This window comes from Homarus americanus, unplaced genomic scaffold (genome assembly GCF_018991925.1).
Source record: "Homarus americanus isolate GMGI-L3 unplaced genomic scaffold, GMGI_Hamer_2.0 scaffold55640, whole genome shotgun sequence".
NCBI classification, from domain to species: Eukaryota; Metazoa; Arthropoda; class Malacostraca; order Decapoda; family Nephropidae; genus Homarus; species Homarus americanus.
The window spans coordinates 6331318-6604014 of NW_024713650.1; the positions used below are offsets into that span (position 1 = coordinate 6331318).

The window sequence follows — 272697 nt, forward strand, 5'->3', positions numbered from 1 at the left end:
AATTCTCATAAGGTATTAAATAATTTACATAAAATGAGTTTAGTCAACAAACCTGATTTAACTAAACACACAAGAATTATTTAGTAAAAAAGTCCTTTCCAAACTATAACGCATCTAGATTTATTAGGGAAAAATCCGAAGTCTCGTTATATCTCCCGATTTGCTTAAGTTCCTTTATTCAGTTGAGCGTCTGATAAAAGAACCGGTCCCGGGTAAGGTGAAACAAGTCCCAGCAGTCTGAGGTGAGATGGGCAGAATACACCCGCCTCCAACACGCCCGTCCTTACAAGGGTCGTTTTATCTGTTAATTGGTTTTATTTAGTCGCAGACAAGGTGGTATATGGACAATAATCTTTGAACTTTTGAGTCTGAACCTCATATACAAGTTGTTTATTTACCTGTAGATGGCGCTTCTCGAGTCGTTCTTGGTGTGTGTGTGTGAGATAGTTATTAGTACTATGTAGTGCGACTCTCGGCGTGAAGTCAGAGCGGAAGCGGCGGCGAACTAAGGGCAGGGATGACGGGGGAGCTCTGTTGAATACCAGGCCGTCGACGATGGCTCGGCTGTCCGTATTAAAGTACCAGGGCCGGGCACAAACTACATGCTGGTGATGGAGTCATCTGAGGCAGCTTCACGCATCTCCTCGACCACTGATGCTAAGAGATAAGAGATCATATACCTTTTGCCTTGATGCGCCGGGTCACAAGGTCGGAGAGTGCTGGGTGAGTCAGGGATGACGCGCTCATACCATAGTTGTCTCTTCTCCTTCAGACGCTGGCGGCAGCGTCCAGTCACTGAGACTAGGCACTGAGGCCTCTAGTTACAAGTAGTCATTACCTCAACTCCTACAGTTTGAACAAAGTATGTTGTTACACACACACACACACACACACACACACCGCTCTCACGCATACACGCACACGCTCCACACACACACACACACACACACACACACACACACACACACACACACACACACACACCAAGAACTACTCCAGAGAAGCGCCATCTGTTGGTAAGCAGAACAACTACACATAAGCTTCAGACTCAATAGTTCCAGTATGTAATGTACCAAATACCACCAGGTCGGTGTCTGCCAACTTTGTCCGCCACTGTTCAGTTCAATTTCAGAACGCCATGGTAATGAATACGTGCAGGGCAGGATGCTTAAGGGCCTGAGGCACAATCAACAGGGCCCCTACCCTCAAGGTATATATAAACAACAAAACAAAAATATACCCAAAAAATTGAGACGTTGCTAAGACATCGTTGACCGAAGTTCATGTTTATGATACTTCGAGAATGTTTGGTTTGGGGGCCCTTTAGAGTCAGGCCTGAGGCCAGTGCCTCAAGTGCCTCATAGTTAATCCGGCACTGTGTGTGTGTGTGTGTAAATAAGGTAACAAAATATTATAACAAAGCTGCAGACAGACAGATAGACAAACACACACACTCCCTACACACACCTCCCCCACACACACACACTCCCCCCCACACTCCCCTCACACACACTCCCCTCCCCACACACATACCTACGTATACACGCCAACGACAGACAAACACACACACACACACACCACACACGACACGAACGCAAAATTTTGGTTAACAGTCAATCCTTAACAAATGGCAGTTAAATGGCCTTCCACCTCCCCTTCCGTTTCTTTTCCCCTCTTTTTCCTCCTCTTATCTCTCCCACTTTTTTGCTTCTCCTTCACCTCCTCTCCTCCTCCTCCTCATCTTGCTTCTCTTTATCCTCCTCCTCTCCTCCCCCTACGGATCAATACAGGTAGGATTAATCAGCATTTACCCTTTACCTGGCGTCTCGGAGATTATACCATTCTCTACAAGTTTCATCTACCTGGAATCACCTGACCTCATTGAGATATCCATTCTTGCTATCCTAGAATAATCTCGAGAGTTAGGTTTTCTACAACTGCCTCTATGATCACCCACCTTGACTGCATTCTGCCTGTGTTTATATATAAGTCACGTGAGTTGTCAGTGTAACACGGAATGCCACAATTGGTGCATCTGATCACCTCTCTTCGTGCCTTAACTCTCTGGTGTCTGTGTGTGTAAAGAGATTAGTAGTAGCTCAGAAAACCTGACTGAGTCGATTTTACCATTTTGCATCTCTCTCTCTCTCTCTCTCTCTCTCTCTCTCTCTCTCTCTATCTCTCTCTCTTTCATGTAACTCTCTCCGTTTGGTCCTTCTCTCATCTCTTACTTGTCTCCCCTCTGCCTCTCACCCCGTCTGTCTCTCTCATCCCGCCTGTCTCTCCCTCACTCTCTCTCCCCATCGCCTGTCTCTCTCTCACCCTCTCTCTCTCACCCCCGCCTGTCTCTCTCTCACCCCGCCTGTCTCTCTCTCATCACACCCGTCTCTCTCTCTCACCCTGTCTCTCTCTCTCATCCCCCCCTGTCTCTCTCTCTCCACTCCTGCACCTGTCCTCTCTCTCTCTCTCATCCCCGCCTCTCTCTCTCTCTCTCCCCCCACCTACTGTCACTCTCTCTCTCCCCCCTGTCTCTCTCTCACCCCGCCTGTCTCTCTCTCTCATCCCCACCCTCTCTCTCTCTCTCATCCCCCCCCTCTCTCTCTCATCCCCACCTGCCTCTCTCTCTCCCACCCTGTCACTCTCCTCTCTCTCTCTCCTAAACCCTTCCTATATATATATATATATAATAATCCACCGCCTCTCTCTATCTCTCCTCTCCCCCCCCCGCATGTCCATCCTCATCCCCGCCCTCTCCTCTCTCATGAAAAAATGTCTCTCATATACCCCCCCCCCCCCCCCCCCACCCACCTCTCCTCAACTCACGACACCCCTCATTCCCCCATCACCCCCACAACAGCCCTAGACTGTTAAAAGAGCCAGAGGCAGTTTGCGGTCCCACAGAGAACGGAAAAAAAAAAACAAAAACACTCATCAAATGGTCTAAGAAGATAAATACAGTAATGTCATTAATATATCATAACAGTGTAGAGCCTCCCACCCCCTCTGGTACACAGAAACGCTAAATAAAAACAAACACGAAACAATACTGAAATACATATAATGATATAAGAAAAATACATAAATATAACAACTGTATGCAAGCGTGAGAATTCCCACCCTCACAAAGGCAAGCAATATGTCGTTATATGCAATATAATGACACATAAAAAACAAGTAGACACAGTGAAACAAAAAGATTTTAGGTAAATGTGTTGCCTATATCAGTTTAAAATAAGTGTATTGTTTTATGTATCAAGGTTTAGGTAAGTGTATTGTGTATTATCAGGTTTTAGGTAAGTGTATATGCTATATCAGGTTTAGGTGAAGTGTGTTAAGCTGTATCAGGTTTAAAATTAAGCTGTTGTGTACTGCATCAAGTTTTAGGTGAAGTGTACAACACTGTATAGGTTTTGGTGAAATGTGTTGTGCACTTTATCAGGTTTAGGTGAAGTGTATGTGTGCTATCAAGTTTGGTGAAGTGACGTGTAATATATCCAGTTTAAGCAAGAGTGTATTGTACTGTATCAGTTTTAGAAGTAAGTCTTTTTATACTAACATTTAAACCCCATACATCAGTTTAAAGTGAAGTGTATTGTACTGTATCAGGTTTAAGTGTTTTTCTACTATATCAGTTTAAGTGAAAGTGTGTGTACTATCTAAAGTTAGTGTACCATATCAGTTGAGTAAATATACATTTACTGTATCGTTTAGGAAGTGTATTGTCCTGTATCGGTTTATGAAGTGGTAATAACATATCAGGTTAAAGTGAAGTGTTTATTACTATATCAGGTTAAGTGAAGTGTTTGTGTACTGTGTATCAGGTTTTAGGTGAAGTGTGTGTGTACTGTATCTCAGGTTTGGGTGAAGTGTATTGTGTGCTGTATGGGGTTTTAAGTGAAGTGTGTGTGTACTGTATGGGTTTGGGTGAAGTGTGTTGTGTGCTGTATCAGGTTTTAGGTGAGTGTATTATTGTATGTATCAGTTTAGTGTGTTATGTACTGTATCAGGTTTTGATGTGATATATATCAAGTTTAGTAGAATGTATTGTGTACTGTGTATATCAGGATTAAGGTGGTATGTTGTGTATATATATCAGGTTAAGTAGGAAGTGTAATGTGCTACTGCTCAGTTTGAGTGAAGTGTATTATTGTGTACTGTATCAGGTTTAGGTGAAGTGTATTGTGCTGTATCAGGTTTAGGTGAAGTGTATTGTGTACTGTATATCAGGTTTAGGTATATTGTGTAATGTATCAGGTTTGGTGAAGTGTGTGTGTATATATAGGTTTAGGTGAAGTGTGTGTGTGTACTGTATCAGGTTTAGGTGAAGTGTGGTATGCCTGTATGTCATTTGGTGATGTGTGTGTGCTATCAGGTTTGGTGATGTGTGTAACATATCAGGTAGAAAGTGTATTGTGTACTGTATCAGGTTTAGGTGAAGTGTATTGTGTACTGTATCAGGTTTAGGTGATGTATATGTACCATCAGGTTTTAGGTGAAGTGTGTGTACTGTATAGGTTTGGTGAAGTGTGTTGTGTACTGTGTCAAGTTTGTGGAAGTGTGTTGTATATATATCAAGTTTAAGTGAAGTGTATTGTGTACTGTATCAGGTTTAGGTGAGTGTGTGTACTGTATCAGGTTAAAAAGAGGTAAGTGTGTGTATCAGTTTTAGAGTGAGAGACGATTATCACCACACGAACAACATTGCTAACAGAGGATCCCCCCAGCAGTGGTGTACATTTGTGGACGAAATCCTCTTTAGTGTACCCATGCTTATCCTGTGAGCAGTGAGTGCAAAAGGATTACAGAGTAGAAGTTCAGAAAGGGCCTGTTCTTCTTTGTCGTCAGGATGTTATGGCATTTGAATGTTACATAGAGATAACTTGGCCTTCACTGCGTGGTGCAGGAGTGAGGAGGCAGTATGTCTGGCCACACACACACATTTAGTCTTATTCTCATCTGCTTGAAGACATGCAGGGGTAGCATATCCCTAACTTGTGTGGTAATCCCATGTTGTATCTAGTGATCATTGCTGCTCCAATATACATATTTCCTTGATACCATCTCATGGTATCTGACGTGTTGAGGATTGGATTATTTTATATATCTTGTATATTATTAATGGAATGTATAACTGTTTTGAATTTTGTGGTTCCACAATGATGAAAGAACAGCGTTAACCAATCATATGACCCGGAAGTAAATGCCCGAATAATGCCAAGTGTTCCAAGAGTTTTATCGCTTCTCACTCAAAGTCACCAGTAATTGTCACATTTCTTATGTCGTGTTTCAGACAGTCATGTTTGGCGTTTAGATAATAGAGTCATTTTACACTTCCTCGTCGTGGCTCAGTTTTCTCAACAGAGATAACTCCTATAACTTATATTGCTCAAATGACCTTATTTTGAAGGTTGTTCACTTCGCTCTCACAGTCCATAAGAATATATGCCAAACTCTGGCAGAAACTATAAAAAGCCATGGGACAGGGCAGGACGGGGCAGGGGAGGCAGGCTGGGGCAGGGTGCAGGGCAAGGCAGGGCAAGGCAGGGCGGTGGGAGACTGATGATTTGAGAAGGACAGATGTGTTCTGACAATAAGACACACACACACACACACACACACACACACACACACACACACACACACCTCCACTTAACAACCCCGCCCAAGCTACCTATAGTCTGGGAGACAGCACTCACACCCTCCCTCACCCCTCCCCCCCCACACCCCTCACCCCTCCACCTCCCTCACACCCCCCACCCCTCCACCCCTCCCATCTCCCTCACACCCTCACCCCTCCCCCACCCCTCACCCCTCCCACCCTCCTCTACCTCCCTCACCCCCCTCCCACCCCCTCCACTCCCTCCACCCCCTCCACCCCTCCTCACCCCCCTCCCCCCCCCCACCCCTCCCACCCCTCCACACCCCCTCCACCCCCTCCTCACTCCCTCCCACACCCCCTCCACCCCCCCCTCCACCTCCTCCACCCCTCCAACCTCCCCACCCCTCCCACCCCCCCTCCATCCCTCCCCCCCCTCCCACCCCCTCCACCCCTCCCTCCCCTCACACCCCTCACACCCCTCCACACCTCCCCTCACCCCCACCTCCTCCCTCCCCACCCTCCCACACCCCCCTCCCACCCCCTCCCTCCCTCCCCACCCCTCCCTCCCCTCCCTCACCTCCCTCACACCCCCTCCACCCTCCCCTCCCCCCCCCACCCCCCCTCCCACCCCTCCTCACCTCCCCTCCCACCCCCCTCACCCCTCCCCTCCCCTCACACCCCCTCCCACCCCCTCCCTATCTCCCCTCCCCCCCTCCCACCCCTCCCTCCTCCCTCACCCCTCACCCCTCCTCCCACCCCCACCTCCCTCCCCCCCTACCCTCCCTCCTCCCTCACCTCCCCCCTCCCTCACCTCCCCTCCCACCCCCCTCACCCTCCCTCACCCCCTCACCTCCCTCCCCCCCCTCCCACCTCCCTCCCCCTCACCTCCCTCCCCCCTCCCCACCCCTCCCTCTCCCACTCCCTCACCTCCCTCCCACCCCTCACCCCTCCCTCCCCCTCACCTCTCCACCCCCTCACCCCTCCCTCCCACCCCCTCACCCTCCCCTCCCACCCCCTCCCCACCTCCCTCCCACCCCTCACCCCTCCCTCCCACCCCCTCACCCCTCCCTCCCCCCCTCTCCCTCCCTCCCACCCCCTCACCTCCCTCCTCCCCTCACCCCTCCCTCCTCCCCTCACCCTCCCTCCACCCCCTCCCTCCCTCCACCCCTCCACCCTCCCTCCACCCCTCCCACCTCCCCCCTCCACCCCTCACCCCCTCCCCACCCTCCCCCCTCCTCCCCCCCCCACCCCTCCCTCCACCCCCTCACCCCTCCCCTCCCACCCCTCACCCCTCCCTCCCCCCCCTCCCCCTCCCCTCCACCCTCCCCCACCCTCCCCCCTCCCCCCTCCCTCCCTCCCCTCCCTCCCTCCCACTCCCTCACCCTCCCCTCCCCCCCCTCCCCCTCCCTCCCACCCCTCACTCCCTCCCACCCCTCACCCTCCCCTCACCTCACCCCTCCCCCTCCCACCCCCCACCCTCCCTCCCCCCTACCTCCCTCCCATTCCCTCCCACCCCTCCCTCCCCCCCCTCCCCTCCCTCCCCCCTCCCACCCCTCCCCTCCCCCTCACCCCCTCCCTCCCCTCCCACCTCCCTCCCCTCCCCTCACCCCTCCCTCCCACCCCCTCACCTCCTCCACCCCTCACCCTCCCTCCCACCCCCCTCACCCCTCCCCTCCCCCCCTCTCCCCCTCACCCCTCCCTCCCACCCCTCCCACCCCTCCCTCCCACCCCTCACCTCCCTCCACCTCACCCTCCCCTCCACCCCTCACCTCCTCACCCCTCACCTCCTCCACCCCACCTCCCTCCACCCCCCTCACCCTCCTCCACCCCTCACCTCCACCCCCTCCCTCCCTCCCTCCCTCACCCCTCCCTCCCACCCCCTCACCCTCCCTCCACTCCCTCACCCTCCTCCTCCCCTCACCCTCCCTCCACCCCTCACCCTCCCTCCCACCCCTCCACCCTCCTCCCACCCCCTCACCCTCCCTCCCTCACCTCCCTCCACCCCCTCCCCACCTCCCTCCCACCCCTCACCCCTCCCCTCCCCCCTCACCCCTCCCTCCCACCCCTCACCCCTCCCTCCCCCCCTCACCCCTCCCCTCCCCCCTCCCTCCCTCACCCCTCACCCTCCCTCCCCCCCACCTCCCTCCCACCCCCTCCCCTCCTCACCCCCTCCCCCTCCCTCCCCCCTCCCTCCCTCCCACCCCCTCACCCCCTCCCTCCCCTCCCCCCTCCCTCCACCCCTCACCTCCCTCCCTCCCTCACCCCTCCCTCCCCTCCCCTCCTCCCCACCCCTCACCCCTCCCCCTCCCACCCCCTCACCCCCTCCCTCCCCACCCCTCACCCTCCCTCCCACCCCTCCCCACCTCCCCTCCCTCCCCTCACCCTCCCTCCCACCCCTACCTCCTCCACCCCTCACCTCCTCCACCCCCCTCACCCCTCCTCCACCCCCTCACCCTCCCTCCACTCCCCTCCCCTCCACCCCTCACCTCCCCTCCCACCCCCTCACCTCCCTCCCACCCCCTCACCTCCTCCCTCCCCTCCACCCCTCCCTCCCTTCCTCACCCCTCCCCTCACCCCTCACCCTCCCTCCACCCCCTCCCCTCCTCCACCCCCTCACCTCCCCTCCACCCCCTCACCCCTCCTCCACCCCTCCCACCCCCTCCTCCTCACCCTCCCCTCCCCCCCTCCACCCCCTCCCCTCCCTCCCCTCCCACCTCCCCTCCCTCCCTCCCCACCCTCCCTCCACCCCCCTCACCCCTCCCTCCCCACCCCCCTCACCCCCTCCCTCCACCCCCTCCCCACCCCTCCCTCCCACCCCCCTCCTCCTCCCTCCCCCTCCCACCCCTCCTCCACCCCCTCACCTCCCCTCCCACCCCTCCCCACCTCCCTCCCACCCCCTACCCCTCCCTCCACCCCCCTCCCACCCCTCCTCCCACCCCCTCCCACCCCCTCCCTCCCCTCACCTCCCCTCCCACCCCCTCACCCTCTCCCACCCCCTCCACCCCTCCCCTCCCACCCCCTCACCCTCCCCTCCCACTCCCCTCCCCCTCCCCTCCCCTCCCCTCACCCTCCCTCCTCCCTCACCCTCCTCCTCTCCTCACCCTCCCTCCCACCCCCCTCACCTCCTCCACCCCTCACCTCCCTCCCCCTCACCCCTCCCTCCCCACCCCCTCACCCTCCCTCCCACCCCCTCACCCTCCCCTCCACCCCCCTCCCCTCCCCTCCCACCCCTCACCCCTCCCTCCACCCCCTCCACCCCTCCCCTCCACCCCCTCACCCTCCCTCCCACCCCCTCCCCCTCCCTCCCTCCCCTCACCTCCTCCACCCCCCCTCACCCCTCCCTCCCACCCCTCACCCCTCCCTCCCCACCCCCTCACCCCTCCCTCCACCCCCTCACCCTCCTCCCCACCCCCTCACCTCCCTCCCACCCCCTCACCCCTCCCTCCCACCCCCTCTTCCCCTCCCTCCCTCACCCCTCCCTCCCTCCCCTCACCCCTCCCCTCCCACCCCTCACCTCCCTCCACCCCTCCCCCCCTCCCCCACCCCCCACCCTCCCTCCCACCCCCTCACCCTCCTCCCACCCCCTCCCCCCCTCCCCTCCCACCCCTCCCTCCCACCCCCTCACCCCTCCCCTCCCTCCCCTCTCCCTCCCACCCCCTCCCCTTTCCCTCTCCTCCCTCACCCCTCCCTCCTCCTCACCCTCCCTCCACCCTCACCTCCCTCCACCCCCCCTCACCCTCCCCTCCCACTCCCTCACCTCCCTCCCACCCCTCACCTCCCTCCACCCCCCTCCCCCTCCCTCCCTCCCCTCCACCTCCTCCACCCTCACCTCCCTCCACCTCACCCTCCCACCCCCACCCCTCCCTCCCACCCCTCACCCCTCCTCCCACCCCTACCCTCCCTCCCACTCCCCTCACCCCTCCCTCCCTCCCTCACCCCTCCTCCACCCCTCACCCCTCCCTCCCCTCCCCTCCACCTCCCTCCCACCCCCTCACCCTCCTCCCACCCCCCTCACCCTCCCTCCCTCCCCTCACCCCTCCCTCCCCTCCCCTCACCCTCCCCTCCCACCCCTCACCCCTCCCCTCCACCCCCACCCTCCCCTCCCACCCCCCCTCCCCCTCCCTCCCTCCCCTCCACCCCTCCCTCCCCACCCCCCCACCTCCCCTCCACCCCCTCCCTCCCTCCCCACCCCTCACCCCTCCCCTCCCACCCCCTCCCCCCCTCCCCTCCCTCCCCTCCCTCCCTCCCTCCCCTCACCCCTCCCTCCACCCCCTCACCTCCCTCCCCCCCTCACCCCTCCCTCCCCACCCCCCTCCCTCCCTCCACTCCCTCACCCTCCCTCCCTCCCCTCCCACCTCCCTCCCACCCCTCTTCCTCCTCCACCTCACCCTCCTCCACCCCCTCACCCCCTCACCCCCTCTACCCCTCCCTCCACTCCCTCACCTCCCTCCACCCCTCACCCTCCCTCCCTCCCTCCCCACCCTCCCTCCCTCCCTACCCCTCCCTCCACCCACCTCCCTCCCTCCCTCACCCCTCCCTCCCCCCTCACCCCTCCCTCCCCCCTCCCTCCACCCCTCACCTCCCTCCCACCCCTCCTCCCCCACCTCCCTCCCACCCCCCCTCACCTCCCTCCCACCCCCTCACCTCCCTCCACCCCTCACCCCTCCCTCCACTCCCCTCCCCCTCCTCCTCCCCTCACCCTCCCTCCCCCTCACCCTCCCTCCACCCCTCACCTCTCCACCCCTCACCCTCCCCTCCCACCCCCTCACCCTCCCCCTCCCACCCCTCACACCCTCCCTCCCTCCCCTCCCCACCCTCCCTCCACCCCCTCACCCTCCCTCCACCCCTCACCCCTCTCCCCACCCCCTCACCCCTCCCCTCCACCCAGCTTACTGCTCCTAGGGCGTAGTAACTCAAAACATCCCATAATAAGGGACTGGCACCTTCACAATATGTCCATCGTACAAACGCGACTCTTGCTGACTAAAACACCAAAGTCAATCATGCAAAGCTCACTGTACTTACCTCAACACGATGGTCCACACCTGTAAGCTGTAAGTCTTTTAAATTTAGTCTCGGCAACCTGCAAATTGTCGCTAATCGTTATTCATTTTTAAGGTAAATTCTGAATTTTCCCCCCAAAGAAATATATCGTCATAATGCAAGCAAAACAAAAAGAAGATTCCTAATCATTAAAGGATGCAAATGGCCCTCCCTAATTCACTGTAAAAACTCGTGAGTAATTTTACAATGTTGCAAGAAAAACAAAACCAACAAATCTCTGCATATATTTTCCTAACTACCATACTCATTAATTAGATAAGAACAGAACGTTACGAGGTTACAGAGAAGACACTTAGGCTGGTAATAACTCTCTCCCAAGTCCTACTCAGAATTATTGTTTGACTATTTTCCTATTAGGGTCTATATCCTTACTACACCTGCCTACATAATTAAACTTAAGCACAAAAATCATCAAAATAACACCGATATTCTACCTTAATTAGACACTTCTAATAATTATCAGCGAAGAGGCATACAAAAAGGAACGGTTTATACAAAAAAAATATATATAAATTATAATACATTTTGACTACGTAATAAGTGGTAATTCGTGTTAAGTGAACGTATCTAGTTAAGGTAGAATCTGAATGTAATTCTTCTTACCGTTCAGCCAAAGTGAGGTATATTCTTACACCTTATGTTACGAGGGTTTATCACGAGTTCTGCAGCTGACCCCGACGAAGCCAAGGAGGACTGCAGCAGCACTTTGTCACACGCACGTCCCGTATTTTCTAAACAAAATTCGTCTAAAGTATTTTGTTTTTACCCAATGACCATGACGTATTATTAGAAAAATCTCACGAACCTCCAAACCATTTTAATAATAATTCAAAACAAAACAAACAAATAAAAAATCTTGTGTAATTTTTTGTAGGTTATGGTGCTGTGTTGTGTTGTATTACAGAAAATAAATAAATGAAGTAATAAAAAAGCGAGTTAGAAATCCTATTTGTGGTACTTTTACATCATGGAATATTTACCTCTGTGTAAGTGGTAAAGGTATGCGTATCGTTCATGTTTACTCTGGTGTGTGTGGCAACCAACCATCACCTCCCCTCACTCCCGTCCCCCTCTGACTGACTGACGACCCGCTATGGTGCCGGAGTCTCTCCTCTCCTCAGTCAATATCCTAACACTGTGGGCTGAGGGTGTTGCCTTTTCCCGCTTTCCTCATGTGAGAACCTTGTTAAGTGAAAAAGCTGTCAAGATAAACTGTCCGGCATGTTTCGCAGACCAGTCAGTTTGAGTTGACACCACCTACAGTAACTGTATTTGTGTGGTGAAATATCCCCATTGCCGTAAAGGTAAGCTGTGGCAAAAATAAGTATCATAATCTCCGACAACATAATAACTTAGTCACTAATATCATAGTGATGTCTGTTATGAATTGGGTAATATGCTGTAGAAAAGTGTTCAAGTAATACTTTGTACTACACTGTTTTATTATCGGACTGAATGTGTTAGTTGTACCGCGTATAATATGACAAAAAAATGTTTATCAACTTCTTGGTAAGAATATTTAATCAAATTGTGCTGGTGCTGTGGGGCGGGCGGTGGTGGGGTGTTGGTGACAGTGTTGTGTTAGTCGTCGTTGTGTCCATCGGTGTGTATTATGTAATAATAATAATAATTAACGGTGTATTAAGATAACATGGCAGCCCGAAGGCTGAAAATATACAATGAACAGAGGTGATAAGTTACATATAGTGAAACAGAGGAGTGGGTCACTTGGTTGACAAAAGCTTTCAATACAGAAAGATATAAGAAACATAGAGTCAACATATAGATTAACTGTAGATCTGGTACTGTGGGAGCTGGTCTGTAGACATTCTTGTGACCTGATGCTGGTGCCTGGTACTGTGGGAGCTGGTCTGTAGACATTCTTGTGACCTGATGCTGGCGCCTGGTACTGTGGGAGCTGGTCTGTAGACATTCTTGTGACCTGATGCTGGCGCCTGGTACTGTGGGAGCTGGTCTGTAGACATTCTTGTGACCTGATGCTGGCGCCTGGTACTGTGGGAGCTGGTCTGTAGACATTCTTGTGACCTGATGCTGGCGCCTGGTACTGTGGGAGCTGGTCTGTAGACATTCTTGTGATCTGATGCTGGCGCCAAGCCTGGCTGTTAAGCCGCTACCTCACTACAGCTGCAGGTGTACCACGTGGTCCGGGTAGGTCCTCCAGCTCACACAGGGTGTTGGAGAAGGCCATGGCCTCCAGTTTGAGAAACACTGGGCTATATCTTCTTCTGGAAGGTTAAGCCTACTGCAAAGAGAAACCGCATTTATGGAGTTGGCTTTGCCATTCGCTAATTCATCCTACATAGGCTAACTGAAATGCCTGTTGGGATCAAGGAATGCCTCATGAAGCTCCAAGTCCCACTGAATCACTCACGTCATGCCTTCTCCATCAGTGCATACGCCCCAACACTGGATGCAGAGGATGACATGAATTTGGCCTTTTATGCCGATCTCCACAGAGTGGTAACCTCTATCCCCAGAGAAGATAAGGTTGGGCTCCTTGGTGAATCCAATGCTAGTGTTAGCAGAGATGCTGACATACAGTATTTCAGGGAACCATAGGGTGAAACGGAGTAGGCACGTGTAATCCCAACGGCCTACTCCTCCTCAACAAGTGTGCTGATCACAACCTCACTATCACCAATACCTTGTTTAGGCAGGCCGAAAAGTTCAAGGGTTCGTGGCAACACTCCTGATCTAAACATTGGCATCTCATTGATTTATCAACCGAGCCATGCATGGCTCAGACCACTGCGACACATATCACCGGTTCATCAGAGCCAAACTCTCCTTTCACGTCGCCCCAAAACGGCGAAAGGCAACAAGCCTCCTAACACCAAGTGACTGGAGGATTCAGTGGTAGCACATGCTTTCAGAGAGCAGCTCAATGAGGGGCTAAAAAGCAACCCAACCAAAATCCCAGTGCCGAATGGGGTCCTGTCAAAGCTGTCATCAGAAAAACCTGCAAGGAGACACTTGGCCAGATCAAAAGAAAACACCAAGATTAGCTTGATGAGAACGACCCGGAATTCAAAGTACTTATCAATAGAAAACGTGCTGCTCTCTCTGACTGGCAGATCAACCTTAAGTCTTGGACCAAAGCTGATACTTTCCAATGTGGCGGGTCAGCGTGAACTTCGCAAACTAATGAACGACTGGTGGAAAAATATTGCGTGTGAAATGCAAAAATTTGTGTATCAACACAAGAAATGTGAATTTTTCAATTCACTAAAACAATATTAGGTCCAACTATTCATAGCGTGGCCCCCTCCCCTCATCCGACAATGCTGGAAAGAGCACCACCCTTCGCTACTCAACTGAAACACCAATGTGGATGTCCTGAATACACCAGCAAGTTCCTCAACACCCAAAGTTGGCCCACCTCAGCTATCCCCCTTCCCTGGATAATGTAGCTACTGTTATTAAGCAGATTGATTAACAAAGCCTCAGGGCCTGATGGAATCCCAGCCGAGGAGTATAAAGCAGGTTGTCCTCTGCTTACCAGCCGTCTCCACTCTCTCCTGGAGAATATATGGGAAAAGGAGGAAATCCCCAAGCTCTTAAAAATGCCTCTATCGTCAATATTTATAAGAACAAGGGAGACCGGTCAGATTGTGACAACTACTGAGGGATCTCACTGCTGGCAAGATTGTCGCCCGAGTCCTCCTAAACAGACAGTTTCATGAGGCAGAAAACTTTCCCCCAGAATCTCAATGTGGCTTTAGACCATCACGTGGCACCACTGTCATGATCTTTGCTGCCCGCCAGATACAGGAAAAGTGCAGAGAACAGCGTCGTGACGCGTACATGGCCTTCATTGACCTTACTAAGGCCTTTGACTCGGTCAACAGGGAAGCCTTCTGGCAGACCCCAAGTCATTTTGTTGTCTACCAAAATTAATTTCCAATGTGAGGCAACTCTAGGATGGCACGAATGGCAGTGTCCTACACAATGGCATCCAGTCTGAATTCTTCGTCATCCAAACAGGGGTAAAACAAGGATGTGTACTGGCACTAACTCTCTTTTCCATTTTCTTGGCTGTCTTCTTTACTCATCCAGTACAGGATGAAGGGACTTTTCAATATAACACGACTCCAGCCAGGAGCAAAGGTGTCAGCTGCTTCCATTACTGAACTTCAGTATGCAGACGACCTCACCCTCATCGCTCAACTGAACGCGGCCTACAGGAGATCCTGAACACCTACACAGATGTGTATGTACACTTCGGCCTTAAGGTGAATGCATGTAAGACTCAGGTTCTCTTTCAGCCTGCCCCTGTTCAGCCACACCTTCACCATCCATCCATCTTAATGGTACTACTACTGCCTTTGGCAGACTCCGTAACAGTGTCTTCAGCTGTAGATAGCTGAAATTATCTACAAAGTTGCAAGTGTAACGAGCAGTGGTCCTCCCCTCCCTATGGTATGGCAGTGAGACGTGGGTCACATACAGGAGGAACCTCGAGACACTTGAAAGCTTTCACCAACGTAGTCTATATTCCATCCTCCGAGTTCACTGGGAAGACAAGAGAACAAATGTCAGTATTCTCATTGAAACCAACTGTAGGAGCATCGAGGCTACCATCTCCATGAACAACTAAATTGGACTGGCTATGTTACCCGCATGGACGACAATGGACTGCCTGACGAAAGGAAAATGTAATGTTGGCGGACAACGGAAAAGTTATAATAGTTTTAAGACAAACCTGAAAAAGTGCCAAATCTACCCTTCACCTGAGAGATGGTCACTCAACACCATAATGTCTAGAGGAGCACCACACGAGAAGGTGTCAGTACCTTCGATTTAGCTTGACTGCATACAGAGTCAGACAAGCGCCAGCGCCGGAAAGACTCTGCATGCCGCCACCCCTCTTGTACTAGATGCAGCCCTCCACACGTGCAACATATGTGGACCACCCTGCCGATCACATATCTGCCTCTAGTCACCCCAGAGGTCACCAATGAAGGTGACATCCTTAGTTACTCATATCATTGTCTTATAGCTGGGTGATCGTCATACTCGACAGCAAAGTAGTAGTACTAGTGTATCCCTCGGTCTCGTGCCTTTAGGAAAAGTTGTGGGCGGCCCTTCTGATCTCTTTCTTCCTTTGTTTCCATAGACTTTGTGGTGAAAAGTATCACGATATGTGTACACTCGGTCAAAAAATGTTTCAAATTTTGTACGAAACAGAATAACACCACGAATGAAGGTTTTGATAAAGGCACACGAGGCACACCGTACATTGGTAGCCCTGCGTGTGGAGTGTTCAGCTCGAAATTCATCGGAGCTCTCCTGAAAGATGTATTTTTTTTTAATATGAAGTTGATCATAATTTCATGTTCCTAGCTATTCGGAGGAGCTAATAAAGTAAGAGTTTAAATGTGCCTCTTGAAATGGCTAGGATGATAGAACACGTATTTAGTGGGAGGTGAAATTTATATCTTCTAAACTACGATTTGCTTAATTACCGAATCTAATAAAAATATACTTCGTAATGAAATAATAAGTTTACCAAATGTAAACAAATATAATATATAGTTTAGGAGATAAATCAAATTTAGGCCTGGCATTTCCCTTCGAATTCACGGCGTGGGTTCTCGAGGGGATAGCGTCACCGGAGCACTGAGCTAGACCTGCACGGCTGCATCACCGTTGATAAAGGGTGGAAAAAATTCAACTCCCAGAGAGGAGAAATCACGATAAACCAACGGGAGAAAGACAGACGGCCGACTTCCTAACTATTGGATGTTCTAGTAACTTCTATTAACAATTATGATCATTTAAGTTATATTATTTGTGTATATTTTTACAAGTAGTTGCGTGGTTACCTACTGCAGTGTGTGTTGATACGCGTTTCCGATTGGGTCGTTAGGTTTAGCGTTAGTTTTTTTAAATGTTTCTGAATGTAAAGTATATTGATATATAAGATGATAATGTATTTGATGTTATTGTTACTGATATCGTTGTTTTATGATGTTTTTTTTATTATGTAATGTAGTAACTAGTAAGACAAAAAAGGTGTTAAAAATAGTTAAGCCTAATGTATAGGACGATCTAATTTAAGTTCCACACTAAATAGTGGTAGGCTTGGGAAGTTGGGATCCCTCAGTCGGACTGCCGCCTGCTGGTGAGCCAGGCAGGCTGACGCTGTACCGAGGACCACAGACACAGCCTTACAGTATATCAGGGTTTGTATATCAGTACTGCTCTGGTGATTTTGTTAGGTTATCATTGGTTGTGTAATTGTGTTATATTTGTGTGCTGAGAGTTTAAGGATTAGATTATTGTGACTGTAGCCTCGTTATGAAGAGTTGAACCAGAACCCTTGAATATTTAATATCTAGCTTATGCTCTACTGTACAAAAAGATTTTTTATATTTAATTAAGGATATGTCAAGCAAAATGTCACACTGATATTGTTATTCAAAGCAAATTCCCTTTACGTATAATATATGAGTGTAAAGTAAACTATTGAAGCGTAACCCTCACACTAAAGCGGTCAACGGACTAGCCCCATTTAGTGCTGTTACCTCTACTCCCAGTATATTACATGTCCTAATATATTGTTAAGTTACCAATCTTTTATATTGTACACACATATTTTAGCTATTGGACTATTAAAATGTTGTAAACTTTCACAAGGCCTTAAGCCACTGTTATCGTACCACACAAATTTGAAGTTATGAAAAAGATAAGAAGATTATTAAGTAAACTGAGTCATTTAATAAAATTATTTTATTAGTATAGTTAAATAGGTACAATATACAACACAAGTAAAACACAAATAGGCAATTATCAAAATGCATCAGAATATAACCTGATTATTCCTACAATAATTACACAACACAACACAGAAACCTGATAAAAATGCCAGCTCGGGTAACATGTCTAGGTTGCGATGGCCAACCACAAGGAACCAGGAAGTAACGTGGTAGTCCATTACCATCACAATACCACCAGCAGCAGTCCTCAAAACAAAATTCTTCGTACACACCCTGGGAGAAGAGGAACACTGGGCCACAGAGAAGAGCAAGAGACTCAGTTTGCCAGGCAAACACACTTGCCTCGATACCTCGGTCTCATAGTCGGATAGGAAACTGGTTCTGATCGGTGCTCACTGGGGTGAAGTAGCTTCGTGAAGCAGCAGCTTCTCCTGGTGTGGTTGTTATGATGGCAAAGGGAAGAGGGGAGAGGGTCGTCACAATATGTATATATATATATATATATATATATATATATATATATATATATATATATATATATATATATATATATATATATATATTGTGTTGTCAATGTGTATAAGTCATGTGACTTTTTCCTGTGACTTTATTTCCGTTCACCGGTGAGCCTGCCCGTCCTTACTGGACGACGGGTCCGCTGTCCAACCATCGCTTCGCTACACACACACACACACAAACAAGCACCCACGCAGTTCAACAATCGAGCTCTGATACTTCCATTTCTCAGTAAGGACTAGGGAAGGATGTCATTGTTTTCTTTAATAAATTCACGAAACAATTTACTCGATCAAGTTATACATTATTCGACATAATCAGATAATCATGACATAGTGCAGAGTGTGTTTTGGTGGCTGGGGTTCACAACAATATCATAATCCTCCAAGCTGTATTGTCCCTCAGAATGGTGGCCAGAAAACTAAGCATTAATGTGAGGAATAATATGGTTAATAAGAGACTGTTATCACCCTCCGTGATAATGGTCTCATCATGGGGTCTACTGCAGGTAACCTTGGCCTGATCCCTACAATGGATGACATGATGGGACTATGGCTGACTTATGAGCGACACATTTAATATATAAGTGTGTCACAACAAGAAGTAGGTCACAACACCATTGATTAGTGTTTGATGATAAAATAAGATAAAAGTAGCCTGACCATAATTTCTTATACTGTAAGTTATACTCGTGTTGGTAACCATAAATGTTGCCTTATTAATATTATATACAGTACACTCAGTATCTTTGTAGATGAATTTACAGTTTAAAAAATTAATCAGTGATTCAATCCATCTATTCTTTATATTACATAACTTATGTATAACACATGTTGTCAGTGTTTGCCAGTCTGTTCCTCTTCTATGTCTCACGTGTTGACCCTGTATGCCCACACGTGCTCTCAGGGGCGGATCCAAGAATATCAAAAGTGGGTCCAAGAAGTTGTGGGTGGGGGAATATGGAGAACACAGCAAGCCCACCCAGTTGAGGGTTTTTCTTGGGGCTGTAAGGCCCCCAGAAAATGTTTGAAATCTGACCAATATCATGGGCATTTTGAGGTCCTTTTGATGTCATGAGCACTTGGCAATAACAGATATCCTGAGGTTAATAGAAATTACTTTTTACTATACAGAAACGCCTAAGTACAATACTGCTTTAAAGAAAAAGTATTGGAATTTTCTGATGAAAACGGGGGTTCCAGACCACCAGGCCCCGCCTGCATCTGCCTCTGGCTCTATAACGTTCATAATCAGCTCCCTTGCTGGGCTAGGAGCTCTACTGTACAGTAGGTGTCCAGCCTCGCAAACCACTGTTGAACGACGTGGGCAGTGTGTATAGGTCAACGGTTTTGGATTGATTTTGATTTTGCCGCTTGCAGCGGCTACTTTATTGTGCACCCCACACTCATCCTGTGAGCGGTAGCGCAAAAGGATTACAGAGTAGGGTTTACAAAGGGTTTTGGACAAAGGTGTGTTGGTGGTACAGCGGTAACGCATATAACTCTCACCAATATGTCAAGGGTTCGAGCCTTGGCCCGGACACACGTGAGAAGGGTGTTATACAGGGTGACTCTCACTACCAAACCACAGGTTTCCTCCTGTACTAACACTGGATAGAGCGCCCAAACGGCTAGTAAGCTGATAAGTGGCCAATATGAATAAACGAAGTAAAAGTAGGCCCAGGTGGGAAAGAGTAATCCCTCTCATAGAGGGATGGCAGGAAACACTGCTGTAAACCTTCCCTCAATCTGGAACACATTACCCACACCGTGATGTGAATCCCAGCCCCAGACATTGCAGGTCACGTGTCCATAACGGACCTCGTCATACCTGCAAGCGTAACTGAGTAACAATTAGTTAATGTTTATTAATATATAATGTACTGTATAAAGTAGATCGTGCATAATGTGGATATATAAAACTTTTGTGAATCTCTTTATTTTATTTGCTGGTCTTTATGGTAAACTACTATCATTTACGGCAATGTTAATGATCTGCTTGACCTAACGTATTGCAAACATCATACCTTGTATTATTGAGACTTCAGTAATGAATTTCCCATGAGAAGTGCTTGTAATATTTGCACCTTGGCCTGCTTTTGTCATGAACCAAGTAACAGTTAAATCTGAAGGACAGCGTTGCGTGGTGACTGCTGCCAACTGGGGTTAGGTGCTCCAGCTTGGCCACTATACCCTCCTCATTAGTTATGATGAGGTCGAGCGGTTTGGGTGTTTGCTCCCCTCTGTAGTGCGTCGGATCTATAAAATGTTGGAATAGGAAATTGTATCCCAGAAGGTCATTTAGCATGGATTCATTTCTCCAGTCAATGTCACAATAGTTAAAGTCCTCCATGACAAGGAGGTGGCTAGGGTTGAGCACCGTTGCATTGTCTATTATGGCTCTTAAGTTCCTTTTGCTTAATAAGCTATAGTTGGGGATTTGTAGATAGACCCGACGATAAGTAAGTCCCTTCCCTTTAATTAAATTTTACACCACTTGGACTCTTCAAAAAAAAATCTCCCTGTACCCTCGTCTGGCTGGCTCCAAGGTCTTGCCTAGCATAGATAACCACACCTCTCTTGCTAGTTTTTGGAGAAAGGTTCGAAAATGAGTTGTTACGAACCACACCACCAATTGTCATGATCTACCTACCCAGCACTACGAACCACGCCATCTATTGTCCTGATCTACCTACCCAGCACCACGAGCAATGCCATCTAGGGACGAAACCTGAGTATGACTATTCTTAGTTACCACTCCTGGGTTTCCCTTCTCCATATCCTGGTTGTTGCGTCACCTCCTCAAAGTCTTCTTCGTCAGCTCCAGTTCGAGGAGAGTTCAGTTCACTCTGGGAAGTGACCACAGGATCACCTATCCTGGAAACCTACGGCACAGTGACTACCTACCGTCTTCTACAATACTCAGCCTTACTCGTCAGCCATCTCAGCTCCGCACTTAAGTATTTGTAATCTTATATTGTCTTCCCCACGTCCACTTCCTTCAAATTATTGTATGTTGTATAAATATGTATATACTGTTAATGTTTAGGTTAAGTATGGTTAAGGGTAAATTATAGAAAGCTGAATATTTTGTTAAGGAATTTATGGTACTTTATTATACACAACATAAACTCGCATCCTTTGTCTACCCTTTTATAGTCCGATTGTCTTTGTTTTTTTATTGTTGTTGCCTGTTGGGATCTGGGTAGACTTTTAACTATATTCTAAATCCCCAACTCGTAACAGAGTCATATCCGTCTATATTGAACACCCATTCCTCCAGGTCGATTCTCCTGTTCTTGTACAACATTTCTACAACTCCTACTGTATCGGGTTAATGTGCTTTCAGTAGTGTTTCAAACCCCTTTCTCTTATCCAGGAGCGTGTTAATATTAGTGTGCATGACTTTAACGTCGGAATTTGTCCTCGGTAACGCTACGGTCTCGGTATTGACTCCGCCCCCACCCCCGCCATTCCTAGCAACTGCCTTGTTTATTAAATCCCTTGTATTTTCTGGGGTGAGGTCAGGAAGTACATTGTTTACATGGCATTCACCTCCTCCTGGGTGGGAGGTAGAGCAGGTGGGGGGGTGTACTCCTCAACTCCTGGTTCTGTACTGGTGCATTGCCTACAATACTTTCCCCTTTTATACTTGTATAACCCACACACGTCCGTCCCTGTTCCTTATCGAATCCTCCCTCTTCTGCTTCAAGGACGTCAGGTGTTTCTTGTGCTGTTCCCTCTGCATTACCGTGCGACCTGGGTTTATGAAGATGCCCCGAAATGCCCCGCTCCTTGCTAAATATTTTGCATACTGAATAACTTCCTATTTCTTACCCCCTTTCACTAGTGTGATCCTGCCTTTGTCCTAGCCTCCTCACTTCATGGGGGGGGGGGGAAGCTGATAATTTCAGTGTCTCCTATAACAAATATCCTGAAAATTTATATCAACGTTTGTTTTCCTATTCTCCGCTTTCTCGCATATTTATTTATTTATTCATTTATTAATATTTTTACATTTATAAGTATACACGCATTTTATAGTGGAGTTGATAATTATACGTATAGTAATCTGGGTTATGTTAAGGTGAACCAAGGGGACAGACATAGTCAGGACCATTTTTTTCCCCCTTTACGGGCATTAGCCCACCCGGGCACTAGCCCACCCGGGCACAGGGCATTTTTAATGACCCACATCAAGGCCTGGGGGGGGGGGGGTCGAAAATATATTAAAAACATAATAATGATGATAATAATAATGATGATGATAATGTGTTGGTTCTTTTTTATGGACATATATCACACACAAGTATATATATTAGTTCTGGAACTAATAAGTGGCAGGGCTGAAGAAAACACTTTGTTGGTTTTTCTTTATTGTAGAAAGATATATTTTCACAGGTCCTTAGTTCAGTTGAGAGTATATTATACCTTCTCTGCTAAGGGAAGTGTCTTAGTGCATTTTTATAGGAGGACACTTAAGTGAGGTGTTCACTGGGTAACAAGTGATACGAGTCTGCCCGCTCTCTCCTGCTCAGGCTCAAGGAGGAGCGGGCGAGGTATTTGCATAAGTCCGCTTGACCTGTGGCTCAACCTCTGATGAAGTTACACACCTCAGCATGTATGACATGAACAACACTGAGTCATTGTTGAATAATTGGGTATTATACATTTGGGTGAATATTTATATAATACAAATGGTGCTGTTACAATAATAATAATAATAATAAAATTCATAGAGATAAATAACAATTATAATATAGTAAGTTTGTCAGACCAAACTAAGCCAGTCGCCAGTATCTATGAGATAATTGTTTGTCAAATGTGAGGATGCATTATCGCCTCAGGGACTATATTAGATACTGCACATGATATCAACATAAGAACATAAGAATGGAGGAAACTGCAGCCGGCCTATTGGCCAATACTGGGCAGTCCCATTTACACCCAACCCCTAATGCTCATATAAACATCCAACCTATGTTTGAAGCTATCCGGTGTATGCGAGTTAATGATGATATTTGGTAACTTGTTCCATTCATCCACTACTCTGTTTCCAAACCAGTGTTTACCTATTACGCGCCGAAATCTAAATTTGTCTGATTTAAAACCATTGTTACGAGTTCACTCCTGGTTGGATAGTTTGAGTCCCTTTGTAATGTCCCCTTTCTTTAGCCCTGACTTCCATTTATACACCTCTATCAGGTCGCCCCTCGCTCTACATCTCTCAAGGGAGTGCAAATTAAGATGCTTTAACCTGTCTCTGTACTCAAGGTTCCTAATGCCCGGTATTAGTCTTGTCATTCTCCTCTGGATTCTTTCCAAGGATTCTATATCCATTCTGTAATACGGTGACCAGAACTGAACTGCGTAATCCAGGTGAGTTCTCACAAGCACGAGATATAGTTTTAGGATGACCTCGCTAGTCTTGTAATTAACACTCCTTTGTATGAACTCAAGTACTTTATTAGCCTTGTTACGAGCAAAAACACATTGTTTACTTGGCTTAAGATTCCTACTTATCATTACTCCTAAATCTCTCTCGCAGTCGGATTTCACAATGGCATCGTTGTTCATCTGGTAACTGGTTTCCCTGTTTACATCTCCTATACTGAGTACTTTACATTTGTCCACATTGAATTTCATCTGCCATTTTTCAGACCATTCGAAAAATTTGTTCAGATCTTCCTGTAGTTTTGCGGAGTCCACGTCAGATTTAATTACACGTCCTATTTTAGTGTCATCAGCAAATTTACTTATGTTGCTGTCTATACCGATATCTATGTCGTTTATGTATGTACTAAATAATAATGGTCCAAGTACTGAGCCTTGGGGAAATCCACTAGTGACGTTGCTCCAATGGGATTCAGTGCCGTTAATGCTCACTCGCTGTTTCCTGTCCTGTGACCACGCCCTAATCCATTTTAGAATATTACCTTTAATGCCGTGTGCTTCTACCTTTCTTATTTGTCTTTCGTGGGGAACTCTGTTGAAGGCTTTGCTAAAGTCGAGATATACCACATCATAATTGTGCCCATCGTCCACCGATTCGAAAACTGATGAAAAGAATGTTAATAGATTAGTTAGACATGAACGCCCGCTTGTGAAGCCATACTGAGAATCATTGATCAATTTGTGCTTCTCAGGTGGTTTCGAATAGAGTTTGAAATGATTCCTTCCAGTAATTTGCCTACAATTGATGTTAGACTGATTGGAAGTAGTTAGAAGATAATGATCTATCCCCCTTCTTGAAAATCGGTATTGCATTCGCTATCCTCCAGGATTCTGGTACTACACCTGATTTTAAGGACATTTTAAACAACTTTGCTAAGGGCATACTTAGCTCTTCCTTACATTCCTTTAATACTCTGGCAAATATCTCATTGGGACCAGGTGACTTATTAGGCTTTAGTTTGTCTATTTGCTTACTAACATTGTTACTAGTCACTACTATCTCGCTTAATTTGTTTTATTCACTATCTCTGAATAGAGCTGGTGCCTCCAGTATCATGTTTAAATTTTCGGTGGTGAAAACTGTTGAAAAATATTTATTTTGATTATTGCTCATTTCTCCGTCGTTAACAGTTAGCTCGCCGGTATCTGACTGTATTGGCCCAATCTTTTCTCGTGTTTTAGTTTGATACATTTGATGGAATCCCTTGGGGGTTTGTCTTCGCCTCCCTTGCTATCCTCAGCTCATTATTCCTCTTTGCTTTACTTATCTCGGTCTTAACCCTACTGGCCAATACCTTATAATAATCCCGGAGGTAAATTTCGCCACGATTTATCCTCCTACCTATAGCCTTCGTTTGACCAATAATGTTCTTTAAATAATTATTTATCCATTTAGGGTCATTGTCGTTTGATCTGAGTTTTTTGTATGGTATGTTCTGCCTTTGTGCATTAACTCATTTAAATTGTTGTGGAACTCGGCAACCTCAGATCTTGTTATGAGGTTGGTTTCAACCGTCGGGTCCATGTAGTTCACCCCCAAGCGTGATGCCCCTTCTCTCAACTGCCTCTTCAAACTATCAAAGTTTGCCCTTCTGAAATCTGGGACTTTTGTGGAATTTTCCTTACGGCTGCCCTGAAAATCTAACTGGAATCTAATTTCTTTGTGATCGCTGTTTGCAAGTTCGTTCCCTACCTCGACATTACTAATGAGGTTTTCTCTGTTCGACAGAACTAAATCGAGTATATTAATACCCCGGGTGGGTTCGGTTATATGTTGACTTAGGAAACAGTCCTGGATCGTTTCAAGAAAATCCTCTGATTCTGAGTTACCCTACTGTGCAGACTTTGTTGTGTATGGAAGCCCTGCGCATTTCATCCCAGATAAGTCGCTCATTGACTTTATCAAGATTGGGAGGTCTATATATTACTCCTGTGATTAATTTATCCCTACCGTCGATTAATTCTATCCAAATTGTTTCTGTAATCCGCTCAGTTTTTATTTCCTTATTTATTTCACACTTCAGATTATCCCTGACATAGCTTGCTACTCCTCCTCCTTTCCTAAACTGCCTATCGGTATGGAATAATTTGTAACCTGCAATTTGGTATTCGACAGGTAACTCACGTGAGTCTAGGTTGATCCATGTTTCAGTGAATGCTATTATATCGATTTTTTCGGTACATACCAAGGCCCTAATATCATCCATTTTGTTTCTCATGCTTCTACTGTTCGCGTAGTAGACATTTAAGTTAGTCGTGTTCTGAGTCCTCCCTTTGCCTCGTTTAGGTTTTAACTCCTTGCCTAATTTAGTTTTGTCATCATTCCTAACACTATTTCCCTGTAACCTTTCACTTTGTTTACCCGCTCCCACTGCAGTCTCCTCCACTCCCATGCTCACATGTTCTCCTAGCAGTTTAAAGACTTCGACATCTTTTGGACTGCCCTTTCGAGAGTCCCAGCCAGGGTTGCTACTCCATCCCTAGACAGATGCACCCCATCCCTATCATAAAGGTCCCTTCTGCCGTAGAAGTTGTCCCAGTTGTCAATGAATGGGACTGATGTTGACTTGCAATATCTGTCAAGATGGCCGTTGACACCAACTGCCCTTGACAACCATTCATTTCCAACTCTCCTTCTAGGCAGGTTACCACATATGATAGGGACCCCTCCCTTAGACCTAACACGTTCTATAGCTGTCTTGAACTTATCAAGAAGCTCCTCACTCCTACACCGGCCAATATCATTGCCTCCTGCACTATATCCCCCACCCCTGCTCATGGCAAACACACCCTCATCCTATTTTTATCTTTACCGCAAAAAGCTCTGTCCATGTACCATACCTGTGAGTCGCCAACAATCAAGATTTTCTTACCTTCCTTGTCAGCCCTGTCCCTGACTATACTAACGTCCAATTCATCTATCAAAGGACTGAAAGAGTTGGTACACTTAGCTGCTGTTGTCGTTGTTGTCGTATCCTTGGTGTGTTTTTTCACTACTAGTTTGGTCGTCCCTCTCCTCACAACCTTCCATTCGCCTGAATTTTCGTCATTCACCGGCTCTCCTTGCCTCGTTTCTTCCTTCATCCTCGCTATCTCTTCTTTTAATTTCAAGATATCTTCCTTGGCCCTCTCCAACTCGGCCCTCAGAAGGACACAGCCCTGTTCACAAGTAGCACTTGCCATTACTGACAATTTATCCCCGGGAGGTAAGATGCTGTGACGTTTCCTCTAGCGAGGTCAGAGGACAACTGTCTATATGTGTCATCAGTTCTCTGTCATGGAAGCTTTTATCTTGGCGGGAGTGTAATGATTGTTTATCAGACCACAGCTTACAGCCCAGAGAAAGACAACACACATAACAGTAAGTAGATAAGCAGGGGTACACCCTAAGTTGACACACCCTACAGTGACAGTAAGACCTGACCCAGGAGAGGTCACGGCCACAAGGTACCTGAGTTAACCCGTTATGGCCGTGTTAAAGAAACTACACTTGGCCAAGATCCACCTGGGTGGTAATAATTAGGAAGTATTACCGACCGGTGTTCCATGACAAGTGATATGACCGCACACCTGATCAAACACAGCTGTCCAGACCTGCCCTTGTCCTACAACTAATAAATTCTTCCTCTATCTTCCATAAGAGTTTTCACTCGTTACAATATTAAAGAAAATATTGATAATACTAATTAAAAAAAATAATGATAAAAATAAAAAGCAATAAATAAATACAAGAATTAAAAAAAAACAATATATGTATGCTATGTTGTCAAAGTAAGAGAAACAATTGAGACCCTGCAATTGTGTGCAAATGAGGCAGCAAGTCAGATCATCAACCTGGGACTTGGTCACATATGGCAGCAGGGTCAACCATTAGACAACACATTATGCTTCCAATATCTTCCCAGGCAGAAGTACCTCCCTGTTTGACAGCTGTTTGATATAATGGTTTTGGTGGTACAATAAAAGGAAAAGTACAAAGTAAGTGTTAAAAAAAGTATTAATACGTGAGCAATAAATATTTTTTAAGAGATAATTTAAAGAAGGGAGCGTTGTCTCTGCTGGGATGGGTGGGGGTAATTTGTTCCACACCTTCACACGGTGATATTTTTGGAGGTCTGGGACATGTATGTATTGAGGTAGAACACGCGTTTATAGACTTAAGTTATCAAAATGTTGTTTTTAAAGCATCAGTAGGAACCAGCATAGTCGGTTCCATCACACATGAAGATAAAATACCCGCTGCAATTCCATTGTTACCTGATCATTCCACTGTTACGACCCTCTTCCTTTCACCACTTACCCAGCTTCCTCCACCAGTTATCAGCGGTCAGGGTCATATGTACAGAAGTAGTAGATATCTCACAAGAGTTGTCGAATTACCGCTGGCTGTCCCACCAGTCTCCGGTAACTTCCCGATGATCGGTATCAGTGTACAGACAGACAAGAGGCAGGAAAGTTTCCACCAGGTCAGACACACTTGTGCACTGTAGTCTACTTTAATAATCACTAATTCTTCACAGCACTGTTAACAGGGTAATGTCTTCACAGCTGGACTTATCACTTCCAATATATAGTCAGCACATTACCAGTGTACAACTCCTTAGTGTTTTAACTTTATATTGTTCACTACAATCCCACAATACTTGCCCAACAATAATCTTCAGTTGTTCTGCTGGGCTTATTCTTTACACTTTGAACAGAAGCAATCGAATAACTTCTAGCCTGCTCGCTGGTGTTTATATATGCCTCGTCAGATGCTTCTCGAACATTCTAGAATCACCCAGAGACGCCGGGGAGATTCTAGAACGTTCTTCTCTGATCGAAGCTTACAATAATAATTAAATAAAAAAAAATGATGCAGTACATTCTAGAATATTCTTACATAATTAACACTCCAATATATACACGAAAATTTCACTGCATTTACCCAAAATAACTGCTGCATGGGACAGAAAACAATCAAAATACTGAGTTTACAAAATTATAAAAGGAAACTATGCCTCGGCATAACACTACCCCCTTCCTAATCCTTGTGTCGTCCTGACACACTCATTCACTAAGTACTTGATAATCCTGAAACTTGGTAGGTCTCCTCTTCTTCCGCTGCTGCCGCCGACGTACTGGGATGTCTTCAGAGTCCTCCCCTGACGCAGCAACCTCAGTCACATCCTCAGATTGGTCCCTCTCCTGTCACGTCCAATTCCGCTAAGAGGGAACAGTGCTCCTTTTCCTGGTCCATGGTCGGGTTTCCTGGTTCTGTACGGTCCTGAGTTCTTCCAGGATCTCCGGTCTGGTCCTCGTCGGTGGTAGGCGGCTGCTCCACAGAGTCTTCCCAGGTGTACTGCCCTGGCCCATGATACTGCCACAGACGATTGACGTGGACTACCACTGACTGAGCCTTCCTTCTTCCCTTGATCCGGTAGGTCACATCTGAAAGGCGTTCCACTACAGTGTATGGTCCTTCCCATGGACTCTGTAACTTCGGTGACTGACCCTTCTTCAGCACAGGGTTATACAGCCAGACCTTATACACCGTCCTTGTAACAGACCTGGCTTGCTTTGATGATAATAATCATTGTTGCGCTTCATCACTTCACCCGAGAACCCCACAGTTCCTCGAACTTGATGGTGGACCTCCTTCAACCTTTCTTGGGAGTCTTTTGGCGTAACTGGTGGTTTCTTTAGGAAGTTCTTCGCCAGGTGGTCTTCCTGTCAGCAGGTCCACTGGCAGCCGCCGTTCGTGACCCAGCATCAGTTTTGCCGGTGTGTATCCAGATGACTCGTGGGCAGCTGACCGATATGCCATCAACAGAGCAGGCAGCTTCTGGTACCATTCTGTCTGCCCCTCAACACAGTACTTGGCCAGTTCTTGTCCCAAGGTCCAATTAAACTTTTGTAACATTCTGTCTGACTATGGCCGAAGTGGAGTGGTCCTAGTCTTTCTTATGCCCAACAGTTTACAACACTCGCTGAACACAGCTGACTCAAAATTTCTGCCCTGGTCCGAGTGCAACTCGTGAGGCACACCAAACCAGCAGAAGAACTGGCCCACCAGCACTCTGGCAACAGTTGTGGCTTCCCGATTTGGGATGGCATCAGCTTCTGGCCACTTAGTGAAGTAATCCATGGCCACACAGATGTATCTACTCCCGTCTGCAGTGAGTGGCAAAGGTCCACTGCTACCCTCTCCATTGGTGCACCTGCATGGTACAACAGCAGTGGGGCACGTGTGTGTAGCTTTGGTCCCTTCTTGGCGCAGTAGACATCGCACGACCGGCACCATTCTTCCACATCCTTCCTCATGTCGACCCAGAAAACCTTTGCCACAGGTGACTCAAGGTCTTTTTCACTCCCAGATGTCCACTGGTTGGATTGTTGAGCATCTCCTTCAGGATCTCTGACCTCATCTTCCGGGGAAGTACTGTTGAGGCCATCGGTAGTCACCCATTGGCGCTGCAACAGACCACCCTTCAGCCGAAGAGCATCCCACTGAGCCCGGTAGTTTTAGTCGTAGGACTTGCTCCAGAGATCGTCTCCCAGGCTGGCCGCACTCAGCTCTGGCTCGACCACTGGTCACAGGCCTTGGTCTTCCAGCTGCAGCTTCTCAAGGTCTTCCCAGCAACGGCTGGATCCTCCTCCACTTTAGTGCAACTACACTTCTTGGAAAGTGCCTCTCTCCTGCAACACTGCTGATAATTGGAATCACACGGTCGCCGGCTCAGACTGTCAGCATTCCCATGTATCTGCCCAGGCCTGTACTGGGTGGTATAATTGTGCTGACTCAGCTTCCCAGTCCACTGTGCCAGATGTCCTTCAGGATTCTTCAGGGTCTTAAGCCACCTCAGTGCTGCGTGGTCAGTCAGGATGGTGAAGCTTGATTCATACAGGTAAGGATGGAAAAAGTCTGAACTCCTTATCACAGTCAAGATTCCCTTCCTAGTAACACAATAATTTATCTCTGTTGGGCTTAACTTCTTGCTGTAGTATGCCACTACGTACTTGATGTCATCCTTTTTCTGGGACAGCACCCCACCGATGCCATCATCACTAGCATCACAGTCCAAGATGAATGGTTGAGTTGGGTCCGGATAAGGGAGCACCGGAGAGCTGACCAAGGCATCCTTTAGCTGGTCGAAGGAGCCTTGACTCTCAGTCGTCCACACAAACTTCTACCCCTTCTTAGTTAGCTTGAGCAACGGTGCTGCGATCGTGGCGAAGTTCATCACAAATCGACGGTAGTAGGTACAAAGGCCAAGGAAACTACGCAGCTCCCTTATACAAGTTGGCACTGGGCAGTTTCTCACCGCCGCCACCTTCTATGGGTCTGTTTGTACTCCGTCTTCACTTACTATATGTCCCAGATATTGAGCTTCATTCTGGAACAAGTAACATTTCTTTGGGCCCGGCTTATGGTGTGCAGCCCGGAACCGGTCAAACACTTCCGATAGCCTCCCAGGTTCTTGCTCGAAAGTTTTGCCAAAGACAATCACGTCGTCCAGATTTATGTGGGCAGTCTTCCAGTGCAAGCCTTCTAAAATCCTTTCCATGAGGCCTTCGAAGGTAGCTGGTGCATTGCACAGACCGAATGGCGTAACTTGAACTGCCACAGCCCTTGTCCATATGAAAATACTGTCTTTTCCTTGTCTTCCTCGGTGATCTTCACCTGATGATACCCAGACTTCAAGTCGAGTGTTGAGAACCTCTTGGCGCCTGTCAGAGCACCCAGTGTGTCATCGATTCTTGGCAAAGGATAGAAGTTCTTCGCCGTCACGTCATTAAGGGCGCGGTAGTCCACACAGCACCGAAGTGAGCCATCCTTCTTCCTCACTAGGACGAATCCTGACGCCCACGGACTGCTGGACTTTTCGACCAGACCTTGGTGAATAAGATCCCCATCAGTCTTCTCCATAACCTGGTGACGAGCTGGTGCTATCCTCCGAGGCGGTTGTTTGATCGGGCGATGATCCCCAGCGTCGATGTGTTGCTGTACCAGGTCTGTCCAGCCCAGGTCTAGATTCCCTGCAGAGCAGTCGTCCGTATACTTCAACAACAACAACTTTCCCAGTTGTATCACTTGAGCCTCATCCAGGCACTGGGAGGTCCTGGCAAACAAGTCCTAAAAATGGTCGGGCAGACCATTCTTCTGCTGGAGCACGGTCCTCTTGCAGGTCCTGGGCTGCTTCTCCTGGTCGACCTTTGGCACAGTCCAACTGCCACTCATTGCTGTATTCTCCTTGGCCGGAGAGAGAAGTTGGCCACAATTACAGGTACCTCCTCTGCAGATGGGTCGACTAAAGTTCTCCCCACCATCACTCCATCTTTGACTCCACACTGCTCGTCAGGCTCCACCACTCCCAGACGGGTATGTAAGGCACCGTTCACCTTGCACGGCAACAGCACCTCTGATGTTGGGGGAATAACTACTGACCGCCTAGCTGTAACCTTAACACTGGCATGCTTCACAGTCCTCAGCGGTACCCACTTTCCTTTAATATTCAACTGTATTGAGCCAAGGTCCAGTTGACACTGTGAGGTAGGAGGTAGTCCAGGCCCAGGATGCAAGGGTCTTCTTTATCCACTCCATAAACCTGTAGGGTTTCTTCTTCCCCTCCTAGCTTGATGCTGATATCCACTGTTCCCTTTAGCACTGTGCAGTGTCCAGTTATCCCACACAGCTGCTGCGACGTCTCAGGTAGTGTTTAATGACTACCCACGTCTGGCCTCACAAAAGTCTGCTCCGAGGCTGTGTTGATCACCACCGGACACCTTACGCCATCTATCATACCTTCAACCTGGACACTGCTTACAGTGGCTCGGTTGCATTTCATAAATATTGGGGCTCTGGTGAGACAGGCTGGTCGTTGCCCCTCAGCACCAGCCATCTTTAGTTTCCCGTCTTGGAATTATGTGGTCACTTACTCTTGAAGTGTCCATCTTCTCCACACGTCCAACATCCTCTCTTCTCCATGTTCTTCCCGGTATTGCCCTTCTCTCGCTCTCGTTTCCGCTTGTAACAGTCCTCATGTTTATGCTTAATCTTATTTTGCGATACCAGCAGGTTCCTTTAAATCTCTCCGTCTCTTGAACTTGGCCCTTTCGTGCTTTAAACCCCGAGCTAGACTCCGCCCTGAAGCTTGGTAAACTTGATCTCACAGAAGATTCAAACTCCAGGGCTCTAGCTAAACATTCCTGTAGAGTTACATGTTGGGACCGCCGCTTCACCTGAATCTTGAGCTGCGTGCTGTCTAATGCGTCCACAAACTGGTCCATCAACAACACGACTAACAGATCAGGTGATGCTCCAGGGTACGCCCTATGAGCCCTAATTTCCTGGTCTTGAGCAAGCTGTTGCAGTGTTTCACCTCGGTTTCGGGTTACATAATCTGGCCCTGTAAACCTCATTTTAGTGCTTGGTTCCATAACTTTGTTCCAGTACCTTTACCAGTGACATTCAACTTGTCTTGTCAACTGGCAGAAAACCTCCATAGCTGCGCCCTTAAGACTCGTGGTTAATTGCACTGCACACTGCTTGTCGTCCCACCCATTTTGTTCAGCCAGTAACTCAAACTGTGCCTGGTATGCTTCCCAGGAGACCTTGCCGTCGAATTTCTGTGGTTTGGTCTTCACTGGCTTTCTTGGATAGTTCCCCACTTCACTTGACGTAGCTCGGGGTCTGAACTGAGGAGCTCTGTAATTTAGCTCAACACTTCCTTTTTCTACTGCTCATCATATTTTCCAGAATTTTCAACACTATTCATTCCCCTCGGAGCGTGCATAAACGATGTTTCACGCACACCGTCACAATTATAGGAGTCACTGGATCTTGGCTGATATCCTGCTGTTAGACAATTCTAAAGAACTTCCATCTTGCTATTGAGTTTCTGTTGCTCACTGTTCACCACTGTTAGCGCCTCTCGTACCTCTGTGATCTCACCACTCACTTATTGTTTTTACCGTTTCTATTTCCCCACTTCAACTTGCACCTCATGAAATACATCACTGGCAGAGCTTCATCCCGTTTATGAATTTCGATCTCTTCCTGTAGTTGCTGCTTTTGTTCTTCTCTCTTCCTGCAGTTGTTCTTAAATTTTCACTTGCAGAAGCATATTTCATTATTTCTGCTCTTCTCATTGTTCTTGGAGTAGTTGTTTCTGTTCTCATTATTTCTGCAGTGATTTTGTTCTGTTCTCGTTGCGATTGTAAGAATTGCATCAGGTCAACCATGGAAATCCCCCCTTGCTAGGCCTGGTTTCTGGTCTGGTCTGGACCTTCAATCTTGACTGATATCTCACTGCTAGGCTATTCCTACTCCTGACACCAGTATTACGACCCTCCTCCTTTCACCACTTACCCAGCTTCCACCACCAGTTATCAGCGGTCAGGGTCATATGTACAGAAGCAGTAGATATCTTACAAGAGTTGTCGAATTACCACTGGTAATTTTCCGACGATCAGTATCAGTGTGCACTGTAGTCCTCTTTAATGGTTACTTATTCTTCACAACACTGTTCACAGGGTAATGTCTTCACTGCTGGACATTGAACATATAGTCAGCAAACTATCAGTGTACAACTCCTTAGTCTTTTCACTTTATTTAGATCACAACAATTCCACAATACTTGCACAACAATTATCTTCAGTTGTCCTACTAGGCTCGTTCTTTACACAATGAGCAAAAACAGTTGACTAACTGAGTCAGCTTGAACTGGCCACTTTGCCTTTAGGCTATTTCGGCCGAAGCAGTTTGTTTTTTGAGTCATTTTCTTTGGACTTCGCACGCTTCCACTTATACTGTACACAGTACAGTATATATCCCAGAGCACTCTAGCACAACCCAGAGACGCCTGGGTGGTTCAAGAACGTTCTGCTCTGATCGAGGCTTACAATAAGAAGTAAATCATAAAAAAGATGCCATGCATTCTAGAATATTCTTACATAAGTAATACATCAATACATACACGAGTCTCCCTAGACTTATCAAAATAACTGCTGCTTGGGACAGAAAATAATCAAAACACCAAGTTCACAAACATTATCATACCAAATTATGCCTCGACATAATAATAGTAACAATATTATTATCATTAATACAAAACTATTATTTAGGAGCAAATGTCAGTTTGCATCCTTGACTAGAATATCTTAAGCTAGTTAAATCATCAACTGCACTTTGGAAACTCCCCCTTGCAAAAAAAAACTTCAGACGTATGGGGTGGGAGTCCTGGGAATACATGAAACAACCTTGCCGCTCTACCAATATCTCGCCAAGTATATCCCTACTTGGTTTTTTTTTTTTTACGGGGAATAGCCCACCAGGTACAGGTCACTGACCCAACAGGGCCTGGGGGAAATGAGAGTAAATTTTAAATTAAAAGTAGAAAAGGTAAAGGTTATATTAATCTACACCGCGAAGATGCCAGACAACCAACTTTTTAAAGTGAGACATTACATGAGCATGGAAACACAGAAGAAAGGCAGTGACGTGTCCAGGACATTTTGGATGAGGTGACCAAGGTGGGGGGGGAGGGGGGGCAGGATATATAAGTGAACGCCAGGTGATAGAAATGCTTAGATACAGCGGTTCAATTAATTACTGCTTCAACTTAGGTTTTTACATCTTTCTATTGAAATAATTCATTCATCAATTTCAAAACTTACTGTATGACATTATCATTTCCATGTTTGAACTCAAGATGACTCTGCTGTAGGAGCACACAACACTAAGTGTCTGTTATAACTGTACAGTAAAACAGTACCAACTTAAACCTGTTGAAGAATAAAGATAACTCAAGATGACTCTGCTGTAGGAGCACACAACACTAAGTGTCTGCTGTAACTGTACAGTAAAACAGTACCAACTTAAACCTGTTGAAGAATAAAGATAACTCAAGATGACTCTGCTGTAGGAGCACACAACACTAAGTGTCTGCTATAACTGTACAGTAAAACAGTACCAACTTAAACCTGTTGAAGAATAAAGATAACTCAAGATGACTCTGCTGTAGGAGCACACAACACTAAGTGTCTGCTGTAACTGTACAGTAAAACAGTACCAACTTAAACCTGTTGAAGAATAAAGATAACTCAAGATGACTCTGCTGTAGGGCACACAACACTAAGTGTCTGCTGTAACTGTACAGTAAAACAGTACCAACTTAAACCTGTTGAAGAATAAAGATAACTCAAGATGACTCTGCTGAGGAGCACACAACACTAAGTGTCTGCTGTAACTGTACAGTAAACAGTACCAACTTAAACCTGTTGAAGAATAAAGATAACTCAAGATGACTCTGCTGTAGGAGCACACAACACTAAGTGTCTTACTACAACTGTACAGTAAACCAGTACCAACTAAACCTGTTGAAGAATAAAGATAACTCAAGATGACTCTGCTGTAGGAGCACACAACACTAAAGTGTCTGTAGTAACTGTACAGTAAAACAGTACCAACTTAAACCTGTTGAAGAATAAAGATAACTCAAGATGACTCTGTTGTAGGGCACACAACACTAAGTGTCTGCTATAACTGTACAGTAAAACAGTACCAACAAACCTGTTGAAGAATAAAGATAACTCAAGATGACTCTGCTGTAGGAGCACACAACACTAAGTGTCTGCTGTAACTGTACAGTAAACAGTACCAACTTAAACCTGTTGAAGAATAAAGATAACTCAAGATGACTCTATAGGGCACACAACACTAAGTGTCTGCTATAACTGTACAGTAAAACAGTACCAACTTAAACCTGTTGAAGAATAAAGATAACTCAAGATGACTCTGCTGTAGGAGCACACAACACTAAGTGTCTGCTGTAACTGTACAGTAAAACAGTACCAACTTAAACCTGTTGAAGAATAAAGATAACTCAAGATGACTCTGCTGTTCAGTTTTCCACCCATAATATTTTCAGGGAATAAAGAATGTATTTCAGTTATTCAAACAAGGCTGTTCTCAACCAGTAATGTCCAAATGAGGTCACGCCACAGTAACTTTAGAGTAGTGACGATACACGGTAAGGTGATAATCCACTTCACTCTCTTTATTGAATATATTATAAACGAAATATAAATTAAATTTCAGTAATATTATGAACATTGTTCAAAATCACACTGTAATACATGAGCTCAAAAAAGAACATAAAATCCACATAAAGTTCACAGCCACATCCCTTATATTGCAGAGCTACATAATGTACACCTTTAGAACAGCTGAATACACCTGTTCTCGTGCTGGATAGCGATTATTTTAATAAACTCGTCCATGTCTAATGACTTAGCTCTTCTAGCCTCAATGGTGAGAACACCCGGGTTACTGTCCGCCATAGTTGTGAGCAAACGGCTCTTTATGAGCTTAACAGCTGAGAAGCTGCGCTCACAGGCAGCGCTGCTTACTGGGAGGGCCAAGGCACAGGCGGAACAGTTCATTAAAGACCTCTTGGTAGGGCTCTAGGAACACCGTTACCTATAATACACTGGACAGCTTCTGCATTCCACTTTGAGTTTTCCTTTCCCAAATCCTCTTTGTTTGGTGCAGCTTATGGCTGAGATCTTCAACATCACACTCATAGATCTCTGCTAAGAGAAATACAGCTTCCTCCTCCACTTGCTCTTTGGGTTCAGGGCATGTATTCCTTTCATGATGTCACAATTTGGTTCAGAGAAGCGTCTCTACAACTCACAAACAATGGTGTCCTTGATGGGGTAGAATATCCTCCTGCTGAAGCTCTCCTTGTCAGCAACGTTACACTTATTGTGGATGTTACAATAGACCCACCCAGTCTGCAGTTGATTTTTGTGACCTCTTCTCAGCATTTTCAACAGCAACATTGCACTGATTAGCAGTGTCTACAATGCCTTTCCATAGCTCCTCAACAAATAACTCGTTCCTGTACTTCTGAATTGTATCCTGAAGTGCTTCAACCAAATCCACCTCCCTAGCTAGGTCAAGCGAAGGTGATTGTAGCATGTCCGATAGCAACTTAGTAGCCCCAAGGAGTTTTCTACAAGTTGCAAGAAGACCAATAAATGAGAGGACTATTTGTGTAAGGAAACCCTCGACCTTCTACAGATCTGTCTCCACTGTTTTCAAGGTCTGTCTCATGCAGAACACGTAATATAGCAGGCAATCTATCCACTAGATTCCTGCAAGCCAAACTACCTACAGGCCCACCTGGTGTACAGGCCAAGTACCTACAGGCCCACCTGGTGTACAGGCCAAGTACCTACAGGCCCACCTGGTGTACAACAGGCTAGCACCACAGGCCCACCTGGTGTACAGGCTGGCACCTACAGGCCCATCTGGTGTACAGGCCATGCCTACAGGCCCACCTGGTGTACAGGCCAAGTGCCTACAGGCCCACCTGGTGTACAGGCCACACCTACAGGCCCACCTGGTGTACAGGCCAGCACCCACAGGCCCACCTGGTGTACAGGCCAAGCACCCACAGGCCCACCTGGTACAGGCAAGTGCCTACAGGCCCACCTGGTGTACAGGCCAAGTACCCACAGGCCCACCTGGTGTGTACAGGCCATACCTACAGGCCCACCTGGTGTACAGGCCAGCACCCACAGGCCCACCTGGTGTACAGGCCAAGTGCCTACAGGCCCACCTGGTGTACACAGGCTGGCACCACAGGCCCACCTGGTGTACAGGCCAGCACCCACAGGCCCACCTGTACAGGCCAAGTACCTACAGGCCCACCTGGTGTACAGGCCAGTACCTACAGGCCCACCTGGTGTACAGGCTGGGCACCTACAGGCCCATCTGGTGTACAGGCCAAGTACAGGCCCACCTGGTGTACAGGCCAGCACCTACAGGCCCACCTGGTGTACAGGCCAAGTACCTACAGGCCCACCTGGTGTACAGGCCAAGCAATACACAGGCCCACCTGGTGTACAGGCCAAGTACCTACAGGCCCACCTGGTGTACAGGCCAAGGCACCCACAGGCCCACCTGGTGTGCACAGGCCAAGTGCCTACAGGCCCACCTGGTGTACAGGCCACACCTACAGGCCCACCTGGTGTACAGGCCAGTACCTACAGGCCCATCTGGTGTACAGGCCACACCCACAGGCCCATCTGGTGTACAGGCCAAGTACCTACAGGCCCACCTGGTGTACAGGCCACACCCACAGGCCCATCTGGTGTACAGGCCAGCACCCAGGCCCATCCTGGTGTACAGGCCAAGTACCCACAGGCCCACCTGGTGGCTCAGGCCAAGTACCCACAGGCCCATCTGGTGTACAGGCCACACCTACAGGCCCACCTGGTGTACAGGGCTACACCCACAGGCCCACCTGGTGTACAGGCCCAAGTACCTACAGGCCCACCTGGTGTACAGCCAAGTGCCTACAGGCCCATCTGGTGTACAGGCCAGTACCCACAGGCCCATCTGGTGTACAGGCCAAGTACCTACAGGCCCACCTGGTGTACAGGCCAAGTACCTACAGGCCCACCTGGTGTACAGGCCAAGTGCCTACAGGCCCACCTGGTGTACAGGCCAAGTGCCTACAGGCCCACCTGGTGTACAGGCCAGTACCTACAGGCCCACCTGGTACAGGCCAAGTACCTACAGGCCCACCTGGTGTACAGGCCAGCACCACAGGCCCACCTGGTGTACAGGCCACACCCACAGGCCCACACCGTGTACAGGCCAAGTACCACAGGCCCACCTGGTGTACAGGCCAAGGCACCTACAGGCCCACCTGGTGTACAGGCCAAGTACCCACAGGCCCACCTGGTGCCAGGCCAAGTACCCACAGGCCCACCTGGTGTACAGGCCAAGCACCAGGCCCATCTGGTACAGGCCAAGTACCTACAGGCCCATCTGGTGTACAGGCCAAGTACCTACAGGCCCATCTGGTGTACAGGCCAAGTGCCTACAGGCCCACCTGGTGTACAGGCCAAGTACCTACAGCCCACCTGGTGTACAGGCCAAGTACCCACAGGCCCACCTGGTGTACAGGCCGAGCACCCACAGGCCCATCTGGTGTACACACAGCACCCACAGGCCCACCTGGTGTACAGGCCAATGCCTACAGGCCCACCTGGTGTACAGGCCAAGTGCCCTACAGGCCCACCTGGTGTACAGGCCAAGTGCCTACAGGCCCACCTGGTGTACAGGCCAAGTACCCTACAGGCCCACCTGGTGTACAGGCCAAGTTACAGGCCCACCTGGTGTACAGGCCAGGGCACCTACAGGCCCATCTGGTGTACAGGCCAAAGTACCTACAGGCCCACCTGGTGTACAGGCCAATGCCTACAGGCCCACCTGGTGTACAGGCCAAGTGCCTACAGGCCCACCTGGTATACAGGCCAAGTGCCTACAGGCCCCTGGTGTAGGCCAGTACCCTACAGGCCCACCTGGTGTACAGGCCAGTGCCTACAGGCCCACCTGGTGTCACAGGCCACCCTACAGGCCCACCTGGTGTACAGGCCAAGTACCTACAGGCCCACCTGGTGTACAGGCCAAGTACTACAGGCCCACCTGGTGTACAGGCCAAGTACCTACAGGCCCATCTGGTGTACAGGCCAAGTACCTACTGGCCCACCTGGTGTACAGGCCAAGTACCTACAGGCCCACCTGGTGTACAGGCCAAGTACCTACAGGCCCACCTGGTGTACAGGCCAAGTATCTACAGGCCCATCTGGTGTACAGGCCAAGTACCTGACCCACCTGGTGTACAGGCCAAGTACCTACAGGCCCATCTGGTGTACAGGCCAAGTACCTACTGGCCCACCTGGTGTACAGGCCAAGTACCTACAGGCCCACCTGGTGTACAGGCCAAGTACCTACAGGCCCACCTGGTGTACAGGCCAAGTACCTACAGGCCCAGCTCGTGTCGCAAAGTTTTTGGGCTCACCTCCGTACATTTTCCTCTGAACATCCATCCACTTCTGGTGCACATAGTACCCTGACATGTACACGTAGAGCTTCTGAAGCAGTGAAAACAAAAACATTCAGCCTCAGGAACTAACTTCACAGTGTCAACTAGCACCAGGTTAAGGCAGTGTGTATTACAGTGTACATAGAAAGCATGTTTAGCTTCTGCCTTTATTCTGACTGTCACTCCAAAGTGTTTCCCACTCATTACTGCTGCCCCATCATAACCTTTTATTCCGGTTGTCACTCCAAAGTGTTTCCCACTCATTACTGCTGCCCCATCATAACCTTGACCAGGCAGAGGATGATCTTTTCTGTGAGCGCTTCAGCATCTTAGAGGATGGCTTGTTTGAATTCTAGGAAGCTTTCATGCACCGCTCCATTATAATAGTACCTAACTACAGCTGTTATTTTTTCTTTAGGTCTTTTGTTTCGTCAACAATAACAGAGAACACTTTACTTTCCTTTACTTCCTAACTTATACTGTAGTGTCACGCACCATATTTGCCAAACATTATAGAATTTCACTCTGTAATATATTGCTGGTATATTTAGCATTGCCACTGGCCTTCATTTTTTCCCTCCCACCGAGTCGTGCTTTGCAATCATTTCCAAAATTGTTAAAAAGTTTCCTTGTTTAAGTTGTCATCTGTCTCATAGTGGCCCCTTTGTGCAATATTTTGTATTGCCGTCAAGAGAAGTACTTCAGTCACCGTTTTAAGTATGTGAAATTTCTTGTACTTCTTATTTACTGAACAGTGTGGACCTCATAATCATTGCGCTGCGCTCGAAGTTGAGTTAATTAATTTGTTCACCGACCTATCACCGTACACATTTCACCAATTCTGAGTGGGAGGCCACTAGGGTGGCCAATCAGATTTCAGGGGGGCCGTGGCCACCCCAGGCCACCCCTTGGACATGCACTGCACCGTGGGCAAGACGTGTGTTACGAGCCCACGGCCTTGCCGGCAGTACACAGGATGCCAAATCCACCAAACATTACCCGTTAAAGTACCTGTAAAAGAGAGAGAGTGAAGTAATATTGTGGTGAAGAGAAAGGGAAGAAAGATTATCAACTAAAGGAGGAGAGTTAATAAGACGAAATGCCTTTGATTCCACCCTATCTAACAGTTGGACAGAAGAAGAGCCACCCCAGATATGAGAGCAGTACTCCAAGTTAGGACGAATGAATCCCTTATAAACTTGAAGCAACTGCTCAGGAGTGAAGTAGCTACGGCATCTGTACGGCATTCCCGGCTTTCGGGAGGCAGCTTTAGCTATATTAAGGATGTGTGGCTTCCTTGACATATTGGGAAATCTGTAGCACCACAGCAGTCGGCGGTCATCAATTTGTAGAGGGTCCAAAGGCTCCCTAAACGCCCTTACCAACAGAGTGCGCAGTCATGACCTAAAGCAATCAGTGGTAATACTGGAGGCTAATACCACGAGACATTGTTCAGTTTTTTCAACAGATGTTCTTATCATTATAGTAAGTACAAGTGATCGTGGGCACTTCGTGCCCGGTGGCGAGTCCGGTGGTACAGTTTACCGAGGTTGTTATAATCATGGTCGTTGTTGTTATAATCATGGTCGTGGTTGTTATAATCATGGTCGTGGTTGTTATAATCATAGTCGTGGTTATTAGGTACTGTAAGTATCTAGTATACTATAGGAAGGAATAGAATAAAGGTTAGAATAATTAGTTAAAGAAATATTCTCCATAAGGAGAGGTTAAAATCATAAAACAAAAACAAATTATTATGAATCACCGATGATCATTCCGAGATAAATTATATTATGAAGAGAAGTGACCTTGATTCTGGTTAGATTAGTCACCATCTGCTTAAGTCATCACCTGTGTTAAGTCATCATAGTCATCATCTACATTAGTCAGTTTTAGGCCCATCTCACATGACTGACCAACCATGGATGTTCTTTCCGTGCGAGGGTGTTAGTTTTCAATGCGTCTTATTATTTACGCTGGTGGATGTAAGACCTCCTACCCTCACTGACGCAGCTGTGGTCAATTTGGTGTTATTCTTGTTTATAAATGCCTTCTAATCTGTCTCAAGTCTATCCGTCCTGTCTATTGCCATCCCAACTGTCTGTTCGTCTGCGTGGTGTTTGAATGTAAGCCCGTCTGTACTAATGTGAACCAGTCAGTCAGCTGTCTGTCTGTCATGTTAGTTGCCATATTGTCTATTTGTGCATGTATGAATCTGTCTATTTTTGTCAACCTCCTGTCTGTTTCGCTGTCTATATTCACCCTGTGTCTATTGTAGTCATCTTCTCCATGCATTCCTGTTATTATCTTTTTATCTCTTCTCCTTTTCCATGAGCCACAGGAATAAGTATACACTGTCGCTGTAAGGTCGTCTGGTAACTGCACATCCAGATGCATGATGAAACTCAGCTCCCCCCCCCCACCTGTTATCTCGAACTATTTTCTGTTTCCCTTCTTTATTCTTTTATTTACTCATCTTCCTTCCTTTACTAATCCAAACAACATTAAAAAAAAAGTAGGCTAAGAAAAAAGTGGGGGAGGAGGAGGGAGCGATACGATAACTGCAATCGTGGGCCGACAGCTACAGCGAATGAGGGTGCGCCAAGTCCGTATACTTGCATCATTTTTTATCGTAAATTTAATTGTTAACTAATGCCTTCCTAAAGAAACCTTCGACATGGGACCAGGTTTGTTCCACTCTACGAATTTTTTGCGATTTTTCCACCAAGTTTGATGAAAAACGATTGTGCCGTTTCGGCTGCCTAGAACAGACAAACAGACACACACACATACATTGGGATAGCGCTATAGTATATTAGATTTTAAAAGAGGCGACATGTAGAAGAACCTAATAGAACCTAACCTAACCAATAAAAGAAAACTGCCTAACCTTACCTAACTTCCTAACTGGGGGACGGACCCGCCATATTAAACAGAAACTACTTATTTTCATATCTGGTACCAATGAAAGCAACTTTGGTGAAGTGTCACGGTGTAATTTTATATTTTTTGTGGACGTGAGAGTGCACTCGGACCAAGTGAGTAAGTTTTAAGCAAACTGCGCAGACAAGAACATTCACCGACTCGGCAGATTTTTTGGAGGAGTACATGAAGTGAATAATTAATTTCTTCACGTATAAAGCATGTACACGGGCGGATCAAAGGGGGGTCCTGGTGGTAAGGACCCCCATTTTCGTCAGAAAATTCCAATCCTTTTGCTTTAATGCAGTATTGTACTCCTGCGATTTCATAAGAACATAAGAATGGAGGAAACTGCAGCGGACCTATTGGCCCATACTGGGCAGTCCCCTTTACACCCAACCCCTATTGCTCATATATCCATCCAACCTACAGTATGTTTGAAGCTATCCAGCGTGTTCGAGTTAATAATGATATTTGGTAACTTGTTCCACTCGTTCACTACTCTATTTCCAAACCATTGTTTACCTCTCTCGCGCCTAAATGTAAATATGTCTAATTTAAAACCATTGTTACGAGTTCGCTCCTGGTTGGATAGTTGAGTGCATTTGTAATGCCACCTTTGTTTAGCCCTGATTTACATATACACACCTCTATCATATCGCCCCTCATTCTACGTCTCTCGAGGGAGTGCAAATTAAGATGCTTTAACCTGTCTCTGTACTCAAGGTTCCTAATGCCCGGGATTAGTCTTGTCATTCTCCTCTGAATTCTTTAGAGAGATTCTATATCCATTTTGTAGCACGGTGACCAGAACTAAACTGCATAATCCAAGTCTGGTCTTGAAACAGCTCACACTCGGTGCCGTCACAACACTCTCTGGCAGGTTGTTCCAATAGTTCACAATTCTCACTCCGAAAATGTTTACAACTCATTATATATATATAGTGTGTATGGGGCGTCTGATGGCTGTAATAATTCCATCACTGACATACTTATGAGTTCTTGCACGTGGCTTTTCATTCTCCAATTGTCTTCCTTATGTTTTTTATTGTATCTGCGATCCAGTCCTGGGTGTTGTTTCATAATGCTTAGTGATATGCATACTGTACGTATTTCTTAGCTGTGAGCATAACATGTTGATGCTTCATGACCATCGATGCGTTGTTAATAGTGTAGGGTGGTTATCATCTCTTGTAAAGGTGTTGGGGTGACCTTGACCTTGACCATTGGCTTTGTTGAGTCTCATTTGAAGAAAAAAATTTCCCGTCGATCAAAAAAGATACCAGTCAGATCAGAAACAGGAGGATTTCAGTACAATGACTTAACCACTGTACGATGATTTAATCCCTTGAGTATGATAACTGAACTCCCTGAGTACGATGACTTAACCCCTTGAGTACGATGACTTAACCCCCGAGAACAATATCATTATACCAGAGGAGTTAAGTCATCGTACTCAAGGGATTCAGTCATCATACTCAGGGGGTTCAGTCATCATACTCAAGGGGTTAAGTCATCGTACGACCCTTAATGTAACAGCTACCAAAGAGGCCTGAAATACCCATTTGGAATTTTAAACATAGGAATATTACCGAGAGTTTCAAGACCTAGAAAAGATCGAAGAAGCAAGTGGTCAAGTCAAGATATAAATTTCGACAATAAAACCTTGATTATATGTCGTAAAGCTCATAGTCCGCCATTTAGAGAAGAATTGGATATATGAATGTCAAGACTGCCCACAATGCTATATGTACACGAGACCTTGTCCACCCACAGCGGTAGTCTCTCATTGTAAATTTGACGTCAATTTGGGTATTCTCTTCGGTTACATGGGCCAGATTGGCTTGCGCTTACATGACCTTTTAAGTTATAATATGCGAGCCTATGGGAAACTATTTTTGAGCAGCAAGTTAAGTGTGGAAGTTGTGACAGTCTAATGATGGCATTATTTAGGTTTTATGAAACTACGAATTTACCCGTGTGTGTGTGTGTGTGTTGAATTAAGTAGTTCAATACGTTCTCACTAGTTCGAGGAATTCTACACTCTCCGACTTCTGGGAATCGAGAGCCAAGAAAAATTCCCCTTTAAATAGAGTAATCCAAGTAACATAGGTGGTACAGGTCTTGTTATAAGTTTGAGATATATTTAGCTTTAACTAATTTCAAGATCAACGTAATATTTCTTCATATAATGCTATGGTATTAAGGAAAGGAATCACACTTTTTTTTATCCATTTATTATTCACGTGTGTATTATCAGTCGACTCCTGTATGTGTGGGATTGAATCAAGGGAGATAGAAACCCTAAGAAGGAGTAGAGAGAGGATAACGTGTGGATGATAACGGGAAAAAGCCGAACTAAGTAGCATTAGCACTACACACACACACTGTCCTCATCATGAATTGTTTATACTCATTGATTCCAACGCTTTATATCAATTCCCGATGCACATAATTTTTTTGCTTAACGACTGTATATATATGATAAGTGTGTCCATCTGTCATGATCACTCACTCGCACCTTCCGAACGCGGTGGTGAGGTCATGTTAAAATTATCTCGTCTCCGAACTCCTGACTAGATCAATTACAGTGTTTTTTTTATCTAATCAGTTTACTCATCGTAATTTTATTTTATTTAATTTAAGACAGTTTGCCAAGTACACTGATCTGTTGAATGATATACAGTAGGGTTTTAAATCCGAAAAGTTTGCACAGTAAAGGCGCATACCATTAATCACAGAGCAACATAAGAGGTCCAACAATTTGTTTATAGGTTTAGTAGTGTTGCCATTTTATGATGATCGCCTTTCATTAGTCTTACCCATGTCTCGTCAGGAGCTAATTATCTCTTTTGGTTTGGTGTGATTTGGCTCTTTTGCTTATACATGGATATTGCTATATTATACAACACAGCACAAATCATTTATTGAAAGTATGGACAAGAAATACCGCAGGGAACACGGAAAACCGTCTGGGTATGAGAGGTAGTGGGAGGTGACGCGTCATCCAAGTATTGAGCGGTTATGTTGCTTGGAGTCGACTGAGCTGTGAAGCCTGATAGTCATTCGCTCGTCAAATTTAGCTGAAATAAGCTGAGGGGAGCTAATCTTCAGGTGATACTTAAAATGCATTAATTTGATTTAAGAACTAGGATCTTTGAGCTAATTATATACAATATCCGTCATCTCTCTCCGCTTTAACTTCCTTTAGTCACTCCTTACATAATCTCGTTTATGGAATTCCTTACTCCTCACATTTTTCCATCAGCCTTCACCCAAGGGCGTCATATATCAGACATGTACCTCACTCTTTATAATTTAATAATAAACACACTGCTGTATATCAAGACAAACTGGTAAAAAAGAAATAAAATTAACGTCATATAAATGTTTCCACGATAAACATCATATTAGACCAATCCTTCGTTATTCACAAACATTCAATATATCCCCATAATAAACATTCTTTATATTGGAAAAATCCATCTGAATTACTTGTCTGAATTACAAATTGTGTTTACCGGGTCGATCACCAGGGAGAAAATGTTCACGGTTCGCGGGCGTCTAATGCTGACGTCACTACAGAAGGTTTTATTAAATTATTTTATACGTGTATTACTGTACAGCGGGTGTATATCCGCGATACTGTATTCACTTACTTGTTTTATTATTTCATACACTTACAAGTGAGACAGATAGACAGATAGATAGACTGACATAAATAGATAGATATATATAGACAAGTATATATGACAAGTACCGATATAGATTAACAAACAAAAGTCACTTTTATCAACCATCAGGAATATGCAATAAACAAATTATATAATAATAATTCCAGTAATTTTAATAATATTCAAGTGCACAGACAAGAACTTTATTTCATACGAACTAAACTTAAGCAAGGAGTGACAATCGAACAGTCAGGCAGTATAATAATGTTATGTCGAGGTTTTATTTGGTATTATAATGTTTGTAAACTTGGTGTTCTGATTATTTTCTATTCGAAGCAACAGTTATTTTGGCAAGGTTAGGGAGATTTTCTTGTATATATTGATGTATTATCCATATAAGAATTTTCTGGACTGTATTAAATCATTTTCTGCTATGATTTACTTCTTATTGTAAGTCTACAATCGCTAGAATGCGGCAGCGTGCGGCTGACTCACCTCGGCGAGGCAAGATCTTCTCTGCTCCCGAGGTACTACGTGAACCTGACCACGAGGCTGACCTGTGACCAGGCGAAGGTTGTAAGACTGTATCCAGTCATATGTCCTTCGCGCAAGCAACTAAACCTCTTTGTCCTAAGGAAGTTTTTTGACTCCTTAGGAATCAGGGGGTGACAAGTAGAAGTATGAGAAACAAAATGGATGATATTAGGGCCTTGGTATGTCTCGAAAAAATCGATATAATAGCATTCACTGAAACATGGATCAACCTAGACTCATGTGAGTTACCTGTCGAATACCAAATTGCGGATTACAAATTATTCCATACCGATAGGCAGTTTAGGAAAGGAGGCGGAGTAGCAATCTATGTCAGGGATAATCTGAAGTATGAAATAAATAAGGAAATAAAAACTGAGCGGAATACAGAAACAATTTGGTTAGAATTAATCGACAGTAGGGATAAATTAATCACAGGAGTAATATATAGACCTCCCAATCTTGATAAAGTCAATGAGCGACTTATCTGGGATGAAATGCGCAGGGCTTCCATACACAACAAAGTCTGTATAGTAGGCGACTTTAACCTTGGCCAAATAGATTGGACTGACCTTACGGGTAACTCAGAATCAGAGGATTTTCTTGAAACGATCCAGGACTGTTTCCGAAGTCAACATATAACCGAACCCACCCGGGGTAATAATATACTCGATTTAGTTCTGTCGAACAGAGAAAACCTCATTAGTAATGTCGAGGTATGGAATGAACTTGCAAACAGCAATCACAAAGAAATTAGATTCCAGTTAGATTTTCAGGGCAGCCGTAAGGAAAATTCCACAAAAGTGTAAATATAGTAAGTGTTTCAAGAAATATTAATACTTCGACAATAGATATTTTTTAAGAGATGATTTAAAGGAAGGGAGCGTAGTCTTTGCTCGGATGTGTGGGGGCAAGTTGTTCCACACCTTCACACCATGATATTTTATGGAGGTCTGGGACTGAGAGGAGCACATGGTGGGGGGGGTGGTCTTAGTAGCTCTGGGTGCCTTAAGTTGTATCTCTGATTATTCCGGAACTGGAAATAATTATTGTCAAGCAAGTGATTGATTGATTTGTAAACAAAAAGGTCACAGCAGTAGGTGTTAATATCTTCGAATTTTAAAAATTTCAAAAAAGCAAATTTTTTCGTTTGTGTGATCTGTTTTTTCAAGTAGGTCATTGTCCGTACAACTCTCTTTTGTGCAGTAACCAGAGATTGTGTTTTTGAAGAGCCAGAGGCCCCCCCATAGTGTGTGATAGTGTATCAGGTGTTGGTAAATAAGATCATGATATATTTCTTTCATTGCTGTGAGAGTGAGTGACTGTCGAGTGTGATACATGATACCGTGCTGTTTATTGATTTTACTGTGAATGGTTTGTATGTGGTTTCTCCAGTTAAGTTTCTCATCAACAATAACTCCAAGGAATTTAGTATTTTGTTCGCGTTTGAGGGCGATATTACCAAGGTACAGGGGTTCCAAGTCTGGGGGTTAGTTTTTCTTTCTGTGAAAGATCGTGTAGTGGGTTTTCTCAAGGTTTAAGGTCAGTTTATTACGTATTATCCAGGTCCCGACTTAAGTTAATTCAGTGTTCATAGTTCTCATCAAAGAATGGAGGTCTGAGTTGCTGGCATAGAGATTACTATCGTCTGCAAATAAGTTGTATTTTATGAGTGGGCTGGCGTGGACTATGTGGTTTATGTACAACAAAAACAGTACTGGACCGAGAATGGAACCTTGGGGGACTCCATACAAGATTGGCGAGGAGTCAGGTTGATGGTTATTATAGCAGACATACTGCTTCCTGTTGGACACATATGAGGTAAACCAATTGTGGGAGAGGCCCCTAACGCCGTAATATTCAAGCTTTGAAAGGAGGATGGTATGGTCGACAGTATCAAAAGCTTTAGAGAGGTCCAAGAATATACCGACTGTAAACTGACTATCATCAAAGGAATTTAAGATGTCATTAGTAAAGGATAGTAGAGCACTGCGACGGTGCCGCTTGTTCAAAATGACGGAAGCTCTCAGGAAAACAAAAAATCGCTGGTGGGACAGCCAGTGGTGATTCAACGACACTTGTGAGATATCTACTGCTTCTATTCATACGATCTTGGCATGAAAATGTGCTTCTGCAAGTGAAAATTTAAGAACAACTGCAGGAAGAGAGAAGAACAAAAGCAGCAACTACAGGAAGAGATCGACAAGAAAATTCATAAACGGGATGAAGCTCTGCAAGTGATGTATTTCATGAGGTGCAGGTTGAAGTGGGGAAATAGAAACGGTAAAAACAATAAGTGAGTGGTGAAATCACAGAGGTACGAGAGGAGCTAACAGTGGTGAACAGTGAGCTACAGAAACTCAATAGCAAGATGGAAGTTCTGGAGAATTGTCTAACAGCAGGATATCAGCCAAGATCCAGTGACTCCTATAATTGTGACGGTGTGCGTGAAACATCGTTTATGCACGCTCCGAGGGGAGTGAATAGTGTTGAAAATTCTGGAAAATATGATGAGCAGTAGAAAAAGGAAGTGTTGAGCTAAATTACAGAGCTCCTCAGTTCAGACCCCGAGCTACGTCAAGTGAAGTGGGGAACTATCCAGGAGTGCCAGTGAAGAACAAACCACAGAAATTCGACGGCAAGGTCTCCTGGGAAGCATACCAGGCACAGTTTGAGTTACTGGCTAAACAAAATGGGTGGGACGACAAGCAGTGTGCAGTACAATTAACCACGAGTCTTAAGGGCGCAGCTATGGAGGTTTTCAGCCAGTTGACAAGACAAGTTGAATGTCACTGGTAAGGGTACTGGAACAAAGTTATGGAACCAAGCACTAAAATGAGGTTTACAGGGCCAGATTCTGTAACCCGAAACCGAGGTGAAACACTGCAACAGCTTGCTCAAGACCGGGAAATTATGGCTCATAGGGCGTACCCTGGAGCATCACCTGATCTGTTAGTCGTGTTGTTGGTGGACCAGTTTGTGGACGCATTAGACAGCATGCAGCTCAAGATTCAGGTGAAGCGGCGGTCCTAACACGTTGCTCTACACTCTACAGGAATGTTTGGCTAGAGCCCTGGAGTTTGGATCTTACTTGTGGTTAAGTTTACCAAGCTTCATTACGGAGTCTATCTCCCGGTTTAAAGCACGAAAGGGCCAAATACAATTAACGGAGAGATTTAAAGGAACCTGCTGGTATTGTGAAAAGATTAGGCATAGACAGGAGGATTGTTACAAGCGGAAACGATAGCAAGAGAAGGACAATACAGAGAAGAACATGGAGAAGAGAGGATGTTGGACGTGTGGAGAAGATGGACACTTCAAGAGTAAGTGCCAATAGAATTCCAAGAGAAGGAAGGAAGAGCAGTCCACTAAGGCAGGAAACTAGAGAATGCTGGTGCTGAGGGACAACGGCCAGGCTTTCTCACCAGAGTCCCACTATTGAAAAAATGCAACCGAGCCACTGTAACCAGTGTCGAGGTTGAAGGTGAGATCAATGGCATAAGGTGTCTGGTGGTGATCAACACAGCCTCGGAGCAGACTTTTGTGAGGCCAGACGTGGTTAGTCATGAAACACTACCTGAGACGTTGCAACAGCTGTGTGGGATAACTGGACACTGCGCAGTACTAAAGGGACCAGTGGATATCAGCATCAAGCTAGAAGGGGAAGAAGAAACCCTACAGGTTTATGTAGTGGATAAAGAAGACCCTTGCATGCTGGGCCTGGACTACCTCCTACCTCGCAAGTTTCAACTGGACCTTGGCTCAATACAGTTGAATATTAAAGGAAAGTGGGTACCGCTGAGGACTGTGAAGCATGCCAGTGCTAAGGTTACAGCTAGGCGGTCAGCAGTTATTCCCCCAACATCAGAGGTGCTGTTGCTGTGCAAGGTGAACGGTGCCTTACATACCCGTCTGGGAGTGGTGGAGCCTGACGAGCAGTGTGGAGTCAAAGATGGAGTGATGGTGGGGAGAACTTTAGTCGACCCATCTGCAGAGGAGGTACCTGTAATTGTGGCCAACTTCTCTCTCCATATGACCCTTCGCTGCCCGCCAGATACAGGGAAAGTGCAGACGAACAGCGTCATGACCCATACATGGTTTTCACGACCTAACCAGAGCCTTCGACTCGATCAACAGGAAAGTCCTCTGGTGAACCCTCAGCCGTTTTGGTTGCCCACCTAAATTCATCCCCATTGTGGGTCAACTCCGCAATGGCTTGAACGGCAGTGTCCTGCACAATGGCACCCAGTCTGAGTTCTTGCCATCCAAACTGGGGTTAAACAAGGGTGTGTACTGGCACCAACTCTCTTTTCCATTTTCTTGGCTGCATTCCTTCCTCATGCCAGCGCCAATTTTGCCGGACATCGAGTATCGGATGAAGGGTCTTTTCAACATAAGATGACTCCAGGCAGGAGCAAAGGTGTCAGTAGCAACCATTTAATAATAATAATAATAATAATAAACGGTTTATTGAAAAAGTTTGCAGCCCGAAGGCTGAAAATATACATTGGACATAAATGACTTATTACATACATTGGTGGTTTAACGAAAGCCTTCATTAGAGAAAGGTGAAGGAACATATACAGTGAACATACAGATTAATGTTTACACACGTAGACCATGTGAGCTAAGGTGTTGAACAGCAGACACGTAGTGTAGTAACTCCCTCACAGATGGCATTATGAGGGGCATCGCGTGGAGTACTAGATCCCTCACAGATGGTGTTACGAAGGGCCTGATGATGTAGTAATTCCCTCACAGATGGTGTTATGAGGGGCCTGCTGATGTAGTAATTCCCTCACAGATGGTGTTATGAGGGGCCTGATGTGGTGTAGTACTTCCCTCACAGATGGTGTATGAGGGGCCTGATGATGTAGTAATTCCCTCACAGATGGTGTTATGAGGGGCCTGATGTGGTGTAGTACTTCCCTCACAGATGGTGTTATGAGGGGCCTGATGTGGTGCAGTAATTCCCTCACAGATGGTGTTATGAGGGGCTTGATGTGGTGTAGTAATTCCCTCACAGATGGTGTTATGAGGGGCATCACGTGGTGTAGTCATTCCCTCACAGATGGTGTTATGAGGAACTTCACATGATGCTGTAGCAACTCATTCACTATGCGGTGTCGTGCATAATGGGGACACCACGTGGTCCGTTGTCACAGGAATTCACTCACTCAAGTGGGTGAGGTGTGGTCCCAGGCCTCTCTATCGTGGAGTCTCAGGGGAATTATCATTGGGTACCTGGGACCTCACTGTGTGAAGGTTAGCTTGGCTCAGACTCAACTGCCGAGTTGTCTTTCACTGACTTAAGCACTGTTCACCACTATTCAACACTGGTTCCATTCCTTTCCCAAATGAAATAGTAACTTCTGGCGAGAACTTGTTGATATTCCGGTGGGGAGGAGGGTTCAGGGGAGGGAGTTGGTATGGGCCAACATAACAGTTGACGTGGCTGCTGCTGAGCAGCGCCAGGTACGTCTGACCCGTCTTGACCCGTCGGTGGTCAAGGATGAAGTGAACTTCAGTGTGCAGACGACCTCACCCTTGTCGGTCACACTGAATGCCACCTACAGAAGATCCTGAACACCTATGCAGATGCGTATGCACACTTCGGCTTTGAGGCGAATGTACGTAAGACTCAGATTCTCTTTCAGCCTGCCCCTGGTTCAGCCACACCTCCACCATCCATCCAGCTTAACGGTACTACCCTCTCTAATGTTACCCACTTTCAGTATCTCGGCTTCTACCTGTCCACCACCGTGGACATCGTTGAATATTTTCTGCATCGGCTCAGGTGTGCATCTCCTGACTTTGGCAGACTCTGTACCCTCGTGTTCAGGTGTAGCGAGCTGAAATCTATCTACAAAGTTACACGCATATTGAGCAGTGGTCCTTCCCACCCTGCAATATGGCAGTGAGACATGGGCCACATACAGGGGGCTCCTCAAGGCACTTGAAAACTTTCACCAACGTAGTCTACGTTCCATCCTCCGAGTTCACTGGGAAGACAAGAGAACAAATGCCAGTATTCTTGCTGACACCAACTGTAGGAGCATTGAGGCTACCATAATTCATGAACAACTAAGCTGGACTGGCCAAGTTACCCACATGGACGACAGTAGACTACCAAAGTTTCAAAAGGAGGCTAGATAGATTCATGGATGATAGAGAGTGATAGTAACTCTCGACAGGAGCTGCCATGCACAGGCCAACCGGCCTATTGCAGACTCCTTATTTTCTTATGTTCTTATGTTCTTAAAGCAGCTAGTTTACAGTCACCTATCGAATAGTAAACGTAACACAGGTGGGCAATTGAAAAGTTATAAGGATTGTCTTAAGACAAACCTGAAAAAGTGTCAAATCGACCCCCTCACCTGGGAGACGATTACTCCACACTGTAATGCTTGGAGAAGCACCACAGGATAATGTGTCAATAATTTCGAATTACCCCGACTGCAAACCGAGGCAGACAAGAACCAGCGCCGGAAAGACGCTTCCACCGCCCCTCCCGCACTAGATGTAACCCCCCACATGTGCAGCATCTGTGAACAACTCTGCTGGTCCCGCATTGGCCTCTTTAGTCTCCTCAAAACTCATCAACCTGGGTGACATCCTTAATAACTCAAATCATTGTATCATAGCTGGATGATCGGCATACACGATTCCTGGTGACTGCAATGTTGTAGTAGTAGTATTGAAGGTTTGGAGCAGGTTGAATAGTGGTGGCCTTTTGTTGAGCACGCGATAAACATTTAGCATTTGTTGCTTGATATTTTTCATGGTATTCTAATAGAATTTCTTTTTTATAAATTTCCACAAGGTATTTGTCCTGCCCGGAATAGCCTGTGTGAAGATCGTTGTTGTACCGAGTCTCTCGTAGTGTGTCAGGTATAGTTCCCTCACTCGTGTGTTTACAGGGACTAGTCAGGTTTTGTGCAGTGTGGCAGCGCTGTGTTGGATTATAAGAAACTCGCAATAGTAATTATACTGTAGAATCAAAGTAAAAAAAATATTAAGCTAAATATATAACTGTAAAGATTTGTGCAATATTTATAGGTTTAATAATAAATGTATTAAATAGGCTTATATTTAATGTATCTTTTGCCTAGTGGTGAAGTGACGTAAGAGGGCGCGGGGGGAGCAAGGTGGCCCTCAAGCTACAGTAACGGTGTTCGTCAATGATGAACTACTAACACTCAATTGAGGCATAAGTTTCTATCTATTATTTTCCTCGTCTGTTATATTATGCAGATAACATTCATACTGTTCATGTTCAACTTTGGTCACAGTGTGAACAAGAGGAGCTTTGAAGTTAATTGCAGTGATTATTGACAGGTGCTTGTTGCTCGCTAGAATAGTATACTATACTGTACTTTACTAATAGAGCAAATAAAGTTTGTGTTAATAATAAGAGTGCTTGCTCAGTATCCGAGGTGCATATAAGAACATAAGAAAATAAGGAGTCTGCAATAGGCCGGTTGGCCTGTGCATGGCAGCTCCTGTCGAGAGTTACTACCACTCTCTATCATCCATGAATCTATCTAGCCTCCTTTTGAAACTTTCCAGAGTTCCAGCACTTACTACAAAGTTGCTAAGCTTGTTCCACTCGTCCACCACCCTATTTGTGAACCAGTTCCTTCCTATCTCCCTCCTAAACCTAAACTTATCCAACTTGAATCCGTTGCTCCGAGTCCTATCCTGCTCGGATATTATAAGAACTTTATCTATATCCCCTTTATTGATTCCTTTCACCCACTTAAATACTTCTATCATATCATATCATATCATATCTCTCACGTCTGGTTGTGTAAGGATGGTCAACTGTAAATGATAATTACTTTTTTTCTAAGCACAATTAATTCCCTTTCTATAAGTTATATCTACCTCTATCTGTAAAGGAACCAAGGCCAAGTGAGGGGTGTGAACTGACTGATCTGACTGCGGTGGAGGAGACTTCAGGCTTCTGTCCACCACTTTTATTAAAATGGAAACATGTTGGCAACACTTGAGGCGCCAATACAACATTTCATATTGATTCGTCACGGGCAACAATGGGAGGTTTTGTTCTGATCTAGCATTTTGATGTATGCATTGTATCGTGGTGACGGATGGTGTATATAACAAATTTTCAATGTAATGCACAATGAATTATATAAGGTAATGTTCAATGACTACCGTACGACAGTTTATGTTCCATAGCGACCATATTTGTTGGATAGTTTGTGTTAGTGTTTGTTGGTGAGAATGTTGATATTTGTTGGATAGCCTTTGTTGGTGTTGGTTGGATAGGCTGCTGATGCTTGCTGGATACGGTATGTTGGTGTTGGTTAGATTGGCTGTGTTGATGTTTGTTGGATAGGCTGTTGTGGTGTATGTTGTATAGATTGTGTGTGTGTTTGTTGGATAGACCGTGTTGGTGAAGCTGTTGGTGTTTGGTGGAGCGTTACCAGCATTTGATTTCAAACATTTGTCGTTGTTGGCTTTGTTTTACAGCTGCGTTAGTGACGATTTTTTTATGAGAATGACTTTTTGTCAAGTATCCAGCTGGAGTAAACATGGGCGGAGGAACAGCAGAAGTACAAAACAGTTGCCAGGGCATCCAACACATCAGGTGACACAGCCAGGGGGCTACACCAACCTCACCACGTCCACCTTCTCCTTCTTCAGGTTGGTGGTTATGTCATCCAACTGGACAATGACACATCCTCGCCCAAGGTCGTTTATTGGGTCAGCTGAACCCAGTCCACCCAGGCGACACAGCAAAGCTGTCAAGACTTCGAATCGAGACATGGATGTGAGTACGGTATTGGTAGGTATTATTCATTTTATTAAGACTTACTGTAGTTGATATATGCTGTTCAAAATTCAGTGAGTTATGGACACTACAGCTGTCAGCTAAGGGACGAAACACCAAGGATGAGTCTAAACTGGGTACTGTACTATACTAAACTAACTCGCTACCTACAGTACAGTATGTACTGTGATTATTTCGCTGGAAGGAATAAGTATTTTCTGTAGACTGGTTACCAAATACTATATTATTAAAGGTCTTAGCTGCTGTTATCAGCCACCATGAGATATGTTTGTTATGTACTTACCTCCAGGAATACACAAGCATCACTGTGTGTATGAGGTTCAATTACTTGAATCTTATTACAATATTATTTGTAAAATATTCTACAGTAAATATGTTCCACAGTTTTTGATAAACTAGAAAGAGTTATCAGTGTAAGCAATATATGTTGTGTAATCAGACCTCTACTTGGTTATCTCGGGGGTTCCTAAGGGCTGGGTAGATGCAGCTAGTGTTACCATACCTGTCACACTCTAGATAGATGCCATGTATTTTCACAGTTACTCTATTATTCTCGTAGTACAGTGTTATAGTTTTAAGACGCTCTAGCCCCATAATTTTCTGCATGTTTTAAGTACATAACATAATGGACAACAATTTCTGCAGCTGGATTCCATCCGTGCACGTCGTGCTCGACTCAAAGCTCTCACTGCCTCTGTCAGACTTCCTCCTCTCACCCCGTCTGAAGCCTTGGGAACTCGCCGTTCTTCAATATTCAGTCCGTTACCTCACAGAAACTTACCATCAGGAGACAGACACCTGCAGCACAGACAAAAACCTGAGCTGACACAAACAGGAAGGACCTCTGCCACTTCGGTCCGTATACACTCTGGGACCATCCTGTTGCCCGAACTTACTCTGCCACCTATGACGTTAGTACTTTTCGTCTTTTGCAACTTACAGACTACAGTATTGCCCGGGCTGGTTGTGCATTGTTTTAACACCTGCAATTAATATGTGCTATAACATGTGGTACGTTTGTCACATTTCTGTTTACTTTCCCTACTCGCTACCTCAAGACATATGAACAATAGATATAGATAAATAACTGGACTGATTTTATTTACCTAGATCTTGTACTTTTGTTAAATCACTTGAAGATAAACTTATTTCACCTGATAACTAAACTTCCGAATGGCTACTAGGGGGTGGGGGGGTGGTTAGGTTAGTGTTTCATTTTACATAGTTACGCAGTTTATACTCTTAACCTTGTGTCTTTGGCAGGCCACACCATGACCCATTACCACAGATAGGCCAAACCAAGATGAAGTGGGAGGTGGAGGAGAAGAAGGGAGACGGCGATGACAGCCACTTAGATGATGCAAAGATAGACTCTCCACCTCCACCAACCTATGAAGATACACTCAAAGTAAGTCAGTGGGTGGAGAACATACCCCCGGAGGCCATGGTGGAGTTTTACCCATCTCTGAAGTCTCCAGACACTCGGGAGGTAAGAGACAAGGTGATGTTTACCTCAGAGAGTAGCGACTCTGCCTGGCCAGCCAAGAGGACGCTTGGAAGTACACTAGCCACAAAAAATTCTCGAACAGCTAAGCACGGAATATTTCAGAATGAGCACTATGATCCTTGTCATCTCAGAATTGTTGGCATGACTGGTTGTGAAGTGACTCAATATTTCATAATAATATATGTTGATCGTCTTTATAGTATTTACAGGCGAAAAGAAGTAATTTAATTTGCAATATAACTTCCTCAGAGAGCAATGTTGAGCGCTCGAGAACTTGTTGTGGTGAGTGTAGATGCTGTACATTACTCAGCTCTCACTCTGTAATAGTGGATTGATAGTGTGTGTGTGTGTTTATTGTTTGACGATACTTTACCCTAGGCAAGCGAAGATCGTTGAATCACATAAGTGTTTGATTTAAAAATAACATCATTGGAGAATATATAAACTGTTGAAATATGTTTTGTCATTTTTAAGCTTTTCAGAACCACTAAACGTAATAAAAATAAATATGTTTTGGGTCAATGTTTATTAATTTTGTTAACAAGAGTACATGTGAACATCCTTACATAAGAACATAAGAACATAAGAACATAAGAATGGAGGAAACTGCAGCGGGCCCATTGGCCCATACTGGGCAGTCCCGTTTACCCCCAACCCCTATTGCTCATATGAGCATCCAACCTATGTTTGAAGCAGTTCAGCGTATTTGAGTTAATGATGATATTTGGTAACTTGTTCCATTCATCCACTACTCTGTTTCCAAACCAGTGTTTACCTATTTCACGCCTAAATCTAAATTTGTCTGATTTAAAACCATTGTTACGAGTTCACTCCTGGTTGGATAGTTTGAGTACCTTTGTAATGTCCCCTTTGTTTAGCCCTGCCTTCCACTTATACACCTCTATCAGGTCGCCCCTCGCTCTACGTCTCTCAAGGGAGTGCAAATTAAGATGCTTTAACCTGTCTCTATACTCAAGGTTCCTAATGCCCGGGATTAGTCTTGTCATTCCCCTCTGAATTCTTTCCAAGGATTTTATATCCATTCTGTAATACGGTGACCAGAACTGAACTGCGTAATCCAGGTGTGGTCTCACAAGAGCAAGATACAGTTTTAGGATGACCTCACTGGTCTTGTAACTAACACTCCTTTGTATGAACCCAAGTACTTTATTAGCCTTGTTACGAGCAAAAACAAGTTGTTTACTTGGCTTAAGGTTCTTACTTATCATTACTCCTAAATCTCTCTCGCAGTCTGATTTCTCTATGGCATCGTTGTTCATCTGGTATCTGGTTTCCCTGTTTACATCTCCTATACTGAGTACTTTACATTTGTCCATGTTGAATTTCATCTGCCATTTTTCAGACCATTCGAAAAATTTTAGATCTTCCTGTAGTTTTGCTGAGTCCTCGTCAGATTTAATAACACGTCCTATTTTAGTGTCATCAGCAAATTTACTTATGTTGCTGTCTATGCCGATATCTATGTCGTTTATGTATATAATAAATAATAATGGCCCAAGTATTGAGCCTTGGGGAACTCCACTTGTGACGTTGCTCCAATGGGACTTAGTGCCGTTAATGCTCACTCGCTGTTTCCTGTCCTGTAACCACGCCCTAATCCATTTAAGGATGTTACCTTTGATGCTATGAGCTTCTACCTTTCTAGTTAGTCTTTCGTGGGGGACTCTGTCGAAGGCTTTGCTAAAGTCGGGATATACCACATCATAATTGTGCCCCTCGTCCACCGATTCGAAAACTGATGAAAAGAATGTTAATAGATTAGTTAGGCAAGAACGTCCGCTTGTGAAGCCATGCTGGGAATCATTGATCAATCTGTGCTTCTCCAGGTGATTTCGAATAGAGTTTGAAATGATTGCTTCGAGAGGTTAGCACTGTGATGGATGGCATTGCAAAAGCCAGTGAGTAAATTATGTTATCCCATGTTTTTGTTGTGATAATTGACTGATTATTTTCATCTGCTTGCTATCAGTCCCTGGTGCTACTATGACTAGGCTTACTAACACATATAATGTATTGAGTGGTGATTTTTTTTTTTCGATTTGCCCCCGAGGGGGCTAGTTTATTGGGCACCCCATTACATCCTGTGCAAGGTGAAGCGCAGATGCGTTTACAGCGCCCATCTGGGAAGTATGCAAAGTTCATACTTGCCTTTATGACTCGTGCATTAAGGGCGCAAAAGCCTGAAGGGTCATAGGTTTTGTCAAGTTACGTAGAGTGACAGAATGATGAGTGTGTGGGGGGAAAGTTCTCGGTACATTTCATCTGTTTATAGCAAAGTGTGGCAGGTTCCTAATAATGTCAAGTGTCAGGCCTGTCACTAGGAGGAGGGATATCTGGTCAGGGAGGGAAGAGGTGTTGGTAACGGCTGGGGACCTGTAGGAGGGGGTCATAGGGCAAGTGAGGATGTAGTGAAGGAGGGTGTGGGAGTCGGGTTGACCACAAAGTTTACAAACAGTGCGGTGAGGCTCAGGGTTGTCAATGTACTCCCATAGGTACCTGTACCCTAGGCGCAGTCTCATGTACATAATCTGTTGAGATCGAGTCAGGGATTGATATTCTTTGTAGTGGCGGTTGTCGTCACCGGTTACAGCGTCATAGTGGCATAGTGTGACGCTGCCCCGTTGTTTCAGGTGTGTCCAATTTTCGTCGAATGTCTCTCGTTGTGTGGCGTGTATGCGAGATTTGAGATGATTCAGGGAGGGGGCGAGGGTGGCTTCAATATCTTCTTCTTGTGTCGCTTCTTTGGCAAGTCGATCAACAGTGTCACAGGCAGTTATTCCTATATGTGACGGGATCCAAATACACTTGACACGGATGTCATCAGTTTGTTCTAATCCGGCGACGGCGGCTAGGGTGTGTTGGGCGGCAGGGGAGGAAGGGGAGGGTAATTTGAGCCTCGCTAGTGCAGAAGTGCTGTCACTGATTATAAGGAGGTTCCGGCGTTCAGTGCGAGCATAGGTCGCCCCCCTCATGAATGCCCTCGAGGATGGCTATGCTTACAGTACAGTGTCAGTGGAGGAGGCCCAGTCGTGGACCCTGATTTTCCTGCAGGCCTGGCGCTCAGGAATCCACACAGCTGCCCCAGCGCTGCCCAGCGTGGTAACAGACCCATAACAGTAGACGAGGATAGGAGGGTGGGAGGTCGTAAGAGAGGAGGCGACATCATCAATCTGCTCAAGGCAGTTACGTTTGAGCATATACCGCAGTTGGGTGGATTTACGACCAGGTAAGGTGTGGACGACAACATCAACACTCGGGGAAGTCCACGGCGGTAGGGGCGGATGAGTGTACTCGGGAGGGAGAGAGGTCGAGGGGGTGTAGAGGTGATAACGCAGGATGTCAGCAGCAGTGTGGACGGGCCAGTGTTGAGAGGGGGAGGGAGAGGGCAGGCCGGCGCAGGAGGGAGTCAAGATGTGAGTTCAGTGAGCGCGACAGGGGAGTCGGTTGCTCACTGCGAAGAAGTTTAACACCAAGGATGGCATTGAGAGCAGTAATTCGATCGCAGACGGGGAGCAAGATCAGTTCACGCTGCATGACTTCTATTCTGGTGGTCATAGGGCAGCCGAGGATGAGTCTCATCGCTCTGTTTAGGATTTTCTCTATGCTTTGTTTTTCACGCTGGGAGGCAACTACAGGGACAGGAGAGGCATAATCTATGACAGCTCTGACGATAGCAATGTACGTGAGACGTAGGACCATGACAGAGGCTCCTTTGAGGCCGTGGGAGAGGGACTGGAGGGGCCTCGTTCGTTGGAGGCACTGGGAGATGACGTGGGCGGCGACAGCGGAGGTCGTGGCTCTGGTAGTGGCTCGCACAGGTAGACCAAAGTACCTGTTAGTGTGTACTTCATCGATGTCTTGTCCTTGCAGTCAGCGGTGTCTGACGCCGAAGTGTGAGATGAACTTGGTTTTAGTGTGTGAGATAACTAGCCCGAGTGTTTGACAGGTCCGGGCGAACGTGGAGAGTATAGGTTGTTCATGTTGCACTGTAGTAATTTGGAGGAGAATATCATCAGCGTAGCTTATGATGTGACCGTCTAGGGCGCTCAGCAAAGATGTCGTTGAGGCGGCAGATGGAGTTCATGAGAACAATAAAGAGTGTAGGGCTGAGTACACCTCCCTGAGGCGTGCCAAGATCAAGGTCCCTGATCTTAGAGTAGTGGCCCTGAAAACGGACACTGGCGTGTCGATGGGAGAGGTAGTCAGCAATCCACGTGAGGAGTTTGCCCTTCACATCCATGTGAATGAGGCCCTCAAGGATCACTTCACTGTTGGCTTTATCAAAAGCACCCTTGAAGTCGACGAAGAGGGAGGTTTTGGCGGAGGTGTTTGCCATGTAGTGAGTGATGCAGTGAGCAGTGCTCTTTCCGGGGCGGAAACCATAGAGGTCAGGGTGCAGGTGGGCTTCAATTTTCCAGTGGAGGCGGTGGCGTATCATGCGCTCCATCATCTTTGAGAAGCAGGAGATGAGGGAGATTGGACGATATTCATCTTGTCTGCCTGGTTTAGGGACTGGGATGGTGGTGGCAGTCTTCCATAAGTGAGGCAGCTGACCAGTATCATAAGAGAGGTTAAATAGACAGAGGAGGGGGTTACCAGGGGTGGCAATAAGGGCATTTAGCACATCATATGTCACGCCATCATCGCCAGGGGCGGTGGACTGGCCGCACTTAACAGCATTTAGTAGTTCACACTGTGTGAGGTCTCGTACAGCGGGTGGTAGCGCATCAATGGAGGCGGCCTCCTGCCACGTCTGGGAGAGCGCCTCAGCTCGGGCAGCTGGTCTGGGGTGGAGTGCGGGTCTAGCGTTGGTGCCCCGGGCACGGTTAATGGTGCGCCATATATCACCTATAGATGTAGACTGGTCAATAGTAGAAGCAAAATCAAACTGCTGCTTCTCTCGTGCGAGAGTGATGGCAGATTGGAGCTCTTTATTTGTGCGCATCAGGAAGCGTAGAGCGTCAGGGGAGCTGGGAGATTTCTTCCACTGGTCGACTGCTAGTCGGTGCCATACTCGGATAGACTTAACATGAGGGTCGCGGTTAACATTCCAATGACTCCTGGGCTGGCGGTTAGGGCGGCGGTGTTTGGGTCAGGGCGGAGGAGGGTAGTGCATTGTTTAGACAGATCAAGGTAGAGTTGGTCTGCGGTGGTGACAGTGTAATCCTGAAACCATTCAGCAATGGTAGTGATGAAGGCAGGTATGTTGGCAGGGGGTAGCCTGAGCCTAGGGCCCTTGGGTGGAGCGGGTATTCTCACATACTGGAGGGTAGTGTGGATAGGGAAATGGTCACTGTGGGGGGAGTGGAGGATGCGGGTGGAGTGTGGGCGGTGAGGGTCAGAGTAGAGAGCTATGTAGTCAAGTTTCCCTCCCCCGATGTGGGTGGGTGATGGAGGGCAGAGAAGACGTACAGGGTCATCAGTGGTTTGTAGGTAGGAGAGCCAGGAGTTACCCCGGGAGTTTGAGTGGGGCCCCTGGGAGCCGAGACTAGGGTGACGGGCATTGAGGTCCCCCACAAGGAGGGTGGGGGTGGAGGTGATATGGTGTGGTAGGACAGGTACAGTAGGGGTGGAGGGAGGCACATAGACATTGACAATATTGAGGGACATACCTTTTAGTGTGATTGTGATGGCATGTGCGTCGGTGGTGTCGTCATCAAGGGGGACGTCGAGAGGTTGGTAGGGGACATCCTTCTTGACGTAGATCCGTAGTCCACGTGCATGGCTTCGTGGTAGTCCGTCGATGCGGAGAACAGGAGTGGATGGGCTCTCAACACATGTGTAGCCACTGAGCACATAGGTACCAGCAGCACACCGCGTTTCTTGGAGGCACAGCATGTCGACGTCTTCAGTGTAGACGTAGGTTTTGAGGGCATCAAACTTGCTTTGCAAGCCGTTTATGTTCCAGGTGAGTACCTGCAGTCCTGTAGCGTTGCTATCCATTGTGGTGTATTAGACTGATTACCCCTGACGTGGACGGATGGGCCTTAGGTGCCGGCATGTCGGTGGAGTATGGGTAGCCGGGGGTGGAGTCCTCAGGTCCAATAGGTAGCCCTGGTGGAGACAGCACAGACACAGGAGCAGGCGCGGCTTGAGGTGGGTAGACAGGTTGAGGCACCACGTGACGTAAAGATGAGGCAGGGCTTGGCTCGGGGGCCCCAGTACACACAACCTGTGAGCAGGGGGGGCTCACAGGGGGACTACCAGCTTGTGTCAAACCAAAAGAGGGGAGTGACTGGGTGGCAGCAAAGGGCAGGAGTTGGCGGTGTAGGTCGGAGATGGCGGTACAGAGTGTAACCAAGAGTTTCTCAACATGACTGGTAAATTCTTGGAAGAGGGACATGATCTGTGTCATGTCACTGGAGACGGGTTGTGGGGGGGCACTGGTGGCGGCACAAGGCTTGACAGCGTCAGGGTAGAGACGGGGTTATGGGGGGGCACTGGTGGCGGCACAAGGCTTGACTGCGTCAGAGTAGAGACGGGGAGGAGGCTCAGTAGTGGTTGAGTTAGGGAATGGTAGGTGCTGTTGTGGTGCAGCCTGGTGAAGCCAGGCAGGGACAGGTGACCCAGTAGACTGAGGGGGGCGTTGTGGTAGACGCAGCCCTTGGGGAGGCCTCTCCCCTGGGACAGAAGGGCGACTGGGGCACTGCCGTGAGTCAGCATTGTGCCGGCCGCCACAGTTACAGCACCTGGGCTCAACTACATAGCCCACACCACCCCTATTAAGGTGGTCTTTGATTTTCTGGGCACAGGCGGCGGAGTTGTGGTTACGTGAGCAGAAGCGACATCTAGGACGATCACGTCGGCAGCAGGCAGTGAAGGTGTGACCCCAATGAGAGCAGATAACACAAAATGCAGGCCCAGGATGATAGGGCTCTGCATAAAGTGGTGGAAGGATTGGATGGGCTTCCACAGTGGTTGGACATACCCTTCCCTTCCACTTGACAATAACAGCAGCTTGTGGAGTGTGTCCCCGGTAATGTCGACGTATACTGAGTATATTAGAATTAAAGTCACGTGCATCTTCGATGTCAGCGTATAGGGGGAATCGTTTCACTAGGATGTGGCAACATTCATCAGCGTCTGCTGGAGGGGCCACTTGGACAACCCCGTCAAAGCCAACAGTACTAAGGGTTTTATAGACTTCAGGAGTCTGACACTTGATAAAGTTCCGGTTCTTACCTTGTCGGAATTGAATGTTGGGACCATGCTGTCTGCAGTACTTCATCATCCAATTAAACCGATCCTCGACAGATTTTAATGAGTCCTTGGGAAAGTGGAGATTCAGCTTACTTGTTTGTTTGGCAGAGGGCAGGGTGATAGGGTCCATGGCATTGCTGTTTCCACTGTGGCTAGTGTTTCCCATAGAAACATTACCGTCACTGTCATAATCACTGGGGTCTGACTCTTGAAGGGTGTTGGATTCAGTCAAGACCTGCTGTGTTTTATTCCCAGTTGAATTCTTTCTGCTTCCTTCTGTGTGTGTCGTCCTTTTCTTCCTATCATTCATGATCTCATCACTGTCGCTTCCTTCACTTTTCTTCGCCTCCTCTCGCCTCCTCTTCTTTTCTTTCTTACTAATCACTTCTTGAAAATTGTCTATCACTTCTATTGTTGTTGGCCGCTGATTGTCTGCTTCTGATTCACTACTTGAAAGCCTCAGGTCGTCTTCTAAGTTGTTCAGTAGGGCAATCTTTTCTTCTTTAGCCAAAGCCTTCATAGGTTTCTGCCCACCACTCTCCCCAGGCATTGTGCAATGCTTGTGTTCGGTCACAGGCGACATGAAGAGGCAATGACGTCACTACCACGTCATACAACGTCACGCTCTTCGCACTGAGCATTCGTAGATGGGAAAATAACCGACCAGAGGGTCCAGGCAGAAAGTCCAGATATTTTATCCAAAATATTGTCCAGCAACTATAAATTTCCACAAGCGACACTGTGCTTACAACTGGGCTTCACTGTAGTTCTCTAAACAGACTGAAGGTAGTCGTCTCACTAAATTCATCAGAATTGGGAATTGTAGGGAGCGCTCACTCACAGCCTTTGTTGACGTTTCACGGTGCGCTTGTCAAATGTGTGAGTGGTGATTCTTGTGACAGCTTTATACTCTCCTACAGCCCAGTCCAGACACAGCAGAAGTAGAAACCAGCGCAGCATTAACACAAGATAATGTGAGTACTGATGGCTCTATAAAGCCTCCATGCTAAGATGGTGTCGTTCACTCTGACATAATACTAAGGATTTTTTTTTTATAAGCACTTTTTTTTATATGCAGACTTGCAGGCTCTCTCTGGGCGTGCACAGTCTCCCACTAAACTCTTGTCGCCTCTCTTCCTGAACTATGAACCGCGAGATTCTGAATCGTGAATCCGAAGCATTTATGGACAGAAAAATGAGTTAGTGTTTACAACTTTGGTTTTACTTGAGAGGCGACAGGACTTTGTGGTTGACTGTACAAGCTGTTGAATGTACCTAAACATGTGTCAGTTGGTCAAATCTGGTCTTAAATGAGCGCAACATATTTAATGGGAGGACGACTTACTGTATATTACAGAGGAAGTGACTTATTTTAGGGAGGAGTGTGACTTATTTTTCGGGCATGACTTTTTGTTTTTGTTTCAGGGCACAACATATTTTACAGAAGTAGTGACATATTTTACGAGTGACATATTTGACAGAACACTACTTATTTTATATGAACACGAACATTTTAGAAGGTAAGCGACTTATTTTAGGGTGCTGGGTGACATAGGGGATAATCATACACTATTCCCATCCACTCAATTGATCCTGGATAAATTGCCTAGTTTAATATACTGGTATAATATTTATGTGATAATAAGATGTTACTGATGTGTTGGTATGATTAGGATGATGTTCACAGGTATTAAGTTTCTAAATTATCTTTCCAGTCTTCCGAGTCGCCACCCAAATCACCGGAAAATAGCTCTGGGGTACGTTCCTTTATGATATGTAATGCCAAAGTCATCTCTTCCATGTTTACCTGACCACTGCACCAGCTAGATAATTGTTTGTGTTAGTCAATCAACACCCATTAGATATTGATTATTTTTTGTGTTCTATAATGCCAATCAATATACCTTTTCTGGGTCTTGAACAGTTTATTGTGACCATCTGGGTATCAACTATCAGTACAGTATTCCTCCTGGATACTAATCAGGTAAATACTCTCTCTCGTTCTGAGTGTTGACCAAATCTTTCTCCTCGGTAAGGATCCTGTAACTACCTCCTTCCACATGTCAGTTCATTGGATATTTATTTTGTCTTGTTCTCACTTTTACTTACTGCTGGAAACTCCTGTATATGTATGGCTTCTTAAATGTACCTGAACGTGTAGCAGTGTTGACCATTCCAGGACCCCTTGAGGATAATGGCAACCCCGGAGCAAGATGATCTGTCCCAACGAAGAAGAACTTTTATCCCTTTGAGTAGGGTGACTTAACCCCTTGAGTATAATGAATTAACCCCTTGAGTATGATGACTTACCCCTTGAGTATAGTGACTTAGCCCCTTGAATATGGTGACCCAATCTCTTGAGTATGCTAATTTAACCCTTTGAGTATGGTGACTTAACCCCCAGAGTATGGTGACTTAATTCTTTCAGTATGGTGACTTAACCCCCAGAGTATGTCGTGTGGTATTCTATATCACACACAATTGTTTAAGTTAGTTCTGGAACTCTTAAGTGACAGGGCTGATGTAAACACTTATTCTGGATTTTTGTGAATTCTCTCTAGGGGAAGTGTATTGAGTACAGTTATATAGGAACTATTAAGCGAGGTGTTCACACCCCAGTAAGTGGCAAGATTCTGGCTTCTCCTCTCGCTCAGAGTGTGAGAGTCAAGGAGTAGTGGGCGAGGTATTTGCTAAATTAGCTTTCCTTGTGGCTCAACCTCTGAGGGTTTTACAGACTCAGCGTGTATAACATAATCAACTACCGAGTCATTCTTGAATAACTTAGTGAATAACTTGTTGTTATACATTTGGGTGAATATTTATATAATACAAATGGTGCTGTTACACCGCCTTGGCCACCTCCAACAGAGTCCCTCAGTTTAAATCCTAGGTGTACCTAACCTTACTACAAGAAAGTGTGCTTTGGCTAAACTTTTTCTTCGTATACATGCCTTTGTAATTCCTTCCAAAAAGTCCTCTTAGAAACTATTGTGTGCCTAGAAGAAATCTTCCTGTAACAAATTATCATAACAATCAAGGAACTGATAAATAAGATGGTAGGTATAATGAAAATAGGTAGGATTAAACCGGAAGATAAATATAAAGGAAGAGAATCCTGTAAGTCAGGAAACTGTGTCTCATTAGTATAAGATAGTTTAAGCTTCTGGGTACCAGTTCAGAAGTAATGTTTGTGACAAATGCAAGATGATGGCGAGTAGGCAAGGTTGTGATTGCACTACTGCTAGTCTCACAATAGTCTGGTGCTATATGATAACCTTCTACTACTAAATGTTTGCCTACATCCTGGCATATAAGTATCACACTGGTTTGATTTAGGAGATAAAAATATTGCACATTAATGACATGTGCGTGAAACACTAACCTATGTGGTGTTGGAGTGATACACATTGTAGAACTGTAGAGGCATTAGTTTGTACTATAGCTAATTCACATGTAGCTTCTGCAGCCCGTGTGAAAGCGAAAGCATACGCAGGACAAACATGCAAATGTAAATATGTTGACTTACAATGATATAGGACTTCATGCTTAGTCACAGCAACTAATAAAAAATCTTCTGACACTACTATTAGTTCAGTTGGTTTGTTCAGAATTAAAGGATCGTCATTCACTTTCAATGGAAATGGTTCCAAATGTCATGCATAAAAAACAGAAGTGATTTTAGTGGAATGTGTATTAGTATTTCCTTATGTGTTAAGGTTGCCTCTAATAAGGGGTAATAATATTCCACTTCATGCTCCTGAAAGATAAGAGTTAGACGATATTTAGTTTCAGCTATAAGTAAAGCGGCAATAAGTTGACCAACTGTGCGTCAACACGACCTAACTCCGAATTCACTAGATCAGCTATGAGCCTCCTGCCGGTGTCTATGAAAGCTTCTACAGAGGCTTCAGCTGCATGCATATTTTCTGTAAAGCAGAGTAGCCATTCCAGTGTAGATTATGACCGTGTGAATCCCTGGACAACACGTGTTAGTTGATCAGTTTCGTCAACAATAGCATTCATGTGAGAGGTCAGAGTTTGTACTGCCTTGTAGGGCTGTTCAATGGCCCTATTTTGTTTCTTAACCACTTCTGAAACTGCATTCATTCTGTTCCCTAGTTAGCTACATATTCAGCGGTTGCCGTACCAAACAAGGTGTTACTTAATAAACCAACAAAATTAAATACACCACGTTTTTGACGCCGCTGAGAATGTACCTTTTTCCCCTATGTCTTCAGGAGATATAGGGATCGTTCCCCAGTGATTTACTCGTTTGTCACTATTCATACGGTCGTTCCGTTGTGAGATTGAGTATTATGTTGTAGAGATTGTAGATTGTTGTTCGACATCTTGCAGAGTTTGCATAGCTGTTTCAGTGTGGACAGCTATTGACCTCAGGTGCACTGGCATGCGCATTAGATCATGGAGCTCGTTCTTGACAGTTACAGCGTCTTGTACTACCAGTACTTTGACGACGTCTGCTGGGGATGCGGCTGTTGTCACCGAGCTGAAGACCAACAGGAGTAATTAACGATTTCTGTTTGCTGATCTTGGTTTTTGACGATATGTATTGATATATTTCTTTGAGCATCTGTTGTTGTAGAAATGGGATGTATTTGATTTACATTAGAAGTCCCTACATGTGGTTGAATATTTATATAATACAAAGTGTGCTGTTACAACTTAACTCTTGCTGTCAGGTGACTGAAATCTTTGATTGTCACAATTAATTTCCTTGAACAGCTTGGCATTGTACTCAAAGAATTCATTACGTTTTGTTAGTGTACTTAAAGGTTAACTAATCATTCTCAAAGGGTTAGTGTCAATGTACTTAAGGGATTAAAACACCATACTCAAGAGATTAGGTTCCTGGAGTCGAGGGGTTATTTCATGGTAATCGAGGGGTTAAGTTACCATACTCAAGGGGTTAAGTTACCATACTCAAGGGGTTAAGTTACCATACCTGAAAGGGTTAAGTTACCATACTCAAAGGGGCAAGTTACCATTCTCAAAGGGGCAAGTTACCATTCTAAAGGGCAAGTTACCATACTCAAGGGGTTAAGTTACCATACTCAAGGGTTAAGTTACCATACCAAGGGTGTTACCATACTCAAAGGAGTTACCATTCTCAAGAAGTTGGTTACCATACTCAAGGGGTTGTTACCATACTCAAAGGTAAGTTACCATACTCAAAGGGTGTTACCATAATCAAAGGGTTAGTTACCATACTCAAAGGCAAGTTACCATACTCAAAGGGCAAGTTACCATACCAAAGTGGCAAGTTACCATATCAAAGGCACTATTCTCAAATTCTGAAATAGATATAGGCCTCCACCATTTCTATTGATGGAAGCCACACATTCTCAACATTGCTAAAGCTGCCTCCTGAAAGCCGGGAATGCCGTACAGATGCCGTAGACTATTACCCTGACAGTTGCTCCAAGTATATAAGGATCCATTAGTCCTAACTTGGAGTACTGCTCTATCTGGGGTGGCTCTTCTTCTGTCCAACTATTAGATAGGTGGAATCCAAGGCATTTCGTCTTATTAACTCTCCTCCTTTAGTCGACAATCTTTCTCTCCTTTCTTCACCACAATGTTGCTTCATCTCTCTTTTGCAGGTTTTAAGCAATGTTTGGTGGATTTGGCATCCTGTGTACTGCCGGCAAGGCCGGGGCTCGTAACACTGTCTTGCCCGCGCGTGCCCACTGTTTTCTGTGGATGTCTGTCACACGAGAATAACCAGTTATAGTACCTCCTTCTTTCCTCACACAGCCAAACTGTGGAATGCTCTGCCTTCTTCTGTGTTTCCATACTCATACAATCTGTCTCACTTCTAAAAGATGGTTATCCGGCATCTTCGCGGTGTAGATTAATATAACCTTTTCTTTATATTTTTAATTTCTTTTTACTCCTATTTCACCCCCCCGGCCCCGTTGTGGGTCGCTGACCTGTGCCCGGGTGGGCGATTCCCGTAAAAAAAAGCACTGAGGGAGCTAAGTGCTTAATTAAGTCACCAAGCTCGAACTCCAGGGCATAAAGCCACTATAATCAGGGTTAAAGGACTTTCTCGCTCTAATGCTGACAAGTCTTTTTCTCTCTCCCTTCTCCACTTACTGCGAGGATAGAAACAGTAGATTCTGAGGATGAGGTAAAGACAATGGGCGACAGGTAAAATTAGACAGGGTAATGGTGCTTTAGAGACAGAAGAAGTTACAACCACAAGACGCATTTAAATTCTAAACTTCAACAAAACATTTTAGTATTACCTTTCATTTATTCTCAGTTAACTTATTTTCTCTCTTCCTCCATTGGTGAGCTTCTGTTCTTTGTTACTCTCTGTTGGTAAGTACTGGACATGTACTGGCCTTCACACTGTGGTGTACTGACATGCTTCTCTTTACACTGTTGGTAAGTACTGGACATGTACTGGCTCTCCTTACACTGTTGGTAAGTACTTGACATACTGGCTCTCTCTTACACTGTTGGTAAGTACTGGACATGTACTGGCTCTCTCTTACACTGTTGGTAAGTACTGGACATGTACTGGCTCTCTCTTACACTGTTGGTAAGTACTGGACATGTACTGGCTCTCTCTTACACTGTTGGTAAGTACTGGACATGTACTGGCTCTCTCTTACACTGTTGGTACAGTGTGGACATGTACTGGCTCTCTCTTACACTGTTGGTAAGTATACTGGACATGTACTGGCTCTCTCTTACACTGTTGGTAAGTACTGGACATGTACTGGCTCTCTCTTACACTGTTGGTGGACATGTACTGGCTCTCTCTTACACTGTTGGGACATGTACTGGCTCTCTCTGACACTGTTGGTAAGTACTGGACATGTACTGGCTCTCTCTTACACTGTTGGTAAGTATTGGACATGTACTGGCTCTCTCTGACACTGTTGGTAAGTACTGGACATGTACTGGCTCTCTCTGACACTGTTGGTAAGTACTGGACATGTACTGGCTCTCTCTTACACTGTTGGTAAGTATTGGACATGTACTGGCTCTCTCTTACACTGTTGGTAAGTACTGGACATGTACTGGCTCTCTCTGACACTGTTGGTAAGTACTGGACATGTACTGGCTCTCTCGTACACTGTTGGTAAGTACTGGACATGTACTGGCTCTTGACTGTACAGTTGCCCTCAGATATAGTTCCACCCGTCGTCTGTGGCCTCTCTGAACATGTGGTAATGTCGGAATCATAAACGAACTTTCTTTACAGATATTACACATGTTAGGAAAGGTCACTGAGGGCTGGCACACTACAAGCTCAGGGCAACTCTGGTGGTGAATGAACTCACGCTTAGTACTGTTACAACATCCTCTGGCGGGTTATTCCAACAGTACACATTTCTTACTCCAATGCTAATTATATCTATACAGTACTTGTGCCGTCATTAACTTAAAGCTGTGAACTTTTTTGTGGCACATTTCGATGACCTACATATATGACACTTGACTTAGGAGCTTTGTGGTGGTTACAAACTTTTATTATTCCACCTATAGTGTCTACTGGACAAGAGAAAACATAACTAACCTCTCGGGATCACAGCATCATTTGTATGTGGTGAGGCTGACAGCTTCCATTTCACAACCATAAACTATATTTGGTCTTTAATCTCCCGTTCTTAGGGTCTTATCTGACATCCGTCCTATAACCCCCCTCCCCCCCAGTTCAAGCCAGATAGATAGATAGATAGATAGATATTCAGTAAAATAATCCTATAAGTGTACAGGTGGTTCAACATTATGTATATAGACAATGCAGGTTTACAGTTAACACTTACACTACTGCTGGTTGTTATAGACAACTTCTTGGTAGACTTCAACAAACTTCCTCTTACCACACTGAAGGTGATGGCTCCTCCCAGCACGCTCTGTGTAAGGGCGGTATTCAGCATTCCTCTCTTCTACGTTTCCACCTGTTTTCCGTTTAGGGCAAATCTTTGATCAGTATAAAGTCTTATTTTACGTAATGTATCTAAAAACTTGTTACTTTTAATTATATTTTAGTTAATTCAAATTTTGAAATATCACAAAAAATATCTATATATCGCTAAATTATGTTCAGTATGATATGTTAGAAAAAATAACTATATCGCTAAATTATGTTCAGTATGATATGTTAGAAAAAATAACTATATATCGCTAAATTATGTTCAGTATGATATGTTAGAAAAAATAACTAAGTATTCTCTCATTATATCATTTTTCTTATCGTTTACAGTTAAGGATTATTACTATACAGTATTCATTCTTCTATGATCCAGACAGACGTAGACGAAAACGTAGATTATGCCAAGATCGTCGCAGATATGGGAAGCGAGAACGACGAAACCAAATTGGAGGCCACAGTCAAAGTCCGAAAGCTTATCTCCACTAACAGTAACCCTCCGATTGACGAGTTTCTGGAGGCAGGCTTACTCATTCCCACCTTGGCCAATCTGCAGGAGAAAAAGTGAATATCTTTTTTCTCCTTGACTCAAGCTTTTAGGACTCAAGTTATTGTGGTGAAAATGTATTAGGTTTGGTAGGTAACTATTTCCTGAACTCCTTCATTACAGGGATGCCATTTTTAGTATTTAATTTGGCTAGTACTGGACGATTTTCTTCAGCTTAGAGGGGAACCCGTACACAAAGGGTTAATGTCGGGTTATATAGCAGCAAAGGAAGCACAGTGTTAGCTATAACTTTACCATAGCTGCAGCATTTCGTCACAAATTATTTATGAGCTGAATTATGTGAGTTTAGAGTATATTATACATCAATATATATCAAATATGTTATCCTATGGACACTAGGGGTAAGATTCTACATGTTTACAGGTAGGTGAATCTAACTCCCCATTTACCACACGTTAACTTTACCAGTACAGTATACAAGTTCTCTAAAATACTGTACAATTATAACCAGATTTTGCATCAAACCATTGTGAGTGATTCGTGTACTGCCACCATTCTCATCCTTCTTGTACTGTACTTTTACATCTATTACTGTACTACCAAGGACTGTTCTCACCCTTCTATTCTTACAGTACTGTACCCTGACCAGGTCTCTCCCTCCCCCACAGCTCCACTCTGGTGTATGAGACAGCTTGGATCATCACCAACATTTCTTCAGGAAATTCCTCACAGACCAGTGCTGTTGTAGGTGGGTGTAGGGTAAACTTAATCCCTCTAGGACAAAACCATGATAAAACCCAACTAGGACAAAATCTCACTGGACAAAACCCTGCTATGACAAAATCCCTCTAGGACAAAACCATGATAAAACCCAACTAGGACAAAATCTCACTGGACAAAACCCTGCTATGACAAAATCCCTCTAGGACAAAACCATGATAAAACCCAACTAGGACAAAATCTCACTGGACAAAACCCTGCTATGACAAAATCCCACTTAGACAAAATCCCCTGGGCATTATCCTGCTAGACCAAAACCCTCCCGGATAAAACTCCCTGGACAAAATCTCTTAGACAAAATTACCCAGATAAAAACCCCATACAAAAACCTCCATGTACCCCCGGACAACCCCTGTAACCCCCGGACAACCCCCTGTAACCCCCCGGACAACCCCTTGGAACCCACCTCGACAACCCTTGAACCCCCCTGAACAACCCTTGGAACCCCCTGACAACCCCTTGAACCCCCCTGACAACCCTGAACCCCCGACAACCCCCTGAACCCCGGACAACCCCTGAACCCCCCGACAACCCCTGAACCACCCCGGACAACCCCTGTGGAACCCCCGACAACCCTGTGGAACCCCCGGACAACCTTCTGGAACCCCCGGACAACCCCTTGGAACCCCCGGACAACCTCTGAAACCCTCCGGACAGCCCCTGGAACCCCCGGACAACCCCCCAAAACAACCCCCGAACAACACCCCCGGACAACACCCCACCAGACAACACCCCCGAACAACAACCCCGGACAACCCCCTGAAGACACTTCCTGACAACACCCTGAACAAACACCCCCGAACACACACCCCCAAACAACACCCCCTGACAACCCCCAAAACAACACCCCCGAACAACACCCCCTGGACACCCCCCAGACAACCTCCCCGGACAACCCCCGGATAACCCACTGGATAACCCTCCCCGGACAACCCCCCGGACAACAACCCCCCGGACAACAACCCCCGGACAACAATCCCCTGGACACCCCCCCAGAGAAACTTCCAAGACAAACCTCGTGGACATATTCTTGTCAAGGTGTCTTACTAAATATGATATAAAAAATAGCCCATAGAGCAGAGGTTCTTAACCCGGGGTCCGTGGATGGGCTTCAGGGGGTCCGTGGATGGGCTTCAGGGGGTCCGTGAAGGTCAGATAAACATTGAACATTTATCTTCAGGCCAAACAACAACAACAACCTTCACATTGAAATGAACTTTTGAGCAGAATTAAAGTTTTGTTTTGTTTAATTTGCACAAGATAATTGTATTTCATTTTTGTATGGAGTGGCCATTAATTTTGCATAAAAAAGTGTGAAACATAATTCCTTGTTAAGATTGTTTACTTTATTTATACTGTGTGTATCTGATACACTGTATGAGGCAATGAATTTTCAATAACATAAAGTATATTCATTGCATGCAAAGTTGTGTTTATGTGCATTTTTCTAGGGAGGGATCCATAGCTTTCACCAGATTCTCAAAGGGGTCCGTGACTCAAGAAAGGTTAAGAACCACTGCTATAGAGTATAATAGTCCTCACCAGCGTCTACGGTCCGCTGATGTTGAGAAATATTTATTCGGTACAGAAAAAAATAGTGATTTGTTTGACCTAACTGTTGCGGCGGGGAGTATATCCCAGCAAGGTTTTGTCCAGGATGTGTCTTGATACTGATCATGAGGAACGGAGCTTATTTATTTATTTATTTAATTTATTTATTTCAAAACATCTCAGCTAACTAGACATTCGTGTGGTTGGTCTGGTTTTTGTTTTATGACCTACTGTATATATTACCCAGTGCCGAAGAGGCTCAAGTAAGCTAAGCCAAGTTGGTGTTAGTACATCAAGAAGATGTAGTTTCTGTAGAGAATTACCCTGTAGGTGATTTATATTATTATTATTTGATAAGTGGCTCAAAGAGAATATTTTCATATTTCCTTGAAGACCCAAAGAAGAAACTGTGGATCATCAGAAAATTTGACACCCCAGCTGATTTCACTTAAAGATTTGACATCCCAGCTTATTTCATCTAAAGAATTGACATCCCAGCTTATTTCACTTAAAGATTTGACATCCCAGCTTATTTCATCTAAAGAATTAACACCCCAGCTTATTTCACTTAAAGATTTGACATCCCAGCTTATTTCATCTAAAGAATTGACACCCCAGCTTATTTCACTTAAAGATTTGACATCCCAGCTTATTTCATCTAAAGAATTGACACCCCAGCTGATTTCACCTAAAGAATTGACATCCCAGCTTATTTCACCTAAAGATTTGACACCCAGCTTATTTCACCTAAAGATTTGACACCCCAGCTTATTTTCTCTTAAGATTAACCACCCTACTGTAGGAGGACATTATTTAAGGTGAAATACGCCAGAGACTAAATGTAACCAGACCATCAGGCTGTCAAATCTTAAGGTGAAATAAGCTGGGGTGTCAAATCTTTAGGTCAAGTAAGTTGGGCGTCAAATCTATAAGTGAAATAAGCTGAGGTGTCAAATCTTTAGGTGATCTATGCTATATAACGTTGAAGTGTATGAGACTTAAAATGCCTGAAGAGAAATTCAGTATTTACTAACTTATTTTTAGCATGAAAGTTTTAATATTCTTTGGAACGCCTTCACTACGCCATTAAGACAGAGACACCGCTACACCTTCATGACAGGAACACCACTACACCTTCATGACAGGAACACCACTACACCTTCATGACAGGAACACCACTACACCTTCATGACAGGAACACCACTAAAACCTTCATGACAGGAACACCACTAAAACCTTCATAACAGGAACACCACTACACCTTCATGACAGGAACACCACTACACCTTCATGACAGGAACACCACTACACCTTCATGACAGGAACACCACTACACCTTCATGACAGGAACACCACTACACCTTCATGACAGGAACACCACTAAAACCTTCATGACAGGAACACCACTAAAACCTTCTAAACACCACTACACCTTCATGACAGGAACACCACTACACCTTCATGACAGGAACACCACTACACCTTCATGACAGGAACACCACTACACCTTCATGACAGGAACACCACTACACCTTCATGACAGGAACACCACTACACCTTCATGACAGGAACACCACTACACCTTCATGACAGGAACACCACTACACCTTCATGACAGGAACACCACTACACCTTCATGACAGGAACACCACTACACCTTCATGACAGGAACACCACTACACCTTCATGACAGGGACACCACTACACCTTCATGACAGGAACACCACTACACCTTCATGACAGGAACACCACTACACCTTCATGACAGGAACACCACTACACCTTCATGACAGGAACACCACTACACCTTCATGACAGGGACACCACTACACCTTCATGACAGGAACACCACTTTTAATAATTATTTTAACTAACGCCAGATAATTTCATTCGGTTCAGAGGAGATCCCGAGCTCAAGGGGTTAAGAATATGAAGTCAGAGTGCGTGAAGTTTGTCTCAGGTCAACATTACATAATATCTGTCATTATGATTCGCAGAGCAGTATTTGGTGAATGCTGGCTTGTTGGGTTAGGTTATGTTAGAATTAGCACCCAGTTTATTATACTTTAACATTAACTACCTAATACTAACCTATCCCCCAAGGTAGTATTGCAGTGTTTAATCATCAGGTAAGTATCTATTTAACCTTTACATGATCCAAATAATGAAAGGAAATTTGATTAACGAGATGAAGGTTACAGTAACATAATCAAGTCTCCATTTCTTACCCACTTTCCATAACCCTTTCTCACCACCCACAGAACAAGGGTTTATCAAGCCCCTGGTACAGCTACTTCGGGAGGAGAGTAGTCGTGAGGTCCAGGAACAGGCGGTGTGGGCCATCGGAAACATAGTGGGCGATTCTGCAGATTGCAGGAATGAAGTGGTAGCTGCTGGCGTCATCAATCCGCTGCTGTCTCTCATTTCACCAGATATTCCGGTAACGGGTCCATCAGTGGCGAATAAAAGTCAAATACAGTATGAGGCACTCCGGGTGAGAAGGAAACAGGCAATGAAAGTAGAAAAAAGTCAACAAATGCAGTAAAGTCTAGCAATCTTGAAAATAGTATAAGTGTCACAATTAGTGGATCAGTCGTAAGTTGTTCATTTGGACCGTGTCTCAGATCAAACGGGTTAAGTGATTTTGTCCATCAATCTTGAAAGTAGTTGAATTTATTTATACATCTCTCAACAATATTTTCGTTCATTTGTATGTTGAGTCATTTCATAATTTCATATTCATTAGTTCCATTTTATGTCATCTTTTAATCTTGCTGGGATTTTCAGACTGGGAAAGAAGGGGGTTTAACTCCTGATATTTTAAACCTGCTAATTGAAAAGAAAAATATAGGTGTAATAAGTTAATTGGGAGAGAAGAAAACAGAAAAATATATAAATTAATCCAAGGAAGAGAAATTAAAGAAGCAGGAAAACAAAGGGAAAATGAATTAGTTGTAGCACGAGATTGGTCAAGTCATACCAGTAGTGCTTCTGATAATGAGTCATACAAATGTTTTAGATTACCTACATGTACTGATGGTCAGGACAATACAGATTCCTATCTTTTGAGGTTTGAACATCTTGTCGAGCTTCATGGATGGCGGAGGGCAGACTATCATATTTAACTAAGTACATCATGGAAGGTTAAAGCTTTTAAAATGTATGTCAGCTTACCCAAAGAGGTAATTGAGGATTATGATCAGCTTAAAAGAATCATTGCTACGAGCATATTCTATTGATGCAGAGTCTTACAGGAGGAAAGTTGGGGAGGCTAAAATATCCAACGATGAAACGTATGTACAGACCTTAGCCCGGTTAGGACAGTGTTTAGACCGGTGGGTCACACTTAGTGATCGAGAGAAGTACCCACTAAGGTTGACGCCCAAAGTAGTAGCAATTATACCTTATTCTGCAAATCAAATGCCATCTATCATTTTTGTCATAACTCAGGACATATAAGGCCCAATTGTCCCGAATTGAAAGGCATCAAACCTAAGATTAAAGTAAAGGAAACTAAGAGTAACTTTGCCATTAATTCTTAAGTGTCTTTATGACCTTTTTGACAGACCCTGAAGCAAGTGTATGCAATAGACTTGGTACAGTCATGCTTGATACTAGATGCTCCACAGTACTGATTAAAAGATGAACTTATCCCAGCAAAGCATAAAAGAAGTAGGATGGTTAACTATTGTCCCCAAGTCAGATGCTTTATAAAGTGTAAATTCTTCCGTCTGTTCATTTACTAGACATGCAGGGTGAAAGTAACAAAGTGTTCATTGTTCAGACTAGGGCATCATCTAAGCAAAAGGAAACCAAAGAAATAAAAGATATGATAACTCCCACTTTTGATGTTTTGGGTGTTAGTAAGCAAGACCTTATTGTAGCTCAAAAGGAATGTCCTCAAAGGCAAGAACGATTTTGATATTGGTAAGAAGCAACTTGTTATACCAAAGAAACTTAGATCTTTAGTTTTGTTTACTGCACATAATTCAACTGCTGCAGGTCATATCTCACATAGAAAGACTACTGATGAAATATTTAGGAAATTCGTTTGGCCTGTAGCAGGAGAAGATATTAATATATATTGTAGGTCCCGTCATGTGTGTCAGAAAGCTTCTCCCAAAGGTACTGTGAGAGAAGTCCCATGGTTCTCAGGTCCATAGCATCTGAACCTTTTTCCAGGGCTGCTATTGACATTGTTGGCCCCATATCACCTTGTTCAGACAACAAGAATAAATATACTCTAACTTTAACTGATAATGCAGCCAGATTCCCTGATAAAGTTCCCCTTAAAAACATTAATCCAGCGACCATTGCCGTGAGTTTAGTTACCACATTTGCACGAGTTGGTATCCCACGTGAAATTCTTGAGGATTCAGGTTCTCAATTCATCTCAGATATGACAGTTAAAGTTAATCGCTTTCTGTTCATCAAGTTTTAACTACAATTCCTCATCATGCTTGGTGTAACGGGACAGTTGAAAGGTTTCACAGTGTCCTTAAGGCAACGTTAAAGAAGCTCTGTGTAGAAAAGTCTAGGTATGGGACAGGTATATTCCATCAGTTCTGTTTGCCTTTAGAGAGATTACGCATGACGTCTTACAATTTTCTCCCTTTTAATTATTTTATGGGCGTCAATGTCGAGCCCCACCTCCCCCGCCCCCCTCATTATCTTGCATGACTTGTGGACAAAAGAAGACTCGGGAGAAGAGCTGACGTCAACCTATCAATGTGTCCTTGACCTGAGAACACGACTAAGGGAGTCAGTAGTAAAGAGTATAAGAAATATTTTGAAAGAAGTGCTAGAGGAAGAAGATTGAAGGTGGGAGACGAAGTATTTATTTTACTTCCTTCTTCTCAAAATAAGTTAACCTTGCAATGGAAAAGTCCTTATCCTGCCATTAAATGTCATGACAACGGGGCTGACTATTGCATGAAAGTAGGTTCCAGAGTAAAGTTTTTCATATCAATATATTAAAGAAATTTTGTAGGCGGATAAATGATTCCCCTACGGCAGCAGACACGTGTTACCTGTGTGTTGTTGACGAGGATAGAAGAGATGATATTTCTCCTTGTGATATTAAGGTAATTGGTAAGTGTTCTGTTTGCCATGTGAATATAAATCCAGACTTAGGGCAGGACAAAGTAAGAGATCTGACCAGGCTTATAGAAGATTATCATGATGTATTTTCAGATACTCTGGGACAAAATCCGAACACTCCTTCACGAAATTAAACTAACCACTGACGTGCCAGTTCACGAGAGACTCAATCCCATCCCTTATCACCTTCTGAAAACTCTTGATGAGGAAGTTAACATTATGCTAGAATTAGGTGTGATAGAACCATCTGACTCGCCCTATTGCTCCCCATAGTTCTTGTCAAAAAGCCGAACAATAGCATAAATCTTTGTATAGATTTTCGATGCTTCAATTTTTTTTTTTTTTTTTACGGGAATTAGCCAACCCGGGCACAGGTCAAACGACCCACAACGGAGCCTGGGGGCGAAAAAAAAGAACGGAAAGAAATTGAAAATATAGAAAAAAAGGTTATACTGTATTAATCTACACCACGAAGATGCCGGAAAACCAGCTTTTTAAAGTGAGACAGATTGTAAGAGCATGGAACACAGAAGAAAGCAAAGCATTCCACAGTTTGGCTGTGTGAGGAAAGAAGGAGGTACTATAACGGGTTATTCTCGTGTGACCGATATCCACAGAGAAATGGTGGGCACCGCGGGCAAGACGTGTGTTACGAACCCACGGCCTTACCGGCGGTACACAGGATGCCAAATCCCCTGAACATTGCCCGTTAAAGTACCTGTAAAAGAGAGAGAGTGAAGCAACATTGCGGCGAAGAGAAAGGGGAGAGAGATTGTCGACTAAAGGAGGAGAGTTAATAAGACGAAATGCCTTTGATTCCACCCTATCTAACAGTTGGACCGAAGAAGAGCCACCCCAGATATGAGAGCAGTACTCCAAGTTAGGACGAATGAATCCCTTATATACTTGGAGCAACTGCTCAGGAGTGAAGTAGCTGCGGCATCTGTACAGCATTCCCAGCTTTCGGGAGGCAGCTTTAGTTATACTAAGGATGTGTGATTTCCTTTACATATTGGAGGAAATGGTGAGGCCTAACATATTTATTTCAGAATTTGGGGGGATGATAGCGTCCTGAAATGTAATTGGTGGGAGATCGTCTACTTTACAAAGTGTAATTGGTAAATATTGAGTTTTGTTACTATTGAATTTAACCAAGTTTGTATCTCCCCATTCAGAGATGCTGCACAGATCCGCGTTGATAGAAGTAATGATATCAGTTCTAGAAACAGATCTAGTTTGAGAGTTAGGAGGAAGGGGAAAATGTGAGGAAAAGTGAAGAGTAGAATCATCGCCGTAAGAATGGATAGAATTAGTTGTAGTGTGAAGTAAATCATTGATAAAAAGAAGAAAGAGAGTTGGTGAAAGAACAGAACCCTGTGGGACGCCACTATTGGTAGAGAAAGAGCGAGAGAGCGATCCCTCGACAACAACTGCCATGGATCGGTTCTCAAGGAAGCTAGAGATGAGAGAACAAAGTGGGGGAGAGAAACCAAAAGAGGGAAGTTTAGATAGCAAAGACTTGTGCCATACCCTGTCAAAGGCTTTGGAGATGTTGAGGGCCACGACGAAAGTTTCCCCATAATCCGTAAGAGAGGATGACCAAAGATGGGTGCAATAGGAGAGCAGATCACCAGTAGATCTCGCCTGGCGAAAGCCATACTGGTGGTCCGACAAAAGAGAAAGGCGTTCAAGGTGACGGAGAAAATGGGAGTTTAAGATAGTTTCGAAAATCTTAGAGAGGGATGAAGTTAGGGCAATGGGGCGATAGTTAGAGGGATTTGAATGGTCACCCTTCTTCGGGATGGGCTGAACCAAGGCATGCTTCCAAGAAGAAGGAAAAGTTTGGGTTTTGAGGCAAAGGCGAAAGAGGCGAGCAAGCACAGGGGCCAGGGCTTCAGCACACTCCCTCAGAACACGAGGGGGTATTCCGTCCGGTCCATGTGTCTTACTCACATCCAACCTGGATAACACACCGGCAACCCTGCGAGTGGAGATTATAGGAAAGTGCATAGGTTCAGTAGGAGGTGCAGGGGTAGAAGGGGTAGAGTGGGAATCGTCTAAGGTGGAATTAGAGGAGAATAAGGTGCCAGAGATTGACTCTATCAGGGGGGAGAGTTGGCTATAGATTTATTGGGACGGAAGAGAGGAGGAAAAGAGGGAGGGCAGAAGTTATTTTAGATGTTTTTGGTTAAGGACCAGAATGATAAATCCTTCTGGTCTTTCTTTTTATAAAATTCTGCTTGGCCTCACGAAAAAATAATCTCACCACCGAGTATAACCCCAGCAATGCTGTCAGCACATACCGAGGCGTCCAGAGTGGAAAAGCAACATTCAACCCAGGGAAAGTTGGAGAAGAATTCTCGCAAGGATTGCCAGCTTGTCCTCCGATAGTGCCATAGTTGACGATTAGAGGAGGGTGGGGGAGGTGGTCGTGCCCAGTTTGAGTATGAATAGTGTGAGGGGTTAGAGGTAAAACAAAGATCAAGAATGTTAGTAAGTTGATCGTGTCGATGAGGAACACGTGTAGGGTGTTTAATTATTTGTTCCAGATCATTAAGTAATGAAAGAGAGAGTGCCTCAGCTCCACCTGGGTCGGACCGCGAATGTTGGAAAAATGAAGTGTGAAAAAAGCCGATCCTCCAGCAACCGCTGTGACGTCAGTTGAGGCCCCAGTAGCTTGATGATGATCAGGTCGTCCCTGGGGTCCACAACCTTCCCGACCAGTGGGACCCATCCCAGAGGGCCCCACTTTAATATTATTGTCAACTGACATCATAGGAGAAGAAAAGAATAGAAAGAATAAAACAGATCAAGAGTTAGAAAAGTTATGTTTGTTGTGTTGTCAAAAGTAAGAGAAACAATTGAGACCAAGCAGATGTATGTAAATGAGGCAGAAAGTCAGATAAGTAACCTAGGACTTGGTCCCAACACATGAGACAACATTAGACAACACATTATGTTTCCAACATCTTCCCAGGCGGTAGTACCTCCCTGTTTGGTAGCTGCTTACTACCTACTACCTTCATGTTCTGATTGTATCTAGCTATTGCGCATGTTCTGATTGTATCTACTGTAGTTGTTGCGCATGTTCTGATTGTATCTAGTTGTTGCGCATGCACTGACTATAGGCTGGTCACTTGGTTCCTCGACTCTGACCGATGTGGTTAACCCACTTCCTCATGATGAGAGGCGATGTTAACTGATATACTCGTAACTACTCAGCCGATCTTGCCCCACTCTGTCTGCGGCGCCCTCTGTCATGTGAGAGGTGGCACACTACTAGTGGAAGTATCTCCCTTGATGAATATACGTATAGATTCTGTAACTTATATAACACCTGTAACTCTACGTACTCCATCATCTGTTGTGGCCGTGTTGCCTGGAAGGGTGTCCAAGCTCTCATCACCCATCCATCCTTGTTTCAGCTCTTCACAGGCTTACAGCGACATCATATCTATTATTTCAAATTTTTTATTGTTTTATATTTACTTAGTGTTAATTGACCATCATTATTGTTTTGATTGTTGTTTATACTGGAGACATTTTAGTTATATTTAATAAAGTTTATATTTATATCCTTGTGAATGTGAGGATGTTCTATCAGACGAATAATAATAATAATAATACGAACACAAAGGTTAGAACAACAAGCCCTTCAGGTGTTTCATTGAACATGTGGTACAACCTAAGTTCATCCAGTTGTTATTGTCAGTCAGTTCACCAGAACTTTGTGAAAGTTGCTGCTTCTTTCACTAATTTATGAAAAGATGTTCAATTCTATTGGATAGTCAGAAGACCTACACTGACTATATACTCACTGAATCAATATAAACTTGTATGTTTATTTTACTGAATATCCATCATTATTTCTTTTTATCTACTCGGCAGGTCTCCTTAACCCGTAACATAGCCTGGGCTGTATCCAACCTGTTCCGTAGTAAAGCCCCCAAGATGGGAAGGGAGGAACAGTTACTCGTCCTCAAAAGCCTGAAGGATCACCTTATACTCCACCCTGACATGGTTGTTCGTGGTGAGTGGACGACGTGTGAGCTATGGGATAATCACTGTAGTGGGGTTAATTTCTCTAATGGATAATGGTGGATATGGATGTAGCGGTATTGACTTTAGAAATTGTAGTTCTTTTGGGAATTAACATACAGTACTGACCTTGTGATTGCAGGCCATGGGAGTTTGAGTCACTGGGATTGCTCGGTGGATGTAGACTGTGAAGAACCTTTGTAGTATATGTAGATGTGGGTTATGTTGTTCTAAAGGAGTAATAATTCTAGAGATATGTGGACTTGAATATAACTAATGCGTCGGGTTGTGAGTTATGAGGATTGTAATTCTGGGTTTCGTGAAGTGATGTTGGGGCGGTGCAGAGGGTTAACTTGAAGCCTTCATATGTAAAGGGAACATCTAGATCATTGCATCCGTGATAAAAATTGGAGCATTAATGTTTGTTGCTGCCAATTATAGTGACTGTGTCTCATGTGGGAAAAGGCGTTAAAGGGGAAAAATAACCAGGATGCCTTACGAATAATAGGGATATTATTGTTAATCTCATAAAATTTTTCATTGATAATTTCGAAGACTTATTCCTGAAGTTACAAATCATTTGGACAGTTGGTCTATTCTTTGTTTCGTAGTGTCCCATTGGTTACACTCTTCTCACGTCCAACCCATCGATTGAACCCAAGGAACAGTGGCGAGAGGCAAGGGTCCTACTGTTACACCACCAGGCAGACTAACACTGAGTCTGGACAATATACTGTAGATCCTCACAAAGGAACAAAGAACAGACCAACCGCCCAAAAGACTAGTAATCCGCTGAGTGGTGAAATGATAAATGAAAATAAATAAATAAAAGGTGAATGACTTACATCAGCCATCATTTCATTCATTACATTCTTCCGTCTCGTACGTCTTCCTCTACTTATCTTGAACATATTTCGTCTCACTAGTTGATGCTCTTTGGGCCACCAGCTACTACACTGACTTGGGCAACGAGTATATCCAGGATGTGTTAGATGTTGGCCTTGTTCCTATGCTGCTCCAATACCTTCAGTCTGGTGAGAGGCGGGAAATGATACCAGCACTGAGGACCCTTGGCTCCATCACCAGTGGTACTGATGCTCAGGTAGTGTCATATGGTAACACTTATTTTAGATAATATAGAAGGTAGTCTGTGAATCACCTAAAGATTAGACATCCTATCTTATTTCACCTGAAGTTAAGATATCCCACCTTATTTCAGTTGAATATTAGACACTCCAGCAAATTTCACCTGAAGATTAACCACCCTGTAGCAACCCTCTGTTTGTCCGTCTCCATTATAGCTTTTAGAGTTAATGTATTTCCAGACACAAGTTGTCCTGGAGGCTGGAATCCTGCCCATCTCCCGTACACTCCTGACCACCAACAGCCCCACAAACATCCAGAAGGACACAGCCTGGGCTGTGTCCAATATCCTCGCCGGCCCTTTTGATCAGATACAGATGGTGATCGATGCAGACCTCTTGCCTGTAATGGTGGAGGCAAGTCAGAAGGTAAGTTTAACTCTTGGTCTGCACTAGGACAAGTGTTTTAGGGTTTAAATGATAATCTCCCTATGTAATAAAAGGGACACCCACACGGCCACACCCATGCCCACGCATGCCTATGCCCATGATAGCCAGCCATTATGAGGGAACTTGAAAATTGACCTGTTGGGCCCTGTGTGGCTACCGTGTGTGTGTAATAATAAAAATAAATAATAATAATTGACGGTTTATTGAAAAAGTTCTGCAGCCCGAAGGCTGAAAATATACATTGGACATAAATGACTTATTACATACATTGGTGGTTTAACAAAAGCCTTCATTAGAGAAAGGTAAAGGAACATACAGATTAATGTAGGTGTTGAACAGCAAACTCGTAGAGTAGTAACTCCCTCCCAGATGGTGTTAGGAGGGGCATCACGTGGTGTAGTAATTCCCTCACAGATGGTGTTATGAGGGACCTCACGTGGTGCAGTAATTACCTCACAGATGGTGTTATGAGGGACCTCACGTGGTGTAGTAATTCCCTCACAGATGGTGTTATGAGGGGCCTGACATGGTGTAGCAATTCCCTCACAGATGGTGTTATGAGGGACCTCACGTGGTGTAGTAATTCCCTCACAGATGGTGTTATGAGGGGCCTGACGTGGTGTAGTAATTCCCTCACATATGGTGTTATGAGGGACATGCGGTGTAGTAATTCCCTCACAGATGGTGTTATATGAGTGAGGTTTGGTCTTAGGCCTTCCTATCGTAGACGGATTAACACATCGCTGGTTCTTGTTGGGTCTCACGGGCCGTTATCACTGGGTACCTGGGACCTCACTGTGTGAAGGTTAACTTGGGTACGACTGTTACTGTTGAGTTGTTCCCACTGACTTAAGCACTGTTCACCACTGTTCACCTCTGTTTAACACTGGTTCCGTTCCTTTCCTAAATGAAATTGTAACTTCTGGCGAGAACTTGTTGATATTCCGGTGGGGAGGAGGGTTCAGGGGAGGGGGTTGGTATGGGCCAACTTAACAGTTGACCTGGCTGCTCCGAGAGGAGCTCCAGGTATTGCCTTACCCTCGGTAGTCAAGGATGTAGTGTGTGTGGATGTGTGTGTGGTGTGTGTGTGGTGTGTGTGGTGTGGTGTGTGTGTGTGGTGTGTGTGTGTGTGTGGTGTGGTGTGGTGTGTGTGTGTGTGTGTGTGGTGTGTGTGTGTGTGTGTGGTGTGGTGTGTGTGGTGTGTGTGTGTGTGTGTGGTGTGTGTGGTGTGGTGTGTGTGTGTGTGTGTGTGTGTGTGTGTGTGTGTGTGTGTGTGTGTGTGTGTGTGTGTGTGTGTGGTGTGTGTGTGTGGTGTGTGTGGTGTGTGTGTGTGTGTGTGTGTGTGTGGTGTGTGTGTGGTGTGTGTGTGGTGTGTGTGTGTGTGTGTGTGGTGTGGTGTGGTGTGTGGTGTGGTGGTGGTGTGTGTGGTGTGGTGGTGTGTGGTGGTGTGGTGTGTGTGTGTGTGTGTGTGTGTGTGTGGTGTGTGTGTGTGTGTGTGTGTGGTGTGTGGTGTGTGTGGTGTGTGGTGTGGTGGTGGTGGTGGTGTGTGTGTGTGGTGTGTGTGTGGTGTGTGTGTGTGTGGTGTGGTGGTGTGTGTGGTGTGGGTGTGGTGTGTGGTGTGGTGTGTGGGTGTGTGTGTGTGTGTGTGTGTGGTGTGTGTGGTGTGGTGTGTGTGGTGGTTGGTGTGGTGTGGTGTGTGTGTGTGTGGTGGTGTGTGGTGTGGGTGTGGTGTGTGTGTGGTGTGTGGTGTGGCTGGTGTGTGGTGTGGTGTGTGGTGGTGTGTGTGGTGTGGTGTGTGTGGTGGTGGTGGTGTGTGTGTGGTGTGTGGTGTGGTGTGTGTGTGTGTGTGGTGGTGTGGTGTGGTGTGTGTGGTGTGGTGTGTGTGTGGTGTGTGGTGGTGTGGTGGTGTGTGGTGTGGTGTGTGTGTGGTGTGTGTGTGTGGTGTGTGGTGTGTGTGGTGTGGTGTGTGTGTGGTGGTGTGGTGTGTGTGTGGTGTGTGTGGTGTGTGTGTGTGGTGTGGTGTGGTGTGTGTGTGTGTGGTTGGTGTGGTGTGGTGTGTGGTGTGGTGTGTGTGTGTGTGTGTGTGTGTGTGTGTGGTGTGGTGTGTGTGTGTGTGTGTGTGTGTGGTGTGTGTGGTGGTGTGTGTGTGGTGTGTGGTGTGTGTGGTGTGTGTGTGTGGCATCTCTCATGGGCCGCCAACAACAGCACTGGGTGTGATAAGGTTGATGGGTGTTTGTAATCAGGGTCGGCCAAAGGGGGCCCCGCGCCTAAGGGGGCCCCGCGCCTAAGGGGGCCCCGCGCCTAAGGGGGCCCCGCGCTAGAGTAATCTACTCTGGGCCTGTCAAGTACACAACAACACACTGCAGTATATAGCATCTGGAGAAAGGAGTTTTTCCAAGCTGAAACTGATCAAAACTTACTTGAGATCATCAATTCACCAAGAACGTTTGAACAGTTTGGCAAATATGTTCATTGAATCTGAAATTAGCAGGAGTTTAAACTTAGACAAAATTCTAAAAGACTTTGCAGAGAAAAGAGCAAGAAAGATAACTTTCTCATAACAAAAGGCAATAATATTATGACTCGTTTATAATTTATGAATGTTAATAGAAACCCCAAAAATATCATTTGTTTCCAACAATTCACTTAAATTCTGATTTTTTTTCTGACCAAAAATAAATAAATATTTTAAATAAATCATTTCACAGTCACTAAAACAAGTGTAGTGTAACTATGTACTTTTCAGAGGTGATCTACATTTTGTTTGTTACTTGTGGCATAGATCTGTTTGGTCCATTAACTCGCATGCACTTTTTAAGCGCACATTTTGATTACTTTCCATTCTACCATAGAGATATAAAGTCTATAATAGACTTATTTATATTTCTATGATTCTACAGACCTTGGCTGGGAACCTGGGGCCCACCAAAATTGTTCCCAACTGGGCCCCGCACCTCCTAAGGCCGGCTCTGTTTGTAATCGTACGGTATATATAGTTATAAATAAGGGTAAGACACATCACTTCATAACAAGTCTTTTACTTTAATAAATTTAATTAAGCAGATATCTCCTTACAGTATAATGGGTCCCCAGTAACTGATGATGAACTACAAGTGAATAAAGAAACAAGAGGACAACCGTTAATTAAAGTTCCTGCACACGAACAACTAAGTGAAGCTAAAACACAGCTATGATGTATGATAATCTCCCTATGATGTGTGATAATCTCCCTATGATGTATGATAATCTCCCTATGGTGTATGATAATCTCCCTATGATGTGTGATAATCTCCCTATGATGTGTGATAATCTCCCTATGATGTGTGATAATCTCCCTATGGTGTATGATAATCTCCCTATGGTGTATGATAATCTCCCTATGGTGTATGATAATCTCCCTATGGTGTATGATAATCTCCCTATGGTGTATGATAATCTCCCTATGGTGTATGATAATCTCCCTATGGTGTATGATAATCTCCCTATGGTGTATGATAATCTCCCTATGGTGTATGATAATCTCCCTATGGTGTATGATAATCTCCCTATGATGTATGATAATCTCCCTATGGTGTATGATAATCTCCCTATGGTGTATGATAATCTCCCTATGATGTATGATAATCTCCCTATGATGTGTGATAATCTCCCTATGATGTATGATAATCTCCCTATGATGTATGATAATCTCCCTATGATGTGTGATAATCTCCCTATGGTGTATGATAATCTCCCTATGATGTGTGATAATCTCCCTATGATGTATGATAATCTCCCTATGATGTGTGATAATCTCCCTATGGTGTATGATAATCTCCCTATGGTGTATGATAATCTCCCTATGGTGTATGATAATCTCCCTATGATGTGTGATAATCTCCCTATGATGTATGATAATCTCCCTATGATGTGTGATAATCTCCCTATGGTGTATGATAATCTCCCTATGGTGTGTGATAATCTCCCTATGGTGTATGATAATCTCCCTATGGTGTATGATAATCTCCCTATGGTGTATGATAATCTCCCTATGGTGTATGATAATCTCCCTATGGTGTATGATAATATCCCTATGGTGTATGATAATCTCCCTATGGTGTATGATAATCTCCCTATGGTGTATGATAATCTCCCTATGGTGTATGATAATCTCCCTATGGTGTATGATAATATCCCTATGGTGGGCGATAATTCTATGGAAGCGATAATCTCCCTATGGTATGATAATCTCCTATGGTGTATGATAACTTCCCCATGGTGTGTATGATATCTCCTCTATGATGTGTACATGATAATCTCCCCTATGGTGTATGATAATCTCCTATGGTGTATGATAATCTCCCTATGGTGTATGATAATTCCCCATGGTGTATGATAACTTCCCTATGGTGTATGATAATTCCTATGGTGTATGATAATCTCCTATGGTGTATGATAATCTCCCTATGGTATGATAATCTCCCCATGGTGTGTATGGATAATTCCCATGGTGTGTACATGATAATATCCCTATGGTGTATGATAATCTCCCCTATGGTATGATAATCTCCCCATGGTAAAAGGATAATCTCCTCATGGTGTATGATAACTTCCTATGGTGTATGATAATATCCCTATGGTGTATGATAATTCCTATGGTGTATGATAATCTCCCTATGGTGTATGATAATCTCCCTATGGTGTATGATAATTTATGGTGTATGATAATCTCCCATGATGTATGATAATCTCCCTATGATGTGTGATAATCTCCCTATGATGTATGATAATCTCCCTATGATGTATGATAATCTCCCTATGATGTGTGATAATCTCCCTATGGTGTATGATAATCTCCCTATGATGTGTGATAATCTCCCTATGATGTATGATAATCTCCCTATGATGTGTGATAATCTCCCTATGGTGTATGATAATCTCCCTATGGTGTATGATAATCTCCCTATGGTGTATGATAATCTCCCTATGATGTATGATAATCTCCCTATGGTGTATGATAATCTCCCTATGGTGTATGATAATCTCCCTATGGTGTATGATAATCTCCCTATGATGTGTGATAATCTCCCTATGGTGTATGATAATCTCCCTATGGTGTATGATAATCTCCCTATGGTGTATGATAATCTCCCTATGGTGTATGATAATCTCCCTGCTTGTTGATGTCATTCGAGAGGGAGTCCTCCTTTCGCTAGACAAACTTTGTTGTGTCGGATATGGTGTTTTGACTCTTCGTCGACTGATGGGTGTTGTCCTTGACGCTTGGTCCTCCCCCGTAACCATCAAGTACGACTGTTGCATGGCCATAGTGATTTAGCGTAAACAACGTGTAGTCCTCCGCAATTGCAGTATTTATGTCCCTCTGTCCAGTTCAACAGATGCAGAGTTCCGTATTGCTTCTGCCAATGGTCGCTTATTTGCTTTGCACATAAAATACTTTGCTTCAAATAATGATAGAGGGTAGGGGCAAAGTTCGTAGTCTATAACCGGATCTAGGCGAAAATCACCAGACTGATATACCACAAGGAATCTCTGAGACAACATGGTACGATCCTCACTAACTTTTACAACCTTGGCTGATGCAAATGTCCTGACCTTGGTATTTCTCTTGAGCGGGTATGAAGACACAAGCAGTCCTTCCATTCGTTTCACCGTTTCTTCCTCTACTGCAAATAAATCACGTACACATTAGTAACAATTTATTAATATTGGTATAAATTGGCATAATCCTAAAAATATACCAAATACATCATGAAATATGACAACTACATCATGACGTCACCTATGATGTCACGGTGATGTAACTTCTGATATTCAATCCAAGATATAGGAATTATTTTGGGTACCATCCTATTTAAAATATGGAGAGAAAATTTCATATTTACCATTTGTTAAAACCTCTGAAATTATGTCATATACAGTATTTACACTTTCCGATGCTCCAATTTTGCACTATACCTGATAGTACAAAAAACACCATAAAACAATTTCTTTAATTTTTTTTTGAGGGGTTATCCATTTTTTCATATTTTGACCCGTCTATCACAGGAGTTACTTAGTCAATGGCTGAGGTCAACAAGGTTTCAAGTCTATCGTCTGTCATGTACTGCTCGCATGTCTTACTTATACAGCCCTGCATTGTGTGAGATCACCAACTTCCTGTTGTAATTGATTTATCAGTTCGCCACTTATCAGCTCACAAGCCGTTCGGGCGGTTGGTCAGTTCTTTGTCATTTTGTTATTAACTATATTGTCCAGGGTTAGTACAGGAGACTTTAGTACCTGGAGAAAATCTGGCATGTTTGGTAGTGAAGGCCATCCTACTTGGTCCAGTTTTAGTACAGGAGGAAACTGTAGTACCTGGAGGAAATCTATAATTGATAGGGTCACGCTCGATAACACCATCTACCATCAGTCCAAGGCTAGAATTCGAACCCAGAACACAGTTGTAAGATACACGCACATGTCCAAGAACTCCACCCTCCATTAAACATATCTCAATATACACATTTTTTCTGGTTAGATTTTTTTTTCTCTTTCGTGATGATTCGTTAATAGACTACCTCCCGTAAGCCCTTCACTACTCTATTAAACTAACTCCCGGCCATTTTATTCAGCAGAGAGGCACCCCATACACAAATGATTAATGATGAACTATACATTTTATTCTACAGTTTGATTTCATTGTGAAGAAGGAGATTAGTTGGGGATTCTCAAACATGACACAAGCAGGAACAAAGGAACACATTGAGGCGTTGGTGTCTGTTGGTGGGGTGACGGTGCTGGTGGATACGTTATCCTCACTAGACCAGCAAGTTGTGCTGGCAGCTGCTGAAGGGATCAAAAACATTCTGGAGGTAAAGGTTAATTATTACTTATTATTTTTTAAGAAATATTTGTGCAGTGTTGTAGTTGTTATTATGACTTATTTTAGTTATGCTTTAGATGTGTTGCCTTAGGTAAAGGTATAGTTGATTATTTTCTCCTCATAATTGCTTCATGAGAACAAATATTGTACAGTCTAGTCTCATTGCAGTCATACAGCCATAACTTTGATCTGTCACTCATATATACAGAATATTGAATGTAAACTAAGCACTATTATCCTTTGTTTTATTCTATCATCTTTGGGTAGCAACTGGATGGGGATAGTTGGGTAAATTAAGGGTGTAACATGTGTGCCTCACTCTATTAAGGGTGTAACATGTGTGCCTCACTCTATTAAGGGTGTAACATGTGTGCCTCACTCTATTAAGGGTGTAACATGTGTGCCTCACTCTATTAAGGGTGTAACATGTGTGCCTCACTCTATTAAGGGTGTAACATGTGTGCCTCACTCTATTAAGGGTGTAACATGTGTGCCTCACTCTATTAAGGGTGTAACATGTGTGCCTCACTCTATTAAGGGTGTAACATGTGTGCCTCTTTACTCTATTAAGGGTGTAATGTGTGCCTCACTTATTAAGGGTGTAACATGTGTGCCTCAATTTCATTAAGGGTGTAACATGTGTGCCCTCACTCTATTAAGGTGTAACATGTGTGCCTCACTCTACATATGTGTGCTCCCCACTTGGCTAAGGGTGTAACATGTGTGCCTCACTCTATTAAGGGTGTAACATGTGTGCCTCACTCTATTAAGGGTGTAACATGTGTGCCTCACTCTATTAAGGGTGTAACATGTGTGCCTCACTCTATTAAGGGTGTAACATGTGTGCCTCACTCTATTAAGGGTGTAACATGTGTGCCTCACTCTATTAAGGGTGTAACATGTGTGCCTCACTCTATTAAGGGTGTAACATGTGTGCCTCACTCTATTAAGGGTGTAACATGTGTGCCTCACTCTATTAAGGGTGTAACATGTGTGCCTCACTCTATTAAGGGTGTAACATGTGTGCCTCACTCTATTAAGGGTGTAACATGTGTGCCTCACTCAATTAAGGGTGTAACATGTGTGTCTCACTCTATTCTCTTCACATTAATCTCTCATCATTATCACTGTTCCTCTTCGTTGAGAATTTTGAGGGAACCAAACAATGATGCATTAATCTAAGTGGCCTATAGCAAGTGTATGGTATACTTACTTATTTATATTAGCTTCTCATTTTTTATTTCCTCTATTCATTTGGAAGATGATATGTATTGATAGTGATCCTGAAACAATTTATTTAGCCAGAAGAATACAGATACAGAGTCGACAATAATAACAATATTGTCACGGTTGAGCCTGAGCTCTCTTAAAGGCACCTGATATATACTGTTTTACATTTCAGAAATCTGACGACGTGAATAGCATAGCAGAGATGATAGAAGAGTGTAATGGTGTGGAATATATGGAGACGAACTTACAACACGAAAACCCACAAGTGTACAACCTGATTAACGAAATTCTTGATACTTATTTTAAAGTACCAAAATCCCCCTCAGTTATCCAGGATGATGAAAATACTATTGCTGAAGCGGAGCAGAACTTGCCTGAAAAAGCCTCTAAATATGTGGCTGATATAGTTCCTCAGTCATTTACCAGTGGATGAGGAGACCCCAGTATTACATTGCATCCTGTGGCAGAGGGAGGGATAAGACCTTAGAGTATATTGGGAAGGAAATGCAGAATTACTGTACACGTTGGGGTAGAAAATTCCCCAAATGAGAAAGAATTGAGGAATAATGGATCACATGAAGATTCAGTTTCATGCTTATTTCACCTGAAGAATAACCACCCTAATATTAACCTTACCTTACCTTACCGTACCGTACCGTACCGTACCGTACCGTACCTTACCTTACCTTACCTTACCTTACCGTACCGTACCGTACCGTACCGTACCGTACCGTACCTTACCTTACCTTACCTTACCTTACCTTACTCCACATCTTTTTGCCCATCGCATCAAGACCGTACCCGTACTGGCGACCGTACCTGCATCGCACTGCACTCAGACAGACCACTGCACTGCATCTTTTACCTTACCTTACCTTACCTATCCCCAAGGTAGCAGTACGATGGTTAATCTTAAGGTGAAACTTATAAACTAGTGGGTTAATCTTCGGGTGATCGCCAGGATAGACTCAAAGTGTGAAAGAAATGAGAAATTACATAACAGTGTTTGCTGAATAGTCGACTTTGCTCTACAACTTAAGAGACTGTTTCACGGAGTCTCCAAATACACTGAAGCCTCGTTAATTCGATATCACCTCTTTCTATTGCATTATCACAACAATATCCAATTACTGAGGCTTCAAAGTAATGGTGATATTTAAAAAAAAAACAGGGTAACTTATGTGATTATTTGAATTATATATTTTGGGAATAATTGATGGTAAATAGATTACATTTTCTTGATGTGTAATGTTTTAAAATATGTAAAAAGAGGAAAATAAACTTTCGTACAAATACAATATGTAGTTTAATATCAACAGTACTTATGTTTATTATAAATGTGTCTCTATCGGCCTATCCAGTGTGTAACAGAGATGTAACCGACCGCCCATAGGCTAACAAACCGACCAATGGCATAGATGATAGAAGATAATAAAGTATAAAAGTTTAAGTATTAAGATTAGTCCCCTAGTTTATTTCACCTTAGGATTAACCCGTAGCTTATGGGGATCCTACAGTCCTTCCCTCAGAATGGGACCTCGAGTGGGTGGCTATTAGGTAAATGAGGTCAATAATGAATTCCCTGAGATGGAGATTTGGGATCAGTACTCCCCAGACTGGTACTATAAAGGGATAGAGTGCTTGTCTCTTATGGATTCTTCCTGAGTTCGATCCTCAGGGCAGATGTGAGAAGGGTGTTCCTCAGTGTATTAACTCCTGCACTAACACCGAACAATAAATATCTTAATAAAGTAAAAGAACAACCATCTGAATGGCTAATGAGGTGGAAATGATAAATAATAATAGTTATAAACAGACCTAACTTAATAAGTATAGTAGGTACATACACCTTGTCACATAGCAGTTGGAACAGTTCAGCGAAATAAAGGACAGTTCACCTTTGGCTTTGACGTTATATCTCATCCTTTGACTTTTCCTTGTAATGAATTGACGCTGTAACAAAATAGTTTGACAGAGGAGATACTCACAAAATTATTGACGAAGCACTATGGGTATTGACAATAAAAATAAAAGATTGGATAAGTATTACACATATATTTGACACTTCACATAAGCAATGAATGGCATATACAGTAGTGTATGAATATAAGTGACATATACAGAAACTCAACAATTAATTAATTCAGCAAAACCCGGGTCCCTTTGCATTAAGGCCCGTCCACACGATCGAGCAGTGCCCAGCGGGCACTCGCTAAATGCCCGTTATCGGGCAAACCAGGGGAGTGCCCGTGCCCGTGCCCGTCGTTGAGCGAAATCATGGTCCGCCTGCCTGGTGGTTTGCTGCCGGATATGGAGGGACGACTCTGCCAGACAAACGAAGTTGACCCTGGGACCCTGGCTGTCAGTCTCGCCACAACAGTCACAAACTGTACCATGTCTATCCCTCCGTCCACCAAAGATCAAAGAAACATTCATTGGTCTAGAGAAGAGACCGTGCTGTTAATTGAACTCTATCGCCAGCACCCTTGCCTGTGGAATGTCAAGCGGACTTGTGCCGGGATAGGGACAAGCGTACAGCGGCACTCAATGCGATTACAGAGGATATGAAGAGAAATGGGACTTCAGTTACCACAAGTGAAGTGAAGAGAAAAATTCAATCAATTCGAAATCAGCATAGACGGGAACTAAGAAAGATGCAGAAATAAAACAAAGTCTGGAGCTGGGAGTGAGGACATTTACGTTCCCACATTATGGTGCTTTGATGCACTGCATTTCCTCATTGATGGTGACACAATCCGACAATCTGTGTCAAACATGGATACCCACACAACTGAAGATATGTCCGAGGTATATTCTGATCATGAGGTACGTATGCATTCTCTCTCTCTCTCTCTCTCTCTCTCTCTCATGTCAACTTGCGGTTCACGTAAAATCGTGGCATGACTTCCCAATACTTTTCTTCGACCTAACCACTCTTTGCACCATTCCCTTTTCTGCATTTGGTTCTTCTTGCACATAGCAGCAATTATTATAGTACACAACGCTATGCTCTTCGCTTTAACTGTCCGGTGATTATTCCTGCGACACACCATGGTGATCGAACCGCACCCGCCACTGCCAACCACCTACTAGCTACCGGCGCCCTACTATGACTGCCGCCAACCACCCCCGTGTGTACAACAACACACTGGCTTTGCCCGTTTATCGGGCAAAGCCTGCCGGTCACTGCTCGAGCGTGTGGACGGGGGCTTTACAAAGCTGCAAACGGGTCATAAGCAACGATGATTTCAATCCCAGATGTCCTCTCGTGCAATACACCTCCATAAGTATGTCTAGGAGTGCTGGTAGTTTGCTGAACATCACTAACTGGGGCCTGCTGTCCTCAGTACCTGTTGGAGAAGTCTCTCTCGATACATCCTACAGGTGACCCCATGTCGACGTGCAGCACGTGCATCTCAACGATCAGCTATGTTGTTTAGTTGTTGTTTCACAGTGGCTTTCAGTATTGAGAAGCAATTTTCAATAGGATTTAGGAAAGGTGATTGTAGAGGAAGTTTCATGATGACACGATCCTCAAATTCCTGTTCAATTCCTGCATGACGTGGTGCATTATCCATTAAAATCACAGCAGCCTCAGGACCTAGCACAGACTCCAGCGAGGTCGTGAAATTTGTTAATACTTCCTTAGTCACAGAGTTACATGAATTTTATAATAGAATAGGCTTGCCACGCTGTCCTGCAACGATCCTGTTGACGCGTTGTCCCGGTGGAGCCCGGCCGTAGGTCCTACACGTATACAGGTTGTAGCCGGTTTCATCTCCGTACACACGAGGTTGATGAATGCCATCCTCATACATGTACTGAGTTAACGCTACACGAGCGGCTTTTACATCCTCTGAATTGCGGTTACCCGGTACATTGTGTGCCATCCAAAGCCCTAGAAACAGTCACAAAATCTACCAACATATCATTCCTCACTGACTAGGCAGTGATTAAAGGCGATGGGGGAGCAATTGGGTTGACTGAGGACCCAGCAGCACTTCGTAGGTGGATGGTGGCTGGACCTGAAGTGAGTAGTCTTGTTGCTGGATATGAAGCTGCGTCTGGTGCAAAATATGGAACCACCACCAGCAGCCGACATAATGAGCAGACCCTGAGTGCGCAGAAATCTTTCTTTGAGAAGGTGGAAGCACATTCCAAGGTGCTGTGGGAGATGGGCAACCCTTTCTAAGAAGAGTCATCTGACCTTCTGGTGTTAGACACAAAGAACATTGTAGATCCAGATATTGCTAAAATGGTTGGTACACACCATGACAGAGGAAAAGAGCAATTCCAGTCATTCTTAGAGGGACTAAAGAATGAAGGTAAATGTCTGTTCTACCATCCAATCAAGAAACACAGATTCCAGCCACCCGCCTTTGATTTTGTAAACTTTCAGTTGGGCTGCCGTCACTTTGCTCCGCAACACACCCAACTGGCCAACCGACGCCTTTTGGACGTTTCGTTCCGTCTGCAACCACACCTCGACCTTCCTACACATATCCTCACGCAACTAATGCCTGGCGACGTATGGAAGCTGCTAATGTATCACTTGCCATACGTCGTCTATGGTAGTTGACCAGGACCCTAGCTAGGGAGCAGTGCTGCCCACCTCTGTGTACATACTCTTATCCAGTAAACCGAACCTACAAAACTATACAGGTGTTTGTGTTCTCTCCTGTATATAGAACTTATTACCCAGACATCAACACCTCCTTCTTCAAACATGATCAGGTACTAAAAGATGACTGTCAGCTGTTCTCGCAACTCTTCATCTCCAGTCAGAACAGACAGTATGACTTGCAAGAATCCTTCAAGCATGAGAAGTCAGCTCCTGCCTCCCTCAGTGACAATGGAAAGCTTCATACATGTCAGAAGTCACAGCTGGCTGAAATTCTTCAAGTACAAGTGAATGCTACAGAGAGAGAACCGCATGGAGATGCTATCATCATAGAGGGCTCAGCACTGATCAATGCCCTGCCTCCACGCACCTCAAAGACTTTTGATACCTTTGCCAGAGAAGACATCCTGCCCAAAGTGAAATTCTATGGTGCCAAATACAATAGGGTGGATGTAGTGTTTGATGTGTACAAAAAGTCAAGTCTGAAGTCTGAAGCCAGGTCGAAACGAGGACAGGGGATCAGGAGAAGAGTTACAGGAACCAGTAAGACTCCCAAAAACTGGAGAAGCTTTCTGCGAGATGACAAAAACAAAACAGAACTATTCCATTTTCTCGAGGAGAAAATGTGTGAAGCACAGACGACAAGCACGGTGGTTGTGACAAAGGGAGAAGGTGCCATTAGCAACATAGAGAAGTCCCTAGAAGCTGTGGCTCCATGCTGTCATGAGGAAGCAGACAAGAATATTTGTGCATTCTAGGGATGCAGCAATGGAAGGTAACAAGTCCCTCATCATCAAAGCCAATGACACTGACGTGGTCGTCATAGCAGTATCTGTACTGCCATCACTACAGGAGCTTGGTCTTGATAACATGTGGATTGCCTTTGGCCAAGGAGCCAGTCATCGATGGATTCCAGTTCATGATGTAGTTTCTGCGATAGGGCCTAAGAAAGCTAGTGGGATCCTATACTTTCATGCTTTCACTGGCTGTGACGTTGTGTCTGGCCTCCGTGGGAAAGGAAAGAAATCTGCATGGCAGACATGGAATGTTTGTAATGAAGGTTCAGAAACATTCACCAAACTCAGCCAATGTCCAACAACAGTTGCTGATGTTGACCTGCAGAAGCTGAAAAGATTTGTTGTCCTCACTGTTCGTGTTCTGGGTATTAAGTTATATATACAGGAGCGAACACAAACACCTGTATAGTTTTTGTAGGTTCTATTTACTGGATAACAGATATGTACACAAGGGAAGTAGCGCTCCTTACTCTGTCCGGGAGGGTCAACTGCTCTCTAGGCGACGTATGGGAAGTGATACATTAACAGCTTCCATATGTCGCCAGGCACATTAATTAAGCATGTGGGACATGGTAATTACATTGCCACACGCTGCTAGCTAGGCTGAATAAATAATGTATATAAATGGAGCACATACATAATATACATACATAATATATAAATACAGCATACAGAATATACATACATCTCCCTCCCCCCTATACGCTCATAGCAAAGTCTTGAGCGGACCTTTTCTTTTGGATCCGTTCTGAGCGTCGAGGGACTTGATCACTGGGAAGGGTATGGGACTCAACACTGGTGGCGGGGCCAGCAGAAGGCATTGTTACGGGGCGGAGAAAACGGCTGTTCCTCAACCACACACGACCACTGGGTAACAGCACCTGGTAGTCCCGTGACCTACCGAGACCCATGACTACGCCTACTTTGTCCCAACGTAGGGAGGCCGGGTCCTGAACACGGACTTGGGTGCCGACACTCAACCTGGGGAGAGAACGGGTGTGGTCGTTGTAGCAGGCGACGACGTCTTGAACACGTTCGGCGGCTCGGCGATCACAATCCTCTGTCTTGGCCTGCCACTCCTTGGAGAAGGAATGAGGGTGAGCAGGAACACAAGAACGAAGCGGGAGTCCATACAAAACCTGTAGTTAGGTGTGTTGCGGAGTTCAAGAAGAACCCGGTCGAAGGCCTCGCAGTCAATATTCCCAGAAGGGGCCACCTTAAGGATGAGGTGCTTCAAGGATTTGACAGCAGCCTCCGCATGGCCGTTGGACTGCGGGTAATGGGGCGATGACAACACATGCCGAACTCCCCATCGGTCAAGGAACACAGCAAAGTCCCGGCTTGTGAACTGGGGCCCTCCGTCGGTTTGCAGGCGTTCAGGAACGTCCACGTCACGGAAGTAGTGGCGGAACTTGCTGATGGTGGCGGCAGATGTCGTGTCATTACCGCACTTGATGACAACCGGCCAACCAGAGAGACGGTCGACGATAACAAGGAAGGACTTTCCTGACACAGAGAAAAAGTCTGCCGACACAGACTCAAAGGAGCGGGTGGGGTTGTCGTCACTCATGAAGGGTTCCTGCTGCTGGCTGGGTTGTAATACTTGGCAGGGCTCACACGCACGGACAACATTGGAGATGTCGGAGTCGATGCCAGGCCAGAACACAGTCTGTCGTGCACGTCGTTTGGTGGCCTCAGCTCCACGGTGACTGTCGTGAAGGCGAGCCAAGACGTGGGGACGTGATGCAGCAGGGACAACTACACGTGCTCCGTACAGAACAAGGTGTCCTTCGCAGTAGAGTTCATCGCGGAGTTTCCAATACGAGAGCAGGGTGTTGTGAAGATCGTAGCGGTTGCTAGGAAATCCATTCCTCACACACTCGACGAGTCGGACGTATGAAGGGTCATCTCGGGCCGCTGTTCGAAGGTCCTCCATTGCCTTGTCGTCATCTGGTGACAGGTCCGAACGAAGGGATTGGACGGCGTGTAGAGTGATCACAGTCCTGACGGAAAGAGCGAGGTCGGCTTCGAGCACATGGTCTTCTGGAGTAGGGCGGCTGACAGGAGAGCGGGATAAGGCATCAGGGATGCAGAGCTCCTTACCAGCACGCCACACTGCTGTGAAGATGTACGCCGAGAGCTTCTCTTTCAGACGCTGGAGGCGAGGGTTCTCAACAGCGTCCAGCGTGTAGTGGTTGAGGATCGGGACAAGCGGGCGATGGTCGGTCACAAGGTGAAAGTGTTGCAGGCCTATAAGGTAAAACCTGCACTTGGACATTGCCCAAACCACAGCCAACAGCTCCAACTCAATAGTGGCATAGCGCGTCTCGGTGTCAGAGAGGAAACGCGAGCCATACTGGACGAGCTGGAACTGCCCTCCACCATGATCCTGCAGTAGGGCGTATCTCACGCCGTACAAGCGTGAGGCATCTGTCTGCAGAACCGTCGGCAAGGCTGGGTCAAACGTGGCGAGGACAGGTGGACTAGACAGGGCCTGTTTCACTTGCTGGAAGGCCTTGTCGTGGTCGGGGGTCCACAGGAATGTCCTCTTGGGGCTCATCAGGGGGCGAAGTGGTTGGGCAGCTGCGGAGATGTCCGGCGAAAACTCTGCTAACTGGTTGACGAGACCGATGAAGGACCTCAAGTCGGTGAGGTTAGCAGGGGTGGGAAAATCCGTGATGGCGCGGACCTTTTCCGTGTCAGCTGCGATACCATTCCCTGAGAGGGTGTACCCACAAAAGTCCACTGAAGAGCTGGCCAGAACAAACTTGTCAGCATTTAGGGTGATGCCGTGTTTCCGGCACCTGTTGAGTACCTCATAGATACGGCAGAGGTGATCCATGTAATCCTCATCGTATACGAGTATGTCGTCGACCACTTTCACGCAGTTTGCCAGACCTTGTAGAGCCATATCACCTCGAAGACAGAAAGCGTCTCCTGTAGCGGCGAATCCCATGGGGCCACGGCAATAACTGTAACGTCCATGCGGGGTGATGAAAGTTGTAAGTGGTCGGTCTTCTTCGGCAGGCTCCATCTGCCAGTATCTACACAGGGCGTCCATCGTCGTAAAGAAGCGCGCCTTTGGGTTCACACTGCGTATAGCTGCAAAGGGCGTGGGAGAAGGGTGCGCAGGACGAGACACCTGGCTGTTGAGCTTGGAGAGGTCAGTGGTGATCCGAACACCACCTTTGGGTTTTGCGACGACTACCATAGGGTGACACCATGGAGACGGGTCATCGCCGGCTGGTGCAATAACTTCTTGGGCGACCATGGAGTCCAGCTCATTTTTGACCGCCTCGTGGAAGGCCAGGGGAACCAGTCGAGGGTGTGTAGATAGCGAAGGGCTTCACGTCGTCCCTCAGGTGGATCCTCATGGGGGGACGTACCATCTTCTTGAGAGGCTTGGATTCCAGAGCGGACTTGGTAACCAGAACGTCACTGAATTCCTTCAGGAAGTACTTCCGAGCATCCGAAGGAGAGGTGTCACTGGCAAGAGGCAGGGGTAGGGCGGCAGCAGGGTCGTTGCTGCTCCCTTCTTGCACCCTGTTGGCGTGTTTTACCTCGAGAATAGGTTTGGGGAAGCCCTGGGAGATGATGGCCAACTCTTGACAATGTCTGTAGGACAGCAAAGGAGTCGGGACACCGTTATGCGCATCAATCCAGGCTTGACACGACCTGTTGCCAAAGGTGACCTGTGCTTGGAGTGAACCTAGGGCTGGGGCCATCTGTGAACCATCTGCCGTGAAGCGGAGATCCTTGGGTGGCGGACCTAGATCACTTGGGGAGAGCCCCAAGCATTGCAAATGCTGGGGACCGATGACTGTAGCATCAGCGCCAGTGTCGGGCAACATCTGAAGTCAGGATGACACACTGCCGTAGGTCACGATGACACTGATGTACTGGGGGACTTTGGTCCTGGGACGCGGGGGGGAGCACACATTCCTAATATGGCTCGAGCGTTGTCCAGGGTCGTCATGCTTCTGATTGGAAGACTGTGGGCGGCCCTCACTGGTGGAAGGGCGCTGAAGCTTCCGCCGACGCTGTCCCTTGGGTTTGTTGGTAGGGCAACACTTGTCATAGTGGCCCAGACGACCGCACACATTGCACTGGACGCGTTTAGCTGGGCACCGTACTGTGAGTGACCAGTGGCCCTTACGGTCACAACTGTTGCAGGTAGACTCAGCAGCTGGACACACCTGTGTTCCGTGCTGCTTACCACAGTTGTTACAAAATGAACCGGGCGTGGGCGTGGTGGGCGAAGGCGTTGAAGTAGACTTCTTGTCCTTCTTGTACCGGGACACAGCGCGTACAGCTGTAGGGGGAGCTCGGATGGCAGAGGTGGCACACCTGGCAGCCTCATAGGAGCGACATAACGTCAACACATCCTTGAGAGAAGAGGAAGAGTCGAGGGAGGTGAGGCGTTGGACAAGCTCCTCGTCCTTAACACCCATCAGGATCACCTGCTTCAACTGGGTCTCCTCGCACTGCTGGTGGTTACCTGGACATATATCTACCTCTTCCGAGGCTCTCTTGAGTCGTACATAAAAGGCGTCAAAAGTCTCACCCTCCATCTGTCTGCAGCTAAACAATTCCCTCCTGCGCAGAGCTTCATTCCGCTGCCCTTTGATGTACCATTGTAGAATATCCAGTACCTCCTCTACAGATAACGAAGAGGTCGGAGGTACCTGCAACGTATGTTCTAAGACACGCTGAGTTTCCAAGGACAGGCACATACGCAGCTGGATAAGCTGTTTAGGCTGTGGCAAATTCTGGAGATCCACCATTGCAGCATAATCAGTCCACCATCGCCGCCATTCACGAAAAGTCTGGAAATTCACATCAGGCTTCAAGATGGGCGGTGTTTGAGCTGCCGCTTTAGGTGGGGCTGGGGGGCGTGAAGGAAGCATTGACGAGGTATCTGAACCAGTCAGTACCGAGGCAGTGTTAGAGCCAGGCGCTTGGTTAACAGTGAGGCGAGATATCAAGGCTTCAAACCGTGCACTGTTTTCCAATCTCCGTTGGTGGTCTCTCTCTGCTTCTGCTTGTCTTCTTTTTTCATACTCCACACGTCTGTTAGCTTCATCCTCGCGCCTTTCATCTCTCATAAACTTCATTAAAGCAATTATCTCTGGAGACAACGCTGAATATCGAGGTGAAGGGCTGCGCGATGTGGTGGTAGCTGGAACGTCATGGTCAGCCTGGTCATCCATCTCTGTAGAGCTGTCATCCGACTGACTCATCCGGGCGTTGGCTCCACGACTATGTAAGGCACGAGACATAACTACTTCATCTGTGTACTGTGTCTCAAATCAGTGTTGACCGGTCAGCCCGTCGTATCAACAAGATCTGAGACAAAAAAATTAATTGAATGCACAGATAAGTAGATTATATATATAAAATATATATAAAGGAATGGCCGCAGTCAGTGTGTTAGTACATGTGTGTGTGTGTGTCACCTTACCCTCTGACCTAACTACCAACCGTTGTGTGCTATTTAAAGATTAGTAGGGTCATTACCTAGTACCTGACCATTATGGACCTGGTCTCACCCTCCTCTGTATATATACACCTTGGTTTGTATTTCTCTTTAGTCTGTACTCACCCCTGAAGATGTGAATTACATGAAAGCGCTTGGGAACTTCGTGTTTTCTTCTTTCCTTGTGGTTATCAGTATATACCTAGATCACGTGCACCTACAGTGATTTACTTGCATATATATATATATATATATATATATATATATATATATATATATATATATATATATATATATATATATATATATATATATATATATATATAATAACAATAATAATAAGAATATGTTATTTAATAATATTCTTATTATTATCATCATTATTAATTTGTTATTAGTCTTATTTTATTCCTATTCTAGGAGTAATGGGAGTACAGTACTTAAAAAGAATCCAAAAATAGTGACAAAAAACTTAAATACAAAAGAGAGAGAGAGAGAGAGAGAAGACTGAGACGTGTTCAGAATGCATCACACGCCATAGAAACGAACTTTTCCTTAGTTGTATTTATACTGAGGGAGCGTGAACATGGTCTCTTCTGTAGTCATACATTATTATGGTTATGCCCAACACTATGATAGAACGGATCGTTTTGCTGTTAGGAAAAGTACGCGTACGTCATTAAGTACGTGTGCAGCTGGGACAGATAAACAGACAGACAGGCCTACAGTTGAAAATGTGTCGATCATGGGAGAGGCCTTATCCTAGCCAGCCTCCTGTTCTGAACCCCCTGCCAAGAAGAAAATTGAAGTCGTGGACAAGGCAGTATAGCGATGAATTCTTGAAGTAAGGCTTTATCAAGTGTGAACAGGAAAACAGAGAACCAAGGCCACAGTGTGTAGTTTGAAGTGAAGTTCTTGCAAATGAAAGCTTGAAGCCATCAAAATTAAAAAGGTACCTTGAAACAGAGCATGATGAACTCAGTGCAAAACCAGTGGAGTATTTCTCGAGAAGAAAGGGCCAAATGAAACTATCAATAAGAATTCTTAGTAAGGCAACCACTCTTAATGATAAAGTGCAACTGGCATCAAATTTAGTTGCTTATCGCATTGCAAGAGAGAAGGTGCCATCTACCTGCGCTGAGAAACTTATCCTTCCATCCTATGTGGATTTATTGAGGACAGTTCTTGTTGATAAGTCGGCAGAAAAGATCAAATGTGTCCCTCTCGGTGATACAACAGTGTCTCGGCGTATAAGTGATATTGCGGAAGATTTAGAATTTCAGCTGGTGTCACGTCTACAGTCTGCAGGGGTATTTGCTATCCAACTTGACGAAAGTACTGACATATCTAATTGAGCAACACTCTGGGTTATGTGAGATATGTATTGACAGATGACTTCTTGGAAGATTTACTGTGCTGCTTGATCTTACCTACACAGACGTCGGGGTCAGATATACACAGTGTTTTGAATGACTGTGTAGTTGGAAAATACAAACTGAACTTGGCTAACTGCAAAGGAATTAGAACTGATGGAGCAGCAAACATGACTGGTAAAAACAGTGGGATTTTGAGTAATATATCAGAGGCAGCAGGTATTGACAAGATTTGAGAAAAAAAAACACTGGGTAAAAGACCCTTTTGTTTTTGAGATGCCAGAGTCTGTTGAAGGGTAGAACCTAACAAAAGAGATTCTCTATCTCACATGTGATAATTCATTAAGAATCAGCACAAGTCATCATTCTGGGTCAGTGTTTTCACGGATTATCTGCACTTAAGTAAGGAAATTGCCTTGATTTTGCTACCTTTAACAACAACTTCATGTGTGAAGCTGGTTTCTCAACCCTGACATAACTATAAAACAAAAACAGAAGCCGACTCAATCCTACAGCCGATATTCGTGTGGCGTTATCCTCCTGTAAGCCAGATTGGACCAAGATAACGACTGAACAGTTACTACATGATTATTACTTTTCCTTGTTTTACTTGTAATTTTTTTTAGCAGTTTACATGTTTTGTAATCATTTTACAAGTCAAAATTTATACAAGCACAAACTTTCACCACATGCAAGTATTTTGAAATAATTTTGTCTGTCTGTCTGCAATGGTAAAAAGGCTTATATTATGTGTTTTTGTTCAAGCCGGATGGAGGGAGGTAGACACTGTACTGTTCTAGTACTGCACATTTGTACAAGAGACTTGCAGTAGGGTCGTGAGGGTAATGCATAAAATCAAACTGGGTCGCAATGAAAAAAGTTTGAAGAACAATGGCCTAGACTGATTTAGATGTGCTAAAATTGGCCTTGTTCCCTCCTAGTTTGATATCTTGAGGTCTAATATAGCAAAGTGCACTAGCTTCGCTCACTCACCAAAAATAGACTTTTCAGCAAGCTTCAAAGCCCCTATTATCCTGGCCCCTTTCAGGCATGGCTTGGATATCACTACTGTACTCCTGTTGGCATGGAGAGCAGTAGCAGCAGCCGCATCCCCAGCAGACATCATCAAACCACGAGCTTTAGTTGACCCACTATGCAACGTACTAGTAGTGGAATATGTCGTAACTGTCAAGTCCCAGCTCCATGGTTTAGTGCGCATGCCTGTGCACCCGAGGTCAATAGCTGTCCACATTGAAACAGCTACGCACACCTTTCAAGATCTCGAACAACAGTCTACCATTTCTACAACCCTTTGACAAATCATTGCACTTCAGAACGCCTGCATGAATAGTCTACTCAAGAGCGTAATGTACTTCGAGGGAAAGCTAACCTATATCTCCTGAAGACATGGGGAAGAATGTACATTCTCATCGGCGTAAAAAACGTGGTCTGTTTAATTTTGTCGGGTTAATAAGTAACACCCTGTTTGGTACGGCAACCGCAGAACATATAGCTAAACTAGGGAAACGAATGAACGCAGTTTCTGAAGCGGTCATGAAACAGAATAGAGCCATTTGGCAGTCCTACATGGCAGTGCAGATTCCAAACTCTCAGATGAATGCTATTGTTGACAAAACTAATCAACTAACATGTGTTGTCCAGGGATTCACACGGTCAGTGCCTACACTAGAATGGCTACTCTACTTTACATAATATATGCATGCAGCTGAAGCTTCTGTGCAAGCTCTCACAGTTACCATTGACAGGCTCATAGCTGATTTAGTGAATGTAGGTAGGAAGATGCACAGTTGCTGCCGATTGGTCAACTTATTGTCGCTTTACATATATCAGAAACTGACTATTATATAGCTCCTATCTTTTAGGAGCACAGCATGGAATACTATTACGCCTTATTAGAGGCATCCTTAACGCACGAGGAAATAATAATACACATTCCACTTAAATCACAGTAGTAGTTTAATGCATGGCATTTGAAACCATTTCCATTGAAGGCAAATGACTATCTTTTGGTTCTTAACAAAGAAACTGAACTAATAGTTGTTTCATTAGATTTTTTTTTAGTTGCCGTGATTAAGCATGAAGTCCTAAATCATTGTAAGTCAATATATATTTATACTTACATGTATGTCCTGCTTACGCTTTCGTTTTCACCCGGACTGCGGAAGCTACTTGTGAATTAGCTATAGTACTAATTAATGCTTCTACAGCTCTACAGCAATGTGAGTACACTCCAATACCTTATAGGTTAGTGTTTCATGCGCATGTCAATAATGTGCAATATTTTTTTCCCAATGCAAACCATGTAATACTCATATGCCAGGGTGCAGTTTCCTGCATTACAGAATTCTCTTCCTTTTTGTTTATCTTCCGGAGTAATCTGACCTGGTTTCATCATACCTGCCATTACATTTGTCATCTCGTTGACTGTTATGATATTTTGTTACAGGAAAGTGTCATCTAGGTACACAATAGTTTCCAAGAAAACTTTCTGAAAGGTGTTGAAAAAACATGTGCAAGATGCAACAGCTTATCTAAAGCACAATTTATTGTAACATGGTTGGGTATACCTAGGATTTATACCGCGAGGACTCGGTTGGTGGTGGCCGAGCGTTGTAACAGCACCTTTGCTTTATATAAATATTCATCCAAATGAATAACACCAAGTTATTCACCATGTTATTCACTATTGTAGATCGCTTGGCTTGCATCTTTCTCAAAGGTCGAGCAAGAGTCAGCTGATTTAGCAAGCAACCGGCTCGCTCTCTCATGCCCAGGGAGTGGCAGTTCACTCCATCTCACTAGACAGGAATGTTCACTCTTAACAGAAGTGTTATCTCAGTGATATTCACAACTTTTCCCTGGAGATAATTCATAATTTATTCTCTCAGATTATATCTGTTTATATACCTGATACTTAGTAAACAGATAATACCACTTAAAAGTTCCAGAATTTTATTAAAACAATTAGTGTGACACCAGAACTGATATGTACATAACTTTATTTGTCAGTGGCTAAGGGTTAGAAATGCGTTGAAAGCATTTGAGGTGGATGTAGGGTAAATGATTAGTGGGCCTCATGTTTTTTTACCTGACCTGCTGGAGAATATTATGCTCAAAAATTTGGTATGGCAATGGGTAATCCACTCTCACCAATATTAAGCAACCTATATATGGAATTATTTGAAAAGAAACAATTAAGTAATATTTTACCACCTTCAGCAGTCTGGTTTAGATATGTTGATGATGTATTATGTCTCTGGCCATGTAATGAGGACCTAAAAGCTTTCCTGCCACAACTTAATAACTTAGCCCCCTCGATCAAATTCACTGTGGAATTAGAGCAAGACTGTAAATTGGCATTCCTAGACTGTCTGATCCACAGAATAGGTAACACTTTTAAGTTCAGTGTTTATAGGAAACCAACTAATGTGTGTTCATACATTCATTAATATTCTGCTCACTATAATAGAGTCAAACAGTCAGTATTTTCATCAATGTTTTTACGTGCTTTGAGAATTTGCAGCCCGGAATTCATTGATGAGGAATATAAATAAATCTATAATATTGGCTTGAACCTTAAGTACCCTAGATCTTTCATAGACAAATGCCTTAACATTACTAAGAAATCTTTCTATCGAATCGATCCCAAGCCCACCCATGACCATAAGAATTTCTTAGTATTATCATTTCACAAAAATTTCTCTCAAATTCCTTTACAACTAAAAACCTGGAACGTCAATGTGGCATTTAAAAACTCTTGTACTGTTAAACAAATGTTAATCAAGAACTCCCCCAACAATACAAGTGGCTGCATTTATAAGGTTCCTTGCAAGGAATGTAATATGTTTAACTTAGGCCAGACAGGTAAAGATCTTGTAACTAGACTTAAACAACATAAATATAGTGTTAGGACAGGCCAGGAATCCAATGCTCTGTTTGTTCATTTGAGGGATAACAAGCATTGCATTGACTGGGATAATGCTTCCTCAATATTACCTTGTAATTCAATTGACAGTAGGAACATTATAGAATCTAGTCTTATTAAACATACCGAATCCGTCAACATGAATTTGAGTAATGGTATGTACAAACTGGATAATTTCGTAATTGAGAAGATTTGTAACCAGGTGAGAAGGTTGGGTCATCTTACCCTCTGACCTGACTACCGACTGCTGCGGTGCTTTTCGAAGATTAGTAGGGTCATTACCTAATACCTTGTTATGTACTTCTCCTTAGCCTGTACTCGCCCCTGAAGATGTGAATTACACGAAAGCGCTTGAGAACTTCGTGTTTTCTTCTTTCCTTGTGGTTATCAGCATATACCTGGATGGGTTCTTTGGTTAGGCTGGGACTAATCATTAACACTTAATCTAAAAAAAAAAATATTTATGCATATTTGTGGTTAAATGTAACAAACATAACAATATACTTAGACTACCTGAGACTAAGGGATCACTTCCACAACAGAATATACAGTGATGTAAAAACTGACTTTTTCCTTCATCAGCTGTGAATTTTATATTTTATCTTTGAACTGGTATATACTATTTGTGGGTTTAATATGATCATTGTTACAGTCCTTTATAGCTGTAAAAGAAAATGTGTTTTCTTGAGCTCGTACATCAGGTATCTCAGGTCCACTGACCCGACTGCCCACCGTTTGCAGGACTACGTGACCAATGCGATACACTATTTTGAGAACACAATTTCATTTTAATGGTTTCAAACTGTTTTTCCTTAGTTAGAATGGTGATGAAACATACAGTAGTTCTGATGAAGTTTATCACCTCATTGTCTCTCTTAATAGGTAGAGATAATCACATGATTAAGTATATACTTTCAGTCAAACGTGTTGCAGTAATAGTGATTAAAAGGTTCTAGGACAAAACAGGAAAATCAATAGAGGCCAATATAGATTGTTGGTAGTAAAACAAGTTGTGAGGAAGAAAGAAACTAATTACAATGAAAATATCTAAAATTGTAGACGTGTTTCCTGACAAAAGTGAAAAATAAAACAAAACAAAGATAAAGGGATTTTACACTTAGAAAATAACCGAAGACCAGGAATGAGTTAGTGAATATATATATGATTAAGACAAGGAAATAATGTTCAATTGCTGGCTGAAAGACGACTACGTGTAAATACGTTATTTTATCAGAAAAAAGAAAGAAATAGACGTGATTATGTAAAGTGTAGGGTGCAGGTTATGTCTGTAAGCTACTGTGCCGAGTAGCATCTATGTATGTAATTACGTGGCAACAATGCATGTGTTATGTGGCACCATTGCCCCGAGGCTGCCATATGGCAATGCTGCCTTAGTCTGACTCTGTGAGCCGTGCATGGCACACGCGGCTCACTACTTGTATCTCTCCTATCCGTTAATAAATGGACTTCAGTGTTACCCGGTGTGTCCCTACCCATCACTGCCTTCTTCAGGGAACACTTGGAACCTTCATAGGGAAATGGGGAAGAAATATCTTTAATATGTGTTACTTAAGGTACGAAGTTTAGTTAATAAAGAACTCGACCTTGATTGCCGAGTGGTAGAAATAACAAGATGGATTAATGGTAACAGACGGGGACTAGAACACATTAAATGATGCTGACATTAGTCTAAGCTCATACCACTTACTCAGGAAGGCCAGGGAAAAATATTTATTAACACACAAAGCTGGATCAAGGTAGCTGAAGGTATTTTTGGATATCACTGACCAAACGGGTAAATGAACCCACTCGTAGAAATAACATCTTGGTCATAACGTGTGGTAGGGGGTTGTAGTCATTGGTGACATGAAGGTAAACGATGATAATTGGATCAATTATTCCCATAAGTCATTCTATAAATATCAGAGCTTTAACAAAAAATTTTTACAAATGTAAAGTTGTAGATAAATTAACAAAACACACTTTACACTTTTAATACTGTAAATAAGTTTAAGTAAACTAATTTATACTTTTTATTTAAAAGTTATTAAATAATCTTTCCATTAATACTGAACTTGGCATCACAAACCCATCAGCTGGGCACCTCCCCCTCCCTGCTCTCTCTCTCTTGCAAGTTCTGCAATAATAAAAACAATTGTGAAACTACCATAATCTCACAAATCCCTTATTCTTTACATAAGAAACTAAAAATGTTGAGGAAAGTGTAAGGTTGGCTGCTATGGTAACTGTCGAACTTCGATTTAGTTGGTTTGAAAAGAAAGTCGGCCAGCAGAAATCCCTTTAGATTAGAATGAAATGTGCTCTTCTTTCATATTTGGTTACCAATATCGAGGGTAAGTTTGAAATAATAATTAACACATTCTGGTTTTCTTCCTTGGTGTCTCTAAAATTTAAATGGAGTATTTATTTATGAAGTGAATTCTTTTTCAATATTTTTTTCTTTTTGTAAAATAGTTTTGAACTGCATATGTAATTTATCATTACAGCAACCAATACACCTTTTCACATATCCGTTGAGACATTGTTACATAACTATTTGACAAATTTCATAACCGAATGACAGAACACATATCGAATGACAATCTAAAATAACTGTTGGTGGTGTAGTGGACTTCTCCCCTACAACTGCGTAGCCGCAGCCACCAGCTGCTACCATCTTCCCTAGCAACCAAACTAGCAGCACAAGCGAGGGGCGTCACCAGATGCCACCGTATCCTAGCAACGGAACCAAAGACCGGCGACTTTCTCGGGTTTTCCCAACATGACTCATAGGTGACTCACGGCTGCTGGGTATATAAGCTCTGTCTCTCCATTGAGATTCATTCTGCCCATCTTCCTGAACAAGCAACACCTACTCCAGCAAGCTCCTCGCTGTCCAGCTTTCATTCAACCAGGAGGCCAGCAACAGGCAACACCTTCTCTAACGAAGCTCCTGCACATCTACCTCCTTCAACACGCTACTCACCGAACGTGTCTACTGAGCAGCTCCTCACCACACGGCACCTCCAGCACCAGACTGTCTATCATATAACTTATATTATATAAGAAAACCACCTTAGAGTTTCCATCCATCCTGAGTGCTAGACAACATTATATCACGAAAACCCTACAGTGGTATGTCATTCTCGAATTGTTACATTCTCAAACTATATGTAGACAGTCGGTTTATTGTTCACGTCTGTCAACTTCATAACTTATGTCAATCACTTCCGTTAGCATGAACCAACAGTTATTTTAGATTGTCATTCGATAAGTGTTCTGTCATTCGGTTATGAAATTTGTCAAATAGTTATGTAACAATGTCTCAATGGATATGTGAAAAGGTGTATTTGTCAACGTTTTAATGCGAGTCATAACATTTGCGTCTTATAGTTGACATCCCCCATCAGTTGACCAACCTGGCTGTGAATAAGTTTTATATTGGTGATTGGCAGGACTGATGCTGACCCTCAATTTCCCTATATAATATACTCATCAAATATTTCCCAATAAAAGACTCAACCTATATTAGAACTTACCTTAGTTAAAACTGTATATATCACCAAGCCACATCAGAGATTACTGAAGGAGACAGAACATTCCGCTATCCGTAACATATTATTTACGGATGATGTTTTTAAGTTGTGGTGTTGTTCTATTACGTATAAACTTTTGATACATTCTACATTGAAAATGAAATTACCTATAAGTTTAAAAACTTTATTCAAATATAGTTTTTACAATATATAACTATACAATGATATTCCATAACTTGATGAAATAACTAAGTAATTTGTGTAAAAAAAAAGAAAAAAGAAGACAAACGTAATGGTCTTCCAGAGATCACTGCCGGTAAATCCAACAGATCTGGGTCAGGAGTCCTGTCCTAAAGTTTGTAAACCTCCGTTGTCTCATTTTGTACACAGGTAACAGTTTGCGTTTGATGCAAATGCTGTCTACAATGACCTTAGACGAATGTTGCATATGGCATGCTCTTGATGGTTTATAATTATCTGGACACTACACACTTAAAATAATCATTTCCAAGCGTTTCCACCGTATTGGATGATGACAATATAGACAGTGTTTAGGTAGTCTGTATGTATAAATGAAAATACTTTATAGTCCTCCAGTGTGTGTTTACAAGTACTGCATGTAAATAACAATATTTTAGAACCGCCTTGACTGCCTCTCATTTGAGTTTGCATATTTCTCGTAATTTCACCAACACTGAATAAGTATTCCGTAGACACATTCAGTAGATGTCTTATTGAAGCTATACTCTTTCTCTCATTATGGCACCGTGACTTCATTATTGAGGTGTGTGCCTATTGTGTCTCGTGATTGATGCTTCCCTTCGTCAACGTCTGGATTAATATGGCCGCCGGGATACAGGTGGAACCAAGGAAGATACAGAGAGGAACTACTACTTGTAGAGACTCCTAATTGACCCTTAGTAATGAACAAGCTCCCCTGCAGGTGTCACCATCTGTTTGTTTACGTTCGTGACGTCGCGTAAAGGATGGGTCCTTGTGGTGGTGGCAGATACAATGATGGCTCCAGAACAACATGATCACGGGTGTGTGTGTGTGGAAAACGCAGGAATAACAGAAACCTGACAATTCATTTCTTTCTTAAAGGTAGACAAAAGTATCGCGATGCTCGAATGAATGCATGGTGTGAATAACAAAATTTGTTAATAAATTTTTTTCACAAAGAATGCAAATAACAGTGCAGGGCTAAAGGAAAGAATTACTTATATTAGTTAGAGACGCAACATGACCAGGAAGAGACTATCACGTTTGTGTGCCTGAACACTAAAATATCTTCTCCATTCCAATTGGTTATTTACCTGTGTAACCTTGAACTGACGCTCCGTAGTGGTCGACAATGGAACACTGATAAACAAATCATTCGGTTTTGTTGTGTACTGCTGATATATATATATATTTCATTTTTAGTCCATGTATCACGCAGATTTGGAGTTTTGCAAAAACCATCAAGGGTCAACATGCCAGCTTGCTTTTGATGTTTTCTTTACATATATTTATCTAACACCTCATTTATGTTATTGCACGTACAACATGGTGTTGTTTCTTTTTTCTATTTTAAGGAACATCGTTATTCATGAATAAATAATCTGTAGGAGTAGGGCAAAAATACACTCCTGTATATTCAAATCGTAGCTTATAACAAGAGTTATCACTAAGGACCAGGTCGTTTTCTAGACTACTATACCTTTTTTATAATGAGGGAGCTTAATGCTGCAAATAGTTGAAAAAAAGGGGGGATAAAATTAAATCGGTTCTCGTAAATCACCATGTAAGTTTCCTATGAAAAAGGGAGCTTCTCGAGAGACGGCACAGGAGTCAGGGGCTGAACATTTATTGAATGTAGAAAGTTCCTCTATATATATATATATCTTCCTTAGGTGCAACTGTACGTGCGGAGCATAAGCTAACCCACTCTCACCGGAAGTTGCACGCCACCAAGCAGGTTTAAGAACACAACAACTTAATATGACCACTTAATTTAACCCTTGTTGGCGGTGGCTATAAGACGCTCCATCTTGCACAGTTCTATTTCTTGTAGCTGCTGTGCATCGGCCCCTTTAGCATCTTTATGTGGTTTCCTGAGGTTAGGTGAGAGCTTCAGGGCTATCAAGTGGCCTCTGTAAGATAATAAAATTTCACTTAAAATGAGGCACATTATTCTATAAGGCACATTATTAAGATTATACTGTATACTTAAAAACTACCTAAGGAGAATATTAGAAGTTCATCTCAGCCTAAAACGGACTCTATATAAATAAGTAATATCTCCAATAGCCGGAATTGAAATTTATTCGGAAAATCATTTCCAGAGCCGGAATTTCCCGGAAAATTCTGGCTCTGGGAACGATTTTCTGAGGGACGCATTTTCTGGAAAATTCCAAGAAAATTTTCCCGATACCCAGAAAATTACGGGGACGAGGGAGTTTTTTTCTAGGTTTGAGAGCACTTCCGAGAATATTCCTCTTGGGGTTTTTAGTTAAATGGATGGTAATGCAGTGGAAGGGCCCCTCAGAATACCAAACCAGCACAAACAAATGAATAAATTATTTACTGTGACCTGGACTGGTGTTCCTGATATTGGGGATAAAGAGACACACTGGCAATGATAACACTTGTATTACATAGATAACACCCCCTTGCAACGCTAAGAAAGATATTAATTATACCATAGAAAATTAGTACAACAAAGATATTAATCAAACGAGAAAAAATAATTGATCTGGATTAATCCATCAATACATCCTACATCACCATACACCACTGTTAGTAGCACAACAAAATATTAACAAGATATTACTCGTACCATCAAAAATACATTAATTGCATCAGACAAAATAAAAGTAATCTCTGAGGAATATCAATCCTAATTTAGTTATACTACACGAGAACATGGATCAATCATAGCATGTTTGGAATGACCCACAAAGTAATATTAATTCGAACTATCATTATACACAGAGCCCAAAGACTAACTACTAACCTGCCCAGTGGCGTGCACCCACAGCAAACTCCAGAGTTCAATTTTAACCAAGAAAATCACCCATGAACTCATCAGGTAGGCGGCTTTTCCACTTATTTCCATTACTCTACTTCTGGGTACACGAGTCATGGGTGCATTCCTCCACCAATACCCGTAGACATGCTTCACAACATTTGCCCAGAATACACCATGACTTTAAAGCACTAATAGCCAACACACACAGGCAGACTACAGAAACCCAAAAGCCTTTTGGACTAAAATAAAAAATCTCATGGGAACCAACTCAGAGGAGAGCAGCTACCTTATAGACAACAATGGCAAGAAGATTACAGAACCTAAACTCAAGGAACCAATATTCAGAACATTCTGGAGCAGCATCTACCAAATCACGGATGAGGACAACCGAAACTTCTGCAGAGAAACAGAACACGTGGTTGAAACACACTTGAACCAAAACACAGACACATGGCAACAATCCAGGACAATCAACCTCAACACGTTAGACAATAACGACCCACTAAATGCTCCAATAACTACACGTGACATCACAAAAACCATTGCCAGCTTCAAGAATAAATCGCCCGGAATAAGTCAAATAAACAAAACCGTGCTGCAAAACAAACCACCAGCAATGATCAAACAGCTTACAGACATCTTCAATGCTTCAATAGTAAGAGGATTATTCCCATCCAAATTTAAAATGGCATAAATAAGACTCATTCCAAAACAAGGAAAGAACCCAACACAAGCAGAAAACTACAGACCCATATCACTCCTTGAAACACCTGGCAAAATCCTTGAAAAATAATAAACCAGAGACTAAGAAACAACCTAGAGTATGAAGATAAATACCTACCAGAGACAACACGGCTTTAGGAAAAACCGAGGCACCAACACTGCAATCGCCTTAGTATATGAATCCATCGCAAATGCAGCCAGCAACAGAAACCAATGTAACATAGTACTCAGAGATGTCAGCAAAGCCTTCGACAAAATATGGCATGAAGGACTCAAATACAAGATCATCCAACTCAACATGCCACACAACATCACGGCTCTCCTCTGCAATTTCCTGGACAAAAGACAATGCAAACTGACCATCGACAACTACATAGGTCAAAACTTCACCCTCTAGAGTGGAGTACCCCAAGGCAGCAACATATCACCAACACTGTACACCATATATACAGCGGACATGCCCAAACCAAGAAACTCAGAGTACATTGCATACGCAGACGACGTAACACAAATTATACAATACCCAGGGAAATCCAAACAAATGATGTCAATCAGAACTAGCAGAGAAATAGAAACCATAAACAATTACGAAAGGAAATGGAAAATTAAAACTAACACACAAAAACTGAAGATAATTCATATAGCTAAAACCAGACCTTACCCAATCATGGTCAACAATCAAAACATTCCATACACAGAAAATGGGAAAATCCTCGGCCTCAAAATCACAAGGAACGGCATACTACCACATATCACAGAAAGAATTGCAAAAGCCAAGGTACAACTAACTAAACTCAGAAGTTTCAGCAAATTAAACACCAATACACAACTACACATTTACAAAGCACTAGTCAGACCACACCTGGAATATTCCCCAATTCCACTCAACACTATAACAAAATCAAATAAACTCAAAATACAAGCAGTTCAAAACGTAGACCTCAGAAGAGCAGCAAAACTCAGACCACCATAGACAAAAAAATCCAGAGAGCTACACACAGAACATAACCAAACCATAATCAACATCAGAACACATAATCAAGCATTAGCAATATGGGAAAAGCTACAGGAACTAGAAGACCCCATATTCCAACAATTAATGCAAGAAGACATTACCTGAACACACAATTGGTGGCCAAAGAGCATAACATTTGACAACACAGAACCAGAACCAATATACACGAAATGAAAACCAAGAGACTCAAAGAACATGGAGAGCCCCCCTCCCCAAACATCACAATCAACCTTAGCTTAGATTAGCTTGGCCTCCCTTCCCTTGCTGTAGTGGACATTCACTGTTGGCATGGCAGACTTAACCTCGTCCCCGCAAGGTGGACAGCCCACCTGCTATCAATCTCCCTCTTCATTTCCCACTTCCCAACCTTTACCTTCCTCCTGCACCGTCTTCCACCTTCCTGAGCCAATAGGCTCTCTTCTCTCAATCCCATCCGATCGTATCGGAATTCATTCTACTCTACTCTCCTGAACCAGCAAGACCTCCAAACAAGCTCCTCACCAATCAGCTCCTCACCCAACAGGACCGCAGGATGGACACTATTGAGCAGCTCTGCTCCTCCACGCCTGCTGCTGGGCCTGTTCCTGCCCCACGCACCGCGTCCTACAAACCCCGACGTCTTCGTCCTGCCCCGGAAACCGCCGCCAGCTCTCAGCACAGCGGACCTTTCCTCTGCTGGTACCACCGACGCTTCGGTGCCAATGCTAGGCATTACGAGCCCCCCCTGCAACTACTCGGGAAACGGCATCAACGGGGATTGGTAGACACCACAGCCTTCGTCACTTCAGGCGTCTCACTGCTGCACATCATCGACCGCATCTCCGGCAGGAAATTTCTTGTCGACACAGGTTCATCGGTCAGCATCATCCCTCCATCACCGCCAGACACATCAAAGCAACCCTCTTACGACTTGTTCGCTGCCAACAGTACCCCCATCGCCTCCTACAGTGCACACATCCTCTCCTTAGACCTCGGTCTTCCCAAGACTCTGCGCTGGTCAATCGTGGTCGCAGACTTCTCTCAACCCATCCTTGGCTTCGACTTCCTCACCTTCCACAAGCTCGGCGTCGACCCAAGCCATCTCTGCCTCATCCATGAGCCTACAGCACGCACGATCCGGGGTACACGTGCCGCAGACACCGACACTATCACCTGCCTCTCGCCGTCCAACGAGTTCTCCCCCCTGCTCGAGAAGTTCAAGGAACTTTTCTCACCCCCGAGTCTCTCCACCACCACCTACGTCAGGAATTTTCCACCACATCGAAACTAAAGGACCTCCAGTCTTCTCACGCCCTCGCCGCCTTCGCCCTGAGCTCCTGAACATAGCCAAGGCGGAATTCAACAGACTCCTGCAAGACGGCATCATTCGACCTTCAAAGAGTCCCTAGGCATCGCCTCTTCACATGGTTCCAAAGCCATCATCCAACGACTGGAGGGTATATGGTGACTACAGATCTCTGAACCTCGTCACCAAACCTGACAGGTACCCTATCCCGCATGTCCAGGACTTCCACCACAAACTCCATGGCAAGACCATCTTCTCGAAGATCGACTTAGAGCGTGCCTTCCACCAGATTCCAGTAGCACCTGCAGATACCCAGAAGACAGCCCTCACCACTCCGTTCGGTCTCTTCGAGTATGCCTTCATGAGTTTTGGGCTACGCAATGCAGCCCAGACCTTCCAGAGGTACGTGGACCACATGCTTTGCGACCTCGATTTTGTCACTGTCTACATAGACGACATTCTCGTCGCATCTCCGACGCCTGCTGAGCATCATCACCACCTCCAGCTCCTTCTCCAACGCCTGCAGAACAACAACATGAAAGTTCACCCTGCCAAGTGCGTCTTTGGAGCCTCCTCCATCGACTTCCTCGGTCACAGAGTCTCGCCGAGCGGCATCCAACCCCTACCACAAAAGGTAACTGCCATTAAGGAGTTCCCCCAAACCTGAAACTGCGAAGAAACTCCAAGAATTCCTGGGTTTAGTCAGTTACTACCACCGCTTCATTGCCCACGCTGCTACCGTCCTAGTCCCCCTCTACGATCTTCTCAAGGGACTCCCCAAGACGTCTCACAAGCCTCTCATTTGGACTCAAGAGGCTGTTACGGCATTCATCACTATCAAGCAGCACGTCACACGCTTTACCCTCCTAGCTCAACCTGCACCTAACGCCCGGACAACTCTCACAACAGACGCTTCTTCTACTGCCGGGGGCGCCGTCTTACAACAGGAGATCAACGGAATTCTCACGCCCATTGCCTTCTTCTCACAGCGGCTTCAATCACCACACCTCAGGTACAGCGCCTTCGATCGAGAACTCCTGGCCATATACCTTGCTATTAAGCATTTCCAGCACTTCCTCGAGGGCCGTCAGTTCACCATCTTCACCGATCACAAGCCCCTCGTCCACGCCTTCGCTTCAGCCTCCCAGTCACATACACCTCGTGTCCTTCGCCACTTGGCTTACATCTCGGAGTTCACCAGCGACATCCAACACATAAAAGGCAGCCACAACGAAATCGCTGACACCCTCTCTCGTTGTATATCCAGCATTCTTCCCTCATCTCCACCCATGGATTACAGACAGCTCGCCTTGGCCCAAGAGAACAACGAAGACCTTGCAGCATACAAGACATTAGTTCACTTCCCTACACTCGTGAATCAGGGACCAAGCGTGCAGTATTATTATTGTGGAAAATAAAGTCCCGCAAGGGGGAAGATTTCCAGGCACAAACCTTTGAACCAAGAAAAGGGAAAGATCTCGGCACAATTGTGGTTCAAAGTTTATGAATACGGGTTTCAAGGGAAGCGAGTCACATTTCCGACAGGTTTCAAGAACCTGTAGTGTTAGTGCCGAACTTCCTAATTGGTTCAAGGTTTAAAAGAAAGTTAGACAAGGCTGTATTCTATCTCCTACATTATTATATTATCAATAAAAAATACTGAGAAAGGTAAATATCAGTGAAAGAATAAGTTAGTATTCGGTGTCCAGATGATATTGTTCTTATTATATTGAGTAAAGGAACTAGACAAATGCTGGTGAAGAAATTCGTGGATAGGAGACGAAAGATATGAGCCAAGACTTAAAGGAGGAGGTTATGCCTGTTTCCAAATTAGAAATAAATCAAGTTAGGCAAAAGAGATTTAAAGAGATGGAAAATGTTGTTTACATAGTAAGAATAAACAGAGGAAGAGACTTATTTAACCATCTTAGAAAACTGAGGAATATTAAAAAAAATAAATAAATTCAGTTAAGGACGAGGCTGCTAAGATGCACTATTTGGTCAGTACTATAAGTATGTGCCAGAGCATGGACACACTCCAGTATGATGAGAACACTCCAGTATGATGGGAACACTCCAGTATGATGGGAACACTCCAGTATGATGGGAAAACACCAGCAGGATAGGAACACTCAGTATGACAGGAACACTCCAGTATGATGGGAACACTCAGTATGACAGGAACACTCCAGTATGATGGGAACACTCCAGTATGATGGGAACACTCCAGTATGATGGGAACACTCCAGTATGATGAGAACACACCAGCAGGATATGAACACTCCAGTATGATGGGAACACTCCAGTATGATGGGAACACTCCAGTATGATGGGAACACACCAGTATGATGGGAACACTCCAGTATGATGAGAACACTCCAGTATGATGAGAACACTCCAGTATGATGGGAAAACACCAGCAGGATAGGAACACTCAGTATGACAGGAACACTCAGTATGACAGGAACACTCCAGTATGATGGGAACACTCCAGTATGATGAGAACACACCAGCAGGATATGAACACTCCAGTATGATGGGAACACTCCAGTATGATGGGAACACTCCAGTATGATGAGAACACACCAGTATGATGGGAACACTCCAGTATGATGGGAACACTCCAGTATGATGGGAACACTTCAGTATGATGGGATTACACTTACTTTTCACCGCCGACCAAGATGATGGGGTGGAAGGGGTTGAAGGCGACACAGGTGGCAGCCACACGCCGCCGCTGCACCAGACTCTGCACACACAGGGGTCGGCACTTGCGTAGGAAGAGGTCGTACACATGAACACGTCCCTCGTCCGTCACAGCCACGAACACGCTGCTGCTATACGGAGACCACGTCACCCCTGCCACGGCACTTCCCAGGTCCAGCACCACCAGCGGCGACCTGTAACATTACCAGATGAGGAGATGACCTATTTCTCCCTACCAGGTACAGCATCACGAACATCACCACCACCTCCATTGACCTGTAACACTGCCAGGTCCAGCACCACCACCTGTGACCTGTAACACTGCCAGGTCCAGCACCACCACCAGTGACCTGTAACACTGCCAGGTCAACTACCACCACCAGTGACCTGTAACACTGCCAGGTCCAGCACCATCACCAGTGACCTGTAACACTGCCAGGCCCAGTACCACCACCTGTGACCTGTAACACTGCCAGGTCCAGCACCACTACCAGTGACCTGCAACACTGCCAGGTAATGGACCACCACCTGTGACCTGTAACACTGCCAGGTAATGTACCACCACCAGTGACCTGTAACACTGCCAGGTAATGTACCACCCCCAGTGACCTGTAACACTACCAGGTAATGTACCACCACCAGTGACCTGTAACACTGCCAGGTAATGTACCACCACCAATGACCTGTAACACTGCCAGGTCCAGCACCACCACCACGACCTGTAAAACTGCCAGGTCCAATACCACCACCAATGACCTGCAACACTGCCAGGTCTCAGCACCAGTGACCTGTAACATCAAGCAGGTCCAGCACCACCACCAGTGACCTGTACCACTGCCAGGTCCAGCGACCATCACCAGTGACCTGTAACACTGCTTGTGTCCAGCACCACCACCAATGACCTGCAGACTGTTGGGTAGGTCCAGCACCGACCACCACGACCTGTAACACCTGCCAGGTCCACCACCAGTGACCTATAACACTGCCAGGTCCAGCACCATCACCAGTGACCTGTAACACTGCCAGGTCCAGCACAAGTGACCAACACTGCCAGGTCCAGCACCAGTGACCTGTAACACTGCCAGGTCCAGCACCAGACCTGTAACACTACCAGGTCCAGCACCACCACCAATGACCTGCAACACTGCCAGGTCCAGCACCAGTGACCTGTAACACTGCCAGGTCCAGCACCACCACCTGTGACATGTAACACTGCCGGGTAATGTACCACCACCAGTGACCTGTAACACTGCCAGGTAATGTACCACCACCAGTGACCTGTAACACTACCAGGTAATGTACCACCACCAGTGACCTGTAACACTGCCAGGTAATGTACCACCACCAGTGACCAGTACCACTGCCAGGTAATGTACCACCACCTGTGACCTGTAACACTGCTGGTAATATCACCACACCAGGTGACCTGTAACACTGTCAGGTCCAGCACCACCACCAGTGACCTGTACACTGCCAGGTCCAGCACCACTCAGGTGACCTGTAACACTGCCAGGTCCAGCACCACCACCTCAGTGACCTGTAACACTGCCATGTAATGGACCACCACCTCCAGTAACACTGCTAGGTAATGTACCACCACCACCAGTGACCTGTAACACTGCCAGGTAATGTACCACCACCAGTGACCTGTAACACTGCCAGGTAATGTACCACCACCAGTGACCTGTAACACTGCCAGGTAATGTACCACCACCAGTGACCTGTAACACTGCCAGGTAATGTACCACCACCAGTGACCTGTAACACTGCCAGGTAATGTACCACCACCAGTGACCTGTAACAGTGCCAGGTAATGTACCACCCCCAGTGACCTGTAACACTGCCAGGTAATGTACCACCACCAGTGACCTGTAACACTGCCAGGTAATGTACCACCACCAGTGACCTGTAACACTGCCAGGTAATGTACCACCACCAGTGACCTGTAACCACCAGTGACCTGTAACACTGCCAGGTAATGTACCACCACCAGTGACCTGTAACACTGGCAAGTAATGTACCACCACCTGTGACCTGTAACACTGCCAGGTAATGTACCACCACCAGTGACCTGTAACAGTGCCAGGTAATGTACCACCACCAGTGACCTGTAACACTGCCAGGTAATGTACCACCACCAGTGACCTGTAACACTGCCAGGTAATGTACCACCACCAGTGACCTGTAACACTGCCAAGCAATGTCCCACCACCAGTGACCTGCACGACCGCCAGGTAATGCACCACCCCAGCGACCTGTAACACTGGCAAGTAATGTACCACCACCAGTGACCTGTAACACTGCTGTACGTACCACCACCATGACCTGTAACACTGCGTACGTACCACCACCAGACCTGTAACACTACTCAGTAATGTACCACCAGTAATCTGTAACACTGGTGCAAGTAATGTACCACCACCAGTGACCTGTAACACGGCAAGTAATGTACCACCACCAGTGACCTGTAACGGCAAGTAATGTACCACCACCAGTGACCCGCAACACTTCAGGTAATGTACCAATCACCAGACCTGTAACACTGCCAGTACGTACCACCACCAGTGACCTGTAACACTGGCAAGTAATGTACCACCACCAGTGGTTCCGTAACACTGCCAGGTAATGTACCACCACCAGTGACCCAAAACACTGGCAAGTACGTACCACCACCAGTGACCTGTAACACTGCCAGTCCAGCACCTCACCACCAGTGACCTGTAACACTGCCAGGTAATGTACCACCTCCATTGACCTGTAACACTGCCAGGTCCAGCACCACCACCTGTGACCTGTAACACTGCCAGGTCCAGCACCACCACCAGTGACCTGTAACACTGCCAGGTCAACTACCACCACCAGTGACCTGTAACACTGCCAGGTCCAGCACCATCACCAGTGACCTGTAACACTGCCAGGCCCAGTACCACCACCTGTGACCTGTAACACTGCCAGGTCCAGCACCACTACCAGTGACCTGCAACACTGCCAGGTAATGGACCACCACCTGTGACCTGTAACACTGCCAGGTAATGTACCACCACCAGTGACCTGTAACACTGCCAGGTCCAGCACCACCACCTGTGACCTGTAACACTGCCAGGTAATGTACCACCACCAGTGACCTCTAACACTGCCAGGTCCAGCACCACCACCTGTGACCTGTAACACTGCCAGGTAATGTACCACCCTACTTTGCTATTTTCCTGTCACTCGGAATCGAGTATGATGATCATCGAGCTATGATACGAGTTATTAAGGTTGTCACCGTTGGTGAGTTCTGATATGACTTAAGAGGCCGATACGGAACCGGCAAGGTCAATCACAGATGTTGCACATGTGGGCAGGGGGGGGGGGCTACATCCAGTGAGGGAGGGATGGCGGCAGCGTGCTTCCAGCGTTGGCTCTTGTCTGCCTCGTTATGCAATCGGGCTAACTCGAATGAAATGACACCTTCTTGTGTGGTGCTCCTCCAAGCACTACAGTGTGGAGTAATCGTCTCCCAGGTGAGGGGGTCGATGTGGCACTTTTCAGGTTTGTCTTAAGACTATTATTATACCTTTTCAGTTGCCCGCCAGCGTTACGTTTACTATTCGTTAGGTGACTGTAAAGTAGCTGCTTTGGCAGTCTACATTCGTCCATGTGGGTAACATGGCCAGTCCAATGTAGTTGTTCATGGATAATGGTAGCTTCAATGCTCCTACAGTTGGTGTCAGCGAGAATACTGTCATTTGTTCTCTTGTCTTCCCAGCGAACTCGGAGGATGGAACGTAGACTACGTTGGTGAAAGTTTTCAAGTGCCTTGAGGTGCCTCCTGTATGTGACCCATGTCTCACTGCCATATAGCAGGGTGGGAAGGACCACTGCTCGATATACGTGTAACTTTGTAGATAATTTCAGTTCCCTACAGCTGAAGACACGGTTTCAGAGTCTACCAAAGGCTTCAGATGCACATCTGATCCGATGTTGAATCTCTTCATCGATGTCCGCGGTGGTGGACAGGTGGGAGCCGAGATACAGAAAGCGGGTAACATTAGAGAGGGTAGTACTGTTAAGATAGATGGATGGTGGAGGTGTGTCTGAACCAGGGGCAGGTTGAAAGAGAATCTGAGTCTTATATACATTCACCTTAAGGCCGAAGAATGCATACGCATCAGTATAGGAGTTCAGGATCCCCTGTAGGTTGTGTTCAGTGTGAGCGGCAAGGGTGAGGTCGTCTGCATACTGAAGCAAAGTAATGGAAGTTGCCAACACCTTTGTTCATGCCTCGAGTCGTCTTATGTTGAAAAGACCCTTCATCGGGTACTCGATGTCCAGCCCGTCGGCTAAATTGGCACGGGTAATGAAGGCAGCCAAGAAGATGGAAAAGAGTTGGTGCCAGTACACACTCTTGTTTAACCCCCGTTTGGATTGGGATGGGGCAAAGCCACATTGAGATTCTGGGAGGAAATTTTCCGCCTCAGCAAGAAGTCTGATTAGGAGGACTCAGGCGATAATCTTGCCAGCTACGGACAGCAGCGAGATCCTGCGGTAGTTGCCACAGTCTGACAGGTCTCCCTTGTTCTTATAAATATTGATGATGGAGGCGTCTTTAAGAGCTTGGGGGATTTCCTCCTTTTCCCATATGTGCTCCAGGAGAGAGTGGAGACGGCTGGTAATCAGAGATCCTCCTGCTTTATACACCTCGGCTGGGATTCCATCAGGCCCTGAGGTTTTGTTATTTTCCATCTGCTTGATGTGTTATGCCATAACTTATTAACTTCAATTATGTTAAAGATTAATACACTAATGGTGGCACTTATAGCACAACAACAAAAAACAAAGTGGCAACTCCACACATCTTGGTCGTGGGTTCAATCACAGTCCTCTCCTTATCACAACAGTTCAGGAGTGAAGGTTTGGTATTATACACATCACAAAAGAATACAATTTAAGAACAAAGGTTTAACATAATAAGTGTGTACAGTAGGTACAGTCAGCCAAAGATGCACCGACCCCACCCTGGGTCTCGTGCTCCCAATTATACCTGGCAATACTTGGTAAAGGAAGGAAGGCTGTATGTAATGGTGATTGGTGGATTTATTTTCGGCTGTATCACTGTCAGGATAAATATTAAACTTTCCAAAAGTAGCATTTTTACAATAATAAACTATTCATCGTTATTTAAGATCATGACAAGTTTCCAAATATTCGTATATTTGTTTAAATAATGAAGAAATTATATCAATGAATTGGCAACGCAGCTACAACCAGGGCTGCCACCAGATTCTCACATCAAAGTTCATGAATATACAGTATGTGTGTGTGTGTCTCTCTCTCTCTCTCTCTCTCTCTCTCATTAATAACTATACCATCAAACACAGTCAGTAGAACACCAAAAAGACCCCTTCAGTTTTCCCTTCTCCACACACCCGTGCGGCGCTGGGATACCACATGCCATTATTGTGTCTGCTCTCTAACTTACGTCAACTAATTCTTTCATGAAACACTCAAGATTAAATGTGGAATTCTTGAAATTTGATGTGAGAATCTCTTGGCAGCCCTGGGTGTAGCTGCGTTGCCAATTCATTGACATAATTTCTTCATTATTTAAACAAATATACGAATATTTGGAAACTTGTCATGATCTTAAATAACGATGAATAGTTTATTATTGTAAAAATGCTACTTTTGGATAGTTTAATATTTATCCTGACAGTGATACAGCCGAAAATAAATCCACCAATCATTCCCCCGTTACATACAGCCTTCCTTCCTTTACCAAGTATTGCCAGGTATAATTGGGAGCACGAGACCCAGGGTGGGGTCGGTGCATCTTTGGCTGACTGTACCATAAGATGATCCTTAATAAACAACTACTATTGGCACTGTGTATAAACAATAAACCACCTCGCAACACAATAATTAATTGCACTTTACACACCGCTGACAAACTGGGACGTCCTCCAAGGCCAGTGACTGACATAGCTCCATACTCCAGGGGACTACAAACCTAACACTAATATTAATCAACTCCCACATTATGCTGCAGAAATAAACATACCTACACACAGAAAAGTTTTATGTATAAAGTACCAACCCTGCTCACACAATCGTACAAAATATTATACATACATAAGTTGGTTAACAAACCTAAAATATATTTCACTATGCACAACGCAACGCAGTGTATTACGCCATGCATAACAGTTGGCAGTAGCTACCTCTTCCAGGGATGGAGAATAGCTGAGGGTGGGTCAACTCTGGATGCCGAGGGACTCACTGGGTAGTCAGGTAGTGCTCTTTCCAGCGCTGAAGGAGGCCTTCATCGTCTTCAATTAGGGAGTTGCCATCGGATGAGTGGAAAGGGGCTGCGCCACGAGTGAGTGGCCCATAAAATGTCTTAGTGGAATTGAAAAATTCGCGCATCTTTTGCTGATCTGCAAATTTTTGTGTTTCACATGCTTTATTTTTAAACCAGTCGTTTTTTAGATTGCAAATTTCCCGCTGGGCCGCCACTTTCTTCTTGCAGAAGGTATCAGCTTTGGTCCGAGACTGAGGGTTGTTCTGCCATTAAAGTAAACGCAGCACGTTTCTCATCAACGAGCACATTGACTGCCGGGTCATTTTCATTATACCAGTCCTGGTGTATTCTTTCGATCTGGCCGAGGGTCTCTGCAGGTTTTTATCATGACAGTGTCGAGAATATCACAATCAGCACTGGGATTTGGGTTGTTTGTTGTCGAGTTGTTTATCAGCCCATGTTCGAGCAGCTCTCTGGAAGCATGTACTACTAGGGTGTGTCATACGGAGGCGAATTTTTTTTTTTGAGTTTGAAAAATCGGCCCATGGTATTAATGATGTAGTTCTATGTGCAGAATCATGTGATATCTTCAGATTTGAAAAGTTTTCAGTTTTTGCTAGGTAAATTTTAACTTGAAATCTTATGAAAATTCAGTATTCCCACCCTTTTACCAACACCACTAAATAGCTTATTTAAAGTAAAGTAAATGTATCAGGTTAATTTATTAGGATGAAAATGATCCAGAATAGTGAAACAAATGATCTTGACACAATTATTAAATTTAATATTCCTTTAGAAAACAAAATCATCAAATACAAAAACCGGTTTTACTACTACGACCCGGTGTTGCTGCACACCATAGAGAACATGTCTTTCTTGCTTCTGTTTCTACTCATCACCTCCCTGCTGACCACCTGAGCTCGGATGTAGCCTTCCCTCCTCTCCTGGCTGTACACGTGACTGCTGGCCTCGCTCACTTGCTGTACACAACGCTCTATACTCTGGGTGTGCGAGGGCCAGGCAGGGACATGCATGGGGTTGTCCAGGAAAGCTCTGACTTGAACATTGGTGAGGCTGCAGGTAAGAGGGGGCTCACTGCCAGCCTGGATGTTATCCAGATCTATGAGATCAGTGAGGGTCTTGGCACCTAGATTGACTTCAGGAGTCTTCCTGACCCTGAAGGAATCGTCACCAACTGATTCGTCATGCCCAGATCCTCTCATAAGTCTCATATCCAAGATCTTTTTGACTGCCACTCTTCTCTCCTCCTCATCCTTACTGCAGAGCATTGTCTGCAGAACTGCCTCGGGATGAGCATACCAGGAAGATCTCCTCACAGTCTGCTCCACAATCTGAACAACCTTCCTTGGCTGACTCCTCAGGAGCTCAAACTGGAAGAGAACATGCCTCGGACCTTCGGAGAACAATGACTTGACCTTGGTGTTGAACCAATTTGGCAAGTAGACACTCACGATGAATTGGACAATAAGTCTCAGGTTGTGAAGCTGGTTCCCTTTCAGTTTATGATGAGCGACCCAAATTCTGCAGAACCTGAGAGCCGTTGTGAGCCACCTAGAATGTGAGACTGGACCTATCTGCAGGTAAGCAAGTCTATCAGGCATGACCCCAGTTTTGATGGCACTGCAAATCATATAACCATAGTACTGGTCAGTACTCAGGTCGTCAATGACAGTATGTGCAAGCTCAACGAGTGGAGGGCCAACTGTGATTTTTTCAAAGCTCGGATTTATTTCTAACTCAGTGGCATAGTCCAGCATCTTGCCAAGAGGACCAGACCATCTGTTGTTTGAGAGCCTTGCCATCCAGCCCTGGATCAGATGTCTGAGTGGCAACTGTTGGTGTGGAGGTCACAAACAATCCAGACCAGCTTCCTCCCAATCTTCCGGCCTATCCACTGTATGACCCCCCCTGCCACCCTGTGTCTGTGTTGGTGCTGTCCCCTCCAATGGCCTTGGTAGGGTCTGGTCTACGTTCTCTCTCTGGAGCCGTTCACAATGTGTTATCTGCCACTATCTCAGCTGGTTTCCTGATGTCATCTTTCTGGAGTGAAAACACAAATACTTCCTCCTGGTTCACTGCAGCAGGAGTAGTGTTCCTTCACTCTAAGTATAGGAAACAACTTGTCAGAATCTCCAACTTCTCATGAACACTTAGTGTCATCCTTCTCCTATCAAAGAACAAACAATGATTCCCATTTTTCTATCCCCTATCAAACCTAGTTAATGACAAGTTTTTCCTGAGCTCTCTCACTTTGTTATGATTCATCACCAGGTGAACACCATTTTAACAGCACAAACCACTGTCAATCCAGGGCAGCTGTTGCTATCTTGAGGACCAGTGTGGTGTCAGATGCTGCTGTGAGCTATGTTTGGATATTCTTCCTGTGGTTTCTCAAATCTTATGCCTGGAAGGTTTTAGATCATTATTTTCAAGTTAGGGACACAAAGTCACTCATTCTCCTGGCCATAATTTTGATCAGCCATGGGGAAGTCATTAAACTCTGAATCAGCTTTGACTCCCAATCATCGTAAGGCCTTACCAAATTCTGGCCTTCAAGTCTTTTCCTCGGCAACTCTTTCTCCTTCGTCTTCTAAAATGGGTCTCTGACTGGAATATCTTTGCCAGAAATCAAGTGAGAGCCCCTATACTGCCAGTCTCTGTATGGACAAATGCCGTCTTGACTGGGTTTGAGGAATCTTTCAGTTCACGCTTGCAAATACAGGGAGATGTATTCCTGGATTTCCATGTGTCATGATCGCATCCAAACTCAGGACAGGAACAATTGGGCACTGTAATTATGTCAAATAACTGTCCAGTTGCTTGGCAAAGCTGTCCTTAACTGCAAGTTTTCTCTCCAAGAGAGATATTCTTGCCTTTTCCTAACTTGCCAGCAGTCTCACTAATCTTCTTCTGACTTGTTATGACTGGAGGCTTGAACTGAGCGTTAGCCAGAGTGTATCGTGCCAAGACAGTTTTGGTCATACCACTGGCAATGTCTTTGTTTGTAAGTTCTTGGTTCTTTTCACTGATTTGCCTGATTAAAACACCGTATTTCAAAGCATCTCTCAATGGTAGGCAACCTGACTTCAGGAGCTCTCTCCTGGTAGACCCAAGAGGAGGGTGCGACCAGATGGCTGATTTTGTTCCTCGTCCTGACACAAGCAGCCATCGCAAATATTATCAACTTTATAAAATGCACTGTGAATCTGAAACAGAAAAAATATTGTTAGTTGGCTGTTAAAGAATGAAGTCAGAAAGCAATGTTCACTATTTAATTGTAATGCACTAATGCAGCTGTTCGCTAGATTTTCGATAAATTTCACGCTAAAAATTACCTGAAAGCAAAGGTTGCAAAATATTAAACTGAAATTATTTTCGTTTATGTATTAACGGCAAATCTACCAAAAAAGTGATAATATGGTTTTAGCTGATCTTCCTCCGGCGATTGTCAATCTCTACTGTATTTCACCGCTGAACTCTCCACACGCTTAATGTTAAAACCTAATTGGAGGTTTGCTGCCTTCGCAGTTTTGAAGACAAGAGGAAAAGGAGATTGGCTGTGACGAGCTGAAGATCAGTGTCGCAGTGGTCTGAGCTCTAGATGTCATCCTCTGCTCTTATATCGTTGGGGCGTATGCACTGATGGAATATGGCATGCCGTGAGGGACTGTCATGAGGCACTGTTGATCCCAATAGGTATTTCAGTTAGCCTGTGTAGATTAGTCGTCAGATAAATGCCAGGTCCAAATGCAGTTTCTTCAGCAGGCTTACTCCTTCCAGAAGAAGGTAGAGTCAGAGTTCACCCTCGTCTGGAGTCAACCAGCTCAATGCCACTATGTCGATGTTATACTCACAGCCTTTGCCACAAGGGGCAGTTCTTCTTTCAGGACGCCCATTTGTGCCAGTAAGTATCCAGAAGGGTTCTGACATTCCATGCAGCGACCATAAGAGGTTGTATAGTTTTGTTTTGTTTGAACTGTGATTTGATTGCGTTTTGATCAGAGAGTGATAGACTTACTGGGTGCAGTTGCTCAAACAGTTAGGCTTTAGGCAGGTATGTATAGGCACCTTTTCTAGCCCCTCCCCATGTGTAAGCAGAGTGCCTCTCGGGAAAGGGCTGCCCAGTTGCACAGGGTGCAGGACTGGCTGCATTGTTGCCTAGATCCCAGTGTGCATAAACGACCTCTTATCTGTACTTTACCCATGTAAAGTTGTGACAAGAGTCTCCCAAGCAGTCATCTCTGGATCGTCCCCTGCCGAGACTCTCGCCCGTCGCCATAGGACTTTTTTTAAGGTATAGGGGGGTTTTGATAATGATGTGATTACAGCTATGACGAGCTGGATGATGGCTGCAGTGAGTTGATTTATGGGAGGCAGGAGCAGCAGCTGCGACCATTATCTTGGCTCTCCCCATTTCCTGATCCAGAGGAGCAAATGTTGGAACGATCGGGGAGAGGGAGAGTTTGCAAAGGGGTACTGCTGACAGCCCAGTTTGCTGGGTTCTCTGCCTCAGTAGTCTGGTCGTTGGAGTCTCACCATAGTGGCTCACCTCTTCCGCCTACACCACCGTTGGGGGTCATGTTGGAGCTCTGTAAACATGTCTGGCCTCAGATGCTGGGCTCCACTGCAGATTTTTTCGTCTGGGGTTTATTCTCCTGCACTTTGGTCCCTGCTGTTGCTGAATTCCAAAAGGCAGCGGGGCAATGGTTGTAGGTGCCAGGACGTGTCCACATGCCAGTGGGGCTATATGCCATCCTTCTGGGGACCTCTGCTACCTGAGATCCCCTGCTGGTGTAGTGACTACTAGTGACCTGTAACACTGCCAGGCAATATACAACCACCAGCGATCTGTAACACTGCTGGGTCCAGAAACACCAGCGCCAGTGATCTGTGTCACTCACAGGTAATGTACCACCATTAGTGGCCTGTTTTCATCATCTGAGGTCAGCATGGGAGCTTTTCCCCTTGAATGTGTTTGCGTTATCGAAGGTTAGTGTTTATTGTGTTATTTCCCCCATGGCGTATAACTCCATCTAATAACCGAATTTATGTTGCCTTGTCGTGGTGTGGGGGGCAAACGAAGCACTTTCACATATACTTGGGATGAGTTCCCACCTTGTAACTTTAATTGAGGAGGTAAAATGACCGTAGTTAAACAAATTCCTCAGGTGATTGGCTTTGATGTATGACCGACCTCTACACCTCATACTTTATTCCCAACCTTTTCTACTCTTTACTTCATCTTCTGAAGAGAGCAGATTTTGGTCATTCATTCTCATTAATTTCATTTATTTCCCTTGAGTAACCATGGACGATTTTCGGGCGTTCCTGTTGAATCATCGTCACCTAAATGGCCCAACCGCTACCAAGTACTGTCCTAGCAAAACAAAGCCTTTGACATTAAAAACAACTACGGAAAGATGAAGAGTAAACAGCCACAAAATCAAAATAGGAACATGGAACGTGAGGACATTATATGAAGCTGGCAAGTATGCAAATGTCGGTAAAGAAGTCGCTGCTGGACACTCTGGGGGTCAAGTGAAGTAATATCAATCGCCATCAGGGTTGGCGACACCAATCTCCACTTGAACTACTGCAGGGTTTTGTTTACCAATCCTCCAAGTGCCGGCTTCTCCTGCCCTAATACCATCCAAGTGTCCGCCTTCCTCCTGGCCCTCCCACCCTCCAAGTGTCTGGCTCTTCTCCTTCCCTAATACCATCCAAGTGTCCGCCTTCTCTGGCTCCCTCCTACCATCCAAGTGTCCGCCTCTCCTGGCCTTCCCACCCTCCAAGTGTCTGCCTCTCTCCTGGCCCTCCTACCCTCCAAGTGTCCTCTTCTCCTGGCCCTCCTACCATCCAAGTGTCCGCCTTCTCCTGGCCCTCCCCACCCTCCAAGTGTTCGCCTTCTCCTGGCCCTCCTACCTCCAAGTGTCTGCCTTCTCCTGGCCCCATCACCATCCAAGTGTCCGCCTTCCCTGGCCCTCCTACCTCCAAGTGTCCGCCTCTCCTGGCCCTCTCCTACTCCCAAAGTGTCCGCCTCCTTGGCCCCCTCCCACTCTCCAAGTGTCCTCCTTCTCCTGGCCCTCCCCTCCCTCCAAGTGTCCGCCTCTCCTGGCCCTCCCTACCTCCAAGTGTCCGCCTTCCGGCCCTAATACCATCCAAGTGTCCGCCCTCCTGGCCTCCTCCCACCCTCCAAGTGTCCGCCTTTCTCCTGGCCCTCCAAGTGTCCGCTCTCTCCTGGCCCTCCTACCCTCCAAGGTACGCCTTCTCCTGGCCCTCCCACCTCCAAGTATCCGCCTTCTCCTGGCCCCCACTCCTCCAAGGTCTGCCTTCTCCTGGCCCTCCTACCTCCAAGTGTACGCTCTTCTCCCTCTCCTACCATCCAAGTGTCCGCCTCTCCTGGCCCTCCTACCCTCCAAGTGTCCGCCTGGCCCCCTCCTACCCCTCCAAGGTCCGCCTTTCTCCACCCTCCAAGGGTCCGTCTTCTCCTGGCCCTCCTTCCATCCAAGTGTCCGCCTTCTCCTGGCCCTCCTACCATCCAAGTGTCCGCCTTCTCCTGGCCCTCCCACCCTCCAAGTGTCCGCTTTCTCCTGGCCCCTCCTACTCCCTCCAAGTGTCCGCCTCTCCTGGCCCTCCCACTCCAAGTGTCCGCCTCCTGGCCCTCCTACCATCCAAGTGTCCGCCTTCTCCTGGCCCTCCTCACCATCCAAGTGTCTGCCTTCCCTGGCCCTCCTACCATCCAAGTGTCCGCTCTTCTCCTGGCCCTCCCACCTCCAAGTGTCCGCCTTCTCCTGGGGCCCTCCTACCATCCAAGTGTCCGCCCACCTGGCCCTCCTCCCTCCAAGTGTCCGCCCTCTCCTGGCCCCTCCCACCTCCAAGTGTCCGCCTTCCTCCTGGCCCTCCTACCTCCAAGTGTCCGCCTTCCTGGCCCTCCCACCATCCAAGTGTCCGCCTCTCCTGGCCCTCCACCATCCAAGTGTCCGCCTTCTCCTGGCCCTCCTACCCTCCAAGTGTCTGCTTTCTCCTGGCCCTCCCCACCTCCAAGTGTCCGCCTTCCTGGCCTCCTACCATCCAAGTGTCCGCTTTCTCCTGGCCCTCCTACCCTCCAAGGTCTGCCTCCTGGCCCTCCTACCCTCCAAGTGTCCGCCTCTCCTGGCCCTCCTACCCCTGTGTCCTGCCTTTCTCCTGGTCCTCCCACCTCCAAGTGTCTGCCTCTCCTGGCCCTCCTACCATCCAAGTGTCCGCCTCTCCTGGCCCTCCTACCCTCCAAGTGTCTGCCTCTCCTGGTCCTCCTACCATCCAAGTGTACGCCTTCTCCTGGCCCTCCTACCTCCTCCAAGTGTCCGCCTTCTCCTGGCCCTCCCACCTCCAAGTGTCCGCCTTCTCCTGGCCCTCCTACCCTCCAAGTGTCCGCCTTCTCCTGGCCCTCCCACCCTCCAAGTGTCTGCCTTCTCCTGGCCCTCCCCTCCCTCCAAGTGTCCGCCTTCTCCTGGCCCTCCTACTCCTCCAAGTGTCTGCCTTCTCCTGGCCCTCCTACCATCCAAGTGTCCGCCTTCTCCTGGCTCCCTCCCACCCTCCAAGTGTCTGCCTCTCCCTGGCCCTCCTACCTCCAAGTGTCTGCCTTCTCCTGGCCCCTCCACCCTCCAGTGTCCGCCTTCTCCCTGGCCCCTCCTACCTCCAAGTGTCTGCCTTCTCCTGGCCCTCCTACCATCCAAGGTATACGCCTCTCCTGGCCCTCCCCATCCTCCAAGTGTCCGTCTTCTCCTGGGCCCTCCTACTCCAAGGTCTGCCTTCTCCTGGCCCTCCCACCATCCAAGAGTCCGCCTTCTCCTGGCCCTCCTACCTCCAAGTGTCCGCCTTCTCCTGGTCTCTCCTACCATCCAAGTGTCTGCCTCTCCTGGCCCTCCTACCCTCCAAGTGTCCGCCTTCTCCTGGCCCTCCCACCATCCAAGTGTCCGCCTCTGGCCCCCTCCACCCCCTCCAAGTGTCCGCCTTCTCTCTGGCCCTCCTACTCCCTCCAAGTGTCCGCCTTTCTCCTGGCCCTACCCTCCAAGTGTCCGCCTTCTCCTGGCCCTCCTACTCCCTCCAAGTGTCTGGCTCTCTCCTGGCCCTCCTACCTCCAAGTGTCCGCCTTTCTCCTGGCCCTCCACTCCCAAGGTCTGCCTTTCCTGGCCCTCCTACCATCCAAGGTACGCCTTTCTCCCTCTCCCACCTCCAAGTGTCCGTCTTCTCCTGGCCCCCCACCTCCAAGTGTCCGCCTTCTCCTGGCCCTCCTACCCTCCAAGTGTCCGTCTTCTCCTGGCCCTCCTACCATCCAAGTGTACGCCTTCTCCTGGCCCTCCTACCATCCAAGTGTCCACCTTCTCCTGGCCCTCCTACCATCCACTTTGCTCACTATTTCTGGTATTATCTCCTCATCTTTAATTATATGAACAAATTATCTAATTTATCTATTTATGTTCTGTTCATTTAAGGTATTTCTCCTGAAGTTTTTGCCAGTCTTAATACTTCATTTGTTTTCCTGTCAGTGTAGCTTATTCTTAGCCTTCGTCGATATTACCACATGTCAAAGGCCCCCCAACTTGTTACTGGTGTCCACCCCTCTGACCCATACATCAGTCCTTGCCATATAAAGTCTTTCAGCAACATTTTCCTCAAATTGAAGTTAATGTCCCTTTTCATTAGGTCTTTTAGTTTATTAAATGCTGTTTCTGCTTGACCTATTCTTGTTTTGATTTCTTCCGAACATCAACCATCTCAGATAATGTTACTTCCCAAATACATAAAATTTTCACTTGTGTAAGTTCCCTGCTGCTGACCATAATTTGTATTTTAAGATTTATTTCCAGTTTGTAAACTACCATTACTTTAGTCTTTCCAGGATTAACTATTAAAGAATATTTTTCACCCTTTTCCACGAATTTGTTAACGAGTTTCTGCAATGTTTCTTTACTACCTTTGATAACTACAGTGTCACCTGTATGGCGTATAATCGATATTACTTTACCATTAATTTTTAGTCCTTCATTATCGTTGATAACTTCTTTCAATAATAGTTTTGTATATACTGTATATTGTTGGAGATAAAACACAGCCTTATCTTACTCCCTGTCTAACTTTGAAACAGTTAGTAAGTTCATTATTTACTAACACTGCAGCCTCCTGTTGGCAATAAAAATACTTTAAATTTCTAATATCTCCTCTTTAATACCGAGTTTTTCCAAAATGTCTATAAAGTTTATCGTGTTTTACCTTATCAAACACTGTTTTCAAAATCAATAAAGCAGATACACAAATTTCTTTAGACTTCAAACTCTTTCACTCAAATTCTCAAACTAAACATAACACTACTTATATGGCTAATTGTTCTAAACTGGACGCACTCTAAAGCTTATTATTTTTTAAGTAATAACAAAAGTCAACCCCACAGGCATGTAATTTTTCACATTGCTCAGTTTCCTCAACGTCTGTTTCCACAATTGGCATTTCGATCTTTATTTCCTTTCGTTTCTTACCTCAGCTCTACCCTCATGACTGTACAGTTCTCCGTACTCTGCCCACCTCTTTCACATCTGCCCTAAACATGATCTTTTAGTCTCGTCTTTAATACTCACAACCCATTTATAATCCTTTTCTGGTGAATTTGTTTAATCTTTCTGTATATTTTCCTATAATTATGTATTTTCTATTTTTTGGGATTAAGTTTTTGAAAGCCTCACTTCGTCTATGTATTTCGTTTTAAAGTTAATTTGTCATCCACCGACCTTAAGCCTCGTTCCTCCTGTAAGTTTTTCTCCCACCCTCTAATATTGTTTCTTTGGAATTATTATAGTTATGTCTTGGTTCTTGTTTATCAAAGTCACCGTCTAGTAATAATATAAATCTATTTTCGGTTTCAATTTCATATTCTATTCCTGCTCCTGTTTTGAGTTTCCCGAAATCCCAGTTGATTTTTGTCATATTTTTGGTTTTTTAATGAAGTTTTAGCCTCAACTAATTACTGGGACGTGATCTGACCCACAATCTACCCCTGGAGAGGTCTTGGTTCGGGTTATTGGACTTCTGAATCTTTTCTAAATTAAAACGTAATCTATTTGATTCCTGAAAAATTTATTTTTATTGTCCTGGGGTGAGAACCATGTACGGAGATGCCTAGGGAGTTCTTCAAACCATGTATTTGCAATAATCACCTTGTTTTTCTTACAATAGTCAATTAATATTAATTTTCTCCTCTTTCATTTATATACCCAACCCATTTGGTCCTACTTCTGCTATTTCTTCCCCTTCCTAACTTTAGCGTTAAAAATCACTCGTTATAATCAGTTATTCATTCAACTTTACGGTGTCTTTTGTTTTATTTAAATATTCATATTTTTTTCTCTAAAACTTCATCCTCACTATTATCTGTTGTTGCATAAGCCTTTGCATCACCAAGTCCATGGGTTGGGCAATAAACTTGACGAACAAAACTCCACCTGACACTGACCAATATCCATTTACACTCTTGATAAACTTGAGGTTTACAGGAACATCACCTAAAACGACGAACGTAATGGTTTATAAATTGGAAATAAATTAAAAAATATATATGATAGGCAACAAGGAACAAAAATAAGTGAAAATTTTAATGTATTTTAGGAGTAACTTTAGGTTTGACGATAGATGTACGGAAGAAATCCTAAGGTCAAGCAAGACAGCATTTCATAATTTCAAGAGCCTAATGAAAAAGAACATGAGAATATGAGAAAAAGGCTGCTGAAAGACCTCATATAACAAGAGCTAATGTATGGCTCAGAAACGTGGACACTCTCAGCAGACACCAGAAAGATGTTGGAGGCCTTTGATATGTGGTGTTCCAGGTGAATGTTAAGAATAAGTTACACTGACAGGAAAACAAAAAGATCAAGATAAATACTTGATATGTAAAGAAAAATGAGAGGCTTTGGTAATTTAATTCAGGATAAAAAAACATTTTGATGGGCAAAGTTGAAGGTAGGAGGGCCAAGGGAAGGCAAAGACTGGGATGGATGAATGAAATTATAAAATGGGTCCTTAAAGAGATACAAAATCTTGGAGGATTGGTATAAACTGCCCAAGAACGTGGAGAACTGTGATCTCCATCCTTAGATATGGGGACGGTACTCTGAGATAGTGTTCACCGTGTAGGAGGCCACTAAGGAATATTTTACAAACAATTCCACCGATTATATTAGAAATCATTAATTAAATCCTGTAGGTTTGCTTCTAAGAGAGTGTGTAGAATGCTTTTAGGTTAGATAAATATTACACACATCCCAAATATATCGACAGTTAGTACTAAGAGAGCCAGAGTGTTCACCAGCTTACCGACTATGTTGTAGCCAGATCTTGATAGTCCAATCAATGGAGCAGGAAAGGAAGACTCTACGGTGATGCGTGTTCCAAGTGACTCTCCGGACCGGGGAGGTGTGTGCGGGGTAGCGGAAGAGGGAGTGCGTGGCAGAGGTGGTACAACACTGAAATAACACCCCCGTGTCCACACCCATCAACAACACGCTCTCGTCGTCTGGTTTGAATGCAATACATGTTGCAACACCTGCAATGAAAATTTTCTTAGTGATATAAATAGTGCTTTTAATATTTATTGGGAGGTGCAAATAATTGAACTTACCTCACGTGTGTGTGTGTGTGTGTGTGTGTGTGTGTGTGTGTGTGTGTGTGTGTGTGTAAGACACTATCACAAGAATATTAGCTTAATTTTGCTATTATCACAGTATACCTAGATATAAGACATTAACAGTATACCTAGATATAAGACATTAACAGTATACCTAGATATAAGACATTAACAGTATACCTAGATATAAGACATTAACAGTATACCTAGATATAAGACATTAACAGTATACCTAGATATAAGACATTAACAGTATACCTAGATATAAGACATTAACAGTATACCTAGATATAAGACATTAACAGTATACCTAGATATAAGACATGAACAGTATACCTAGATATAAGACATTAACAGTATACCTAGATATAAGACATTAACAGTATACCTAGATATAAGACATTAACAGTATACCTAGATATAAGACATTAACAGTATACCTAGATATAAGACATTAACAGTATACCTAGATATAAGACATTAACAGTATACCTAGATATAAGACATTAACAGTATACCTAGATATAAGACATTAACAGTATACCTAGATATAAGACATTAACAGTATACCTAGATATAAGACATTAACAGTATACCTAGATATAAGACATTAACAGTATACCTAGATATATAGACATTAACAGTATACCTAGATATAAGACATTAACAGTATACCTAGATATAAGACATTAACAGTATACCTAGATATAGGACATTAACAGTATACCTAGATATAAGACATTAACAGTATACCTAGATATAAGACATTAACAGTATACCTAGATATAAGACATTAACAGTATACCTAGATATAAGACATTAACAGTATACCTAGATATAAGACATTAACAGTATACCTAGATATAAGACATTAACAGTATACCTAGATATAAGACATTAACAGTATACCTAGATCTAAGACATTAACAGTATACCTAGATAAAAGACATTAACAGTATACCTAGATATAAGTCATTAACAGTATACCTAGATATAAGACATTAACAGTATACCTAGATAAAAGACATTAACAGTATACCTAAATATAAGTCATTAACAGTATACCTAGATATAGGACATTAACAGTATACCTAGATATAAGTCATTAACAGTATACCTAGATAAAAGACATTAACAGTATACCTAGATATAAGACATTAACAGTATACCTAGATATAAGACATTAACAGTATACCAAGATAAAAGACATTAACAGTATACCTAGATATAAGTCATTAACAGTATACCTAGATATAAGACATTAACAGTATACCTAGATAAAAGACATTAACAGTATACCTAGATAAAAGACATTAACAGTATACCTAGATATAAGTCATTAACAGTATACCTAGATATAAGACATTAACAGTATACCTAGATATAAGACATTAACAGTATACCTAGATAAAAGACATTAACAGTATACCTAGATAAAAGACATTAACAGTATACCTAGATATAAGACATTAACAGTATACCTAGATATAAGACATTAACAGTATACCTAGATATAAGTCATTAACAATACCTAGATATAAGACATTAACAGTATACCTAGATATAAGACATTAACAGTATACCTAGATATAAGTCATTAACAGTATACTGAATAAGACATTAACAGTATACCTAGATATAAGACATTAACAGTATACCTAGATATAAGACATTAACAGTATACCTAGATTATATACCTAGATATAAGACATTAACAGTATACCTAGATATAAGACATTAACAGTATACCTAGATATAGGACATTAACAGTATACCTAGATATAAGACATTAACAGTATATACCTAGATATAAGACATTAACAGTATACCTAGATATAAGACATTAACAGTATACCTAGATATAAGACATTAACAGTATACCTAGATATAGGACATTAACAGTATACCTAGATATAAGACATTAACAGTATACCTAGATATAAGACATTAACAGTATACCTAGATATAAGACATTAACAGTATACCTAGATATAAGACATTAACAGTATACCTAGATATAAGACATTAACAGTATACCTAGATATAAGACATTAACAGTATACCTAGATATAGGACATTAACAGTATACCTAGATATAAGACATTAACAGTATACCTAGATATAAGTCATAACAGTTACCTAGATATAAGTCATTAACAGTATACCTAGATATAAGACATTAACAGTATACCTAGATATAAGACATTAACAGTATACCTAGATATAAGACATTAACAGTATACCTAGATATAAGACATTAACAGTATACCTAGATATAAGACATTAACAGTATACCTAGATATAAGACATTAACAGTATACCTAGATATAAGACATTAACAGTATACCTAGATATAAGACATTAACAGTATACCTAGATATAAGACATTAACAGTATACCTAGATATAAGACATTAACAGTATACCTAGATATAAGACATTAACAGTATACCTAGATATAGACATTAACAGTATACCTAGATATAAGACATTAACAGTATACCTAGATATAAGACATTAACAGTATACCTAGATATAAGACATTAACAGTATACCTAGATATAAGACATTAACAGTATACCTAGATATAAGACATTAACAGTATACCTAGATATAGGACATTAACAGTATACCTAGATATAAGTCATTAACAGTATACCTAGATATAAGACAGTATACCCAGATATAAGACATTAACAGTATACCTAGATATAAGACATAACAGTATACCTAGATATGTTTCATTAACAGCATACCTAGATATAAGACATTAACAGTATACCTAGATACATGTCATTAATAGTATACCTAATTATAAGACATTAACAGTATACCTAGATATAGGACATTAACAGTATACCTAGATATAGGACATTAACAGTATACCTAGATATAAGTCATTAACAGTATACCTAGATATAGGACATTAACAGTATACCTAGATATAAGTCATTAACAGTATACCTAGATATAAGACATTAACAGTATACCTAGATATAAGACATTAACAGTATACCTAGATATAAGTCATTATCAGTATACCTAGATATAAGACATTAACAGTATACCTAGATATAAGATTATCAACAGCATACCCAGATATAAGTCATACACAGCATACCTAGATATAAGCTACACAGTATACCTAGATATAAGACATTAACAGTATACCTAGATATAGGACATTAACAGTATACCCAGATATAAGACATTAACAGTATACCTATAGATATAAGATATTAACAGTATACCTAGATATAAGACACAACAGTATACCTAGATATAAGACATTAACAGTATACCTAGATATAAGACATTAACAGTATACCTAGATATAGGACATTAACAGTATACCTAGATATAAGACATTAACAGTATACCTAGATACATGTCATTAATAGTATACCTAATTATAAGACATTAACAGTATACCTAGATATAGGACATTAACAGTATACCTAGATATAGGACATTAACAGTATACCTAGATATAAGTCATTAACAGTATACCTAGATATAGGACATTAACAGTATACCTAGATATAAGTCATTAACAGTATACCTAGATATAAGACATTAACAGTATACCCAGATATAAGACATTAACAGTATACCCAGATATAGACATTAACAGTATACCTAGATATAAGATGACACAGTATACCCAGATATGCTACATACATTACGCATACCTAGATATAAGATATTATATACCTAGATATAAGACATTAACAGTATACCTAGATATAAGTCATTAACAGTATACCTAGATATAGGACAGTATACCTAGATATAAGACATTAACAGTATACCTAGATATAAGTCATTAACAGTATACCTAGATATAAGACATTAACAGTATACCTAGATATAGGACATTAACAGTATACCTAGATATAAGACATTAACAGTATACCTAGATATAAGACATAAACAGTATACCTAGATATAAGACATTAACAGTATACCTAGATATAAGACATTAACAGTATACCTAGATATAGGACATTAACAGTATACCTAGATATAAGACATTAACAGTATACCTAGATATAAGACATTAACAGTATACCTAGATATAAGACATTAACAGTATACCTAGATATAAGACATTAACAGTATACTAGATATATGAGCAGTAACAGTATACCTAGATATAGGACATTAACAGTATGCCTAGATATAAGACATTAACAAATATACCTAGATATAAGACATTAACAGTATACCTAGATATAAGGATTAACATTAACAGTATACCTAGATACTAAGACATTAACAGTATACCTAGATATAAGACATTAACAGTATACCTAGATATAAGACATTAACAGTATACCTAGATATAAGACATTAACAGTATACCTAGATATAAGACATTAACAGTATACCTAGATATAAGACATTAACAGTATACCTAGATATAAGACATTAACAGTATACCTAGATATAAGACATTAACAGTATACCTAGATATAAGACATTAACAGTATACCTAGATATAAGACATTAACAGTATACCTAGATATAAGACATTAACAGTATACCTAGATATAAGACATTAACAGTATACCTAGATATAAGACATTAACAGTATACCTAGATATAGGACATTAACAGTATACCTAGATATAAGACATTAACAGTATAGATACCTAACAGTATACCTAGATATAAGACATTAACAGTATACCTAGATATAAGACATTAACAGTATACCTAGATATAAGACATTAACAGTATACCTAGATATAAGACATTAACAGTATACCTAGATATAGGACATTAACAGTATACCTAGATATAAGACATTAACAGTATACCTAGATATAAGTCATTAACAGTGTACCTAGATATAAGTCATTAACAGTATACCTAGATATAAGACATTAACAGTATACCTAGATATAAGACATTAACAGTATACCTAGATATAAGACATTAACAGTATACCTAGATATAAGACATTAACAGTATACCTAGATATAGGACATTAACAGTATACCTAGATATAAGACATTAACAGTATACCTAGATATAAGACATTAACAGTATACCTAGATATAAGACATTAACAGTATACCTAGATATAAGACATTAACAGTATACCTAGATATAAGACATTAACAGTATACCTAGATATAAGACATTAACAGTATACCTAGATATAAGACATTAACAGTATACCTAGATATAAGACATTAACAGTATACCTAGATATAAGACATTAACAGTATACCTAGATATAAGACATTAACAGTATACCTAGATATAAGACATTAACAGTATACCTAGATATAAGACATTAACAGTATACCTAGATATAAGACATTAACAGTATACCTAGATATAAGACATTAACAGTATACCTAGATATAAGACATTAACAGTATACCTAGATATAAGACATTAACAGTATACCTAGATATAGGACATTAACAGTATACCTAGATATAAGACATTAACAGTATACCTAGATATAAGTATACCTATTAACATTAACAGTATACCTAGATATAAGACATTAACAGTATACCTAGATATAAGACATTAACAGTATACCTAGATATAAGACATTAACAGTATACCTAGATATAAGACATTAACAGTATACCTAGATATAAGACATTAACAGTATACCTAGATATAAGACATTAACAGTATACCTAGATATAAGACATTAACAGTATACCTAGATATAAGACATTAACAGTATACCTAGATATAAGACATTAACAGTATACCTAGATATAAGTCATTAACAGTATACCTAGATATAAGACATTAACAGTATACCTAGATATAAGACATTAACAGTATACCTAGATATAAGACATAACTAATAGTATGATAGACTAAAGACGGTTTCTAGGTATTACACAGTAGACCCCCACTCCTGTGATCCCAGGCTTTGTATGATGAACTTCATCCGAGTACACCAGGTGAAGATACGTCATACCTCACCTTCTCGGGCTGCTGTGCCCATGAGTCTAGATAGTTCTTAACCGACCATGACTCAGTAAAGACGCATCGTCGATTACTATAGGCAGGGTCAAAGTCACGACAGTCCCTTTGAATAATATAGAGAATAGAAGAATAAAAAATGAGTCACTGACTATACTTCTACATTTCAGATGACAGAGTGAAGAGGAAAGGAGTGTATGAGCTGTGCCTTCTCGTGGCAACACAAGGTAACTGGGTGCCTCGTGGGCCCAGGCTAGACCAGCAGGGGATCTCGGAATAGCAGTGGGCCCCAGAGGGATGGCGCATAGGCCCACTAGCGTGTGGACACGTCCTGGCGTCTACAAATCACCGCCCTGTTGCCTTGCGGATTAACCATGGTTGGTATAAGGCTACGGGAGTAAACCACGAACGAAAATTCTGCAGTGGAGCCCCACATCAGGCAGACATGCTTACAGAGCTCCAACAAGACCCAACGGCGGTGTAGGCGGAAGAGGTGACTACCATAGGAACCCAACGACCACACTGGCGGACGAAGGCAATGAATGTTGGACAGACTACTAGGCGAAACCCAACAAACTGGGCTATCAGAAGTCCCTTGCAACTCTCCCTCTTCCCAGTCGTTCAACATTTGCACCACTGGATCAGGAAAAGGGAGAGCTAAGATGTGTGGTTGCAGCTGTGTTCCTGCCTCACCACATAAATCAACTCAAGCACAGCCATCACCCAGCTCATCATACTCCTCATCATTATCAAAACCTCTATACCCCCAAACGTCCCATGGCGACGGACGAGTGGCGATGGGGACAGGCAGAGATGACTGCCGGGAATCTCTAATCCCAACTCTGCACATGGGCGGCACAGATAAGATGGTCATTTATGCACCGAGATCTAGGCAGCGTGCAATCCGGTCCTGTCTATGAGACTGAGCAGCTCTTTTGAGGAGGCACTCTGCTCACCCCACATGGGGAAGGGGCTAGAAAAGGTGCCCTAAACATAGCCTGCCTAAAACCCAACCTGACTGGGCAACTTGCACCCAGAAAGGTCATCCTTATGCGGACGAAAACACAAGCATAATCACAGATCCAAACAAAAATAACTATACAACCTCTTATGTTCGCTGCATGGAATGTCAGGACCCTTTTTGATACTGGCACAAATGCTAGTCCTGAAAGAAGAGCCGCCCTTGTGGCAAAAGAGCTGGCTATGTTTAACATGGACATAGCCGCCATTAGCGCCCCAAAACGGCAAAGGCAGCAAGCCTCTAGAAGAGGTTTTAAGAATAAGAGTCTGGACGATCCAGGGGTAGCATATGCTTTCAGAGAGTAGCTCGAACATGGGCTGATAAACAACCCGAAAACGTACAACCCAAATCCCAGTGCTGAATGAGATATTCTCAACACTGTCATGACAAAAACCTGCAGAGAGACCTTCGGCCAGATCGAAAGAATACACCAGGACTGGTTTGATGAAAATGACCAGGCAATCAATGTACTCATCGATGATAAACGTGCTGCTTTAACTGACTGGCAGAGCAACCTTCAGTCTTGGACCAAAAATGAGACCTTCCGGAAGAAGAAAGCCGTGGCACAGCGAGAACCTTGCAACCTAAAGAATGACTGGTTTAAAGATAAATCATGTGAAACACAAAAATTTGCAGTTCAGAACAAGATGCGCGAGTTTTTCAACTCCACCAAAACATTTTTATGGTCCAATCTCTTGTGGTGCAGCCCACCTCCGCTCATCCAAAGATAACTCCATAATTAAAGACGATGAAGTCCTCCTTCAGTGCTGAAAAGAGCACTACATTTCACTGCTCAACCGAAACACTGATGTGGATGTCCTGACTACCCAGCAGATCCCTCAACATCCAGAGCCGACTCACCTCAGCTATCCTCCTTCCCTGTATGAGGTAGTTACCGCCATCAAATAGATAAAAAATAAAGCCTCAGGGCCTGATGGAACCCCAGCCGAGGTGTTTAAAGGAGGAGGACCTCTGCCTACCAGTGGTCTCCACTCCCTCCTGGAAATATATGGGAAAAGGAGGAAATCCCCCCCAAAGATCTTAAAGACGCCTCCATCGACAATAATTATAAGAACAAGGGAGACCGGTCAGACTGTGGCAACTACCGCGGGATTTCACTGCTGTACGTAGCTGGCAAGATTATTGCCCAAATCCACGTAAAGGCTTTTTCCCGGGGAAGAAAACTTCCTCCCAGAATCTCAACGTGGCTTTAGACAATCACTTGGCACCACTGACATGATCTTTGCTCCCCGCCAGATACAGGAAACGTGCAGAGAACAGCGTCGTGACCTGTACATGACTTTCATCGACCTAACCAAGGCCATCGACTAGGTCAACAGGGAAGTCCTCTGGTGGACCCTCAGCAGTTTTGGCTGCCCCCAAAATTCATCGCCATCGTGAAGCAACCCCACAATGGCATGAACGGCAATGTCCTGCACAATGGCACCCAGTCCCTATCCAAACGGGGTTAAACAAGGGTGTATACTGGCACCAATTCTCATTTTCTTGTCTGCCTTCCTTATTCGTGCCAGTGTCAATTTAGCCGGCGGGGTGTACACTGAGTACCGGATGACGGGTCTTTTCAACGCAATATGACTCCAGCCAGGAGCAAAGGTGTCGGCAGCTTTCATTACTGAACTTCAGTATGCAGACGACCTCACCCTTGTCGCTCACACTGAACGCGACCTACAGGAGATCCTAAACACCTATGCAGATGCGTATGCACACTTCGGCCTCGAGGTGAATGCAAGTAAGACTCGGATTCTCTTTCAACCTGCCCCTGGTTCAGATACCTCCACCATCCATCCATCCATCCATTTTAATGGTATTACCCTCACTAATGTTACCCACTTTTAGTATCTCGGCTCCCTCCTGTCCTCCACCGCGAACATCGATGATGAAATTCAGCAACGGATAAGATGTGTATCTCAGCCTTTGGCAGACTGAAATCGTGTCTTCAGCTGTAGGGAGTTGAAATTATCTACAAAGTTACACGAATATCGAGCAGTGGTCCTCCCCACTCTGCTATATGGCAGCGAAACATAAGTCATATACAGGAGGCACCTCAAGGCACTTGAAAACTTTCACCTCCGAGTCCGTTGGGAAGACAAGAGAACAAATGATATATTCTTGCTGACACCAACTGTAGGAGCATCGAGGCTACCATTAACCACGAACAAGTACGATGGACTGGCCATTTTACCCGCTTGGACTACAGTAGACTGCCAAAGCAGCTACTTTAAAGTCGGCTAACGAATAGTAAACGTAACGCCGGCGGACAAATGAAAGGGTATAAGGATAGTCTTAAGACAAACCTGAAAGAAAGTACCATATCGACCCCCTCACCTGGGAGACGATTATTCCACATTTTAATGCTTGGAGAAGCACTAGACGAGAAGGTGTCAATATTTTCGAGTTAGCCCGACTGCAAACCGAGGCAGACAAGCGCCAATGACGTTGAGACGGTGCCACCGCCCCTCCCGCACTCGTTGTAGCCCTCATGTGCAACATCTGTAAACGACTCTGCCGGTCCCGTATCGGCCTCTTTAGTCACGTCAGAGCTCACCAATGAAGGTGACATCCCTAATAACTCCTATCATAGCTGGATGTTCGTCATACTCGATTCAGAGTGACAGAAAAATAGTAGTAGTAGTAGCAGTAGTATATGTGTGTGTGTGTGTGTGTGTGTGTGTGTGTGTGTGTGTGTTACAGGCAATTGTAAGGTATCTGGTAAAATCTTCCATCACCTTTAAATGACACGTTTACAACATGCATTTTTTTTATTTATATACTAAGCTAAGTCATAATTAAGTTAGGTTAGGTTAGGTTAGGTTAGGTTAGGTTAGGTTATATTCCGTGTGAAGACTGAGTAATTTGTCATAACATTAACTGACGTAAGCATGTCATATTTCACGAAAACGGAATATTAGCCAAGGCTTTTAAAGATTTGCCTGTAACATGTACTGTATATATTTGTAATAGTTATAAATTTAACCATGGAAAATGGTTTACCTCCAATTGAAAATAAATCAGAGATTGGCTTATAATCACGTTGAGTTTATTTATGTAGTATAAACATGAAATTATCTAAAATTAATGTACACGATTCCCGAATACGGCAAGTGTTCAGTGTGTCCCAGCCGTGTCTCAGGCTTTAAAACGGTCATGTTGCTCGACAGTATAACCCCGATTCTCAGTTGTATCACACATGGGAGTTGTCCTGGTAGGCGTACTGTATATACAGTACACACTAGGGTTTTTTTTAGTATAATTGCGTTTATGAACAAATTAATAACTATTCATTTTCAGATAAAATTACCGAATCAAACAAGTTAAATTTCTTTGAGCAAATGAAATTTTAAGAAAATCGTTAATAAAGACTTACAAAAACACGAATAAAAAGCACAAGATAAGTGGAGCCCAGCCAACTTTATCTTGACGTCACTGATACGGAATTAATGTTGAAACATTTTATTTAGTCAGAAAAAACACAGATAGAGAGTGGATAATATTATTAACATTAACATGGCGGAGCCAGAGAGAGCCCGAGTTCTCTTTGTGGCCCCTGAACCAGGGCCGGATTCAGGAGTGGGCAAAGTGGGCAGCTGCCCGGGGGCCTCCACCATCTGGGGGCCTCAACATATTACAATATTTTATTTATTTGTTTATTCATTTGGATTATTTTTATTTTCATTCTTTAAAATTCATGTTTATCTATTCCATCATGGCTTCAAAATTCTCCAAAGAAGTGTTCAAATTTCACAATTTTCCCGGGGGGCTTACAGCGCCCCCCGGAACTCCCAGATGTTTAGGCTCGCTTCACTTGCCACCCCACCCTCTTGGGTAGTTATAATGAGAGGGGCCTCCACAAAGAGGCTGCCCATGGGCCTCCACAGGTCTAAATCCGGCACTGCACCTGATATATACGGTATATTTGTTTCAAGGAATTATTTAGCGTTTAGTATCATCTGGATTAGTACATATAACCTGACGTTACCACGAATATCATTTCTATTTATTTATTTACTTATTTTACATTTATATTATAAGTACTGCCTCGTCGACAGAGCATTTTTCGCAACTTACATTACCTCTTCACAGGACTTCGCCGCCTCGTCTGTCTCCATCCACTTTTCTCATATCTGCAGCCTCACGTCCTGGTCCCTTATCCCATCCAGGAACCACCAAACTACCCGTGTACGAACTATGTCATTAGGATCTACAGCGAACGCTTGACCCGCTAGTTGCTGCAAACGGGTCATGAAATCACTCAACTCCTCACCTCGACGTGGCATCAGCAGTCATAAACCTTGCCGTCAGTCTCTCTCAAATTTCACCGTCACTCTTCCAACAGTCTAGAATAAATGTCGCCTGCTGCTCCACATAAATCGCCGTCGTCCCTCGCAGTTGTAAACGTAACATTGTAGCCCGGTAGTCCGGTCTATTCCATGCGTCCACTCTGCGCATGATGTTGGCGTTCTTAACGAGGTTGTAGTGCGTGGCGAAGGCTCGGATCGTGGCTGGAGAGGCGTCATCGCCGAACGTTTACGTCAGTGGAATCTCCTGCACTCGAGAGTTGCTGGTAGCGCTATCATCTGTCATCCTCTTGTTACCGCTGCCAACAGTCAAGATCAAGCAAACGGGGAGTTCTGGTTTGATTTATTGACAAGGTTACAAGTGGTGTTCTCTCGGTGCCGGTCAGGGTACAACTAGCCTGGCTGGTCGGCAACTGGCGCCACCACACCTCGGCTGACAACGAGGGCCACGGGTCCGAACAACCATGGGGGCAGTTTAACAATTGACAAACAAATACAAAAAATGATCCTCCATACATTTCAGAATGTAATTACAAAAAGCAATATGGATATTACAGTATAATACATAATACTCACACACACACACACACACACACACACACACACACACATATGTACAAGTGTGTAATAATAATACTAATAATTTACGGTTTATTGAAAGAGCATGGCATACGGAAGGCTGAAAATATACAGTTACATAATTGGGGAATGTGTGTGTGTGTGTGTGTGTGAGTAAATCAATACCTTCTAGAAACTCTCTGTCATGTGCAGCCAGGCTTGCGGTGAGTTGGTCGACGATGTTAAAGTCAAGGATGTCTGTATGGTAGAGAGCGGAGGCGTGGAGGTGCCACTGTGTCACCCTGCCGTCCAGCGCCACGGAGAAGAAACTCAAGTCCTCCCCTGGCTCTGTTTGGACCCACCGTACCTGTAGTAACTTATTGTTATATTACCTGTAGTGACCTTTGTTATATTACCTGTAGTGACCTTTGTTATATTACCTGTGGTGACCTTTGTTATATTACCTGTGGTGACCTTTGTTATATTACCTGTGGTGACCTTTGTATCTCACCTGTGGTGACCTTTGTTATCTTACCTGTGGTGACCTTTGTTATCTTACCTGTGGTGACCTTTGTATCTTACCTGTGGTGACCTTTGTTATCTTACCTGTAGTGACCTTTGTTATCTTACCTGTGGTGACCTTTGTATCTTACCTGTAGTGACCTTTGTTATCTTACCTGTAGTGACCATTGTATCTTACCTGTAGTGACCTTTGTATCTTACTTGTAGTGACCATTGTATCTTACTTGTAGTGACCTTTGTTATCTTACCTGTAGTGACCTTTGTTATCTTACCTGTAGTGACCTTTGTTATCTTACCTGTAGTGACCTTTGTTATCTTACCTGTAGTGACTTATATTATTATCTTACCACTAACTATATTTATTTTGTTATTAATATCCCTAATAAGCACCGCCCCTCACTTTAGTTTTGGCTTGTGATTGGTGGAGCCAGACGCCTATGATCTCATGAGTTCTGAGTCAAAATGATCAACCAATATTATTTGTCCCTCAGCAGTCAAGTCCACCAGAGGAGGAGCGATGCGGCTCCTCTGGTGGTCTCTTTCTCTCCACACACACACACACACACACACACACACACACACACACACACACACACACACACACACACACACACACACACACACACACACACACACACACACACACACACACACACACACACACACACACACACACACACACACACACACACACACACACACACACACACACACACACACACACACACACACACACACACACACACACACACACACACACACACACACACACTCCTGAAGAGCGCTTGGGAACCTCGTCTTTTCTTTTTCCTATGTATATATAAACAACCGCTCACTTGACTGTATCACAATATAGCCCAAAATATCCAGTTTTACCATTTGTCGCATAAAATATAGCGATATATATATATATATATATATATATATATATATATATATATATATATATATATATATATATATATATATATATATATATATATATATATATATATATGCACATAATTATCTATAATAAGTATAAAAATGTTAAAGTAACATGATGTATTAAAGCCTAGTCATTTCATTGAACAATTCAACTCAATTAGTTACGAAATCACTAGTATTTGCATAAATTGGCGGAAAAGGGAATTTGTATCTTATGAACTACACTTTGTGTTAATACCAAATTTAATGAAAAAATCATTATGCAATTTAGTAATAAGTTTACTGAGGGGAAAAATTATAATTTATAGTTAAGAAGATAATTAAAAATAAGTAGTTCCCTCCATTTTGTTACGGCAGTGACGCCAACGAGAGACGCCCGGCGGTGAAGCGGCCACAGGGCCACAGCCACACAGGCAGACACACTAATATAAGATCTGATAGCGACAGGACGCGTGGCGACAGATCGGAACTTGTTGGAAATCTAGAAGCTGACACGTCCAGTCCAGAGCAGATGTTTTCGCATCTCCTAGACCTAGCAACTATTTAACATAGCAATTTAGTTTATTTATTATGTGTGAATCAAGTCTCGAAACCTTCAAAATGTAATCCAACATAGAACTCTACGCATCTGAGGGAGTCTCCACACATCAGACTCAAGCTAAGCACTTTTTTTTTACGGGGAATAGCCCGCCCGGGCACAGGTCGTCGACCCACAAAGGTGCCTGGGGGGCGAAAAAATGAGAGTAAAAAGAAATTAAAAATAGAAGAGAAAAATATTATATTAATCTACACCACGAAGATGCCGGAAAACCAACTTTTTGAAATGAGACAGATTGTATGAGTATGGAAACACAAAAGAAGGCAGAGAATTCCACAGTTTGGCTGTGTGAGGAAAGAAGGAGGTACTATAACAGGTTATTCTAGTGTGACCGACATCCACAGAGAAACGGTGGGCACCATGGGCAAGACGAGTGTTACGAGCCCACTGCCTTGCCGGCGGTACACAGGATGCCAAATCCACCGAACATTGCCCGTTAAAGTACCTGTAAAAGAGAGAGAGTGAAGCAACATTGCGGCGAAGAGAAAGGGAAGAGAGATTGTCGACTAAAGGAGGAGAGTTAATAAGACGAAATGCCTTTGATTCCATCCTATCTAATAGTTGGACAGAAGAAGAGCCACCCCAGATATGAGAGCAGTACTCCAAGTTAGGACGAATGAATCCCTTATATACTTGAAGCAACTGCTCCGGAGTGAAGTAGCTACGGCATCTGTACAACATTCCCAGCTTTCAGGAGGCAGCTTTAGCAATGTTAAGGATGTGTGGCTTCCATGACATATTAGAGGAAATGGTGAGGCCTAGCATATCTATTTTAGAATTTGGCATAATGATTGCATCCTGAAATGAGATTGATGGGAGATTTTCTATTTTCAAGTGTAATTGGTAAATACTGTCTTTTATTACTGTTGTATTTAACCAAGTTTCTACCTCCCCATTAGGAGAACAAAGTGGGGGAGAGAAACCATGAGAGGGAAGTTTAGAAAGGAAAGACTTGTGCCATGTCCTGTCAAATGCTTTGGAGATGTCGAGAGCCACGACGAAAGTTTCCCCATAATCCGTAAGAGAGGATGACCAAAGATGGGTGCAGTAGGAGAGCAGATCACCAGTAGATCTCGCCTGGCGAAAGCCATACTGGTGATCCGACAAAAGAGAAAGGCGTTCAAGGTGACGGAGAAAATGAGAGTTTAAGAAATATTCGAGAATCTTAGAGAGGGATGAAGTTAGGGCAATGGGGCGATAGTTAGAGGGATTAGAATGGTCACCCGTCTTCGGGATGGGCTGAACCAAGGCATGCTTCCAAGAAGAAGGAAAAGTTTGGGTTTTGAGGCAAAGGCGAAAGAGGCGAGCAAGCACAGGGGCCAGAACTTCAGTACACTCCCTCAGAACACGAGGGGGTATTCCGTCCGGTCCATGTGTCTTACATCTAACCTGGATAATACACCAGCAACCCTACGAGTGGAGATTATAGGTAAGTGCATAGGTTTAGTAGGAGGAGCAGGATAGAGTGGGAATTGCCTAAGGTGGAGTTAGAGGAGAATAAGGTGCCAGAGATTGACTTTGTCAGGAGGAGAGTTGGCTATAGAGTTATTAGGTCGGAAGAGAGGAGGAAAAGAGGGAGTGCAGAAGTTATTATAGATGTTTTTGGTTAAGGACCAGAAGGATTTACTAGAGGAAGAATTAGTCAGGACAGCGGTCTTTATTTATATAAAATTTCGTTTGGCCCTACGAAGAATAGCCTTACAACGATTCCTAGAAGTAATGAAAGAGGTGCGGGTAATAGCAGAAGGAGATAGTTTCATAGCTCGATATGCCCTATCTCTCACCCTGCAAGCAAGAGAGCAGGAGCGATGAACCAATGATTGTAATGTGAAAGTTTTGGTAGAAGATGGGATAAATGCACTCATACCGCCCTGTATAACCCCAGCAATGTTGTCAGCACATACCGAGGCGTCCCGAGTGGAAAAGCAACATTCATCCGATAGTGCCATAGTTGACGATTAGAGGAGGGTGGGGGAGGTGGTCGTGCCGAGTTTGAGTATAAATAGTGTGAGGGGTTAGAGGTAAAACAAAGATCAAGAATGTTAGTAAGTTGATCGTGTCGATCAGGAACACGTTTAGGGTACTTAATTATTTGTTCCAGATCATTAAGTAATGAAAGAGAGAGTGCCTCAGCTCCACCTGGGTCATCCCTTGCAGAGCCAAGCCACTCTCTGTGATGTACATTGAAATCCCCTAGGGAGAGGATCTCGGTGTTGGGGTGTACATAGCAACGACTCATGGCAAGAAGTGAGATAGTCAAAGAGTTCGAAATAGTTGGTAGAGTTGGGAGAACAGTGTAGGAAACAAAGAAAAATAGTCACAGTAGGTAGAGATATTTTGAGCCAGATGACATCATAAAGGGGAGATTCAAGATCCGTGAGTCGGGCTATAGGTGTACGTGTGTTGCAGTAGGCGCATACACCTCCCTTAGAACGGAAGTAGGTATAAAGGCTGTAGTTTGGGTGAAGCTGCTTTGGTCAGTTGAAGTTCGGAGAGTAGTAAGAGATCGGGGGAAGAGGTTAATAGATGGTGCTCCACAGAAGAAAAATTGGATCTCAGGCCGCGAATGTTGGAAAAATGAAGTGTGAAAAAAGCCGATCCTCCAGCAACCGCGGTGGCGTCAGTTGAGGCCCCAGTAGCTTGATGATGATCAGGTCGGCCCCGGGGTCCACAACCTTCCCGACCAGTGGGACCCATCCGAGAGGGCCCCACTTTAATATTATTGTCAACTGATATCATAGGAGAATAAGAAAACAGAAAGGATAAAACTTATAAAGGGAGAGAAAGGTTATATATGTTGTGTTGTCAATAGTAAGAGAGGCAATTGACCCCCTGCAATTGTGTACACATGAGGCACATCGAATCACAAAACGACACGTCATATTGGTAGGCGGTGCTATTCTAGATATAAATAGAAAATGAACTTAATGGATGATGTTAGTGATAACGTCTTCTGATCATGATGAGATATCCCTTATACCTTCTTAGTGTTCATTATGACTCGTTTTAGCCTTACACATCGCTGTCTCTATATTTTGAAAAGAATTGAATCCAAATTGACTGAGTATTAGGAGAAAAATATGACATTTCTATAGTACTTATAATTATAATACACAAAAATGGATCTGTGGCTATTTTAATCCTAGTGGTTCCAAAGTGGTGGATATATAGAGTTTATTTAAAAAATGTACACAAGAGACGAAGAAGCCAACTGTCATAACAGAATGACGCAGGATAAGGAAAATTAGGTTGAAAATTGATAACCTATTTAAGTTTCATTGACTAACAGATAAAATAATAGTCTACCAGCCGACACCACCACAACCACCTAACCACCTTGTTACACCACTCTTATAACTTATTATTCATTTATCAAAATGTAATCTTAAGAACCTGTTCAACGTATGGATGTGCTTGACCTCTTAAGTCATGAAGAAGCTTTACACGGGCCTGCCCACAGATACTTCTCTGAGCTCAGACTGTGTGCACTTTTTTCTGAGTTCCGATGGAGAGACTTCCTAAATATAGTCTTCCCTGTATGTAAGCTGTATTATAGTGTTAAACTAATAAAGTAAAAATCACACAAAAGTGCTTCTGAAAATCCCTGCCACTTAAAACTATGTTATCCATACAGTGATAGAAAAGAACAGGTCACAACATTACTCTTTCTAAGGAAAAGGAAGAACCCATAATAGCTAACTACAAGGACCCACCAGCCTCCGTCACCTCCAACACCACCACCTACTACTACTACTTTGCTGTCACTCAGAATCGAGTATGTCGATCATCCAGCTATGACACAATGATAAGAGTTATAAGGGTTGGTGAGTTTTGAGGTGGCTAAAGAGGCCGATACGTGACCGGCAGGGTCGTTCACAGATGTTGAACATGTGGAGGACTACAACTAGTGCGGGAGGGGCGGCGGCAGCGTCTTTCCGGCGTTGGCGCTTGTCTGCCTCGTTATGCAGTCGGACTAACTCTAAAGTATTGACACCTTCTCGTATGGTGCTGCTCCAAGCGTTACAGTGTGGTGTAATCGTCTCCCAGGTGAGGGGGTCGATTTGCCACTTTTTTCAGGTTTGTCTTAAGACTATCTTTATACCTTTCAGTTGCCCGCCGGCGTTACGTTACTATTCGTTAGGTGACTGTAAAGTAGCTGCTTTGGCAGTCTACTGTCGTCATGCGGGTAACATGGCCAGTCACAACTATGATTATAACAACCACGACCATGATTATAACAACCACGACCATGATTATAACAACCACGACCATGATTATAACAACCACGACCATGATTATAACAACCACGACCATGATTATAACAACCACTATAGGAATAGCCGTGTGTGTGTCTGTTCTAGGCAGCCGAAACTGCACAATCGTTTTTCATCAAACTTGTGGAAAAATCGCTAAAAATTCGTAGAGTGGAACAAACCTGTTCCCATATCGAAGGTTTCTAGAAAATCATTAATTAACCATTTTATTTACGCTGGAAAACGATGTCGCTGTACACTGCCAACCTTCCGGCGGTTGCGCGCTAGCCAAGCACGAGTGTTCGAACTTTCACGCTTTGGTAAACTGTACCACCGGACTCGCCACCAGGCACGAAGTACCCACGATCACTTGTTTATTAAACTATGTGGCTTTCTGATTCTATACAGGACAGCTGCCAACTGAACTATTTTTGTTCACATCAAGTTTGCATTGCAATAAATTTGTGGTGCCCACTTCCTAGCTGTTTTGATTGAAAATTAATCCCTTCAGTACGACATCTCATCTAATATTTTTATCTGGTTAGTGCTAGACGATTACACTCAGCTGACGGAACACAATTATCAAAGCGTTATTCTGCACTGTAATTTCTCCCAACTGATATACACTTTCCTTCCTCACCACCCAGTACTCCGTCTCATCCCACAAAAAGACTCCAAACCCGACACACCCCCCACTCTCCCTCCCGCTCACTAGTGAATGAACCAGTTTCACACTTTAGGATTCGATGGCTTACACCTGAGGGAAAGAGAGGACTGGCACCGTTTAGTGGTAAAGTCTGGAGTGGAGTCAACTGTACATTCATTGAATAAACAGAGGTTGTGTTTGTAAACACATAGTCCACCACTAGTTACACAATACCAATTATAAAAACGAAGAAAAATGATATACTGTATTTCTTTTAATCACCATTGTGAGGCAACTCCACGATGACATGAATGGCAGTGTCCTGCACAACGGCACCCAGTCTGAGTTCTTCCCCATCCAAACAGGGGTTAAACAAGGGTGTGTACTGGCACCAACTCTCTTCTATATTATCTTGGCTGCCTTCCTTACTCGTGCCAGTGCCAGTTTAACCTGCGGGTTGTACATTCAGTATTGGATTAAGGGATTTTTCAATATAAAACGACTCCAGGCAGGAACAAAGGTGTCGACCTCTTCCGTCACTGAACATCAGTATGCAGACGGCCTCACCCTCGTCGCTCATACTGCATGTGACCTAGATGTAGCCCTCCACACGTGCAACATCTGTGAACGGCCTTGCCGGTTTCGTATCGGTCTCTCGAGTCACCTCTGAGTTCACCAACGAAAGTGTCATCTTTAATAGCTCATATCATTGTATCATAGCTGGATGATCGTCATACTCGATTCTGAGTGACAGCAAAGTAGTAGTAGTAGTAGTAGTAGTAGTAGTAGTAGTAGTAGTAGTAGTAGTAGTAGTAGTAGTAGTAGTAGTAGTGCTCGAGGATTCTGGACGCGGGGACAGCGAGCTTTCTTCGACATCAGGATTTTTGATCCCATGGCCGCTTGTCACCGTAACCTAGCTCTCGATGCTGCACATAGGAGGAACGAGAACGACAAGAGACGGGCATATGGGGAGAGAATTCAAAATGTTGATCAAGGCAGCTTCACTCCTCTAGTGTTCACAACCTCTGGTGGGATGGGCCCAAGTGCAAGATGTTTCTACGCCAGACTCGCGGAGTTGATCTCCGAACAGAAGCAGCAGCCCAGAAGTTATGTTACAGCCTGGATGAGATGTCGACTGTCCTCTCTCCCTTCGGTCGGCTTTGCTCTGCCTCAGGGGAACGAGAGCTTCTGCCCCTACTCCGACAACTGCTGCAGATATTGACTATGAGGCTACAGTCACTGAATGCCGCATAGATCTGCGGCTCAACTAATTTAACACAGATAGGATAGCTTCTTATGTATTAGGATATTTAATATTAAGGTAAATAAATGGTGGCGAAGGTGTGGCTATTGGGGGAGGCTGGAGGCCACGTTTGGAAAAAAAAAAAAAAAAAAAAAAAAAAGTAGTAGTAGTAGTAGTAGTAGTAGTAGAAGTAGAAGTAAGGGATCTCACAGCAAATATGTTGAAGGAACTCTGCCGTTTTGTCATGGTAGAACCGACCCTCCTTCCATTGGACGGTGAGATTTTCCAACATAGGACTTCAAACACATCCAACGCATCCCATGTTGACGTCAGTGCTTGAGGATTTTGGACGCGGGGACAGCGAGCCTTCTTCGATATCAGGATTTTTTATCCCATGGCCGCATGTCACCGTAACCTAGCTCTCGATGCTGCACATAGGAGGAACGAGAACGACAAGATAAGGGCATACGGGGAGAGAATTCAAAACGTTGACCAAGGCAGCTTCACTTCTCTAGTGTTCACAACCTCTGGCGGGATGGGACCAAGTGCAAGACGCTTCTACACCAGACTCGCGGAGGTGGTCTCTGAACAGAAGCAGCAGCCCAGAAGTTATGTTACAGCCTGGATGAGATGTCGACTGTCCTTCTGTTTCCTTATATCTGCTTTGCTCTGCCTCAGGGGAACGAGAGCATCGGCCCCAAAGCCGACAACAGTTGCAGATATTGACTATGAGGCAACAGTCACTGAATGCCTCATAGATCTTTGACTCAACTAACTCAACACAGATAGGATAGCTACTTATGTATTAGGATATTTAATTTTAAGGTAATAAAATGGCGGCGAAGGTGTGGCTATTGGGGGAGGCTGGAGGCCACGTTTAAAAAAAGAAAAAGAGTAGTCGTAGTGTCTTTTCTCTCCAGGTCCCAAAGTTTAGATAAGTTTCACATATAATGTTGAATACCATATCCCATACAGCTCAACACATGCTACCAAAGTTACATGCAATGCATATCAACTTACAAAAGTTCCTGAACATTTGGAACTATATCAATAATATTTATCAAATATATTTAGGTAAAATAGTGGACTTACATGGAAACTACCCCATGTCTCACCTGAATGACAGGCAGGAGATGCTTGCCAGCTGTAGTGATGGAGGGGATGATGACTGGAGAGATGGCGGAGCGAAAATCGTATGTCACTACTGTTCCGTCACTCCAGCCAGCAGCCACCAGACTCCCGTGCTGTAGGTCATACTCTCCCCTATAATCTATCTATATAAAACAGAGAAGTCATTTGCTCATTATATAATCCAAGTTACAAGAACAAACTTTCTTCTCAGGTACAATAAATCCAAAAAGATTCGTAAGACTGGAGTAGTGTACAGCACCTGAATGGTACAATTTTGTTTTTGAATGATGTGATTATCCAGTAGCTGAAGAATTCCATTTTACACGTGATGAATAGCAAAAGAACCTTCATAACTCGCTTCAGTATTTGTGTGTTGTAATATAAGAGTTAAGGTAAGAGTCTGAGGAACACAGGCTAGAGTTGTTGTGGGCAGAGAAAGTGTTGTAGTGCTACGGAGACATTGAAGAGTGTTATGCCATAACTTATCAACTTGAATTATGTTAAAGATTAATACACTAATGGTGGCACTTATAGCACAACAACAAAAGAACAAAGTGGCGACTCATCACATCTTGGTCGTGGGTTCAACCACAGTCGTCTCTTTATCACAACAGTTCAGGAGAGAAGGTTTGGTATTATACACATCACGAAGGATTTAAATACAATCTAATAACAAAAGTTTCCCATAATAAGTGTGTAGGTTCCATAAGATAAATTAAATCAAGAGAATAAATAATAAACATAATCCTTAATATACAACTACTATTGGCACTGTGTATAAATAATAACCCACTTCACAGCACAATAATTGATTGCTCTTCACACACCATGGGTAATAATAGAGCAGCACTGAATATAATACTCAACTAAACCCTACTTAAAAAGGTATCCACTGCTGACAAACTGGGACGTCCTCCTACTCCCACGGCCAGTGACTGACATAGCTCCATACTCCAGGGGACTACAAACCTTACACTAATATTAATCAACTCCAACATTAAGCTGCAGAAATACCAACATACATAAAAGAAACATTATGTATCATGTACCAGCGCTGCTCACACATAATAATACGAAATATTCTATAAACATAAGTTGAGGTTAACATGCCTCCAGATATTTCACAATGCACCACTGTGTATTACGCCATGCATAACAAGAGGCATCAAGCAAAATGTTCTGGGTAATCTTAGTTGTATTATAGTGGACCGGCATCCTTTTGTTAGTAGCTGACACCCATGCTAAATTAGTGTACAGTACAGTCCCCTTCACAAGTGTGTTTACAGCAGCTCGTCATATAAACATTGAAATATTGGTTTTAATATTGTTTTATTTTTTTCCATAATATGCTTACTATTGCAAGTTTCTTTCTTTCGTATGTAATCAAACACTATGATGCCACACTGCACAAAACCTGTACGCCCACTAGTGGAGGGGACTCTACCTGTGGGTGAGGAATAAATGCAGGTAGAGGCCACCCTCTCTCTCTCTTGGCTTTGAAAGCAATTTTCGAGGTCAAATTGTGCAAAAAAATATATTGTCTAATTTCATTGAAAAATATTCTAAGCAAATTGGTTTGAATTATTTTTTCATAGTGCCACAATTAGTGATAAACAAGAATGATGACACGCTTATTCCATCCGAATTACCAATTGAGGGTAAAAAACAAACACTGAGCAAGTCTGTTTGTCAAAATAAAAACTATCATAGACTGCCTAATAAATTTGACGGCACGAATTAAGTACTCACACCAACAGAATTATCACAACTAAATCACATAGCAGTAAATATAAGCCCATAAGTCTATAGTTTACACACGAGAAACATCTGCAAGTTCACATTTCTTGAGGAGCAGCACCTAAATGCTGCACTGACACAATTGTGTGGATTGCAATTACTTAAGAACAGAGTAATTATTAGTTCCTCTCGATTTCAGCCGGGAGGGAAACAAGGATCTACTCCCCAGCTCTCTTGTCCACACCGGTAGGAGGCTCGCATCTTCCACCTTCCAGGCTCAAGTGTCCACCGGGTCTTCAACAACTACGTTGTCTTTGTTAACCTGGAGCCATATTTTGGCTTGATAGTTTGTTCACTTGGCGTAGAGCTCCAGCGCATCTTTGTCGATGGGAGCATTTCCAGAGACTTCCTGGCCTTCCCAAAAGGTGAACTCTGGCATCTTCAACTGTGTGTTGTTCCGTGGTGCCATACAAATGACACACAAACTTCTCAACATCTGTGATATCCCCATCTCGACCAATGGCGTGCAGCAAGAGTGGGTGGTCACTGAACACCTTCCAACACTTATTTTTCCCATGACCACTGAAGGATGAGACTGTATCACACCCGGTCAAAGCGTGGAAGCCGGCCAGGTTGTCCCTGACTTCTCCATTGCCTCCACCCTGTGCAAATTTCTTTGTGGTTTTAGTTTGACAAAGCATGCCGAGGGTCCACTCAGTCACTGGTGTTGAACTTCTATGCCTTGCGGGAAAAACCTGAGAGTCTGTACTTTTGTGTGGTCTCCGATCACCCATGGTCTGCCGCTGACTTCATAGCCTTGTGAGTTGCCTTCAGAGGTGAATAAAGAGTAGCATGATTTATGCCACTTGAGTTCCAATGCATTGAAATCATCTTTGGGATGACTTTCCAGTCTTTGTAAAACATCAAGACAGTAAGTATCTCCCAGGTTCTTTCTCTCATAGCTCACAGTTACAGCTTTTGCTTTTCCTTCTGCTGATGCTGTGCGCATATCACCAGCGCTGCTTTGGCAGAAGAAGTAACAATCCTCACTGATATCCTGACTTCTTCATTATTATTATTATTATTATTATTATTATTATTATTATTATTATTATTATTATTATTATTATTATTATTATTATTATTATTATTATTATTATTATTATTATTATTATTATTAGTAAATTAGATCAAGTGTCCTAGCTTTGCGATGTATGTTGAAAATTCATATAGGAATCCTTCAGACCTCTACATAGTAAACAACAAGGCTCTACGAGGTGATACCATCCTACAGTCGGCCGAGGGAACAACACAGGGGGACTCCGTTGCAATGGCAATGTATGCAATTGGCCTATCAGTGCTCCAACAAGAAATAAAATTTGAAACAACTGGGGTCAAACAAGTGGCATATGCTGATGACCTTACAGGAGCAGGAAAAGTGGAGGGCATCAAAAAGTGGTGGGACCTGGTAACATCGCGAGGTCCACAAATAGGGTACCACCCAAACGCCAGCAAGTCCTTCCTCATCGTGAAGCCAGAACATTATGAACGGGCATTGGAGGTTTTTGGCGGAAGTGAGGTCAAAATAACTAAGGACGGCCAAAGACATCTAGGCGCAGTAATTGGCACTACGGACTTCAAGACCGAGTACGTAGCGGGAAAGGTGAATGAGTGGGTTAGCGAAATCCAAGCTCTATCTGAGATTGCTAACACAGAGCCACATGCGGCCTTTGCAGCATTCACCCATGGAGTCAAGCATCGCTGGAACTACCTGATGCGTACCATCCCTGAGATCGGACCCCTCCTCCACCCTCTGGAAGAAGCCATCAGTGTCAAGTTCATTCCCAAACTAGTGAAACACCCTGACTTAACCCCAGCAGAAAGAACACTTCTTGCACTTCCACCAAGACTGGGAGGGATGGGACTAACTAATCCAGAGGAGATTGCTGACACTGAACATCAGAATTCACTTAAGCTCACGGCAGCCCTCACTGACCACATAATAGCCCAGAATGCAACAGGGGAAGTGGACACCAGCGAAGTAAATAAGATCCGTAGGTCCATTACAACAGATCGGCAGCACTGCCAAAATGACATGTTGCAACAACTATTGCTGCTGGTTCCAGAAAATTTGAAAAAAAAAGTAGCTATAGCGCAGGAGGTGGGCGCCTCGAACTGGTTAACTACGTTACCGATAAGGGCAAATGGTTTCAGCCTTAACAAACAAGAATTTACAGATGCCATTGCTCTAAGGTACGGTTGGCCAGTAGATGGTTTGCCCTCCCAATGCGTGTGTGGCTCTTCCTATGATGGCGATCACGCCATGGTCTGCAAGAAGGGGGGCTTCATATGCATGAGGCATGACGAGGTAAGGGATCTCACAGCAAATATGTTGAAGGAAATCTGCCGGGACGTCATGGTAGAACCGACCCTCCTTCCACTGGATGGCGAGATCTTCCAACACAGGACTTCAAACACATCTAACGAAGCCCGTGTGGACGTCAGTGCTCGAGGATTCTGGACGCGGGGACAGCGAGCTTTCTTCGACATCAGGATTTTTGATCCCATGGCCGCTTGTCACCATAACCTAGCTCTCGATGCTGCACATAGGAGGAACGAGAACGACAAGAGACGGGCATATGGGGAGAGAATTCAAAATGTTGATCAAGGCAGCTTCACTCCTCTAGTGTTCACAACCTCTGGTGGGATGGGCCCAAGTGCAAGATGTTTCTACGCCAGACTCGCGGAGTTGATCTCCGAACAGAAGCAGCAGCCCAGAAGTTATGTTACAGCCTGGATGAGATGTCGACTGTCCTTCTCTCTCCTTCGGTCGGCTTTGCTCTGCCTCAGGGGAACGAGAGCTTCTGCCCCTACTCCGACAACTGCTGCAGATATTGACTATGAGGCTACAGTCACTGAATGCCGCATAGATCTGCGGCTCAACTAATCTAACACAGATAGGATAGCTTCTTATGTATTAGGATATTTAATATTAAGGTAAATAAATGGCGGCGAAGGTGTGGCTATTGGGGGAGGCTGGAGGCCACGTTAAAAAAAAAAAAAAAAAAAAAAAAAAAAAAATGAATTAAGTAGTAGTAGTAGACAATGCATAGGGACCCTGTTGCAATGGCAATGTATGCAATAGGCCTATCAGTGCTCCAACACACAATAAAATTTGTAACAACTGAGGTCAAGCAAGTGGCGTACGCTGATGACCTTACAGGAGCAGGAAAAGTGGAGGACATCAAAAAGTGGTGGGACCTGGTAACATCACGAGGCCCACAAATAGGGTACCACCCAAACGCCAGCAAGTCCTTCCTCATTGTGAAGCCAGAACATTATGGACGGGCAATGGAGGTGTTCGGTGGAAGTGAGGTCAAAATAACAAAGGATGGCCAAAGACACCTAGGCGCAGTAATCGGCACGACGGACTTCACGACGGGAAAGGTGAATGATTGGGTTAGGGAAATCCAAGCTCTGTCTGAGATTGCTAACACAGAGCCACATGCGGCTTTTGCTGCATTCACCCATGGAGTCAAGCATCGTTGGAACTACCTGATGCGCACTATCCCTGATATCGGACCCCTCCTCTATCTTCTGGAAGAAGCTATCAGTGTCAATTTCATTCCCAAATTAGTGAAACACCCTCACTTAACCCCAGCAGAAAGATCACTTCTTGCACGTCCATCAAGACTGGGAGGGATGGGACTAATCAATCCAGAGGAGATTGCAGCCAACGAAAATCAAAATTCACTTAAGCTCACGGCAGCCCTCAAGGACCACATAATAGCCCAGAACGCAACAGGGGAGGTGGATACCAGTAAAGTAAACAAGATTCGTAGGTCCATTACGACAGAATGACAGCACGGCCAAAGTGATAAGTTGCAGCAACTGTTGCTGCAAGTACCAGAGAATTTAAAAAAAAGTAGCTATAGCACAGGAGGTGGGCGCCCCGAACTGGTTAACTACGTTACCGATAAGGGCAAATGGTTTCAGTCTCAATATACAAGAATTTACAGATGCCATTGCTTTAAGGTACGGTTGGCCAGTAGAAGGTTTGCCCTCCCAATGCGTGTGTGGCTCTTTCGATGACGTCGATCACGCCATGGTGGGCAAGAAAGGGGGCTTCATATGCATGAGGCATGACGAAGTAAGGGACCTCACAGCAAACATGTTGAAGGAAATCTGCCATGATGTCAGAGTAGAACCGACCCTCCTTCCATTGGATGGTGATAATTTCTAACATAGGACTTCAAACACATTCAACGAAGCCCGTGTTGACGTCAGTGCTCGAGGATTTTGGACGCGGGGACAGCGAGCCTTCTTCGACATCAGGATTTTTGATCCCATGGCCGCATGTCACCATAACCTAGCTCTCGATGCTGCACACAGGAGGAACGAGAACGACAAGATAAGGGCATACGGGGAGAGAATTCAGAAAGTTGATCAAAGCAGCTTCACTCCTCTGGTGTTCACAACCTGTGGTGGGATGGGACCAAGTGCAAGATGCTTCTACGCCAGACTCGTGGAGGTGCTATCCGAACAGAAGCAGCAGCCCAGAAGTTATGTTACAGCCTGGATGAGATGTCGACTGTCCTTCTCTCTCCTTCGGTCGGCTTTGCTCTGCCTCAGGGGAACGAGAGCTTCTGCCCCAACTCCGACAACTGCTGCAGATATTGACTATGAGGCTACAGTCACTGAATGCCGCATAGATCTGCGGCTCAACTAATTTAACACAGATAGGATAGCTTCTTATGTATTAGGATATTTAATATTAAGGTAAATAAATGGTGGCGAAGGTGTGGCTATTGGGGGAGGCTGGAGGCCTTGTTAATAAAAAAAAAGTAGTAGTACAGGTAGTAGTAGTAGTAGTAGTAGTAGTAGTAGTAGTAGTAGTAGTAGTAGTAATAGTAGTATTTTACCAGCTCACACTATTTGAACGTTTAGTTGCATATACCAAACCAATGTCTGGCCAGCCAGTCCATTGAAAATATTCAACCTGTGAAAGTATGCTAAGACTTGTACTATGGTAGTAGTAGGCTCATGTGCACCTCACCCAGCTTCCTAAATGTATTTTTAATGAACATAAAGACACCCAGAGTAATAGTTCTATTCATTATTTTATTTCTTAAATCACAAAAATACGCTTTATGATCTAATGATATACCTTAAACGCGTTGATACATAGAGCCACCACTGAAGTATACAAAAGGATCGGAATTTTTCAGAATTTGACTTTTGTGACTTTGTATGTGACCTTCACACCCAAAGTCTAGAGTGACATCCACCCACATCTTGTTTGGCATTCTCAATACTACTTATCTAAGGTCGGTTCCTGCTATTAATAAAAAACGCTGTTAAAGTTTTTTCTGGAGGACTTTTCAAATTTTTGGCCGCCTACTATTAAAACAAAGGGAATTAATTTAAATACAGATGTTACATTTGTGTAACCACAACAGATAATGAAAATCAGATTTGATGTTAAGGCTAAGAACGTGTATGTGATGTGGGTGATAAAGTGTAGTTGTTTTTACCTGTATAGGGTCAACCTCTTAGGGCTAAGTATTTTGGTCCATATGATATCATCAAGAAGATTAATGTTGTAAATTATGTGGTCAAAACTCCAGATAGAGGTAGAGAAGAAAGAGTGTGCCATGTTAATGTGATGAAAGAGTATCATAGCCGGGAGCCAGATAGAGGTAGAGATGAAAGAGTGTGCCATGTTAATGTGATGAAAGAGTATCATAGTCGGGAGCCAGATAGAGGTAGAGATGAAAGAGTGTGCCATGTTAATGTGATGAAAGAGTATCATAGTCGGGAGCCAGATAGAGGTAGAGAAGAAAGAGTGTGCCATGTTAATGTGATGAAAGAGTATCATAGTCGGGAGCCAGATAGAGGTAGAGATGAAAGAGTGTGCCATGTTAATGTGATGAAAGAGTATCAGCGGGAGCCAGATAGAGGTAGAGATGAAAGAGTGTGCCATGTTAATGTGATGAAAGAGTATCATAGCCGGGAGCCAGATAGAGGTAGAGATGAAAGAGTGTGCCATGTTAATGTGATGAAAGAGTATCATAGTCGGGAGCCAGATAGAGGTAGAGAAGAAAGAGTGTGCCATGTTAATGTGATGAAAGAGTATCATAGCCGGGAGCCAGATAGAGGTAGAGATGAAAGAGTGTGCCATGTTAATGTGATGAAAGAGTATCATAGTCGGGAGCCAGATAGAGGTAGAGAAGAAAGAGTGTGCCATGTTAATGTGATGAAAGAGTATCATAGCCGGGAGCCAGATAGAGGTAGAGATGAAAGAGTGTGCCATGTTAATGTGATGAAAGAGTATCATAGCGGGAGCCAGATAGAGGTAGAGAAGAAAGAGTGTGCCATGTTAATGTGATGAAAGAGTATCATAGCCGGGAGCCAGATAGAGGTAGAGATGAAAGAGTGTGCCATGTTAATGTGATGAAAGAGTATCATAGCCGGGAGCCAGATAGAGGTAGAGAAGAAAGAGTGTGCCATGTTAATGTGATGAAAGAGTATCATAGCCGGGAGCCAGATAGAGGTAGAGAAGAAAGAGTGTGCATGTTAATGTGATGAAAGAGTATCATAGAGCCAGATAGAGGTAGAGATGAAAGAGTGTGCCATGTTAATGTGATGAAAGAGTATCATAGTCGGGAGCCAGATAGAGGTAGAGAAGAAAGAGTGTGCCATGTTAATGTGATGAAAGAGTATCATAGCCGGGAGCCAGATAGAGGTAGAGATGAAAGAGTGTGCCATGTTAATGTGATGAAAGAGTATCATAGTCGGGAGCCAGATAGAGGTAGAGAAGAAAGAGTGTGCCATGTTAATGTGATGAAAGAGTATTATAGTCGGGAGCCTAAGAAGAGGGAAGATATCTTTTTGGATTTAAAATTATATAACAGTTATGTTGTGGAAAATTTGCCAGAAAAGTTTCAGCATTTGTCTAAGAATCAAAGTGGGGAAATGCGTGCATTAATTTGTAAATATTCAGCGATTTGCCCAAACCTACATCATTAGTACAATATGATTCAGATGTAGGTAATGCACTCCCTATACAACAAACACTGTATCGACTGAATTCTGTTAAGAGAGATTATCTTAAGCAGGAGGTATATCCTCACACTCATTGACTTCAACACGAGGTGGGCCGAAGCCGTACCGCTGAAGAACATCGAGGCTGTAACCGTTGCCGAAGCATTGATGAAAATATTCTGCAGAACTGGCATTCCCAAGCAAGTGCTAAGCGACAAAGGTAGTCAGTTTACCCCCACCATGATGGAGGAAGTATTCCGTCTGCTGTCGGTAAAAGGACTGCGCACATCACCCTACCAACCGAGTTGCACCGGACTATGCGAGCGATTCAATGGGACGCTAAAAACATGCTGAGGAAGATGGCAGCTGACCAACCAAAGGAATGGCCTCCCTACGTTGCTCCCTTGCTTTTTGCTTATCGCGAGGTTCCGCAGAGTTCCCTTAAGTTTTCGCCATTCGAATTGCTGTGTGGGAGAACCGTTCGAGGACCCCTGCATATATTACGTGAATTGTGGGATGACAAGCATCCTGACCCAGAAGTAAAGACCACTTACGTCTATGTCATTGACCTCGCTGACCGTCTTCAAGCTACAATAGGAAAACAAAGCTTCGTCAGATGAACGTTGGGGACAAGTGTCTGGTCTTACTCCCCACTGTGCACAACAAACTACTGGCGCAGTGGAAGGGCCCTTACGACATTATCCAACGTGTATCTGACTACAATTATATTATCAAAGTAGGAAATCATCGGAAAAGATTTCACATAAATATGATAAAACGATACTAACTACTCCCGTGAAGAAGGCGGTGCGGCTATTGTAGGCTGATGTAGTCCAAAATATTACCAGCACGATTATCCATCCTTAGGAATACCTGGACTCCGTGAATGGTCACCTGAACAACAGCAGTACCTAGTGAGGATCACTACTGCCCGGATAACTCCACCATTTGTGGTCACCTGAACAACAGCGGTACCTAGTGAGGGTCACTACTGCCCGGATAACTCCACCATTGGTGGTCACCTGAACAACAGCAGTACCTAGTGAGGGTCACTACTGCCCGGATAACTCCACCATTGGTGGTCACCTGAACAACAGCAGTACCTAGTGAGGGTCACTACTGCCCGGATAACTCCACCATTGGTGGTCACCTGAACAACAGCAGTACCTAGTGAGGGTCACTACTGCCCGGATAACTCCACCATTGGTGGTCACCTGAACAACAGCAGTACCTAGTGAGGGTCACTACTGCCCGGATAACTCCACCATTGGTACAGCCGCCGTGGTCCCTACCAGTGACGATGAACACGAACTTATCACTGTACAAGCCCAGCAGGTGGAAACAGTTGATGATATAACCCTGGGGACAAATCTCTTTGACCGGGAGAAGGAACAAGTTATGACCTTTCTACGCCGATTTTCAGATATTTTGTCGGACAAGCCTAAAGTTGGCTTGGGTGATAATTATACCATACAATTCATTAGTTCAACACCTGTATGGGTAGCACCATACATCATTCCTCAGGGACTGGTGGAGCGGGTCAAGCAGGAAATTGGACAGATGGAAGCAGCAGCCATAATTGAAAAGTCTTCATCATCGTATTGCAGTCCCCCGTAGTAGTCCAGAAGAAAGATGGAGGTGTGAGAATTTGCGGTGATTACCGGCGGGTGGATGCAGAGGGTTATATTCTCCGGACTATCCGGCTCAAAGGTGTTCTCCAAATTAGATCTAACAAAAGGTTTTTTCCAAATCCCTCTTCTTCCATACAGTCGACCAATCGCAGCTTCCAGCACTCTTAATGGGTTGTACCGGTATACAGTTCTCGCTTTAGGCCTCGTTAACAGTCCTGCTGTTTACAACAGAGCAATGTGGTAGGTCCTGCACGATGTTCGCGGAGTGGAAGTCTTCGTGGATGATAACCTCATTCACACGGCCACAATTGAAGAGCATATCAGTATCCTTGCACAAGATTTCCAGAGGCTTCAAGATTTCAACCTTACCGTTAAGCCCAGCAAATGCGAGATCGGCCGAGATCAAGTTAAATTTTTGGGACACACTGTAGGAGGAGGTAGATGCAGTTGGCAGCGAGACAAGATCAAGAAGGTTCAGGACGCTGAGAGGCCCACCAAGTAAGACCCTTCCTGGCCCTTGCCGGATACTACAGGGATTTCATCCCAAACTTCGCAGAGATTGCGCTACAACTCTACGAACTTTAAAAAAAACATGCACCAAACAAATTCCAATGGACTTCTCACCACGAAGATTCAATCAAAACCTTGAAAAATCTGCTGTGTAAAACAATCAATTCTTCAGTTGCCTGATTTTGATAAAACTTTCATTCTCAGAACAGACGCTTCTCTGGACGGGATCGGAGCTGTACTTCTACAAGAAAACAAGGGCGAGGTATATCTGGTGGCATACCATAGCAGAAAACTAAAGCCTGCAGAGAAGAATTACAGCACGGCTGAAAAGAAATTACTAGCCGTAGTGGAAGGCATGAAGATATAATATTTTTATTTATATGTTGGGAAATTTTCTTTAGAAACAGATCACCTGCCCTTAACAAGCCTCCGCACATCTAGAAACCCAAATGAAAGATTAACACGGTGGGCGTTATTCCTCCAACAATACAATTTCATGATTCGATATATCAGAGGAAGAGCAAATGTCGGAGCAGATCTTCTTTCTGGACTAATGGTAAAGGATACAGGTAATCAGTAGATGAACCAACGTCAGAAACAGGGTTCAAGCAGCAATTACTGACGTCAATCAACGTCACATTGCGTCATAACGGGACTGGCCAAAGTGCTATGGGAGTCTTGTCGTGAGCCGTGAGCTGTGGGAGTCTTGCCGTGAGCTGTGTGCTGTGGGAGTCCTGCCGTGAGCCGTGAGAGTCTTGCCGTGAGCTGTGTGCTGTGGGAGTACTGCCGTGAACCGTTTGCTGTGGGTATCCTGCCATGAGCTGTGTGCTGTGGGAGTCCTGCCTTGAGCCGTGCGTCGTGGGAGCAATGCCGTGAGCCGTGAGCAGTGGGAGTACTGCCGTGAGCCGTGAGCTGTGGAGCTGCCGTGAGCTGTGTGTTGTGGAGGCACTGCCGTAAGCTTTGTACTGTGAGTACTGCCGTGAGCCGTGTGTTGTGAGAGTCCTGCCGTGAGCTGTAAAGCGGTGGAGCTGCCGTGAGCTGTGTGCTGTGGGAGCTGCTGAGCTGTGTGCTGTGGGAGCTGCTGTGAGCTGTGTGCTGTGGGAGCTGCTGTGAGCTGTGTGCTGGAGCCCTGCCGTGAGCCGTGTGCTGTGGAGCTGCCGTGAGCTGTGTGCTGTGGGAGTCCTGCCATGAGCCGTGTGTTGTAGGAGTGCGGCCGTGCGTCATGGGAATGCGGCCGTGCGGCGTGGGAGTGCGGCCGTGCGGCGTGGAAGTGCGGCCGTGCGGCGTGGAAGTGCGGCCGTGCGGAAGTGCGGCTGCGGCCGGGAGGCGGCTGTGCGTGTGGGGGTGCGGCCGTGCGCGTCGTGGGGAGCGGCTGTGCGTCGGGCCGTGCGGCGTGGGAGTGCAGCCGTGCGTCGTGGGAGTGCGGCCGTGCGTCGTGGGAGTGCGGCCTTGTGCCATACCAGTGTTGTGCGTTTTAATTATTAAATAGTTAAGTCCACCCTTACACGTTGTTAATACCAACCCTATTATTCTATTGGTAATGACATAACATCTGGCTTTAAGTTTATTGTGAAAAACTTATACTGAGGATTTGAGGAGAGTTGTGTATGGAACAAGAAATTTATTGTAAGTGAAAGTGAAAGGTGAGAGTAGAACGGTACGCCTTTCAGAGGAATTAGCAAGTATTTTACAGTGTTGTGTGTTTGAATTATTAAATAGTTAAGTCCACCCTTACACGTTGTTAATACCAACCCTATTATTCTATTGGTAATGACATAACATCTGGCTTTAAGTTTATTGTGAAAAACTTATACTGAGGATTTGAGGAGAGTTGTGTATGGAACAAGAAATTTATTGTAAGTGGAAGTGAAAGGTGAGAGTAGAACGGTACGCCTTTCAGAGGAATTAGCAAGTATTTTACAAACATCACAAACTCTATATTCAACACGTTTCACGGTAAGTGCTCCTACATTTAACTCGTAGCAGGATACCAGAAGTAATATTTCTAACAACAATGGAAACTTGAGAAAAAAGATCCAAGAGAGGCCAGCTTACGGCAGTCGGCCCAATGAATGCTGCTGAGTCTCAAACGTTCACGATGGAGGAGAAGTTCTACAAATAAGTAATTTAATTTATATGAAATCTTGGAAACATCGTAGATCAAGATCTTCCATAACACCAATTTTGAAATACAGAAGCCGATGAAAAAAATCTAAATATCTGTGAGCGGCGTAAGAGGAATTGAGATTTAGATGATGTTGATAAAGTGAAGACAGGAATCTACAGGACAAAAGAGCAGTACTAAAGGGACGCCATCTCACTACTTTAATATTAGATTTTTTTCAGTTTCATCCCTACTCAAGTCTCAGGTTATGATTCATTATCCAGGAAGGAGAACCATACTCAGCAAGATTAATTAATATAACTTTAACACTCATTGACCATTTTATAATTAGTGGTGGCCAGTGTAGGTAGTTGTCTAATGACGTAAGGAAGATGCGACTTGGAATGGAAGATTCTACTAATAGCTGCAAAAGCCTCAGAATTTTCCAGAAAAGTTTACCCAGAGCCAAGAGTAACCACAATAACTCCAGTGATGATACAACAATTTTTACTTGAACCAAATGTTAGAATAACAAGTAAGAAGGAACCTTGAGCACAGAGACAGGATAAAGCATCTTAATTTGCACTCCCTCGAGAGACGTAGAGTGAGGGGCGACCTGATAGAGGTGTATAAATGGAAGTCAGGGCTAAACAAAGGTGATATAACAAAGGTACTCAAACTATCCAACCAGGAGAGAACTCGTAACAGTGGTTTTAAATTAGACAAATTTAGATTTAGGCACAAAATAGATAAACATTGGTTTGGAAATATAGTAGTGGATGAATGGAACAAGTTACCAAACATCATCATTAACTCGAATATGCTGGATAGCTTCAAACACAGGTTGGGTGGATAGATGAGCAATAGGGGTTGGGTGTAAACGGGACTGCCCAGTATGGGTCAGTAGGCCCGCTGCAGTTTCCTTCATTCATATGGCACGGTTACCTTGGGGTGAAACTGGAGGGAGAGGATGCCGCAGGGTGTATGGAAGACTCTCTCAGGTGTTGCAGGGTTCTTGAGGGTGTAAAGACACAGCATGCCTGTTCCTTCTGGTCCGCCGATGTCTCCTGTTAACACAAATTTCTCATAATAATTACATAGATTTACCACTCTCTCTAATTCTACAACAACAAAACAATTGGAGCATTAGATATGTCCACAATACTAGCGGAGCTGCCTTCTTCATAGTTAACTATATAATGATAATAAATGAAGAAACATGTTCAGTATCACACCCCAAGTATCGCGCCGACAGTTATCCCCAAAAGACACAGAGCTGGACAACAGTGATACTGCTATTGCTAGCTTTAAGAATAGTAGACCTCATGAAATACTCTTTAGGTGTTCCCAAATACTCAGTTATGGCTGAAAAATAAAATCCTGGGCAAAATGGACTAACAGAAAGACTCAGGTAAATTACCTTATATATATATAACTACAAATAAAAGGTACAAGACATAATATAAATGCACTTTCTACCTAGTTGGGATTTCAGCATGAGCACCACTGACTCCCACCTAACATTCCCGAGTACAGGAAGGACAAACCTTAACAGCATAGTGGCCCAGAAAGATGAGAGAGAGACAGAGAAAGACAGAGAGAGACAGCCTGTCGACCTTGACTAATGCTGCTCAGTTAGCTCAGCCCATCAGCGCCTGTCAGATCAACGTTATTTAATTTACCAAGGAAAGATTTTAATGGGAGGAGGTAGGACTCTTCATGGGAGTGCAATAGGTAATCAACATGAGCTGAAATATATGGTGTAACAATAGGAACATATAAATTACAACAATTAAATATCTGGCAATTCAGGTGGACATGCCCATGACCTAGGGGGTAACAAAATCTGACCACGTGGTCTCAAGCACAGTGGGCCACGTGGTATGACTGATCTCGGCAACCTCTACCTTCCCTCCCAGCCGCTGCCTCCCATGGGGCAGAGCACCCTCCTGTCTCTGCTGTGGTCACCTACATCTACCATCTCACGACCGCCAGTTGTCATAAGGACTTACCGACCTACCCCCGACTCTGCCATGCGGCGTTTCGGACAATGGGTGACCCGGTATCCCTGGATTGAAGTGATCACGGTAGACGATGTGCAGAACAAGTGGGATAATTACCTGGACACTATCACCAAGGCCTACCACCACTTCTTTCCAGCCAAGACATTGAGGATCCACCCGGATGATGTCCCGTGGATTACGCCCCGTATCAAAAGACTAATTGAGCAGCGCAACAAGGCATACTACACCAACAACCACCTGTACAAAAGTCTTCGTAACCAGGTCATCAGGGAAATCAAGTCAGCCAAGAAGTCTTATTATCCCAGAAAGTGCACGGCCTCAAGCAGGTCGGCATCGGTCAGTGGTACTCTAAGGTAAAAGATCTCTGTGGTCTTAACCGTCAGTCTCCCACACTTCCTTTTATCTCTCATTTACCAAGTGAGGAGGCAGCTGAGATAATTAATAACCACTTTGCTACCATATGTCATACCCTACCCAGTCTTGACCTCACTCTCCTCCCGGCCTACTTACCTTCCCCCTCCTCCCCTCCCAGTGTTCAACCATTTGAAATCGCCAACAAACTCCTGAAATTTATATATAAATGCTCTACAACCCCAATTGACCTCCCAATCAAAATTTACAAGGAGTTTGCAGTCGAACTTGCCACCCCCCTCTGTTCTATTAATTAATGCATCCCTCAGACAAAGCAAATGTCCTAATGAAAGGAAAACCGCATTTCTCACCCCTATCCCCAAGGTCCCCACCACACAGTCCCCTATTGACCTCAGACCAGTTGCCATTACCCCCATACCCAGTCTACTCTGTGAAGATTTTGTTTTTGAATGGGCATTTGCTGGTATTTATCAGTCAATTGATCCACAGCAATTTGGCAATATGAGGACCTCCTCTACATCACACTGCTTAGTTAGCTTCCTGGATTTTCTGCAAAAAAACCTGCAGAAACGTAAGACATCACTGGCCGTTGCCCTTGTTGACTTCAGGAAGGCGTTTGACCTTGTTGATCACTGCACTGTTATCAACAAGGCCATTGCACTAGGGCTGCCCACCAACCTGGTCTCATGGCTCACTAATTTCCTGAGTGAGAGTGGTCAGGCAGTGAGGTACCAGGGTTCTGTCTCCACATTCCAACACCTCACCTGCGGTGTTCCCCAGGGGACCAAGATGGGACCACTGTGCTTCCTAATCCTGATCAACGGCGCTCGATCGGACACTCCTCACAGGTGGAGGTACGTGGATGACTGCACTGTGGGGGTTATAGTGGACAACACCTCACTGGACTACACATAGCTACAAAGCACCCTGGACAGGCTACAGGCATGGCCTACAGTGAACAAGGTCACCATCGATCACACCAAAACCGTAGTCATGCACTACAATACCGCCACCACTCCAGTGTAAGCTCCAGCAGTTACAGTGGGTGCCCACCCTCTCCAGTTAGTGAAGTCTGCCAAACTCCTGGGGATAACTATAGACCACAAACTGGACTGGAAGGCCCATGTAAACAACGCAATCAAGACAGTCTCATACCGACTCGACATGCTACGACGACTTAGGTGACTTGGGGCACCCACGTCAGAGCTGAGGACTATCTACAACGCCTTTATTCTCCCCAAATTAATGTATGCGTCACCAGCCTGGTCGTCTTCTCTCAACTCTACCCAAGAACGTCAGCTAGAGAAGGTACAGAAGAGGGCCTGCAGAATCATGCTCAGCGCAGACTACTGAAGCTACAACAACGCTCTCTCCACACTGGAAATGCCATCCCTCAGTGACCTCCACCACCACCCACTTGCAGGATTTGGCAGTGGCCTACTGCACCATCATCGTCATCGCCACCTACTGCCACCGGCAGTTCCCCACCCACCTCGCGCAGTCCGGCACTACAACAAATTTCAGCCCATAAGAGCCCGCGCTGATAAATATAAGAACAGCACCATCCCATCTATTGATAATATGTTACATAAATTTATTTGTCAGTGGCCCAAGGTTAAAAATGCTTTGAAAACCTTGGATCTAGATGTATGATAGTTATTTAGTGGGTCCCTTATTTTTGACCTGACCTGACTAGTCACGTCGCCCCCTTCTCTTAAGCTCCTCTACGTGTGTGTTGGTGTGGGGATTAGTGGATGACATCATTATGACCTGACCTCATGTTTAATAAGGTCACCCTGTATATTTAAGCCTCTCTCTGTCCATGTAATCCAGTTGCCTCTGAAGATGTCTTGAATAAAGACGAAAGCTAAGGTGCTCTGTTGTTTCCATTTTCCCGTGTGATTTTATCAAGATTTATCTTATCCACGTTTTCATTGTGGATTTACATGAAATATATATATATATATATATATATATATATATATATATATATATATATATATATATATATATATATATATATATATATATATATATATATATATATGTCTATGAGAATCTCGGAAACTACTTTACCGATCTGTACGTTATAAGATGGATGTGTATATATGTATATATATATATATACTATATATATATATATATATATGATATATATATATATATATATATATATATATACGCCTGATAGTGAGTGAGAAGATGATGGATGGTGTATATATATATATATATATATATATATATATATATATATATATATATATATATATATATATATATATATATATATATATATATATGGAGTTCTGCAATTCAGTCAAGTCCGTCAAGTATGTCTGCAAATACGTCAACAAAGGCTCTGACCAAGCGATCTTTGCATTGGAAAAGGGTGGAAATCATGATGAGGTGACACAGTTTCAGCAAGGCCGTTATATATGCAGCAATGAAGCCCTATGGAGAACTTTTAGTTTTCCCATACACGAACGATGTCCAACAGTAGTTCATCTGGCTGTTCACCTGGAAAATGGACAAAGAGTATACTTCACAGAAGAGTCCCTCCAAAATCAAATGGCAAATCCTGCTGATACGACCCTCACTGCATTCTTCAAACTTTCACAGGAAGATGAGTTTGCTCAAATACTCCTGTATGTTGACGTACCCAAGTTCTACTTTTGCACCACATCCGTAGCCCAACATCATATGCAGCACTCAAGACAGTGAATGGACAAGTCTGCAGAACTTATCAGGAAGCGTGCAATCTCCTTGGCCTACTGGAAGATGATGGTCACTGGAATGACACATTAGAAGAGGCAGCAGCTACTCAATCGCCAATGAGAATGAGGAACCTGTTTGCCATCATGATTGCTACATGTGGACTTTCCAACCCAAGCCAGCTCTGGAAAAACCACCAAGAAAGTCTTTCAGAGGATCTGCTTCATCAAGCAAGAAGAGAACATCCTGGTCAAGAGATTGAGTTCATGGATGACATGTTCAACAGGGCTCTGATCATGCTGGAAGACAAAGTGATGGAGCTATGCGGAAAAAACCTGACTGATTTTGGATTGCCTTCCCCAAACCGAGAAGAACCAGTAGTTGCAAACAGGGAGTTGCTCAGAGAGACAGACTACTCAGTTGAAGTTCTGGTGAATTTTCTTGAAGAAAATGAGCCTCACCTGGTGCCTGATCAAGCAAATGCTTATGAACAGATCTTGCAAGCGATACAAGCGGAGCAGGGAGGTATGATCTTTCTCGATGCACCTGGCGGGACAGGAAAAACATTCCTGATCAACCTTCTGTTGGCCAAAGTACGTCATCAGGGGAAAATTGCACCAATAACAGCAGCCGGTACGAACGTCAGAAAATTTACAGAGTCCAGGAAGAAGAAAACAACGGTAAACGCGTGCGATTGAGTGAACCTTTCCCCATATCACATTATTGGACGTATCTAATGACATTCGTTTAAAAACTGAATGACAACTTGAAAAAAAACAATCAATAAGGAAATGGATGACACATTATAATAATCATTAAATAAGGGTCCTCATCTGTTACTCAATCAAGCATGTAAACCGGAGACAATATAGTGAGAAAAAAAAAATACGCCTATCCTTCTCATCCTTCTTTCATGAATTTCCCTGGTTTCTTAAATCCTTTCTTCTCTGAGGAGCAACTTGCATCGCATACCACCCCCTCCCCCCCCAACAAACGGCCCTCTCCTGAGTCGACCATCTCGCTCTCCAACCCACGAGAATTGCCCCACAGAAAGGATCCAACCAGGCACGTGGGTCAGGTGGTGGCGTGGATGATCACTTGTGACTGCGACTGTACATATTTTTTTTTACTTCCCCAAGAGCAGAAATTATTATATTTCATCATAAAATAGTAATTATTTCTTAAAATTTTCAGAATAGTAAGGAACTGCAATGAATTTTCCCAAGTCCATCCGTCAGTCATTCAGGAGCCTTGTTACACACTGACCCTAGGCCCCAGTTGTAAGCCTCCAGCGAGCAGACTATAGTTGGTCCATCTTAAATAAGACTTTTAGTGCTGCCTCAAATGGAGCTCTACACTTCTCTTTGGTCTCCAAGATATACCGAAGACGACTAAATGACTGATAACGTCCAGTATATTTAAATTCAGTATAAAGAAGACAGAAGCCAATTGGTGCCATAACATATACACGTTGCTCATCAAAAGAAAATTAAACGTTTACTGTATAATTTACTTTTGTATACAAAAAAAGACAAGGAGTGATACTGATAATAGAAGTGTATAAGAATTGCTCAGGCAAATGTACGCGCCTGGGAGTAGGTAGTAAACAGCTACCAAACAGGGTTGCTGATCTGACTTTCTGCCTCATTTACACACAATTGCAGGGTCTCAATTGTTTCTCTTACTATTGACAACACAACATACATATATTGTTTCTCACTATTGATTTTTTTGTATTTCTTTATTATTATTATTATTATTATTATTATTATTATTATTATTATTATTATTATTATTACTATTATTATTATTATCATTATTATATTATTATTTTATTTTCAAATTTGTATTATTTACTATAAATTTTATTTACCATGAATTATTATTATTATTATTATTATTATTATTATTATTATTATTATTATTATTATTATTATTATTATTATTATTATTATTATTATTATTATTATTATTATATTTTCGCCCCCCAGGCCCCGATGTGGGTTAGTGACCTGTGCCCTGGGTGGGCTAATACACGTAAAAAAAAAGAAAAACAGAGTGAAAGAAGCTGTCTTCGCTGTAAGAGTCGTGAAGCTGGGCAGTAATTTTTTAACAAATGCTGTGATATCAAAAATTCAGAGTTCTTTAATGTCTAGCCTTTCAGTAATACTGGAGTATATTCAGGTAGACACAAACACACAGGAGTACACGTCCAGTACTCAGGCTCAAAAGAGTACAAAAGAGAATGCCCGACGACTCGACCAGCTAGTCAGCCGACCAGTGGTGAGGAAGGTATAGGTAAGTGCATAATGAAGCAACCAGGTGAATGATTTTAAGTGTTGCACATAAGAAGAATATTCTGTATATTTCCTACTACAATTAATATCAACAGTAAAGTTACTGATCTATAACAGAAGAATATATGAACCCAAAATAAGAAGTTGGCTTCCAAAATCATTATTTATGTCCTTGTATATAAACTTATGTGTGTATTGTTCATAAGAAATCTCTACTTCAAACTCCTCGTCGTGTACTGTCCTGGTGAATATTATTGATGAGGTTAACATCAACACTCGATATTTTCTTACAAAAACATATATAAATAGTTTACTTTTGTTCCCTTCTGCTGCTACCACCGTCTTAGCTTCCTAGCTGTAGGAATAGACAGAAGCAGAAATATCGACATCAACTCATGTCGGACACCTGCTGCCCACCATCCGGAGTCTATCACCCATTCTGTCCATAATATTCATCCCCATCGAAATATTATTAGCCGGTGAAATGGTCTGGACTGTTGGATTCCAGACCATTCTATATACAGTATACTACTCACCCACCAACACTGAAAACCTATCCTTCGCCCACTGACCGGCCGTGTAAGCAGCGGCGAAGAGGTCGGGGTAGATGGGGCTCCAGCATACGTCAGAGACAATGAGTGAACGAGACTTGTCGTGATGGAACTTCCACAGCGGCAACAACGACCCCTCCAGCGGCCGGAACTCATCTCCTCCATCCTCCCAGTACTTGAAATCTGAAACATATATACAGCTCTTGCTAATAAGTTTCTCGTTGATCCAAAGTGTGTGTTTGGGGGGGGGGGGGATGCTATACTGACAATGACAATAATAAATGAAATATGAGGGGCATAGTTATTTCAGTTAATATAATAGTAATTTTGAATTATATTTGTATTGCACAGTAACTATACATTTTGTTGTGATTATTACGAAAGTACTTGTAAACATTTAAAGTGTCGAGGATGGAGCAGAAGCTTCTCCCCAAATTTGCAGATGAAGTGATGGTGATGATCAGAGAGAGGGTCAGTGTGTTGAGCGCCTTCTGATATGTGGAGTAGGAAGGGGAGAGAATAATGGTGTACGCCCACTTCTGTACTTTTTCTAGGTGTTTCCGTTGTGTGGCTATTAGGGAGGAAGACAAGGCAGGGAAGCATAGGTAAGCTTGGGAAGTATAAATGTTGAGTAAGCACTGAGGAGCTCGGGCGAGGGAGCTCCGAGTGACTTAAGACGGCGGAGGAGGTGAAGACAAACACTGCAGTATTTGACAATTGCATTGACGTTGTTTTCCAGGTTAGTTTGTTATCTATAGTGACGCCGAGGAGCTTAGTGAAGCACACAACCTGGAGTGTGTTGGGACCTAAAGTGATGAAGGGAGGTGGGACAAGGTCACAGGAGAGGTTGATGTGCATAACCATGGTCTTGGTATGGTTGATGGATACATGGTTGTTGGTGGCCCAATTTTGGAGACAATATATTCTGGAAGGCGCTGTAGTCGGGAGCCAAGTTGTTCACGCTGCCCCAATGGTGAAGTCGTCGACTCATTCCCAACGAGCGGGAGTTTCTCTCAGGGCATCATTGATAAGGATGAATAAGTCGAACGGTCCCATCTTGGTGCCTTGAAGGACACCTCAAGTGATTGACTGAAAGGTGGAGACAGCCCCTCAGAAGTATGTAAGCCATGGTATAAGACTTCTCCGAAACCCTAGGTCGATAGATTTGTTGATGATTAAATTGTGGGCGAATAGGCCAAATGCCTTGGTAAAGTCATTGAAGGCGACAGCCACAGACGTCTTTCAATTTTTCAAATGGCGGTATATACAGTCGAGAAAGCTGACAAGACAATGAGTGGTGGTGAAAGTTTTCACATTGACAAATTGCTGAGAATCTATGACATCTGGAATATCAGCATAAGCCCAGTCAAAAAGAAACTTTCACAGATTAAGCTGGGTATTGGGGGTGATGGCAATGGGTCGTATCTCATTTCAGGATTGTGGGTTCGTTGACTTGGGCACTGGTGACATATATAAGGTCTTCCGGTCTGCTGGGCATCTTTCTTGGCTGAAGGAAGCATTGATGATGGAGCAGAGGGGTTTAGCTACATGTAGTTCCGGGGAGAACTCCTTGTAGAGTTTCATCAGTAAGTCAATGGGGGTGGTGGAGTGCTTTAACTTCAGTTTGTCCTAACGTCTTGTTACTTAAAATTCTTCCATTAAGGTTGTTAGATAGCTCAGCTGCATCACCATCAGTGAGGTGGTTTAGGAAGGGGATGGATCTTATTGTCTAGTCCACATAGTTCTTTAAGCTTCCCAAACCATTGACTGTTGTTGGTCTGCTTCAGGTATTGCAGCTTGGTTGGGTAGTAAGACTTCTTTGCAGCGCGCATTTCACGGATGACTTGGTTGCGAAGGAACCTGTAGCGGTTGTTTTCATTGAGATAAAATGTGCTGTTCTCTGCTGCATAAGAATTTTGATCCGAGGTGTGATCCAGGGCAGGTCAGTTGGGTGTGATCTGGCGGACTTCTCAGGGAAGAAGTGGTGGTGAGCTTCCGTGGTGGTGTTGGTATAATTTATCCATTTGGTGTCCACGTCAACCACACTAAGCACTTCAGTCCAGGGATGGTGAACTATCCACTGCCCGAATATAAGCATTGCAGAGTCAGTAATCGGTCTGTAGGCTTTGATGTAAAGGCTGGAGGCCAAAACACTAACAGGTGTGTACTACACCCGATAGGAAGCAGTGGCTGATTCCTCTAAGTCAGTTAAGATAAAGTTAAGGTGTTTTGACCGTGTATAGGCAAGTTGTGATAGTAGTAGCTGTTCCTCAATATCAGTGGTGTCAATTTCATTAGAATTATCACTTAGTACTAGCTAGGCACACAGGTACCTAACGCTGAGGTGATCTGAAGGGTAATGAGGTGATTGGTAAGGGCGTCTCTGGTGGATGAGTGAGACGGGTGGTATACCACACAGTGCATCCACATTAGCTTGCTAAAACATCCATGCACGACGGCTGTAGTTCATCTTAAGAGAAGAGGGCATATGTACGGAGGTGGAGGAAGTGTTGATATCCCTCAATATGGCAAGTTTCAGGGACAATTTGCCACACCTCACAGATGGCAACGACGTTAGCAGTAACTGACCTATCTGTGGTGGGCAACTCGCCAAATTTGATGGTGAGGGAGGTAACGCTGGAGAGTAATAAGGAGGAGAAAATGTACAATATTTTGGGAACTTCAGTGTATTAGTATGGTCTGTCAGGAGTAGGGTTCCTGGGTGTCTACTGGAGGAGATGGTCCGGATGGGCTCCTGTATATAACGTCCTTGTCTATGACTACGAGATTAAATATGTTCGGTGATCTATAACATAATACCACTGCTGTGTGTGTGTGTGTGTGTGTGTGTGTGTGTGTGTGTGTGTGTGTGTGTGTGTGTGTGTGTGTTTGAAACACAAAAATTTGCAGATCAGCACAAAATGTGCAAATATTTCAAATCCCCCAAAACATTTTATAGACCAATCACTCGTGTGGCAGTCTCCTTCCTCTCATCCAACGGTAACTCCATACCGGAACACCGATGTGGCTGTCCTGACTACCTAGCAGGTCCCTCAGCATCTACAGTAGAGCTGACCCATCTCAGCTATCCTTCATCCCTGGATGAGGTAGCTACTACCATCAAACAGATGAAAAATAACAAAGCCTGAGGGCCTGATGGAATCCCAGCCGAGGTGTACAAAGCAGGAAGACCTGTGCTTACCAGCCGTCTCCACTTTCTCCTGAAGAATATATGGGAAAAGGAGGAAATCCCCCAAGCTCTTAAAGACGCCTCCATCGTCAATATATATAAAAACAAGGGAGACCGGAACGATGCTGCGGGTCTTGTATCGGTCTCTTTAGTCACTTCAAAACTCACTCACCTAGGTCACATCCCTAATAACTCATATCATTGTATCATAGCTGGATGATCGTCATACTCGATTCCGAGTGACAGCAAAGTAGTAGTAGTAGTAGTAGTATGTGTGTTTGTGTGTGTGTGTGTGTGTGTGTGTGTGTGTGTGCACACAGGGTAGTGTAGTGCACTTAGTGTGGCAGCATTATATTAGTGTTAAAGTGCAGGCACTGATTGCTTCCTCTTGCTTTTAGCTACCGCCGCTGGCTAGCCCTCATGGCGAAAAGGGAAGCAGCCTTGTGTAAGTCTTCCCCTGCCAGTACACAGTCTCATCACCATCAAGACTCCTGGTGTGCCTCTTCATGGCAACACATGGTAACAGGGTGCCTCGCTGCCCCATGCTAAACCAGCAGGGGCAGTGGGCTCAAATGGGATGGCACATGGGCCCACTGGCATGTGGTGCCTACCAAGCACTGCCTTGCTGCCTTGAGGATTAACCTTTGTAGGTATAAGGCTACAGGAGTAAATGCCAAACAAAAAATCCTGTGGCGGAGGCCCGCATCAGGCACACATGGTTATAGAGCTCCAGTAAGACCACAACGACAGAATAGGCAGAAGAGGTGACAAACATGGGAACCCAATGACTAGACCGGCAGAAAACGGCAATGCATTGCTGGACGGGCTGCTAACACGAGACCCAACAAACTGGGCTATCGGCTGTCCATTGCAACTCTCCCTCTCCCCAGTCGTTGCATCTTCCTGCACCACTGTATCTGGAAAAGGGAGAGCCAAGATGTGTGGGCGCAGTTTGCACTCCTGTCTCTCCACATAAATCACCGCCATCATCCAGCTTATAATACTCTTCATTATCATCAAAACTCCTATACCCCCAAAAGTTCTATGGCGACGGACGAGTGGCGACGGGGACGGGCAGAGATGACTGCCAGGGGTGTTTGGTCGCAATTCTGCACATCGCCGGCATAAATAAGATGGTTGCTTATGCACTTGAATCTAGGCAGCAGTGCAATCTGGTCTTATCTGTACGAGTGAGCAGCCCTTTCCAGAAGCCACTATGCTCACCCCACATGGGTAGGGGGCTAGAAAGCGTACCCTAAACATACCCTTCCATAAACAAGCAACCTCTATGGGCAACTGCACCCAGTAAGGTCATTCTAATGTGGTCGAAAACATAATTATAACCACAGATCAAAGCAAAAACAAACTATACAACCTTTTATGGTCGCTGCATGGAATGTCAAGACCATTTTGGATTCTGGCACAAATGAGCGTCCCGAAAGAAGAACCGCACACGTGGCAAGAGTGCTGTCTAGAAATAGCATCGACATAGCAACCACTACTGAGTCTTGACTCCCAGACAGGGTCGACTCACAGAACTGGGGTCCGACTATACCTTATGCTGCAGAGAGAAACAGCATTTATGGATCTGGCTTTGCCATTCGCCAATCCATCCTACATAGGGTAACTGAAATGCATCTTGGGATAAATGAGCGCTACATGATGCTTCGAGCCTCACGGGATCACTTACGTCATGCCTTCTTCATCAATGCATTACCCCCTAACACTGGATGAAGAGGAGGACATCAAGGAGGCCTTTATCCCGATCTTGATTGTGCTAATTTCTATCCCAGAGAAGATAAGTTTGTGCCCTTAAGTGACTTTAAGGCCAGAGTTGGTAGAGATGTTGACATATGACAGGGATAGGGAGAAACGGAGTAGGCAAGAGTAATCCCAACGGCCTCCTCCTCCTCCTCAACAAGTGTGCTGAACACAACAGTCTTTAGGCAGTCCGACAATTTTAAGGGTTCTTGGCAACATGCACAATCCAAACATTGGCATCTCATTGACTACATCACTGTCAGAGAAAGAGATCGCCGAAATGTCCTCATCACTCGAGCCATGTGTGGCTCAGACCACTCCAATACAGATCATCGGCTTGTAAGATCCAAACTCTCCCTTCCCGTCGCCTCAAAACGGCGAAGGCAACAAGCCTCCAGAAGAGGTTTTAATAGCAAGCGTCTGGAGATTCCAGTTGTAGCACATGCTTTCAGAGAGAAGCTCGAGGATAGGCTGATGAACAACTAGACAACAAAGAACCCAAATCCGAGTCCCGAATTGGGTATCCTCGAAACTGTTATGACAAAAACCCACAGAGAGACCCTCGTCCAAATACACCAGGACTGGTTTAAAGGAAAGGACCCAGAAATCAACGTACTGACTGGCAGAAAAACCATCAATCTCAGACCAAAGCTGATACCTTCCGCAAGAAGCAAGCAGCGGCCCAACATGTGAAGCAGAAAACGCTTGTAGATCAACACAAGATGGGCGAATTTTTCAATTCCACTAAAACATTTTATGGCCCAATCACTCACGGCGCGGCCCCCCTCGGCTCAGCCAACGGTAACTCCCCAATTAAAGACAAAGAAGGCATCCTTCAGTGTTAGAAAAAGCACTACTATTTTCAGCTTAACCGAAACACCAATATGGTTGTCCTGGGTGCCCAGGAGGTCGCTCAGCACCCAAAGCTGACCCACCTCAGCCATATTCCATCCCTGGATGAAATAGCTACTGTCATCAGACAGATGGAAAATAACAAATCTGAAGTACTTGAAGGAATCCCAGCCGAGGTATATTAAGTAAGAGGACCTCATCTTACCAGCCGTGTCCACTCTCTCCAGAAGAATTATGGGAGAAGGGGAAAATTCCTCAAGCTCTCAGGGCCGAGTTCAAAACGGTGATTTGAACTCGGCTCAGGTCTGCGAATCTAAATTCCTCGATCCGAGATTTCCTGCAGTGGATTACCCATATTCAGAACACCGACTTGAACCCTGGATCGGGTAATCTGTTGTACTATCTTCAATTACGAGCAAGAATCGAACACTGAAATTCCATACTATCACGTTTCAGTTACACCATTACGACAGCCACTCAACATCGAGAGTATTGTTTCAAAGATTATGGCGGCAACTGTGACCCCACGAGTTTTTACAGAGGAGGAGAAATCTCTCCTTGCACACCACAAGTTACTTTTATTACTATAATTACAATCAAATTGTAATCAAATTATAATGATTTATGGTACTGTGTTACAACGTGGTTGTGTTGTTGTATGATAACAAAGAAATTCATAGAGGAAGAACAATTACATACACATTGTAGATATAATCCGGGACAGGTGTTAATGTTCATAACCAAAGTGAGATGAATCAATGCAGGGCGTAATAACCTGGCTAGTTCGGTTAGGTTAGGTTTCTTTTTCTTCTTTATATCCCACATTTTCCTTATTAGTAACGTTAAGAAAGGACTTTCCTTTATTAATACATTAACATCAAAATACACTCAGCATTTATTCAATTATATTGAAAATACATCATAATAGCTTTCCTACAAAAACTCTCAAAATAAAGAAGCATCAGCGTCCTTTACATTTACCCGCTTGATCGTCATGGACCCTCAACACTAAATTGTTGTGACACATTACCATAACTCATTCACTAACCAGAATCTTTCTTACCCGGAAACTATTCGTTGCGAAGAATCTGAAAACAATCATCAGCTGATGAATAGGAGGTAGAGGTGAACCATAGCCAACAGGTCTGCCAAGTAGATGCTCCATAACAGAAAATATCAAGGAAGTCTCCCTTGCTTTACCGATATCGTTGTTTAAATTGTGTCATCATAAAATTTGATAGGATTCTGCCCATCTACCACCAGTCTTTTCTCTACAAAATTTTCAATTTGATGATACCGCCAAGCACCGCTCTCTGTCAAAATTCATGTTGACTTGCTTGAAGGAAGGACAGCCAAACCTGCCTCCAGGATGGATTAACGCGAGGATAGACAATTTTGATCTCAAACCCGGTTTGAATCTTTGTGTTGGCTCAAGCCAGCGTTCTGAATACCAACAATCTTCAATCTTCGCTCGATCCGTGGTTTAACCTTCAATCGGGAGACCGGTCAGACTGTGGTAACTACCGCTGGATCTTGCTACTGTCCGTAGCTGGCAAGATTATCGCCTGAGTCCTCCTAAACAGATTTCTTCCCAAGGTGGAAAATTTCATTCCTGACTCTCAATGTGGCTTTAGACTATCACGTGGCACTACTGGCATGATCTTTGCTGCTCGCCAGATACAGGAAAAGTGCAGAAAACAGCGTCGTGACCTGTCAAGTCCCGGATGAAAGTTCTCGCTACAGTCAAAGTGGGTGGTGTAAATTCCACCAACCCTTACTGGACGACGGGTTCGCTGTTCAGCCATTGCCTCCCTCCCTCCTCCCTACACACACACACACACGCAAACAAGCACCCTAGCAGTTCAACAGTAAAGACGAGAGAACGATGTCACAGTTTTGTTAATAAATTCGACACAATAAGTTACACCATTATCAGATAATCATGACATAGTGCAGAGTGTGTTTTGGTGGCTGGGGTTCACAACAATATCATAATCCTCCAAGCTGTATTGTCCCTCAGAATGGTGGCCAGAAAACTAAGCATTAATGTGAGGAATAATATGGTTAATAAGAGACTGTTATCACCCTCCGTGATAATGGTCTCATCATGGGGTCTACTGCAGGTAACCTTGGCCTGATCCCTACAATGGATGACATGATGGGACTATGGCTCAGTCATGAGCGACACATTTAATATATAAGTGTGTCACAACAAAAAGTTTTTTTGGTTCTGAATTAATCATGAAATAATTACAAATAGTAAAATTCTAAGTACATAAAAAAAATGAGGGGATATTGCGTAGAGTCAGGACTATAACTAATGTAGTTGCAATACTGTACAAGATAACTTGGATTTAGGCGTCTCGGCCCGCACTCTCAGACGGCGGCTTCCTGAAGGGGACACACTACCGGACACCCGCCAAAAAATAATAGTTGACGGAGCAACCTCGTGCCAATAGGCTACTGTACTCCCAACAACATGTGGAGGAAGATCTGTATTTCTGGGGATGGATATCTTCACTGACGAGAAAACCTTGTCCTTCACTTCACGCAAGATTCAATGCTGGAGGAGGAATGATACCAGGTAAGATATACTACCTTACCACATTGTTTGGAGCATTACGGACTTCAACATAAAGTAGCCTAGGTATTGAATTGAATTAGAAATTTAGTAATGAACAATGCAGTTATGGCTAAAATGTTGTATGTTTTCGCAGGTAGACTATACTGAAGCCGCCTCAATAATAATAGGGAGAAGCGCACAGCAGCTATGTCCTGTGCTATGTGCAGGGCTGGGTATGTCTCCATGGCGGGGAGGACCTAACCCACATCCAAGGATGGTTCACCGCATCCAAATATATGGAACTGTATTTCAGTGGGCCAATTGTGTTAGTTCACGGCAGATGTCCCATACACACAGCTCGTATTATCCAACGATGATTTGTGGACAATCCCAACCTGGACTCCTTGACTGGCCCAGTAAGGGCTGCAACATGAACCCCAATGGTAGTATGGGCAAACACGGACAACTCCTGGGAACCAGCAGGAGAGGACACCAGAACAACTTAGGTAACTCACGCAGGAGCAGTGGGAAATGTTCTGGGCCATCCCCCGACTTGTTTATAACCATATATCCAATATACCTGAAAGATTGCCACTGACAAGGATGAGTGAATGGAGAGGGTATTGAGAAACTCGAAATTTATATTAAATTTGTATTATGAGGTGCGAGTTGCACAGTCTCATTTATTACAACAACTGGCAATGAACCTCAACTAAAACCTGGGGTGCTGCTGCTGCTCTATGAGGCGAGAGTCTGTGTAACTCAGTTTGACAGCCAATGTATATAGGAGCGCCATCCCATGTTGGGGGCGTAAATAAAGACCTAAAAACTAATATTTGTATTAATTGATTTATTTTTACGTATAATAAAGTAATGCCTTGCCCATGATATATAGCATCACTACCGTAGAGCATTAAGAATGATGTAAAAAAAGAAACTAAGAGAATATTAATTTTATATTCAAATGAGATAAAAAAAACTGACGAGGAAACTTGGCTGCCAATTACACTATATCAGTATTAATGAAACACATGTAAAACATAAGAACATAAGGAGTCTGCAATAGGCCGGTTGGCTTGTGCATGGCAGCTCCTGTCGAGAGTTACTACCACTCTCTATCATCCATGAATCTATCTAGCCTCCCTTTGAAACTTTCCAGAGTTCCCGCACTTACTACAAAGTTGCTAAGCTTGTTCCACTCGTCCACCACCCTATTTGTGAACCAGTTTCTTCCTATCTCCCTCCTAAACCTAAACTTATCCAACTTGAATCCGTTGCTCCGAGTCCTATCCTGCTCGGATATTATAAGAACTTTATCTATATCCCCTTTATTGATTCTTTTCACCCACTTAAATACTTCTATCATATCTCCTCGCACTCTTCGTCTTTCTAGGGAATGCAAGTTAAGTTTCTTTAACCTATCCTGATATGGAAGGTTTCTAAGTCCCTGAATCATTTTTGTCATTCTTCGCTGCACCGACTCTAGTGAATTTATATCTTCTATAATAGGGGCACCAGAACTGAACCGCATAATCGAGGTGCGGCCTGACTAGCGCAAGATATAGTTGCAATAAGACCTCTGCACTCTTATTACTTACACTTCTAGATATAAAACCCAATACTCTGTTTGCCTTATTTCGAACATTAACGCACTGTTTTCTAGGCCGTAGGTCCGGGCTTACAAGTACCCCTCGGTCTCTTTCACAAGTCGACTTCTCTAGGTTGATGTTGTTCAGGCTGTATACATTGACAGTATTTGTTCTTCCAATATTAAGTACGCTGCACTTGCTGGTGTTGAATTTCATTTGACATTTTTCAGACCACCACTGCAGTTTATTTAGATCCTCCTGTAATGCATTTGCATCCTGCCCTGAATTAATCTGCCCCCCTATTTTGGTGTCATCCGCAAACTTGCTTATGTCACTGCTGATCCCAGTATCTAGATCGTTTATGTAGATTATGAACACGAGTGGGCCTAGTACTGACCCCTGGGGAACCCCACTGGTTACACGACCCCACTCAGATTTAACACCATCTACGCTGACCCTCTGCGTTCTATCGGTAAGCCATGATTTTATCCAATTTAAAACTTTCCCCTCGATACCATGAGTCTTAATTTTTCTCAGAAGCCTCTGATGCGGTACTCTGTCAAATGCTTTGCTAAAGTCTAAGTAAATAACATCGTAATTTTCGTCATTATCTACTACCTCGAAGACTTTCCTAAAAAATGTCAGCAGATTTTTTAGACAAGATTTTCCCTTTGTAAACCCATGTTGAGAGTCGTAGATTAATTTGCTTTTCTCTAAATGCGATCGGATGTTATCTGCTATAATTGATTCAAGAAATTTCCCCACTACTGACGTCAAACTGATCGGCCGGTAATTTGACGCTGATGCTCTGTCTCCCTCTTTGAATATGGGTACTACATTTGCCTGTTTCCACAAGTCTGGCACAACTCCGGTGTCTAATGATTTTGTAAATAAGTTTACGAGAGGTCCGCTAATCTGTTCCCTACACTCTTTCAAGACTCGAGAGAAAATTTCATCCGGCCCTGGGGATTTTGTCTTCTTTAGTTTATTTATCTTCTTAAGAACATCCTCTTTTCTGATAGTGATATTCTTTAATTTCTCTTCTTCCTTTCCCTTAAATATCAGTTCCACCTCTGGAATTTCATCGGGAATTTCCTCTGTGAAAACTGATAAGAAGTAGCTGTTCAATGCTTTGCTTATTTCTTCACTGCCATTTATCACTTCTCCCCTCCCTGACTTTTAAGGCCCAACTTTGTCCTTGACCTTTGTCCTATATACCTGGAAAAATCCCTTGGGATTCGCCTTGGATTCTCTTGCTATTTTGATTTCATAGTCTCTCTTTGCTTTCCTTACATTTTTCTTAACATTCCTAGATAGTTCATTATACCTGTTTCTGAGCTGCTCCTCCCTCCCTTTAATTTCTTATATATTCCTTTCTTTATTCCTATGTCATGTTTAATGTAATGAGACAAAATCTCACATGAAGAGGTAAGTTAGGAGCTTATAGTAGTAGAGTATTATAGCGAGAGGAAATGGTAGCGTGTCTCGAGGGTGTGATGTCAACACTGTATATTAACACAGGCACAGTACAAGTGTAGTATATAAAACACCAATGCGTGTTACAGCTTTATTTTACTAGTTCAATAGGGGGGATTAATAGGGGGGTTCGTACACAATTTATGATAGACTATGGTATTCTCGTATAACCTAACCTCACAATTAGAATGGGCACTTCACTAAGTCGATCGTTGGGGAGGTTCGGGATCACTGCACTTCCACAGACTACACAGCCAGCACTTACTGTTACACGTGGAGTTGACAGCACTTTGTCGATGGACCCGGGTTGAGACTTCGGCACACTTAATGGCGGTCTTCTCTCGAGCGGGACTCGGGGACCTGGTAGCTGGCCCTTCCTGGTTACAGACACTCTCTCTCGTGAGAGGAGCTCCAGCCCCTATATATTAGTCGAGCCGGGGGGTGACCTCTCCTACTGAACTGGGTGTGTCTTGACCGGGTTGTCGGGTCAACAGGAGTGCTGGCTAATTAGCGGGTCCTTGAATTACTAAGGTCATGACGCCGGGTAGAGCTGATCGAGTGGTGGTGAGAATTCTGGTTCCCTAGTGTCAGGTCTGGGCGGCTGTGTGCAGGTGCCGTCCTGCCCAGGTGTCTTGGTTAGGTGCGGTTTGTAGGTCACCCGGCTAACTCACGTCATTAGCGGACGAAGTCAAGTCCCTAGGGTCGACCTGAGGTGTGTCAATCCGGGATGTGATGGTGCCACGAGGTCTGTAGTGCTTGCTGTTACATGTGACATAATTCCAGGCTGTAAGCTTTGGTCTGACAAACAATCATTACATTAAGTTTTCTTAACATACAACAGGTGGAAGTAAAAACTATATGTTAAAACTCAGTATGATAAAACACAATTGATAATTCTTCAACATAAAGGTGCCAATTGATATAAAACACAAATAAAATTTAATTATTCGTTTATTTATTTACGGGAAAACTAGCTCACCAGTGAGGCGCCCTCCTCACACTACCACCTGACCATCCTCATCACTGCTCCCCACAACCTCCTCACACTACCACCTGACCATCCTCGTCACTGCTCCCCACTGTAGGTTATGTATATAAGCTACTGTGCCGAGTAGCAACCCTGTACATAAGCTACTGTGCCGAGTAGCATTTATATATATTATCACGTGGCAACACTGCACGTGTTATGTGGCAACATTGCCCCGAGGCTGCCATATGGCAAGGAGCCTCAGTCTGACTGCGTGAGCTGTGCTTGGCACATGCTGGTCACCGCTTGTATTTCTCTCATCCACAATAAACGAACTCAGTGTTACCCAGTGTTTCCCTAGCCATCACTGCATTCTTCAGGGCACACTAGTAACCATCACCCACAACCTCCTCACACTACCACCTGACCATCCTCATCACTGCTCCCCACAATAAATGCATGTTTCCTCATTTCATGGTCATTATTCTCAAATAAAGGAATAAAATTTTCCTCTTCATAATCATCCAAAACGCTCTGTACTTTACTGGGGGTGAGGAGAGGGTACGGCCTGGTCACTGAACACAGCAACGCGCACGGCTCAAGCAGGTCTATCTAAGCCTGACTCTTCCTTCATGTTTCCACTTTGTCACTAATAACAGTTACTGACCACCTGATTTTTCAAAAAGGACTGAAAAAAAATTAATTCAGTAAGTCATTCGTCTGGCAGTCACTTTGATGCTTGAGACTCTGGGTTCTGAAGCGTGGAGGTGACCTCACTGGGCACATAAAATCAACCTCCTCTAACTTTTATTTTTTATTTGTTTTCGCTGACCAGTGAGGTGGCTGGCGGTCACCTCCCCGTGCCCTCAAGTGTTGTGTCAATCTCTAATATAAAAAAACAACAGAAAAACGAAATAACATAGAAGTTAAGGAAAATACACGAGCGCGCACACACACACTTACCAGTCTTAAGGTTGGTATAATGTAGAAGTCAGGCAGTGCTTAACCAAATGACAAAAAAAGATACACGAAGCGTAATGTTGGACACGAAGGAGCAAATTTATTCTCTTTTCCTTATTATGTTAAATATTAATAATAGTCAGCCATGTGTAAGCAGGCAGACGGAAATTTTCCATACATGAACGACATCTGTTGGTTGGAAGCCAAACTTCGTTTCGGCCTTTATTCTCCGTTCCTTGACTTACAACTAACTGTAATGAATTGTGGTGAGCAGTCAACCATTGCTATGGTGGACTAAGTCTAAACTCATTTGTCGGCAACTGTACAGTCAGCCAAAGATGCACCGACCCCACCCTGGGTCTCGTGCTCCCAATTTTACCTGGCAACACTTGGTAAAGGAAGGCTGTATGTAAAGGTGATTGTGATTGGTGGATCTGTTTTCGGCTGTATCACTGTCAGGATAAATATTAAACAAACCAAAGGTAGAATTATTATTATAATAAACTGTTCATTGTTATTTAAGGTCATGAAAAGTTTCCAAATGTTCTTATATTTGCTAAAATAATGAAGAAAATTTGATGTGAGAATCTTGTGGCAGCTGTAGTTGTAGTTGAGTTACTAATTCATTAATACAATTTTCTTCATTATTTAAGCTAATATATAAACATTTGGAAACTTTTCATGACCTTAAATAACAATGAACAGTTTATTATTATAATAATTCTACATTTGGTTTGTTTAATATTTATCCTGACAGTGACACAGCCGAAAACAGATCCACCAATCACAATCACCTTTACATACAGCCTTCCTTTACCAAGTATTGCCAGGTATAATTGGGAGCACGAGACCCAGGGTGGGGTCGGTGCATCTTTGGCTGACTGTACAGTTGCCCTCAGATATAGTTCCACCCGTCGTCTGTGGCCTCTCCGAACATGTGGTAATGTCGGAATCATAAACGAACTTTCTTTACAGATATTACAGCTATCATAATTATCATTTACCACAAATATAGAGTAAAAATATTACCGAAAAAATATAATGTTGGCCACATGTTGGGAAAGATGACTGAGGGATTAAGCACTATACATTGGTTTTTGTATTAGCAGGTGTAAGACTTTGCAAATGCAATTTTATAAACAATGTATACCACCACGTTAAAAATTACAATACAAACATATATTATCTAACATGTGTGTGTATAAAAGAACTAAGTTTTATGACTTGATGCTCAGTATACAGAACAAACTTTGCTAATCACCTCTGTTATTCTCACCTTGTGAAATATCATCGTAGATGTTTTGATTGACCATCCTCTCAATGATCCTGGCGGCCAGGGGTAGCCCCGGTAAGTTAAGGTACTCCCTAACAAACGTCTCACGGGGCTGTGGACTCGGCAGCACGATGGGATCCAACGTCTCCGGAAAAAAGTGTTTCCTCATTAGCAACAATGTGAAGGTACTGTAATGCGGAGGGCAAACTGACAGAGTTTCTTAAATCAGTGTCAGAATAGTGGAGTTTATATTACATCACTCACAGTCAGGTCTCTTAAGCTACACATAACTTATACACCAGTCACAGTCAGGGCCACTTAAGTTCTTTCTGTTCATCTACGAATCAAGAACTAGCCTCTCCACGTCCCAGGTCTGCCCGTGACCAAGGTCGTCCTACATCACAGATAATTCCAACAATCACATTCGAAGGATAATTTGTACCCAAGTGGATAACAAAGATCATTAGTGATAGATCATTCACTCATTTATTAGTTTATATTTGTTATATTATGTTTATGAGGGAACAGTAATAATAATAATAATAATAATAATAATAATAATAATAATAATAATAATAATAATAATAATAATAATAATAATAATAATGATAATAATAATAATAATAATAATAATGTCAAATATTCGTGAGACATAGGTACACAATATCTATTAACTAAAACAGAAAATAGCCAGTCAGTCAGCCAATCGCAGATCAAGGTGGGATTGTTCAGCCAATCAGAGGCCAGTTAGTAGGAGTGTGGTCCCTCCAAAGTAGTAAACTGTGGCGAGAATTGGTGATGGTGTGGTTTGGGTTGTTTACTTGTGCCTATTTAAAGTGTTGGGTTACTCGTTCACTGGGATTCTTTCGAGGTATTGTGAGCCCTAAACAGAGGCGACGTGCGCTGGGCAGGTCACAGAGGGCATCGGTAAGAGAACCCTTCACTCATATCATTGATTGGTTGATGTTATGTTTGTTTGTGGTACATTTCTGTGTTTATTGTTGAGGTGTTCTATGTCGGGTGTTGTTAATACTGTGAGAATTTTAGCGAAATATTATGAATATTTTGATAAGTTGTTGAGGAGAAGGACTCCCACATCAAGTGTTCGACAGTCCTTGTCCTCTTGGGCAGAGTTTCTCAACCTCTTCTTGCCCTAGGCCCCTTTCTGAGCCTCACCTACCTCTGTGGCCTCCCTCATACTTGGAAAAAAAAATAACCATCTGCACTGTGTATTAACCTGAACTGTATCATACAGAATTATATAGACAAGGTGTTTGTAGCACCTAACAAAAACGATTAATTCTATAGACATAATTGTGTACACGTAAACAAATTTCCATAAAGACATAAAATGTAAAATGCATAGTAGCAACATAACGCCTTCTAACAAACAACACTCCAATTGGTAGGTTTAATAAATTTCATCTACTTACTACTTTACGAGAATAATTTTCTATATATAAGCTACTGAACTTAGCACAAAGAATGAGATGTGTCAATGTTGACAAATTGATCATACACCTGGCAGTGAAGAAAACAGATTAAGCGAGATAGTAGTGACTTGTAACGATGTCAATAAACAAATGGATAAACTTAAACGTAATAAGTCGCCAAGTCTCGACGAGATGTTTGCCAGAGTATTAAGGGATGAAAGGAAGAACTTGGTTTACCCTTAACAAATTTGTTTAGTAAGTCATTAAAAACCAGTGTAGTAAATAAAATCTTGGGGGATAGCGAATGTGATACCAATTTTGAAGGGAGATAGATTACTATCCTCAAACTACCGGCCAATTAGTGTAACATCAATTGTAGGCAAATTGCTGGAAGCAATAATTTAAAAAAAGGTTCAAAATCACCTCACGAAACACATTGATCAATGATTCCCTGCATGGCAGCACAGGTGGGCGATCATGTTTAACAAATCTACTAATATTCTTTTCAACTGTTTTCGAATAGGTTGATTATGGACACGATTATGATGTGGTTTACCTCGACTTTAGCAAAGCCTTCGACAAAGTCCCCCACGAAAGACTTAATATATAAAGTAGAGGCTCATGGCATTGGAGGATCTGTGTTATAATTGGATCTCTGTGTGGTTACAGAACAGGAAACAGCAAATAAGCATTAACGGCACTAAATCTGATTGGGGTAATGTCAATAGTGGAGTACCCCAAGGCTCAGTACTTGGGGCATTAATATTTATTATATACATAAACGACAGATATTATAGCCGTAGGCAGTAACAAAAGTAAATTTGCTGATGACACTAAAATAGGGCGTGTAATTAAATCTGACGATAACTCTGCAAAACTACAGGAAGATCTAAGAAAATTTTCCCATGGTCTGAAAAATCGCAATTAGATATGGGATGAACAACGTTGTTATAGAGAAATCCGACTGTGAGAAAGATTTACGGATAATGATTAGTAGGAATATTAAACGAAGTCAATAATGCACATTTGCTCGAAACAAGGGGGTACTGACTGGCGCCACTCTGGTCACCCTCTGAATTTTGGAGATTTCTTCACCGGCAGGCAGCATCCTGTTTTAGCGTCAGCTGAGAATTTGTTGGAAACATGTCGAAGCGAGGAGACAGTGGGAGGAACTGGCTTGCACTTCTTTTGTGTTTTCTTGTTTCCTGTGAGGTTATCAGCATATACAAGGATCACGCGCACCTACAGTGATTTATTTGCATATATATATATATATATATATATATATATATATATATATATATATATATATATATATATATATATATATATATATATATATATATATATATATATATATACACCATTTTTATATTTACGTTCTCAAAGTCAATATTCTCGAAGGTTTTAATATAATATGTTGTTCAGCATCAGCCTCCAAGTTTGAAATATTTAGCAACAATTCACCAACACTTAACATTATTGTTCTTGCATCATTACACAGGGTATAAGTGGGAACGGTAAACTCGACAAGACGAAATCGATGATCCATACATCGCCATCACTCAAATACTGTATATGGAATCCTTCATCTCTTAGATTCAAAATCAGATAAATTAACACAGGGCCTAAATGTCTTTATGACGTAGTGGCCAGAATGACGTGATTGTGTTTAGCTGTTCACAGGCGGCGAGCTTTTTTTTTTTTTACTAAAACACTCGAAGACTCTCCAAGGCGAATGCCTTGGTGCAAACTGCCCTGTGTAAATAGCCAAGACCATCTGTAAAAAAGTTCATATGTGTTTAGAAATTCAGTTCATTCTTGTGAGCAAGAGAAGTCAGTCTATTACTTTAAGAGAAGCTATGTTTGGTTGAGGCAGGGTCAAAGAAGGTGACTTGAGATATGTAAGATCCAAACTGGTCTTGCAGCAGCTTGGGAATCCACAGAAGAATGTTGAAAAGATTACAACCAGCAGGAATAGTGATATGGAAGAGGGGGGACTCGATGAAAGTAGGAAAACACAAGAAAAGATGGAAGTTTCAGAATATCTGAGCAGAGGCTCTGAACCTGTCACCTGACACTCGCGAGGATAGAACAGAAGTAGGAGAATATGTCCTTTCCCGTCAGTATCAGATTAGAGAGTGAGGAAAAAAGTGGAAAATTATTCGGCAGGTAAAAAAAATTCCAGGAAACGCAATATTTTAGGACATCTTCGTAAGTCCAGGTTGCACAAAGGGAGCAGCGCAAAGAAGAAATCCTGATGTGCTTGAAGCAGAAGAAGGAAGATTCAATGAAAAATTGGAATGGATTTAGGTGGGTTATCTACAAGGGAAAAGTAGTGGAAGCAGCTGCGCTTGTACAGAACCAAGGGACAACGAAACACTCCCCGCCCCTTCGACCTCCCATCCAGGAGGAGACGAGCACCATGTAAACAATGACATTTGTAGCCACACCCTATGCATAATATGGTGAGTTTAGTAAACGAGGCAGTTACTGAAAATGGAAAGAGAGCAGAGCCGCTACCAAGCTCGGAGTTGCTACCGAGAACTATTTCCGGCTTGAGAGTTATATACATAAATGCTAACACTTTCCGTGACAAGAGAGCGGAGTTTGAAACTGTACTCAAGATCACTAACCCGGTATAGTGGGTCTTCAAGATCACTAACCCGGTATAGTGGGTCTCCAAGATCACTAACCCAGTATAGTGGGTCTCCAAGATCACTAACCCGGTATAGTGGGTCTTCAAGATCACTAACCCGGTATAGTGGGTCTCCAAGATCACTAACCCGGTATAGTGGGTCTCCAAGATCACTAACCCGGTATAGTGGGTCTTCAAGATCACTAACCCGGTATAGTGGGTCTTCAAGATCACTAACCCGGTATAGTGGGTCTTCAAGATCACTAACCCGGTATAGTGGGTCTTCAAGATCACTAACCCGGTATAGTGGGTCTCCAAGATCACTAACCCGGTATAGTGGGTCTTCAAGATCACTAACCCGGTATAGTGGGTCTTCAAGATCACTAACCCGGTATAGTGGGTCTTCAAGATCACTAACCCGGTATAGTGGGTCTTCAAGATCACTAACCCGGTATAGTGGGTCTCCAAGATCACTAACCCGGTATAGTGGGTCTCCATCACTAACCCAGTATAGTGGGTCTTCAAGATCACTAACCCGGTATAGTGGGTCTTTCAAGATCACTAACCCGGTATAGTGGGTCTCTTCAAGATCACTAACCCGGGTATAGTGGGTCTTCAAGATCACTAACCCAATATAGTGGGTCTCAAGATCAATAACCCAGTATAGTGGGTCTTCTCAAAGATCACTAACCCAGTATAGTGGGTCGTCAAGATCACTAACCCGGTATAGTGGGTCTTCAAGATCACTAACCCGGTATAGTGGGTCTTCAAGATCACTAACCCAGTATAGTGGGTTCCAAGATCACTAACCCGGTATAGTGGGTCTTCAAGATCACTAACCCGGTATAGTGGGTTCTCAAGATCACTAACCCGGTATAGTGGGTTCCAAGATCACTAACCCGGTATAGTGGGTCTCCAAGATCACTTCAACCCGGTATAGTGGTCTTCAAGATCACTAACCTGGTATAGTGGGTTTCAAGATCACTAACCCGGTATAGTGGTCTCCAAGATCACTAACCCGGTATAGTGGCCCCAAGATCACTAACCCAGTATAGTGGCCTCAAAGATCACTAACCCGGTATAGTGGGTCTTCAAGATCACTAACCCGGTATAGTGGGTCTTCAAGATCACTAACCCAGTATAGTGGGTCTCCAAGATCACTAACCCGGTATAGTGGGTCTTCAAGATCACTAACCCAGTATAGTGGGTCTTCAAGATCACTAACCCAGTAGAGTGGGTCTTCAAGATCACTAACCCAGTATAGTGGGTCTTCAAGATCACTAACCCAGTATAGTGGGTCTTCAAGATCACTAACCCAGTATAGTGGATCTTCAAGATCACTAACCCAGTATAGTGGGTCTTCAAGATCACTAACCCAGTATAGTGGGTCTTCAAGATCACTAACCCGGTATAGTGGGTCTACAAGATCACTAACCCGGTATAGTGGGTCTCCAAGATCACTAACCCGGTATAGTGGGTCTCCAAGATCACTAACCCGGTATAGTGGGTCTCCGATCACTAACCCGGTATATAGTGGGTCTCCAAGATCACTAACCCGGTATAGTGGGTTCCAAGATCACTAACCCGGTATAGTGGGTCTCCAAGATCACGAACCCGGTATAGTGGGTTCCCTGTATGATCATCAACCCGGTATAGTGTCTCAAGATCACTAAACCGGTATAGTGGCCTCCAAGATCACTAACCCGGTATAGTGGGTCTCCAAGATCACTAACCCAGTATAGTGGGTCTCCAAGATCACTAACCCGGTATAGTGGGTCTTCAAGATCACAAACCCAGTATAGTGGGTCTTCAAGATCACTAACCCAGTATAGTGGGTCTTCAAGATCACTAACCCAGTATAGTGGGTCTTCAAGATCACTAACCCGGTATAGTGGGTCTTCAAGATCACTAACCCAGTATAGTGGGTCTCCAAGATCACTAACCCAGTATAATGGGTCTCCAAGATCACTAACCCGGTATAGTGGGTCTTCAAGATCACTAACCCAGTATAGTGGTTCCAAGATCACTACCCGGTATAGTGGGTCTCCAAGATCACTAACCCGGTATAGTGGGTCTCCAAGATCACTAACCCAGTATAGTGGGTCTCCAAGATCACTAACCCGGTATAGTGGGTCTTCAAGATCACAAACCCAGTATAGTGGGTCTTCAAGATCACTAACCCAGTATAGTGGGTCTTCAAGATCACTAACCCGGTATAGTGGGTCTCCAAGATCACTAACCTGGTATAGTGGGTCTCGAATCACTAACCCGGTACAGTGGGTCTTCGAATCCACTAACCCAGTATAGTGGGTCTTCAAGATCACTAACCCAGTATAGTGGGTCTCCAAGATCACTAACCCGGTATAGTGGGTCTCCAAGATCACTAACCCGGTATAGTGGGTCTCCAAGATCACTAACCCGGTATAGTGGGTCTTCAAGATCACTAACCTGGTATAGTGGGTCTCCAAGATCACTAACCCGGTATAGTGGGTCTCCAAGATCACTAACCCGGTATAGTGGGTCTCCAAGATCACTAACCCAGTATAGTGGGTCTTCAAGATCACTAACCCGGTATAGTGGGTCTTCAAGATCACTAACCCGGTATAGTGGGTCTTCAAGATCACTAACCCAGTATAGTGGGTCTCCAAGATCACTAACCCGGTATAGTGGGTCTTCAAGATCACTAACCCAGTATAGTGGGTCTTCAAGATCACTAACCCAGTAGAGTGGGTCTTCAAGATCACTAACCCAGTATAGTGGGTCTTCAAGATCACTAACCCAGTATAGTGGGTCTTCAAGATCACTAACCCAGTATAGTGGATCTTCAAGATCACTAACCCAGTATAGTGGGTCTTCAAGATCACTAACCCGGTATAGTGGGTCTTCAAGATCACTAACCCGTATAGTGGGTCTCCAAGATCACTAACCCAGTATAGTGGGTCTCCAAGATCACTAACCCGGTATAGTGGGTCTCCAAGATCACTAACCCGGTATAGTGGGTCTCCAAGATCACTAACCCGGTATAGTGGGTCTTCAAGATCACTAACCTGGTATAGTGGGTCTCCAAGATCACTAACCCGGTATAGTGGGTCTCCAAGATCACTAACCCGGTATAGTGGGTCTCCAAGATCACTAACCCGGTATAGTGGGTCTCCAAGATCACTAACCCGGTATAGTGGGTCTCCAAGATCACTAACCCGGTATAGTGGGTCTCCAAGATCACTAACCCGGTATAGTGGGTCTCCAAGATCACTAACCCAGTATAGTGGGTCTTCTACGTAGAACTGTTAAAAAAGAACAGGATAACCTACCCGGAGGATTGTGAGTTTAATAGAGAAGGATACGACTCATTTACGAACCTTTCTCAGGCAACTTGGAAGGGGTGTGGTTATTCATGCTAGAATAGGACCTTGGGGCCAGCTTGGTGAGGGTGCAGGGGAGGATGTTCGAAGAAACGAATTGGTGTAAAATTAAACTAAAGGGGAGAGACTTACTCGCTGTTGGACGCATTTATACATCCCCAAATTGCATTATATTAAACCAAGATAACATAAGACTTCCATAGACAACGTAAGGGCGCTCAACTCTAAACACCACCTTGTCATTGGGCCCTCAACTATGGCGACATCGACTGGAGGAATGAATTTACACCAAATAACCTTAATAACCGCACAACTTATTTTGTAGAAACTCTTAAGAGACAATTTTCTATTCCAACATGTGAAAGAAAGGTCTGACTCATTATAGAGGGGAGTAAACACCCAAACCGCTGGACTTCATCTTAACTAACGAGTTGGAACATTCGGCCCCCGTTGGCACCAGTCATCACGTGATATTGTTCTTCAGATTTAACTGTTACTTGGTTCAGGTCAAGGTTCAAATATTACAATGGTGATTAAAACGGGATGAGGGAGAAGATAAGGGGTATTCACTGGCCTGACTCGCTGAGAATAAAAAACACAGACTTAATGTAAGGAATCTTCTTACATATGTTAGATGACAAGCTCGCAGCGACGGGGAGTGGTGGAGAGAATGTGACAGTCACCCCTCAGACATAGTCACCCCTACAGCAGTGAGGGATGTTGAGGAAGTAAGAGAAACAATTGAGACCCTACAATAATTGTGTGTAAATGAGGCAGAAAGTCAATCGGATCAGCAACCTGGGATTTGGCGCAATTGCCGTCCCTGGAGGTGTCATATTCAGACTGAGGCCAGACACACAATACTTTCTCAACCAAAACGACCAAAATTAATTTCGGGCGAGGAACATGAGATAAAGTTGTATTATTTATTTTTATTATTATTTTTTTTTATCTGGGAACAGCCGGCGGAATTTTTTTAGGAACTTCCACTGTAAAAGTTCCTATTCTCCAGATGCCCGAGTCGAAGGCATCACTGATCATCAAAAGGGCGGGAAGTGCAATATGGTGCAAATAGTACAGCTCTTGTGGTAGAACATATAGGAGCACACTTCCTGATCAATGTGGGATTGGAGGAGCAATGAGAAAAATAACATTATTTGATATAAAGCGTAAGGCAAGAAACATTATTATTTCTAACGTGTTCCTTTGGGTGAAAATTGACGATACTTGCTATGTTGACACCTTCCATTAACTATTCCCTCTGTCCTATAGCTATTTCTTCATTCTTAGTGTGACTCTCTTTTCCAACTTACTGGAGCCTGGGAACCATCCAGCTTCGTTGACTTTAGTTATACTGAACAGTTGGGGGCAATACCAGCAACAGCCTCAAGACTTTGATGCATTCTGCAGTGTCCTAAATCCACTCTTGCCCCCTTGCACATAACCCTCACGAGACGTCTCCTCACAGTAAGTGCATGTCAACAAACTTTCTGGTTGCTCTGATGTTGTACTCCCTGATTCACTATTCCTATGCATGTCTCGTCTCATTTTTTCCAACGAGCGTACTTATACCTGTGGGACACGTAGCATATGACAGCTGTGACCAAAAACGAGTTTGAGGGGGGAAGGGAGTTAGCGGGAGGGGGTGTGTTAGGCGAGTGTTTGTCAGATGTTATGACACAAGACTCTGTAATGTATAGGAATTTTCTGAGTCTTGAGCAAAATTTACGATATGATACAATAATTTTACTCCAGTTTTGTTATTACTAATTTTTTGGTCTTGATGATAGGACTTAGTGTCAAGGACCTTAAAGTTCGCGACTCAGTTACATTCTCCCATAGGTCTCAGAGCCTGTGTGGAGGTGGGGGGCGTGCTAACTTCCGTCACCTCTCACTTTATTCTGAAGAAGAAATTACCACGTTACTAGGATGACTTCCTTTATAATAGCATCACCTACTAGATGTAATTTCAGTGTACTAAGACATGTGTGCGTTTGTACCCTAGTGGCAGGATAGTCACTTATCTGTCTTGCTGGTGTTGACCTCGCTGGCACCCTCGTTCGCCTACTGTTACTGTCTGGGAAAGCTCAGTTTTGTCCACTATTTTTTTCCAGTTTTCCTCGACGGGTTGTTGGTACCTCTATGTGCTGCCTTTAAAGTAAATCTCGCCACTCTAGATCTTCCCACGAGTGGTGGATCATATGGGCAATCACAGACCTTGAGAAGAAGATAAATATTCCTATCCTTGTGGCACTAATAATGCTTTTTCGTTACTTTCATGCTCACTGTGTCCTCCAAATTATTCCACTTAAATTATTTTCGAGTTTCCTCAGCAGTTACCGTTATCACTATGAGCTGTACTAGCTGTAGGCACAGTAATACACTCTGGTCGCCCTACGAACGGTCAATCACAGCCGTGGATACAACCCCATTAAAATTTTATGTAATTATCTTGACACATGACAGTGATTTTATGGTTTTACCCACACAGCCTCGCTCTACACAGCCTCGCTCTACACTCGCTCTACACAGCCTCGCCCTACACTCGCTCTACACAGCCTCGCTCTACACAGCCTCGCTCTACACAGCCTCGCTCTACACAGCCTCGCTCTACACAGCCTCGCTCTACATAGCCTCGCTCTACAGTACACAGCCTCGCTCTTCACAGCCTCGCTCTACACAGCCTCGCTCTACACAGCCTCGCTCTACACTCGCTCTACACAGCCTCGCTCTACACAGCCTCGCTCTACACAGCCTCGCTCTACACAGCCTCGCTCTACACAGCCTAACTCTAGTCAGGTAGAAAGAATATATCGATCACCAAACATGAACAACAACAAAACTGCCCACGGATTGACACATTCACATCACCAAACGATCTTGCTGACCTTATGAATTCACTGCCCAATTTGTAAGTTATTTGGAATTATATGAGAAGGCGATTATAGCACTAGTATTACCTAACACTGAATATCATCTACGCATTAATTCCTCAAAAGTAACCTCGAACCCAGGATAACTAGACTCCCAACCCAGTGAGCTAACCACTCCACCGATTCATTGTTCCCCTATATGTATACAATATCACTTAAGTCTATGGTTGTCTGAGTGGCAATGGATGTGCCTCCAGAAGAAGTTAAGTATGTTAGATAGAACAGTTTGCACTCGAGTGTGACTGGGTGAGCACAAGAGGTGAAGAAGAACTTTTTGATGTTTGTACACAGTGTGAGTGAAGAGGGAACAAAGAGATTAGAAAAAATGAAGAAAATAGATGACTGCTGGAAGGCTCAGATGATCGATAAGTGGATGACAGATAGAATCAAGGTGAGTAAAGAGAAGGAATACTCCAACGTGAGGTGGAAGGATAGTGCTAAGCTACACGAGAGTAAGATATGTGTTTGTGAGGTCAACCAATAATGATATGTGTTCCTTCGTGATATTAAGAGTTACAGTTACTAATACTTGAAGCAATTAAACAAAAAACCGTAGTTCTATAAATATTCCACACAGTCTTTCTCCAGAGTGATTGATGATACTAAGGTTTCAGTGTTCGTATTATTAGACTCACTCTTTTTGGTTTAGTTGGTCCTCTCTCCCTCTCCCTTTCCTTCTCCTTCTCCCTTTCCATTTCTAGTTCTCGGTCGAGCACCTTGATGTAGTCCTCTTTGTAGGCATGGTAGATGTCCCACAGACCCACGTTGATGCTGAAAGTGGTGCTTGGGGGAGACTGTGTCTGGATAGCCAAGTTCTGGTGAGGTAAACAGAAACATGAATAAGAGCAGCCTTGATGCATCACTTAACTCCAGTGTCTTCATTCAGTCGATATTATATGTAAGGCTTCGATACTGTCACACCAGATGAGAGTTGGTGCAATTGGTGCATACCAGCTCACAGCTTCCCGGCTTCTTCAGGCATCTATTTATCCTCACAAATGGGCTCAAACCTGTGAGGCTGGCAAGATCTCAAAGAGTTGATAAAGAATAAATTTCTCACTTGTTAAATAGAAGAAACTAATACAGTTTTGTCTATACACAAATTAGTTGTTGTATATGGAAGAAAAAAGATGTACTGCACAGTATATACTTCATTAAAAACTCTTACAATACTAAACAATGAACATCTGTTAACTATTGTATTCAGTAGGTCTAGTGTTGGCGGGAAAATACCCGTGTTGTATGTGTGTTTACAGTAAAGCGAGTCCAGACTAAGTGAAGACACAACCTAATCATTTCTTGTGGAGATTCAACACCAAACGACTCCCTTAAAGGAAGTCAGTAAATGCGTGTTCCTGTGCATCCATGTCTGTAAGAGTCTTAAGACCATAACTTCATTGAAGAAACAGATATTAATTTATGGTTTTGACAATTTAGTATTAGAAAGGATGAATTTGCTCTTCGTGTTATCATCAAACATTATGACATCTGACGTATTTATTTACTTAAGTTACGTTCCTACATGAAAATATTACCCTTCTGATTTATTTAACATTGTCTCCTGTAAATACCTGTCTTGTTGTAGCCTTAATGGTACAGTAATTAATGTATCAAATGTATCTCACTTTAGTCGTGCTCAACTTGATGTTATAATATATTTACCTTCTGTGTGAGTCTGGTTGTTTGTGAGACTCGCTCGCTGAAATTGAAAGGGTTGGGCTGTGAGTCTATCCTGGCCAGCTCCTCCCTAGACACAACACCATCATACAGCTCCTCCATCTCTCGCCGCGACACCTGGGCACATTCCTCTGCCTCTGAATCTGTGTGTTGCAGCATGGAGCTTAATACACACTGTTCAAGGATTACAAAGTGCATGTAAATACCTACAATACAATACTTGCAGTGTAATTAACCCTTAAACAACAATTAACAACAGCATCCATGGAACATATTTATGTAACTGTTTCCGGTTACCTGGGAATCACTAATGAGAGGTAACTTTACAGTAACATTCACAAAAGTTTATGGGTTAAGTTTACAAACCCAAATGGTCTTTTCTCCATTTATTTAGAAAAATATATGTATGCACAATTAACTAGGAGATCACCGTAATTAACACTATGAGCAGTAAGCGTTAATGATGGACAGAGCTTATCAATAATAGCTTTGTGTCAGTCCGTCCAACAGGTGTCAGAGGTGAGCAGAGACTCGGGAGAGCCGGCTTACATAATTGTTGACTCTTTCGCGTCTAGAGGCGGTGCGATTGCAGTGGATCACATGATCAAGGCAGGACAGCTCACTGCTCATGGAAATTTCCGTGGGTGATGTAGTTATATAAACCTAATGTATATAACCCACATTTATATAAGTACTACTGACTGTTAGACAAGGGTTAATGCATTAAATTTATATTGTAATACACAGTAAATCATTGGCTTCTATGACTTCTTTATAACTAATAATGACAGTACACTCAGCTGAAAACTTTGAAGTCTCAATTATTTTATATTTTTGCTCCTCATCACTACGTCCTGACCACCCCCCCCCCCTCGTCTGCCTCCTCTCGTATACTTCATCCTCTCTATTCCACTCCCACTTCTTCTCTTCCACCATACATTTATTCTCTGCATCCTCTTCATTTCACTCACTCTATGTACTTACACAGTCTCATAACTATCGGCGTTCACTCTACAACTTGGTTTCAATTTTATTTTCTCTTTTTACATTCTCCCTGTCAATCGAATCTAATACTACCCATGTAACCTTCTTCAATGTATGGGAGCAGGATGAACTGTACCACCGAACACATTTCTACACCTCTTCTACTTTTTGAAGGATGAACTGTGTTATGTCATTACCAATAGAATAATAGGGTTGGTATTAACAACGTGTAAGGGTGGACTTAACTATTTAATAATTAAAACGCACAACACTGGTATGGCTCACGGAAGCACTCCCACGACGCACGGCTCAAGGCAGGACTCCCACAGCACACAGCTCATGGCAGGATACCCACAGCAAACGGTTCACGGCAGTACTCCCACAGCACACAGCTCACGGCAGGACTCCCACAGCACAGAGCTCACGGCAGGACTCCCACAGCACAGTACTCACGGCAGTACTCCCACAGCACACGGTTCACGGCAGGATTCCCACAGCAAACGGTTCACGGCAGGATTCCGACAGCAAACAGTTCACGGCAGTACTCCCACAGCACATGGCTTATAGCAGGATTCCCACAGCAAACGGTTCACGGCAGTACTCTCACAGCACACGGTTCACGGCAGTACTCCCACAGCACACGGTTCACGATAGTACTCCCACAGCACACAGCTCACTTATTGTGACCCCACAGCACACGGCTCACGGCAGTACTCTCACAGCACACGGCTCACGGCAGTACTTCCACAGCACTCGGATCATGGCAGTACTCCCACAGCACACACACACAGCTCACGGCAGGACTCCCACAACACACACAGCTCACGGCAGTACTCCCACCGCACACGGCTCACGGTTGTACCCAGCACACAGCCTCACGGCAGCACTCCCACGACGCACGGCTCCACGGTGACCCCACAGCACACGTATCAATGGCAGGATTCCGACAGCAAACGGTTCATGGCAGTACTCCCACAGCACACTGTTCATGGCAGGACTCCCACAGCACACGGCTCACGGCAGTACTCCCACAGCACACGGTTCAGTGCAGGACTCCCACAGCTCACGGCAGGATTCCGACAGCACACGACTCACGGCAGGACTCCCACAGCACACGGCTCACGGCAGTACTCTCACAGCACACGTATTCACGCATGTACCCCACAGCACACAGCCCACGGCAGGTCTCCTTGGGGCTAGAACAGAGCCTCCACGGCAGTACTCCCACAGCACAATTTGTTCATGGCAGGATTCCCACAGCAAACGGTTCACGGCAGGATTCCGACAGCAACGGTTCACGGCAGTACCCCACAGCACATGGCCTCACGGCAGTACTCCCACAGCACACGGTTCACGGCAGGGACTTCACAGCACACGGTTCACGGCAGTACTCCCACAGTACAAAGCTTACGGCAGTACTCCCACAGCACACAGCTCACGGCAGGACTCCCAAAGCACACTGCTCACGGCAGCTCCCACAGCACACGGTTCACGGCAGGACTTCCACAGCACAAAGCTCATGGCAGTACTCCCACAGCAAACAGCACACAGTTCACGGCAGGAGTCCCACAGCACACGGCTCACGGCAGGACTCCCACACCACACAGCTCACGGCAGGTCTCCCACAGCACACAGCAGGACTTCCACAGCGCGTGGCTAGTAAGCAGAGGTCCTCCTGCTTTATACACCTCCCTTGGGATTCCATCAGGCCTGAGGCTTTGCTGTCTTTCAACTGTTTGATGGCAGTAGCTACTGCACCTCATCCAGGGATGGGGGATAGCTGAAGTGGGTCAGCTCTGGTCACCTCTTCCCCGAATATCGCTGTTGGGGTCTTGTTGGAGTTCTGTAAACATGTCTGCCTGATGTGGGGCTCCACCGCAGATTTTTCGTTCCGGGTTTACTCCTGTAGCCTTATACCTACCAAGGTTAATCCTCAAGGCAGCAGGGCAATGGTTGGTAGGCGCCAGGACGTGTCCAAATGCCGGTGGGTCAATGCGCCATCCCTCTGGGGCCCACTGCTGCTCCTAGTCGTGATGGTAAAGAGGCTGTGTACTGGCAGGGGAAGACTTATGTAAGTTGCTTCCCTGTTCACCACGAGGGCTAGCCAGCGGTGGTAGCTGAAAGCGTGAGGGAGCAAGCAGTGCCTGCACCTTAACACTAACATAATGCTGCCACACTAGACGCATTATACCACCCTGTGTGTGCGCGTGCACACGCGCGCGCATGTGACTACTAACCTTGATCACTCACGTGATGGTGACTACTAACCTTGATCACTCACGTGATAGTGACTACTAACCATGATCACTTACGTGATGGTGACTACTACCACGATCACTCACGTGATGGTGACTACTACCATGAGCACTCAGGTGATGGTGACTACTACCATGAGCACTCATGAACTTCCCTGAGCTGATATTGTCATGGAATTCAGTATGTGCACAGTTTCATGAGTTTCCCCATGGTGACAGTGTGTTACCATGAACTATCAGGTGTATGGAGACATATGATAAAAAAAAACATCATTATTTCAGGTATGGGGAGGGAGGGGGGGGCAATTATCACCACAAACTCACTCCTGTTTCCAAACCTCCCGTTAATACGGTATATCTACCTAATGGACCAAAGAACAACATATCCTTCACTATAATATATCTACCTGCTAATGGACCAAAGAACAACATATCCTTCACTATAATATATCTACCTGCTAATGGACCAAAGAACAACATATCCTTCACTATAATATATCTACCTGCTAATGGACCAAAGAACAACATATCCTTCACTATAATATATCTACCTGCTAATGGACCAAAGAACAACATATCCTTCACTATAATATATCTACCTGCTAATGGACCAAAGAACAACATATCCTTCACTATAATATATCTACCTGCTAATGGACCAAAGAACAACATATCCTTCACTATAATATATCTACCTGCTAATGGACCAAAGAACAACATATCCTTCACTATAATATATCTACCTGCTAATGGACCAAGGAACAACATATCCTTCACTATAATATATCTACCTGCTAATGGACCAAAGAACAACATATCCTTCACTATAATATATCTACCTGCTAATGGACCAAGGAACAACATATCCTTCACTATAATATATCTACCTGCTAATGGACCAAGGAACAACATATCCTTCACTATAATATATCTACCTGCTAATGGACCAAGGAACAACATATCCTTCACTATAATATATCTACCTGCTAATGGACCAAAGAACAACATATCCTTCACTATAATATATCTACCTGCTAATGGACCAAAGAACAACATATCCTTCACTATAATATATCTACCTGCTAATGGACCAAGGAACAACATATCCTTCACTATAATATATCTACCTGCTAATGGACCAAAGAACAACATATCCTTCACTATAATATATCTACCTGCTAATGGACCAAGGAACAACATATCCTTCACTATAATATATCTACCTGCTAATGGACCAAAGAACAACATATCCTTCACTATAATATATCTACCTGCTAATGGACCAAAGAACAACATATCCTTCACTATAATATATCTACCTGCTAATGGACCAAGGAACAACATATCCTTCACTATAATATATCTACCTGCTAATGGACCAAGGAACAACATATCCTTCACTATAATATATCTACCTGCTAATGGACCAAGGAACAACATATCCTTCACTATAATATATCTACCTGCTAATGGACCAAGGAACAACATATCCTTCACTATAATATATCTACCTGCTAATGGACCAGGGAACAACATATCCTTCACTATAATATATCTACCTGCTAATGGACCAAAGAACAACATATCCTTCACTATAATATATCTACCTGCTAACTATAATATATCTACTCAATGGACCAAAGAACAACATATCCTTCACTATAATATATCTACCTGCTAATGGACCAAAGAACAACATATCCTTCACTATAATATATCTACCTGCTAATGGACCAAAGAACAACATATCCTTCACTATAATATATCTACCTGCTAATGGACCAAAGAACAACATATCCTTCACTATAATATATCTACCTGCTAATGGACCAAAGAACAACATATCCTTCACTATAATATATCTACCTGCTAATGGACCAAGGAACAACATATCCTTCACTATAATATATCTACCTGCTAATGGACCAAGGAACAACATATCCTTCACTATAATATATCTACCTGCTAATGGACCAAGGAACAACATATCCTTCACTATAATATATCTACCTGCTAATGGACCAAGGAACAACATATCCTTCACTATAATATATCTACCTGCTAATGGACCAAGGAACAACATATCCTTCACTATAATATATCTACCTGCTAATGGACCAAAGAACAACATATCCTTCACTATAATATATCTACCTGCTAATGGACCAAGGAACAACATATCCTTCAATATAATATATCTACCCGCGAATGGACCAAGGAACAACATATCCTTCACTAGGATGGTCTTTAGCCCTGCTAATGGACCAAGGAACAACATATCCTTCTACTATAATATATCTACCTGCTAATGGACCAAAGAACACACATCCTTCAATTATAATATATCTACCCAAGTTAATGGACCAAGGAACAACATATCCTTCACTATAATATATCTACCTGCTAATGGACAAGAACAACATATCCTTCACTATAATATATCTACCTCATGGACCAAAGAACATTTTTTTGTATCCTTCACTATAATATATCTCTGTATGGACCAAGGAACAACATATCCTTCACTATAATATATCTACTCATATGGACCAAAAGAACATATCCTTCACTATAATATATCTACCTGCTAATGGACCAAGGAACAACATATCTACTATAATAATCGGACCAAACAACATATTCTTCACTATAATAGTACAATTCCTAGATTCTCGGTAATGTTGTGATACCAGAAATCTTTAATATACTCTACCTTATTGTTCTTAAGAACGTTTTCAGTAATGGTAGGGAACTCTTAAACGACTCAAGAGTTGATACAGGAGCTACTCATTCAGAGTACTTACCAAATTCTCAGGTACTAATATAGTCAGGTATGGTAGGTTCTGTACTATTTAGTCAGGTATGGTAGGTTCTGTACTATTTAGTCAGGTATGGTAGGTTCTGTACTATTTAGTCAGGTATGGTAGGTTCTGTACTATTGAATAGGTATGGTATGTTCTGGTACTATTTAGTCAGGTGTGGTATAATTCTACTATTTAGTCAGGTATGGTAGGTTCTGGTACTATTTAGTCAGTATGGTAGATTCAATACTATTTAGTCAGGTATGGTAGGTCTTGTACTATTTAGCTGTGTTGGCGGTAGATTCAATACTATTTAGTCAGGTATGGTATGTTCTGTACTATTTAGTCAGGTTATGGTAGGTTCTGTACTATTTAGTCAGGTATGGTAGGTTCTGTACTATTTAGTCAGGTATGGTAGGTTCTGTACTATTAAGTCAGGTATGATAGGTTCTGTACTATTTAGTCAGGTATGGTAGGTTCTGTACTATTTAGTCAGGTATGGTAGGTTCAATACTATTTAGTCAGGTATGGTAGGTTCTGTACTATTTAGTCAGGTATGGTAGGTTCTGTACTATTTAGTCAGGTATGGTAGGTTCTGTACTATTTAGTCAGGTATGGTAGGTTCTGTACTATTTAGTCAGGTATGGTAGATACAATACTATTTAGTCAGGTATGGTAGATACAATTATTTAAATAGGTATGGTATGTTCTGTACTATTAGTCAGGTGTGGTAGGTTCTTGTACTATTTAGTCAGGTATGGTAGATGGCTAACAATTATTTAGTCAGGTATGGTAGATTAATACTATTTAGTCAGGTATGGTATGTTCTGTACTATTTAGTCAGGTGTGGTAGGTTCTGTACTATTTGGGGTCAGATATGGTAGGTTCTGTACTATTTAGTCAGGTATGGTAGATTCAATACTATTTAGTCAGGTATGGTAGATACAATACTATTTAGTCAGGTATGGTAGATTTAATACTATTTAGTCAGGTATGGTAGGTTCTGTACTATTTAGTCAGGTATGGTAGATACAATACTATTTAGTCAGGTATGGTAGATTCAATACTATTTAGTCAGGTATGGTAGATTTAATACTATTTAGTCAGGTATGGTAGGTTTTGTACTATTTAGTCAGGAATGGTAGATACAATACTATTTAGTCAGGTATGGTAGATTCAATACTATTTAGTCAGGTATGGTAGGTTCTGTACTATTTAGTCAGGTATGGTAGGTTCTGTACTATTTAGTCAGGTATGGTAGATACAATACTATTTAGTCAGGTATGGTAGATTTAACACTATTTAGTCAGGTATGGTAGGTTCTGTACTATTTAGTCAGGTATGGTAGATACAATACTATTTAGTCAGGTATGGTAGATTTAATACTATTTAGTCAGGTATGGTAGATACAATACTATTTAGTCAGGTATGGTAGATTTAATACTATTTAGTCAGGTATGGTAGGTTCTGTACTATTTAGTCAGGTATGGTAGATACAATACTATTTAGTCAGGTATGGTAGATACAATACTATTTAGTCAGGTATGGTAGATTTAATACTATTTAGTCAGGTATGGTAGATACAATACTATTTAGTCAGGTATGGTAGATTTAATACTATTTAGTCAGGTATGGTAGATTCAATACTATTTAGTCAGGTATGGTAGATTGAATACTATTTAGTCAGGTATGGTAGATACAATACTATTTAGTCAGGTATGGTAGGTTCTGTACTATTTAGTCAGGTATGGTAGATACAATACTATTTAGTCAGGTATGGTAGGTTCTGTACTATTTAGTCAGGTATGGTAGATACAATACTATTTAGTCAGGTATGGTAGGTTCTGTACTATTTAGTCAGGTATGGTAGATACAATACTATTTAGTCAGGTATGGTAGGTTCTGTACTGTTTAGTCAGGTATGGTAGATTTAATACTATTTAGTCAGGTATGGTAGGTTCTGTACTATTTAGTCAGGTATGGTAGGTTCTGTACTATTTAGTCAGGTGTGGTAGACAATACTATTTAGTTAGGTATGGTAGATTCAATACTATTTAGTCAGGTATGGTAGGTTCTGTACTATTTAGTCAGGTGTGGTAGACAATACTATTTAGTTAGGTATGGTAGATTCAATACTATTTAGTCAGGTATGGTAGATTCAATACTATTTAGTCAGGTATGTTAGGTTCTGTACTATTTAGTCAGGTGTGGTAGACAATACTATTTAGTCAGGTGTGGTAGACAATACTATTTAGTTAGGTATGGTAGATTCAATACTATTTAGTCAGGTATGGTAGATTCAATACTATTTAGTCAGGTATGGTAGGTTCTGTACTATTTAGTCAGGTGTGGTAGACAATACTATTTAGTCAGGTATGGTAGATTCAATACTATTTAGTCAGGTATGGTAGGTTCTGTACTATTTAGTCAGGTTATGGTTGATTAATACTATTTAGTCAGGTATGGTGGGTTCAGCACTATTTAGTCAGGTATGGTAGATTTAATACTTCATTTAGTCAGGCATGGTAGGTTCTGTACTCATTTAGTCATCAGGTATGGTTGGTTCTAGTACTATTTAGTCAGGTGTGGTAGACAATATTATTTAGTTAGGTATGGTAGATTCAATACTATTTAGTCAGGTATGGTAGGTTCTGTACTATTTAGTCAGGTATGGTAGATTTAATACTATTTAGTCAGGTATGGTAGGTTCTGTACTATTTAGTCAGGTATGGTAGGTTCTGTACTATTTAGTCAGGTGTGGTAGACAATATTATTTAGTTAGGTATGGTAGATTCAATACTATTTAGTTAGGTATGGTAGGTTCTGTACCTATTTAGTCCAGGTGGTGGGTTCTGTACTATTTAGTCAGGTATGGTAGGTTCTGTACTATTTAGTCAGGTGTATTAGACAATATTATTTAGTTAGGTATGGTAGATTCAATACTATTTAGTCAGGTATGGTAGGTTCTGTACTATTTAGTCAGGTATGGTAGATTTAATACTATTTAGTCAGGTATGGTAGGTTCTGTACTATTTGTACTATTTAGGTATGGTAGGTTCTGTACTATTTAGTCAGGTGTGGTAGAACAATATTATTTAGTTAGGTATGGTAGATTCAATACTATTTAGTTAGGTATGGTAGGTCTTGGTTAGGTAGTATGGTAGGTTCTGCTATTTGTCAGGTATGGTGGGTTCTGTGCCTATTTAGTCAGGTATGGTAGGTTCTGTACTATTTAGTCGTGTGGTGGTAGACAATATTATTTAGTTGGTATGGTAGATTCAATACTATTTCGGGTATGGTAGGTTCTGTACTATTTAGTCAGGTATGGTAGATTTAATACTATTTAGTCAGGTATCTTAGTCATTTAGTCAGGTATGGTAGGTTCTGTACTATTTAGTCAGGTGTGGTAGACAATACTATTTAGTTAGGTATGGTAGATTCAATATTTGTAGTTAGGTATGGTAGATTCTATACTATTTAGTCAGGTATGGTAGGTTCTGTACTATTTAGTCAGGTATGGTAGGTTCTGTACTAACCGAGAGTATGGAGGATGACTGGACGGTGTTGGTGTTTTCTGGGTGGCATCTCACTGGTGTGGACTATCCGGGAGGGAAGTGTAAGGATGTGCAGTAGTGGGTCGTCCTCACGTACCACCTCATACACTCCTGTCTTGAAGTTGTACACAATCTCAGTCTGCTTTCGCTTGTTTACAGATGTGAGTCGGATTAGTATGTCCGGTTCACGAACTCCCTGCTGGAGAATGGGGGAAAGAAGTAGCCGATAACTCTTACCTGAGTTAATGGAAGAAAGTGAGTAATTAAAGAAAGGTTACATTATCATATGTCTGGTTCATAAGTAACCGATTGTACCACACTGCTAATATTAATGATGGATTCTGTGAACCTGTAGGACAACTGTTTCTCCTGTGAGCATCGTTATGATGGCTTACTGGGAGTTAATTGTTCACCACCGAGACTCCATTCTACGAGTCTTGTGCGAGATGAAGACGGAAATGGTGACAAAGGATCGATGAAGAAGGGAGAGGATTGAGTGAATGTAAAAGTATGTGTTTAAGAGAGTTGAAGACTGGGAGGTTCTTCAAAGCCAATATATATTATATATATATGTGTGCTATGCTTAATCTGATGTTTAGTGGAAATATAAGGTGAAAGAGGTGCGTGATTATATGGGCAGCGTGAACACTTTGAGATCGAAAAAAGTTTATCTCCCTAAACTCTGGTAACACTGCTACTAAAACATTAACTGGTTGGTTGAAGAAAAGTGGTCATTCACCTCCACACACCACCACCCCCAGGGAGGTGTGGGTGAGGAAGCAAATATGATATGTAAAATCATTGTACCTAATCTAACCTAACCTAAACACCTTCCCCACCCTACCCCTAACTTACCCTACCCCCTCCTTACCCCACCCACCCTCCCTGCCCCCACCCCCCCACCCACCCACCCTACCGCCACCCACTACCATACCCTACCCCCTAACATAAGCTAAAGTTAACATATTGTGACTGAAACATTCGATATTGTGTGTCTGCAGGAGTGTCTCACACCTAATGGTAAGCCCCCACCCAGTCTGCTTAATGTATTATGATCCTAGTTCTACTCACACATGTTTGATGTATGTTAAGAAGTCACTCCGCATGTACCTCTTGTATCCAAAAAAGACTACCAACCTTCAGTAATGGGATCACTATCCACCCAAGCAACTCCACACTCAACGTGCTAAACGCCTATGCTCCCTCAGATCAGCTTCAGTACAGTGTTGCCACAGTATAGACGGTGTTGTACACACAGTGTAGACAGTTGTACAGTGTAGACGGTGTTATACATACATGCAGTACAGTGTTGTACAGTATAGACGGTGTTGTACAGTATAGACGGTTTGTACAGTATAGACGGTGTTGTACAGTGTAGACAGTGTTGTACAGTGTAGACGGTGTTGTACAGTATACATGCAGTACAGCGTTGTACAGTATAGACGGTGTTGTACAGTATAGACAGTTTTGTACAGTATAGACGGTGTTGTACAGTGTAGACAGTGTTCGTACAGTGTAGACGGTGTTAGCAGTAGACGGTGTTGTACAGTATAGATGTACACGGTGTTGTACAGTATAGACGGTGTTGTGTTGTACAGTATAGACGGTGTTGTTGTACAGTGTAGACAGTGTTGTACAATTATGGAGAACCCAGTCAAATTGTAGAGTGTGAACAGTGTTGGCCTGGTACAGACATTTATACAGTATAGACGGTGTTGTACAGCATAGACGGTGGTGTTGTTCAGTGTAGACAGTGTTAGACGGTGTTGTACGGGTAGACGGTGTACAGTACAGTATAGACGGTGTTGACGATGTTGTACGGTGTTGTTGTACAGTGTAGACAGTATAGACGGGTGTTGTACAGTGTTGCAGACAGTGTTGTACAGTATAGACGGTGTTGTACAGTGTAGACAGTGTTTGTACAGTGTAGACTGATGTTGCTTTAGTATAGATGCAGTACAGTGTTGTACAGGCAGACGGTGTTGCCACAGTATAGATGCGTACAGTACAGTGTTGTACAGTATAGACGGTGTTGTACAGTGTAAGACAGTGTTGTACAGTATAGACGGTGTTGTACAGTATAGACGCAGTACAGTGTTGTACAGTATAGACAGTGTTGTACAGTATAGACAAGTGTAGAGACAGTGTTGTACAGTGTAGACGGTGTTGTACAGTATAGAGTACAGTGTTGTACAGTGTAGACAGTATAGACGGTGTTGTACAGGCATAGAGTTGTACAGTGTAGACAGTGTTGTATAGACGGTGTTGTACAGTATAAACGCAAAAGATGTACATGGACAGTGTTGTACAGTATAGACGGTGTTGTACAGTGTAGTGACGGTGTTGTACAGTATATAGCATAGATGCAGTGTACGGTGTACAGTGTTGTACATAGACGGTGTTGTACAGTATAGACGGTGTTGTACAGTGTAGACAGTGTTGTAAGTGTAGACGGTGTTGTACAGTATAGACGGTGTTGTACAGTGTTGTACAGTATAGACGGTGTTGTACAGTGTGTACAGTGTAGAGTACAGTATAGACGCAGTACAGTGTTGTACAGTGTAGACAGGTTGTACAGTATAGACGCAGTACAGTGTTGTACAGTATAGACGGTGTTGTACAGTATAGATGCAGTACACAGTATAGACGGTGTTGTACAGTATAGACGTACAGTATAGACGGTGTTGTACAGTATAGACAGTATAGACGGTGTGTAGACGGTGTTGTACAGTATAGACGGTGTTGTACAGTGTAGACGGTGTTGTACAGTGTAGACGGGGTTGTACAGTATAGCAGTGCACAGTGTTGTACAGTATAGACGGTGTACAAGTGTAGACGGTGTTGTACAGTGTAGACGGTGATGTACAGTATAGACGGTGTTGTACAGTATAGATGTGTTGTACAGTAGATTTGTAAGTTGTGTGTACAGTATAGAGACGGTGTTGTACAGTGTAGACGGTGTTGTACAGCATAGAAGGTGTTGTACAGTATAGAGGTGTTGTACAGTATAGACGGTGTTGTACAGTGTAGATGGTATAGACGAGTGTAGTTGTACAATTAATAGATGGTGTTGTACAGTGTAGACGGTAGATGTACAGTATAGACGCAATTACAGTGTGTACAGTGTGAACGGTGATGTACAGTAGACGCAATTTAATGTTGTGTTAACGTGAATTATATATACGCAGTACAGTGTTGTACAATGTAGCAGTGTATGTATGTACAGATGCAGTACAGTGTTGTACAGTATAGACGGTGTTGTACAGTGTAGACGGTGTTGTACAGTGTAGACGGTGTTGTACAGTATAGACGGTGTTGTACAGTATAGACGGTGTTGTACAGTATAGACGCAGTACAGTGTTGTACAGTATAGACGGTGTTGTACAGTATAGATTTGGTGTTGCACAGTATAGACGCAGTACAGTGTAGACGGTGTTGTACAGTATAGACAGTGTTGTACAGTATAGACGCAGTACAGTGTTGCAGTGTTGTACAGTATAGAGACAGTGTTGTACAGTATAAACAACTACTCTCTCTCTCTCTCTCTCTTTGTCTTTTTTTTTTCTTTGCTAAAAAACATTGTTAAATAGTTCTTGTGGTGATGGTCGGGGTCAACAGCCTCCTCCTCTTGTCTGTCGTGTACGAGTACGTCATGTTCAAGAGAAGGTCACTGACAAGTGCACCAAGAAGGAGGTCAGGTCCAAGGTGGCGGCCAGGTCCAAGGTGGAGGCCAGGTCCAAGGTGGAGGCCAGGTCCAAGGTGGCGGCCAGGTCCAAGGTGGAGGCCAGGTCCAAGGTGGAGGCCAGGGCCCAAGGTGGCGGTACAGGTCCAAGGTGGAGGCCAGGTCCAAGGTGGAGTGCCAGGTCCAAAGTGGCGGCCAGGTCCAAGGTGTAGGCCAGGTCCAAGGTGTAGGCCAGGTCCAAGGTGGAGGCCAGGTCCAAGGTGGCTACCAACTTGGGGACTCCTAAGATTGAGCCCACCAAGAACGGGACCAAGGCCACCAAGAGCCTGGTGGAGCCCACCAAGAACGGGGGTGGAGCCCACCAAGAATGGGGTGGAACCCACCAAGAACGGGGTGGAGCCTACCAAGAGCCGGGTGGAGCCCACCAAGAGCTGGGTGGAGCCCACCAAGAACGGGGTGGAGCTCACCAAGAGCCGGGTTGAACCCACCAAGACCCGGGTAGAGTCCGCCATGAACATGGGGGAGCACACCAAGAGCCGGGTGGAGCCCACCAAGAACCGGGTGAAGCCCACCAAGAGCCGGGTGGAGCCCACCAAGAGCCGGGTGGAGCCCAGGGTGGTGTCGTGGGATGTCTCAGTACCCAAGTCCTGCCTGGGAGCAGTGGTCGGCCCTGGGGGCGCTAACTTGGCTCGCCTCTCGTACAAGTACTTGGTGGATGTTACACTTCACCCAACATCCGAAACCAAACTACTTGTGACCGGTGTGAGGCACCAGGTCGGCGCCGTCTGCAAGATCATCAAGTCAATGGCTGCAGACGAGAAGCTCAGGCAAAAGGGGGAAGAACTCATTACGTACTCTATGTACATCCGCCCAGCCTTGAGAAGGCACGTGGTTGGTACTGGCGGTCGTTTCCTCCAATCACTCAAAAATTATTATGACGTGGAAGTAATCGTCCCCAGCCACCTCGAACCTAACGACCCTGTATGGCTCATGGGAGAGGCGTACCGGGTCATGGGTGCAGTCATGTCAACGCCTGTATTGGCGCATCTTAGGCATGAATCGGTATGTGTTATTTACATAGTTTTGTTATTTTTCTATATTATTATTATTCTTTTTCTTCTTCATCTTCTTATCATTATTGAATATAGTGACGATATAGTACAGTAGGTTCCCATCTCTTATAACCAGCAGACACACACACACACACACACACACACACACACACACGTGAGGCCCCTCATAACACCATCTGTGAGGGAATTACTACACCACGTGAGGTCCCTCATAACACCATCTGTGAGGGAATTACTACACCACGTGAGGCCCCTCATAACACCATCTGTGAGGGAATTACTACACCACGTGAGGCCTCATAACACCATCTGTGAGGTAATTACACCACGTGAGGTCCCTCATAACACCATCTGTGAGGGAATTACTACACCACGTGAGGCCCCTCATAACACCATCTGTGAGGGAATTACTACACCACGTGAGGCCCTCATAACACCATCTGTGAGGGAATTACTACACCACGTGAGGCCCCTCATAACACCATCTGTGAGGGAACTACTACACCACGTGAGGTCCCTCCTAACACCATCTGGGAGGGAGTTACTACACTACGTTTTTGCTGTTCAACACCTACATTAATCTGTATGTTCACTGTATGTTCCTTTACCTTTCTCTAATGAAGGCTTTTGTTAAACCACCAATGTATGTAATAAGTCATTTATGTCCAATGTATATTTTCAGCCTTCGGGCTGCAGAACTTTTTCAATAAACCGTTAATTATTATTATTATTATTACACACATAAGGCACAGATACATCACATTTCTTGACCTAAAAGCTCCATTTGATATTGCCAATAGACAACTGATATTGTACGAACTAACCAAAATGGCTATAGGAGGTCGGGTGTTACACTGGATAAGTGGTACCTAACCAACAGAAGGGCTGCTGCACTGTTTCAGGGTTACAAAAGTGAAGTTAAAGATGTGCAACTTGATACCCCTCAAGGTGGAGTACTTAGCTGTACCTACGCGTACCCACACCCAGGTCCTGCACCCGCACGTGATTACCAACACTTACATATTGGTACCACACCCACATGAGGCAGGTAATGAACTTGCTGGTGATAGTATTAATGAGGCAGGTAGTGAAATAAGCTGGTGTTAAGATTTAAAACCTAACCTAAACCTAGCCTACCCTAACCTAACCTAACCTAACACAACATAACCTAACCTAACCTAACCTAAACTAACACTAACCTAACCCAGTTTAAATTAACCTAAGCAAACCTAGCCTATCAATCTAACCTAATCTAAACTTAACCAAATCTAATTAAATACCTTACATAGTCTAACCTAACTTAACCATACCTAAGCTAAGATAATCAAACCTAGCTTAACCTAATCTAACACACGAATCTTAACGTAACCTAACATAAACTAAACTAATCTAACAAACCTAACCTAACCATTAGGTGGGTAATTAGTCATGTGATGAGTTAAATGATGATTCAGGCAATGATATATGCAGTGCGGTGTTCTAAAGGGTGAGGAAAATAGTAATTACAGTGAGGCGAGTGAGATAACAGTAATGTGGAGGACAACAGTGATGAGTAAGGTAGTGTGGAGGACAACAGTGGTGAGTAAGGTAGTGTGGAGGACAACAGTGGTGAGTAAGGTAGTGTGGAGGACAACAGTGATGAGTAAGGTAGTGTGGAGGACAACAGTGGTGAGTAAGGTAGTGTGGAGGTCAACAGTGGTGAGTAAGGTAGTGTGGAGGACAACAGTGGTGAGTAAGGTAGTGTGGAGGACAACAGTGGTGAGTGTGTGGAGGACAACAGTGGTGAGTAAGGTAGTGTGGAGGACAACAGTGGTGAGTAAGGTAGTGTGGAGGACAACAGTGGTGAGTAAGGTAGTGTGGAGGACAACAGTGGTGAGTAAGGTAGTGTGGAGGACAACAGTGGTGAGTAAGGTAGTGTGGAGGACAACAGTGGTGAGTAAGGTAGTGTGGAGGACAACAGTGGTGAGTAAGGTAGTGTGAAGGACAACAGTGGTGAGTATGGTAGTGTGGAGGACAACAGTGGTGAGTAAGGTAGTGTGGAGGACAACAGTGGTGAGTAAGGTAGTGTGGAGGACAACAGTGGTGAGTAAGGTAGTGTGGAGGACAACAGTGGTGAGTAAGGTAGTGTGGAGGACAGCAGTGGTGAGTAATGTAGTGTGGAGGACAACAGTGGTGAGTAAGGTAGTGTGAAGGACAACAGTGGTGAGTAAGGATGGACGAAGATGGAGTTGGAACCGAAAGTAACCAGATGAAGTTGTCTTTTTGCTCCCTTATCGTCTAAAGATCATATTGTATAGAATTAAATTATCAGTACTAATGGTGGTAAAGAAGTGTTAGTATAAAGGTAGTTTCCTCTTGGATTTTAACCATTACAGACACCAGTTAAACTCACCTGCGTGTCGAGGATGTCTCTTGAATCGTCTCGGGATCGGGTGCGAAGTTTGGGCGCCAGGCGGAGTAGCATCCTCACAGGTAAATCTATCACATTAACTCATCCTCTGCTTAGACCTATGCTACTCGGAGTCACAGATAATTTAACAGCTGTGGTATATCAGAACTGATTCATCCTTTCAACGGAGCCGATGGTATAATAGGTACACCTCAGAGCTTATATGATATGTCGCTCTTGGCATGGTTTCTACAGTGACGACGAGCTATCACGTGTGTCATAGCTAAGGTGATATCGATTCTTGTCATAGTTTCTACAGTGACGACGGACTATCACGTGTGCCTCATAGCTTATGTGATGTAAAGCTCTTAATATCCTTTCTACAGAGTCAGTGTTATAACAGATATGAGACATACGACCTGTCATATGTTGTACTCACTTATCTCCTCCATAATGTTGTTGTTAAACTAGTTGCGTTATAACATCGCTTACAGTATTATATGTTGACACAGACACTGCATGGTGCAGCTCCGTGAGTCTTTGTCGTCCACTTTCAACATTCTTAATAATCAACACAAAACATTTTGAGAACATTTTGTCTGTTGTTTCGTCAAAAAATTAAATTATTTCATTCACTGATTCACTGATAATGAAGATGATCGTTGGATATGAGATAACATATATATAAGCAAGGTAGGTTGTTTCCTCTTGGCCCAGGGTCAACATTATCAGAAGGGTCAACAGGATCCTTTTCTGCTCATCGACAGTTTTCGTCGTGACCAAAACATAGTATTAATTAGAGGTAAACCTTTATACACTGACTTCTAGACACTCACAGATCACACTGTAGAGGTCAAACTACTGTACGTAATTCTGTGTATTAGTTGTGTACCATAAACAGGAATTATTAGAATCTGTATGAGATTGAGACTCTGAAATCAGACTTTTCAGCTGTTCAATTAACAGGAATAATAACACTCCCACAATTATCATCTGACGCTCTAAAGCATTTCACCATTGAGCACCGAGTAGAGATTAGGAACAAAACCTTAGTAGTTTTATACAGACCAAGTTTAGCTGTTGACAAGAAAACCCCATAATTTGGGTTATATTAACGTATCTGTAAACATCTATATATAGACAGATACGATGTACTGGAAAACGAAATATTTCTTAAGCTACAACATACTTTACGACACGTGCTTTCAAAGGCTATTAATTATTTCTCTGAATCAAATATTACCACAGATTTTAGAGAGCATATTTAGTCACAAACTTATAGCATAAAAACTGGCTTTATATAGTTTATTTAGTTTCTTATTATTATTATGTTGTTTATATTTAGGTTGTGTGTTTAGAGAGAGATGACCAGAGCGACATTAAACAAAGCCACCACAAACACAAGGCGTGACGTCACTACAGGACAAGTGTTAGTGCAGTAAGAGGGTCAGCCCACTTGTTGGGTAGCAGCCATGATCATGGTAAGGAGTCCAACATAATGACGATATCATTTCCTTATGTCAAGTTTTCGAACTTTCACTCTTAAATGTGTAGGAAAATATATATTGCTACAGCGTAAATACCTTAACATTTAGATCATATACAGAAGAATTTTCGTAAATCATTTTGTTCAGAATAGATGGATGTATTTATCAAAAGCAATAATATTTTTCTTTTTGCAGTGCAGAGGAATCAGGCAAGGAGGTCTAATCCTCAGAGGGCTCTTTACTACCTGCGCCTCCCACTGTCACCGTCTTGAAGAGGTTGGGAATGATTAAGTGTGCTGCGACACACTGAGTAGATCTGTGTCAAGATTATCATCTGTTGGTTACATATTCAGCAACACCTAATTTTGCTAAGTTGGAGTTCTTGTGTTACGTAAAAGGTTCTGGCGTATTAACGGTTCTTCTTTACATTTAATATGTAAATATTAGAAAACAATGTTGTTCATATTTTTCATTAATTAAAATGAGAGGACAAGCTATTTTCACTTTAAAGTATTCTGATTAGTAACATCCATCTTTAATTTACGAAGGACTGATGATGCATGAGGAGTTCTCTCTGTCTATTTTCTCCTTTCTTCTCCCACTCTTATAGGGAGGGGATCAAGGGATACAGATACCTAAATAATAGTGCAGGACAAGATGTACTGTGTGTACAAAACTAAAGGCTTAAGTTATTAGAAATATTCCACACACATTCTATCCCATACACTTAAGACTTACATACACACAACACAAAGCGAATCCTTAATCTTCATACTGAGTTAAAAATCTCAATTTATAAACTGTAGATACAAAAGTAAGTTTACTAAATTCGTTCATATTATCCCTAGTAAGGGCACAAGTGATATTTTTTAACAAATAGAAAAAAAGAGATTTTCCTGAAACACCCATCGATCGGCACATGGGGGGGGGCCTACCTGCCTTGCTGGTAGTAATTTTTGGTCATACGACATTGAGAAGCCTTTTAGCAACATTACTCTTCCATGTGTGAGGCCTGCACAGACGTTTATGGCCCGACGGCCCAACCTCGGGTTCACTCGTCTCACTTTCACTCATAACAGGTGTTGGGTCATCCACATACGACACACTTTGTGACAGAGGAATTCTTGTTGAAACTTGCTGTGGTGGTAACTCGATTACGGGCTCAGTGGCGCTTGTGCCCTTACTACGGCGCTGGTCTCATATATGAAACTACTTTTCACAATCTAAATCATTTTAGTACAGTCTAACGTGACGCTTCTGGCCCTCACTAAATTGCCTAAATGAATAGTATTTTTTTTGTCTTCATTCGCTTTTATTTTCCATAGACTTTTCCACCCTACAAAATATATATACTGGTTCATATATTTGAGCATGAGTTCTTGTCACTCTCATCGTGTTATACAGAATTTCATCTGTGTTGATGAATTTTGATCTTACGTTACAATTCACATGACTATAATCACATAAGAGGCAAACAAAAAAGTCCTTTACGCAGTCTATTTTTAAATTCTACACCTTGACCCACCTCATAAATTATTGTTGAGAGAACAGTGTTTTTCCCGTTACTACCGTTAGTACATATGTCAGGAACTTCTCCAAATACCTATATTTAGTAACTACCTCTTCTTAATCATCATAACTTTGTTTTATAAAGATTTAACCTCTAGTATTGCTCTTGTGAAGAACAATATTCATTAGACTATTATACCATTCTCTTTAACGCTCCCTTGACTAGACTAACAGTGTAGCATCATCCACATATAGTAAACGCTACATTTTCTGCTCTGTGACAAAGTGTATTAATTGTTTTCTGGAGTCACCCATTCTTGCTTCCGTCTCTCATATTGCTCAAACAGATGTTTTAATATTTTACTGTAATATCAGGATTCGACTTATTTCCATCTTGTGATAAAGTCCAAACGTAATGACAAATTTAAATCAAGCCACCTAACCATGAGTCACAGCAAACGTCACTTGCGATCGTGGAGTTACTTAAGAGACGGATTGACTGTGTGGAATGGACTTGAACGACGGGTGATGATTAGTATGGAAGTCCTGTATAACGAATTCCCAGGAGAGTCCTATTTTTATACTTATGTTTTTGACTTCTCCAGCACACTTAATCAAAACACATAATAAAGAGGTACAAGCAAGACAAGATCAGAGAACAGCATCTACACAATTTACCAGATCGCTTGGTGCTACCTGACCATTTACGCCTCTGCAGTATACACCCAGTCATTTACTCCATCACCCTTTATAAAACTCTCAAATAACTAAGGCAACATCACGTACCCGTACCACCAAAACTAATTCCCACATACGCGCTCCTCCATCGTACTGTACAACTCTGGACAACCTTAGTACACTTCATGCACCCTATACAAGGCCATTTACTCCCACAGGACCCACTTCTTTACTTTATAATATATATATTCTTGGTAAATAATGTCTTATTTTTCTTTCTTAAAGTTCTCTCTACCGCTCCAGTATATTCTCTTCCTGTGCTTGAACCTTCCTGGTCTTAATCTAAGTGTGTTGCTTCTATACGATAAATTAATGCCTCTACCTACCATGCCTAAGAGCATATTTCCCTTACACTCATCCTAACTTGTCTTGTTTTATATAATGGTTGCCCCTCGTGTAACGTGGATGGCCGGCTCTAGGGCCACCTAGGTGTGAATTTGTTTAAGGTGTACAAGCTGTCGCCAACACAACAACCACACCCTAAGTTAACGAGCTGCATGACCCAGTGTCAAGGAATAGTCCGAGAAGACCAGACAACTCGCGAACTGCACTGGCTAATCATTACCCCGGATCACGATCCGCAAATCTATAAGCATTCAGGTCCCCAATTACTGCTTGGTAGACAGAGGCAAATGGCGTAAAGAAACTAGCCCATAGTTTCACCCTGCCTGGGGATGGAACCCGGGTCCACTTGCTTGCGAGGCGAGCATGCTGACCTTGCTGTTTTATACACGGAAACATTAAGAACTTTTCTCCTACTCCCTGTTGCTTTTTTTTCCAAACTACCATAAACAGTTTACCGTTGTAGTTAGTCGTGCCTTCTCTCGGTCTACAGTATTTCATTCACCACAGTCTGTACCTCTTACAGAATTATTCTACAGTTCTTTAACGTTTGCTTTACTTCCTCTATTGTTATTAATCTTCCTTCAGTGTGTCACCTTTGTCCTCTACTAATATCTTATCCTATTGTCTTTTCATCTGTTTTCCTTTTTACTCCCGTCCCTCATGAGCTCTCCTCCTCCCCTTTCTTTTAAAACTTTTCTTCCCTGACAGTTCTCGCTCCCCTGTGTTTCGTTATCTCCTGGCAAAAACAGTTTACCCTTTCCGCTCAAGTTCTCTTCCATCGTGTTTCCATGATCTTAGTTCGCTCCTTTTTTTCAATTTTAATAGTTATGTACGCTTTTATTAGATATCATATACTCATATACTGTACAGTATATCCCCAGGGTGCTTCCACCTGATTCAGGCCACAGTTTCATAGTTTCATCCATTAATTTCTCAACGTTTGTCCTGTTTATTTACACGCCCATTGTGGAGAACCTCGCTGACTCTTTTAAATTTATTACCTTCCTTACCTCAGTTACCTAATGGCCACCCACTAGAGGTGGCCATGCCGAGGAAGGAGGCCAGTGGCCTGTGAAGGATCCCTACAGTGTTACTGATAATTTTATCAAAGGCTATTTTGGAGCCCAGTACTGTTCTTGATTCTACAGCTCGGGCTGGTAGACCATTCCATAGGTCTACCAGCCTCTGTGTGAATAAGTATTACCTTATGCTCATTCTGCATGATAACTTGGTGAGCTTGTAGTTGTCCCCTAAAGTTGGTGGTGCATGGCATGGCAAACTAATGGCCAGGGTTAACTTTTCCAGCCCTTTCAAAGTTCTGAATGTTTCATTGAGATCTGCCCTATAGTACCTTGTCTGAATTTTTGTGAGTCCTAAGGTCCCCAGTCTACTTGGATAATCAAGATGACTTAGTCCTGGAACCATCTTAATCGCTGTGTTACACCTTCTAAAGATGGCAGGTCGACGGAGGGGTTCCATGCCTGTATACAGTAATCCAGACTAGGCCATACGAGTACAGTACATAATACAAAATCTTACACTTACCCCCCCTGCAAGTTTAAGCAGTGTAAAATATTCCCTTTTCAATTTTAATTTCCATATATTTGGACCTTCATGGTAGTGTTGCCTCTCAACTATTGTCGTCGTTGTAGGTTATGTATCTATGCTACTGTGCCGCGTAGCAACCTTGTAAATAAGCTACTGTGCCGAGTAGCATTTATATATGTAATAACGTGGCACCACTGCACGTGTTATGTGGCACCATTGCCCCGAGGCTGCCATATGGCAAGGCAGTCTCAGTCTGACTCTGTGGGCCGTGCATGGCACACGCTAGTCACCACTTGTATTTCTCCTATCCGTTAATAAATGGACTTCAGTGTTACCCGGTGTTTCCCTACCCATCACTGCCTTCTTCAGGGAACACTTGGAACCTTCAGTCGTAACATTAAACGAAGCCTTATATGAGGAGAAGAGAAAACGTAACATAATAAGAACTTATATTTTAGGGTAAACAATACCTTATATTATGCCACTAAATAATATATCATCGCTGTTTCTTTTACATATCTGTAGTTACATAACATACATAAGTTAAATGTGAATATGCAGATCATTGCATATGAAAACACCAACTCCCTTTTCCTCGTGGAACACTGTCACTCTTTACCATGATCATGGCCACTTTATCAAGCAATAACTTTAAATTATATATTAGCGTAAGGTTAAAATTTATGTAATGACCAGACTGACAACACTGCGACACACGTATCGTTTTAAGATGTCAACACCTAAACTTCCTCAACATTCACCAGTGGAGAAGAGTCCAGCCTCCAAATATCACCAGCCCTTGACCTAAGTAATGACAATACTCAGCTTTAAGAATTCGACTCGTCGGTATAACCATTAATAGATATTAAGGATTCAGCTTAACTCTGACTACTTAATAACGCTAATATTCAGCAAAAATAATCTTTACTTTTAACTTCACTTCTGCTAAACAATCTGGCCTCTAAACATCACCATCACTTCATATTATTTCCAAAAAAAAAAAATCGCCCCTGGATCCAGCAGGAGAGTTTGGCTACTGAATACAATTGGCAGCTGAGTGACGTCAACATGTAACACTCCCTGACACCCAACAGAGGGGTCTGGCTTTTCAATATCATCTGCTTCAACTTTAAACTATCGATATCTGTATGTTACTTTACAAGCCACTTGGCCCATGTTAGTCTTCACCAAACAGCACCAGAACAAAGTGAACAAAGACATAATGGTTTAAACAATAGTATACAGTATTTGGAATACCCGAAGAGCCTTAGTCCCAGTTTATTCCACCTAAATGTTCAACATCCTAATGCTAACTTAATCTAACCTCATCCTACCAAATGGCGTAAATGTGATTAATCTTTAGGTAAAATGTGTTGAGGCGAAGATTCTACAGGTGATCTAGAAACACTTCTACCTCCTGTGATGACAGGCATAGTTCTTTTATGATGACAGGCATAGCTCTTTTATGAGGACAGGCATAGTTCTTCTATGAGGACAGGCATAGTTCTTCTATGAGGACAGGCATAGTTCTTTTATGAGGACAGGCATAGTTCTTCTATGAGGACAGGCATAGTTCTTCTATGAGGACAGGCATAGTTCTTTTATGAGGACAGGCATAGTTCTTCTATGATGACAGGCATAGTTCTTCAGTAGAATTAAATTCTTTTAGGGAAAAAAATAGATCTAAAATCACTAGGCACTCTCCCAGCAGCAGGAATCCTTCTCGCTTATAACCAGATATGTGTTTCCTTTACTTCACACCACTCGCTCGGTACGGCAAGTTCTCGTTATTTCTTGCAAAAATACTTTTCAGGTGTTGATGGTGTTTGGGGAAATTCACACAGAATCTTAATTTGTCGTTTACTCATTAGACAAAAAAGTCGCCAACACTATTACTTTTATAGTTTAATGCTTGACACAGGCACACCACAGACACATCACCAGTGTCACTTATCATGCTCAACACTTCGCCACGTATGTTGTGTGTAATACAGACTGGGAGTAAAGGAGAGGGCGTCCTAGGCCCTAGGGATAGTAGGTGTCCACCATATTCAGGTCCTAAACTATCCACTAAGGCCTAAACACTAACAACTTAGGCCTACAGACTAATCACTAACAGCCTAGGCCTACAGACTAACCGATAAACATATATGCCGTCAGACTGACCATTATTCACCTAGGACCAGAGACTAACCACAAATTACCTAATCCTGTACACTAACCACCTTATCCTGTACACTAACCACCTTATCCTGTACACTAACCACCTAATCCTGTACACTAACCACCGTATCGGGTGCACTAACCATCTTATCCTGTACACTAACCACTAACTACCTTAGCCTGTACACTAACCACCTTATCCTGTACACGAACCACCTTATCCTGTACACTAACCACTAACAACCTTAGCCTGTACACTAACCACCTTATCCTGTACACTAACCACCTTATCCTGTACACTAACCACCTTATCCTGTACACTACACTACTACCTTAGCCTGTACACTAACCACCTTATCCTGCACTAACCATCTTATCCTGTACACTAACCACCTTATCCAGTACACTAACCATCTTATCCTGTACACTAACCACCTTATCCAGTACACTAACCATCTTATCCTGTACACTAACCACCAACCATCTTATCCTGTACACTAACCGCCTTATCCTGTACACTAACCACCAACCATCTTATCCTCTACACTAACCATCTTATCCTGTACACTAACCACCAACCATCTTATCCTGTACATAACCACCTTATCCTGTACACTAACCATCTTATCCTGTTAACCACCAACCTTATCCTGTACACTAACCACCAACCATCTAACCTGTACATTCTTATCCTGTACACTAACCACCAACCATCTTAACCTGTACATTAACCACCTTATCCTGTACACTAACCACCAACCATCTTAACCTGTACACTAACCACCTTAACCTGTACACTAACCACCTCATCCTGCACACTAACCACCTTATCCTATACACTAACCACCTTATCCTGTACACTAACCACCTTATCCTGTACACTAACCACCTTATCCTGTACACTAACCACCAACCATCTTAATCTGTACACTAACCACCTTATCCTGCACACTAACCATCTTATCCTGTACACTAACCACATTATCCTGTACACTACCACTAACCATTTTATTCTGTTCACTACCATTAACCACTTTATCTTATACACTACCACTAACCACTTTATCCTGTACACTACCAATAACCACTTTATCCTGTACACTACCACTAACCACTTTATCCTGTACACTACCACTAACCACTTTATCCTGTACACTACCACTAACCACTTTATCTTGTACACTATCACTAACCACTTTATCCTGTACACTACCACTAACCACTTTATCTTGTACACTACCACTAACCACTTTATCTTATACACTGCCACTAACCACTTTATCCTGTACACCACCACTAACCACTTTATCCTGTACACTACCACTAACCACTTTATCTTGTACACTACCACTAACCACTTTATCTACACTACCACTAACACACTACCTACTAACCACTTTATCCTGTACACTACCACTAACCACTTTTATATCTGTACACTACCACTAACCACTTTATCCTGTACACTACCACTAACCACTTTATCTTATACACTACCACTAACCACTTTATCCTGTACACTACCACTAACCACTTTATCCTGTACACTACCACTAACCACTTTATCCTGTACACTACCACTAACCACTTTATCTGTACACTACCACTAACCACTTTATCTTGTACACTACCACTAACCACTTTATCCTGTACACTACCACTAACCACTTTATCCTGTACACTACCACTAACCACTTTATCTCTGAACACTACCACACTAACACACTTTATCCTGTACACTACTACTTTATCCTACTACTACTAACCACCTTATCTTGTACACTAACCACCTTATCCTGTACACTAACCACCTTATCCTGTACACTAACCACCTTATCTTATACACTAGCACTAACCACTTTATTCTGTACACTACCACTAACCACTTTATCCTGTACACTACCGCTAACCACTTTATCCTGTACACTACCACTAACCACCTTATCTTATACAACACCACTAACCACTTTATCCTGTACACTACCACTAACCACTTTATCCTGTACACTACCACTAACCACGTTATCCTGTACACTACCACTAACCACTTTATCCTGTACACTACCACTAACCACCTTATCCTGTACACTAACACTAACCACCTTATCTTGTACACTAACCACCTTATCCTGTACACTAACCACCTTATCCTGTACACTAACCACCTTATCTTATACACTACCACTAACCACTTTATCCTGTACACTACCACTAACCACTTTATCCTGTACACTACCACTAACCACTTTATCGTGTACACTACCACTAACCACTTTATCCTGTACACTACCATATCCTGTACACTACCACTAACCACCTTATCTTGTACACTAACCACCTTATCCTGTACACTGACCACCTTATCCTGTACACTAACCACCTTATCTTATACACTACCACTAACACTTTATCATAGCACACTACTACTAAACACTTTATCCTGTACACTACCACTAACCACCTTATCCTGCACACTACCACTAACCACTTTATCCTTGTACACTACCACTAACCACTTTATCCTGTACACTTCCACCATAACCACTTTATCCTGTACACTACCACTAACCACTTTATCCTGTACACTACCACTAACCACTTTATCCTGTACACTACCACTAACCACCTTATCTTGTACACTACCACTAACCACTTTATCCTGTACACTACCACTAACCACTTTATCTGTACACTACACTAACCACCTTATCTTATACACTACCACTAACCACTTTGTCTGTACACCACCACTAACCACTTTATCCTGTACACTACCACTAACCACTTTATCCTGTACACTACCACTAACCACCTTATCCTGTACACTACCACTAACCACTTTATCTGATACACTACCACTAACCACTTTATCCTGTACACTACCACTAACCACTTTATCCTGTACACTACCACTAACCACTTTATCCTGTACACTACCACTAACCACCTTATCTTGTACACTACCACCCCAACCACTTTATCCTGTACACTACCACTAACCACTTTATACTGTACTGCCACTAACCACTTTATCCTGTACACTACCACTAACCACTTTATCTTATACACTACCACTAACCACCTTATCCTGTACACTACCACTAACCACCTTATCTTATACACTACCACTAACCACTTTATCCTGTACACTACCACTAACCACTTTATCCTGTACACTACCACTAACCACTTTATCTTATACACTACCACTAACCACTTTATCCTGTACACTACCACTAACCACTTTATCTTATAAACTACCACTAACCACCTTATCCTGTACACTACCACTAACCACTTTATCCTGTACACTACCACTAACCACTTTATCTATACACTACCACTAACCACTTTATCTTGTACACTACCACTAACCACTTTATCCTTTACACTACCACTAACCACTTTATCCTCAACACTACCACTAACCACTTTATCCTGTACACTACCACTAACCACTTTATCCTGTACACTACCACTAACCACCTTATCTTATACACTACCACTAACCACTTTGTCCTGTACACTACCACTAACCACTTTATCCTGTACACTACCACTAACCACTTTATGTTGTACACTACCACTAACCACTTTATCCTGTACACTACCACTAACCACTTTATCCTGTACACTACCACTAACCACTTTATCCTCTACTCTACCACTAACCACTTTATCCTGTACACTACCACTAACCACTTTATCTTATACACTACCACTAAGCACTTTATCCTGTACACTACCACTAACCACTTTATCCTGTACACTACCACTAACCACTTTATCTTATACACTACCACTAACCACTTTATCCAGTACACTACCACTAACCACTTTATCCTGTACACTACCATTAACCACTTTATCCTGTACACTACCACTAACCACTTTATCCTGTACACTACCACTAACCACTTTATCCTGTACACTACCACTAACCACTTTATCCTGTACACTACCACTAACCACTTTATCCTGTACACTACCACTAACCACCTTATCCTGCACACTCACCACTAACCACTTTATCCTGTACACCACTAACCACTTTATCCTGTACACTACCACTAACCACTTTATATTGTACACTACCACTAACCACTTTATCCTGTACACTACCACTAACCACTTTATCTTATACACTACCACTAACCACTTTATCTTTTACACTACCACTAACCACTTTATCCTGTACACTACCACTAACCACTTTATCCTGTACACTACCACTAACCACTTTATCTTATACACTACCACTAACCACTTTATCTTGTACACTACCACTAACCACTTTATCGTGTACACTACCACTAACCACTTTATCCTGTACACTACCACTAACCACTTTATCCTGTACACTACCACTAACCACTTTATCTTATACACTACCACTAACCACTTTATCCTGTACACTACCACTAACCACTTTATCTTATACACTACCACTAACCACTTTATCTTATACACTACCACTAACCACTTTATCTTATAAACTACCACTAACCACCTTATCCTGTACACTACCACTAACCACTTTATCCTGTACACTACCACTAACCACTTTATCTTATAAACTACCACTAACCACTTTATCCTGTACACTACCACTAACCACCTTATCCTGTACACTACCACTAACCACTTTATCTTATACACTACCACTAACCACTTTATCTTATACACTACCACTAACCACTTTATCTTATACACTACCACTAACCACCTTATCTGATACACTACCACTAACCACTTTATCTTATACACTACCACTAACCACTTTATCTTATACACTACCACAAACCACTTTATCTTATACACTACCACTAACCACTTTATCTTATACACTACCACTAACCACTTTATCTGATACACTACCACTAACCACTTAATCTTATACACTACCACACTAACCACTTTATCTGATACACTACACTAACCACTTTATCCTGTACACACCACTAACCACTTTATCTTATACTACCACTAACCACTTTATCTTATACACCACTAACCACTTTATCTTATACCTACCCACTAACCACTTTATCTTATACACTACCACTAACCACCTTATCTGATACACTACCACTAACCACTTTATCATATACACTGCCACTAACCACTTTATCTTATACTACCACAAACCACTTTATCTTATACACTACCACTAACCACTTTATCTTATACTACCACTAACCACTTTATCTGATACACTATAACCAACAATCTTATACACCACTAACCACTATCTGATATACTACCACGCCACTATCTGATACACTACCACTTACCGCACATCTGTACTACCACTAACCACTTTATCCTGTACACTACCACTAACCACTTTATCCTGTACACTACCACTAACCACTTTATCCTGTACACTACCACTAACCACCTTATCCTGTACACTACCACTAACCACTTTATCTGATACACTACCACTAACCACTTTATCCTGTACACTACCACTAACCACTTTATCCTGTACACTACCACTAACCACTTTATCCTGTACACTACCACTAACCACCTTATCTTGTACACTACCACTAACCACTTTATCTTATACACTACCACCACTAACCACCTTATCCTGTACACTACCACTAACCACCTTATCTTATACACTACCACTAACCACTTTATCCTGTTACTACCACTAACCACTTTATCCTGTACACTACCACTAACCACTTTATCTTATACACTACCACTAACCACCTTATCCTGTACACTACCACTAACCACCTTATCTTATACACTACCACTAACCACTTTATCCTGTACACTACCACTAACCACTTTATCCTGTACACTACCACTAACCACTTTATCTTATACACTACCACTAACCACTTTATCCTGTACACTACCACTAACCACTTTATCTTATAAACTACCACTAACCACCTTATCCTGTACACTACCACTAACCACTTTATCCTGTACACTACCACTAACCACTTTATCTTATACACTACCACTAACCGCTTTATCTTGTACACTACCACTAACCACTTTATCCTGTACACTACCACTAACCACTTTATCCTGTACTACCACTAACCACTTTATCCTGTACCTCACCACTAACCACTTTTATCTTATACACTACCACTAACCACAAGTATCCTGTACACTACCACCTAACCACTTTATCTTATAAACTACCACTAACCACTTTATCTTATACACTACCACTAACCACTTTTATCTTATACACTACCACTAACCACTTTATCTTATACACTACCACTTCTAACCACTTTATCTGATACACCACCATAACCACTTTATCTGATACACTACCACTAACCACTTTATCCTGTACACTACCACTAACACTTTATCTTATACACTACCACTAACCACTTTATCTTATACACTACCACTAACCACTTTATCTTATACACTACCACCTTGCTTTTATCTTATACACTACCACTAACCACTTTATCTTATACACTACCACTAACCACTTTATCTGATACACTACCACTAACCACTTAATCTTATACACTACCACTAACCACTTTATCTGATACACTACCACTAACCACTTTATCTGATACACTACCACTAACCACTTTATCCTGTACACTACCACTAACCACTTTATCCTGTACACTACCACTAACCACTTTATCCTGTACACTACCACTAACCACTTTATCCTGTACACTACCACTAATCACTTTATCCTGTACACTACCACTAACCACTTTATCTGATACACTACCACTAACCACTTTATCCTGTACACTACCACTAACCACCTTATCCTGTACACTACCACTAACCACCTTATCTTATACACTACCACTAACCACTTTATCCTGTACACTACCACTAACCACTTTATCTTATACACTACCACTAACCACCTTATCCTGTACACTACCACTAACCACCTTATCTTGTACACTAACCATCTTGCCAAATAATAATATATTTAGGGATGAATCACTTTGGACAAAATTATATCAAGGTCACGATCCGTTTGCTCGTGAACAACGGGGCCCATCCGTCAGTCACCACACAGCCATCATATACTGAACTGTACATGTATCTTTGGTTAATGTGTCACCCTATATACTGAACTGTACATGTATCTCTGGTTAATGTGTCACCCTATATACTGTACTGTATCTTTGGTTAATGTGTCACCCTATATACTGTACTGTACATGTATCTTTGGTTAATGTGTCACCCTATATACTGTACTGTATATGTATCTCTGGTTAATGTGTCACCCTATATACTGTACTGTACATGTATCTTTGAAGTTGTGTATTGTCTACCCTATATACTGTACTGTCCATGTATCTTTTGGTTAATGTGTCACCCTATATACTATTACTGTACATGTATCTTTTGGTTAATGTGTCACCCTATATACTGTACTGTATACTGTATCTTTTGGTTAATGTGTCGCCCTATACTGTACTGCACATGTATCTTTTGGTTAATGTGAAATACCCTATAATACTGTACTGTACATGTATCTTTTGGTTAATGTGTCACCCTATATACTGTACTGTATATATCTTTGGTTAATGTGTCACCCCTATATACTGTACTGCACATGTATCTTTGGTTAATGTGTCACCCTATATACTGTACTGTACACGTAGCAGCTCTTTGGTTAGTGTGTCACTATATACTGTACTGCACATGTATCTTTGGTTAATGTGTCACCCTATATACTGTACTGTACATGTATCTTTGGTTAGTGTGTCACCCTATATACTGTACTGTACATGTATCTTTGGTTAATGTGTCACCCTTTTATACTGTACTGTGTCTTTGGTTAATGTGTCACCCTATATACTGTACTGTACATGTATCTTTGGTTAATGTGTCACCCTATATACTGTACTGTACATGTATCTCTGGTTAATGTGTCACCCTATATACTGTACTGTATATATCTTTGGTTAATGTGTCACCCTATATACTGTACTGTACATGTATCTCTGGTTAATGTGTCACCCTATATACTGTACTGCACATGTATCTTTGGTTAATGTCATGAATTCGTTTATTTAGTTCAACTTATCCTGGAAGATTTAAACATATTCTTAAATAACCAATAACACCACAATTATTCTCATGTAACCGCGATGTTTATCATAGTCCACTTGAGTTATTCTCTGAGTATTCTTAAATTTATCATATTTATTATTATTACAGTTACTACATCTGTCACGTATTGTATATAATTACTTCAAAAGGTAATTAAATATCCTTGTTATATTTGACGGACTTTCTAAACACCTGTGCAGAGGAATGTGGACGTTCTGGAATATATCTCGTGATCTACTCTTGAACAAAGGGCGGCGTCTAGTTCTCAGGTTAATCAAATATTAGTCTTGAGTTTGAAGAGGTATTGGTGATATTTAGAGGCCATGGCAGCGTCTTAGAATACTACCAACAAAATATATTTGAATTTTAGTGGCACTTATGTATATACTGCAAAAAGTATCTTTACAGAGGGGTCCGATGAGTTTCAAATTGAACACTGCGACTCCTGTTGTCTTGGTAGGGTTGTCGAAATCCTTCATCCGTGGTCATATTGTCTAACGCAATTTTATAAACATACTTTTTGGAGCGTGTAAGGTCGGCTGGTCGGGCTTATACGTCGAAGGCGAGTGATATTTAGAGGAATATAAAATACATTTCAACACTAGTCCTGTCCGCGACAGAAAGAGACACACAAGCTAAGGGAGGCACAAAGCCAACACCACCAGTACCTTCTTCACCATGCCAACGAAGCCGCGCAGGTTACGCATCTTTCGTCCACTTTTATCTACAGCCAAAAAGAAACAATTACTTGTCTGACCTCCGTCTCTGCGGCTTCTACTGGATACTATACTGATGACAAATATAAACTAATGTTGCTTAATTAACTAAATAGAGCCAATAATTAAACACTATTTTTACTCCTGGGAAGTTGTTATTGCCTGAGACACAAGATAAGAGAGAGGAGAGGAGAGAGGAAAACATATTACTGAAAAAACTGTATCCAAAGTTGACAAGACCACAACACACACACACACACACACACACGCACACGCACACGCACACACACACACACACACGCAATGTATTTCTTAATTGAGAAACTTCCGCCTAGCCATAGACAATAATATATATAATCAAAATACCCATAAATGAATAATTTCATAGAAAACCTAAACTAAACATACTACAAAGCACTGTACCTAACCTAACCTAACCTAACCTAACCTAACCTAACCTACCCTAACCTAACCTAACCTAACCTAACCTAACCTAACCTACCCTAACCTAACCTAACCTAAACTAAAGTCCCCTAAATATAACCTGACCAAATTTTACCCCAGGAAACAGAGCAAAAAGTACATTTTGCAAATTAATTTCAATATAGTGTACTGGGGATGGTAGAGTACTGGTGATGGTAGAGTACTGGTGATGGCAGAGTACTGGTGATGGTAGAGTACTGGTGATGGTAGAGTACTGGTGATGGTAGAGTACTGGTGATGGTAGAGTACTGGTGATGGTAGAGTACTGGTGATGGTAGAGTACTGGTGATGGTAGAGTACTGGTGATGGTAGAGTACTGGTGATGGTAGAGTACTGGTGATGGTAGAGTACTGGTGATGGTAGAGTACTGGTGATGGTAGAGTACTGGTGATGGTAGAGTACTGGTGATGGTAGAGTACTGGTGATGGTAGAGTACTGGTGATGGTAGAGTACTGGTGATGGTAGAGTACTGGTGATGGTAGAGTACTGGTGATGGTAGAGTACTGGTGATGGTAGAGTACTGGTGATGGTAGAGTACTGGTGATGGTAGAGTACTGGTGATGGTAGAGTACTGGTGATGGTAGAGTACTGGTGATGGTAGAGTACTGGTGATGGTAGAGTACTGGTGATGGTAGAGTACTGGTGATGGTAGTGTATTGGTGATGGTAGAGTACTGGTGATGGTAGAGTACTGGTGATGGTAGTGTATTGGTAAGGGGTGGTGTGTTGTGTACACTGATTATGTGTGCCCACAGGGTGGAGTTATGCGTCTAGTGTGGCAGCATTATGTTAGTGTTAAGGAGCAAGCACTTCTTGCTTCCTCTCGCTTTCAGCTACCGCCGCTGGCTAGCCCTCGTGGAGAATAGGGAAGCAATTTGCATAAGTCTTCCCCTGCCAGTGTGTACTGTGCCTCCTCGTGGAAACACACGGAAATTGGGTGTTCCGTGGGCTCAGGCTAGACCAGCAAGGGATCTTGGAGCAGCATTGGGTCCCAGAAGGATGGCGCATAGGCCCACTGGCATGTGGACACGTCCTGGCGCCTACCAACCACAGCCCCGCTGCCTGGCTGATTAACCATGGTAGGTATAAGGCTACATAAGTAAACCTCGAATGAAAAATCTGCAGTGAAGCCCCGCATCAGGCAGACATGCTTACAGAGCTCCAACAAGACCCCAATGGCAACATAGGAAGAGGTGACCAACATGGGAACACAACGACTACACCGGCGGACGAAGGCAATGTCTGATGGACAGGCTACTTAGGCCAACAAACTGGACTATCGGAATTCCATACCAACTCTCCCTCTCCCCAGTCGTTGCAACACTTGCACCACTGGATTAGGAAAAGGGAGAGCCAAGATGTGTGGTTGCAGCCTGCGCTCCTGCCTCACAGCATAAATCAATTTACACACAGCCATCATCCAGCTCATCATACTTCTCATCATCATCAAAACCCCTATACCCCCAAAAGTACTGTGGCGATGGACGAGTGGCGATGGGGACAGTCAGATATGATTCCTGAGAAAGTCTAGTCACAATTCTACACATGGGCGGCACTGGGATCTAGGCAGCAGTGCACTCCAATCCTGTCTGTGCAACTGAGCAGCCCTTTCGAGGAGCCACTCTGCTCACCCCACATGGGGAGGAGGCTAGAAAAGGTGACCTAAACATAGCCTGCCTAAAGAACCAACCTGGCTGGGTAACTATACCCAGTAAGGTCATCCTTATGCGGTTGAAAACACAATCATAATCACAGATTAAAACAAAAATAGACTATATAACCTCTTATGGTCGTTGCATGAAATGTCAGGACCTTTCTGGATACTGGCACAAATGCTCGTCCTGAAAGAAGAACCGCCCTTGTGGCAAAAGACCTGGATAGGTATAACATTAACATAACAGCCATTAGTGAGTCTCAGCTCCCAGGCAAGGGTCGACACACAGAACGGAGGTCTGGTTATACCTTCTTCTGGAAGGGTGAGCCTGCTGCGGAGAGCAACCGCATTTATGGAGTTGGCTTTGCCACCCACCAAAAATGCATCCTACATAGGCTAACTGAAATGCCTGTTGGGATCAACAAGCGTCTCAGGACGCTCTGAGTCCCACTGAATTACTCACGTCACTCCTTCTTCATCAGTGCATACGCCCCAACACTGGATGCAGAGGATGACATCAAGGAAGCCTTCTATGCTGACATTGACAGAGTGCTAACCTTTAACCCTAGAGAAAATAAGGTTGTGCTCCTTTGTGACTTCAATGAAAGAGTTGGCAATTGGCAGGAAATCATAGGAAGAAATGGACTTGGCAAGCGTAATCCCAATGGCCTGCTCCTTCCTCAGCAAGTGTGCTGCGCAGAACATCACCCGAGCAATGTGTGACTCAGACCACCGCGACATTAATCGTGTCACCCCCAAGACGGAAGGCAGCTTCAGAAGAGGTTTAGCGTGCTGCGTCTGGGAGGATTGCTAACATGCTTTCAGAGAGCAGATCGCACATGGGTTTATAAACAACCCAACAGCAAACAACCCAAAGCCCAGTGCCGAGTGGGATATTCTCGACACTGTCATGACAAAAACCTGCAGAGAGACTCTCAGCCAGATCGAAAGAATACACCAGGACTGATTTGATGAAAATGACCCTAAAATCAATGTACTCGTCGATGATAAATGTGCTGCTTTAACTGATTGGCACAACAACCCTCAGTCTCGGATCAAAGCTGATATCTTCCACAAGAAGAAAGAGATGGCCTAGCATGAACTTCGATAACTAAAGAACGACTGGTTTAAAAATAAATCACGTGAAACACAAAAACTTAAAGATCAATGCAAGGTGCACGAATTTTTATATTTCACTGAAAACATTTATGGGCCAATCACTCATGGTGCTGCCCCACTCCGCTCATATGACGGTAACTCCCTATTTAAAGATGAGTAAGACATCCTTCATCACTGGAAACAGCACTACCATACGTTGCTCAACCGAAAAACCGATGTGGATGCCCTGATTCCCAAACAGGTTCCTCAGCATCCAGAGCTGACCCACCTCAGCTATCCTCCGTCCCATGTATGAGGTAGCTTCTACCATCATACAGATGAAAAATAACAAAGTCTCAGGGCCTGATGGAATCCCAGCCGAGGTGTATAAAGCAGGAGGACCTCAGATTACGAGCTGTCTCCACTCTCTCCTAGAGAATATATGGGAAAAGGCTTATAGTCAGTGTCCATCATCGAACGAGACCAGAATCAAGCTGTAAGCAACTAAGTAAATTTCACTCAAACCCGTAGTTGGGAAGATCATCGACCGAGTCCTCCTAAACAGACTTCTTCCTGTGGTGAAAAACCATCCGCCCAAACTCTCAATGTGGCTTTAGACCACCACGTGGCACCACTGACATGATCTTTGCTGCCTGCCAGATACAATAAAAGTATAGAGAACAGCGTCGTGACCTGTACATGGCTTTCACCGACCTAACCAAGGCCTTCGACTCAGCAAGCAGGAAAGCTCTCTGGCAGACCCATTGCTGTTTTAGTTATCCACCAAAATTCATCGCCATTGTGAAGTGATTAAATGATGGCACGAACGTCAGTGTATTGCACGGAGTCACATAGTCTGATGTCTTCCCCATCCAGATGGTGGTGGTGTGTTGTACTGGTGGTGGTGGTGGTGTGTTGTACTGGTGGTGGTGGTGTGTTGTACTGGTGGTGGTGGTGTGTTGTACTGGTGGTGGTGTGTTGTACGTGGTGGTGGTGTGTTGTACGATGGTGGTGTGTTGTACTGGTGGTGGTGTGTTGTACTGGTGGTGGTGGTGTGTTGTGTACTGGTGGTGGTGGGTGTTGTACTGGTGGTGGTGTGTTGTACTGGTGGTGGTGGTGTGTTTGTACTGGTGGTGGTGGTGTGTTGTACTGGTGGTGGTGGTGTGTTACTGGTGGTGGTGTGTTGTACTGGTGGTGGTGGTGTGTTGTACTGGTGGTGGTGTGTTGTACTGGTGGTGGTGGTGTGTTGTACTGATGGTGGTGTGTTGTACTGGTGGTGGTGGTGTGTTGCTGATGGTGGTGGTGTGTTGTACTGGTGGTGGTGTGTTGTACTGGTGGTGGTGTGTTGTACTGGTGGTGGTGTGTTGTACTGGTGGTGGTGTGTTGTACTGGTGGTGGTGGTGTGTTGTACTGGTGGTGGTGGTGTGTTGTACTGGTGGTGGTGTGTTGTACTGGTGGTGGTGTGTTGTGTACGGGGTGGTGTGTTGTACTGGTGGTGGTGGTGTGTGTTGTACTGGTGGTGGTGTGTTGTACTGGTGGTGGTGTGTTGTACTGGTGGTGGTGGTGTGTTTCTGGTGGTGGTGTGTTGTACTGGTGGTGGTGTGTTGCTGGTGGTGGTGGTGTGTGTACTGGTGGTGGTGTGTTGTACTGGTGGTGGTGGTGTGTTGTACTGGTGGTGGTGTGTTGTACTGGTGGTGGTGTGTTGTACTGGTGGTGGTGTGTTGTACTGGTGGTGGTGTGTTGTACTGGTGGTGGTGGTGTGTTGTACTGGTGGTGGTGGTGTGTTGTACTGATGGTGGTGGTGTGTTGTACTGGTGGTGGTGGTGTGTTGTACTGGTGGTGGTGTGTTGTACTGGTGGTGGTGGTGTGTGGTGCTGGTGGTGGTGGTGTGTTGTACTGGTGGTGGTGGTTGTGTTGTACTGGTGGTGGTGTGTTGTACTGATGGTGGTGGTGTGTTGTACTGGTGTGTTGGTGTGTTGTACTGGTGGTGGTGGTGTGTTGTACTGGTGGTGGTGTGTTGTACTGGTGGTGGTGTGTTGTACTGGTGGTGGTGGTGTGTTGTACTGGTGTGTTGGTGTGTTGTACTGATGGTGGTGTGTGTTGACTGGGGTGTGTGTGGTGTGTGTACTGTGGTGGTGGTGTGTTGTACTGTGGTGGTGGTGTGTTGTACTGGTGGTGGTGGTGTGTTGTACTGGTGGTGGTGGTGTGTTGTACTGGTGGTGGTGGTGTGTGTGTACTGGTGTGGTTGGTGTGTTGTACGTGGTGGTGTGTTGTACTGTGGTGTGGTGTCTGGTGGTGGTGGTGTGTGTACTGGTGGTGGTGTGTGTGGTGGTGGTGGTGTTGTATGTGGTGGTGGTGTGTACTGGTGGTGGTGGTGTGTGTTGTACTGGTGGTGTGGTGTGTTGTACTGGTGGTGGTGGTGTGTTGTACTGGTGGTGGTGGTGTGTTGTACTGGTGGTGGTGGTGTGTTGTACTGGTGGTGGTGGTGTGTTGTACTGGTGGTGGTGGTGTGTTGTACTGTGTGGTGGTGGTGTGTTGTACGTGGTGGGTTGTACGTGGTGGTGGTGTGTTGTACGTGGTGGTGGTGTGTTGTACTGGTGGTGGTGGTGTGCTGTACTGGTGGTGGTGTGTTGTACTGGTGGTGGTGGTGTGTTGTACTGGTGGTGGTGGTGTGTTGTACTGGTGGTGGTGGTGTTGTTGTACTGGTGGTGGTGGTGTGTTGTACTGGTGTGGTGGTGGTGTGTTGTACTGGTGGTGGTGGTGTGTTGTACTGGTGGTGTGTGTGTACTGGTGGTGTGTGTACTGGTGGTGGTGTTGTACTGGTGGTGGTGGTGTGTTGTACTGGTGGTGTGTGTTGTACTGTGGTGGTGTGTTGTACTGATGGTGGTGGTGTGTTGTACTGGTGGGTGGTGTTGTACTGGTGGTGGTGGTGTGTTGTACTGGTGTGTGGTGTTGTACTGGTGGTGGTGTGTTGTACTGGTGGTGTGTGTTGACTGGTGTGTGTTGTACTGTGGTGGTGGTGTGTTGTACTGGTGGTGGTGGTGTGTTGTACTGGTGGTGGTGGTGTGTTGTACGGTGGTGGTGGTGTGTTGTACTGATGGTGGTGGTGTTGTACTGGTGGTGGTGGTGTTGTACTGGTGGTGGTGGTGTGTTACTGGTGGTGGTGGTGTGGTGTATGGTGGTGGTGGTGTGTTGTACTGGTGGTGGTGGTGTGTTGTACTGGTGGTGTTGTGTGTTGTATGGGTGGTGGGTACTGGTGGTGGTGGTGTGTTGTACTGTGGTGGTGGTGTCTGTGGTGGTGGGTACTGGTGGTGGTGGTGTGTTGTACTGGTGGTGGTGGTGTGTTGTACTGGTGGTGGTGTGTTGTACTGGTGGTGGTGGTGTTGGGTGTGGGGTGGTGGTGTGTGTTGTACTGGTGGTGGTGTGGTGTGTTGTACTGATGGTGGTGGTGTGTTGTACTGATGGTGGTGGTGTGTTGTACTGGTGGTGGTGGTGTTGTACTGGTGGTGGTGGTGTGTTGTGGTGGTGGTTGTGGTGGTGGTTGTATGGTGGTGGTGTGTTGTACTGGTGGGTGGTGTGTTGTACTGGTGGTGGTGTGTTGTACTGGTGGTGGTGGTGTGTTTGGTGTGCTGTACTGGTGGTGGTGTGTTGTACTGGTGGTGTGTTGTACTGGTGGTGGTGTGTTGTGTGTAGGTGGTGGTGTGTTGTACTGGTGGTGGTGTGTTGTACTGGTGGTGGTGTGTTGGTGTGTTGTACTGGTGGTGGTGGTGTGTTGTACTTGGTGGTGTGTGTTGTACTGGTGGTGGTGGTGTGTTGTACTGGTGGTGGTGGTGTGTGTTGTACTGGTGGTGGTGGTGTGTTGTACTGGTGGTGGTGGGTGTGTTGTACTGGTGGTGGTGGTTGTTGTGGTGTGTTGTATGGTGGTGGGTGTTGTACTGATGGTGGTGGTGTGTTGTACTGGTGGTGGTGGTGTGTTGTACTGGTGGTGGTGGTGTGTTGTACTGGTGGTGTGGTGTGTTGTACTGGTGGTGGTGGTGTGGTTGTACTGGTGGTGGTGGTGTGTTGGGGTGGTGGTGTGTTGTACTGGTGGTGGTGTGTTGGTACTGGTGGTGTGTGTTGTACTGGTGGTGGTGTGTTGTACTGGTGGTGTGTGTGTACTGGTGGTGGTGGTGTGTTGTGCTGGTGGTGGTGGTGTAGGTGGTGGTGTGTGTACTGGTGTGGTGGTGTGGTGTGGTGGTGGTGTTGTACGGTGGTGGTGTGTTGTACTGGTGGTGGTGGTGTGTTGTACTCGATGGTGGTGGTGTGTTGTACTGGGTGGTGGTGTGTTGTACGTGGTGGTGGTGTGTGTTGTACTGGTGGTGGTGTGTTGTACTGGTGGTGGTGGTGTGGTGTGTTGTACTGGTGTGGTGGTGGTGTGTTGCACTGGTGGTGGTGTTGACTGGTGGTGGTGTTGTACTGGTGGTGTGGTGGTGGTGTGTTGGTACTGGTGGTGGTGGTGTGGTACTGGTGGCGGTGTGTTGTACTGGTGGTGGTGTGTTGTACTGGTGGTGGTGTGTTGTACTGGTGGTGGTGGTGTGTACTGGTGGGGTGTGTTGTACTGGTGGTGGTGGTGTTGTACTGGTGGTGGTGGTGTGTTGTACTGGTGGTGGTGGTGTGTTGTACTGGTGGTGGTGGTGTGTGTGTACTGGTGGTGGTGGTGGGTGTTGTACTGGTGGTGGTGGTGTGTTGTACTGGTGGTGGTGGTGTGTTGTACTGGTGGTGGTGGTGTGTACTGGTGTGTGTGTTGTACTGGTGGTGGTGGTGTGTGTACTGGTGGTGGTGTGTTGGGTGGTGTGTCTGGTGGTGGTGTGTTGTGGGGTGTGTGTACTGGTGGTGGTGTGGTACTGGTGGTGGTGGTGTGTTGTACTGGTGGTGGTGGTGTGTTGTACTGGTGGTGGTGGTGTGTTGACTGGTGGTGGGTGGTGGTGGTGGTGTGTGTACGCGGTGGTGTGCTGGTAGGGTGGTGGTGTGTTGTACCGGTGGTGGTGTGTTGTACTGGTGGTTGGGTGTGTTGTACTGGTGTGTTGGTGTGTTGTACTGGTGTGGTGGTGTGTTGTACTGGTGTGTTGGTGTGTTGTGTACTGGTGTGTTGGTGTGTTGTACTGGTGTGGTGGTGTGTTGTACTGGTGTGTTGGTGTGTTGTACTGATGGTGGTGGTGTGTTGTACTGGTGGTGGTGGTGTGTTGTACTGGTGGTGGTGGTGTGTTGTACTGGTGTGTTGGTGTGTGTTGTACTGGTGTGTTGGTGTGTTGTACTGGTGTGTTGGTGTGTGTTGTACTGGTGGTGGTGGTGTGTTGTACTGGTGGTGGTGGTGTGTTGTACTTGGTGGTGGTGGTGTGTTGTACTGGTGGTGGTGTGTGTTGTACTGGTGGTGGTGGTGTGTTGTACTGGTGTTGGTGTGTGTTTACTGGTGGTGGTGGTGTGTTGTACTGGTGGTGGTGTGTTGTACTGGTGGTGGTGGTGTGTTGTACTGGTGGTGGTGGTGTGTTGTACTGATGGTGTGGTGTGTTGTACTGGTGGTGGTGTGTTGTACTGGTGGTGTGGTGTGTTTCTGGTGGTGGTGTGTTGTACTGTGTGGTGGTGTTGTACTGGTGGTGGTGGTGTGTTGTACTGGTGGTGGTGGTGTGTGTACTGGTGTGTTGGTGTGTTGTACTGGTGGTGGTGGTGTGTGTTGTACTGGTGTGTTGGTGTGTTGTACTGGTGGTGGTGGTGTGTTGTACTGGTGGTGGTGTGTTGTACTGGTGTGTTGGTGTGTTGTACTGGTGGTGGTGGTGTGTTGTACTGGTGTGTTGGTGTGTTTGTACTGGTGGTGGTGGTGTTGTACTGGTGTGTGGTGGTGGTGGTGTGTTGTACTGGTGGTGGTGGTGTGTGTTGTACTGGTGGTGGTGGTGTGTTGTACTGGTGGTGGTGGTGTTTGTACTGGTGGTTGGGTGTGTTGCTGGTGTGTTGGTGTGTTGTACTGGTGTGTTGGTGTGTTGTACTGGTGTGTTGGTGTGTTGTACTGGTGGTGGTGGTGTGTTGTACTGGTGGTGGTGGTTGGACTGGGGGTGTGTTGTACTGGTGGTGGTGGTGTGTTGTACTGGTGGTGGTGTGTTGGTGTGTTGTACTGGTGGTGTGGTGTGTTGTGCTGGTGTGTTGGTGTGTTGTACTGGTGGTGGTGGTGTGTTGTGTACTGGTGGTGGTGTGTTGTACTGGTGTGTTGGTGTGTTGTACTGGTGGTGGTGGTGTGTTGTACTGGTGTGGTGGTGTGTTGTACTGGTGGTGGTGGTGTGTTGTACTGTGGTGTGTTGGTGTGTTGTACTGGTGGTGGTGGTGTGTGTTGTACTGGTGGTGGTGGTGTGTTGTACTGGTGGTGGTGGTGTGTTGTACTGGTGGTGGTGTGGTGTGTTGCACTGGTGTGTTGGTGTGTTGTACTGGTGTGTTGTGTTGTACTGGGTGGTGGTGTGTTGTACTGGTGTGGTGGTGTGTTGTACTGGTGGTGTGGTGGTGGTGTGTTGTACTGGTGGTGGTGTGTTGTACTGGTGGTGGTGGTGTGTTGTACTGGTGGTGGTGGTGTGTTGTACTGGTGGTGGTGGTGTGTTGTACTGGTGGTGGTGGTGTGTTGTACTGGTGGTGGTGGTGTGTTGTACTGGTGGTGGTGGTGTGTTGTACTGGTGGTGGTGGTGTGTTGTACTGTGTGGTGGTGGTGTGTTGTACTGATGGTGGTGGTGTGTTGTACTGGTGGTGGTGGTGTGTTGTGTACTGGTGGTGGTGGTGTGTTGTACTGGTGGTGGTGGTGTGTTGTACTGGTGGTGGTGGTGTGTTGTACTGGTGGTGGTGGTGTGTTGTACTGGTGGTGGTGGTGTGTTGTGGTGGTGGTGGTGTGTTGTACTGGTGGTGGTGGTGGTGTGTTGTACTGTGTGGTGGTGGTGGTGTGTTGTACTGGTGGTGGTGGTGTGTTGTACTGGTGGTGGTGGTGTGTTGTACTGATGGTGGTGGTGTGTTGTACTGGTGGTGGTGGTGTGTTGTACTGGTGGTGGTGGTGTTGTACTGGTGGTGGTGGTGTGTTGTACTGGTGGTGGTGGTGTGTTGTACTGGTGGTGGTGTGTTGTACTGGTGGTGGTGGTGTGTTGTACTGGTGGTGGTGGTGTGTGTTGTACTGGTGGTGGTGGTGTGTTGTACTGGTGGTGGTGGTGTGTTGTGTACTGGTGGTGGTGGTGTGTTGTACTGGTGGTGGTGGTGTGTTGTACTGGTGGTGGTGGTGTGTTGTACTGGTGGTGGTGTGTTGTACTGGTGGTGGTGGTGTGTTGTACTGGTGGTGGTGGTGTGTTGTACTGGTGGTGGTGGTGTGTGTTGTACTGGTGGTGGTGGTGTGTTGTACTGGTGGTGGTGGTGTGTTGTACTGGTGGTGGTGGTGTGTTGTACTGGTGGTGGTGGTGTGTTGTACTGGTGGTGGTGGTGTGTGTTGTACTGGTGGTGGTGGTGTGTTGTACTGGTGGTGGTGGTGTGTTGTACTGGTGGTGGTGGTGTGTTGTACTGGTGGTGGTGGTGTGTGTTGTACTGGTGGTGGTGGTGTGTACTGGTGGTGGTGGTGTGTTGTACTGGTGGTGGTGGTGTGTTTGTACTGGTGGTGGTGGTGTGTTGTACTGGTGGTGGTGGTGTGTGTTGTACTGGTGGTGGTGGTGTGTTGTACTGGTGGTGGTGGTGTGTTGTACTGGTGGTGGTGGTGTGTTGTACTGGTGGTGGTGGTGTGTGTTGTACTGGTGGTGGTGGTGTTGTACTGGTGGTGGTGGTGTGTTGTACTGGTGGTGGTGGTGTTGTGCTGGTGGTGTGGTGGTGTGTTGTACTGGTGGTGGTGGTGTGTTGTACTGGTGGTGGTGGTGTGTTGTACTGGTGGTGGTGGTGTGTTGTACTGGTGGTGGTGGTGTGTTGTACTGGTGGTGGTGGTGTGTTGTCACTGGTGGTGGTGGTGTGTGTACTGGTGGTGGTGGTGTGTTGTACTGGTGGTGGTGGTGTGTTGTACTGGTGGTGGTGTGTTGTGCTGGTGGTGGTGGTGTGTTGTACTGGTGGTGGTGGTGTGTTGTACTGGTGGTGGTGGTGTGTTGTACTGGTGTTGGTGTGTTGTACTGGTGGTGGTGGTGTGTTGTACTGGTGTGTTGGTGTGTTGTACTGATGGTGGTGGTGTGTTGTACTGGTGTTGGTGTGTTGTACTGATGGTGGTGGTGTGTTGTACTGGTGGTGGTGGTGTGTTGTACTGGTGGTGGTGTGGTGTGTTGTACTGGTGGTGGTGGTGTGTTTGTACTGGTGGTGGTGGTGTGTTGTACTGGTGTGTTGGTGTGTTGTACTGGTGGTGGTGGTGTGTTGTACTGGTGGTGGTGGTGTGTTGTACTGGTGGTGGTGGTGTGTTGTACTGGTGGTGGTGGTGTGTTGTACTGGTGGTGGTGGTGTGTTGTACTGGTGGTGGTGGTGTGTTGTACGGGTGTTGGTGTGTTGTACTGTGGTGGTGTGTTGTACTGGTGGTGGTGTGTTGTACTGGTGGTGGTGGTGTGTTGTACTGGTGGTGGTGGTGTGTTGTACTGGTGTGTTGGTGTGTTGTACTGGTGGTGGTGTGTTGTACTGATGGTGGTGGGTGTGTTGTGCTGGTGGTGGTGGTGTGTTGTACTGGTGGTGGTGGTGTGTTGTACTGGTGGTGGTGGTGTGTTGTACTGGTGGTGGTGTGTTGTACTGGTGGTGGTGGTGTGTTGTACTGGTGGTGGTGGTGTGTTGTACTGGTGGTGGTGGTGTGTTGTCACTGGTGTGTTGGTGTGTTGTACTGGTGGTGGTGTGTTGGACTGATGGTGGTGGTGTGTTGTACTGGTGGTGGTGGTGTGTTGTACTGGTGGTGGTGGTGTGTTGTACTGGTGGTGGTGGTGTGTTGTACTGGTGGTGGTGGTGTGTTGTACTGGTGGTGGTGGTGTGTTGTACTGGTGGTGGTGGTGTGTTGTACTGGTGGTGGTGGTGTGTTGTACTGGTGTGTTGGTGTGTTGTACTGGTGGTTGTGGTGTGTTGTACTGGTGGTGGTGGTGTGTTGTACTGTGGTGTGTTGGTGTGTTGTACTGGTGGTGGTGGTGTGTTGTACTGGTGTGTTGGTGTGTTGTACTGGTGTGTTGGTGTGTTGTACTGGTGGTGGTGGTGTGTTGTACTGGTGTGGTGGTGTGTTGTACTGGTGGTGGTGGTGTGTTGTACTGGTGGTGGTGGTGTGTTGTACTGATGGTGGTGGTGTGTTGTACTGGTGTGTTGGTGTGTTGTACTGGTGGTGGTGGTGTGTTGTACTGGTGGTGGTGGTGTGTTGTACTGGTGTGTTGGTGTGTTGTACTGGTGGTGGTGGTGTGTTGTACTGGTGGTGGTGGTGTGTTGTACTGATGGTGGTGGTGTGTTGTACTGATGGTGGTGGTGTGTTGTACTGGTGTGTGGTGGTGTGTTGTACTGATGGTGGTGGTGTGTTGTACTGGTGGTGGTGGTGTGTTGTACTGGTGGTGGTGTGTTGACTGGTGGTGGTGTCTTGCATCTTTGGCTGACAGTACATAACGGAGTTCGTCACCACTAGGGTGTCACCACTACCCTTGTGTGTACATGACAGGGGTGTCACCACTACCCTTGCAGGTACATGACAGACTGTCACCACTACCCTTGTGTACATAACAGGGCGTCACCACTACCCTTGTGTACATAACAGGAGCGTCACCACTACCCTTGTACACATGACAGACCGTCACCATCACCCCAGGTATTATGACAGGAGCGTCACCATCACCCTTGTGTACATAACAAGGTTACCACTACCCCAGGCCATGACAGGACTGTCACCACTACCCTTAGGTACATAACAGGGGCGTCACCACTACCCTTATGTACATAACAGGAGCGTTACCACTACCCCTTGTGTGAAGGCTTAGGACAGGACCGCTCACCACTATCTTGTGTACATGACAGGAGCGTCACCACTACCCTTGTGTGCGCTTGACAGGAGCGTCACCACTACCCTAGGTACATAACAGGGGCGTCACCACTACCCTTGTGTACATGACAGGACTGTCACCACTACCCTTGTGTACATAACAGACCGTCACCACTACCTCTTGTGTGGCTACAACAGGGGCGTCACCACTACCTTGTGTACATGACAGGACCGTCACCACTACCTTGTGTACATACAGGACCGTCACCACTACCCTTGTGTACATGACAGGGCGTCACCACTAATTTTGTGTAAATAACAGGAGCGTCACCACTACCCTTGTGTACACAGATAGGACCGTCAACATTACTCCCCAGGTACATAATAGGACCAAGTCACCACTACCCTTGTGGTGGCATGACAGGGCTGTCACCACTACTCCTTTGTGTACATAACAGGATCTCGTCACCACCACCCTTGTGTACATAACAGGACCGTCACCACTACCCTTGTGTACATGACAGGAGCGTCACCACTACCCTGTGTAAATAAATAGGGCCTCACCACTACTCCTTGTGTACATGACAGGAGCTGTCACCACTACCCTCTTGTGTACATACCAGGGCGTCACCACTACCCTTGTGTACATGACAGAGTGTCACCACTGCCCTTTGTGTACATAATTGAGGACCGTCACCACTACTCCTTGTGTACATAACAGGACCGTCACTCATTACCCTAGGCTGATGACAGGAGCGCCAACACTACCCTTGTGTACATGATAGGACGTCACCATCACCTTGTGTACATAACAGGACTGTCACCACTACCCCTTGTGTACATGACATGACCGTCACCACTACCCTTGTGTACATGACAGGAGCGTCACCACTACCCTTGTGTACATAACAGGACCGTCACCATCACCCTTGTGTACATGAGTGGTGAGTTGTCACCACTTACCCTTGTGTGTACATGACAGGAGTGTCACCACTACCCTTGTGTACATAACAGGACCGTCACTCACTACCTTTTGTGTAAATAACAGACCGTCACCACTAACCTTGTGTACATAACAGGACCGTCACCACTCACTTTGTGTACATGACAGGACTGTCACCACTACCCTTGTGTGTACAACAGGACCGTCACCACTACCCTTGTGTACATGACAGGAGCGTCACCACTACCATTGTAAAATAACAGGACTGTCACTACTACCCTGTGTACATAACAGGACTGTCACCACTACTCCTTATGTACATAACAGACTGTCACCACTACCCTTGTGTACATGACAGGACTGTCACCACTACCTCTTGTGTACATGTGACAGGACCGTCACCACTACCCTTGTGTAAATAACAGGACCGTCACCACTACCCTTGTGTACATGACAGGACCGTCACCACTACCCTGTGTAAATAACAGGACCGTCACCACTAATTCTTTGTGTAAATAACAGGACCGTCACCACTACCCTTGTGTACATAACAGGGGCGTCACTCACTACCCTTGTGTACATGACAGGACCGTCACCACTACCTCCTTGTGTACATAACAGGACCGTCACCACTACCCCTGTGTACATAACAGGTCCGTTTACCACTACCCTTGTGTACATGACAGACCGTCACCACTACCCTTGTGTACATGACAGGGACGTCACCACTACCCTGTGTGTACATAACAGGGGCGTCACCACTCACTGTACATAACAGACCGTCACCATCACCCCTTGTGTACATAACAGGACCGTCACCACTACCCTTAGTAGCACATGACAGACCGTCACCACTCTTGTGTACATGACAGAGCGTCACCACTACCCTTGTGTGTACATGACAGGAGCGTTACCACTACTCAGGTATATAATAGAAGTCACCACTACCCTTGTGTGTACATGACAGGACTGGGGTCACCACTACCCTTGTGTACATAACAGGACTGCACTACTACCTTGTGTACATAACAGGGGCGTGCTGTACTAATTACCCTTAGGTACATGACAGGACCGTCACCACTACCCTTTGTGTACATAACAGGACTGTCACCACTACCCTAGGTACATGACAGGGGCGTCACCACTACCCTTGTGTAAATAACAGGAGCGTCAACACTAATTTTGTGTACATGACAGGACTGTCACCACCATTCTTGTGTACATAACAGGACTGTTACCACTACCCTTGTGTACATGACAGGGCCAAGCTCACCACTACCTCTTGTGTACAGGCAGGACCGGGGTCACCACCACCCTCTTGTGTGCATAACAGACCTGTCACCACTGCAATTCTGTGTACATGACAGAGCACAACACCACCCCTGTGTAAATAACAGGGCCTCACCACTACCCTTAGGTACATGACAGAGCGTGTCACCACTACTCCTGTGTGGTATAACAGGGCGTCACCACTACCCTTGTGTACATGACAGGAGCGTCACCACTGCCCTTGTGTACATAACAGGACCGTCACCACTACCCTTGTGTACATAACAGGAGCTGTCACCACTACCCTTGTGTATACATGGACAGGAGCGGCCACACTACCTCTTGTGTATATGAGAGAATGTCACCACTAATTCTTGTGTACATACACAGGACCGTCACCACTACCTTGTGTACATGACATGACCGTCACCATCAATTCTTTGTGTACATGACAGGAGCGTCACCACTACCCCAGGTACATAACAGGACCGGTTACCACTACCCTTTGTGTACATGACAGACCGTCACCACTACCCCAGGCATATGACAGGAGCGTCACCACTACCCTTGTGTACATAACAGGACCGTCACCACTACCCCTTGTGTAAATAACAGGACCGTCACCACTAACCTTGTGTACATAACAGACCGTCACCACTTTACCCTTGTGTGTACATGATGGATCACACTACCCTTGTGTACATAACAGACTGTCACCACTACCCTTGTGTACATACAGGACCGGGTCACCATCACTGTGTACATGACAGAGCGTCACCACTCCCTGTGTAACAACAGGGCCTCACCACTACCCTTTTGTGTACATAACAGGGGCGTCACCATCACTCTTTGTGTATACATGACAGGAGCGTCACCACTGCCCTTAGTACATAACAGACCGTCACCACTACCTTGTGTACATAACAGAGCGTCAACAACACTACCCTTGTGTACATGACAGGACGTCACCACTACCTCCTTGTGTAATATAATAGGACCGTCACCACTACCCTTGTGTACATGACATGACCGTCACTACTACTCCTTGTGCATATGACAGTGAGCGTCACCACTACCCTTGTACATACAGATCTGTCACCACTACCCTTGTGTACATGACAGGACCGTCACCACTACTCCTAGTACATGACAGGAGCGTCCCACTACTCCCTGTGTAAATACACAGGACTGTCACCACTACCCTTGTGTACATGACAGGACTGTCACAACTACTCCTTATAGGTATTAGTATGACAGGAGCGTCACCCACTACCATTGTGTAAATAATATGACCGTCACCACTACCCTTGTGTACATAACAGGACCGTCACTACTCACTCCTTATGTACATAATAGGACCAGTCACCACTACCCTGTGTACATGACAGGACTGTCACCAATACCCTTTGTGTACATGACAGGACCGTCACCACTATCTTGTGTAAATAACAGGACCGTCACTCACTACTCCCTGTGTACAGACAGGACCGTCACCATCACCCTCCTTGTGTAAATAACAGGATCTATCACCACTACCCTTGTGTAAATAACAGGACCGTCACCACTACCCCTGTGTACATAATAACAGGGGCGTCAACACTACCCTTGTGTACATGACAGGACTGTCACCACTACCCTTGTGTGTGTACATAACAGGACCGTCACCACTACCCTTGTGTACATAACAGGGGCGTCACTTTACTGTTCTTGTGTACATAACAGGACCGTCACCACTACCCTAGTACATAACAGGACCGTCACCACTACCCTTGTGTACATGACAGGACCGTCACCACTACCCTGTGTGCTGGGGTAACAGACCGTCACCACTACCCTTGTGTACATGACAGGGACTTTCACCACTACCCTTTAAACATATAACAGGGCGTCACCACTAACACCCCATGTACACATAACAGGGCATTACCACTACCCTTGTGTACATGACAGCAAGGGTCACCACTACCCCTGTGTACATGACAGGACCGTCACCACTACCTTGTGTAAATAACAGGACTGTCACCACTACCCTTGTGTACATGACAGGGTGGGGTCACCACTACCCTTGTGTACATGGACAGGACCGTCACCACTACCCTTGTGTACATAACAGGACTGTCACCACTACTCCTTGTGTAAGCATGACAGGACTGTCACCACTACCCTTGTGTGGCTACAACAGGGCGTCACCACTGACCTTCTAGGTACACATGACAGGAGCGTCACCACTACCCCTTGTGTACATAACAGACCGTCACCACTACCCCAGGTACATAACAGGAGCGTCACATCTTGTGTACATGACAGGACCGTCACCACTACCCTGTGTACATAACAGGACCGTCACCACCACCCTTAGGTACATGACAGGGCGTCACCACTACTCCAGGTAGACATAACAGGAGCGTCACCACTACCCTTGTGTACATGACAGGAGCGTCACCACTACCCCTTGTGTACATAACATGAGCGTCACCACTACCCTAGGGGTACATAACAGGGCGTCACTACCATCTTTGTGTACATGACAGGACTGTCACCACTACTCCAAAGACACAGGACCTGTCACCACTACCCTTGTAACAGGGCGTCACCACTACCCTTGTGTACATGACAGGAGCGTCACCACTACCCTTGTGTACATAATATGACCGTCACCACTACCCTTGTGTAAATAACAGACCGTCACCACTACCCTTGTGTACATGACAGGAGCGTCACCACTACCCCTTGTGCATGCGACAGGACCGTCACCACTACCCCAGGTACATAACAGGGCAGTCACCACTCACTCTTGTGTACATGACAGGACCGTCACCACTCACCCCTTGTGTAAATAACAGGACTGTCACCACTACCCCTTGTGTACATGACAGGGCTGTCACCTACCCCAGGGGTACATGACAGAGCGTCACCACTACTCCCAGGGGTACATGACAGGAGTCACCACCACCCTTGTGTACATAACAGGGGCGTCACCACTACTCCTTGTGTACATGACAGGACCGTCACCACTACCCTTGTGTACATGACAGGAGCGTCATCACTACCGTTGTGTACATACAGGACCGTCACCACACCCTTGTAGTACATGTCAGGAGCGTCACCACTACCCTTGTGTACACAGGACCGTCACCACTACCCTTGTGTACATAATAACAGGGAAGGGCAAATCTACCACCCTAGTGTAAAATAACAGACCGTCACCATCACTCCTCAGGTACATGACAGGACCGGCACATTACCTAGTACATGACAGGAACGTCACCACTACCCTTGTGTACATAACAGGACCGTCACCACTACCCCTTGTGTACATAACAGGAGCGTCACCACTACCCTTGTGTACATAACAGGACTGTCACCACTACCCTGTGTACATAACAGGACCGTCACCACTACCCCAGGTACATAACAGGGTGTCACCATCACCCTAGTGTAAATAACAGGACCGTCACCACTACCCTTGTGTACATAATAGGGTGTCACCACAACCCTTGTGTACATGACAGGACCGGTCACCACTACCCTTGTGTAAATAACAGGACTGTCACCACTACCTTTGTGTACATGACAGGACTGTCACCACTACCTCTTGTGTACATAATAGGGCGTCACCACTACCCTTGTGTACATGACAGGAGCGTCACCACTATCCCAGCGTAAATAACAGGACCGTCACCACTACTCCTTGTAAAAGGGCGACAGGGCGTCACCACTACCCCAGTACATGACAGGACCGTCACCACTACCCTTGTGTACATGACAGGAGCGTCACCACTACCCTTGTGTACATAACAACAGGGCGTCACCACTACCCCTTGTGTGCATGACAGACTGTCACCACTACTCCTTGTGTACATGACAGGAGTGTCACCACTACTCCTTAGGTACACACCCAGGGGCGTCACCACTACTCCCCAGGTATATGACAGGTAAGGCCACCACTTCCTGTGTACATGACAGGACCGTCACCACTACCCCTTGTGTACATGAGCATCACCCCTACCCTTGTGTAAATAATAGGACCGTCACCACTAACTTTTGTGTAAATAGAAGACTGCCAACACTACCCTTGTGTAAATAATAGACTGTCACCACTACCCTTGTGTAAATAACAGGACTGTCACCACTACCCTTGTGTAAATAACAGGGCGTCACCACCACCCTTGTAAATAACAGGTCCTGTCACCACTGACCCTTGTGTAAATAACAGGAACGTCACCACTACCCTTTGTGTAAATAACAGGACCGTCACCACTACCCTTGTGTAAATAACAGACTACCACTACCCTTGTGTAAATAACAGGACCGTCACCACTACTCCTTGTGTAAATAACAGGGCGTCGTACCACTCACCCCTTGTGTACATAACAGGACCGTCACCACTACTCCTTGTGTAAATACCAGGACCGTCACTAATTACCCTCAGGTAAATAAAAGGACCGTCACCACTACCCTTGTGTACATAACAGGACCGTCACCACTACCCTTGTGTAAATACCAGGACCGTCACCACTACCCTTGTGTACATAACAGGACCGTCACCACTGACTTTGTGTACATAACAGGACCGTCACCACCTTCACCCCAGGGGTACATAACAGGACCGTCGCCACTACCCTTTGTGTAAATAACAGACCGTCACCACTGCCCTTGTGTAAAATAAAAGGGCGTCACCACTCATCTCTTAGGTAATATTAACGGACCGTCGCCACTACCCTTGTGTAAATAACAGGACTGTCGCCACTACCCTTGTGTAAATAACAGGACCGTCACCACTACCCTTGTGTACATGACAGGGCGTCACCACTACCCTTAGGTACATGACAGGACCGTCACCACTACCCTTTGTGTACATGACAGGAGCGTCACCACTACCCTGGTGTAAATAATAACAGGGCGCCACCACTACCCGTGTGTACATAATAGACCCTCGTCGCCACTACCCTTGTGTAAATAACAGGACCGTCACCACTACTCCTTAGGTATAACAGGTCCGTCACCACTACCCTGTGTAAATAACAGACCGTCACCACTACCCTCTTTGTGTAAATAACAGGTCCGTCACCACTCATCTCTTGTGTAAATAACAGGGCGTCACCACTACCCTTGTGTACATGACAGGAGCGTCACCACTACCCTTGTGTAAATAACAGGCGTCACCACTACCCTGTGTACATAACAGGACTGTCACCATCACTCCTTAAAATAACAGGCATCACCACTACCCTTGTGTGCACAGGTCTCGTCACCACTACTCCAAATAACAGGGCGTCACCACTCACCCTTGTGTACATAACAGGACCGTCAACACTGCTACTCCTTGTGTAAAATAACAGGACCGTCACCACTACCCTTGTGTAAATAACAGGGGCGTCACCATCACCCTTGTGTAAATAACAGGACCGTCACCACTACCCTTGTGTACATAACAGGTCCGTCACCACTACCCAGTAAATAACAGGACCGTCACCTTCACTACCCTTGTGTAAATAACAGGTCCGGCCACCACTACCTTGTGTAAATAACAGGGCGTCACCACCACCCTTGTGTACATGACAGGAGCGTCACCACTACTCCTTGTGGAAATAACAGGACCGTCACCACTACCCTTGTGTAAATAAATGGACCGTCACCACTACCCTTTGTGTAAATAACAGGTCCGTCACCACTACCTTTGTGTAAATAACAGGACCGTCACCACTACCCTTGTAAAATAACAGGGGCGTCACCACTACCCTCAGGTAAATAACAGGTCCGTCACCACTACCTTGGTAAATAACAGGTCCGTCACCACCACTCATTTGTGTAAATAACAGACTGTCACCACTACCCTTGTGAATAACAGGTCCGTCACCACTACCCATATGTGTAAATAACAGGGCGTCACCACTAATTTTGTGTAAATAACAGGGCGTCACCACTACCCTTGTGTAAATAAAGAGGACCGTCACCACTACCCTTGTAAATAACAGGTCCGTCACCACTACCCTTGTGTGTAAATAACAGGGCGTCAAATTACTACCCTTGTGTACATGACAGGAGCGTCACCACTACCCTTTTGTAAATAACAGGACCGTCACCACTACCCCAGTAAATAAATGGACCGTCACCACTACCTCCTTGTGTAAATAATAGGGGCGACACCACTTACTGTTGTGTGTAAATAACAGGTCCGTCACCACTACCCTTGTGTAAATAAAAGGACCGTCACCACTACCCCTTGTGTAAATAACAGACCGTCACCACTATCCTTGTGTAAATAACAGGTCCGTCACCACTACCTTGTGTAAATAACAGGACCGTCACCACTACCCTTGTAAATAACAGGGCGTCACTAATTACCCTTTGTGTAAATGGGCAGGTCCGTCACCACTACCCTTGGGTAAATAACAGGTCCGTCACCACTACCCTTGTGTAAATAACAGGACCGTCACCACTACCCTTGTGTGAATAACATGTCCGTCACCACTACCCTTGTGTGTAAATAACAGGGCGTCACCACTACCCTTGTGTAAATAATAGGGCGTCACCACTACCCTTGTGTGAATAACAGGTCCGTCACCACTACCCTTGTGTAAATAACAGGGCGTCACCACTACCTTGTGTAAATAACAGGTCCGTCACCACTACCCTTGGGTAAATAACAGGTCCGTCACCACTACCCTTGTGTAAATAACAGGGCGTCACCACCACCCTTGTGTAAATAACAGACGTCACCACTCACCCTTGTGTAAATAACAGGTCCGTCACCACTACCCTTGGGTAAATAACAGGTCCGGGTCACCACTACCCTTGTGTAAATAACAGGACCGTCACCACTACCCTTGTGTGAATAACAGGTCCGTCACCACCCTTGTGTAAATAACAGGGGCGTCACCACTACCCTTTGTGTAAATAACAGGACCGTCACCACTACCCTTGTGTGAATAACAGGTCCGTCACCACTACCCTTGTGTAAATAACAGGGGCGTCACCACTACCCTTGTGTGAATAACAGACCGTTGCCACTACCCTTGTGTAAATAACACGTCCGTCACCACTACCTTTGTGTAAATAACAGACCGTCACCACTCACCCTTTAAATAACAGGGCGTCACCACCAATTTTGTGTAAATAATAGGACCGTCACCACTACCCTTGTGTAAATAACAGGTCCGCTACCACTACCCTTGGGTAAATAACAGGACCGTCACCAATACCCTTGTGTAAATACTGGTGACCGTCACCACTACCCTTGTGTGAATAACAGGACCGTCACCACTACCCTTGTGTAAATAATGGTGACCGTCACCACTACTCCCTTGTGTACATAACATGAGCGTCACCACTAATTCTTGTGTACATAACAGGGGCGTCAACACTACCCTTGTGTACATGACAGACCGTCACCACTACCCTTGTGTACATAACAGACCGTCACCACTACCCCCTTGTGCATATAACAGGGCGTCACCACTACCCCCAGGTACATGACAGGAGCGTCACCACTCACCCTTGTGTACATAACAGGACCGTCACCATCATCTTGTGTACATGACAGACCGTCACCACTACCCCAGTGTAAATAACAGACAGTCAACACTACCCTTGTGTACATGACAGGCTGTCACCACTACCCTTGTGTGTACATAAATTAGGGGCGTCACCACTACCCTTGTGTAAATAACAGGAGCGTCACACTACCCTTGTGTAAATAACAGGACAGTCACCACTACCCTTGTGTACATGACAGGGCCGTCAACACTACCCTTGTGCAAATACAGGACAGTCACCACTACCCTTGTGTATGACAGGGCTGTCACCACTACTCCTTAGGTACATAACAGGCGTCACCACTACCCTTGTGTAAATAACAGGAGCGTCACCACTAATTTTGTGTAAATAACAGGACAAATACAATCCACTCCTTGTACATGACAGGACCGTCACCACTACTCCTTGTGTAAATACCAGGACAGTCACCACTACCTCTTGTGTACATGACAGGGCTGTCACCACTACCCTTGTACATAACAGGGGCGTCACCACTACCCTTGAGTAAATAACAGGAGCGTCACCACTACCCTTGTGTACATAATAACAGGACCGTCACCACTACCCCCTTGTATACATAACAGGGCGGCACCAATTACCCCTAGGTACATAACAGGAGCGTCACCACTACCCTTGTGTACATAACAGGAGCGTCACCACTACTCCTTGTGTAAATAACAGGACCGTCACCACTACCTTGTGTACATAACAGGACCGTCACCACTACCCTTGTGTACATAACAGGGCGTCACCACTACCCTAGTGTAAATAACAGGAATGTCACCACTACCCTTGTGTACATAACAGGGGCGTCACCACTATCTCTTGTGTACATGATATAATCGTCACCACTACCCTTGTGTACAGGACCGTCACCACTACCCAGGTACATGACAGACCGTCACCACTACCCTTGTGTACATAACATGGGCGTCACCACTACCCTCTTGTGTACATGACAGGAGCGTCACCACTACTCTTGTGTAAATAACAGGACCGTCAACACTACCTTTGTGTACATGACAGGGGCGTCACCACTACCCTTGTGTACATGACAGGACTGTCACCACTACCCTTGTGTGTACATGACAGGAGTTGCTAACACTACCCTTGTGTACATAACAGGGCGTCACCACTACCCTTGTGTACATGACAGGACCGTCACCACTACCCTTGTGTGTACATGACAGAGCGTCACCACTCACCCCTTGTGTACATAACAGGGGCGTCACCACTACCCCTTTGTGTACATGACAGGGGCGTCACCACTACCCTTGTGTAAATAATATGACCGTCATCACTACCTCTTGTGTACATAACAGGTCCGTCACCACTACTCCTTGTGTAAATAACACGAGACCAATACCACTACCCTTGTGTACATGACAGGACTGGGGTCACCACTACTCCTAGTGTAAATAACAGGGGCGTCACCACTACCCTTGTGTAAATAACAGTCCGTCACCACTACCCTTGTGTAAATGACAGGGGCGTCACCACTACCCTTGTGTACATGACAGGAGCGTCACCACTACCCTTGTGTAAATAACAGGGCGTCACCACTACCCTTGTGTACATAACAGGACCGTCAACATCACCCTTTGTGTAAATAACAGGGGCGTCACCATCACCCTTGTGTACATAACAGGACCGTCACCACTACCTTGTGTAAAATACCAGGACCGTCACCACTAATTTTGTGTAAATAACAGGGCGTCACCCACTACTCCCCTTGTGTACATACACACAGGACCGTCACCACTACCCTGTGTAAATAACTGACCGTCACCACTACCCCAGGTAAATAACAGGGCGTCACCACTACCCCTTGTGTAAATAACAGACCGTCAACACTACCCCAGGTACACACAGGTCCGTCACCACTACCCTTTGTGTAAATAACAGGACCGTCACCACTACCCTTTGTGTAAATAACAGGTCCGTCACCATCACTCCTTGTGTAAATAACAGGGCGTCACCACTACCCCTTGTGTACATGACAGGAGCGTCACCACCAATTTTGTGTAAATAACAGGACCGTCACCACTACCCTTGTGTAAATAAAAGGACCGTCACCACTACCCTTGTGTAAATAACAACAGGGCGTCACCACTACCCCTTGTGTAAATAACAGGTCCGTTACCACTACCTCTTGTGTAAATAAAAGGACCCTGACCACTATCCTTGTAAATAACAGGACCGTCACCACTACTCCTGTGTAAATAACAGGGCGTCACCACTACTCCTTGTGTAAAATAACAGGGCGTCATTAATCACCCTTGAGTGAATAACAGGACCGTCGCCACTACTCCTTGTGTAAATAACAGGTCCGTCACCACTACCTTTGTGTAAATAACAGGACCGTCACCACTACCCTTGTGTAAATAATAATAGGGCGTCACCACTACCCTTGTGTAAATAACAGGTCCGTCACCACTACCCTTTGTGTAAATAACAGGACCGTCACCACTACCCTTGTGTGAATAACAGGACCGTCACCACCACCCTTGTGTAAATAACAGGACCGTCACCACTACCCTTGTGTACATAACAGGACCGTCACCACTACTCCTTTGTGTTAATTACAGGACCGTCACCACTACCCTTGTAAATAACAGGTCCGTCACCACTACCCTTGTGTAAATAACAGAAGGCCACCATCACACTCCTTGTGTAAATAACAGGACCGTCAGCACTACCCTTGTGTGTAAATAACAGGGCATCACCACTCAATTCTTTGTGTAAATAACAGGACAGTCACCACTACCCTTGTGTAAATAACAGGACCGTCACCACTTACCCTTGTGTAAATAACAGGACCGTCACCACTACCCTTGTGTAAATAATACAGGACCGTCACCACTACCCTTGTGTAAATAACAGGGCATCACCACTACCTCTTGTGTAAATAACAGGACAGTCACCACTACCCTTGTGTAAATAACAGACCGTCACCACTACCCTGTGTAAATAACAGGACCGTCACCACTACCCTTGTGTAAATAACAGGACCGTCACCACTACCCCTTGTGTAAATAACAGGGCATCACCACTACCCTTGTGTAAATAACAGGACAGTCACCACTACCCTTGTGTAAATAACAGGACCGTCAGTCACCACTACCCTTGTGTAAATAACAGGACCGTCAACACTACTCCTTGTGTAAATAACAGGACCGTCACCACTACCCTTTGTGTAGGAATAACAGGTCCGTCACCACTACCCTTGTGTGATTAACAGGACCGTCACCACTACCTTGTGCGACATGACAGGAGCGTCACCACTACCCCTTTGTGTGAATAACAGGACCGTCACCACTACCCCTTGTGTGAATAATAGGACCGTCACCACTACCCTTTGTGTACATGACAGACCGTCACCACTACCCCTTGTGTAAAATAACAGGACCGTCACCACTACCCTTGTGTGAATAACAGACCGTCACCACTACCCCTTGTGTGAATAACAGGTCCTGTCACCACCAACCTTGTGTAAATAACAGGGCGTCACCACTACCCTAGTGTAAATAACAGGACCGTCACCACTACCCTTGTGTGAATAACAGGTCCGTCACCATCACCCTTGTGTAAATAATAACAGGACCGTCACCACTTTGTGTGAATAACAGGTCCGTCAACATTACCCTTGTGTAAATAACAGGTCTGTCACCACACCCTTGTGTAAATAACAGGACCGTCACCACTACTCCTTGTGTAAATAACAGGAACGTCACCACTACCCTCAGGTGAATAACAGGTCCGTCACCACTACCCCTTGTGTGTAAAATAACAGGTCCGTCACCACTACCCTTGGTAACAGGTCCGTCACCACCACCCTCTTGTGTAAATAACAGGTCCGTCACCACTACCCTTGTGTAAATAACAGGACCGTCACCACTACCCTTGTGTAAATAACAGGACAGTCAAATTACTACCCCAGGTAAATAACAGGACAGTCACCACTGGTTCTTGTGTAAATAACAGTGACCGTCACCACTACCCTTGTGTAAATAACAGGGCATCACCACTACCCTTGTGTAAATAACAGGACCGTCACCACTACCCTTGTGTAAATAATATAAGTAGTCACCACTACCCTTGTGTGTAAATACCAGGACCGTCACCACTACTCCTTGTGTAAATAACAGGCATCACCACCACCCCTTGTGTAAATAACAGGACCGTCACCACTACCCTTGTGTAAATAACAGGACAGTCACCCACTACCCTTGTGTAAATAACAGGACAGTCACCACTACCCTTGTAAATAACAGGACCGTCACCACTACCCTTGTGTAAATAACAGGACCGTCACCACTACCCTTGTAAAATAATAGGACCGTCACCACTACCCTTGTGTAAATAACAGGACCGTCAACACTACCCTTGTGTAAATAACAGACCGTCACCACTACCCTTGTGTAAATAACAGGACTGTCACCACTACCCTTGTGTAAATAACAGGGCGTCACCACTACTCCTTGTGTAAATAACAGACAGTCACCACTACCCTTGTGTAAATAACAGGACCGTCACCATACCCCTTTGTGTAAATAACAGGGCATCACCACTACCCTTGTGTAAATAACAGGACCGTCACCACTACCCTTGTGTAAATAACAGGACAGTCACCACTAACCTTGTGTAAATAACAGACCGTCACCACTACTCCTTGTGTAAATAATACCAGGCATCACCACTACCCTTGTGTAAATACTGTGACCGTCACCACTACCCTTGTGTAAATAAGAAGGACCGTCACCACTACCCTTGTGTAAATAACAGGACAGTCACCACTACCCTTGTGTGTAAATAACAGGACCGTCACCACTACCCTTGTGTAAATAACAGGAGCGTCACCACTCCTTGTGTAAATAACAGGACTGTCACCACTACTCCTTGTGTAAATAACAGGACCGTCACCACTACCCTTGTGTAAATAACAGGACCGTCACCATACCCTTGTAAATAACAGGAGCGTCACCACTACCCTTGTGTAAATAACAGGACCGTCACCACTACCCTTGTGTAAATAATACAGGACCGTCACCACCACCCTTGTGTAAATAACAGGGCCGTCACCACTACCCTTGTGTAAAATAACAGGGGCGTCACCACTACCCTCTGTAAAATAACAGGGGCGTCACCACTACCCTTGTACATAACAGGACCGTCACCACTACTCCTTAGTAAATAACAGGGCGTCACCATCTGCAGTACATAACAGAGACCGGTCGCCACTACCCCTTGTGTAAATAACAGGACCGTCACCACTACCCTTGTGTACATAACAGGTCCGTCACCACTACCCTTGTGTAAAATAATGAGGGACCGTCACCACTACCCCTTGTGTAAATAACAGGCTGGGTCACCACTACCCTTAGGTAAATAACAGGGGCGTCACCACTACCCTTGTGTACATGACAGGAGCGTCACCACTACACCCCTGTGTAAATAACAGGGGCGTCACCACTACCCTGTGTATACATAACAGACCGTCACCACCACCCTTGTGTAAATAACAGGGCATCACCACTACCCTTGTGTGGCTACAACAGGACCGTCACCACTACCCTTGTGTAAATAACAGGGCGTCACCACTAACTTTGTGTACATAACAGGACCGTCACCGCTACCCTTTGTGTAAATAACAGGACCGTCACCACTACTCCTTGTGTAAATAACAGGGCGTCACCACTACCCTTGTGTAAAATAACAGGACCGTCACTACCCTTTGTGTACATAACAGGTCCGTCACCACTACCCTTGTGTAAAATAACAGGACCGTCACCACTACCCTTTGTGTAAATAACAGGTCCGTCAACACTACCCTTGTGTGTAAATAACAGGGCGTCACCCACCACCCTTTGTGTACATGACAGGAGCGTCAACACACTACTCCTTGTGTAAATAACAGGACCGTCACCACCACCCTTGTGTAAATAAATGGACCGTCACCACTATACTCCCTTGTGTAAATAACAGGTCCGTCACCACTACCTTTGTGTAAATAACAGGACCGTCACCACCACCCTGTGTAAAATAACAGGGCGTCACCACTACCCTTGTGTAAATAACAGGTCCGTCACCACTACCCTTTTGGGTAAATAACAGGTCCGTCACCACATCTTGTGTAAATAACAGGATCAGTCACCACTACCCTTGTGTGAATAACAGGTCCGTCACCACTACCCATGTGTAAATAACAGGGGCGTCACCACTACCCTTGTGTAAATAACAGGGGCGTCACCACTACCCTTGTGTAAATAACAGGACCGTCACCACTACCCTTGTGTAAAATAACAGGTCCGGTCACCACTACCCTTGTGTAAATAACAGGGGCGTCACCACTACCCTTGTGTACATGACAGAGCGTCACCACTACCCTTGTAGTAAAATAACAGACCGTCACCACTACCCCTTGTGTAACAAAATGGACCGTCACCATCACCCTTGTGTAAATAACAGGGCGACAATTCACTACCCTTGTGTAAATAACAGGTCCGCCACCACTACCTTGTGTAAATAAAAGACCGTCACCACTACCCTTGTGTAAATAACAGGACCGTCACCACTAATCCCAGGTAAATAACAGGTCCGTCACCACTACCTTTGTGTAAATAACAGGACCGTCACCACTACCCTTGTGTAAATAACAGGGCGTCACCATCACCCTTGTGTAAATAACAG

At 44.2% G+C, this 272697-nt stretch overlaps 3 protein-coding genes across 8 annotated transcripts; 2 read left to right on the forward strand and 1 right to left on the reverse strand.

Annotated features, from left to right (window-relative positions):
- The first annotated feature begins 11702 nt into the window (after window positions 1-11702).
- LOC121874129 (importin subunit alpha-4-like) lies at window positions 11703-95126 on the forward strand. 6 transcript variants are annotated; one of them, XM_042378127.1, is made up of 14 exons: window positions 11703-11967; window positions 56056-56197; window positions 56849-57114; window positions 57467-57692; window positions 65852-65905; window positions 66647-66688; window positions 73217-73404; window positions 74017-74096; window positions 77941-78119; window positions 84668-84809; window positions 85744-85919; window positions 86143-86328; window positions 89250-89357; window positions 93024-93138. In XM_042378127.1, the coding sequence occupies exons 2-13, from the start codon at window positions 56066-56068 to the stop codon at window positions 89343-89345; spliced, it is 1767 nt and encodes a 588-aa protein (XP_042234061.1). In that variant the 5' UTR covers window positions 11703-11967; window positions 56056-56065; the 3' UTR covers window positions 89346-89357; window positions 93024-93138. The 6 variants fall into 6 exon arrangements, with proteins under 6 accessions (XP_042234061.1, XP_042234054.1, XP_042234021.1 ...); XM_042378120.1 differs by lacking the exon at window positions 89250-89357 and adding an exon at window positions 89427-89544 and having other exon boundaries at window positions 93024-93134; XM_042378087.1 differs by lacking the exon at window positions 89250-89357 and adding an exon at window positions 94620-95126 and having other exon boundaries at window positions 11716-11967; window positions 93024-93206.
- Window positions 37337-40254, forward strand: LOC121874559 (adhesive plaque matrix protein-like). The gene is made up of 2 exons (XM_042378753.1): window positions 37337-37462; window positions 37621-40254. The coding sequence occupies exons 1-2, from the start codon at window positions 37337-37339 to the stop codon at window positions 40252-40254; spliced, it is 2760 nt and encodes a 919-aa protein (XP_042234687.1).
- Window positions 95127-114366: 19240 nt separating the features above from the next.
- On the reverse strand, window positions 114367-227364 carry LOC121874159 (dynein axonemal intermediate chain 1-like). Its single transcript, XM_042378141.1, has 12 exons — window positions 226474-227364; window positions 219309-219525; window positions 209718-209875; window positions 208691-208870; window positions 197693-197834; window positions 183080-183241; window positions 176048-176169; window positions 162061-162189; window positions 152943-153123; window positions 140589-140817; window positions 122899-123132; window positions 114367-116331 (listed from the first exon to the last, which is right to left on the reverse strand). The coding sequence occupies exons 1-12, from the start codon at window positions 226543-226545 to the stop codon at window positions 116193-116195; spliced, it is 1965 nt and encodes a 654-aa protein (XP_042234075.1). The 5' UTR covers window positions 226546-227364; the 3' UTR covers window positions 114367-116192.
- Window positions 227365-272697: the final 45333 nt, after the last annotated feature.

Excerpts from the sequence above, each read along its gene's own strand:
- LOC121874559 (XM_042378753.1), top strand. The coding sequence starts at position 37,337 with ATGTCCGATAGCAACTTAGTAGCCCCAAGGAGTTTTCTACAAGTTGCA. Across the intron at positions 37,463-37,620 it reads CTGTCTCCACTGTTTTCAAG|GCTAGCACCACAGGCCCACC; the intron begins GTCTGTCTCATG and ends GGTGTACAACAG.
- LOC121874159 (XM_042378141.1), bottom strand. The coding sequence starts at position 226,545 with ATGCTACTCCGCCTGGCGCCCAAACTTCGCACCCGATCCCGAGACGAT. Across the intron at positions 176,170-183,079 it reads CGCCGCTGCTTACACGGCCG|GAGACATCGGCGGACCAGAA; the intron begins GTCAGTGGGCGA and ends TTGTGTTAACAG. Across the intron at positions 153,124-162,060 it reads ATCTCCTGCCTGTCATTCAG|GTACGGTGGGTCCAAACAGA; the intron begins GTGAGACATGGG and ends AAGTTACTACAG.
- LOC121874129 (XM_042378087.1), top strand. The coding sequence starts at position 56,066 with ATGTCATCCAACTGGACAATGACACATCCTCGCCCAAGGTCGTTTATT. Across the intron at positions 57,115-57,466 it reads CTTACTCTGCCACCTATGAC|GCCACACCATGACCCATTAC; the intron begins GTTAGTACTTTT and ends TGTCTTTGGCAG. Across the intron at positions 57,693-65,851 it reads AGTCTCCAGACACTCGGGAG|CCCAGTCCAGACACAGCAGA; the intron begins GTAAGAGACAAG and ends ACTCTCCTACAG.